Consider the following 288,358-nt stretch of genomic DNA (forward strand, 5'->3'; position numbering starts at 1 on the left):
AACTGTCCGTTGCCATGCGTTTACATGCGTTGTTATGGGTTAACTGTCCGTTGCCATGCGTTTACATGCGTTGTTATGGGTTAACTGTCCGTTGCCATGCGTTTACATGCGTTGTTATGGGTTAACTGACCGTTGCCATGGGTTACCGGTCCGTTGCCATGGGTTACCGGTCCGTTGCCATGGTAACTGGTCCGTTGCCATGGTAACCGGTCCGTTGCCATGGGTTACCTGACCGTTGCCATGGGTTAACTGTCCGTTGCCATGCGTTAACTGTCCGTTGCCATGCGTTTACATGCGTTGTTATGGGTTACCTGTCCGTTGCCATGCGTTTACATGCGTTGTTATGGGTTAACTGTCCGTTGCCATGCGTTTACATGCGTTGTTATGGGTTAACTGTCCGTTGCCATGCGTTTACATGCGTTGTTATGGGTTAACTGTCCGTTGCCATGGGTTATATGACCGTTGCCATGGGTTAACTGTCCGTTGCCATGCGTTAACTGTCCGTTGCCATGCGTTAACTGTCCGTTGCCATGCGTTTACATGCGTTGTTATGGGTTAACTGTCCGTTGCCATGCGTTTACATGCGTTGTTATGGGTTAACTGTCCGTTGCCATGCGTTTACATGCGTTGTTATGGGTTAACTGTCCGTTGCCATGGGTTACCGGTCCGTTGCCATGGTAACCGGTCCGTTGCCATGGGTTACCGGTCCGTTGCCATGGTAACCGGTCCGTTGCCATGGTAACCGGTCCGTTGCCATGGTAACCGGTCCGTTGCCATGGGTTACCTGACCGTTGCCATGCGTTAACTGTCCGTTGCCATGCGTTTACATGTGTTGTTATGGGTTAACTGTCCGTTGCCATGCGTTTACATGCGTTGTTATGGGTTAACTGTCCGTTGCCATGGGTTAACTGTCCGTTGCCATGCGTTAACTGTCCGTTGCCATGCGTTTACATGCGTTGTTATGGGTTAACTGTCCGTTGCCATGCGTTTACATGCGTTGTTATGGGTTAACTGTCCGTTGCCATGCGTTTACATGCGTTGTTATGGGTTAACTGTCCGTTGCCATGCGTTTACATGCGTTGTTATGGGTTAACTGTCTGTTGCCATGGGTTACCGGTCCGTTGCCATGGTAACCGGTCCGTTGCCATGGGTTACCGGTCCGTTGCCATGGTAACCGGTCCGTTGCCATGGTAACCGGTCCGTTGCCATGGGTTACCTGACCGTTGCCATGGGTTAACTGTCCGTTGCCATGCGTTAACTGTCCATTGCCATGCGTTTACATGTGTTGTTATGGGTTAACTGTCCGTTGCCATGCGTTTACATGCGTTGTTATGGGTTAACTGTCCGTTGTCATGCGTTAACTGTCCGTTGCTATGCGTTTACATGCGTTGTTATGGGTTAACTGTCCGTTGCCATGGGTTATCTGTCCGTTGCCATGCGTCAACATGCGTTGTTATTGGTTAACTGTCCGTTGCCATGGGTTATCTGTCCGTTGCCATGGGTTATATGACCGTTGCCATGCGTTAACTGTCCGTTGCCATGCGTTTACATGTGTTGTTATGGGTTAACTGTCCGTTGCCATGCGTTTACATGCGTTGTTATGGGTTAACTGTCCGTTGCCATGGGTTAACTGTCCGTTGCCATGCGTTAACTGTCCGTTGCCATGCGTTTACATGCGTTGTTATGGGTTAACTGTCCGTTGCCATGCGTTTACATGCGTTGTTATGGGTTAACTGTCCGTTGCCATGCGTTTACATGCGTTGTTATGGGTTAACTGTCCGTTGCCATGGGTTACCGGTCCGTTGCCATGGTAACCGGTCCGTTGCCATGGGTTACCGGTCCGTTGCCATGGTAACCGGTCCGTTGCCATGGTAACCGGTCCGTTGCCATGGGTTACCTGACCGTTGCCATGCGTTAACTGTCCGTTGCCATGCGTTTACATGTGTTGTTATGGGTTAACTGTCCGTTGCCATGCTTTAACTGTCCATTGCCATGCGTTTACATGTGTTGTTATGGGTTAACTGTCCGTTGCCATGCGTTTACATGCGTTGTTATGGGTTAACTGTCCGTTGCCATGGGTTATATGACCGTTGTTATGGGTTAACTGTCCGTTGTCATGCGTTAACTGTCCGTTGCTATGCGTTTACATGCGTTGTTATGGGTTAACTGTCCGTTGCCATGGGTTATCTGTCCGTTGCCATGCGTCAACATGCGTTGTTATTGGTTAACTGTCCGTTGCCATGGGTTATATGTCCGTTGCCATGGGTTATCTGTCCGTTGCCATGCGTTAACTGTCCGTTGCCATGCGTTTACATGTGTTGTTATGGGTTAACTGTCCGTTGCCATGCGTTTACATGCGTTGTTATGGGTTAACTGTCCGTTGCCATGGGTTAACTGTCCGTTGCCATGCGTTAACTGTCCGTTGCCATGCGTTTACATGCGTTGTTATGGGTTAACTGTCCGTTGCCATGCGTTTACATGCGTTGTTATGGGTTACCTGTCCGTTGCCATGCGTTTACATGCGTTGTTATGGGTTAACTGTCCGTTGCCATGCGTTTACATGCGTTGTTATGGGTTAACTGTCCGTTGCCATGCGTTTACATGCGTTGTTATGGGTTACCTGTCCGTTGCCATGCGTTTACATGCGTTGTTATGGGTTAACTGTCCGTTGCCATGCGTTTACATGCGTTGTTATGGGTTAACTGTCCGTTGCCATGCGTTTACATGCGTTGTTATGGGTTAACTGTCCGTTGCCATGGGTTATATGACCGTTGCCATGGGTTAACTGTCCGTTGCCATGCGTTAACTGTCCGTTGCCATGCGTTTACATGCGTTGTTATGGGTTAACTGTCCGTTGCCATGGGTTAACTGTCCGTTGCCATGCGTTAACTGTCCGTTGCCATGCGTTTACATGCGTTGTTATGGGTTAACTGTCCGTTGCCATGCGTTTACATGCGTTGTTATGGGTTAACTGTCCGTTGCCATGCGTTTACATGCGTTGTTATGGGTTAACTGTCCGTTGCCATGGGTTACCGGTCCGTTGCCATGGTAACCGGATCGTTGCCATGGGTTACCGGTCCGTTGCCATGGTAACCGGTCCGTTGCCATGGCAACCGGTCCGTTGCCATGGGTTACCTGACCGTTGCCATGCATTTACATGTGTTGTTATGGGTTAACTGTCCGTTGCCATGCGTTTACATGCGTTGTTATGGGTTAACTGTCCGTTGCCATGGGTTATCTGTCCGTTGCCATGCGTTTACATGCGTTGTTATGGGTTAACTGTCCGTTGCCATGGGTTATCTGTCCGTTGCCATGCGTTTACATGCGTTGTTATGGGTTAACTGTCCGTTGCCATGCGTTTACATGCGTTGTTTTGGGTTAACTGTCCGTTGCCATGCGTTTACATGCGTTGTTATGGGTTAACTGTCCGTTGCCATGGGTTATATGACCGTTGCCATGGGTTAACTGTCCGTTGCCATGCGTTAACTGTCCGTTGCCATGCGTTTACATGCGTTGTTATGGGTTAACTGTCCGTTGCCATGCGTTTACATGCGTTGTTATGGGTTAACTGTCCGTTGCCATGCGTTTACATGCGTTGTTATGGGTTACCGGTCCGTTGCCACTCTTCTCTTTCTTTGCTGTCTTAACACTAGGAGTCCCAGGCTTCTACCTTTCTACCTTTAAAACCCACCACCAGCCAAATGGCTGGTAGCCAAGTGGAAGCTAAATTGGCTAGTCATTCATATGTAAATTAGGTTGTTAGCTGGGAATTCTGGAGGGAGGGGAGTGGGGGTGTGTGGATGAGGGGGTGGGGGAGCTGCTAAAAGCTGTGAACTTCCTTTTGTGTTTCATCTTGATGCATTCTCAATCATCCAGGGAAATAAATCTCCAAAAGTCACCAACTTGGAGTGTTTCAGTTTGCCATCTTAGGGAGAAATCAACACACATGGGTGTAGGTCCTTTGTTGCTGAGATTTATTGATAAAAACAGTACAAAAAACCAACCATTTGTACACATATTTCAGAGCGTTCTCACTCCCGAGGCGTAACATGTTGACGTTTTGTCACGTTCCGCGGCGTTCCTGAGGAACGCGAAAGGAGACCTTCGGCGTTCTTATGGTACGCGGCGGGTTATGGCTGGAATCCAGTGCAATGACGCTCCCGCGGGAGTAGACGTTCCAGCCCTGTATTCCAGCCCTAAACCTAACCTTATCCCTAGCCCTGACCATAACCTTATTCCTGACCTTAACCAGGACTTTAATGATGTTAAATAGCGTGTTTCTAAGCGATTTGAAGAATAAGAGCGAACATGTGTAGGTTCAGTCCAGACGGTTCTCATATTTCCTCTTTTTCCGAGGTCATCATTTAGGAACGTGGTGGGTAGCCGAAAACGTAATATGGTGACGATTTGTCACCTAGCGTAAAATGTTACGCTTTGGGAGTGAGAACGGGTTGCATATTTACAAATAATAATAAAAAGTGAGTGAGTACATTTCAACATTTTCAGTAATCACTCACAATCCTGGCACTGCCATGGTATCTGTAGTCTGCATTTACCACATGTGTATCTGTAGCAGTGAACACATCGCACAGTGGCATGATTGTTCTTGCATTTGTGTTTGACCTGACACATGGCTCTTTTTCCAGGACTAGGTGTGGAGGGTTGTGTCCGAAGCAACTGTTCTTTTCTTGCCTTCTTCTCAGCTACATGAGAGTGAGCCAACTCTCTTGCAAGCTCCACCACATTTACATATGAATGACTAGCCAATCCACTAGTGGATTGAGGAATTTCCCTGCGAATCTTGTTGACTGTGCCGAGGATGGTGGTTTTCAGTCTAAGAAGTTTTTGCGCAAGTGAAAGCGATGTGAAAAAATTGTCCGTGGTAACATTTCTGCCCTTGTCTAGGAATGGTTCCATCAGCCTCATTACTAAATTTTCAGAAAGTCTCTCCCCAATGGGACGATTGGGGTCCTTGCCAAGATATGGGAAGACATTGCAAATGTACTTGGATTTTAGGTCGCAAGCCACCCAAAACTTGATCCCAAACTTGTCAGGTTTACTTGCAATATACTGCAGGAAACAGCACCGAGTCTTTGATGGGAAAAGCTGTTCATCAACGGTGATATGTAGACCAGGGTTGTAGCACGTGATGCAGTTGGTGACCAATGATCCCCACACACTGGAAATTGCAGCGAACTTATCAGTCTTTGCTCGATTTGCTCCATTGTGGCATCAATCAGACCACTGGTATAATGTTGAAATGTACTCACTCACTTTTTATTATTATTTGTAAATTCTTTCGGTGCTGTGCTACTTGGAAACCGAATTTCCCAGAGGAACACACCCGAGGGATTAATGAAGTTTTATCTTATCTCTTATCTTATCTTATAAGGAACAGATATGGAGGGGTAATTCCGGGAGTGGGATTACGAGCATGGGAGAAGCGTCTGGGAGGAGAACAGAATACTATCACGCACCTTTTGAGCACTGGGAGGAGGACACCACTTATAATAGACACACTCTTTATCTTCAAGAGCTCGGCGCCTGGGTTCACGCTTATCATCCACCGTGACAAAAGATACCACAGTTTCATGTAACCTATGAGAGGTAAGTCTAAACTTCATTTTCTAACAATTTTCTTTTTGCACAAATGTGTCCTTGATCAACATCATCAAAAAGACTTAACAACTCTAGATACCCTATGACCAGGATGAAAGAGAATATACAGAAGGGAAAATCATGGTTCTTTGTATTCCCATATGGAAAAGATATATAAAAATCTTATAAAGTTCTGTCTTGTGTGAAACTTGTATGAAAAGCATACAAGAGTGAAAACAGATATAAGATCCCTTGAAAAATCATATAAATGAAACTTGTATGTTTTGGATACTTACTAAAACATTATATGAAAGTAATGAGAAAGTGGCCTGTTACATGAGTAAATCATATAAGCCTTATATGGTTCACTATATGAAGTAGGCCAAATCTTATGCAAGTCTTTTATAAGTTTGTTCTATTTCTTTTCCATATGGGTTAACTCAGTGAAGTATGCATTGTTTGTCTATTTGACTCATTAATGTCAAAGTATTATTTTTCATAGCTCTATATTAAGTAAATATTATTTTGTCTTTGGGTTTATAGAGAAGAGCACAGAGGAACAACCAGATTCATGAATGATGGACACAGAAGACAAGACTCCAGGTACCATACACATTAATGCTGTTATTGTCAACATTTCTGATTTAAAAGGTATTAGATTTTGTATTTGCATGTATTTATTATTCATCTAAAGTTTTATCATAATAGTTAGTGTTTGCCACCATGAGAATAATTTCAACTGTTCAAAGGATTAAATGTAATAATTTTCTTAGTATCATCAACAATCAATTTACTTTTGGTAAAAGAAAAGCTTCCAGGGCCAGTTTAATGTTTTAAAGTCAAAGGGGACCTGCTAAAAAAGTTGATTAAATGGAAAAGGAAAACAACAATAAACAAAATATTAAATCCTATAAATTAATTAATGTAAATTCAGAAATTTAGTAATTGTTTTTGGTCATTTTGGTCATCTAAGGTGGCAACAAAACAGTGGTTGTCTAATATAAAAGAGCTACACACCACAGTCTGCCCCAGAATTAGTTTCTACTCGACACAACTGTCATGCAGTATTATCACTATTTCCAAAGTTGTGTCACCTGGGCAATTTTAACAAAATAGCCAGTTGAGTTTAAGTTGTGCTACAAGCAACAGTAACCAAACACCAGTTATTGATTATTAAATGGTAAATGGCCTGCATTTATATAGTGCTTTATTTAGTCCCTAAGGACCCCAAAGCGCTTCACACTACATTCAGTCATTCACCCATTCACGCACACATTCACACACTGGTGATGGCAAGCTATATTGTAGCCACAGCTGCCTGGGGCACACTGACAGAGGCGATTTATTAGTCCTAAAGATTTCATAATTTCTGACAGTGTTTCACCGATATAGTCAAAGGAGCTTGCAAAGAAAAGCGTCTGGACTTCTTTAAATTGCTTGAAGACGTCTCACCTCTCATCCGAGAAGCTTCTTCAGTTCCAAGGTCAAATGGTGGGGAGTCCCAGATTTAAACCCAGTGGGAGTTTCCCCCCACAGAGGGACAAAAGAATCAGAATCAGAGTACTTTATTGATCCCTGGGGGAAATAATTTTTTTGTTACAGTGCTCCATTGTAAACCAACATAAACCAACATTAACAAGACAGACAATACTCTAACTAAGAATAGTACAATATATATATATATATATATATATATATATATATATATATATATATACCTAATAAAAGGACCCCCTGATGATCCTCTAATCACATGAGCCAAGGTGTGAAACTGGGTGTGGGTCCCAATCAGCCAGGGTTACGGGTGAGCTCATTGTGAAACCTGGCCCCACCTTATCATGCGATTTCCTGAGATCAGATGGCCCAGGATGTGAGTGGGCGTTAAGGCGTCTGGGGAGGGATCTCAAAACTGGATTATAGATGGCAGAGAGTTGGTGTCGTAAACCACCGCCTCTGTTCAAAGATGGTCACTCACAGTGGACATAGATGGCTTCTTTCACTCCTCTTTCAAACCATCTGTCCTCTCTGTCCAAAATGTGAACATTGGCATCCTCGAAAGAGTGTCCTTTGTCCTCGATGCAGATGGACTGCTGAGCAGAGGTGTGGACTCGAGTCACATGACTTGGACTCGAGTCAGACTCGAGTCATTAATTTTATGACTTTAGACTTGACTTGAAAAAATGTTCTAAGACTTTACCCCAAATATAAAATTTAACATGCATATTATATAGAGATTGAAAATGTGACGTCATTCACGGGTAGAACCGCAAAGGATTCTGGGAACTCGTGGCAAGCGGTACTAGCGCACGCAGGCTTTCAATTAAAATCAGTTACACAGCGATAAAAAGAAACACAAAAATGTCAAGAAGCTGTTGTATTATTAACTGCAATAGCCGGTCGCATGACAGCCACGGGAAGCCGACGGGTAAAGAGATCGGTTGTTATCGGATTACGTCGTTGAAGAGAAATTGTTCAAGCCATGTTTCCGAAGTAACAAAGACGCGACTGGATTGCAGCCATTCTAAGACCAAATATAACGTCCCAGAACCCTCCAGCTCACAGGTTAGTCTGCTCCAAGCATTTACACGAAGGTCAGTGTTTTTTAGTAGTTAATACGTCATTTTCATAACATAATTAGTGATATAGGTTACAAGCAAGTCTGGCGCTGAACAGAAATTGTCGCGCTATGCTCCTTTATTTATTGTGCATAAATAGTGAATTGTCCTGACACAATATTGCGTTTCGCTTCTGTTATTATGGTACATTGACAAAAACATATACTTTTATTCACAGGATAAAACAGGTTTTTTGTATCACTAATTGCCCAGTACGATTACAGCATACAATATTATTGTCACTGCTACATTTCTGTGATTTCGGGTACCAGAAATTATTTCCACTGCTAATTAATTACCGTTGAGCTCAAAGGTCCTATTAATAAACGGTTAACGAATGTGTATTTATGACGACAATTTGTGAGACTGGTAAACTTATGATACGTACGATGGTCTTTCGTTCTACACGGTGCATTTCAAGGTCCTGTACCCATCCGTCGGTAAACTGTACCTGGGCTTGTTGCAGTGACCTGAAGTTACCACATTTCATGAGTGTATGCACTCACTCCAAGAACCGTATGATTATAAATATGCATATAAATATGCTACAATGAGATAGCTGACTTCATCTAACTAGCAAATGTTGTCCAGGCTACGTTGGTGATACAGTTTTTTTTAATGTGTATGATATTTTTGTCATGCGATTTTAAAGCTGGTCCTACAACCGCATCCAAGAATAACATGCAGCTTATCTCAGAACTGTCGGTGAAAATTATTCTTGGAGCTAGGTTTAATTGAGCTGAATTTTAAAGAGGTGCAATTTCACAATTTGTGTATATTTTCTACGTTCACTTTTGTCATGTGTTGAGAAAAACACAGATTTAAAATTACATGGTCTAATATTTACATTTAGCATATAACTGCAACATTATTTTTTCGTTGTTTTTTTTTTTAAAGACTCGAAAGGACTTGAAATTCAAAGTTTCAGACTTGTGACTTGACTCGGACTTTTACACCAGTGACTTGAGACTCGACTCTGACTTGCCTGACATTACTTGAGACTTGACTTGAGACTTGAGGATAAAGACTTGAGACTTACTTGAGACTTGCAAAACAATGACTTGGTCCCACCTCTGCTGCTGAGTCTTGTCCTGTGGAGGTGGCTCTTCTATGTTGTGCCATGCGCTTGTGAAGTGGCTGTTTGGTCTCTCCAATGTAGAGGTCTGGGCATTCCTCGCTGCACTGTACAGCATAGACCACATTGTTAAGTCTGTGTTTTGGAGTTTTGTCTTTCGGGTGAACCAGTTTTTGTCTGAGCGTGTTGCTGGGTCTGAAATGCACCGGGATGTCATGCTTGGAGAAAACTCTCCTGAGTTTCTCTGATACACCGGCTACATAGGGGATGACAATGTTGTTGCGTCTGCCCTTCTTATCCTCCCTCGCTGGTGTCTGGTCTTCTTTTCTGTGCCTCTTTGCTGACTTTAAGAATGCCCATTTAGGATAGCCGCACGTTTTGAGTGCTTCCTTTACATGTGTGTGTTCCTTCTTTTTCCCTTCAGGCTTAGAGGGAACATGTTCTGCCCGGTGGTGTAGGGTCCTAATTACTCCAAGTTTGTGTTCCAAAGGGTGATGGGAGTCAAAGAGGAGGTACTGGTCCGTGTGTGTGGGCTTCCGGTAAACTTCGATGTTGAGTTTGCCGTTCTCTTCAATGTGCACGGCACAGTCCAGGAAAGGCAAACAGTTGTCCTTTGTGTCTTCCCTGGTGAACTTGATGTTTTTATCCACAGCGTTAATGTGCGCAGTGAAGGATTCCACTTCTTGTGTTTTGATTTTGACCCAGGTGTCGTCCACATATCTGTACCAGTGGCTGGGTACTCTTCCTTTGAAAGAGCCAAGAGCCTTCCTTTCCACTTCCTCCATGTAAAGGTTGGCTACAATAGGTGACACGGGGGAGCCCATGGAGGTCCTTTTGTCCCTCTGTGGGGGGAAACTCCCACTAGGTTTAAATCTGGGACTACCACCATTTGACCTTAGAACTGAAGAAGCTTCTCAGATGAGAGGTGAAACATCTTCAAGCAACTTAAAGAAGTCCAGACGCTTTTCTTTTCAAGCTCCTTTGACTACGATGACCCGGATGACTGAGAACCTTCACAGACATTTCACCGACATAGTTTCTACATAATTCTAGTCTCTGCGCAAACAGCTAAAGCTAATGATAATGTTCGTTACATTCAAGATACAAAATGCTTGTTAGTATTTTCTCATATCTACGGGGGTATTTCAATTTAAAAAAGAAAATTGTCACTCATTCTCCAGCTCTTCAGTGTTTGCCACAAGAGGCCACACAGACTTAGAACTGTCTCTTATTATTGATTTAAAACCCTTTTTAAAAAAAAGAAAAACTCTGACGCAATAGAACACATTACAAGGTGTTTACAAACAAATAATAATAATGGATTGATATAGCAGTTTCAAGGCACCCAAAGCGCTTTATAATGCCACTATTCATTCACTCTCACACACTGGTGGAGACAAGCTACGGTTGTAGCCACAGCTGCCCTGGGGTAGGCTGACAGAAGCGAGGCTGCCATATCGCGCCATCGGCCCCTCTGGCCATCACCAGTAGGCAGTAGGGTAAAGTGTCTTGCCCAAGGACACAACGACCAGGACAGAGAGCCCGGGGATCGAACCGGCGACCTTCCGGTTACCTTCCCAACCCCCTGAGCCACGGTCGCCCTGATAATAGGTGATTTAGTTATATAAGTATCTTATGAAACAGGAAAATGGTACATCAGTTGCATCCTATCTTTCCTTTATATTCTATTTATGTTTGGAATATTTCATTCACCTAAATTATATCTATAGTTAAATAACAAACATAGTCAACAATTAAGTAACAGATTATAAAGAAGTTCTTTTAACAATTATTGTCTTTAATTTCAACTTCTCTGTTTGTCTTCTTTAGGCCTGTTAAACTTTATCACCAAACTTGGACTGGAAAAATTTTATCCCAACAAGCTGACTCTGCAACTTCTATTAGAAATCAACAAAAGCAACACATATAATCACACTGTTCAAACAGTGGAAGATATACCATGGTGTTTCTTTGGAAGATTGTTTCAAATCAATGCAGAGTGCAGGGACTGTACACAGGTACCGAATAATAACCATGAGGAGGATCTGTTTAATGATCAATATGACCTTGACTTTTGCCCTACAGATGACACTGACGATAGGTTTAACCCAGTTGACATCATAGTAGCACTTTTCAAATGTGCTGACAGCTTCTTGCAACAGCAAATGACCCTCAAGATGTCAATGTGCCAGTTTTCTGTCCCACTGTTGATGCCTCATAGTAAAAATAGTCAGTGTAACCTGATGCTTTGGGCTCTGAGAGACATTGTCAAAGAATGGCTTCCACATGAGTTATCTCAATCAAAACACTTTGTTGAAGACAACATTGTTCAAGCAGATATACCACTCTATTCATTTGTGAGGCTGAAAAACTGCAACCTATCCAAGTCACAGCTTTTAAATATCATTCTCAGCCGAGGTCAACAGAATCACAATTACTTCATTCACAGAGAAATGGAAGGAGGAGCAATTGAAAAGAAAATTGCCAATGGACTGGTTGAGGTTTGTTGGTACCTGCCCAGTGGAAGAGAAAATCTTGACATTTTTCCAGAGCCAGCCGCCTTCGCTAATTTGCGAGGAGACATTTGTGAGTCGCTCACACAATTCAATTTTCTTTACCAAGTATCAACTGCTGTCTTTGTGTTCCTGGACAAAGTTGAAGAACATGAGCAGAAGATTTTGCTTTCTCTACCAAATGTGAAAACAAAACTGTTCTTGGTAGTTGATGTCAAAGACAGGAATGCAAAAGAAGACATATTGTCTGTGAAGGTGACACAAGAAAAATTAGATTTACCAAAATCCAGCATCCAAATTAAACGCTCAAACATGAACGTTGTCGAGTTTTCAAAAAATATTTGTGCAGCTATTAAGACCTCAAATGTAACCACAATGAAAATAATCAACATGTTTGACAAAGCTGTTGAACTTGGTTTGTCTGTGGCTGAATGCAGGAGTGAAAACCAAGAAAAGGCAGCTGAAGAGATTATGAGGGGCATTGGAGTCCGCAATATATCCGACTACAAGAAGCAACAACTTCCTCTGCAGGGAGATAACTGGAAGAGGTTGTCACAGTTGGAAAAGGAACAGTGTAGATTAAAAGATTTTGGTGACTCAGGACTGGAAGAGTACAAATGTCAGCTCCAGCAAGAAGTGAAGCAAATTAAGAAGGAGCAAAGTACCTACAAATTGTCCAAAGCAATGAGAACTTTTATTGCTAACCTATCTACGAACAACAAGGAAGAACAAAACTATTTCCTAAAATGGATGAAACTGAAGCTTGATACAAAATCACGGGAAAAACTCTCCGCATTGAGAAAGAAATTTAAAGAAGAGTGCAGGAAGAAAGAGTCCGAACTCATTGCAGAGCTGGATCAAGCTTTGCTGGAGAGCTCTTTAGGAATAGAGCATTACATGAGAGAGATGGGGCTGATCTATGAGTTTTCTTTGCACTCACAAAAAACTGTTGATGAAATAGTTGCTCTGCCAAGTGTTGTAGCTAAAATGCTGCTTGATGGATATCCTTTAGAACTCTTGGATGGAGATGCTTCCAATATTCCAGAGAGATGGGTGACAGATGTGCTGATGGAGCTTCATAGGAAGGTTGGAGAGAAGAGCAGACTGTTGGTAGTGTCTGTGTTGGGTGTTCAAAGTACAGGGAAATCAACACTCCTCAACACCATGTTTGGTGTGCAGTTTCCTGTCAGCAGTGGCCGATGCACAAGAGGGGCTTATATGGTCTTCCTCAAAGTTGGTGAAGATTTAAAAACTGATTTGAAATATGACTTCATAGTTCTCATTGATACAGAAGGTCTAAAATCTCCTGACATGGCACAACTAGAAGACAGTTATGAGCACGACAACCAGCTGGCAACCTTTGTCATTGGTCTAAGTGATGTAACCATTATTAACATTGCAATGGAGAATGCAACTGAAATGAAAGATATCCTACAAATCACAGTGCATGCATTTTTGAGGATGAGGCAAATTGGTAAAAAGCCAGTTTGTCATTTTGTACACCAAAATGTTGCTGGTGTTTCAGCTCATTCCAAGTGCATGACAGAGAGGAAACATCTCTTGGACCAGCTAAACGAAATGACCAAAATTGCAGCTAAAATGGAAAAGCAACCTTCTATTAATGCATTCACTGATGTGCTGGACTACAAAATTGACAAAAACCACTGGAACATCCCTGGACTCTGGCATGGAACCCCACCAATGGCACCAGTGAACACAGGTTACAGTGAAGCTGTAGCAGATTTCAAGAAAACTCTTTTGGAAATAATGAAAGATGACAGAGATAGAAAAGCCACACAGATCCCAGATTTTCTCGAATGGATGAAAAGTCTGTGGAGAGCAGTCAAATATGAAAACTTTATCTTTAGTTTCAGAAACACTCTTGTGGCTCATGCTTATGACAACCTTTGCAAAGAGTTTAGTCAATGGGAGTGGGAGTTCAGAAAACACATTTTCTGCTGGCAGACAGAAGCAGAGTTAGAAATCTTAAATACTGACAATGAATCAGAAGTTAACACTTGGGAAAAAGTGGTTCATTCCAAAAAATCTCAACTGTCTGACAAAATAACACACCAACAAAAGCTAATGATGGAGAAACTAATTCACTATTATAAAAGGAAAGACAGAGATGTAAATTTGATAGAGAAATACAAGAACGATTTCTCTAAAAGTATTATTGGCCTTGCCAAAGAAATTCAACAGTCTGTCTCCATTAAACTTGATTGTGCCCTTCAGCTAAAGATCAGCAAAAAGAAGGCTCAAGATATACAGAGAAAATACAGAGATTTGATTGAAGAGCAGGTCATGCAGCTCTTGGGTAACTACACAAATACATCTCTGTCAGATGAACAGCTGACAGATGTGTTTGAAAAGATGTGGACAGACGCAACAATAAATGTGTGTGGTCTGGAACACCGAGATATCGCAGGATCAGTCCTGATGCAACTGAAAAAAAATTTCTTAAACCGGAAAGTCAACAAGGATTTACAGGACGGCTTAAAAGAATATGGAAAACAGCCATTTAAAGTTAAAAATGTCCATTTAGATTCCTGGTTCAAAATGGTAAAAAACTGGTTCCAACATGATTGTCAGAGCTCTGCAGACAGTGCAATTGAATCTTGCACACAGTTTGTACTTGATACAGTAAAGACAAATGGAGATTACCATGAGTCTTTCACAAGGGATCTTCTGGAGAAAATCGATAGTTTCCTTGAACACAGTTGCAAACACCACAAAACAAATATACAGTTTGAGATTGACCTGAAACTTCACATTTGTAGCTTTGCCACAAAGCAGTTCCTGGAAATGCACAAAAAGTTCTTGTACAAAAACAATCCTCAAAATCAGCTGGAGAAGCTCAAGAATCAGTACTTGTCAGACTTTCTCGATTTGTATAAAGACAGAGATCACTGCCAACGAAAAGCAAAAGATTTTGCCAGAGTTTGCATCAAACCTGCAGTGGAAGACTATGTCAACAGATCACTGGGAGTAGATATTGTAGATGAGATTGTGACCAGCTGTCATTCAACAGAGTACAGTTCCCGCTCTTATTTCCAGTACAACATTCAGAGAGAATTACTTCAAAAAGAAGACTTTAATAGTTTTGTGAGGTACATCAGTAACTATGAAATGTATGTTAAGAACTGGATTTATGAGCACGTCAAGCAAAAAATGTCAGAGGATGAAACTTTATGCAAACTGAAAAACAAGATCCTGCAGGTCATATTTACAAAAATCACAGAAGCGTTAAATAAGGCATCAAAAGCAAAGGATGGCACTCACCTTGAAGATAACAAGGAAAGCATCACAGAGTTCATCAACAGCATGCACAAATATCTAATTAAGGACATCTTATTATCAGAGGAGGATGAAAAAGCCATCCTGTTTCAAATCCAAAGCACATGTTATCCATTTATCAAAAGTCTCAAGACCTCAATAGAAGACTTAAAAGCAGAACTTCAGCAGGAATTCTCAAAATCCAAAGATATTGCTGCAGATTTGGAAAAGCTTCCAATCAGACCACATGACGAGCTTTTCAAGCGGGTGTTTGGTTGTGGACAACAGTGTCCATTTTGTAAAGTGCCCTGTGAGGCTGGAGGGAAAGAACACACTGAGCATCATGCAGCTGTGCATCGACCACAAGGTCTTGGCAGATATAGAAACCTTGACACAGAGAAGCTGGTTGAAACATTATGTACAACTGATGTGTACAGTAGACGTAAATTTCGCAACACACTAACTAAGCAGGAATGGCATCCTTACAAAGACTACAAAGCGTATTATCCAGAGTGGCACATTCCAGCAGATCCTTCTGTAGAAGCATCGGACTATTGGAAGTATGTTTTAGTGAAATACAATGAACAGTTTGCTGAAAAATATGACGCCAAGCCAGCTGATGTTCCACAGGCCTGGAGAAGCATCACAAAGGAACAAGCACTGAAAGGCTTAACAGAAGCATTCAACATGAAATGAATCACGTACAATCCTAACAAATATCATTGAAGAAAACAATGTTAAAATAAGGACTGATGCGCACTTAAGATACAGGACATCATCATTACAAAGATCAGTCCAAATAAAAATGAATCAATACAAATAGTAAATGATTTACTTGGCTGAAAGATGTCAAGCTTTAATATTTTATTTTGTATTGTGTCCTTGATATAAACTACAAATAGTTATTTTACCTCTTTTTAGAGAACATTGTTAGCTTTTTCTTTTTATCTTATTTTATTTGCTTTTCAGACTTTTCGATTTTCTGAAGTTTTCCTGTTTTTTATTCATTATTGTAGATGTTTTATATTCACTACAAAGAATATGTAATAACATTATTTTGCAACATGATCATTTATGTTTTTCTTTTCCTCTGTTTTCCCATGATGTCCCATGGTGCTTTTCTTTGATGTCAAGGAAAGCCCAGACCTTTCTGTTACTGGGCTTTAAATAGTTTAAATAGTAAAATAGTCACTTTTAAAGAAAGACTTACCCTAAACTAGATTTACTGTCTGCCAACGTTTTTTCTTTTTAACTGCCTGTGCATGTGGAGCAAGTGCTCTAGCATTAGAGTTTTACATCAACAGAAAATTTTTATCTTTAAAGTCTGTATAATAAATAAATAAACTTTATTTACTTTGAATACACTCTAAGTTTTATGTGCACGAGGTTACTAGTGTTGGCCAAATTAAGTTTTCTGAAACACTGAAGCTTGTATAGAAAAGGGTTCATTACTCAAAGGTTCATTACTTTTTAACACCATCGTCTTTGGTGGCATCTGGTGGCCAATAATATTACAAGCCGCTTGAATCAGTCAGTGAGTGACGTCACCAGACACCGATAAATAGTTTTAAAATGTGTGAGAGAGGTTGGACTGTGAAAGTGAATTGTATTTAAAGGGTTAAAGTTCTGAATTTGAATTAAAATCAAGTCAATGAAAGTGGATTTTTTAAAAGATATATTAATTTTATAGCATTTTGGAAACGTAAACAAGGGGTTTAAAAATAATAAAAATATAAAAAATAATAAAAATTACAGACCTAATATGTTGGTGGACAATTTTGACCACGAACAAGCTGAAAGGGTCGTGATTCTGAACAAACCCAGGGTTAAACTGAACCGTCCGAGTAAGTGATGAGAGGGATTTCACTGTGCAAACATATGTTTTTGTGACGATGCCTAAAACAATATTCTTTGGAGGATGCGGGCATCGATCCCGCTACCTCTCGCATGCTAAGCGAGCGCTCTACCATTTGAGCTAATCCCCCACAGGAGACTACCCCGAGTGACGTCATCATACACTGATAAATAGTCTTAAAATATGTAATGTGTAAGAAAGAGTATTTCAGAGATGAAAGTAAAATTAATTTTGGTTATTGAACAGATATTTTCGGACTTTTTATTCTCTTCTTGGAGACGCAGCACCAAAAAAAAAAAATCACATCCCACAGCATAAACCGCAGCAAATTACAAGAGGGAGGAGGGTAGTAACTTTTACCATTTACTGAAAAAAGCATGGGTCATTTTTGGCCACGAACAAGCTGAGAGGGAGTTTTTATGTTTTTGCTCTCCCTTCACAAAAATAACTATGCATTATAATCAGTGTTGATGTGAATAAATTACATGTCTATTAATGTACTATTAATAATACAAGAAATTCCAGTAGCACTGCAAATATATATAATTGTGAGAATTGAGGTTGTCTTCCATCTAGTGCAGTGGACAATCAAACTGGCTTTGGTCAAAAATGTAAAAATTAATAACTATTTTACATTTATGGAAAGAACTGAAGTTAGTTAAAAGCTTTATGCAGAAAAATGGCAAAAATCATAAAAATAATAAAAATTACAGACCTGGACATTTTTGGCCACGAACAAGATAAAAGGGTAGTGATTTTGAACAAACCCAGGCGGTTAAACTAAACTTTCCGGGTATTTCACTGTGCCTAAAATCAATTCTTTTGGAGGATGCGGGCATCGATCCCGCTACCTCTCGCATGCTAAGCGAGCGCTCTACCATTTGAGCTAATCCCCCACATGAGACTCCGCCGAGTGACGTCATCAGACAGCGAGCGTCTTAAAATGTGTAAGAAAGGTTGGACTTTGAAGCGAATCACCAGCAAATACATATAGCGTATTTCAGAGATGAAAGTAAAATTAATCTGGTCAATCGAACAGATATTTTCGGACTGTGTATTGACGCAGGACCAAAAATAAATCATATCCCACAGCATCAACCACAGCAAATGAGAAGAGGGAGGAGTGTAGTAACTTTTACCATTTACTGAAAAAAGGCATGGGTCATTATCAGCAGAGGTTTGGGATCAAACCAGTGTGAGACCTTGGGTCACCCTGTTTACATGTTTAACTTAATAACTAGAGGTGCAGTACTCTAAGACAAGTCTACTTTAGTGACCTTTACTGATCACACATGTTGTGAACGGACACACGTGGGCTTTGCTTCTGGAAATTATACTGGGATAGTTCCTCTTTTCAGTATTCCTGCTTCTAGCGCTCCACGGTCACGGTCAGCGAGCCTAGGATTCCTGTGATCAACTGTAGACGCCAGTGGGGGATTAGCTCAAATGGTAGAGCGCTCGCTTAGCATGCGAGAGGTAGCGGGATCGATGCCCGCATCCTCCAAATTTATTTAACCGTGAACTAAAAGCAGACAAACACTACAACAGATCACTGCAGGGCGAGAAATCCAATCCTGTCGTATGAAAAAACCCTCTGTGCAGAGAATCTTCGTAACTTCCCGTGAGAAATATCCACAACACAACAAAAACAACTTCGCAAAACAGTGGAGAGAGAGGTGTTTTTCTTATTTATTAATTACCAGGTTGTTATGAGCTTCTTGCTGCCACAGCACAGTTCCGGTCTATACAGATATATGAACAGGTTAGTTATTACTTATATTACTTTTAATACATTACTTCCTTTTAGTTTGGGCAGTGTTTTGGCGTGATAAGGAACCTTTTTAATGCCCAATAAAGCTCATAAACCAGGTTGTAAAATTAAAAATAATGATATGTCCTAAACAGCTGTTGTAAAGGTGGGGGAGGGTTGCTCACAGAGGATCATCTTCCAAATGACCATAAGCTCTCCGTAACAGCAACAGAGAAATTTGTAAGTCTGCACAATAAACACACCTCTTTATGTACTTTATCACAATGCGTAATGACTTAAAAGCACCTTGAAAAGATTCCCAGTGTAGCGTAAAATGTGACCTTTAATGAGACATCCAGCTTGCCTGAGATCAGTGTTTGTGTTTATTAAGGCTGAGTGTTAAAGGCTGTGGGTTCATAGCCTCCGAAGGTAATAACTCTATATTACAATAAGCAGCATGTCGTTATGATTTACTGGCTATTGTTGTGCAAAAACTCCATTTTAACTTTAAAAGATATTTACACTGGTCTGTAAACATCAGGAGTCATGATGGCAAATAAGAAAACATATGTTATACTTTTGTAAATGAAGACTGTATAAATTTAATATTGTTTTTTCTTCGTATCTTCATCAGAGCTCAAACTAAATGAAATGACTGATCCTATTTTGAATACACGAGGAGAAGATTTCATAATAAACGTGATTTTTAATTCATACACTGATCTGCATTCAATAAAATCTGTCATGCGGGGAAATAAAAATATTGTGACTGGGAGCAACAACATGAAACAAACGCACCCACGCAGACACAGACAGTTTTATCATCATGAGCATGAACATCATCAGGCAGTGAAAATTCCATCAGATAATGTTCTGCTATCTGAGCATGTCTCCCCCCTTAAAATGACCCTCATTGATCCTGGTGCCCCATGCTTCCTCGTCCTCCGTGTCCTCTCTGCGATAAGGAGGTCAATCAGCTCGGTTCGGTCTGAAAGCAGTTTCTGAACCACGAGTCCTGGCGCCTCCATCCCTCGCTGGCTCACTTTCTGCTCCGAGTGTCCCAAAGCCAAAAAGGTTTGTCTGAGTTGTTTTTAATCTTTTCAGTGTCTGTTACAGGAAGCTAAAGCAGCCGGACAGCAGGCTGTCTGTCTGATGCTGCCTCGTTTTCTCCTCTCACATGAAGTCATCTGAATCATTGCCGTCCTGCAGAGTACAGGCAGTAAAGCACAAGTTACAGACTGTTCATCATCTACTGCTTCGCTAAAAAAAACACCTTAAACAACAAATATATATATATATGACATCAAATAATAGAATCCTTCTTGGTGTTCACCTCATTAGTCTTCATGTTTTCAGTCCTCATCAGTGACGAGTAGTTCCTGCAGTGACCAAAACGCAAGAGTGTCACACATAGTGGCCAAACTTTATTTGAGATATTTTTATTTTATAACTATTTATATCTAAAATGTACATGTGGTCGGGTTTTTGCTGTTACAGATAAGGTTAAGCGTAAATAAGTGTGTGCTTTAGGAATCACCTGCTATGGCTTGGTTAGCATAGTTTTGACTCTTAAGGGGAAAATACTAATATTGTGTAAATGGACACAACTTATAGAGCTGAAATTTAGTTTGACAAAAACCAATCAGTAGATTTAAAGTGGTGTGTCTTATATCAACTGCTGTGAGGCTCCCGTGAAATATAAGTGCTACTGCAGACTGAAATGTCATCGTACTTATCAATGCGATCGTTTTCGCAATATTCATGCAGCCATAATTAAACATTTCTAAAACACTGTTCTACCTGAGCTCCTCCTGCTCTTTTTTCCTTTTCTGCTCCTCCTTCTCTCTCCTCTTCTGCTCCTGCAGCTGAGCTTTCTTCTCGTTCCTCTCCTCCCGATCTCTCGATTCCTTCTCTGCTGCCAGATCAGGGAACCGTTCCACTTTTGTTTTCTCCAGACGGTTTATTATCTCATTGATCTTCTTCTCCACTGCCACGATCTTTACCTGTGAACACAAAGCCAGTTTAGCGAACACATAAAATTGCCTAAATACTATGTAATGTTAGAGTATTACACTGATTGCTGCATAATAATCCATCAGCGTACATGAAGCCAGGTCTGCTGACCTCTTTCTGTCGATAAAAGCCGATCTGTCCAACATCCATGTCTCCTGTTTTCTTCAGGTTGGCCCACGCTGTGTAAACCACATTGATGTTGTTCATCTTACAGCCTGAAAACATGTAACACGTCAAGTTTAACCACATCTGCACACAAAATTCCTCCCAGTAAAAATAACAGCAGACAGAAACTTGTACAAGAGGATCTCTCAGGCCAGCCTGAGTATTTTCTCTTTACCTTGGATGCTGTTGTTTTTCACCAGTTGTGCGCAGTCTATCAGCACCTCTGGTGGGATATCATCAATGGTTTGACCCTAGAAATGAATCACATAATAGTTACATCACTGTCAAATATTTTCCATAGAATTTGTATGTGGAGTGTTGCTGACACAACCAAAAACAGAGAACCGACTGTTATATTTAGTGACAGTTATTCTGAGAATTAGATCCTTAATAAATTGCCAGTTCCGAGAAAAAACTCAGGAGTGTGAACTCTTATTTAAAAGTCTGTTTTTCAGGGTCATTCTCATTGGGCGAGCTTATGCTTACCTTTGGCATTCTCAGATATACATGAGCTGAGGACAGTTTGTCCACGTGAAACCTGGATGTAGGGAAAAGGAGAAGGTTTAAATGACAGGATGCCATAAAGTATAATTTTAACAAGAAAAACTGTAACAAATTATACACAGAAGAAAAAATTTATTAATTTCAAAGGCAAGGAACAAATAATTCTAAAAAGAATCTACAATTATAGTTAAATGGAAATAAAAATATTAATAAAAAAAATGAAAGTCATCTATTTTTAACTACGAATCGGTTTTAAAGAGAGAGACATTAGCAGTGATGGGAATAACGGCGTTACTTTTTCAGTAACGAGTAATCTAACTAATTACTATTCCTATCGTTACAACGCCGTTACAGTTACTAAGAAGAAAATGCGGTCCGTTACTATTTTCAACAAACAGACGGTTGAAGCTGTGTTCAGCTTACCGCATCTTATATCAGTTGCACGGAAGTAGCTGTAAGTAATCTGGACGCTACAGCTTTAAGCAGCTGCGCGCTCCCGCGGACGGTAATCACGATCACTGTCTAGCACAACACCTGGAGCTAAGGGGCAAAACAATCGCATGAGTGCTGCTGTTTGACTGAGGAAGAATAAAATAGTCGTGGTAAGCCAATCACATGACCACTTCAAGATGACGAAGCAACAAGGTGACATATATAAGTTTTTAAACTGTGTTGATAGGCCACGTAAAACCAGAGTCATGATAAACAATATATAGGCGTGTTTTTTCCTGAATAGTTTTGTCACGTTTACTGTCTAAGGACAGCGCAGCAAGCACTCTCTGCTTATGCAGACATCAGCATAAGCAGAGAGTAACAAAAACCACAACAAAAAACAGGGGAAGTTTTAGGAGTGACGGCGAGAGAGAGTGAGAGAGCAGAAAAAGAGAGAGAGAGTTTTGAGATGTGAGAGATTTGTGACGTTTAGCGTGTTTAGAGTGTGTAGTTAATGTGTTGTCTTGTGTAGTTAATGTGTAGTGTTGTGGATAGTTTTGTGTTGTGTGTCAGAACAATGAGGCGATTGCTGTCTCCATGTAAAAAACAGGAGTGATACACTTGCTGCTGTCAGACCTGCAGGTATCAGGCCGTGATGTTCTCCTTTATAGTGGACAGAAATTATTTTTTTGGAGTGGCACAAATCAGTTGTGTGGCATCTTATTGAAGAACAGCTGATTGTTCTGTAAATAGTTTGAAATGGTTATTTAAAAAAGGGGTAAAAGGTAAATGGATGCAAATAACTTTGTTGTTTGCAAAACTTGTGCATAGGATTTTAAAATTGACAATTTATATTTGCATTTAAAGTTAAGAAATATGATTCATTAAACATGTTTGTGGTTGTTACAGTAAAAATATAACTTTTTCTACTCTGATTTTATGCTTTTTGTCTGATTTTAGATCAATTGTGTTAATACAGTATGTCAAAATGAAAACATGACTGTAAATTCAGACACGTGAGATTGTGCTGAAAAGAATGATACCAAACAAGGCAAAGTAAATAGTTTGTAAAGGGAAAATGTGGAGGGAAAATCAAAAGTAGTTAAAAATGGCCAATTATACCCTGGACCCCAGAGGGTTAAACGTTTTTTTAAAGTAACGCAAAAGTTACTTTTCAAGTAATTAATCACTTTTAGAATATTGTAACTCAGTTACTAACTCGGTTACTTGAAGAAGTAACTAGTAACTATAATTAATTACTTTTTCAACGTAGCTTGCCCAACACTGGAAATTGGTAATACAGAAAATCCAAAGCACTTGTTTAAATGCTGAATAATTGCAAATAATTCTTGGTGCATTTTTTTTTTTAAATTTAATTCAACCCTTCATCGTTTGGCTCTCACTTCAGGGGTCATCACAGCAGATCATCTGCCTCTATCGCATGCTCTGCCTCCATAAACCTTCTGTGTGGTCTTCCTCTCTTCTGGCATTTCAGTATTTCCACTTTCCCCTGCTGTACGTGTCCAAACCATCAAGCTCTCGCACTCGCGGTCTAGTCCCTCCATTTAAAGCCTCTACTCTCTAAACTCCTACATTCTGTCTCCCTACCGCCAATCAGGCCTTCATCCTCTCTTTCTCTGTTTTTGGCAGAAGTACTGTTTTCACCAGCATCCTACGGGTCAACAGTATGGAAATCTCGTTCTTGTTCATCTGCTATTTATGTGAAAAGGACCATCTCTAAACTGACTGAAATTGCTGCATCCACCTGACCAGAATCAACTTTCTGGGATGTGAATATTTGGCATGGAAAACATTTTATTCTAATTTCAACCCTAAATTACAAAAGTAAACTAACATGAATTTGTCATGCCTACATTAACGGACTGCACTTTAATGTTTCTACTGTTATAAACTCACTCAATGTTTACATCGACCGTTCAATACATTCTTACAAATGGTGCTTAAAGTTAATTCCATAATCATCAATGTGTCTTAGTGTTAAGACACATTTATCTATGAGTCCAGGAACCACGTACTTTTATTGCTCATCTCAGTTTCTTTAAAAATTCCAGCTGCAGAAAATTCAGGTTATTTCAGAGTTCAGATAAAGAATCTCACCAGATATCTTCGGGCCATCCATACTTGATAAGATCCTCATCTGTAGGCATGAAACAGCCTCGAGTTAAAAGGTGATAAGATTCAATAAGAGATTTATTACCGGTGTTTAAGCAACAAAGTAACACAGGAATGAACAGATATAGCACACATCGGAGGAAGGTAGAGAAGGGCGTGAGTGCGCGATCAAAGGACAGCTCTCTTACTTTCATATTTGTCTTTTCCCATGTAGATCGTGAAGGAAGGGCCCACCACTAAAAATTAGACAGGAAGTGGGCCGTTACTGAGTGAAACTGCAAAATCACCTGGCACGAAACTCGTGAAAGACACTAAACAGCTGTAAGGAGTGCGAAGCTAACCAGGCTAACAGCTAATGGCAGCTCAACTTACCGGCGCTTGTGAAGTAAAACACCATTTTACGTGGATTAAAAATCGCCACTAAAAAGATGAACAATGTGTGTTTTAACTTTGGGTTCTAAACCGCTGACTGTGAAGAAAGACAAATTTCATCTGCAGTAAGACCTGCTGCCGTTCGCGTGTACAAAATGACCTGGGAAGCTGTTACCTAACTGAGGGAAAGTAGCGTGTAGCGCAAAGGAAACAGCGAAATTTATCTTCAAAACAAAAGCCGAAGGTTTACATCGATAGATAAAATTAGTAAATGCTGATTCCTTTTAAGTTAATTTATGTTTTTATATAATCCTCATCGAATTTTTTCCATTAGTAAATTGAATTTTATCTCATAATTTTTATGAGTGGCTTTTTTTTCACATGAAGATGTTTTATTTTGAAGGCTAAAACTAGAAGTTTCTCTCTGCTTTTACTACGTTTCCCGTGTGGTAGCTGTTTCCGTTTCCTGTTACGGTGTAGGGTTTTTTTTCCGACACTGGCGCGCGCTGTTCAAAACACAAAGAAGAAACGCGCGCGAGCCGTAGAGGTAGGAGACCCGCCAGCGACTCAAATATATATATATATACAGATATACAAACGTTTATTGGTTTATGTAGCTCAAGAGAAACATACTTGGTAAGGAAAACGAAGAGTTGTATTTTTGTGTTTTATCTCATAATTGGGGTACATTAGTTTTAAGTACCGTGACTCTAATAAAGGTTTCCAAGGCAGTCAGAACTAGCTTATGTTTAATGCTTAATTTATTCACCTTCTAAATCACAAACAAATGCACGTATCCAGTTGAAGTGTGCACAACTCGTGATCGATATGAAAAATGCCCGTTGTTTTGTAATGGAGACCGTGCTGCCTTTGCATAAGCCAATAGTCCCGCCAATTATCTCTTCGCCTCCGTCTGGTGCCCTTAAATGACCGCGTCGTTAGCTAACATGTACCGTCGAGCTAAAGCTGCTTTCGAGATTATTCGTTTTTCCTCACTGACGAAATGACAGTAAGGGGACCTTTAGGCTCTGTCTCATATCGAGATTCATAATCAGCATCCTAATTGTTCATTAAACTCATAGGTCGTGGGCTGTTGTTTACCTGCCACAGTCACACCTGACCCTTGTAGAAAATCTCCTGATTTAACGCCATGGACATGAAATATATCTTGAAGCTGCATTTGTGTCAGTGACCCTTCTGCAGTGAGTATTACTTTCAACGGCGGATTTGTGACCCAGATATCCTACGATTTGCAAAAAGATGTCTGCATGAATAATATGGTACAGCTGATTTGCAGCTGGTGTTCTACTAGGCAACAGATCTCGTTTGGTTCTTTTTGAAATAAGATGCAGTGTTACTTTTGATTCATCTTCATTTTTGAGTAATTAATGTAGATTAAAGCATCTCTTTATTTTCTTTTACATCCAGGTTGATTATGAATTTTTTAAAAATTATTTATTTTTTTTGTATTAGGAGTGACTTTTCAGATCGATGGTCTTTTTTTCAAAGCTGAAATTCTTAAACTTTCTTTTTCTTTTCTTTTTCATTTTATTTCATTACCTTTGTATGAAGATGATGCCCACCACAACCAGAAAGAGAAAGCAGTCCTCCCTGGACTCTGATAGGTAAGCTGTGTATATGCTGTTTGGCTTGCTGATTTACTCTTGAAATGTACTCTGTGTTGGACTTGTACTCTCAGATGTAAGAGAATAGTCTCAGTTGTGCTACAGTCGAGAGATTATGGAAGCTCGTGTTTAATACTACGACAAATTTAGAATTGGGTTCCTGCTATAATGAGACTGACACTAATGGGGCAAAATTGCTTTTACAACTCAGGCTTGAGTGAGAAGTGGGGGTAACCTTGCAACAGGTTGCCATATGGCTAACGGTGATTCATAACAACCCCACATAGTCCTGCATTTACAGCCAGTTTAGAATGACCAGTTAGCCGAACATGCATATCTTTGGATTGTGGGAGGAAACTGGAGAATATGAAAACTACATGCAGAAAAACCTGATTTCACCAAAAGGTTCAAACCTAAAAGCTGCCTGTTTTCAGGCAGTAGTATCATCTGCTCTGTAACCTCAGTAAACACTTTCCTGACAAGTTTATGGGCTCAAACGTGCCAGTTACAAGTTATTGGCCAATTCACCCATCGCTTGTCTCATCTGTTTTGTTTCTCAAACATCAGGCACCCAGCCAAGAAGGGGGTGAGGCGGGAGTTGTCACCTGTGAAGAGGAGGTCTCCAAGAACGCCCCAGCAGTCTCCTACCAGGAAGAAGCCAGCTGGCCGTCTGGACACCTCCCCACAGAAATCTCATCGCAGACCAGCAGGTGGGATGGACTAAACATGTTTTGTTGCAATAGAAATGCTTTTGTAATTTTTAATTGTTCAAACAACAATGCAAACAACAATGGTTTTTCCTCGTACATTTATAATAATTTGGATTTATTTATCTATTATCTATTTATATGATATTTTATTTTTAATTTATTTATTTTTAAAGGCTCTCCAGCTAGATCACCCCAAAAATCTCCATTCAAACCTTCCTTGGTCACGAGCTCCTTCTATGGCAAAAAGAATCCAGTCTATCTCACTCCACTTGAGAGGAAAGCTCTGAAGGACTCTCTGCCTTGTCCAGCTGCTCCACCCTCTCCTACTGTGACCCAAAAGCCAGAAAAGAAGACAACAAAGAACATTAAGGGAGGCAGTAAGCCAAGAAAAGTAGCAGGATCTAGTAAAGGGGGGAAGATGGGTACCAAAAGCTACTCAACATCAATAAAGAGGATCAAGCTGTCCCAACCCAAACCCAGCAGCAGGTTTGTCATAGCTGTTGATACTTCTGAAGCCTTCTTCAAACAACTGTTGTTTTAGTTGGTCTTTTAAGGTTGTTCTAATTCTCCCTGTTTAATTCAGCAGTGTCGCTAAACCGACTCATCCTCCTACCGTTGCACCTAGCAACAATCCCACAGAGTCCAAGAAAGCAATCACCATCACATTCAGCAACCTGAAGCCTAAGCCGAAGATATTTGTTGGAGCTGCTTTCTTCGGTACAGGGAAGAAACCTACATCCATGTACAAGAAAACTGCGCCAAAGTCTTCAACCAGGCCGTCTGCAGCCGTCCTACCACAGACAAAGGGCAAAGAATCAAAGCAGTCTCAGGGTGCTCTGGCAGAAAACCAACAGCAGAAAGAACCTGAAAAGGTTTGTGTACATTTACGTATTACTGGAATATCTCATCTCTTGAGATTCTCTTTTCTTAAAATCATGAAAAGGTTTCTATATCCCAGAAACAAACTACACTGGAGTAATTTTTACCTTTACCTTTTACCTTGACTCTTAAAGAAAAGAGTAACGTTCTTCAGGCTCTTGCGCACAATTTCAATTAATAAAATGTCGCTTGATGTCATGGAGAATGTTGAGGTTTCAGAGAGGTACTTACAGCCTAGTTTGGTGTACAGTGAAATGAAACAGAAATCTTGTAGATGTTGGAGTGTGATGGGAAACGGGTTCATTTTTTTACATCTGATAATAAGTTAATGATGATTTTAAAGGTTTTTCCATGCAATGGTGTCTGCCATTTGATATGTTAAATAAATTAATTATGTTTTTCCCCTCCATGGCAAATATTGTCATGTTAATGGTAATATTTAATCCTGGTTGTTTCCTGCAGACTGCCGTCAAGCCGCTGAGGACGTATGAGAACAAACCAAGCACAAAACAGAGAATGAAGTTTGATCCAACAGACTGGATGGACTCCGTTAATGAAGAGCCTGCAACTCCACAGCCATCAAGGTACTGATGTATTAAACGTACCATTGACTTCATTTTTCGTTTTAGAAATGAAACTTCCCTTACTATTCATTTATTTATTTTTTAATTCATGGCATATTTAACAATCTGAATTTCCAACACAGATCTCTAATATTTGCACTTTATCAATGCCCCAAGACTGATGTTCATTGATAAACTGTTAATCGTCTTCCTTCCTCAGCTCCTCTAAAATTGTGCTGGATAAACACAGGATTACTCACGAGCTCATGGTTACGTTGTTGAGATCTCCAACACAACACAGCTCCACATCACCAGCCTCCTCCTCCACCAGTCAGGTACATGGGTGTCCAAAAGGCTGTTGTTTATAATGTAAATGGTACTTTGATAGTTTTTCTACTACTACTGAGCATTAAAAGTGCTGTGAGAGTATTACACCTGCTTGCAGACACTAAAACGAGTAGTCGCTCCTATTATCCTTCTATGAGGCTTGCCTGAGGGCCGGTGTGTTGCTGTGTAGTGTCACTCAAAATGTCAAGACTCCAGCAGACGCTGAAACTGTAACATGCCTTTACCGAAATTAAGAGGATGAAACTCCTCTTTAGTTATGAATGGCATCTGTTTCTGGCCGTTTTTATAATGTAATTGTAAAACAATCAGAAATTTTCTCTGATTTCCCCCTTTTGTTTATGCAAACACCGATCCCTTCCTTGCTCATTCTCTATGTGATGCAAAATCTGTCAGGACTTAATCGATGGGGTAATAATGCCAAAAAACCCCCGCTTGTGATGGTTACATTTCTGCCTTTGATGTTTTAGCTCTTTTTCCCTTTTTCTGCTACTGTTTATGTGGTTTCTGCTGGGTTGTCAGGTTTGTCTTCTGAGTTTAACCAACTAGGAATTTCCCAGGGTGGCTCAGAGGTACTTATCCCAGAGTAGATATTATTTCCGCCCCAGAGATGATCCTGCACCTTCACCGTGGCAAAATGTTGTTGTTGTTTTGTTTTGTTTTTGTAGCTGACTCATGATCACTTAAATTTTTTTAATGACTCTGTTAACTTGAATTGGTGTTTTCAGGATACTCCTACAACAGAAGGTGGCTCTGAGCCAGCCTTTGAGCTGAGTTACATAAGCCCCACCAGCACTAACTCCAGCTCTCCCAAAGGTGAGCAAATACTTTATTAGATCCCTCAACTCAGGCATAGAGTGGCATAAATAGATCCTGGAGATGTTCAGTTTTACTCAGTCGTGCTTCCATTTGTTAATGTTGATGTTTTTTTGTTTTTTTTCCTCCAGAGCCCGCAGCAGTCTATCCCATATTTGGTTCTGCCTCTAAAAGGTAAGATGGTTTGTTTAGAGTTCAACATTTAAAGATGGCATTTCTGTACAATAAATGCAGTGTGTTTAGTTTTTAGAGGAACAATTACTGAATTTCAGTAACTGAAACAACCCTGAAGCATTCTTTTGAAACATCTGCAGGTCAAAGAGCGCAGCTCTGCGACCTCCTGTGTCCTGCAGCACCCCTTCTGGTCCGACAGCATCGCTGCAGACTCCAGCTTCAGCCGTTAAAGAGCGAAGCATTCGCAGGAAGAAAGAGAAGCAGGATGATGACCAGCTCATCATTGTAAGTTAAATTTATCTGTTTGCATGTATGCTTTGATATATTTATTTATTTTCTATTATGATCCTCACCCCATACTCACCCAGCCTGATGCAGATATCTTTGATTGAAACTTGTTCAAATATTCAACCCACAAAAATCACGAGCTTTGGGGTTTTGTTTTTTTGCGATACATTTTATTTGATTTCATTGCTTTTGTTTCTTTACTGAATGAATTTTTGTATTTATTTATTTTTACTCTCACATCAGGATGCTGGTCAGAAACAGTTTGGTGCAACGACCTGCAGCTCATGTGGGATGGTGTACAGCGCAGACAACCCAGACGACAATTTCCAGCACACCCAGTTCCACCAGCGCTTCCTCGACTCCATCAAATTTGTGGTAAACATCCTTCTCTCCCTTCAGTCGTTGTGTCCTTGGGCAAGAAACTTCACTCGTTGCCTACTGGTGGTGGTCAGAGGGCCTGGTGGCGCCAGTGTCTGGCAGCCTCGCCTCTGTCAGTGCGCCCCAGGGGGGCAGCTGTGGCTACAATGTAGCTTGCCACCACCAGTGTGTGAATGTGTGAATGACTGAATGTAGTGTAAAGCGCTTTGGGGTCCTTAGGGACTAAGTAAAGCGCTATACCAGGGGTCAGCAACCTTTAAGACCCAAAGAGCCATTTGGACCTGGTTTCCACGCAAAAGAAAACACCGGGAGCCGCAAATACTTTTTGACATTTAAAATGAAGATAACACTGTATATTAGAGCAGGGCGATATGGCCAAAAATATTTATCACGATATATATTTGAAAATTTGCGATAACGATATAACCGACGATATAATTGATGCGAGACAAAATACAACTCCACAACATTACTAGCGCAAAAAGACAACCTTCCATTTATTTTCACTTAAACAAGAAGCTGGTTTTTATGTACATTAAAGCTTTATAAAAATGTAACAGTGCAAATGCAAATTCCTTGCTGAAAGTTTAACCAAAAGGCATTTCCAGTAGAAATGGGCTGACATATCCTGAGCATAACCATGTATAATATCCACTGAAGTTAAAAAGAGGTGCTTTGCAACATTAAACTGCAGTGTGCAGTACGCATTTTTCGGACCATAAGGTGCACGGGATTAAGCAGTCAGATAAATCAAACTTTATTAAACTCATTCTTCTTGCTTCCTCCACTTCTGTACCATTGATTCATTAATGTTGAATTCTCTGGCAGCTGCTCTGTTCCCATGTTGTTGCAGTATATTAATGACTAACCTTGTATTGTGGATGGATTATCTCAGTTGTTCTCCTGACTGAAGTTTGGTCCGTTTACAGTATCCTGCCATGCGATTGCATTTGTCTCTAACCATGAAGAACCTTCACGTTAACTTTTATAAGTGGAAAAGTGTTAGTGTTCGTCCTCCAGCTTCACTGTTTATGTTATGCTAACATAGCTGTGTCGCTAGCGATCACGTAGCACATCATTATATACCAGCTAGCCCAACTTCAGTAACCCTACAAACGTCACTGCTGTTTAGTTTCCTGTCTTCATTTATGTTGGAAGTGATAGCAGAGCTGTACGTTTGATTTTTTTCAGAAATCTCTCAGTCAGAACATGCTATATCATGCTTAGGTAACTAGCGAAACTAGCGAGCTAACTTCCGCTAGCTTCCTGCTAACTTCTAACTCCGTTAAATGTAATAACTTTTGTTTTCATGGATGCCTGGAAGTTAAACTTTATAGTTACACCTGGTAAAGCAGCAATGCTGATCGTTTTATTAAAGATGAAAGAATTTAGACAGTTTTTAACTCTAAGTGATGCTGCAGTGTTGTTTGACCTGAAGAGTACGGAGTTTAGGACACAGATTACTCCCAGATTTAAGAGCATCTTAGTCCGACAAATATGACAATAATGACGGCCGCTTGCATGTTCTGCAAAAAAATGTGCTTTGTTGTGTATCTAACGGACAAACACCAAACCAGTTCCACATCACTGAAGTTGCACCATTTTTACAAACCAATTCTAGTTCATCTGTTTCACTCAACAATCGGCCATGTGCGTATGAAAACAAAGGCACTGTGCATGCGCGTTTTACTCCCATTCTATCGCGATATTTCATTTTCCTATCGTTGCCTAACATTATACCGGTATTACCGTGAACGGTATAATATGGCCCAGCCCTACTGTATATATTGGTTTTTTTTTTTACCTTTATGCTTTGTGTGAACAACTAAGGTGTGTTGCTTATGAAATCCCTGAAGTGCTACAGAGAAAATTACATTTTATTTATCTAATTAACACATTTTGAACTCATAACAAAAGGAAAGACACCCAGCTGAACTAAAATGATCCATGTAGCAAACAACAACTGTTGTGAGCCGCCACCCTTATATCACCTTTGGGCTTTTGGAGCCTTGACCTGGCTTTTAAAAAATAATTGGAAAAAAAGCACTATGCTGCTAAAAGATGAAAAATAGATATTTGCAAAATTCTGCCTAAATATGTATTTTACCCGGTTAATGTGTGCAATCACGCCTCGCCGCCTTTACGTCTGTGCTATCTATGCTGTTGTTGGTATGTGTCAGGCTGTGAACTGAAAAGCTACAGCCGGCTGTATGCGTACAGCAACCGTGTGTGAAAAGTGGTCAATAAAGAGATGCTGTAAAGCATGTTCATGCAAACATCGTCGGGTCTGCTGTGATATGTTTACAATGGGACTTCTGCTCCTGAACCTCTGCACACAGCGTCTGCAAATCGGGGCTGTACGAAGTCACTTTCATCTTTACGCAGGACTGTAAGCTGTCGTCTGTGAGGCGTGAGCGGTGTTTGTTTTTAACATAGTTCACGGTGGAGAACAGCTGCTGACATAATGTGGATCCGAACATCCATAACTGGCCTACCTGGGGTTGAAAGTCTCGATAAATGCACAGCGTTTCGGCGGGTACACCGGCTTCCGCGAGTGTGACGCTTATTTTGAGCGATGAAAAAATAATAAAATATAATTTTATTTTTATATTTCGATATCACAAAAATCTTCCAAGTTAAAAAAAGAACTAACATAAATAAAATACACTTCAGCTAAATACTTCTAATTTATTTCCCCAAACCACACGGAGCCGCACTATAAGGACTAAAGAGCCGCAGGTTGCCGACCCCTGATCTATACAAATACCGGCCATTTACCATTCAGTCTCTCTGGACAGAAGACGTGAGTTTATGAAGTACTAAAGTGTGACTAGTGCTTTAGAAACATATTGAAAAAATTATGCAGCATTAGCTGCCAAACATAGTTGGGTGGGCTTTAGTGTACCTGAGCAGCCCACCCAAGTATAGTCCATGTGGGGGGGGTGGGGATCAGGGAAGCTGTTAAAGCTGCTGGCAGGAGTTTACTTCGTGGGATGAGGTTGTTGTAATTGTTGGCTTGTAACTGCAGCTCCTTTCCTCTGTTGTGTTTTCTCAGGGCTGGAAGAAGGAACGGGTGGTGGCTGAGTTCTGGGATGGAAAAATCCTCCTGGTCATGCCAGATGATCCCAAGTATGCCATCAAAAAGGTTTGAGCCAGCACACTGAAGCACTTCTGCTTATTTCTGATTTTTCTCCATGCTTATTTGTTGTTAAGTGCTTGGAGTACACATTGACAATAAACTGGACTGGGCTAAAAACACCACAGCACTTTACAGGAAGGGCCAGAGTCGTCTCTATTTTTTGAGGCGACTGAGGTCCTTCAACATCTGCCAGGAAATGCTGAGGATTTTCTATGAGTCTGTTGTGGCCAGTGCGATCCTCTATGCTGTTGCATGCTGGGGGAGCAGGCTGAGGGTCGCAGATGCCAACAGACTTAATAAACTAATCCGTAAGGCCAGCAATGTTGTGGGGATGGAGCTGGACTCCCTCAAGGTGGTGTCGGAGAGGCGGATGCTGTCCAAGATAAAGACAATGTTGGATAACACCTCCCACCCACTCCATGACATGTTGGTCAGTCACAGGAGCTCGTTCAGTGAGAGACTGAGATTACCGAAAAGCACCACTGAACGACACAGGAAATCATTCCTGCCTGTGGCCATCTCCCTGTACAACGCATCCACTTAACACACTGTTTGCTGCTACAACTACACATGTTTCTTTTCCAACTATTTATTTATTAAAAAAAAAAAAAAAAAAAGAGTGACTTATGTATGTATGTATGTATGTATGTATATATATGTATATATTGTACTATTCTTAGTTAGTGTATTGTCTGTCTTGTCTTAATGTTGGTTTAAAATGGAGCACTGTAACAAAAAATAATTTCCCCCAGGGATCAATAAAGTATTCTGATTCTGATTTCACTTTTAAACAGACAGAAGTGTAGACAGACAGCCTCGTACACAAGTTAGCGTTTACTTAAAAGTGTTGCATTTAATTTTTAATCATTTTTGCGTGTTTGCTTTCAGGCTGAGGATGTGCGGCGTGTAGCGGACAATGAGCTGGGGTTCCAGCAGGTGGCTCTGAGCAGACCAACTCAGGCTAAAACCTACCTGTTCATCAACACAGAGCGACTGGTGGTAGGATGTCTCGTCGCTGAGCCCATACGACAGGTACGGCTGTGTTAGTGTCTCTAGCATATCTGAAAATATAAATGTTTGTTCAGGAAGTCAGTTTGTTGAAACATAGTAACGCTGCAGCTAACATGTAAAGCTTTTAAACATCAGATTTGCTTTGGAGATTAGCCTTTAATTATCCTCTTGGTCTTCAAAACGATGGTTTCGTTTTGAAGTTTCAGTTGATGCCACATGGATCTTATAGGTGCCGTAACTTATGCATAGATTCTCTTCAGGCTTACAGAGTCCTTGAACAGCCAGATCGACACAAGGACATGACAAAGGACGACTTCATGGAGAGACACAGAGCCTGGTGTTGCTCCACTGTCCCAGAACAAGCTCTGTGTGGAATCAGTCGGATCTGGGTCTTCAGCCTGGCCAGGCGACAGGGCATTGCCACCCGCATGCTGGACACAGTGAGGTAGGATGATGCACACAACATGAATCTCGCGGTCTCCTTACTTGTTTCCTCATAGAAATGAAGAATTTTGTTTTCATTGTAGCCATATAAAAGTTGTTTATATTAACACGGCTGTGATGACTGTCAGTATGACCCCAGTATAAGCAAGAACTACGAAACCATTTTTATTACTTATTTTATTACTATTACTTTAGGGTGTCTTTGAATTCAGCCCTCTGTATCAATATGGCATCTTTTTCGTTCCTAACACATTATCAGTATAGGTGTCGGCACATTTGTTTTCCACTCATTGAGATCTAATGTGTTTTCAAAGTGTTTTTTAATATTTCTTGCAATGTATGATGTCTCAGTCAGCTGGTTACTGAGTAAACTCCTCACACACATGAACTTGTGGACCCCCTAAATAATATTTGAATGGTAAACACTATGGTCAACAGCAGGTGGTAAAACTGGAAACAGGCTCACATAAAGTGTTTGACTGGATCTAAAATGGCTGATGGCTTCAGTTTCTTTTCCCTTTTTGTCTTAGGAGTACGTTCATGTACGGCAGTCCCCTAACCAAGGAAGAAATCGCCTTCTCTGATCCGACACCTGACGGCAAACTGTTTGCCACCAAGTACTGCAACACACCAACCTTCCTTGTTTACAACTTTGTTGCATGAGTTTGGAAGGAATTCAAAATTTGTCCCTGTTCCTCTGAAATGGCAGTTGGTTTAAAATTGTCTCTTCATATGCAAAGCAACAAGTGTTCAGGTTTTTCCATGCTGATTAGGCCAGGCTGAGTTTTGTCTCCATTTAAATCTTGGCTGTATACAGTGATCAGCCACAGCATTAAAACCAGCCACGATGCCGGCATTGATCCTTTTGGTCCTGTGGGTTAAGCCTTTGTTGATCAGGCTTGTTTTATCACACAGTTGCTCAGACTGCGGTTTGAGGAGTTTGGAGGTCGAATCAGAACACTGAAGCTCCCTGTTGTGTTCCCGAATATGGTTTTAAAAGCTCATGAATCAGTATTTATATTCAGGACTGCCTCTTCACTGTTGAATGTTTTTGTTTAATGGCAGTGCCTATTTTTTTTTTTTTTTTTTTTCTTTATAAGGAGCTTGAATCCTGACTGAAGACGTTTCTCAGTTTGCTTTCAGTTTGCAGTATTTGTCTTCATGTTCAAATTAAGGACGGAAAACTAGAAGCCTCTTTGCTACATGCTCATCTGAGCAGAATGTCTTTGTGCTCCGGGCTCGACATTTTCTGGAGATGTTTATAGAAACCAACCTGTTTAAAGGTGGATCCTTTTGTTGTTTTGAGGCTTTGTAAATGCATCTAATAAACATGTTAAGTTTGTTTTTTGAGTCTTGGTCTTTTTGTCAAAATGTCTCAAAGTGTGCATACCAACAGTTCATCTGCAATAGAGGAAATAGAGTGCAGCAGTGCCAGTGCAGCTTGAACTGTAAAGGAGCACGGCAGGCTGTATGTAAAATTACCTTTTCTTTCTTTTCTAAAAGCAAATTTCAATTTTAATACTGTTTTTGGTAAATAACTGTAGTAGCATTTGTCTGCCATTGTCTGGTTTTTCCAAACCATATGATGCTGAAACTTGACAGGTTTTTCTTTACATTTGAAACTGGGGACTGGAAATGAAGACAAAGCAACCCAGACACAAACTCAAGTAAAATAGTTCAGCAGTTTTTGATGTGAAGTCAAACTAACCAGCAATCGCTTTTCTGTAAAACATTTTTCTTCCCCCAAAACTCAGAAAAAGAGTAACTTCTTACAGCTGATTTGGACTTATCAAATCAGCATGAATGCGCCCGATGCCAATGCCAGCATTCATGCTTGTTAATGGTATTATTTAATTAATCTGTGGTCATTCCCTGCTGTTTCATGTTTGTGTCAAGCTACAGGAATGAATAAAATGCTGTGGCTTTCTGGGGTTTTTTCCCCTCTTTCTGGAGGAAAAGAAACATTTGTCCTTTGAACGTTCCCTCACATCCATTTAGTTAGTTCAAGAGTTTGCTGCCACGTGTTCCGTTTCAAAAACTAGTGAATTGCAATTACGATGGACCCAAGTATAAATTTCCTATTTGCGAGTCATTTGTGGAAATAACCTGTGATTGATGTTGAATTTATTGTTGAATCTGTGCTGTCTTCTCTTCAGGCTTTTAGGGAGCATGAGATCTACATCAGTGTAAGAGCAGAACTGCAAGTACTGGCACAATTTATAAATGCACCATGTATTCATAACAATAAACCATCCTTTGAGATTTTTTTTTTTTTTTAGATATTTTAAAATCTATATTTGTCTATTGGAAGCAGCAGTCAAAAGAATCTCTTCTTAAATGTCCCTTAAGTTGCTTGTACAGTGAGTATTGTACAAGGAAGGTGAACTTTACCTGCTGGCAAAGATGACGTAGCTAAAAGCTGTAAGTTTCAGCTTAGTCTCAAATAATTTCAGCCATAAGTAGCTGATCAGATTTTTAAAGTTAAACAAGAGAATTATTTAAGTCCTACTGTGTTTTATTGATAGGCTTTTGCCACTGATACATAACAAAAATATTTCTAACTTGAGAAAGTGCATGAATGTGGGAAAGTGGTCTGAGATCATTGTCCAATTTATTGATATTTAAAAAAAAACAACCTATAAACGAACATTTTACAGGTTGAATGAGATTAAAATGACAAATACATATAAACAGTGGATGAAAGCAAAAACATTTACAATATGAAACGACTGTAACACAATAGGAAAGATAACAGACAAATAGCGATATAAAGAGATCAGCACAAACTGGAAAGGCATTTGAGCAAGTGAGTCTGTAGTATATTCATATTTAAATCCACTTTAACCATTAACTATGTTTATGCTCAGTGAAAGTTTGTTTATTAACCCGTGCAGAAAAAATAGGTATGTATCAGGAGACTCGTTATGTCCATCTGTTCTATAATCATTAACCCCTTTAGAAAATAAATCTATTAGCCCGACATTTATGAAGTTTCATTAAACATTTCTAAGCTGCACCTCTGACACAGTGAGCAGAATAACTCAGTCGATAACGATCACCTCAGAGGGCGTTTTGTCCAAAGAGGCGTTGCTCTCTAAAGCCTGGACGATCTGGGCGGCTGTTGGTCTTTTCTTGGGGTCCTCCTCCGTGCAGAGGTAGAAGAGCTCCACCATTCTCCGGTACGAGCTGCCCAGAGCCTCGGTGTCCAGTGCCGGCCGCGTCCCCAGCCGCTCATAGTAGGCGTCCTCATCAAAACTCAGCTCCACAGAGTCCTCTAAAACTAAAGCGCATAAACACAGTCAGTATACTGTTCCACAATTAGGTTTTTCTTTTAGTCTTCACTGTATGGAGTTATGCTTCTTCTACACACACTTCAGGAATGATAATCTGATGGAGCAACATGCTTCGTGGTCAGTCTAACCTTTTAAACTACTATCAGAAAGTACAGTCAAGATGTAACTATGTGGGCACAATCAAACTGAACAATTACACGTTTGCAGGGAATGAACATTAAGAATGAATATTTAAAAATGAAAGAAGATACATTCTTATTTTAGTCACTGTTTGTAGAAATAAAGGAGAACTGGAAGCATCAGTGTCAGTTGATGTGGATTAGGATTTTGTGTCAGCCAAACATAACTGTAGCTGCACAGAAAGTAATAAATGAAATTTAAATGTATCCTCTCAGTACCGAGCTAAGGCTCTAGTTTACACTGAGGAGGATAACATTTTGCTACTTTCTACTGCTAACTTAGAACCAAGCAAGCTTAAGAGGCACTGGAAACCAAATAATGCAAACTGAAAAACTGTGAAAGTGTCATGAAGACACATGAAAGAAAAGTTAACATGTCTGAGTAAATCAAAGTGACATCTCACCTTCACCCTCCTCATCCTCCAGCATCTCCAGATGAGGCATGGCCAGCGTCATCATCTCCCACAGAGTGAGACCGTAGGCGTAGATGTCTGCCTTGTCTGTGATCTCTCCTCCTTCATCCAAACATTCCTTGGGCTTCCACGGCTCTGTGCCGATGTACTCCGCTTTTGGGTCAGACACTGAAGACACAGAGTTGTTTTTCATGAAACTCCTTTTGGACTGAGAAACAATTTAACTGCAAAACAAACAAATTTAATTTGTCCAGGTTGCCACAATGGCGTCACCCAAAATTACATTACTTTTAAAAACAAAGCGCATCTTTGAGGCTCCAGAAGTTTCTAATTAGTTCAAATTGAACCCAAATTGTTGGAGACCCCCGCAGACTGATGACATGATGTATGAAGATAATTTATGTTTCTATCCGGGCAGAAAAACAAAGTAAATCAACTGCTGTAAACAGCGGTTACCACACAAATGTGTCTGCCAATTCTGTGCTTTAATCCATGATTAATCCCATTTGTGTGCCTGCATACGCTCTGTACCACTTCAGTTAACTGCACCATTTAACAATGCACTGTGGGTGAGTACTCAGTTTTGCTGCTTTATGAATGAAATGACCTGCATGGCAGTCATAAAAGGAGCTCACTGAGTTGCTTTAGTAAGGGGGGAAAATGAACATGGCTCATCTGTTCAGCAAGGAGAGAAACGTAAGAGCTGGCTGAACATTTCTGAATAAAATCTAATTTTTTCACTTTTGTGACCACGAAGCCATATTCCTTTTATTACATGCTGCTTATGACAATTTTCACCAGGTCAGACATCTGTTTTCATGACCATTGAGAAAAAGGCACCTAAGATATGGGCTAAAGTAGGAAGGCCTTTGGTGTTGTTCTCTGTGAAGATTTATTTTAATGCCAACATCATCAGCCAACACATTATTGAGCAGAAACACAATTCTTTACATGAAGTCTCCTTTACATCCTTCCCCAAATTCATGACATTTTTCACTGAGGTCAAAGACAAGGAAGAATAAAGGAAGTTTAATATTGTGATTGTTATTTCCCCCCCAGATTATTTGACCCGACTCGTTGATTTGAGGAGACATTAGAGCAGAGCTGGCAGGGTTAAGTCTGTTTAATTCCAGCTAATTTAATAAAACCCTAAAAAATATAATAAAGTAATTATAACTACAGTTTCCATCCAAAGCTCAACAGAAACAACAGAAAATAAATCAGCACATGTGCTTGAGCTGTGTGGGTGTTATTCTGAGCTTGTCAGCTTATTGGCAACATAACTACTTCTGCAAAGCTGAAAACTACACCAGAAACAATGCTTCCAGACAAACTATAATGCACTATAATGCTGCTGCTGGGACCTTGTTTCAGTAGATTAACATTTCAAATCTCAAACTCTCATATATAAAACTGGTCAAAAATCTTTAATATGACAGAAAAACTCAGAGCTATATCTCGTGAACAAACACAGAATTTACCTTTCATGTTTTCATCCAGCTGCAGAGACACGCCAACATCGCAGATTTTCACTGTTTCAAAGTCACCCTTGATGACCACGTTACATGATTTCATGTCCCCGTGCAGCAGCAGCTTCTCATTGTGTAGATACTGCAAAGACAAAGTATTCCTGAAGCTCATGGCTGATGTTAAACAGACAAATATTTAGGAATGAAAGAAACTTTTGAATAAAGTGAGCTGGAGGATTATTAAACAGTAAATACTATGAAAATTTACCATTGCCTCACAAATGTTTTACTTTTAACCAGGGATATTATTTAGCATCAGCACATCCTGGAAGAAAATAAAGGTGACCAATACGTTTCAGATAAAAACCACCACTTTTTATCTATTAAGTGGTTAGTATTTTTAAATTTTTAAGTCTTGGTGTGTGTTATGTGTAATTTTTAAAAATGTATTTAATTTGTTTTCACCTAAATAATAAATATATTACAACCTAAAAGATACTGTCAGTTGATATATTGGCAGACAGATGAATATTTGACAGATGGGAGAAAGACTCTTCAGCCATGTTATGTTGCATAGTTTATCCTCCAGAGGGAACTCTGTACCTGCTCTGCTGGCAACATGTTTGTTATGCCACAAACAATAACAAATAAAACATTTAAACTGCACTGACATATTTGCTTAGCAAGGGCTCACAAATAACTCAACATCGCAGATGTTAGCGAAAACTGTTTGCAGTGTTTCCAACAGAAAAAAGTATCAGCCAATATTGGATTTTTAAATCACCAAATATCCGTATCTAAAAACATGCAGCTCAAGCAGACATATAAAATAATTTGTACCATGTCGTAAAAGATCATGTGTAATAGCTACACATGGTCAGATGTGGGAATTAATCCCACCTGTGACTATATATGTATGTATGTATGTATGTATGTATGTATGTATGTATTTCCAGTTATGACACAGGTGATTATGCCAGGTAGAAAGGAGGACCATGTAAGTGATTTACCTGCAGGCCACGAGCCACATGCAGTGCCACTTTCTCTATAATAGCGGCAGGAAAAGCTTTCAGGCCGCCCTCCCTCCGCTTCTCTATCAGGTCATTGAGGGACTGCTCTCCTCCGTACTCCATGGCCAGACACTTGGAACCATCTTTGGCAGTGGTGAAGGCACGGAAACCTTGATGTTTGCACAAAGACGCACAAGGTTTAAAAGAGCAAATATAACAGTATCACAGACGGCATGATCTGAAAATAAGAGAACCAAAAAGCTATTTTGCACATGATTTTTACCAAGTGACCAACACAAACATTAATAAAAAAATCAAATGATGTTGAACTGTGGGATTCAGTGTTTTTTGTTATTTTCTTATCTTTTCTTAGAAACAATGTCAAAAATTTACAGTGTCAATGGAAAATATAAGTTACTGACTTGCACATGTAAGGGGACATATAATGTGACCTCAGGGAGCTGAACAATGAATCTGTTTTTTTTTGTGTCACTGCTAACTGAGACAGATCGCCATCACAACAGTGCCCGCTCTTACCAACGATGTTTGGGTGATTGATTCCTTTCAGGACCTTTGCCTCCTCGTTGAGGCGCTCCTGGTAAACAGTCACCTGTTTGGCTGCACATTTACTGTTGATCTTCTTCACAGCCCAGGGTGATGCATTTAGGTTGCCCACTCTACGATTAATCATCAAAAACACACAGAGCGCATTTGTTTTTTTATGTTTATGTACACAGACAGGAATTGCAAATGCGATAAAATATCTTGTAGATGTATTTGTTTACTTGGTCACGAGATACTGAAAGAGACACGATACTGGTAATGGCAATATAATATGGCCTTTAAAAACACACTGCTCATTCATGTTAAGTTTGCAATATACAGCTCCAACTAGATTGGCTAGATGTCCCACCTGCATGCATCCCTACTAACACCCACAGACGATTAGCAGACAGGCAGGGATAGCTCAGTAGGTAGAGTGGTTGCCCCATGATTGGAAGGTCGGGGGTTCGATTCCCCTTAACAGCTACCCTGAGGTACCCCTGAGCAAGGTACCGTCCCTACACACTGCTCCCCGGGCGCCCAATGGCTGCCCACTGCTTCACTAAGTGAATGGGTTAAATGCAGAGAGCAATTTCCCCACGGGGCACAATAAAGTAAAGTACACAATAAAGAACATGAGCTGAAATCACAGCAGTTTTTAGTTACTAGGAGAGATGAAAGTTGCATCGGAATTAAAAAAAAAAAAATCATATTTAATTTTCCTTCACATGCTTCATGCCAAACCTGTGAACTATATTAAATTTTTAATTTTAAACAAGCTCTCATCATAATGTGTGCCACACTGTCGCACAAAAAACACTATTGTTCACACAGTCTGTTGGGATCTTGTCACATTATCTTCAGCTAAGATTTTTTAAACAGTTTTTTTTATTTTATTTGCAGGTTAATGAAAAGCAAAAACAGGCTAAAAACAAACAAAAAGTTCATTGAAACCCAAAGTGACAGCCAAGCTTTTTTTTTTTTTTTTTTTTTTTTTTTAAATCGGAGGCTGAACACTATCCAACTTCCAATGACTTGGAAATCAGGAAATCAGGTTATTTGAAGAATTTTTTGTGTTTAGCCTTTGAGTTAATTTAGCTGTAAACAGACTGATTCAGGTACTTCCTTGGATCTTTGAGGGGTAGACATGACAATCAGCTTAATGATTCTGTGTTTTGACACAGATGTTAAAGTCCTTGCTCTCTCTAGGGATTTCCTAAACAAAGTTATGTACCAAGCTTGACTAAATAATTTCAGATTTAATTTCAAAAGGGTGGTTACATTTGATAGAAGATACATTGTGATCCATCAATTCACAGAGCACAGTAACACCTGTTCATGAGATAGACGTTGACTCCAGTCCCACAACCCAACTTCTTCATGAAAGGAGAGGCAGGGATGGTGATGGGGGTTCCGCTGGTGCTTCCGGTGCTCCTCACTCGGACAATTTTAGGGGTTCTAAATGCGCCCTGGTCGGGGCTGGTGGCAGGGGTGGCCATTCTGTAAAGTTTCAGTAAACACGTGAAAGCAAAGTGGCAAAACAAACTCACAACAAGATAGAAGTGGACGTACGGGCATTAACAATGATGTAGATTTGAGTTTAACGTACTGCACTAATAGGTGGCATTTCGTGTATGTATAAGCCGAACTAAAATCTGAGGTGCCTACTATGTTTTTAACCATATACGCGGTTGTCCTTGTCTACGCTTATATAAAACTTAAAGAAAAAGATATATTTTAAACGGGGCCTGGCGCAACTGCTATTGACAATAGCGTTCAGGGAGAAGCTTCAAGACTCAATTCAAATTTTTACTTTAAACTGAGTAATTAATACAAGACTTAGCTTCGAAATAAGTGATGATTATTTTAGAGTAGTTTTTTAGATATCGGTTATCGACAATATAAAACAAAATTCGCCAACTGTTTAAATTATCGTCAACTGGCATCCTTTAACTGTGACTGCGAATCATTTGGTAAGTTATTTGAATTAATGTATCAAAAATGTTGTTAACTTGAACAAAATCAAATATCTGTAACTTATTTTAAAGAAAAGTAGAATTACCTAAAAGTTTCCCTTCGCTACTGTAGCTAAAAACCGCCCGAAGATTCAAACTGAAGGCTGGGCATACAGGACGGAGACCGCAGAGGGACAAACCGAGCCCTTTTTAATAAGGGAGTGAAACGTGCATATTTCATTTACTTTTCAACGTGACTGGCCTCAGCTGGTGAAAAGCAGAATTACAATTTTTACTTTTTACACGTTTTACAATATTCTATATTTTTCCAATAATTAAGAATTGTAATTCTGCTTTTCACCAGCTGAGGCCAATCACGTTGCAAAATACTAGCAGTATGTGTGTTTATTTATGACAGATGATGATGTAATAGCAGAGAGTTGGTTACAAATTAGATTACAAAATGTATTTTCACCACAGATTGTAGTCATCACTTACTTATGAATAGTTAGAAAACCCTAGTACCAAAATGAAACAGGGACTGTGAGATCATGATTGGTCACATTTCAAGTAGCTGACACTGTTCTTTAATTTAGAGCATGCTACTTATAAAGATAAATTTGCTGCAATATATAAGAATTTGTAGAATAAAAAGTGAAAATTTGTAGAAAAAATTCAAGCAGCAGAGGGAATGGGAGTAGAAGTCAGCCGATTAGAAAGCAGAAGACCAAACGGGCTTACTCTGCTGTTCTCTCTCTGCCATGCTGGGTTCCCAACCACGGAGCACAGGGAGCCACTAAGTTTCCTTTAAAGCTTTTTAAAAAAAAATATTAGCAATGATTTTAATGAGAAAATCAAGGCAGCTACAGAAGTCCCCCATCTTTCATTAAGAGCATCAGCTAAAACCAGAGTGAACAACAATTTTGGCTGTCGGTGTCTGTGCTGGCTTACTAGCTACCTAACATAAACATACTCTGGGGGATTTTTAATACAATTGCCCATTAGCAATCAAACCTATTTGCTGCATGACACCAACTCCTTGTAAACTGGTTTAGTGTCATATACAGTGTGATGTAGTGATGTCCTTGAGTGTCATTCATGTGGTTCAGAGAGAGAGCTTACAGGTGAACTAACAGTTCTCTTTTACTGCAAACACTGAGACAAACTGAGTGAGAAGACACTGCTGGGATGGGGAGTGAGTGTGTGTCAAATATTTGAGCTAACGCTAATATCACACTGATCAGTATATTTATGATAGCCAATAAATGATTGTTTACTCTGATTTCCTGCTGCTCCTAATGAAGAATAAGGGATTTCTGTGTCTGTTGATTTCCTCTTTAATCACAGTGCTAATGTGGTGTAGAAGATTGCTGCCACACCGCCTCCTCAGCCTGTGCTTCAAAGGCTCTGATAGTTAGTATGACTCAGGGGTGTTAATTCATTTAAACTTACATAATCATCCTGCTGTAACCAGGTTTCAGTAAGGCAGAGTAAATCGATTTGTTGATCAATTGTTAAGTCATGTACTAACTCTTTGGTGCTGTCATTTTTTTTGCTGGTTTTTACTTTGTTTTTGTCTGTTTGAGAGCTGATACAGTCTCAATGGAGATGGGGTTTAGAGGGATAACAGTAGGAGAGAAGCTGCAGAGGTGTGTGAGACTGCAACTCTGCTTCGTGGTCCCAACACTAGATAGTCATGTTTCAGGGAATTTCATAAATTTGCCAGATTTCTAGAAATAAGAGCTGCTTCATTCAAAGTGGGATTGTCTCACAACCAGACCAGGTTTCCTCCAGAAAGTTTCCCAATTATCTATAAAGATAATGACCTCTGATTGATGTAACCGGGTGTCATTATTGCTGATGTGAATTATACTTTTACTGAATTCAGGTTTACCCTCAGCCAGCAGTTTTAAATTTCACTCAGTGTCGCCTGCTCTGGCCCCTGGAAGACAACTGACTATGGTTGCTGCTGTCTTCACATGTCTCAGAACAGAATCACCAATTACCAGAGTTCGATCCCTGGCAGGTGTGTCGCAGAGTGGGGGAAACAGTTAGACACATGAACAGGTTTGGGGGTTTTTTTGGTTTTTTTTCTTTTTGCCTGTCCCGTTTGGCTCTTTTGCCATCAGAATTGTTGTCTAAAGGCAAAGAAAGATGCCCAACAGATTTACTTTATCAAATTGACCATCCCAGCCTTGCCGTAATGGTCCATTTGATTCACCTTTTATTGTTTATTTTATTTTCACTTACTGAATACGGGACAGACTTGACTGGGGGAAAGAAAGGGAGAAAGAAAGAGGGAAGGAGAAACAGCTGAGAAGAGGGACGGGGGAGAAGGGCAAAAGACAAAAACCAACAGAATGGGCAGGAAAAAAAAAAGAAATAAAAAATGCATATATCAATCACCTGGATCACCTGCTGAGAAAGAAAAAAGAAAACAAGCAGAAGAGAACAAGAGTAATAGAATAAACAGCATCACAATGATATATGGGAATATGACAGTAAATACTAAATATTAAACATTATTGTGCAGCACATAAGATCAACAGAACACAGTGTGCTTTGAGGTAGGAGCCAAAAAGGGTGTAGTTTGTGGGTGTGATCACCCGTGTGTACACCTGTGAGCATGGACGCGCTTGTTTTTTTAAAAGGTTCCTTCATGTAATGATCTGCTAGAGGGTGTGGAGGGGCCACAGCCCCGTCCTCCAGACATCCAGAGGCCCCCAGAACACAAGAGACCAAGGAAGACCAACAGAGGGGCAGCCGCGCCACTGTCCCAGAAAGAGCTGAGGAGAGTCCCAGATGAGTGAGCCACTCAGCAGCCGCGGAGCAGAAGCCAGGGGGAGTTGCAGTGACGCGCCCGTGAGCTCTGCCGGCAGCCAGCCGTGCCTGAGTGACCGAGCCCCAGGCCGAGAGGCCGGGGGCACCCCACCTCCGAAGTGGCCCGAGCGAGCCCCAGGCTCCAGGCCCCGATAAGCGGCCGCCAAGGAGTGAGCCGGTGTGTACCTGGATGCCCAGGTGACCCCTCCCTGGGGCCAGCTCCCCCGCTGACCCCAGTAGGCACCCCCATACTCTGCGACCCGCCAGGGAAAGGGGGCCCAGGCCCATCCAGACCGGGGCCCAGTGCAGCAGCGCCTCCCGGCCCCACAGAGCCCGGGACAGTCCACCCAACCCCACCACAGAGAAAACTGCACCCACCCCACCATCCACTCATCTTCCAGACTACATAAGACAATAAACACCCAGGCTGAGATCTTCCTCCACCTCTCCTGTATCTCCCCCTCCTGCAGAGAGAGTTCCTGAAGAGAGGAAAGCTCCTGCAAGATGTGACCATCTCCCCCACCAGTTGAAGAGCCCCCCAGGTGGTTCGATGCACCGGCGGCACCCTGCTCCAGGGGTGGGCCCCCATGCACCCACCCGCCCACAACCCCGGCAACACACCAACCAGGACCCAAGCCCCCGAGGCCCGGCCCGGGCCCCAGCCCAGAGACGGAGCGCCCCCAGAACCTCACGCCCATCCCGGACCCACCCAGGGGCAGCCAGGCTACCAGGTCAGTAACCCACGTCCGTCAGCACAGACCCTCCCCTAGCCCCGCTGCACGCAGCCGCGAGGAAACAGTCACCTGAGAGCCAACAGAGCCCCTAACCGGACATGACCGCTACCCCGGGTTGAGCCCCCCAAGGAAGATGCCTCCGGGGAACCCCCCGACGCCCTAAGCCTGTCCCTACCCCCACACCAATCACAACAGTGAAGGCGGGACCAAACTATGACCCCCCACCCCCACTAGGTGATGGAGCTGATCAAAGGAGCCCAGAGCAATTGATCTAATGTGGTGGCAGAGGCTGTATCAAGACTAATGTAATCTAATAGATAATTTCTATATTGGTTAGAATTAAGATTATTTTTATTTTTCCAGTTCATGAGGACTGTTTTCTTGGCTATGCATAGGGCAGTGAAAACCATATGGGCGATATTCTTTTCTGAAGTGACATTATCTAAGCTGCCCAACAAACACACTAAGGGGGAAGTTGGAATGTTACATTTCAGACACTTCGATAAGTCTTCACATATCTCGCGCCAAAACTTCTGAACTGGTGGACAGAACCAAAGAGCGTGGATATAATTGTCCGGTGAATTGGTTTGGCAGTGTGAGCAGTTGTTGGTAGACGTAAAGCCCATCTTGAACATCCGATGACCTGTATAGTGCACTCTATGTAATATTTTGTATTGAATTAATTGAAGACTGGGATTTCTAATTAGATGAAAGGTTTTTAAGCAAATCTGAGACCAGAAGTTTAGGTCTAAGTTAACTGATAAATCCGCTTCCCATTTTGCAATAGGAAGTGATATTGATTCATCTATTTTAGAAAGCATTCTGTATATTTTGGATAGTAATTTGGGGGTTTTAAGAGTAAGAAATTGAACCACACTTGGTGGTGTTTGTAGTTCAACTTGACCCGGTTTAAATTTCTTTTTTACTATGGATTTAATTTGTTGATATTCTAAAAATCTTTTCTTGTTGATCCCATATTGTGTAACTAGTCCGTCAAATGAGATAAATTCTGTTCCTTCTAGTATATGTTCTAAATATTTGATTCCTTTACCACTCCAATCTGAAAAGTTTATCATATTATTGTTTTGTAATATGTCAGGGTTGTTCCAGATAGGTGTACGTTTGCATGGGATTAATGAAGACGCCGTCAATTTTAGAAACTCCCACCATGCTGTCAGAGAAGAGCTGATGTTCTTCCTTTGCCATTTATTCAATAAACCACCTTCACACCCTCACGACTGCCTGCGCTTGGATCCTCCTTCATTTCTTCCACACGGCTCTTCTCACTCGCCGTGACAGTCACAGAGTGGGGGAAAAACAGTTAGACACATGAACAGGTTTGTCATGTACCAGGGCTTCTGTTTAAGACTATGCTTCCTCCTCACCGTCACCCAGCCATCATGTTTTCCCGTCTGCTCAGGATAACCTGCTGGGAGACAGTTAGCAGGGCCTACGCCACCCTTCCACTGCTCTGGCTACAGGGGCCTGACCAGCTACGGGGTTTTCAAGGGTGGGATTTCGAGTGTCCAGTTTAGTGATCCAGGCCTCCAGAGCTGCCGAAAGGCTACATTTATTACAAGTATCATTACTAAAAAAAAGCAGAAAGCATAACTCCTTCTCCAGAGTCGGAGCAGTCTTCCACATATCAGGTTAAATAAAGACTGCTGAGGAGCAAGCATGGCTTGGGCCCATCTCAGAGCTCGCCCTCGCAGCAGGATAACCATGAATGCAATTTTGCACAGTCTGAGGAATAAATTCTCCTTTGTTGATGAAACACTAGGAAACACTGTGAGGAAACCTCCGTTCTTTTCACAGGTAATAACTTCAGGTGTAGGAAGAGGCCTCTCCAGAGGTACAACCTCCCTGAGCTGTGCTGCTGACCATGTCCATCGTTTTATGACCACAGTATACTCATCTTATAACGGATGTCAATCCTGCAGATTATCTTTGGCATGTGGTGGATCAGGAGATTTGCAACATGGATGCATAGCCGACAACTGTGTGATGCTATCATGTCAATATGAAACTAAATCTGTGAGGAATGTTTCCAGGTCTTTGTTGAATCTGCGCCACAAAGAATTAAGGCAGTTGTGAAGGTGAAAGAAGGCCCAAAACAGTACTGGCAAGGTGTAACTAATGAAGTGGCCAGTGACTGTATTTAGTGTCTAGATGTTTTTTTCAGGATTTTATTCACTTAATAGCAGGACAGAATACCACATGACTGTGGCCTTGTGTTATACCCTCTCTGCTGCAGTGATGCCCCTCACACTGTAACTTAAAGTAATAAATTGGTTACTGATTAATTACAGAAGTAAATTTATGAGCATAAAGATGTAAGCCTTGGACCATTGGGATGAAATGTGGTTGGGAAACTTAACAAGCATTGATAAAGCTTCATCAGTAGCTCGAGCAACACCTCAAAACCGCTCACCACGGGTGGTTAGCAGACTGTGGTTAATAACATGCAGTAAATTGCAGTTTAAAGCAGTCTGCTTACACATTGTTAAACGAGGGAAGGGAACTAATGTCCCATTTCATCCCAGGGCTTGATTAAATGGCTGCTCACTTTCTACAGTACTTAAAACTGATCAGTAGGACCTGAAACTGCAAACATTCAGGCCAAGTAAGAATCAGCTGGTGAACGTATTAATCTTCTACAAGTTTTTGACCAGGAGGTTAAACTCATACAAATTAGATAGCAGATAGCAGATCATTTGTGTCTGTGTTAGGATGGTTTATATTTGAGCTTCTTGTTCACACAGAGCAATTTTTCTTACTTGTTTTTAACGATTACCAAAGTCTGTGAATCCCTAAATTGTTCAGTTGTTCTTTTTGCTCCCCATGAGGTCACTTTCACCATGTGACAAAAATAACACCCCACTGTACCACAGCAACTTTCTATATCCTCAATAAAAAGCTGACAGGTTGCAATGATGTTCCAAATAACTTATCAAGAAAACAACTAAATAGACAGAAACTATTATGAAAACTGGTTTATTTTATATCTCCTAGTTTGAAATTAAGCAATAAAAACGTGTATAAAACATCACAAACTGTAATATTATACAAATGCTTACGTCCTGCTGATGCAATGGAGACATCTTCCAGTGACAGTCTTCATCCGTGTGAGTGTGAGGAGGCTCCTAAACCCACCGACACAGAAGTGTATGTTCACAACTCCCTCTGTGCAGGTGGGGTCAGGGCCCTCCTCACCCTGGGTGAAGAGGGGTGGTGCTGTGGCCAGTCAGGTATGAAGTGCTGAGAGTGGATCTTTGGTCCTCTGTGCAGCTCTGTCCACTCTCAGCTGCCCTGCAAAGCAACAACACAAGAAAGACGTCATTTTAACACAAAACAGCATTTCCATTGTAGATAGCTGCAGCATGTTGTTAAAATGCTACTTTAAACTCAACATATAACTAAACTTAAACCTACAGATCTGTAGTACGATGATTTATACCAGCTATTGGAATGACTTAGTCTTCAAGACAGTTTGTAGCCAATGTGAGGTGATAACTTACATAGCTGGAACACAGCACCACTCTCCAGTTTGTCATTTGGTCATCCATCCTTCTCATCAGGTTGGGGTAAGGCTGTCTTCTGGGTGGAGTATCTTTCTTGTTAGCTCCGTCTTGGACGTTGAGTGTCTGAAGTGCTGAATGCTGGGAGAGAACAAGTGTAAAGCACCTGAAGACAAAAAGACAAAGAAAAAAGGATGAATTCACAGATCACAGAGTTGTTCACTTTACTTTTCTTCTGTTATGTGTTTTTACCTTACCTCTGATCCCTGAGCCACAGGCTATACCTTATGTAAAAACAAGAGACTACAGTCAGTTCACGACATCATTTTTAAACCTTTTCTACTTATTTGTGTTGATATTAAGTACGGACTTACCTTTGTCCTGCATGGTGAGCTAGAGCTTGAGAAAAAAATGTTAGTCATTTAAATAGTTACCTTTGATATTAAGAAAAATAGAAGTAACAATACCTAAAACACTACCTTTCAGTCACACAGGCAATGTCACATATTAAGAAAAAAACAATACATTTCACATGTGTTAGTTAGTTAGCTGTCTTACAAACATCACAAAACACAAAGGCCAACTTATTATTTTATTTTTTTTTGTGTCCCGTTTGGATCTTTAGCCATCAGAATTGTTGTCTTAAGGCCAAGAAAGATGCCAAGCGGATTTATTTTACCAAGTGGATCATCATGGCCTTGCCATATTGGTCCATTTGATTGACCTTTATTATAATTATGAATTTATTTTATTTTCAGTTGCTACAAACGGGACAGACATGACTGGGGGATAGGACAGGGAGAAAGAATAAAAGAAAGAGAGGGAGAGAAAGAAAACCAAAGGGGAAAAGAGACAGTGAGAAGGGGGGGAAGAAAGAAAAAACAAAAACACCTGGATCACCTGTATGGAGAAAAAAAACAGAAGAGAAAGCAAACAACAAAGAGCAACATAATAAAAAAAAACCCAGCACCATCACAATAAACTAGCTAGCAGTAGATATCAGTAGATACTAAATAATAAACGATATTGTGCAGCACGCAAGATAGACAGAACACAATGTGCTTTGAGGCAGCAGCCAAGAAAGCTGTAGTCCGCGTCTGTGAACACCCGTGTGTACACCTGTGTGCATACCTGTGTGGATCAGCATGCTTGTATTCCAAAGGTTTCTCCATGTAACGATCTGCTAGGGAGTGTGGGGGAGCCACAGCCCCGTCCCCCAGGGTATGAAGCAGGTATGGAGGAGATCCAGGCCCCAGATATCCAGAGGCCCCAGAGTACAAGGACCCGAGGAGGACCACCAAAGGGGGGGAACCGTGCCACCCTCCTGGGAAGAGCTGAGTAGAGCCCCAAACGAGAGGTCACCCCGCAGCTACGGAGCAGAGGCCAGAGGGGGTTGCAGTGGCGTGCCCGCGGGCTCTGCCGGCAGCCAGCTCTGCCAGAGAGGACCGAGCTTCAGGCCCAGATGCCTGAGGGCATCCCACCCCCCGGAAGGAGCCCAGCCGGGCCACAGGCGCCCAGCCCCGCCAATCGGCCACCAGGAGTGAGCCGGTACATACATGAGCGCCCAGCCCCAGACGACAAGGACCACCAACACACCAATGTCTGAGGGCATCAGCCACCGGCAGGGAGTGTGGTGAGGGGAGACAGGCCTCCGTACTTTAGAGGGCCTGAGATGTACCCAGAGAGGTTGAGTCTAAGACCCAACCTGACATATAGACACAGACGAACAGGCACACGCGGACACAAACGTGCATTCCCACCCCATATGCACAACCAAATACTCGGCACTCACCCAACGTGTAGACAGACACAAATAGACACTGCACAGACAGTCGCACTCCCCAAACATACTCTATATCCCAGGTCCAGGTACCCCCGCCCTCAGAGGGGCAAGCCGCACCTAGACCCAGGAGATGTAACCCTTCTCTCTGGGGTGGAGGCAAGCGGACCACCTCCTTATCTGCAGTAGCAGGGAGGCCCCGCATCCCAGACCCCAGTCTGACGGCCGGCACCTCCTCCCAGCCCCCCAGCCCTGACGGCTAACAGAACCGGGGTGAGTGAAGACCTCAAACCTCCCTACGCCCGCTCATATGTAGTGTTGCTGTGTGCTGTTCTAAAGTGCATTTAAAACTCAGGAGAGCATGGTACTAGCTTCCTCTCAGAGAGCAGCACGGCTCCTCCCGAAAACCCTTAGTGTCTAAATGCATTTAAAATTGAGGGTAGGGCACCAGCGCCAGAGGTGGGTTGGAATAAACCAACCATCCTCTGGATGCTGTAAAACGTGCCCACCCCCAAGGCCCTATATGTATGTGTTATGTGAGAGTGTGAGTGATGTGGATGTCTAGGTTGCAGAATAAAATTGAGGCATAGGCGGCCAGAAGGGGACAGAGGGGGAGTGCCTCCCCTGCACCCTGGTGACATACCTGCACCCCAAGCCCTGCGTGTGTGGGTGGGTGTGGTAGAGTGGGAATAAGGAGGCAGCTGAGGATGGGGAGGGAAGAAAGGGAGGGGCAAGCGGCCCCTCCCTGGGGCCAGCTCCCCCGCTGACCCCAGTAGGCACCCCCACACTCTGGAACCCACCAGGGCAAGGCGGCCCAGGCCCATCCGGACCGGGGCCCGCTGCAACAGCACCGCCCAGCCCCACAGAGTCCGGGGCAGGGGGCCCAGGCCCAGCCAGACCGGGACCCGCTGCAACAGCACCGCCCAGCCCCACAGAGTCCGGGGCAGCCCACCCGACTCCACCCCAGAGAAAACTGCACTCACCCCATCATCCAGTCATCTCCCAAACTACACAAGACAATAGACACCCAGGTTGAGTTAATTCTCCACCTCTCCTATATCTCTCCCCCCACCTGCAGAGTGAGCTCCTGTAGTGAGGAGACCACCTGCAAAGATATAACAACCTCCCCACCAGTTAGAGAGCCCCCTAGTTGGGCCGATGCACCAACTAGGGGGTTGTGTCGCCCACTGCTCCGGCGACACAACAGCCAGGACCCAAGCCCCCAAGGCCCGGCCAGCACCCCAGACCGGGTCTGGGGTGCTGGCCAACTTAAACGTTTAAAGTTTAAAAACAAGTTCTAACATAATCTAGTCAGAGTCGCTGTCATCAAGTGAAAGGTTAAAAGGCCTTTCCCAGAAGCGTCTGACTCCAAAAGAACCCGATGATGTTGAAGGGCCATAGACCGTGTCATCACTTACCTTGCACTTCTTTGCACTTACCTCATCAGTGCAGATGTCTTCTCTGCTTCTCTTTGCTGAGGAGGTAAGAGCTGAGGTTGAAGGAGAAGCTGAGAGAGTAGCGGAAGAAGGAGCAGCAGAGGAAGGAGCTGAGGGAGCAGGAGAGGAAGCAGCTGAGGGAGGGGCAGAGGAAGGAGGAGAAGCTGACGGATCACCGACTGGGCCAATGACTCGAGGGAAGAGTGGGACGTTGGCCTGGCCGAAAGGTGGTATGACGAATGGGGCAGCACCTGGAGCAATTGTGCCAAAACGGCTCTGGAGGGAGCTCCTGGATGAGAGGGGAATCATCTCTCTCATCCATGGTGTCATACCCCGAGTCGTCGCTAGGCCAATCGCCCCACTCTTCTGAGTCGTTCCAGTTAGAGGAATTGTCAGTGTCTTCACTCACCTCTTCAACGTCCTCAGGTAGGTAGGGAGGGTACTCACCTTCCTCTTCGCTGTCATCAGGATCCTGTGCTTCATGAGAAGAGGGTGAGGATGAGAGAAGGATATACTCACCATACTCACCTTCACTGACATGCTGGGTATCAGAATCATCCAGGATCCTGATGAATTCAGGAAGGCCTTCTTCTGTGGGACGCTCAACCACGTAGTCGAGACGACCTGTGAGGAAACAAGTTTAAAATAACATTAGGAATTTAATAAACATCAACAATCTTTTTCTTTCCCTCTTTCTTTCTCCCTTTTCTTTTCCCCAGTCAAGTCTGTCCCGTGTTTAGCAAGTGAAAATAAAATAAAATAAACAATAAAATCAAAGGTGAATCAAATAGATCAATACAGCAAGGCTGGGTTGGTCCATTTGGTAAAGTAAATCTGTTGGGCATCTTTCTTTGCCTTTAGACAATAATTCAGATGGCAAAAGAATCAAACGGGACAGGCGAAAAAGAAAAAAAAGAAAAGAAAGAAATGTAATAAACACCCAGTGCTACCCTGGAGAAAGTACTGGATAATATGTATTGATTTGTAAATAACTGGACATGAATAGCTTATTGTATAAATATCGTGCAGTAAATTTCTAACTAACTAATTCTTTCATTAACGATGTAACACATTTTGAAACCTGATCAGAGGTTCAATATGTACTATAATGAAACATTTAGACTCCCCATGTACCAAATTCATATCCTAAATTTTGCCAATACAAACAAAGGCAGTACATCTTTAAGCACAGTTTTAAAAATAAAAAACATTTTAATAAAGTTTGACTTCATTTGACCTTGAAGGAGGGGTCAGAGGTCAGATGTAACATGATATTTTAAGTACCATTATATATTGACCACAGACTTCACACTTTTAAGAATCATAGCTTCTAAATTATAAAGATTTTTGTTCATTTTTGACCAATCACAAAGTTAACCTTGAGGTGGATGTAAGCTAAATTTACATAACCCCACTCTACACCCCTACAAAGTTTGATCAGGATTAATTCATTTTCTTTTCAGCTATGATGTTTACAAAAAAATAACAGTCATGCAAACGTTACCAAAAACATAACCTTCTTGGCAGAAGTAAAAATTGCAAACACACAAAGCTGTGCAGGTATGTCTGAAAACCATGGTCAAGCAAAAAGCAAACAAACAAACAAATAAAAATTCTTAACTCAAAATCTGCATTATTAGGAATGTGCACAAGGACTGTATCTGCCATAAGGACAGATACATGAAATCTTTTTACCACATGCTATCCCTGTGTAATGCAATATATCTGTCAGCTATATAATAAGATATATTATAAAGTATTACCATAACATACGGTATGTCTTAATACCATTATTACTACTATACTATGATTACTGTTTTCATATTCTTTTTTATATTATTTTATTTTTATTCTTTTTTATCATCACATTTTGTAGCAGGGAAAAAGTTATATAGTTTATTTCAATTAAGCATTTGATCCAAGAAGAACAGGATGTTAGGAAGGGACCGGGATCTGGTGTGTTTACACCTGTGTGTTCTGACGTCATGACATGCTGAAGATGCTGTTACCACAGAGACTGATTTTGGGGCATTTTACAAATTTTAGACCATTAAGATATTTTTATCTATTTCATTAAAAAAGTGTCAAATTTGAAGCCTTCAAATCAAAGTAACACCTTTTTTTCAAATTCATACACCAGTCGTTAATAATTTCTACACCTCTCCCAGAAAATTTAAAGCAGACAAACAATTTATGGGGAAAAATATTGGAATACGCATATTTTGATAACATTAAAGCGTGATATTCACACTGGAACTTATTAAATTATTACAGCCATTTAGTGACACTTGAAATAAGTGGAGAAATGTTAAAAGTACCTGCAGCGAAGTCCAGGGGGCTGTCGAGTCAACGACGAGCCATCTTCAGGCTTTGCTGTTGAGATGGAAAAACAAGTACAAACGATCCAAAGATTAATGAAAATGAAGGGTTTTAGTTTCCCCTCAGATCCTTTCATCCTCTTGATTTATGAAAGTCTCCACTTGCTCTTAAAGTAGGAACAGTTCACCTTTCCAGCTGTATTTTAAATACTGATGAGTTTACTTAAATTGTTAGCCTATTGGTCAAAATGTATTGTGTTTCTGATTCATTTTTAATGCTTTACTCAAATAATACATCAACATTTCAGCACGTAAGCAGCTGTTTGTCTCAGTATTACCCGAAAACATACTGAGGCCTGGTGATCACGAAGTATGTGGGTCATAAAAGCATGTTAGGAAGAGACTAGGGCCATTTTCAGTTTGTGCCTGCTTTCTCTCCAACGCCTTGGCTCAAAAAATGCCCTCAGTGGTGATGCTGAAGTTGACCTCGACCTTGTGAGCCAATTTTTGTTTCATCTCCCACTTCATATGCTGCAGATGCTCCTGCAGCTCAGTCTTCCCATTGTTTGCAGGGATAACCATTTCATTATGAGGAAGAGGAGCAGGAATGTAGTCCAAAGACAAATGGATGTGGAGAGGAACACTGGGACTTTCTCTCTTTTTATCTCTGTTTTTTTCATTTGCTAATTCCCCTTAAGAGGAATGAGCTCATGTTCATGGGCTCTGTTGCCACATGTTGTGGTTCACTTTCTAGAATAAGGATGAGTTAGTTTCTGGTCATACCACAGAGAAGCAGCCAGAAAGAAAACGTGCTTCATGGTCAAAAACATAGACAAAACAGTTGCATGACTTAGTGTAATTATTTGAGTACAGAGATTAGACTTAAAGCAGGATGATAATAAGTTGTGATTTAAAAAAAAAATATTGTGTGAATGTGTGTGTGAATGGGTGGATGACTGGATATGTAAAGCGCTTTGGGGTCCTTAGGGAGTCCTTTAGGGGTCCTTTAGAAACATTCCATTCACCTAAAGTAATTTACATCCAATAGTATAACAAAACTGTCTGAAGAAGGCATGACGGAGACACACTTTCGTGTTTTTTATGCAAAATTCTGACCCTACCTTCTGAATCTTGCTCACATTGTTTTTCCAGTCTTCTAATTTCCATTTTTGGTGAGCCTGTGCTGTCTTAGTTGACAGGAGTGGGACCGAATGTAGTCTTCTGCTGTTGTAGACCATCTGCTTCAGGATTCAACGTGTTATTCATTCAGAGATGCCTTTCTACACACCTTGGTTGATATGTGTGGTTATTTGAGTTATTGCTACCTTCCTATTATCTTGAAGCAGTCTCGCCATTCTCCTCTGACCTCTGACGTCAACAAGGTATTTTTACTCAAAGGACTGCTGCTCACTGCAAATGTTCCTCTTTTTAATCCCCAGAGATGGTTGTGTGAGAAAATCCTAGCAGATCAACAGTTTCTGAAATACTCAGACCAGCCTGTCTTACACCAACAACTATGCAAAGTTTAAAGTTACTTAACTCACTTTTCTTCCCAACTCCAATGCTAAATTTGAACCTCAGCAGGTCGTCTTGACCAAATGTCTAAAATGCATCAAGTGGCTGCCATGTGATTAGATGAAGTCTGAAAGGATTCAGGACTTTCATGCACAAGATCATAAAAAAGTATGTGGATCCTTGAATATAACTAGAAGAATTTCTATCCTGCTTGTTCAGAATCATTATTGCTTAGAAAAAGAAATTCACAGAATATATTTTTGCTAAATGTAGTGTTTTTGGATGGGTTAGGATGGCACTTCTAGTGCAGCATCATCCAGGATTTATGAGTCAAGAGTCATATGCGTCTTTCTCTCCCTGTGGCTTTTTTCATCTGGAATCAAACAGAATTGCAACTCATGAAAGAATTGTTTCCATACTGCAAACATGCAGAGACTGCCTTCCAGTTTAACTCCACTCCTCAGCTTGTATAAAACACTTTATAGTTCACTCTGTCTCCCTGCCCAAACAAGCCACAGTATAACCAGAGATTATATATGCCAAGTAATGAGATGAAGAATAGGGACGATGGCATGTGGAGTTGATGCTGAGGAGAATTTACAACATCTGCCTTCTTTGTTGTGGCAAATGCATGAGTTGGACCAATGTTTTGGTTAATTTCATGTCTGAACCAGACATGAAGAACCCTCGGTTTCTTGTTATGAAACTGAGTGCTCTTATGGGATGAACAAGAAAATAATCTCATGTATTGTAATTGAGAAAAAACAATGAGAAAAAATATATATAAAAAACCCCCAAAACAAAACACTGGTCATATCTTTAGAAAGCAACATTATGCCATAGATTGCTGTGCAGTTTTGCCGTCACAGTCTTGACATGTTGAATCTGACATGTGACAAGTGAGTGTGGATTTCACTGTTAAATTGAGGCACACACTGAAAGTCTTGCAAGCTGTCAGTTACACAAAGGAGAACATAATTTATACAATGAAAGTCACATTGTATTAAACAAGACTTGAAACTAGTGACTCTGGCCACAAATTCATCAGCAAAGTGTTTCCTGAGGTTGTGGATCAAAGTCTTTGTTTTCCAGACTTCCATAGAAGAAGAATTATTTTCGAAACCAAACGAGTCCCCTCCTCATGGCCATCAGGAATAATGAAAGCTGAATTATTGGCTTCACTTACCAAACTCCAAAGCTACATTCATGTTTTATATACAGTCTATGGTTCTGGCATGGATTGTTACTGTGACTAGGAAGTGTCCCTTGTGTTAACGGCACAAACTGCTTACAACAATCCATGAACGCTCCAACCTCCTGAAAGAATTCACTGTCAAAGTCTCGTGTCCATCTATGGTAGTTCAGCCTCACAGTATTACACAGGTGGTTCTAATGTTAAAATCGTTCTCCTGAGATACAAAGTTTTGAATTATCAGGTGCCATGATAACTTACAGATCTCACTGTGCCATATTATCCCAGTAGAGCACTTTGATCAAAGACTGCAGGCTTGCTTGTCGTTCCTAGAGCCTCTAAAAGTAGAATGAGAGGCAGAGCCTTTAAGTCTCAGGTTCCTTACACTTTGGATATAGGAGACAGACAACCCCTGTATTTTTAAAGTTAGCCTTAAAGTCTTCCTTTTTGAAGCATCACTTAGTTGTGCATCTTACATCAGACTGTTGGAGGCCTTTCCATGATAGGCACAGCATTTCTGCTCCACTCTCCACGTGTGCCACCGCTGCACATCAGTTACAATGCCCTCTCTGTCCTGTGGTCTGTGTTTTGTTGATCCTTCTTCTTCTTTTATGTTTTTTCTTTAACCTAAGAGCTTGGTTCTGCTGAATGTTTCTTCCTATTGAACAGGAGTGATTTTTGGACTTCTCTCTCTGGCATTGTATGGCCTAGCTGATTATATAAAGCACTTTGAAGTGGGTGGTGTTGCGCATTGGCTCTGTAATTGAACTAGGTAATTATTCTGTATGTAAAAACTAAAAATAATAAGAGAGCCAATAATTTATCTTGTATTTTTAAAGTTTTTTTTTTTCCCCAAAATCATTTACAAAATGACTGCATCCATACTCAATAGTTTTTTGGGTACAAAATCTTAGTTTTCATCCTTTGATTACACTCATTGGCACAATCGGGGTGTGATATTACACCAGACAGAGATGTGAACAGGCAAAGGCATTCCCATGATTTTCCAGCCTATTCTATGGACTAAAATTGACTAAAATTATTATTTTAGTTTCATCAAATCTCTCCATTGTGAACTAAAATGGCTCAAAATGATCAATATATTAAAAACATTTGCTCTCTCTGGAAAAAATAAAACCCTCACTCACTATCAGAAAACATCTGATCGTGTGGTTAGAGACAAAAAATCTACTTGAAACATCAGTACAATAGTCTACATGTGTGTCAAAGTAGTCCCTCTTGCATACCTTCATGCTTTGATGTATCAAATAAAAAGTTAAAGTCTTACTTTCCTGCAAGATAACTGAAACCATGTTTACACGACTTCACAGCCTTTATTCCGACTGCCGGCCACGGGGTGATTTTTCATCCAGTCACTTTTACATTCGTTTCGCATTTGGAAACAATCATACATGTGATTACTGCTAGAAGCTGTCAGTGAAAACACCCATGTGCTGTACACCTCCACATGCCTCAGCTGTCTGATTTCTGTGACACACACACACACACACACACACACACACACACACACACACACACACACACACACACACACACACACACACACACACACACACACACACACACACACACACATCCATCTTAACTTCCTCCCTCTCTTTTCTTTTCACCTGCTGACGTGCAGAGATTTCCTGCTTCCAATTCCCCTCCACAAATCTGCAGAAATAATGAAGTTCACCTGTTTAAACAAATCTACATTTTATTATTTCAGCAGTACATATGCAGCATTTTAGTGGCACATATAAACAGTACACAAAGTAAAAAGCTCTGTGAGTTTTCAGGTGAAATCCTTTTTTTAATTCCTAAGCTCTTCTATCTGTTACGAGCAGCACAGTGTTATAAAAGATACACAGAACACAGCCAAGACATTACAATCCACAAGGACAGTTTTTTTTTGCTGTTAAATGTAATTGAATGAAAATGAGAAAACATTACAAGATGGTTGCAGTATGTGGTCACTTCCAAGGGTATTTCTGAGTAATGACATGAGGGTGTTTTTGTACTCAAACTATTATCTGGAGTCGCTAACTAGCCAGTTAATCACAGCACAACAGTTTTGCTCTGCTGATGTCTAACACACTGCAGCTCAGCCAGTTACCTTGAACTGAGTCAAAATAAACAGAACCAAGAAAAGAAAGCCCACAGTAGAAGACACTGGTTTACATTTTCTGCCTGATAAATTGTACCCATAAGGTAATAGTATATGATTAGCCTGCAATGTATTCACCAGCAGATTAGATTCATCTGAGGTAAATTTAAGCTTTTCTCTGCAGTTGCTGTTTTTGGAAGGCCTCAACCTGTTTTTAAAAAGTGCTCTCAAATACTCTCATCATTTGTAGGACTTATATAAACACCCACGGTTTGATTCCCTTGAACTAAAGTTTATGATGCTGTTGTTCACCAGTATGTTCAGTTTTTCGGGTACAAAGAAAGCGTGGGTGTCCTTTCACCTTTGCCACTCATCCAAGTTTTCTCTGGCATGTCTGGGCATCCTACCTTCCTCTCACAACATACCTACATTTGTGATTTTCAAGCTTTTTGAACCAAAGAAAAAGCAGCACAATGGCCCCTAATGCATAATAGAACAATCAGATCCTTTCACTATATGGGGTTCAGTGTTTTTTTGTATTTATTTTGTCACCAATCTGCAGCTCTTTTTTATTTAGAAATGTCCAAAGAAATTAAGTCTGATGAAAAATACAGAGAATATGATCTGAACAAATCAACATGCTTTTTTTTCCCAATTCAGTCTTACATTCACCCAGTTTAAAAAAAAAAAATCGCAATTTTTTGTCCCTTTACTTCCTGTTTGTTAAGTTGGAAATGAAATGGCACAAAATTTGAGCTGGAAACAAAAACTGAAGAAACTGCCACTTGGATGTTATGATATACTGTAACTTTAATTAAAGAAACATATTAAAATTACAAATAACAAAACATGTATAAATACTGTAGTATGCTACAAACCACCCTTTATTTTCTAAAAAACTAATGCCAGTACAAAATGATTTACAAAAAAAAAATTCAACCTGCTTTTGCTTGTTTTTATGGTTAACTTAACGTATCGTTTTTTTAAAAGGAGATGACAAACAAACAGATAGAAAAAATATGGAAGGAGTCGAGGGTGTTATTTCTGGCTGTTGTTTTACAAAGGAAGTAATAACTCTGCAGCCAAAGTGCTGAATCTGACGCCTCTAGAAGATAAATGAGAGAAACTCAGAGGCCTGGCCGCCACACAGTCACATTTTGCTTTATCGCTTTCTGTGCTCCAAAAAGAATTTCCACATATCCTTCTGCCTGTCTAAGAAGAATTTGAATGAGAATGAAATAATCTGCTGTAAAATCCAGCCAGGGGTTTACTCTTTAACGCACACCTATTTATGGAGATTTCTACAATAAAAAAAAACAAACTCCATTATATGATATCGATGCAGGCAGTGTTTGTGTGGGTGTGGCTTAGGGCTGCAATCAAAAACTGGATTCAGTGACATAGCCTGAAAAAGTGAAAGTCTTAAACCTGCATTCTTTTTAATGGCCAGCAGTGGGTGGAAATATAAGCCTACAAGCCTATTTGCAGATCTTTAACCTCAGTGAACACTTTTTACCAGGTATTTTTTAAATATAGCACAATCTTTAATTTCTAAATTGTAGTTTCATTGAGAATAAAATAGTAAAGCAGGGCCTGCCTTTGGTTGGCTGGCTTCTTTCTTCAGCATTGAGTTTCTCAGACAGATCCTCCCATGCTTTTCATGGCTAGTTTCAAAAAGACCAAAACAGTAATGCCACTGGCCACAATGCTCACTTTTATATACAATCTAATGGTCTACTTTCCAGATTAAACTTATGCAAATTTTGATTTTATGCAGAGTAAATAGAAAGTCAAAGATGCAAAGTGATGCAAATACAATATTTCAAATATTTTAAGAACAGGTAAAAAAAAACAAAAAACCCATCATGCTTGGCAGTAAAAGCCTGTGTGCGGTACAAACTTACTGCTGCTTGTACACACCTGCAGCTGAAAGATTTACCTTTGCTTTAATGTAGAAAAACAACAACAACAAAAGAAGATGTCAGTTATTGGTTGTAACTGTATTTGTGGCAAAACTTTGGTCTGAACACTGTATTGTTGAAACATTTATTGGCATTAGTGATTTATCTAATGATTATTTTGTTGTTTCTTCTATAAAATATTAAAAAAATACAAAATCCTGTCACACAGAAAGTTTAAGAAGATAATGTGAAGAGTTTTTGTTAATGTACTGATTAGCTGACAAACTATTTGACCTCTAATATGTTTTATATCATTAAATAGAATGAGCAACAATACAGATGTTGTTGCATATATTAAAGTGATTATGAAAGAAAAGCCCAGCAGCCCAGAGTTTTCATTGCCTTTCACTAGACACGATGGAGGTATGTAATGTAATGCAGATGTCACATGTGATGATTTAATGTGATCAGCTAGCCAAAGGACACTGATATAACCTGATTATGCACGAGTCCTGAGTCACCCTGCCAATACTTGCAGAAAATACAAGAAAAACACATCAACCATTCTCACTTACATCAGTTTGCTGAATCTGGTTTATCACCTCATTTTCTCTTTCCCGAGACTCCCTCTTTTTGTTCGTCATTTCTGTTTTGCTGTGGCAGGATTGCGGTTTAAAGCAAAAACCTCGACAAACACCAAGGCACTTAGACATGGGGCAGAGAAAACCATTTTTGGCCGCAGCAGAACAAAGTCAAGTTCATCTCCAAAATATTTTTTCCTCTGCTCTCTTGGATCCAGACACCAAGTTTGCAGATTGATTTTCATAAAAAGTAAGTGGGACAAATCTAAGACAGCTCACAGATTTTAAGGCTGGAGAGAATTTAACTTCAGTCTTTTGAGGTTTGTGAGATTGCCAGATTTTTAAGGTGGATAAAAAAACTTTCCAAACTTCAAATATAAAACATGGGTGTGTTCAGGTTTCTGCGTGTATTCTTTTCCAGCTTGCCGCTCCATGTCTTCTGCTGGCTCCGAAGCAATGACGAGGAAACCTGGGAGGTACAAAGTTTTTGGATTTGAAAGCAGCCGTGAAGCTGAAATTCCACTGAGAGTGAGGTAAAATGTGGGAGAAAGGTCCATTGTAGTTGGTCTGATGTTTTGATGTGAGTGAGATTGTGTGTATGCATGTTATTGCTGAAACAAGCCAATTTTTTTGGCAGTAAACACTGACAGACCCACAGTTATAAATCATACAGGGCAGGCCTCCATGCATCCATCTGTTTATACTCATCTGTTCTTCTTCATCATCACTTCATCTGTCAACAGGGGTGACTGTTAACTCTTTCCAGAACTTGTTATTTAATGACATTATTATAATTTTTGCATAAATATAGAAGCCCACGGTAAGCACAGGTTGGTGATTTGCAGTTTAAAGGATGCACACATGAAAGAAACAAACACATTTTTTGGCACTTTGTGCATTTCAAAAACAGACCCTGCTTGTATATTATTGGCTTTCAAAATTGTGTATTTGTTTGCTACATAAACGACTACTGAGCAACATTCAGCTGATGAGTAAACGTCCAGCATCCAAATTGTGTGTTGATTGGTTTTTTTTTGGTATTCACAAACTCCTGAAGGAAATATTTTAGGACTTTGTAGCTGTGAAATGTTTTATTTGATTTATGTTTTACTCTTTGTTGTTAGGTTTAACATTTGTTGGGCTTTTTGGATAAAAATAGCTACCACCATGCAACTGGAAATGATGCTGATGCTAAAACGAATACTTAAGCTCAAAGAATCAGCTAAAAATCTTTGCCAGAATGCAGATTTGATAGATTGCTCAAGCTTTAAAAAAAAAAAATCACTATTAGTACCTGATAGAGCTTTAATCACTAAGGACTATAAAAAGTGACAGAAATATAAAAAAGTTTAAGCCTTAAACTCCACCTCAATAACTATACACTGGAAAAGCGTGAAAGTGGAGAGACTTTTTGACTATGTGACGAGCACTTCTGACCGTTTACTGGACCCGAAGTGCAGAAAGAGGGGTATCTACAGGATGCTGTAAACAAAACTTCATTTAGAATAATTCAAAATTTCGTTTTGCAGCTGTTTTACAAATGGAATAGTATAAACAGATCTGAAAGAAAAGCATGCTTTGTTGAGAAATGGTGAATATAAACAGTACTTTAGTTTGCATTCAAATAAAAGACAAAAAAAAAATAACGAAAAAGTTCAATTAGTTTGATTATGTGGCATCGCCTGGTTTGCAAACCACCAAACAGTTACCTACTTGGGCATTGCTGTAACGTGTAATAAGGCAACACTGTGGTATACTGAGCAAAAGCCATTGCTAAATAATACTGTGAAGAGCAGCTGCCTGCATATGAAAACCAGTTCTCCAGAGACTGTCCTGTCAGTTCCATTGCATGCCTTTTCAGCGCTTTAGTAAGTGGAAATGTAGATGAAGTTGTCAGATCCGGCAATCCTCTCGTGGGTGTCAAAGCAGCAAACCTGGTCCGTGGTGAGCCTCCATTCCTGTTAATGCTGACCTTTGCCCTTTAGTTCAGCCTCATGAAGCATCCTGTCATGTGATCATCCTTCAGCTCATACTGTAGAGTTAATGAAAACATAACTTTTATGTTGGCAAAAGCTGCACTGTGATTCAATCCCGTGGCTCATATAGATATGTTTAGTCATGAACTTCTAACCAAGCTGCAGGTTAAGTTCATGCATCAGGTGAGTTGGCACTTTTTTTTATAGGTAAGTAGGCAGCATACTACTAATATGACACTCTTGCTGCACACGGCAGGGCTTTCAGCACTTGAAGTTTAAGGCAGCGTTTGGGTGATACTTGGCAGCTGCAGCAGTGTTGGGATCCTGAAAGTTCAGACGGTGCAGGTCACACCAGCGTCCTCGACGTGGCCACAGTTGGTTTTGCCCCAACCGGAAAACTTACACTGGTGAATACTGTCTTCTGTCCCTGCGCATGCAACATCATCCATCCAGATCAGACCAGTACCTGCACAGAAAAGAAGAGGAAGCATTACAAAAAAAGACATGTTTTCAAAAATTATCCAGAAAGGAGACTGATGTTTTTATCTGAGGTGAAATTGAAGGGCAGAGCAGAAACAAAACCCCCAGCATGGAATAGAACATCAGTGACATCAGAGATTAAATGAATTAATGCAGTCGCTACATGAAAAGGAGGAACTGTGGCAGAGGCGATTTGCAAAGCAAAGCAACTATGGGCAATGTAAAGCAACTCAAATACGGTGCTCTAAATAAGACTTCACAAATGGATATGTAGAATTTTATGAGCCAAACCATCACCTAATGTAGGCTGGCACTGAGATGAGCTGATCTCCTGGGACTGCAGCTGAGCTTAACTTCATGAACTGCCTGAACTAATGCTATGCTTGATTAATAATTTCTGAACTACACAGACCCTAGTGTCTCTGTGGTTTTCTTCTCTCCTGTTGTCTTTTTTTCCTGACCTGCTTTTATAAAGCCGTTCTGTTTTCCTCATACTGCTGTAAGAAGAATTAAAATGATAGATTTGAAGAAACTTAAGATAAAAAATGGTCAAAACATGAAACATGTCCTGGAATTTAATGGGTTTTATGATTGAACGTAATCATATATTTGGAAGAAGGAAAAATAACATCTGGACTCAAATACCAACAGAGCACCTCCGATTGTTTCTTTTATGCACCACTTTCCCTGTTGTCTATGTGCACATGTTAGAAGTGGAGCCAAAGAGTAGAAACAAATTCTGAACAAATTGTGCTTCTGAGTTTAAATCACCAGCTGAAGTTTGTGAGTGCTGCAAATCAGCTTTGTGTATCTGTTTGTGCTTCAAATTCTAGAAAGTTTAGAAAGTCAAAAGTTTCAGAGACAAGTGGGATTAATCAAATTCTTCTCATCTCCAAAGAATCACTCAAATCATCCTATCCAAAGAAGTTTGTATTCGTGTCTTGTGAAACACAAAGTACTGACTGTGGATGAGATCGTTTGTATCCGGTAATAGAATAGACATTTCCAGCTGGTAAGCAGACCATTTGGCAGTATTGTTTTACATTATAATCTTTGGTTCCTGTTTGCAAAACTGGAATCGCTGGAGCTTTCAGGAAGTCCCAAATGCTTTAGTTTTTCAACAATTGTAGATGATTGGAGGTTCTCGGCTTCAAGTGTGGGTTAGTGAACATTTGATTGCACTATGATGCAGATTATGCATTAAACTTAAAAGTAACTAAAATTTTTACTTATAGGGCATCTTTCAAGCTAAATTTAAAAACTAAAATGCTAAAAACATACAGATAAAATGTTTTAAAAAGTTGAAAGAGATTTAAGCACATTTATAAAAAAAATTAAAAATCCAAAGGTGATGAACTAAAGACATGAATAGCAATCTACAATTCAGATATTGACACAGTGGACCTGGACTTTGCAATAAGTCCTATTTGATAAAAGCAAGAGTGAACCAGAGATTTAATGTGAGCATCCAAGGTCAGAATTGAACCAAAAGTCATCCCAAGGTTTCTGAGAGAAGATTTGGCAAAAGGTTTAAGGCATCTGAATGGTTCACTCATCATCACTGTTAATGCAATGCAATTTAACCATAAGAACCAAAAACAAGAGGCATAAATCTTCAAATTATTTTCTGTTATAAATATGTGCACCTCTACTTTGCATCTGTGCACTGAAACAAGCACAGAATTCATATAAAACAGAAACATAATTAAGTTCAGGACGGCTCGCTCACAACGCCAAAGTTAAATAAATAAACAAGTTTAAGGCAACCTTCACACTTCCAACTTTCCCTTTTTTTCTTACAGCAGGAAAATAGGTCAAGACAGTGACAAGACAAAGACAGCTGGAGATTAAATTTTAAAATATGCATGAATAAATTAAGGGAACAGGATAATAAAACTGTGATTACCTTAATTTATTTCTGACCTTATGGACTAATCAAAGTGTGAAAACTATATGAAGCTGACTGTAAACTGCTGCCCTGTAGTGAATGTGATAACATCATCACTAAGTCATAACATAATTAGAAATATGGGTCAGTCCTGTCACACCAATATGGGAGCTGCATTAATAATCTATAATGTTCAATATACTGAAATAATAATGACAAGTCTCTGGGCAGTTTAACTGAACAGCATATTAAACCCTGAAAGTCATTTTATGTTTTTGAAGCTCTTTTTCTTAATGGCTCCATTGGTTCCTTTATCTGTGATAGATATTCTATAATGATCAAATGGATTTATGATGTTCATCATGCAAAAAGGTGTTTATGCCACATTTGCTTGTTTAGAAAAGGAGACGTGTTGCCCCAAACTGCCCCTGCATCTGAAATCTACCAGCTGTTCATCCCCACACAGATCATGACAATGGAGCCAGTATTTGGGTAACTGGGCTGTAAACACTGTCCAAATGTCCCTGAAAGCAGCATATTGGTCCATGGTTTGCCTGTCTGTTTAGATTGTTTGGCTGCTAAACTGCATGTACTCCGGGACATCTGGGGGTCTTCACAGAAAACATCACAATGCAGTGATTAAAAGTGAAAAATTACAATAAACTCAAAGGCTATAATTTTATAAATTAGACCACGCAACTTTACGTTTAACCTGGCCAAAACTGTGAAAGGTTTTTGGAGAAGTTACACGACAAATTTATTGTTTATGATTAAAACTATCACAAAAGCTCAAAACATATATATATATAACTTGGTCATTAATAATCCCACTTTTCATACCTGCCAAGTAGTTCAAGGCTTGTTAAGATCAAGAAGATTTTATAGGACTATGATGTTAGGATGATATCTGCTGTTACCCCAATGTATGTACGATTCCTGCCCTATATTTTAAGTGATAAAGTCATCTCTCAGTTACAACTCAAAGGAAAATGTGGGTCACAGTCTTCAAACCAGTATGGGAGCTGCACTCTACATTAATTATCTATAATGCTAAATATACTGAAATAATAATGCCAAGTCTCAGGATGATTTAGCTGAATAGGATATTCAAAGTGAGCAAACTAAGGATCAAAAACAAAAGGGGCTCATTCATTTTAAAACATTACAGCCTTTGAAGCATTCGTTTTAAATGCTGTACGTGATTTCTTTTAAAAAATCTTCATGCCAGTAGGACTAACATGACAGCATGAGGTTTAAGTGTTCCATTATGGACCAGTGTATTTGTTAAATTATGCTTTTAAATTGAATTTATAAGCGCTGTCATAATACCACATTCTGCTTTTATATTGTTTTACATGACCTTCAATATGATCAATGAAAATAACAGTTCAGTCAGCAAACCCGATGTTTTCACAACACTGTCAAACTGCCTGTTTCCCACTTTTCATCTGGAACACTTTCGATGCATGGACACAGATTTATCAGATGGACCGTGCATAAATGAAACAGGTCCATGCAGAGAAAGCGTTTGCCAGTTTCCTCTTCCTCTGACATTTTTTATGTTTTGCTGCCTGATTAAAGTCGTGCTGAGAAGCAGGAGGCTTTCACAGAAACACATCCAGACTTCAGGAGAAAGATAAACTACAGGATCAATGGAATATCAGGCTAATGGAAATGACACTGAGATCTGGGCATACCGTTGTGTTTATCATGGTCATAGGGGTCACAGCACTTCTTTTTTAACTTTTAATATTTTTATTGATTTCTTTGAACAATTGCTTTTTTCAGGATGGAAACAAAAACAGTATCTTATTTGGCTTTAAAAAGAACAGAGTATATTTGATGTTTATGTTTGATATGTTTGTCTGTTTAGGGAGTAGATCTGATAAATTTAATTTTACTTGCTTTATGGACATACGCTGATTACATATGGCTAGTGATAAAGTAAAATTTATATCTTTCAATGTTAATGGGCTGTTAAATCCAATTAAACGTACTAAAATCCTAACTAAAGTGAAAGCAGAACAAGCCCATATAGTCTACTTACAGGAGACCCACATGACAGATAAGGAGCACGTAAAATTAAAGAGAATGGGTTTTACTAATCTGTTATTTTCTTCATACAAATCAGGACATAGGAGAGGAGTTGCAATCCTTATTTCAAGCAAATTAAACTTTGAAAAAGTATCTGAAATGGGTGATAAAGAGGGCAGATTTATTCTAGTAAAAGGGAAAATAGATGGGAATTTGATCACCCTCTTAAATGTTTATGCCCCACCAAAGAGTGATATTAGCTTCTTCCAAAGGATTATTAATATTATGGTAACAGAAACAGAAGGCCTTTTGATCTGTGGAGGGGATTTAAATATACACCTGCAGCCAAAATTAGACTCGTCTAGCAAGAAAACATACGATATGAAATCTCCATATATCAAAGTGAATGCACTTTTTGAGGAGGTAGGATTAATTGACATATGGCGAGACCTTTTTCCTAATAGAAAGGACTATACTTACTACTCTGCCCCACACTCTCTTTATACAAGGATAGATTATTTTATAACATTTGGTAAAGATAAGGATAAAATATATACTTGTGGAATTGGAACGATAGATATAAGTGACCATGCACCAATATATTTATCCATTGATTTTAACTTACGGTTAAAAAATAATACATGGAAATTGAACTCAAGTCTATTGAATGATTCACCTTTCAAGGCACAAATTAAATCAGAAATTAGTCTCTTTTTAGAGTTCAATGATACCGGAGAAGTACCACCTCCCATACTATGGGATACTCTGAAGGCGGTACTAAGAGGGAAAATTATAGCAATAGCTTCATTTAGGAAAAAAGATAAGAATAGAAAATTAGAAGAGTTGAGTAAGAAACTAAAGGAATTAGAAAGAAGACATAAAAGGGACTTAACACAGGATATATTAAGGGACATCAAAAACATTAGGAACGAAATTAACAATATAGCCACACAAGAAATCAAGAAAGATTTAATGTTTTTGAAACAGAGACAATATGAAAGTGGCATTAAATCTACCAAAATATTGGCGTGGAAATTGAAAAAAAAGATAGCGGAAAATACAATTTATAAAATTAGGGACCCAAGTACAAAAGTGATAAAAAATAAATTAAATGAAATACAGGAAGCCTTTGAAAGATTTTATAAAACCCTATACTCTGAAGCCCCGGGCGGGACTGAAGCTCAGATGGATAGCTTTCTGAACTCTCTAGACTTACCCACTCTAGATGAAGAACAAAATCAAGCAATGACAATGAATATAACTGAGGAAGAATTAAAAGCTGCAATTAATAGGCTTAAATTAAGTAAATCACCAGGACCAGATGGTTACACGGCAGAGTGGTATAAAGAATTTAAAAAGGAACTGATACCTGTCTTACTGCCTACATTGAATTGGGTTTTGAAAAAGGCACAAATGCCCCCCAGTTGGAAGGAGGCAATTATTTCAGTTATACCAAAAGAAGGCAAAGATAAAATGGAATGTGGATCTTTCAGGCCAATCTCTGTTCTTAACGTGGACTATAAACTTTTCACATCTATCATGGCCAAACGGCTAGAAGAGTTCCTACCAACACTGATATGTAATGATCAAACAGGTTTCATACATCAACGCCAAACACAGGACAATATACGAAAGACACTACACATTATGGACCATATACAAAAACACAAAATCAAAGCAATTGTGATGAGTGTAGACGCTGAAAAAGCCTTTGACTCTGTCAATTGGAAGTTCCTCTACAGGGTACTATATAAATTTGGCTTTCATGATATGATTATTAAAACGATACAAGCATTATATGATAATCCTACAGCCAGGATCAAAATTAATGGATGCCTATCCAACAGTTTTACCCTAAAAAGGGGCACTAGACAGGGCTGTGCATGGTCACCGTTACTTTTTGCACTATACTTGGAACCACTAGTTCAATCCATCAGGCAAAATAAGGACATTAAGGGAATTTTTATCAAAGGGACACAATATAAACTGGCTTGCTACGCGGATGACATTTTGATTTACCTTGGACACCCAACATATTCTTTACCCAAGCTGATGCAGTCATTTGAACAATACGGCCAACTATCAGGCTATAAAATTAATATAGGTAAAACCCAGCTACTCTCATATAACTACAGCCCACCAGAAGAAATAAAATGTAGTTATCTCCTGGTATGGCAAACGGAGTGTTTTAAATATTTAGGCATAAATTTACCGAAAGACCTTACAAAACTATTCGAACAGAACTACCTACCCTTATACAAAAAAATAAAGGAAGATATAGTAAGATGGAATTTAATTCCTTTCTTTAGTTTTAATTCAAGAATTGATTCTATTAAAATGAATGTATTGCCAAGATTTTTGTATCTATTTCAAACCCTACCAATAGAGATTAACCAAAGTCAATTTAATGAGTGGGATAAAATGTTATCTAGATATATATGGCAAGGTAAAAGACCAAGGGTTCGCCTTAAAACACTACAGCTGGCTAAGCAAAAGGGAGGATGGGGCCTCCCTGACCTCAGATATTATTATTTTGCAGCGCAGATGAGAGCAATAATATGCTGGTGTAACCAATCATACACTGCCCAATGGAAAACCATTGAGGAACAAATGCTGTCTATACCTATTCAGGCAACTCTAGCTGACAATAACTTACAAACCTATATAAAAAATACTGATAACATGTGGGTGAAAAGGACCCTTAAAACATGGAGAACTATTATAAAGGAATATAAACTCGAGACCAATATTACAGTTCTTAAATGGTGTGCTTACGACTCAGAGTTCAAACCTAATGAACTGGATTCTAGATTCAAGGACTGGACAGGTAAGGGCATAACAGCCCTGTGCAGTATAATGAAGGATGGAAAATTGTTCAGCTTTGACATGCTTAGAAAAACATTTTCATTAGAAAAAGAAGACTTCTATCGATATCTGCAGTTAAGGCACTATGCCGACACGAAGATGAGAAACGTAACAATGATAAACACACGCTTGATGGAACTGTTTATAAAAAGCTATAACTCAGAAACTATTGATAGAATTGTATCATGTCTCTATAAGGGTCTAATGGATTTGAAACCACATTCGACTTCATATATTAGAACAAAATGGGAGAAGGAAGGAGGGATAAAAATATTAGAGGAAGAATGGACGGCAATATGGAGATATCAGTGGATGTGTACCAGCTCACAAAAGTGGAGGGAATTTGGCTGGAAGTGCCTAATTAGATACTTTATAACACCTTCTCAGAAGTCTCATTATGATGATAACCCCCCTGCTTGTTGGAGGAACTGTGGAAATCAAAGTGCAAATCATTACCATATTTTCTGGGACTGCTCAATCTTGAGGGATTATTGGAGAGAAATACATAATGCCTTACAGGATATCTTTAAACGTGAAATACCTCTCGAGAGTAAGACTATGTTCTTTGGATATATACCTCAGGAATGGCCTAAATATGATAAACATTTAATAAATATTTTATTGGTGGCCTGTAAAAAGAATATCACCAGAAAATGGTTATCCCCAGAGAGCCCAAACATAAGTACATGGATGGAAATCACAATGGAAATTTATAACATGGAAAAGATAACAGCTTCTGTTAACCACAAGCTGGAGAAATTTACATCATATTGGGAAAACTGGGTTAAATATATCACGCCTCATAGGCCAGATTTTACTATTACAAACCAATAATTATGATGTATGTATATATATTTATAGGATCACCCCATACCAACACATCCGTGTTTTTTTTTTTTTTCTCTTTTCTTAGGTTTGTTAGTTTTGTTTTTTGTTTTTTGATTTTCGGATTATGTGATGGTTTCAATTACTTCTATCGTTGTAAGTATTCTTCCCTTATGACTTGGATGTAAATTAAAATACTATTTCAGTATTTAAGGCAGATAACCTAAGTATGAAGAATGCTTACATGATGTACATACTGTGAATGCCTGCTTTTGAAACCTTAATAAAAATATGAATTAAAAAAAATAAATAAATAAAAAGAACAGAGTGCGTAAGTTTCAGTTTATTTTGGATTTTCTGTAATTCACATAGGTTCATTTTGATGTTTGCACAGGGTCAAATATATACATACAAGCTCAAATATACACATAGACTCCCACTAATATTTGGTTAAATGTGATTTTGCTAGCTGCACCTCGACCAGATGCTTTTGTTAGCCATCAACAAGCCACAAGTTGACGACTCTTCCTAACAGGATTAGTAGAGTTAATTTAAATTGGTTGGTTTTATGGCATGACCAGAGTTTTAAGCCTAGCACACACATCTTCAACATGAGGTTGGGGTTTTGGGATGGCCATTCCAGAAACTTAATGTTAGCCTGGTTTTCATGTATGACTGGAATCATTGTCCTGTTGGAACACCCAGTTGTGTCCAAGTTTCAACCATTTAGCTGCTGATTTGAGGTGAATTTGAAGAATTTGCAGGTAATCCCCTTTTTTAAATTATTTTATCCACTTTCGGCAATGTACCAGTATCACTGTAAACAGCCCCAGAGCATGATGCTACCACCACCATGCTTGACAGCTGGTACATTGCTCTTACATTTGAAAGCTTCACCTTTACTTATCCAAACATACTTCCTGTCAATTTAGCCAAACACCTCGATTGTCATGGTCCTGAGTCTGTGACTCAGGGTTTTTGTATTAATAAATATTAGCTTGTGTTCTGGTTGTTTTCTGTTAAGCTTTTCCTAGTTAGGTTTTGCGCTCCCCCCTGTTTAGTGTTGGGTCATTCCTGCCCGTGCGTTTCCTCTGTTCGCGGTCTGTGTAATTTTCCTGTTTTACTTTGAAAATCTGTGTCTCGTGATGTCAATTAGGATCAGCTGTGTCTTCCTCCTGTTTTGGCCATTCCTCATTCCCTTCCATGTGTATTTATAGTGTGTGTATACCTGTGCTGATCGTCGCTTCGTCTGTGTATCTCAGTGTCTCTCTGTGCCGTTTTCCCGTGTTTGTATGATTTCAGGTTTGTTCCCTAGTTTTCCCCAGTTTGACTTAGTTTTGTCCTCACTTCTGTTTATTGTCACTCACTGTAAATAAACTCACTCGCATCACCACCATTGTCTGCAACTTGGGTCTTCCTTCACAACAGCACACGACTGCTGCTCCAGCAGTGACATCGATCTTTTTCTTTTCTGGCCATAAAATCTTTCTCCAGAAGGCATTTGGCTTCTCAAAGTGGGCGGCTGCAAATTTCAGTTAAGCTTAAAGGTGTTGATTTTAGAGCAGGGGCTTGTTTCTTGAATGACACCCTCTCAGTCCAAACTTGTTTCACTGTGGACAGTGATGCAGCAGTTCTAAGGTCATGCCCGCCTTGACATTGCCTTGGTGCGTCCTGGGTTGTTTTTGAACATCCTAACAAAGAAGAGTTGAAGTCTTCTTGGAAAAGTGGTGACTCATTTGAATAACTTGTATTTCTGCTGCTGTACAGTTGTTTGAACTGATTGTCTTGGAGTTGTTTAGAAATAGCTCCGAGAGACCCTCCCAGCTTGTGTACATCTACAATTCTCCTTCTTAGATCTTCACTTTGTCCCCTAGACCTTCCCGTTGTTCTGGGTATTGATCAATCCATTGAGTGCTGTCAAACAAATTCTTTTTATGTTGGCAAAAGAGAAACTGCCAGTTGTGGTCAATCATCAGAACAGGTCAAAGAAATCATTAAAACCCCCAAATTACCATGAAATTTATGGCAATAATAAGTGTATTCAAACGTCTAATCACAACTGTATATGTTTTATGCCTGAAAGATGTATTATATATAATCAGTTCCCTGACTGGTTGTGGGAACTGGTTTCTATCCAGTTCTGAAAGATTTAAATATTCACTTGAAGCTATGTTCTTGATGACTAGTTCAATAAACAGAGGATAAGACAGGAGGGAAAAAAATTGACTAATGTATGAGCAATAAAATTCAAAACTGTTTACAGTTCAATGGAAAAGGCTAAACATTGTTTATACAAATATTATGTGTGTATGTAAGAGCCATTTGGAAGAGTTAATCACATTCTTCAGTAATTAAATCGTATTTCAAATCTTGTAGCTCTTTGAACTGTGGATAACAAACACACAGGGCCAGATCAGTGTGGATAATGATAGCACTGCTGGCACCAACAGCCAGATTAACATCCAAATGCTTGTGCTGAATGTTGTTACACACTGCGCCAGTCAGTTTACATACAGGGTACAAAAAACTATTAATTTTTTTAATCAAAGAATTGCTGATTAGTATGGCTCATCTCTCAGCACTAATTATATATAAAAACATCTCAATGTTGTAACTTTTGCAATGAAGTGAACTGAGATGAACCTGGTGATCCAAACAGAGAGTTAAAATCAAAGTTAATCACTGAGTTATAATATTTCAACTTCAACATAATTTTTCAATGGTGCTCTAATGTGACTGTATTCAGGCAAAAAAACACAAGGAGAAAGATTTTCGCCTTGCGTCTTAGACTCAAAGGTTAACTGGTGTTGCACATTTATAAAATATGATATTTCAACCCACTATCTTCTATCTTCATTGACAATTTTTAAATAAATCACAAAAATTAAAAATGAAATGCCTGTAAAATATATTTGTTTGGAAATGAGTGTATTATGTGTGCCAGGCTTCCACGACTCACACTTTGCACCTTAAACTCCTAGGACCTGGCGTCCACATATGTGGACATCACATTTTGGGTTATTTAGACCAAAATACTCAATTTTGCTCTACAAGGGCCTGATATCCACTTACGAGGACATTATACTGCCACTGTTCTATCAAAATTTTAAACGAATATCCTCATATGTGCCTCTTATTTTTCTTAAAAACAAAAATAAGGTAAAAAAATAATCTGGTAATTCTTTGTTTTTACATTCATCGGGCCCCAATATGCCCAAATATCAAAGAGAAATTAAAAATCCATGCCGTGGAAGAGTTCAGGTCTTAGGAGGTTAATGTGCACATCCACACAGGATGATAAAGATTTCTTTTATGTCAAATGTTTAATTTAAAGGCTCATTACTGAATAATAATGGATAATAAGGGCAAACATCTATCTGATTCAATCTGCATGCCTCCTACATTCTTGCTCTAAAGATAAACTGCTGCAGCATTGACATCCTGAAAGCAGGAGGACCCCATAACCACATGTGTCTCCATGCGGCCTGCACAAGATGGAAATAAGGTATGTAGAGGGGAAAGAACACATGAGGCTTCAGAGGTAGTTGGTCCATTGTGGTTGTACATGATACTCCAGCTGTTCTGCGGTTGAGCCTTCTGAGGGTTTACTTTAACGGAAATGAGCCTTTAAGCCGTTTACTCTGGATCTCAACACACATTTGCAGCACTGTGTGCGCGCCCATGTTTTGTCCGTTTACGCCAAATTTGTGACACTTCACACAAACAAGAGTTGAATCACCAAACCACTGCGTGAGAGTTGAGGGAAACACCCAAGAGAGGGATTTAGAAGACGGAAAAGTAGACGTTTTGTGTAATCAGGCAAAAAACAGCACTGCTGTCTGCAGAAATGAATCAAGCCAAATTTTATTTCTGTGGAATGTAGTTTGTCCAAATTACTGATAATAGCTGTGTTTCAGACAGAGACTTCTGATGTTTCTATTCAACAAGCACTTTTTTAGTAAATTAGACCACATGTGTTAGTCCCGGTCTCAGTGTTTGCTACTTCCTGTTTTATTTTGATAGTGCCTTGTCTGTTGTGTGCTATGTTTAATTTTGCGTCCCCTCTTCTTGTTACTCTGATTCCATTTAGCTGTGTTCCCTGGTGTTTAATTAAACCACCATCTTAGTTTATTTCCCCGTTTTTCCAAGTCCTGTTTTTGGGTCCAATTCTGCTAGCCACACAGCCTATATAACAATAATATATGTTATTTTTCTGCCATATATGTATACGCACAGTGGTGGATATTAAATATGGCCAAAGTTTAATAATATAGCACCTTATGACCTTTATAATAAGGTCAGCACATGTACAAGTAATCTCTGTGACCCAAAAGCTCAGGCTTCAGAGTGCTCTAAATGTTTTCATATTAATTTTTCATCTCTAAATGTTTCATGATGTCAGTAAGAGCAAAGCTACAAGCAAAGCTAAAGATGACCACAGCAGGTAGCTCTGGATGTCTAATTTATCAGACTTTTTACAAACTGAATTGTCAGAAACAAATTGTGAATCTTTGCTTGCTAGGCAAATGTGTAAACAAGTGTGAAGCCACTGATGTCAATAAGAGCAGACACTCAAAATATGGCCATTTTTTGACATATTATTTTTAGTTGCTGTTCAGGACTCCTGTTTTCAAAGGGTATTCTTCCAGAAGAAAGTTAACTTAAAAAGAGAAGAGCTAAAACATCTAATTTCAGACTCAAACTTAGCGACTGTACACAGGACCAGTCTAAGATTAATAAAGATTAACTATGAATAAAAACAAAACAAAACACTTTTTCTTGTAGCTAATTCAAAATTAAAAATAAGTATTAAAAAAGGCTTTAAATGAAACAATTATGCCCCCTTCAATTCTGTTTTCAGAGTTTAATAGAAAGTTCAGTGTTTTTTTGTACAGATGTTTTTCATCACACCATAATAATTATTTAGCTTATGATTCATATGTGATGTAGCCCTGTTGCATCACAGTCAGTGGCTTCTAGGTTTGAATCTGGATCAGAGCACTTCTGCATAGATTTAGGAGTTTCTCTCTTTTACTTGCATGGGTTTCATCTGAATTAATCAAAAACAGGCCAGGTTAATTTCCCCATTAGTGTACCTGACAGAGTACAGAGTACTGTACTCTGGCTCCACTTGTTAAAGCTGGAGCCAGATATAAGCCAGTACTTATTTACAACCCTGCACCCCACCTCTCACATATCTAGAACGTGACCTGATAGGTCATTTGTGCAAACTGTTTTCATAAGTTTGCATAATGCATAATGCAGCTGTATGAAGAAGTGCAAGTAAAAACTGGTGACTTACTTTTGGTTAAAGTTGAAGTCAACACCCTTAATCTTTTTAAAATCTTTTTCTTTTAAAGTTTTATAATCTTTTTATAATCTACTACAGTACTCTGCAAACATTTTACACACTTCTCATTTCTTTATATTTTGCTATGTAAATAGCAAAGGTACATTGTTTATGTTTAAACATGTTTTAGTGTTGAAACTTAATATGGCCACCTTTATTCTTCAACACAGCCTGAACTCTCTTATTTCACTCTCTAATTTCTTTAAGTAGTCCTCAGGAATAGTTCTTCAGGCTTCTTGAAGGACATTCAAAGCTTCTATAGATGTTGGCTGCATTTTGTTTAATTCTCTGTCAAGTAGTGCTCCATTTTGTCTTTTATTTATTTAAATCCAGGCGTGCTCTTTCTGCATTGTGTTGAGGGTGACTGTCATGCTGAAAAATTAATCCACTTCCAGTCCACTTTTCAAGCTTCCCAGTTGGTATTGCATGGTGGATCCGGATCTGAGAATACTTTTCTGCACTCATAATTCCATCAATATTGACACCACTGGCTGTGATGAAGCCTTACACCATGACAGAGCCCCCAAAATATATTACAGATGGGTGTAGGCTAGGGCTGTGCGATATGACCAAAGTATATCCCGATATTCATATCCCGATATAAGACATCTATCGTCTCGGCAACGATGTAAATCACAAAAATGTAACATTTTCTGTAAAGTCTATGAATCTCGGGCAGGTCGACTTGCGTGAAGTGTTTCCAGCCGGGCGTCTTGTACCTGGAGTCAAGTATTTCAACTGATGCATGAAACGATACATTTTTAGACATAAGTTGTAACGGCAGTCCTTTTCTTTGTAAGTATTTATTACACGGCGTGCCCCGGGGAAAAGCCTGTTCTAACGTTTGAGTCTAAGGTTTATTTGTTAGCACCTAATGGTGCTTTTTTTTACTTCTCATCCACAAACACTCTGCATACTCTTTCACGTGATTCAGTTTATTTTGAAAAGTCTCAACAGGATCTCGAGCTTTATTGTGAAAGGTTTATGTGGAAAATAAACAAGCGGACAGTGGAGCCACGCCATGGTTTTACCGTCGTTGTTGCTAACGACAACGCATAAAAGCAGTCACTTGTCTGTTCGTAGTGTGGTTATATTAAATATAAGAGAAAGAGAGAACTTTAAGAAATTAAACGATGAAAAAATATTGCCGTAAACAGTTTATTTTGCGACATCATGAAACAAAAGATAGCGTAAAATGAAACGATAGACGCGTTTATATCGTCGTCCGATATATATCGTTATATCGAACAGCCCTAGTGTAGGCACTCTCTGTTGTACCATAAGACTTCTTCACAACCTTTTCTCCCTGTTTCCCTTCCTAAAGAGTGGCTTCATGACAGCAACCCTTTCATGAAGACCATTTCTGATGAGGCTTCAGTGAACAGTAGATGGATCAACTGAAGGTGCAGATACATCTTTCAGTTCATGTGTCAGGCCTTTGCTGGATTTTCTCCTGTTTCTTAAGAACATGACTTGCTCATCAGCGGTTTGCATCTTTTTGGCTTTTTGGCTAAAAGGGGATTCATGATGTTGGTGTTGATATCTCTACCAAACTGCGTTATCTTTGGTATTTTTCATTGATTGAAAGAAAGAAATTGGAACAAATTTATATGTTTCTTTTTTTATAAGGCTGGTAATAAGTGCCTAAAGACAAAATATTAAACTGGTTCTTTTCAAAGGTATCCGTTACGTGTAGAAAAAACACTGGTTCATCCCTTGAGTTAGATGCCTATTTTTTTTGAATGACTCAAAGGTCAGCGGATAACAAAACAAAAAAAACCTTTCTTTTTCTGAAAATGGCCCGGTACAAGGATTGAAGTAAAAATAAGTGAAAAAGCAGCCAGTGCCCAAAGAAAAACTTTAAAAGACCTCCAGATAGCCTGAAAAAGTAGTCTGCCTCCTTATAAACAAAACATAATGAAATGAGGAGTTGCTCAAGACTTTTTCACACTGCTGTGGACGGGTTTATTTTTACTGCAATTATGATGACACAAACCCCAGTTTCCTGGCTGGAGTTCAGGTTTCTCTGAGCCATCATACATAATATAAACTTTAATATAAACTTTATTACTGTTTTCTAAGCAGAAACACTCCTGTGTGTTATTATTAGCAATCAATATGATGTTTCTTTGAATATGTTTAGGGCACGTACTGAATGAGCTAAGGATTTTAGGAGTTGAGAAATGTCCATAGTTTGTTTTACAAGTTTGAAAAATAGTGTTTCAAGTTTCGCTTTTGTGCTTTTTTGATAACTGCTGTGGTATTAATGGAGAAGGACAGGTCATCAGCTAGGTGTACACCCAGGAACTTAACACTGCTGAGCCTTTCCACAGCAGATCCATCTGTGGTGAGGTCTGTGTGGTGATCTCTGCCAGACTTCCTGAAATCGACCACCATCTCTTTTGTTTTGTCCACATTGATAGTGAAATTATGGGATCTACACCAAACTTCAAGCTGCTCCACGTCCAATCTATAAGTGGACTCATCGTTGTCAGTGATGACACCAACCACAGTTGTGTCGTCTGCGAACTTCACAATGTGGTTAGTGCTGAGTCTGGCGGTACAGTCATGTGTGAGCAGACTGAAAAACAGCGGGCTCAGGGCAGTTTTGTATTTCCTAAAGAAATTCAGGGTTTGTAATGTCCGAAATTAATATAAAAGTTTGGAAAAAGTTTGGTTATTTTTAGTTTGGACAAACGTTAAAACAGAAAGCTGGGAGGTTAAAAGGGTGTACAGAGTTTAAGCAGGGTATTTAGAGATTACACAGAAAGTCTCCAGTTCAAATTTATTTAAAATCAAAGATGGAAAATTGTAACTGAAAACTACTGGTCTGTTTATTGGAGCAGGGATGAAGCATGAAAGGTAACCTGACTTGTCTTTGGACTGCTAATTGAATGTATTTTTTACAGTTGTGCCTGATTTTGTGTAGCTCTGGAAAAACTCACCTGTCGTTTCTGCAAACACTCACATACTGTATGTCATTTTGGTAGTCAGGAGGCAAATGAGTGGCTTTCTCATCAAGTCATTTTATTTTGTTCTGTCCTTTCACAGATGCTATGAGTAAGACAAAGGCTAAAACGGAATCAGAAAGGTTAGTGAGTCATCTGAAAATGTATGTGAATTCCAGATAGTTTAAAATTGAATCCAGCCATGATGTTAGCCTGTGCTGTTTTCTTGAGGTTGTCCCCTGGAACAAAAGCATGATTTCCCTCAATTTTCCAGACTTATTGGTAACAACTCAGCCTGGACAGAGGCTCTGAATGATGTCAGGCTGACTGCTGAATGAAATAAAATGGGGAAAGAAACAGATGGATATGACCCATGAGAGTCTTTCTTGACGACATCTGGCTAGCACGACTTTCACCATAAAAGTTTAATATTAATCCCTGCAGCATTTTAGGGTACAGTTGTGCCACTCAAATCCAAAAAGCAGAGTTAGTAAAAATCAGAGCGACTTCCATCATTAAGTTTCACCATGGATATGTATTGTAGATAAAAACAATGATTGCCATGTTCCTCATTGCAGATCATGAGCGCTGACCTATAAAGAATGAGCTTAAAAACTCAGAAAAGACGATTACATTGCTATTACATCAGACTCAACAAGTGAAAGGTTTATTCACTTAGTCAACTGGTTCAAATGGGAACAGCCTGACTTGGTGCCAGATCCCACAGTTTGCCTTCAGAGGTCTTGCTGAGTCCATGCCTTGGTAAATCTAAGCTGTTTTGGCAGTAGCATGCAAGTAACCAGCAAACATAATGCCATAAGGTTTTGACCCATTGATATATGGGTGTTTTGACACAAAATGGTTTATAATGTGCTTCTAATTCACCCCAGCACTCACTCACACTTACATGCTGATGGTGGCAAACCAAAACCCATTAAAGACACTTTGGCAGAAGAGCTGAAACCAAACATGCATTTTGTGGAAATTCTAACATTTCCTGAAACATGAGCACTGCTTTACCACATGACAACAATAAAGCTGTGATGAAAAGACAAGAAAAAAACAACAACAATGTGATGCCCTTATACTAAAATTCCAGTGGTTAATAGTGTCATGGTCCTGAGTCTCTGAGCCAATGTTTTGACTTTTGCAAAGTTTATGGTTCATTGAGTTTTGTATTTTTGGTTATCATTTAGGACTTTAGTTTTTAAGTTCTGGTTACATGTGTAATGTGGGTTCTCTTTACATCTTAATTATTGATTTGTATGTACTTCTCTGTGACTCCGTTTAGTATGGCCACCCTCAGTGTCTCTTTGTTTCTCATTAAGTCTTCATTTATGTTATGTCCTGCTTCATTTTGGTACTTCTTTGTCTTTTGTGGTTTGTATATAGTTTTTTTTGTCTAGTTACCTAGATTCTGTTTAAATGTGCCTCATTTGCCCCCTTGTGTTCAGTTCTTTTAATTGCCCTCTTGTGTGTATACGATGTCTTCCTCATTCTATATAGAGTTTTTCCACCAGTTTAAAATAAGACTGTGCATTTGTGCAACCTGCTAGTCACCCACCTACTACAATGACAGCCACCTGCTTGCCAGATCCTGCTACCCCTAAGTCTAAGTCCTCTGAAAGGAAGTGTTGATTTAGGCAATGCTGTTCAGCCTCATTGCTGCAGCAATAGCACAGCAGCAGTGTTCACTTCCCCTAAATGCTTTCTTGTGTGTATATAAGCAGTGTCTTCCCCTGAGTCATCGTCACAGTGTCTGTTTTTGGTTCTTGTGTCTTCTCTGCCTGAATTATTGGATTCCTCTATTGACTTATATTTTATTTAATTTTTGATTTTCCATCTATTTAAATAAAGCTACATTTCCAGTTTATTCTGTTGCCTTAAGACTTTGAATGTGTTCGCTGGTCCACTGCAGGATACTGTGTCAACGTTATGATTTGATTTAATCTGATATAAAAACTCCACCTGGATTCAAATCATTCTCAATTCTTTTTTTTATTTGTATTTGACGGTGAATGCACTAACACATATCCCACCCCCATCTTCTTAAAGGACTTAAACTCGGTCCAGCAGTTTTGCTGCCTCTGGTTCAGATCCAAACACTATTGAAATGAACCAAGTTTCTCTCCAAAGGGATGTTTGGTTTTCAAGACCTCCTCAGCTGGCTTGGCACCATTATAGCATTAGCCACCTTTTCCTGACTCTTTGACTCATACATGTAAGAAAGTAATGTGTTTCCTCCTTTGTTAAACATATTTCTGTCAAAAGGGGCCTTTGATGAGTTGCAGTCTCATAATTCCCACCTTGCAAGTGTAGCTGCATTAAATGAATGAATTCATTGATTGCAATAATAGCATATGGCCAAAGCAAATCTTGGCTTTTCTCAAGGCCCACCAGTGCGTCTTGTCACATCACACCACTGATGTAAAGGATGGTCAACATGCAACAGTAAACTGCTCCTTTTAAATCATTATACAGTAAATGCTGATTGAACAATGTAGTGAGTACAAATTAATAAATCCTTTGCAGTTCTGTTTGGTTTTCTATAAGGCCTACTATACTATTCTGAATACAAAATCTCCTGGGAAATTCAAGGCTAAAAGGAAGAGGATCTTGTTTATGTTACCTCTGCGAAGGAGGTTATATCCTTGTTGTTTTTTTCATTTAAAGGATCACTTGGAAGTTTATGAATAGATTCAAAGTTTTTACCAGGGGTGGTCTGAGCCTGCTTTTACAGATTATTCTGGAACATATCTTTCACCATTCAGATTTGACATTTTGGTGTCATAATGTCATAAATACATATAAAACTGGAAGATGTAAAATTGGAAATTTTAGTTTCAACTGGCATACTGTTTTACTAATTAATGCATGGCCTAACCTTCTACACAAGCCACAGCCAAAAAATATGGCCACCTATTTGGTGTTTCTGTCAACACTGACATGGTGGACCAAGTCGACCTATTACATCCTTTGGCACAATATGAGGTTGAATAAACGCACGTAAGTGTTACATGAACTGAATGACAGCAAGGTTTGCACCAAACACACCAATGAAATAAGAGTGTTACGCACCCTGCCCGAAGCGTCCAGTCTTATGAACCTCAGTTGCTCCTTGGTATCCCAGCATCCTGCAGACTACATCTCCATCCTTTTTATCCCAGACATCATCGCACACGGTTCCCCAGCGATGTTCATGGAAAACTTCCACACGGCCTTCGTGAAGACCTGACCCATTCACCAACCGTACCAAGGTCTCCTCCACTGAAAACCAAACACACAAAACAGAAGCTTTGTATCCAGATACACAAATGCATTGGCAGAGGGATTCCTACATTTTTGCTGCAACTATTTAGTGTGTTTGCAGAGTGTTTATAAGCATTCCATTGTTATTTATGCCAAAAAGACAACAATAAAGGCCCTCGCTCATTTTTGGAGGGACTCATTCATTGTGTTTATAAGTTTAATGAAGCTCTGTGAATCACATCAATATGAAAACAAACTGAGATGAATGGTTTTTTTTTTGACATGCTGAAAAATAAAAATTCCATAAACCACAGAAAAACACTCTGATTTAAGAAGAACAATAAATAAAAATACCCTGGAAACTTTTTGTGTTCTTTTGTGAACCCTCTTTAAAAATTTTGACGTATGTTTCTTTCTGAATATACTGTTTTCTGTGATTGTAAAGCCTATAATATGGCAACAATCTCACGGATGTGAAGCGAATCCATTGAAGGGTTTTGAAATTCATAACTTCCTACTTTGGAACTTCACAGTATGCATCTGCAAGCATTTATCCAGTTTAGCTTATTTGAGCACTAAAGACTAACAGCTGCTTAAAAATACTGAGGAAAGGAGGGAAAGTGAGTGAATAAATAAAAGGAGAGATAGAAACTGTAAGTGGACATCAAAGATGAGAAGTAAAAAAGGAGACAAAGGGATGAATTAAAGTAGATTGCTAACAGGCTAAGAGTTTTGCATAGTCAAAACATTTTTATAACATTGTTAAAAAAAACTGTAAAGGTAGGGGTGTGGTAAATTTGACTGAGGATTAAGGCAACACTGGGAGCTTTAAGTTACTGACTGAGATGGCTCCACTTTGTTTCTGCTATTTGTTGCTTTTGAAGTATTTTAATATGTTTATCTGTCAAATGTCGATCATGTTTGTACTTCGGTTTTGATGCAAAAACTTTTAGCATTTTATTAGTCCTTACTTTACACTACTTAGCAGATATGCTTGCACCCATAAGGTCAATGGATACAGCAATGCTCTGGTTCAAACATGGTAACTTCTGGCTCCCCAAGAAAACCTAACAGAGAATTAGGCAAAACATTCATGTTAAAGCTTCAAAACGTAACCTAACACTGCGACTACACTTTATGACATTCTTTTATACACAGTCTCTGTAAAAGATTCCTCACATAGGTGAACAAAACAACCATCTCTGTATTATTGTTGTTGTTCTGGTTTGACAGAGTATTTTGGCTCCTGTAATATAATAAAAATCTAAAGGTTGAAATATGGTCGCAGGGCCCTGGAGTGTAAGCTATCACAGGGCGGAATTTTAGGATCATCCTTTTTTGAAGGAAGCTGGTTAGTTTTTAAATTTGCAAACCTCTAGGAATGCATGTAAATAAAAGTACTAGAGATGCCCCATTTTCATGGATTTAGGGTTGGAAAGCCTTGCTCAGGGGTGCCATGTCCACAAACTTGCATGTAAGAGCTTACAGAACAAGTGTGTGTGTAAATGAGTGTGTTTGTTTTAGCAGAAGCTTCATGGCTCTGCAGTTCATCTGGTATTCCTCAAAGTATGCAGCAGCTGTTCTCATGTGATTGATTTGATTTATCACCTTTCAGAGGGCAGAGAGGAAATAAGAAGAAGAAGAGGTAAACACACACTCGCAGCTACACTTTTCTGAACTGCTCATCACTGTTAAGACAAAGTGCCGCAGAGTAAAGCCAGACACATTATATAGACAGGATATTAGTCTCATCAGACCATCATACATTTTAACTGTGTACCATTTAACTCTCATTACAGTCAAGTATTTTGCACTCACTAGCCCATCATAATTTAATATCTGCTGTATTATTATATTGTCATAACTGCTGCACTGTATGATATTCTCTCCTGAGAACCAGCAAATTCAAACCAGAAATTAAATATTATTTCAACCTTCTGTTGTACTTTTGTACTGCAGGAGGTTTTTTCAGGCAACTCTACCCCACAAACTGTTAAGAGTAGAGCACCACATGTTTCGTTTTCAGCTAGGGTCAAGCATTTGAATTACTTGAAACAGTTATGTTCACTCATCAAACAATAACACAATATAATTTTTGCTATTGCCATGCATATAAAAATGATCACATTGATTAATAGCCCTTGTGACTGTTTAGTACTTCTCTAAACAGCCAGTTTACTATATATCCTAAAGCTCTTCTCAGCCAAAATCTGAAGCAATGACACCCAGCACGCAGTCTGCTAAATATTACATTTCTATGCCTATTTTGGAAAGGAAAACTTAAATCACATGCTAATGGAAAGTAGATCTTTTCTTACTATATGACATAATACAACATCATCCACAATTTACAGGAACTTTTCCAGCTCATTTGACAGTATGAGAGTGTCCTGATACCAAGAACAGCCAATGACATTTGTGGAATGTGTCATTTCCTTTAATAACTGCATGTTAATGAAGCAAGGCCGACAGGTTAAGTAACTCAAGTCTTAAATGCTGCATCATTTTTAGCTTTGCATGCATGCATGAAAAAACCCGAGACATGGAAAACGATCTTCTTACATCCTTCTCTTACTATACTCTATGGGGTGATAGAGTATCACTAATGTTCATCTGTTTCAGCTCTTTATTAGTTTCTTTCGAAGAGCTTGAGAATCCCCATGGAGAAAATGAGAGACTGGGGAGAAGATAAAGGAAAGGAAACGCTCCAGAGGTACCACATGTAGACTAATCTGAGCCATACAACAAAGCTTCACAGGGATTTATATCTCAGTCTATGGAGAGCTGGACAGCTGAACTCAGTTGAACAACGTCATGTGTGTGCTTTGGGTTACAAAAAAATTGGTACAATTTAGGCAATGCATGAATAACATTCAGTGAATAACACTGCAGCCTCTGAAACGGCAAGAGTTGGACATGCTTTCAAACAAAAACAAGACCTGACTGCACATTAACCACTTCCCTCAAAAATGCTCACCTAATCATTTGTAATCACACTCATTGTTTATCTACTGGTAATAGCATCCTTTCAGCTAAAACTGGTCATTAAGATGTGCTCATATTTTGTACAATAATAAGAGCTGTGTTCAGAGGATTTGAAGTATGTAAGAGCCTAGGAGTTAGGGGTTGTCTTTTTGAACCCCAAAACAAAATTGAATACACAAATGTCAAAAGGCAGCTCTGAGACTAAACTTTGAGAAACGTGATTAATCTGACTTTCACTAGTTTGTTTGAATCATCCAAACAAACATGCTAACAATTTAGCCTAGTGTGTGTCCTGTTCACGGAACTCAGTACTAAGTTAAATATTCAAACACTTTGAATAGGATAACAGATAACATCTGTTACTTGTATGCTTTGGTCTATATCATTTTGTTTTTATGACTCATGTAGACAGCTTTGCAACCTTTCCAGTTTGTTTTAAAATGAGTCAGCCAGATGCTATACTAGCATTTTGAGTGTTAGCTCAAATAGCTAGTTGGCTGTAAAAAATATACAAAAAATATGCCACAGATGGTTGTTGAAATTATAAAGTTAATGGTTGTAGACTAGAAATAAGAAGCAAATATTTGCCTGACACTGAGGACATGTTGTTAAGTCATTAGGAATTTTGAGCAATACAAGGACAGAAAGGTTGACAGGTTTAGCCAAAGTAACTAGGGGCAATACATTATTTGGTGAAATAAAAAGTGGGGGAGTCTAGATATAATAACATGTCAGCATAACCACTAATTACATTTTGGATCAGAATATGTGGAAACAGGTTGGTGGACAAAAGTCCTCTGAAATGTGTTTCCCACTAAGCCCTCAACTTTGTATAAGTAATGACTTTTTCTACTGACACATGCTCACAGAGACAAAAGTCACTTCTCAAATTCCTTAAAGTAATTAAACCAAAGGTCAATATCCTGGTTTCTAACTTATGCCATTGGTACAGCCTAACAGCTTCTGTCTTACATTCACTTTTGACAGCCAGCAAAGTGATTCATCATAAAACAGAGGCAATCTAATCCGGACATAAATCATGTACTGCTTCTGTAAAAGTAAGGAAATTAAAATGAGCTTTGAGAGATATAATGACTGTTTCTGTTCAGTGAATACTAGTCAAATGAGCTTCAACTGCTGGGGGCCTTCCAAGTGGTTCAAGCCTCTGAGGCCAGATAAGCTGCAGCAACCACAACATGAAGGCCAGAACATGGAGTGATAGAGTATTACTAATGTTTTTCTGGCAGGCAGGAAGAATCTGTACTGGATCGAACTACATGGCTCCAAGACAGCAGCTAACTAGATCCATCTGTTCATAACATCTTCTTTCAGCTGCTCCCTTCAGGGGTCACCACAGCTAATCATTTGCCTCTAGCTCACCCTGTTACTTGCATCCTGTCACACCAACCCTCTGCACGTCCTCCTTCAATACCTCCTTGATGCTTCTTTGTGGCCTTACTGGTTTCCTTCTGCCTGCCAGCTCCATATTCAACATCCTCTGTCCAGTATGTCCAATATCACTCAAACCCTCTCAACTTTGCCTCTCTAACTTTATCTTTTTTGTAAAACATCCCTTTCACTCTTGCTGATCGTTTCCTCACCCGCTCCACCCTTCCTGTACTCTCTTCTTTGCCTCTCTTATGCACTGTCCATTGCTTTAGATGGAGAAGTACATTCTGATATTGGATTATCTCATTTCTTGACACTGGAAGGCCACACTGACGAGAAATGAAAACTTTCCTTCATGTTGATTTTCACATTCAACTACATGGTTTCTCATGAGCTCAAGTCCCAGGACACACACAAATTTCTCGTTTCTGAGTCAGAAATCTGAACTCGTTAATGTTTGGATCTCTGTACCTGCTGATGTGCACAGGAAAAACAAACAATAAAACAACTACACTTAATGCTGGAGTCCTGAGGTCAGCTGTCAAACTGCCAGATTTTATGGCTGTTGTAATATGTGAGGTCAAGAAAAAAACATTACATCAATGTTGGCAATGACCTCTACATGAAAAGAACATTTTGTTACATGTTACATGCCCATAGGAAAATATCTCAAAGGATTTGTAACAGGCAAATGTTTGGCATTTTCACTGCCTCAATACTGAAAATCAAAACAAGTGAGAAATTTCTATTTATGATAATCGGTTTCAGTAGAACTTAGATTCATAGAAAACAGTATTGAAAATGTTTGTTTTCAACACTAGTTTACAGTGTGTAAACCAAGCAATCAAACAGAGACCAAGATTTTACATTTTCTTTAGTACATCTAAAAATAAGTAGCTTTACACTAAAATGCAAAAACAACCAAACTCCTTTATATCCTTCCTTTTAAAATGTGCTATACCTTTTAAAATTGTCATTTTCTTTCATGTTACATTGGGGGCGTATTTTCAGCCAGCTCATAGAGCGACTGTCATTGCCAGTTAAGAGGCAGCTAATTAACTAAGAAAAAGTTGGTTAAAAGTTATGGGGGAAAAAAAGCTGACATATTTTAACCTAAAGATCTTTTTGTAAACATAACAGTAGATTTAATGTCTAAACCTTTCTACCCTTACCATAATCAAATTGTTTTTATTGCTCAAACCTAATGTATCTATCCTAAAGCACTTTGAGGACTCCAGTACAACAGAAAAGTGCTGTATAACAATCAGTCCATCTACTATTTACCAACTAATGAAACCATGTATTTCTAATGAATAACATTTTAAATTAAAAATGATCAAAATTAAAAAAAACAAAACAAAAATTAATCAAGTATGAAAAACATTTAGTGTCAGCAGCAACATTAATTGCTCCACAATTTTGTGCACATGGCCACGAATCACTACATGTGAGATGGAAAGATGAATCGTCTTGCAAAAAATGGATGGTACACAGGGAATTCCATGTTCAGGAATAAGTAGACAACAGCAAACTGTTGTAAGACCAATTTGAGCTGGACATTGTCTTAAACATAAGCACAACTACCATCAACTGATCACAAAAATATATACAACATAGGTAAAAAATCAAATACTTTGTGCTAGGATGCAATACTAGCAATACATACAAGATAAAAAAAACTGTTTTTAAAGCCTGTTGATTAGGAGGTTATTAAATCCAGATGTTTGTGAATTTGCAAGAACCCACTGGCATTTTTTTGGGCAAAGTTTGGGATCTATGCATGTAGCCTAATTAACCCAGTAAATCTAAGAGATCTTTATGCAATGTCTTTATGTGATCAATGCTAATTAAATGTAGTCAATCAACCAAGAAAGAAAAAAAAAATTAAAGCCTAATGGGCAAAACAACAATTACAACACAGCATGTGTTCAACGGTGCTGGCATGAGGAGTAAACAATACAGTCAACACCCAGCAGTATGCAGGATTTGGATAAATTACCATTGCATTCACAAATATAGTAGAAACAAAAAATTAACTACAAAAATCAGGAAGACTGGCGCAGTGCATTATATAAATAGCAAGATACACGAGAATGTTGTTCATATAACATCAGTACAAGACTAAATTAATGTGTTTATTATTTTTCTAGTAGTTGTTTCTTTTCTTTACCTTTTTTCTTTCTGGCATGCCTCATTACTCTTTTTATTTGTTTTGTTCAGATAGTAGAAAAAAAAATCTCATCTGTCTTCTTGGACATAAGATTTTGCTGGAAATACATACAATCTGGACTCCATTTGTTCTTTTTCACTCAGAGACAATCACTCATGCTTCGAGGAAAGCATTTGATTCTGTCAGTGACATAACATCCTCTTCAGCAGGTTCATTTTATGGTAATACCCAACACATGTGGACTAACGCTCCGTTTTCCCACTAATTCCTCACAAACTTTTGCTTGTTCTGGAAAGTGATTACACAGGTATGAACTGTTTGCTTTAAAGTGTAAAACAATCGAAGTCACGCGTCCAACAATAAGTCGGTTGTGACAGAAATACAAACGACGTTATGATTTGAAATTTCTAACAGCCAACAGCATGTGGGCTCAGTCTGTCTTTTCTTCTATGAAACATCAAACATCCGCGTCGCGCAAATGACGTGAGGAAAGAACTGATCTTTGACGGCTCTGTAATGGGCAGAAACTGCATTCATGTGGTCAAGGGATCAGGATTATTTGACATGAACACCACCCCATCACTCAGCACATGCAGAACAGTCATGGTGATGCAAAAAAGAAAGAAAAATACAAGCATGGAAAAAAGATGTAATGACCTTTTTCTTTCTACTTTGTGGTTTTGCATTCGAGTTCAGGTTACCGCCACAGGACTTATACTTATTTTGAAATCCTTTTGATGTACACTGTGAGATTACATTAAAAACAAATGCACACCTACCAGCCTTTGAAACCATGTTCAGCTCTATGTGATTGATATCAAATGAACCAAAGATGAATGAAAGCCATAAAGTTATCACGTCATAATTTATGGTTGATTTTGGATCACACGCACCGATAGATGTGAGGTACTCAGACTTTCATTCCTGTGACTGTGAAACACGTACAACATTTGAAATGATACATTACAATATTCAAAGTACATTCTTACAAAAATGAAATAATTCAGAAGTTTGCTAAACATTTCTGTAAATGCAAAACTTGCTTAGGCCTTCTATTTGTGATCACTTCTTGAACCAACATACTGGTTGGAATCACCTAATGATCCCCATATGTAGCTGTTACATCCTGTGAGGCTGTGGGAGTGTGTGTGTGGGTGGGGTGTTTGCCCACTCTCTCCGCCTCCTCCTCTCTTGCCACTCCTACCCTCTCTGTCTCTCTCACTCTCCTCTCTCTCCCCAGGACAGCTGTTTTTGATAAGCCTCGTTTGCCACCTGAATCCAGTCAGCAATCACCTCTGAGGCTATTTAAGCTGGGGATGAGCTGCGAGAAAGATGGGTTTTTCCCCTCTGTGGTGCAATGCAGTTTCTGCTAGGTTTTGGACAGACAGCCTCCTAGTGAGTAGATGGGCTTGTGGGCCCTGGAAGTGTCTCCCTTATTTGTTTGGTAGCTTTTTCTTTTGTTGCTGCCAGTGTTTCCTTTGTTTCTTTGGCATTATTGGTAAAACGGCGTTGCCGGCTCTTTAAGTCATTTGTAATAAAACTATATTATTTGTAATAAAATTATATTATTATTATTATTATTAGTATTATTATTATTATTATAGAACAACTCTGTCTGTTTATCTTCAGGTCAGCCACTAACCAGAAAGTCGGTGGTTCAATCCCAGGCTGCTCCAAGCCAAATATCCTTGGGCAAGATACTAACCCCATGTTTGCCTACTGGTGGTGGTCAGAGGGCCCGGTGGCGCCAGTGTCCGGCAGCCTCGCCTCTGTCAGTGCGCCCCAGGGCAGCTGTGGGCTACAATGTAGCTTGCCATCACCAGTGTGTGAATGGGTGAATGTAGTGTAAAGCGCTATACAAATGCAGGCCATTTACCATTTTACCATTTAAAGGTTAAATATGGATAGAATCAGCTCAGTTGGGCACTGCTACCATCCAGATATCCTTCAGCATGCATGGTGAGGGAATCGATCTTGGTCAAGGCTTACAGCTTCATACTGACCTTGTTGATTTCTGTGTCTGAAAGTTTGGTTAAATTACAAGTAATCAACATCCATCCATTCGCTTCCGCTTATCCTTTTCAGGGTCGCGGGGGGCGCTGGAGGCTATCCCAGCTGTCATAGGGCGAGAGGCAGGGTACACCCTGGACAGGTCGCCAGTCTGTAGCAGGGCTAACACACAAGGACAGACGACCATTCACATTCACTCGCACATTCACACCTAGTGGCAATTTGGATTATCCAATTAACCTATCCCCACAAGCTGCATGTCTTTTGGACGGTGGGAGGAAGCCGGAGTACCCGGAGGGAACCCACGCAAACACGGGGAGAACATGCAAACTCCACACAGAAAGACCCCGGCCTGATGGTGGAATTGAACTCAGGACCTTCTTGCTGTGCGGCAACAGTGCTAACCACCGTGCTAATCAACATAACAACAGGAATATAAATCAAAGTAAGTAAAGTGCTTAATTTAAAAACAAAGCAACCAAAAACACTTTGCTGGATTAGATGGTGGAAAAAAAGTCTCATTGGAATAATCTGCAGTTTGTTATGCTACTAATTAGTGGGTAGATTACTGTACATCTAATATTCTGTCCACAGTGATGTCTATAAAACACTTAATTTGCCTGTTGAATCTTTTAGCAGACCATGTTCCCTTTTTTACTGTTTCTGTAGTAGTTTGCCTGCATGCATGTGTGGTCATCTAATAACTTTGAAGCTGCAGTTACTGCTGCCAATAAGACATTAATGAAACTTACTGAAAAAAAGAGAGGAACTTGGAATCACTTAAAGGATGTTATTATTTTGGGGCCAAATAAAACGGTTGCAGGTCTGCAACTTTTGTTATTCTCATAGTTGTTCATCAAGAAGGAGAGTAGAAGAACAGAAGGAGTATAATGTTTTTGTAAAACTGGTATGATAGTGTGCAAAAAATATTATAAATGCATTTAAAAACTATACAAATCAGGATAAAATGAACCTGTATGGATTGGTTCTTTGCAGCTATACTAGAGTTGGTACAAACAGGCAGAATGATATTACATATAACATTTTAGGTTATTTAATATTAGCTACAAACAGCTAAATAACACATTGTCCCTTGCACACTGTGGACTGGACTTGGCCATCATTTTCTCACCTGGTCTGTCTCCTCGCTCACCCCGTTCACCCTTCTCTCCCTTGAAACCCCTTTCTCCTCGGTTACCTGAGGACAAAACAGCACGAGACAACTGATTTACTGACAATGTCGATAATGATTACTTTAAAGAGTTTTATGTCACAGTACATGATGATTAAGCACGATGTAGTATAGAACATTTAGATAAAATATGAAATCAAGGAAAAAAGGAGGCTGGAACAGTAAGAGGTACTAAAAGGAAACAGCTGGAGGAACATTTTACAACAAAAAAGGTTAACTGGTAACAGGTCAGCACCATGATTGGGTATAAAATTGCATCTCAGAGTAGAGTTCTCAGAGTTTCTCAGAAGTAAAAGTGGGCAGAAGTTCAAAAATCTGAAAAAACAAAAAACCCAGCACCTACAAATTGTGGAACAAGAATGATATAAAATTGCAACTTTGACTATCTCGGGATCTACTTTACATGATTCATCAAATGATTCTGAGAATCTGAAGAAATTTCTGTACATAAGGGAATAGGCTGAAAATCAATCATTGGATGCCTGTGACCTCTGAGCCCTCAAACAGCACTGCATTAAAAACAGGCATGAATCTGTAGTGAAAAGCACTGCGTGGGCTCAGGAACACTTCCAGAAATCATTTTGATTACAGCTCATTGTGCCATCCACAAATGCAGGTTAAAGCTCCTTCATGCGAAGAAGTCATATGTGAAGATCATCCAGATGCCTCTGGCTTCTGGGGGCCAAAGCTCATTTAAAATGGTCTGAGGCAAAGTGGAAAACTGTTCTTCTGTCAATGAATCAAGATCTGAAATTGTTTGGGAAAACATGGAGACTGCAACCTCCAGACTAAAGAGGAAAGGGACCAGCTGGCTTGTTATGTGCACTCAGTTCAAAAGCCTGCATCTTTGATAGTATGGCTGTGCATTAGTGTCTATGGAATTAGCAGCTTAAACACCTGGAAAGGCATCAGCAATGCTGAAAGGTATATACAGATGTTAGGGCAATATGTGCTCCAATTCAGACAACAGGCCTTGCGTATTTAAACAAGACAGTGCTAAACTTCATACTGCAGCTACAACAGCATGGCTTCATAGCAGAAGAATCCTGGTGATAAAGTGGCCTCCCTGCAGTCCAGGACAACTAAAAGCATTTGGCACATCATGAAACTAAAAACATGACAAAGAAGGCCTAAGATTGTTGTGCAGCTAGAAACGGATATCAGACAAGTATGAGAACTCATTCCTCCCCCAAAAGTTCACCAGCTGTTCTCCTCAGTTCCCAGATGTTTACAGACTGTTGTTAAATGCAGAGGGGATGTGTTACTATTATCAAATTCTAACATGGGGTATTTTCTTAAATTTTACACCCTTTCGTACTGAGCGTGTAAATTCAGTCATTATACTGATCTCTTAGAGAACCAATATGTTAGTAAATTTGTCATTACGAATAGAAATGATAGTAAATACTTAAGTTTTGTTTGTTCAGTTAGACTGAGTGATATTTGTCATATTTTCATCCTACTTTACACAAAATAACAGAAACCAGGGATATGAGTTTAGGGATTAATCATGAATAACTGAAACTTGTAAAAATTGTAACAACAAATCAAATCGTTTTCAGTGTTTTTTGTCAAAATTTGGTTTAGTGAAAAGGGAAGGAGAGTTGTCTGTATCATAATATCCAATAAAATCCTGGTTAAAGTTAAAAGGGAAGCAAGCTATGCATAAACTGAACACAACCAAGACTGAATTACACACAGTGCCAACCGCAATGTAGCACAAAATGGGGCAGAAATGAGGTGAAAAAACAAGCAGGACCAAGAGCCATAACCCTCAGAGATGAGAGCAGCTCAACCACTGAGAAGTCTTAAAACATCTGAACCTTTTCTTCACTTCTCAATCATTTCCTCTCATTTGTATATTTTTAGCTAATGTCTCTTAAATCATGAGGCCTGTAATTGACTTCTCATACATGTGGCTACGCCCTGAATCCTCTTCTTAAATAAATTCTAAACATTGTGGTGTATATGTGAATATTAATGCAGAGAAGAGCTGAAAAACAAAATGAAAATGCACTGACAAAAATCTTTTTAAGGTAATTGCTTAGGCTATTACAACATGGATGGAAAAGTTAATGGGATACAAAACAGCGACATTACTGCAAGTAAAAATCCTTGCATTTGTGGTTTGTGTAAAATTACAGTACATTTACGCACGACACCTCTCCCCAATCAGAAGCTTGGATACGACTGTCTTATTTGTTTTCATTTCAAAATATAATGTTATTACAAATTCCCATGAATTAGCCATCCAAAGTTGGAGAGCATTTCAGTTTCAGTGCCAGTTGCTAACTCTCAGCCATGAGGTTTAAAAACCACAAGTCTGTTTTTGTCATGAAGCAACGAGAGGATCGGCTTTGAATGGGCACTTATCCCACCTTTAATTTGACCACAGTGTAGGTGCAAGCTGTGGTGGTCCTCAGCCACATGCGTTACAGCCTGTGTGTGTGTCTAAGCAGGGCAGCTAGCCCTTTATACACACCCTCCACGTGACGTCCTCAGCCTTCAGTGTCACTTCTATCCTGACCACATCCTTAACAACTAAATAACACTGCAGGGAAAACCTAAACACAGTGGTGGGCTACTGCTGAGCCACAAGAGACAACAGATGCATCTGATTTAAACCCTCACTGAGAAATTCTGCATACTGGTGGTCCTGAAAGGCAGCAAAGGGTAAGATGAGGGGAATTTTGTAAGGTAATTTGAAGCCTTAGTACAAATATTTATGGTAACCCTCAGGATAAACTGTCATAACTTTGATTAGCATCACACTTTTCATCTAGTGCCAACAGCAAGTAAATTCTTAATTTATATTTTTGGCTTATGAACAAATACCTTTAATAAAAAACAAATGAGCGTCAGCTGTATTTACTATTTTGTGGTAATGAGCAAATTCAAGCATTCCAGTGTGCTAAACCAATATGGTCCACTGTCACAGCTACACAACACCTACTAAAGATCAGTATATTCATTATCACTGCATTCCAGTAAGTAATGGCTCTAGACTTTTAATAATGTTTATGTTCAATGTGACCCATTGTGGTTTTCATTTTTTTTTGTCAAAATGTTAAAATGTTAATGTCAGAAAAATTCTCAAGCCTAGTGACAACTGGCCAGTGGATTAAGGTGCAAGTCAATGATGCATTTAAATAATATGGGTATTCCCATAAGGTTAATTCACAGAGGCACAGATGCCATAATCCCAGCAAACATGGCTTAAAGAGACCCTGACATAATGTTGTGCAGGGTTGGCTGTGGCTCAGGTGGTTGAGTCTTATTAAAAAGTACTTTAAATGGTCAACTGAGGAGAAAGGTGTTATATAAGCACCTTCAAACTCTTTTCATTTGTATGACTGAAGTCTCATTTGTTGTACGGTGAACTTACAGTAACATGTCGGACTGTTAAAAGCATTATGTCTGACTGCCCCTTATGTCAGCCTTATAAACCATGTGATGCACAGTTAGCAAAGTAGCATAAGGGAGCAACAGGATGCGAGTTTAAGTCAACCTTGTGGTATACATTTTTTTCCTCTTTCCACCAGCATGAAAGGAAAGAAACGTATGGTATATCAGCAAAAAAAAAAAAGCAAAGACAAATATCAGCTAGACAGGGAAAATATTGTTATGCATTAATATAATTTTTTTTAAATCATCTTTTGATATGGCAATGAAACATTTTTGGGAACTATAGACTAATAAGAATCATTAGGTTACTTACATATAAGCCTGAAACAAGGCCAAAAGTTTTAAAGTTCTGAGATAAATCTGTAAAGGTCAGGCTTCAAACTGCTCTTAATGCAAGGTTTCTATTTATTTAATTGTATGATCAGCTAACAACAGCTCTTTACTAATTTTGGCCAGCTGTAAATCTGAAAAGGTATGACAGCATGAGAGCCACAGAGAGACAAAAATAACGTCTAGCTTATGAAAAAACACAAGACTAAAGAGTCAAGCGGTTTTCCGTAAGTGTTGGTAGGAACCAAAGTAGAGTTGAAAGAAGTTACCCTCCAGGGGCCAAATTGCTAAAATTGCTTTGTGTGTTAAACAGTTTGCTAACACCTTAGCAGTAAACACTTCACAATGTCACAGCACTTCAGAGTTGTCAGTTTTTTACTGTCCCCCAGTGGCTAAAAAAAGTCCAGCTTTACGCACCCAGAAATACCATAAAACACTGTCAGCAACCACAACTGATCTGACAACCAAAGGAACAGCCAACACCTTCTGCAGTCCCTATATATTCTTCCCACCGTTCATCTATATAAAACCATGAGACTTCCCAGTGCTGTTTTTACAAGTTTTTTGTTTTCCCTCCTCCCTCCTGGATGACTGTCTTATACTGAGGCCCCATTCATAGCCGAGTCTCTCCAAAGCCTTCCTCCTTCACTGGTCTGTTAAACCTGAAACTGCACCACAGACGCGTAAAGCAGAAATACACACTACTACAAGCTACCGGGATCTAGATGTGAAGGTTCCTGTGTCCTTCACTTTACCTTAATTTTTGTTTTTTCTGTGTAAAATGGTTATTGGTGTGATGTTTTGTATTGCTCGCTACATAACTAAGTTGTCAATCAAATGATGCAGACAATGCCAGAGTTTTTGTAGGTGACAATCTTTTCACGCCTGCTTGGTCATAATGGATGTAAAGTGAGTTTTCTTCTAATGGCTTCAATCAAGCTTATGTCATACTATTAAAATACAGGACATGTTTAGCAATAAATTATAATTCCCTCTACTTTCAAGACATGAGTGACAGGCAGTGGTAGAATATGACGTGCTATATGTATAAGAACAGCTTTTGTGAAACCCATGTTTAAGGACTCTTCATAGAGTCACTTTTTACAGTAAAACAGTAGTGGAACATGTCTGCTATCACTACAGATACATTATATTAAAGAGACATCACATAATGAGGAGATGTGGCACTCCTGAAATCTATGGAAAAACAAATAATGGAAGAATTGTTCTAATCTGATATGACTGCTGATTTCATCCTCTGACCAAAGATTAAATGGTAAACGGCCTGTATTTGCTTTACACATCCAGTCATCCACACAGTGGTGATAGCAAGCTACATTGTAGCCACAGCCACGCTGGGGCGCACTGACAGAGGCAAGGCTGTCGGACACTGGCGCCACCGAGCCCTCTGACCACCACCAGTAGGCAACGGGTGAAGTGTCTTGCCAAAGGACCGAGAGCGTCCAAGCCGGGGCTCGAACCGGGAATCTTTCGATTACAAGGCGAACTCCGAACTCTTCAGCCACGATCGCCCGTGAGATTATTTACATCTTTACATTACATTTTAATACTTTTGGTGTGCACTTAAGGCAGGAGTCGGGGAACTCCAGGCCTCGAGGGCCGGTGTCCTGCAGGTTTTAGATGTGTCCTTGATCCAACACAGCTGTTTTAAATGGCTAAATTACCTCCTCAACATGTGTTGAAGTTCTCCAGATGCCTGGTAATGAACTAATCATTTGATTCAGGTGTGATGACCCAGGGTGATATCTAAACACAGGACACTGGCCCTTGAGGCCTGGAGTTCCCCCACTCCTGCCTTAAGGAGTAACAACAGCATTATGTGCCCTTTCCCTAGCATCCTCTTCATATGGCCTACTTCATTATAAATTTGATTTAAAGAACTGAAGGTAGATCTCCTCGATTGCCATCGAGCATATCCATTATCTGTATCACTATTGTGTTGCATTGTGGTATAATTCAAGCTGATGAAGTGTCCGGTGCTTTCAAACTCGAATTTTCTACCAGGAATTAGTCCTAACAATGGGGTCTATTAGGAGACCCCACACTATGACCCTTCTGCCACCAGATATTTGGTTTTTGTCTCATTTTATCTTATTCTCCTGGTGCTTTAGCATCTTTCTTCTAGTAAACACAATAAAAACAGTCTTTTACATTTGTATAAAATGAGCATGAAAAGGCACATTATTTTACACTATGTAAAAATGCCTAAAAAAGGGAGAGTTGAGTCATAACAGCTAAGTGCAGGAGACAACAGGTCCAAGATTTCAAGAGCTACCGGCCAACATTTGGACTGTGGGACTTAACACTGGACAATTCAGCCAAACCCCGATCTGATTGGCAACAGCTGTCGGCTAAAGACACATTACACGCATACATACACAGTGACATGTCCACACAAGAAACTCTTAGACTGCAGTGCCTTATCATATTAGTCACGGCTATGATTAATTCAGAGCTGTGTTTATCTCAGTGTGTGTTTGTTATTATTGGCGCTGTCCAGCCCCCGATGGGGTTTATGTAGATTTAGAGAGATGATGAGAGAGTATAAAGACAGCAAATAAGAAATAACAACATAATGGACACTATCCAAGCTTAAAGATGGCATTTATCCTTGTTCTCACATTGTGGAAAACATGTAAAAACATTTACAGAGTGGAATGGAAAACTACTGGTAAATTCCCCACACTGTATATAGTGATATACTGAGTTGTCAGACAGTATTAGTTCTTCATTATGGATTTTGCCACATATAAAATATGATCCTATTATAATGATAAAGGTGTGTGTGTTCTATTCAAAAGTACCTTTAAATATGTTATTCAGGTTTCTGTGTCAGAATGTGGTTGAAATTTGTTTAAGTGCATGCTTCTTGGATCTTAATTTCCATGGTAGATTTGGAGGGGTTGTGTCATGACAACATGATGGATGGGGGCAGTAAGAAAAACTGGCTGGATTAGTGCATACTGGAAAATGAGTACGTACACACGCATCAACAAGTTTTCCTCTCTTTTTCTGACAGTTGTTCCATTGGAGCTAATAATATAGAAATATTGTTGCTTTCCAGCTGTTTAGTTGATAATCACGGTTTCTGGTAACATCCAATAATTTCTTGCATTTCATTGAATGGAAAACCTATTAGATAAGTAGAGACAGGTGTTTTGCTTGAATAAATGGGAGAGTATAAGCGAATATAGCTCCCATGGCTAAAGACAAAAAGCAAACAGTAGCACCTGTTGGTGATGTAAGAAGTGTTGTGTTCCTGATAAATCCTGGTACGGAACTTTTTCAGTGACATAAAGGTCAACAAGTCATGGAGTCATCTGAGGACTGAGTCTTTCAGTAGGCAAGTGTTGTTAAGATTAATTTGTGATTTATACAAGACTACAGGGAGAAAAAGGACATCCGTACTGATGAGCTGCTGTGTGAGAGTATGACTAACTTATTTTAATGTGGCTACTGCTGTTGCTCCACAAACACACAACTGCCTACATAGTTTTAAAGCAAAGATTACACTCTATGTTGTTGTAATGAAAAAAAATTCTTTCTCTCTGCACAAGAGCGAACAGATTAACCAGAGAGCAAGAAGCAGAAATAACCTGCTAAGCCCACAATTTTTACTGTATAGGAATAATTTTACAATAAAATTGAAGGAAAATGTATCTTCTTCCAAACAATGTCTTTTTAAAAGCAGACACCTTATGCTGGTTGATCTGTACACATTTGACTAAGAGTGCCATTTAGCTGTTCTTGCATTAACTACTTCTTTTGACTCGCTTTAAAAAAAAAAAAGGAACAAAAATAAACACAGATCTGCAGAGAAGATTTTCAGGATGCTCAGGGTTTTTAAACCCGGTTGATATGATTCAGATTTTAAAAGCTGTTTTGAGAGAGCAGTGCCAAGCCAGTTTCAAAGTAAGTGACAAAGAAAGTAGAAAGTGGTAACTTGTGCTTTTTGTAAGTGCTGCTTCACACACAACAATGAAAAGTGATGAGGTATGGTGGATTTGAATGTCACCATCTAATTGTTTGATTTGAATCTCTCTCTCTGATTTGTTGATACTTGCCTAGATTTCTTTCTGTGTCATGCTTGGAATGACCTTTTCCACACATTCACCTTTTTGCTGTACTTGAACACATACACGGGGGCATCAGGTGCCACTCGATACTTTGATACGTAGATTGAATTAGTCAGTGATATCAATATATTGACCTTCTGACTGGTATATGACCCTCACCGTTACCTGCGAAGGGACGGCAACCTTCTAGCAGCTCTGTATTGTATGCTCTTGCTTTTCCAGTACTTGGCTTTCTCATATTTGCATGCATAAATATCAGTGAACTCATAAGACCAGGCCAAGTTAATTAGTATTAAACTCCAAACTATTAGTATCACGACTCGCACCACAAATGTACCTTTAGGCCCGGCAGGTCCAACGTCTCCTCTTTCTCCCGGCATGCCATCAACCCCACCAGACCCTTTCATTCCCCGAGGGCCCTGGTTGCCTTTTTCTCCGGTAAATCCTGAAACACAAACAGACAATCATGAAAAAAAAACAAAAAAACAAAACCTGCCTGTATTTTGCAACTGCCATTCTAAAAAGGCCAGAGACCCCACTCATATGGACTATTTTGTACACTTTCTTCTGTTACTGGCAGCCAGAATGGAGCTACTGAGTCAACAGACAGGCAAATTTGATGACACACTGATTCTTCAGCTTGCAGATCTGTACTGCAATTCATGTGGAAAAAGAAAAGATGTGGAAGAATGGATGAGGATGAAAAGAATTGTATCGCCTGAGTGTCAACACTAACTGAACCAGACTGGAACATACTTGATCTAATCATGGTTTTCATTAGCTGTAATGTGGATCCATGGTGTAAATAAACAATTACTGAATTTCTGTTAGGGTCCAGTCATCAGGTCTCCCAGTCCTATCTATGTCATTCCAACACAGCAAACAAACTCTATATTATTCTTTAAAGTGTATTAAGGTTTTGGAAGTCCTGTTAATATTAGTCCTGCTCATGTTCCACCATCTGGAATACACGAAAAACATCTTTTGTTTTGCTCCTAAAACATATCCACTCCATACCCTGTGGCATACAATGAGAACATTTGTTTAGAGTAAGCACAGTGAAATGTCTCAAAATTAGTGTGGTAATGAGTTACTGATTACGCCGCTGAGGTGAGAGAAATCTTTTTAAAATGTCGCTGTGTTCTGACACGCTCTGATTACACTGTTGTGACTGTTCAGAAATAAGAATAAAATAATTAGGCATTAGAGCCAGAAACGCAAAATAAACCGATGATGGATGAGGCCATATAACTCAGTTCAACTCAAAAACCCACTGGGAAAATGCTATCTATCATAATTGGGATCCAGGGCAGAAATGTTCTTTTTGTTCTGCAGGCGAGTCCAACTGGACTGCTCCACATGTCAAGCGTCCTGCTGGATGTGATGACACATTCCTTTGGCTTCGGTGCAAGTGGAGCAACAGAACTCCATGTAGCACAATATAAACACAATGTGTAGATCTAGGTTATTAGAATTGATTATTCTTTTTAGAACTGGAAACAACAGTCAACATAAAATAAACAGATAACATAAACTAACATTGCTAAGGTCATTAGTTTGAACAATAGGCAAAAAAAAAAAAAAAAAATTTGAAGAATAGGCAGTGTTGGGAAGGTTACTTTACTCAATGAGAGTAACGTATTCTGAATACTTTGGATTACTTAATATATTATCAAGCTTTTTACAACTACATGAATGTACTATTGCTGTGTGATTTATTACTATTACTGAATGATATTCGCCATACCAATACCAAATAGATTTTTAAATCTTAATATAAATGAGTAACAGTAGGGTGGACATTAGTTAAGGCTGCACGTTTTGCAGCGATCTCCTATAGAAAACTATTTTGCGCATATATAAAACAGGTCCGGGGCTCGGAACCGTAGTAAAGGGACCTCTGGCTAATAAGTCGGGTTTGTGTCGGTTCGTAGCCGAAAATTAGCTTTACTTTGTTGTCTGGGTCAACTTTGCTAGCGAGAGACAGAGAGAGGCGTTGAAAGACTGCTCCAACGGAACTTATTGTTTCGGAGGAAAACACGAACACGGTGTACAGTCGAGTCTTAATAGCTTACTTACAACTGGGCTCGTCAGGCAGTCTTCTTGGCTGCAGTGGTTATTATTATATTTACATGCTTCCAGCTCCCGTTTCGGCTCGATGACAGCTCGTACTTTTCGACTCTCCCTTTTCTCCCTCCTCGCGCTCACAGACACATAGCGGGTATGGCAGTCCATTCTCCCTGCAACACGGACTACACTGCCCATGAGGCTACATTCTTTAGGGCTATGCCTGTAACACTCTGCCTATTGCCTTCATATTAAGTAATCTTTGTGAATAATTTTTAAAAATATTTTTTCACGTATTTTTAATACATTTACAGTTAGAAAGTACTGCATCTGACTGAAGAAGCGAAAGTATTTATCAGAATTAACATTCTCTTAGTGGAAGAACAGCCTCAGAATTGGACCTGTAAGCTTGTGTGGTTGACTTTCTTCTTGGTAAACACAGTAAAAGAAAAGCAGAACTGAACCAAGATTCAAGGTTATGGGAAGCTTCAGTTTACAAGACACCAAGTTCCTGTAAAGAGCTAATGTGTGTAATGGGATTCATAAAGACTTGACATCAGATTGTGTCACATGCATAAAAAATATTTATTTTCATAGTATGGAGGGAGAAAATGTGTGTTTCAGGAGTGTTTGGTGAAATAGATGATTAAAATTCCCCGTTTTCACCACCAGAAGTGCTACACAGCAATGATTTTATGTATAGGCCACTGGTTTGTCTATTTTCTCAAGATGATCTCTAGTTTTTCAGGATTGTGTGTGTGCTACAGTAGTAATCATAAAGTATGAATCAGAAATTGTTCAAAATAAATTTTAAGCTGTAAGTTGACTTAAGTTTACTGTACATATTTTGTTTTTGATAATAATGTTTGTGAATAAAACTCCCGCTATTCATTTTTATTCTTAAAACTAATTTGAGATAATGGCAGGTTTAGGATATACTGAAAGTATTTATTTCACACGGATAACATATTAAATGTTTCGCTTGAGTAAATCTAAAATTTTAAGAAAAAAACGTCACTTTCCATTTGATGGCAGTAACATGTAAGGAAGTGGTATAAAAAAAACCCAGCACATTTTCTTAGCTTAAACATTTGATTTGTTTTCTGTTGTTAATAACATAGAGGTTTATGTCACTTGCAAACCATTCTTTTTGGGAACTAGAATAATCCATATACCACTCCATCTGTTGAAATACAAAACTGTCATTCATGACAGTTAAACTGTAGTTTTTGTTTTGTGCTTTATTACTGCTAACATTAACAAACGCATGAAGGAAGGAAGTAACGTGTCAGCAAAACTCACACAGCAGGAGGCAGAAAATGTATTCAGTAGATTTGTTAGACCTCAGGGATGCAAAGAGCCCGCTTCGGTAAGAAACACTGCATGTTGTTAACTGTCCTCTTTTAATTGGTGAAGATGTTCCCACACTGTTTTGGTCTGTTCAGGTTGGATTTTCATAGTCTTTTGTAAGTTTCTTTATGTTTGTATTTATTTAAAAAAAAAAAAGGATATGCATGTTAACAAGCACTTAAAGTCATCATGCACATATGTCAGATTTAGCCACACAAGCTAATTTTCCTCTATAGTCTGACAGGCTGATACAATATTAGATTAATCAACAAAACCAAACATTGAGAAGCATGTGAACATAAATAAAAGACAAAAACACATACTCCTATAACAGATTAAATTGTGTAAAATTGTATGTAGCAGGATAGTAGTAGCGTAGTATATTTTCTCAGTTGACCAGTTTCCATATTCAGTGAAAACCACCTGCAGACTGTATCGCTAAGCTCTCATCCTCTCTTTGTGTCTTTGGACTATTAAATCTGAATTAATATGTTTTTCCATTTTATGCTGTACATCGTATTATGATTGCTTAGACTTATTTGGTGTGGTCTGGTATGACCTGCAGGAATTCTTGGTTGTTAGAAATGTTAAGAATTTAAGGAAAATAGCTTTAATTGAGTCAAACAAAAACAGCTGAACCCAAACGGACTTACTGCTACTAACTGTTTTGATTAAAAACCATCTCCCCTCTAAAAAGCCCTTTTTCACTGAAGTTAACATTGGGGGTTTCATTTTTCTGTCTTTGCTTTGGTCTTGCAGAGGGTTTGGTTCCATTCACTTTGCTAGATTCTTACAAATGTTAGGCCTTTGTAAACACTCACGTTAGCAATTCTTTTTTTTTTTTTTCATTTTTTCCTGGAACTATGGGCTGAGATGGGAGGGGGGTCTCCTTTCAACAGGAAGATAATGCTTCTTGGAAATGTTCATTTTCAGCCAGGGAATGTGGATGGATGATGACAGGAGACAACCTGAGGGGTGATGATTCAAGAGGTACCAGGCTGAAAGGGGGACCCAGAACATCTGGAATCATGATGTTATTGTTTGTATCACACCATATCAATGAAAAATAGCCATGTCATGTTTTGGAGCTGCTCACTGTGAATGCATGATGGTTTAAGCTGTATTTTTGGGGGAATTACCTGCAAGACTAAGACAGATGACACGTCTCACTGGCCCTGTGTAAAAATAAATCCCCACCCAAAGTCTGCACTTTGTTTTCTTAAGCAGCTTTATATGACCTTTAATTCTTTCCCCTCATAGTGTTATGAATACAACTGCATGTAACATAACCAGAGGGAGCTTAAAAACAGAAAGTGTCTAATTTTTCATCTTTCGTGTCACTCAAACATAAATCCTGGTATTCCAAAAAAGTCTTGTATCTCTTAAATTTGAGATATTCACATATATAGTTTAGCAATATTTTATAGATCATATGGAATTTTTTTTGTGGAACCTTCACGCCAAGACCCTTCCTTACCCTCCTTTCTTTTTTGTGTTCAGATAATTTGCACGCGTCTTCCAAAGCTGGGAAACTACATCAACTCCCACAAGTTAAGCAGATCAGGATGAAGGTTTGAAGTATTAAATCCATCTATTTTTTACATTTCTATACCTTCTACTTGAAGGAAGATTAATCTAGATAAAATACAGATAAGGACTAGATAAGTTTATTTTAACTAGATAAAAATAAACTTCAACATATCTTCATGAGGGAACAGTTTTTTTTTTATCTGCTTTTGTTCACAGGCATGTTTAAATGTTTTTCAACATCCTGAAATCACCACATTCTGAGTTGCTATTTTAAATGCTTAAACAGTTCAAAATGAATATACAATATGTGCTTTTAGAGAGAGTTTATCAATCTGACTCAGGTTAGAAACTTCTTATGTGGAGAAAAGCTGGTCAAGACAAAAGGATATAAAAAACAATGTAGGAAAATCACCAAACGGCCAGAGTAATAAAACATTAGAATCAAGTTGTTTGGATGCCTGCTCAATCATCCAGGTAAGGAAATCCCAAAAAAGTGGATTCTGTTCATCTGGATGTGTTTTCAATTGACTTTTTCAGTTTGACTTCTTCAGTCTCCTGAAGAAGTCAAACTTTTCTCCCACTGAAAACACTACATCCAAATAAACAAAATCAACTTTCTGGAATTACGGAATCAAGTTATTTAATCGTCATGGGATTTGTGACACCTTTTACAGACTAATTTTCTATTCATCCATCCATCCATTCGCTTCCGCTTATCCTTTTCAGGGTCGCGGGGGGCGCTGGAGCCTATCCCAGCTGTCATAGGGCGAAAGGCGGGGTACACCCTGGACAGGCCGCCAGTCTGTCGCAGGACTAACACACAGGGACAGACAACCATTCACACCTAGTGGCAATTTGGGTTATCCAATTAACCTATCCCCACAAGCTGCATGTCTTTGGACGGTGGGAGGAAGCCGGAGTACCCGGAGAGAACCCACACAAACACGGGGAGAACATGCAAACTCCACACAGAAAGACCCCGGCCTGATGGTGGAATTGAACTCAGGACCTTCTTGCTGTGCGGCAACAGTGCTAACCACCGTGCCACTGTGCTGCCCAACTAATCTGCTAATTTTCTATTGGAGCAGTAATTGAAAACTTCACTATGAAATGTTTCTCAATAAATGGCTGGTCATACTCACCTCTCAAGCCAGTCAAACCAGGAACCCCAGGGGGGCCCAATTCTCCAGTGTCCCCTTTCTCTCCCTTAGGCCCTGGAGGTCCTGTATAAAGAAGAAAAAAAAAATTGTAATAAATAACTTGAATGCTGCAAGACAACTTGTCTTCAATAGGAGGCATACTTCTTTAAAGCTTTTCTCTCTTTTTTAAAATGTAAAATTAAGTAATATGTTGACAAAGAGACAAATCATCAGTTTGTTAGTGATTTTATGTTTATGTTATTATGCAAACAAAGATAATCCCATTTAAAACAGAACTGTTTTGTAATGATGTTGAGCCAGAAACATAGATTTAAGTAATATAAATAATGCTTTTCATGTTGTGTCTACATGTGATGTTTCTGTTGCTTTACTAAAAGATATAACAGAACTTTAAATGAAAATAAGTCACCTGTTATCTTGAGGTCTGAAAAAGGCTACAAATAACTTTTTTATTGATGACCTGCTGAGGAAATATCTTTTCTTGGAGATTAAATAAGAGCTTTTTGATTTATAGAAAGTGCATTAGGGTTAATTATACATTAAAAGTATGCTTTATGGTGCCTTCATTATTATTATCTAGCATGTTGGATGAGGAACATGTAGATTATCCCTTGAGAAGTTAATACATGGAACCAGACCTTTAATGCAGGCAGATAATAACTTTATTCATGTCACAAAACTATATTTATATTTATTACAGAGCCTATCACACACAAAAAGTGACATATCTGGCAAATGAAGGCCAAAGTGGGTCTTACAACTGGGCTAGGGCTTCGGTCCAAGCATTTGTTATACTTGGACGACTCCAGAGACTGAGTGAGAAAAGTCAAATAAAGAGAGAAGGAGAGCGAGAGGAGAGATATGGCTACAATGAAAACCACATGTTAAACAATGTGGACCAGAACTTGGCTTGTGGGAAAGCTGAGAAATCTGAGGACCTGTTAGTGTCCTGTGGTTCTGATCCTTCATGACTCTAATTTGCAGATTTCTGATTTAAAGAATAGGTATAAGCTGCAAAAACACGGTCAAAAAATCCTCAACTAGTGGGTTGAGGATTTTGTATTTTTGTCTCCCAATTATGACAAATTGCTATATAAAATAAAATACAACAATTAAAACAGTATAAATGGATAAAACTAAATAAAAGCAAGCCTTCACAAGTTACTCTTACGATCTGTGGACACCGTCGATACCTTTAAAAAGAAGTTTAGGTCCAATGAGAGAGAGTTCCACAACCTGGGAGTCACAATCACAAACCTGCATTCTGTTTTTTGTCCTTAACCTGGACCTTTGTACAAGCAACAAGCACTGAATAACCTAGTAGTTACTTATAGATGTAGTAGATCACTAATATAGGGACAGATCTGAATGTGATCCTCGAAATCTTAAACTGAATCCTAAACTTTAACATAAAGAGGTCAGAATCAGTGTCACATGGAAACTTTTGGTGCACCTGATGAGAAGACTTGCAGCAGCATTCTGTACTATTTGTAAGTGATCCAGGGATGATTTTTGCAGGCATAGGAATAATGAATCACAATAATAAGGGCATGATGAAATAAAAGTATGTGTAATCAGAATATACTTAATACTGCCAATGTTCTGCAGATGATAAAAACACATTTATATAATACAGCCAACATTCTTATCAAAACTCAATGCCTGATCAAAAGTAACACCCAAATTTCTCACAGTCAGGAGAACTGAACATGAAATGCGTCCAAAATTCTCAATAAGTGTGGAAATGAAGTTGTCAGGGGCACAGATAAGAACCTTCGTTCTTATGTTAGTATTTAAAGACAGATGTTTGGCTTCCATCCTGTTCTTTATAACATGGATGCAGTCCTGAGGACAGAAAATTTGGCTACATTCTGGGGTTTAAATTAAATGTACAACTATTATCTGTGTAACAATGAGATGCCTTCAGAGGTATTCAGGATGTGTCCAAGTGGACGCATATACAAAGCAAACAAGACAGACCTCAGAACCGTACCTTGGGGCACACCACAAAGTAAAGTTACAAGAGTGGAAACAAAATTAGAAGAAACAACTGAAAAGCTCTTGATATACTCGAATATATTAAGAGCTTAAGTCTCTTAATTAGAATATCATTATCAGCTGTGCCAAAAGCAGCAAAGTCAAACGTGGCCAAAAGAGTCGACTTTATGGCTTTTTAATTGTGAAAATTGCCAAGAAGGACATGTATTTTGAACTTCCATCTCAAGAGAGTCTGAATTTCCTTCTGAATGTGAAATGTAAATGTTTTTAAAAAGTACTTAAACCTCTTAATAGGTTATTAGGGAATAGTTTAATTGGACGGGTGCACTTTAGATTGAACTGGACTGTGTGCAGCCTCTGAACCAAAATGAGTTTGACACCATTAAATTAGTTGTAAAACTGACATAAATTAAATTGGCTTGATTACAGTTGATAAAAATACATCAGGCATTTTAAAGTCATGACAGGCAGATGACCAAATGATGAATTGGAATGATGAAAAATTGGCTAACTGATCTGTAACAAAAACTATATTTAAATGCAGTAGTTGTTAAATTAGGCAAAGGACTGAATCTACCAAGTGTACATAAATATTTTAGAAAGTGATGTGTCAGAAAAGGTTTCCATTAAAGCCTTTGTGCACACGTCCTGAGCTGGATTTGCCATAAATAATACCCTGTTCACTCAGTCAGTAATTCCTTAGCAATTTTCTTTAATCCCACAATTTTTCTTTGGACCCACACACACATGTATTTTTTTTTTTCAAAATACTGACAACCCAACGCTTACTTCAGCTTTAGGCAACCAGAGTACAGTCCTTTAAAAAAAAAAAAAACAAAAAAAACAAACTACAACCTTATTGCTTCCATTGGAGTTACTGAAGGTAAGAAGCAGCATGCTGACTTTGCAATGTTCAGAGAAACTGCTAAAACCTCAGAAGCTACGTCTCAGACACTATAAGCCACAGTTACCATGTTAAATGTTAAAGTTCATGACAGTAAAATTAAGTAAAATTAAGGCGGATTTGGAAGTGTTACCAGAACAAACTCAAAGTGAAGATCCACTATGCCTAGCACACAGCCTATAAGCACATAGTTCATGTCAGCATGGTGGTGGAGAGGGGAAGATTTGGGCTTGTTGTGCAACCACATGACCAGGACCTGGATACAGTCATTGAGTCAATCTTGAACTCCTCTACATGCCAAAGAATTCCAGAGTAAAATGTGAGTCCAACTGTCCGACACCAGCAACAGGACAATGATCGCCAACAAAATGACTGAAAGAGGAAAAGGATCAAGTTGTTGCAATGGCCCACAGTCCAGATCTCCACTCTGAAAATAGGGATAGCAGGACCTTCAGAGAGCTTTGCATAAACTGATGCTGCAATGGCAATGAACTAAAGCAATCTTAAAAAGATGTTATAAACGATTATTTCACTGTATAGTCTTGTGAAAACTTTGTTTTTCACATGACTGAGACAGTTTTGCCTTTCTAGGTTGGGTTAAGTTTAGGTTTATTACATATGATGGCCCAGACCTTATAGGGATAGAAAGATTTGCGGCTAGTAAGCAATAAATCAATACATTTGAAAGGAAGTACATCTGAGCAGGACATGCTGCTCATGTCTGAATCCCCATCACATCCACTCATAGTAACAAAAATGCACTGACACCAGCCAAAAGGCTTTTGGCTTTTAAGCCTAATCTTTTGAGAAGACATTTTACTCTGGTGGTCTGTAAAAGTTTGTTTAAGCAGAGTTTCACATTAATAATCTTCTGGCTCTCGAAGACACTAGTCAGCTGACAGGGTTTCAACAATAACAAGCCCAGTGGCCCCTCCTGGATCAGCCTGAAAACATCTGACAGCTCGGTCCAAGAATGCAATTCCAGTGAAGAGTTCAGGCGCCTCCGTCCAATATCCAGTCTTGTTACAAATCTGAAGTGTGGCCCAACAGCTCGTTTTGTTTTGTCTACACATGTGCAGTCCAGAAAAAAGATCATCTAATTTACCACAATAACAAATGACACAAGGCATCACCTGTGTTGATGTTAGTTGAGAATGCTTTGCTTCTTTTATTGATTTGCTTTCCTTCTTTTATTGATATTTATTTTTATTTTTTTCCTTTTATTTTTTTATCTTTCTTCCATATGAGCTTACCTGCGATAGCTTCTGGACACTGGACACTTATAGATCATTAGGACTAAAGTGTTCTTAACAGTTCTTAACGTGTGTCTGTGGCCTACACACAGCTGAAGCCTGATTACAGCGTCTGGGCACCGAACAGCCTCAATAGCCTGGAAAGGTGCTAACCGCTAGGCTAACTAGCAACAAGATGCCTTCCCTCTCCACAGATGACTACCACAGCCTCCTGCAGAAGATTGCAGTACTGGAGACAAAAATTCATCGCTTAGAAGTAAACGTGGAGGTAAATGGACTGTGTGGAAATGAAACAACCTTGCCTTTGATTCAAAACAATGGTGATGAGCAAGCTAGTACACAGCTAAGGAGCACAGATAACATGACCAAGAAAGTAGACTGTGCATTATAATAAATCCTCAAGCGATGATCCCCCCTTGGACTGTCTTGGTGCAAAACCAAGACATAAATCATGTCTCCTGGAAGGGGGAGGACGTATCACAAGCAGGGCACAGCGAGCTGAAATCTCTGAAACTGACTGGCTTTCACTTCCTACGAGACAGAGAAGCTCTTCTACCCCTGTATACGAGAGGAAACAGGACTGGACAACCGTGAATAGGAAGGTTAACAACAAACCTCCAAAACAACTGAATGTCAAACTGCAGAACAGATTTGCTCCACTATCAAAGGACCCTGGATCTATATCGGACAACCATCCATCTAAAAGTAGCGAAGTAAGGTCTGAAAATCTGTTGAAAAGTGAAAGGCCACAGGGAAAGCTAAAGGCTAGGCCTGAAACTCTGATTGTGGGTGACTCTGCCATAAAGGATGTAAAGGATCTGCGGTAAGAACACTCTGTCTCACAAGTCCTCTGCTTTCCTAAGGATACGGTCAAGAACCTGAAGGAGAGAATTCTTCAAATTGCAGATGAATATCCAACTGTGACAAACCTTGTTCTGCATACAGGGTCAAACAATGTGTCCAAACAACAGTCGGAGGTTCTGAAACGGGACTTTACTGGATTATTAAGTACTGTAAACTATCTGAATGCAGCTGTATTCATCAGTGGACCTGTACCGCCCATCAGAGGAGGGGACGAGAGATTCAGGAGGGGACGAGAGATTCAGCAGGTTGTTTGCACTGAATAAATGGCTTATATCAGCATGTACTGACCACTCAGTGCATTTTATCAAGAATTTTAATATTTTTGGGAACGCAGGCATCTGTTTAAAGCAAATGGATTTAATTTTAACAAGTCAGGGGTGAAACTGTTCACCTCCAACTTGTTTTATTCCATATGTCATCCATCTGTGCTTGGTGCCAAGGCTGAGATGAACGAGGAGTTATCTCATAAAGAGGAACAAACAGTACTCCAAAAACAGACAAAGCCCAGCAGAAACCTTGAGGAGGATCCTCATCTGCCCCCACCCCAGAAGAGCTTCAGAAAGGAGAGACATCAGAGGCAAGAAGAGGGGTCCCTATTTGCCTCCAACTCTCTCAACAACACCAACGACCAGGACCAGGGACCACGACCTTCCCCAGTCCCCCAAACCCCTGACAGGCCATCACCCTCCTCCCCCTCCCTTTCTCCCTCCTCCCCACACCTGAAATTCACTGAGGAGATGATGGAGCAGGTCAATGCTGGGCTCAGATCTACCCCCCGGCCCAATCCCTTTTTGTCCCCCATAAACCCCCCACCAGAGCAGCCAAAGGTTCGCCATCGAGCCCCGCCCTCAACAGAGCAATCGAAGTTACATTGCAGAGCCTCGCCCCCCTTAGTTCCTCTTCATGCCCTGTCTCCGCAGTCTGATGTGTGATGTGTGGAGGGTCCGGGCTGCGAGGATTATGGCAGTGGTGACTTTTCCCAGGAGAAGCTGGGACCCTGTTTACTAGAAGGTTTTAAAATTTCTGTACTTTTAGGTGACAGGAGACATGTGGCCTGGTCAAAACACAGAGAGCTGCACTCTAAAAGATCTTTAAACATAGTAAACATACCTTGTGTGCCATAGACTGCTCCCAAACACGAGGGGACAAGTAATGCCTCTAAAACACTTAAGTTGGCTTTATTAAACGTTAGATCTTTAGCTGGGAAAACATTTTTAATTAATGATTTAATCACTGAGCACAGCCTTGAGTTTATGTTTTTAACTGAAACTTGGTTGGACCAAAGTAACAGTGGAGCTGTTCTCATCGAGACGACCCCTCCTAACTACAGTTTTATCAGTGAGGCCAGGGTGAGCAGGAGAGGAGGAGGGGTTGCTGTCTTATTTAATGAATCATTTCAATGTAAGCAGCTATCTCCTGGAAGTTTTCAGTCTTTTGAATATGTGGCTTTACAGCTGAAGGCCCCATCCAAAGCTGTGTTTCTTAATGTTTACAGGCCTCCCAAATACTGCACAGACTTTTTTAGTGATCTCAGTGAACTGCTGTCTGTGATCTGTGTTGATTTCGACTGTGTAATTATTGTTGGGGATTTTAACATCCATGTGGACAACCCTCAGGACAAAGGGACTAAAGACCTGAGTAACACTCTGGGCAACTTTGGGCTGACTCAGCATGTAACAGAGGCCACACATAATAGAGGACATACTCTTGACCTACTGATCTCCAAAGGCCTGAGCATTTCAAAGGTTACTGTGTCTGATGTGGGCCTGTGTGATCATTACTGTGTTTTCTTTGAAAGTAAAATCTCAGCCCACACAAATATATCAACAGCAGTGATCACAAAACAGTGTATAATTGAAAACAGTAGTGAGATCTTTAACCAGGTCTTCCCATTAACACCTGGCCTGTCCAGAGGTTCAGTCAATGAGCTCGTCAATAGCTTCAGTGCTAAAATGTTAAATGTAATGGACACTATTGCTCCCATTAAGGTGAAGGTTATCTCTGGAAGGAAGAAGTCTCCATGGAGAAACTCCACACTAGTGAAAAATGAAAAAAGAGAGTGTAGGAAAGCTGAGCGCAGATGGAGAAAAACAAACCTCCAGGTTCATTATGACATCTATAAAGAGAAACTTCACAATTATACATTATCCTGCTGTTTAGATGTCCTGCCAACAAGTTTTTTCAAAAAGGTCTCAAAGACTTTAGAGTCAGACCTGTTACAGATCGTCAACTTTTCTTTAATATCAGGCGTGTTTCCAGAACCACTAAAAACTGCTGTAATTAAACCTATACTGAAAAAGGACAAGCTTGACAAGACACAAATGAACAACTACAGGCCGATCTCAAATCTCCCATTTTTAAGTAAGATCATTGAAAAAGCAGTTTCTCAACAGCTCAATTACTTCTTAAAACAGAATAATTGCTATGATGCCTTCCAGTCAGGTTTTAGACAGAACCAGAGCACTGAAACCGCTCTGACCAAAGTGTTTAATGACATATGTCTGAATACAGACAGTGGAAAAATGTCAGTCTTAGTTTTACTGGATCTCAGTGCAGCATTTGATACTGTTGACCACAACATATTACTCAAACGACTGGAGAACTGGGCAGGTTTTTCAGGAACTGTACTAAACTGGTTCAAAACATACTTAGAAAACAGGAAATACTTTGTATCAATAGGTAACTTCACATCTGAGCAGACAAGTATCACATGTGGAGTTCCCCAAGGTTCCATCTTGGGACCCCTTCTGTTTAACATTTACATGCTCCCACTGGCACAGATTATAAAGAACAACAAAATAAACTATCACAGCTATGCAGATGAATCACAAATATATATCACAATGTCACCAGGAGACCGAGGCCCTGTACAGGCTCTTGGTAAATGCATTGAGGAAATTAATGACTGGTTGTGCCACAATTTTCTCCAGCTAAACAAAAACAAAACTGAGGTAATAGTCTTTGGCGCCAAAGAAAAACGATTACAGGTCACCAGAGAACTTCAATCTATACATCTAAAAACCACAAACCAGGCGAGAAATTTGGGTGTAGTGATGGATGCAGACCTAAACTTAGATAAACACATTAAGACAATAACAAAGTCAGCTTACTATCACCTCAAGAATATTTCAAGGATAAAAGATCTGATGTCTCAACAGGACCTGGAAAAACTAATCCATGCAGTCATCTTTAGTTGGCTTGATTACTGTAACAGCATCTTTACAGATCTACCTAAAAAATCAGTCAGACAACTACAGCTCATTCAGAACTCTGCTGCTCGAGTACTCACTAAGACCAAAAAAGTGGACCACATCAGTCCAGCTCTGAGGTCTTTACACTGGCTGCCTGTCCGTCAGAGGATAGACTTTAAAGTTCTGATGCTGGTCTATAAAGCTCTGAATGGTTTAGGACCAAAATACATCAGTGACCTCCTGACCCAGTGTGAACCTTCCAGATCCCTCAGGTCATCTAGATCCATTTTTTTTATCAGTTCCCAGAGTTAGAACCAGACACGGAGAAGCTGCATTCAGCTTTTATGCTCCATATATCTGGAACAAACTCCCAGAAAGCCTCAGATCAGCTGAAACACTCAGTTTATTTAAATCCAGGTTGAAGACTCACCTGTTCTCAGCTGCATTTGAATAAAGCACCAAATCCACACTTTAAGCTTAAATTTCAAAACTTACATTAACTACTGATTTTATCTACTGTTCTGATTTTACCTACTGTTTTTTGTAATCAATTTTAAATCATGCTTTTTATTTGTTTTTGTTTTTTAATGTCTCTGTAAAGCACTTTGAATCACCTTGTTGTTGAATTGTGCTATATAAATAAACTTGCCTTGCCTTACAGGATGTTGTAGCAAAGAACAGACAGATCTGTTTGCAGAAAGTGGCTGTATGGATGTAAGTGGATGGGATTATTTTATAAGAAGTGAGTCATGATGGAGGCTTAAGAGCCAAAGTGTTTCTACACAGTGTCTAGACTATTACACAGTGATACTACACTGATATAGTACAAAATATATCTGAATTTAATACAAGTATGAATAATGAGCCTTCTCTATTTGTTCCCATGCTTGCTTTATGTTGAACATTAATTGAAGTAAACAAGGAATTTGATTTGGGAATTTCTTTCATCACACTTTTCATCAAGAATATGGAGCTTCATAAATTTTTGTATCATTCCTACTTTATCTGGAACATATGTTTAGTACACTGGCCTTGAAGGACAAAGTGAGAGTGAAAAAATTTGAAAAGGAAACAAGATCTTAATCCAAAACACAGGAAAAAACAAACAGATTTGGCTGACATTTTTTGTTGGACTGCTATTATGGCACCTTGCCACAAAGCTTATGTATTTATATAGATTAAAAAAACCCAAACAAAAAGGCCCCCAACAACAACTAACCATTCAGATCCTGAGTATGTTTATCCAATGCTGGACAACATTTATTGGCATGCTGAGGAGAACTGTCAGGGTACTGGGTCTCCTGACCCAGCGTGTTAATTCTTTGTGATTTTTTGTATTATTGCACTTGTGTGAGTTATTCTATGGTTTCTAGTTTTGATCCCTTGTCCTTCATGTTTCTCTGGGTCCCCTCTGTTCTGTGTAAGTCTGTATCTGCATGTTTGAGTTTCCTTCTGTGGCTTTCGGTTCTTAGAGCCCTCTGTCTTATGGTTTACATCTCTGTGTTTCTTAGTTGCTGTCTCCACCGTGTCAAGTTCGCGTCTCTGTGTCTTACTTCCTGTTTTACTTTGAAGGTCAGTGTCTTATGTGAATGTGTTCACTTTACGCTTCCTTGTCTCCTCAGTTCTGATTTCCCCCAGCTGTGCTCTCCTTCTGTGTCTCATTCCCCTCGTTACTTCCAAGTGTGTGTACTTCCCTGTGTTTCTCTGAGTCAGTGTCGTGTCGTTCCTCATGCTGTGTGGATCTCCCTGTGAGTTTAGTGTGTTATTCCCCAGTTTAGTTTACTTTGTATGCTTGTTTTTCTGTGACCAGCAAATAAAGCTGTGGTTTTGAGTTCACCCTCGAGTCTGTGAGTCCTGCATTTTGAGTCCTCATCTCCTGCCTGCCACAAAGCGTTTTATGACAAGAACAGTCTTTTGGTGATCTATTGTTAGCTAAATGTAAGTAAATATTAATAATAATTTAAAAAAAACTACAGACACTATGTGGCCTAGAGTTCCAGCACCTCAGAAAACTGAGTCACATTATTATGGCTTTTACAAATGACCTCTCATTTGGTGGTGTCCTTAAGCAATGAAATGTGGGGCTGCTCATGAATAGCAGCAACGATACACACACACATTAACAGAGTGAAGTCAAATAGGTAACATGTGAAAACACACAAAGATACATGCACACTGCTGTCACAGTGAAAGATAGTTATGAAACCCAAGTAGACAACGCTTGCTTCATGCCAATTAAACACTGGCACGGCTGGAATACATGGTAACATACACAGAAACCGAGAGTGGAGAAAAGTTGTAATGACACAGCAAGAGAGGAGGGATTAGGAACAAAAACATGGAAAGAAAACGTGAAAAAACAAAAAAGAGAGGAAAGTGCCGCTGTTGAAGGGCACAGACAGGCTGTTATAAAGTTATGTCATTGCACCAATCTTAGAATATTTTCTTTATAATCCTGAGACATGTGTTTACATTTTTGTTGTTTAGATCTCTTAAGGTGGAGACTCCACAGACCTATGAGCTCATACAGATTATGAAAAGATATTTAACACACAAGAGTGAAAAAAAAGTCAGACAGGTTTTAATGTGAACTTTAAGAAATTTTAGTTTTTCTTTTTTAAATCCTAAAACTGTAATTAAACACAGATAGCTCTGATCAAACAAGGTGTATTTGTATAACCATAAATGAATTATCTGTGAGAGAAATGTAACTCATTTAAATGTCAGTATGTTGTTTGATTGAAAGTCATGTGGTGATAAGCCCCAGTGACATTTTTTACAATTATTCTTATCAGATCAGGTTTAAATACTGAAACGCGTTCACAGAAAATAGTTTTTTTTTAAGCTGATTGTGGAGTATGAAAGAATTATGCACTCAACACAATTACACACACTTTACTAATGAAAAAGTTACATGATGCAAACTGAAGGATTCAATATTTTTTTAAACGTAACGAATGAATATGAGAAGAAGAAAAAAAAAAACTTCCCAGCCTGAGTTTTGCTACTTTATTTGGCAAAAACAAAAGAAAAAAATCTCTGACCTAACTGTTGGATTTAATGGCTGGAAAATGTGTGTGTACTGATGTTCCACTGACCTCTTTTTCTTACAAAATCAATTAAGATGGCAAAAATAAAACCAGAAATTTTGATCATATTTCCCATAAATGTCTCTTCCATCAGGTTCACCTTCACTGAACTCCAGACATTACACCTAGTTTGAAGGAACAATAATCAGAAGCTCCACTGGTCAATGTTTTGAAATGTTACAAATGTTCTGTTGTTTCGTATGATTGAAATCAAAAGAGAATTAACACGAGAATATAGATTCCACATTTCCATATCCTTCGTACTTGAATCCACGAAGTAAATACTGAAAGTTCATTATTGAACTTGAAAATACCGTTTAACAAAAAAAGCATCTTCGTCTTTAGTTCCTTTTGTATCGCGTGGCAAATCTTGGGTTAGCTCAGATCAATCTTAAAGATCACATTAGATCAGATTATTGAATAAGAATGAGCTGTAGATTTACCACACACTGACAGCCTAACAAAAATTCTTAACTTATATTATTCAAACTGTAGAATTCGCTTCATTGTAGTGACGTTTGCTGGGGTTTGTTGGTTATCAAATCAGCCTTAGAGACTGTGTGACTACAGCTAGACCTTCCTTACATTAGGTCAGACATTCTTACAGCAGAATTTTGCAGTTATCTGTAAAGACATGAATTTAGTTTGAATAATTTTGCCATTATCACATTAAAATCCACATTTCTACCATTGGGATACCTTTGGAATGAGGGGCCTGAGCTTTCTCTTTGGCTGGCAACCCATACCCTGAAGCACAGCCCGTTCTCACCCCCAAGGCGTAACATCCCGACGATTGGTCAAGTCCTGCGGCGTTCCTGAGGAACGCGAAAGGTGACCTTCCGCGTTCTTATGCTACGTGCCGAGTTATGGGTGAAATCCAGTACAATCACGGTCCTGAGGTAATACACGTTCCAGCCATGTATTCTAGCCCTAACCCCAACCTTGTCCCTAATGCTAACCATAACCTTATCCCTAGCCTTAACCATCACTATAATGACGTTAAACAGTGTTTTCCAAAGGATTTAAGTAAAATGAACGAACACGTGTAGATTGATTCCAAACGTTTTTCATGTTTCCTCGTTTTTCCGATCTCATCATTTAGGGACGTGTTAGATGCCTGGAAGCGCAATATGTTGACGAATTGTCACCTAGCATAAAATATTAGTTTTTGGGAGTGAGAACATGTTGTGAAGCAAGACCCCTGCAGCAAAGATTGGGTTAGGGTTGTAGGACATTACATCATATGAAATGTGGTTGTGAATGGTTACCTGTATTCAGTAGCAGATGACCTGTCTAGTGTATCCCATGATTCACTGTACATGGGATACTCATGGGACCCCCATGGCCCTCAACTGGACAAGCGGTTAAGAAAATGTATTTATGCATGTATGCATATATGTATTTATGCATGTATGTATTTATGTATGTATGTATGCATGAATGTATGTATGTATGGATGGATGGATGGAAGATTGCAAAACAGTTCACTAAGCAACTCGAGCTGCATTGCATCAGACACAATAACATGCCTCACGTCATTTACCAAACACAACCTCCCAGTTTGGCAAGCTATTTTGACCATGCTGTTTTGACCTTGATTGATGAACCAAACCATCCATTTGTAGGCTTTGATGGGATGTTTACTTGTCACTCCTCAATTTGTATATCGTATTGGAGTGATGAGCTCTGGTGCCTGGACACCGAACTCTAGCCGTAGTCTTCTGCTGTAACGAAAGACTCATTTCAGATGTGACTTGTCTGGCTGAACTAACATATGGAAGCCATAATTAAAATCATCTAGTGTATTTACCCTTAGCAGGCAGATGTTACCGTAAGTTATACAGTTTTTGCATCAGTCATCAAAAAAAGTCTTGGAGCGATATTTTAAACAACTTCTCATGTTTCTGTTATTAATGCAACAAGTACCATGTGTGGCACGAAGATCACAGCAAGTCAGAGAAATTAAAGACAAATGAACTGAATAAGAAGAGAAGAGGAAAGAGATGAGAGCAAAAAGGAGGGTAAACATGGATAGAGATGTAAAACCTTTTTTGGCCGAGGTGACTGAGAGTTAACAACAAACAAATGGGGCTAAAGAGCTAAAACCAATGACAGAGCAGAGTGATTGAGTTTTCATTCTGTATGTAGAGTCTAAATTTAACCCACAATTGTTTCCAGGCTCAGGAGAAATGGCATCCCACCCACATGTGAAGCAGACACGAGATCATGGGTCTCATTCAGTTTCAGTTGTCATCAATCAGCTTGGGCTGTGTCCCCTGCCAGCATTACATCATGGCATACCTATTTTGATTTTAACAAGCCAGAGAAGTCATTTGGTGCACTGGCAGCGAGAGTCATACCACGTCGGGACTAATCAGTTCTGCACAAATTGGAGGAAGAACATTCAGAGCTGCTTAAAAGCCCTCGGCAATATTCCCACAATGTAAAATCATGTTTGCATGCTAGGGTCACTTGTGCTTAATCACACTACAAGCATCCACTGGCTCAGATGTGCTGTTGTTAAAGATCTTTTGGGGCATTAAGGTCCACCCAAAGGGATTAATTATACTATGATGTAAAGTTCTCATGTTCTTGCATGTTTTTAATGTATTCTCTTGATATATATGGTACATTTTATTTTGCAAAGGTCACACTGGCTGTACAGTACAATGCAAAAGCTCTAGGTTCTCAGAGGGATCTGACTGTTCACCTATACAGCCATAATGATAATAATGAAAAGCAAGCCGCAGTTACATGAAGAACAAGGAGTTTTGCAACAGATGGTGCAGCTTCTATAGAGCCACAGTCTCAATATAATGAAGTCATGGGGTATTACGTGATCACAGAAGACAATGTAGCAGAATAACTCTACAGAAGAGCTTTGGGAAGATGTTTAGCAAGTTCAGCAAATTCAGTAAGTGTACCAAGCCATTCTCGCTAATGCTTTTATGTTCTATGTTTTTACATTATTATGATGTGTCATATTTTAATTTCAGCACTTTGTGATTTTTATCTGTGAAAGGTACTATAAAATGCATTTTACTTACTTAGTTACTTACTAACTGAATCTATCAGCACATATTTCCAAAGAATTTAAACCAAATGACCTGTTTGAGTGTTGCGTGTCAGTTTAGAGGTCTTCTTTCAAGTTTTTAATAAAGTATTAATGTTTTCTCTATTCTCTATTAATGCTATACTCCAACTGTTCTTCTTCATTCCTATTCATATTTTGCTGATGAGAACAAACAACATCTTTTTGCTCACCTTCTAATATTGTGAGGTTCTTCAGAGCCGTGGAGTGCTCCCAGTCCTTCAAACGGAGGTCCTCTGTGATTGTGTTCAGGATCTCCATCTCATTCCTCAACTGGGCCTCCGTGTGGACATGGGTCACCCATAAACTGCTGGTGTCCTCTGTTATGTTGCTGATCTGGATCTGAATGTGGGACGTTTATGACTCAGTTTATGAAAAGTAGATCTGATGTAGAGGTAACTTTTGTGCAAGCTATTATGAACATCCAACCTGTAAGTCACGTATCTTCAAATGGTGAATACTGACATCGTTGCTGAAGGTGTGGTTGACAGCTCCCACTGTCCAGTTGACCTCGTCTAATTTTTCCCTCAGTTCACTCACATGACTCGAGGTTTCCCTAAAGTAAATCAGAATCTCACAGAAGTCCATTTGAATGTTATTAAATGCAGTAGACTACAAAAACTGTATTAAACGTGTACCTCAGCAGGACGTCATGATCACGAAGCCACGTGGATGCTCGGGCCACCTCCGAACTCAAGCTCGTCAGGTTCCGACCCGCGGAGCTACTTAGCGAGGACAACCTGTCATCCAACTGCACCAGGTAGCCTTCTGACTGTAGAGAGTGAGCCTGCATGCTCCTCAGCTCCACCTCCAAGCCCTGCAAGGAAAAGGACTCTGACTAATGGTAGTATTTCTATCATCAGCCTTTATTTTTCAACCTTAAACTTAAATTAATTAAGCATTGTTGGTTTGTTGCCCTTCAATGCTCCCCCTTTGGCACTTCTCTTTTCACCAGCTAGCCAGTTTGCAGAAGCCCCTGACTGAGCCATGGCCTCAGAACAGTGGCCGTACCAATGCAACCCCACTAGCAGCTGAAGGTTGAGAAAGGGTTGCAGTAGAGATTCTTAAAAGAACTCTGCAACACATCTGGTGTCAACATCAGAGGCATCAAAAAAGAAATGTTTTTGCTAAATCACTGTCTAGATAGATCAGATAGAGGAGATCCATAAGCAAAAAAAAGGTCAAGTACCACCAACTGTTGTGCCTACAGTGAACCCAATCAAGTGAGCTACAGATCCCAGGCCAGTCAGTTAAGCTCCTGCTAACAGCAGAGGTGTGGAATAGAAGAGCCCTAAAGAGTATTCTTAAAAACACTACAGGGTGGCTGGGCATCTGTTCTTTGGTCAAATGCGGGAGACGAGCTTGTCTCTAACGATCAAAGCACCAAAACACTCAATGATGCCTGGGGTGAACCATTTCTGAGTATTCCTGTTTAAATTGGGCCACCTTCATTAATCACACTTTCCTCTATAAACATTTAAGATACAATAAAATGGGGCATCCAGATATCTTGTGTTGTACCTTGATGAAGATCTCCAGCCTCTGCAGCCAGTTGCTGTGGTTCTGGAAGAGGTTTTCCAGTTTCCAGATGTTCTCCAGCAGGTCAGCTTGTTTGGACTTCTCTCCCAGGGTCTGCTGAAGCAGCTGGGAGCGCTCTGACATCCGGGTCGCATTCTCCGTCAGCACCTCCTGCCGCTGAGAAGACACCTGGGAGCGAGAGACTGGGGAGGGAAAGAGTGTGGAAGAGAGTCAGAGATTTGTTCTAAGTGTTGAAGCAACGATCCCTCAGCTAAAGCAAAAGTCCCCAAATCGAGTTTCATTTACTATCAATCACGGAGCTCGCCAGCACTGTAATGTAGAGCAGATGTTGAGTCAGGCGCCTGCTGTGATTCTGGTTGTCTATTTATGCTGAATGTATTGTTTGGTTAAGTCAAGACCTAAATAGTTTTACGAGTTTCTTTACTTGGAGTGCATATATAACATGACATTGTGGAAATTCTGCCTTCATTTTGAGTAATGCTGAAGTTGGCTTCTGCATGCCAGTATTTATCCAATGCTTGGAGTTTTGTTTCACAGGTATGATGCATTGACTTCCTATGATAAAAATTCCATTTCAAACATACTTCCCTCCTTCTTAACTGTCTACCTAGTGTTCTGACATCAACACCTACAAGGGTTATATAGTACAAAATTGAGGACGAGAGGACTTTTTTTTTGTCATTCTACATTAAATATAAAACCAAAGTGAATCCTTTCTATTAATGAATTTCAATTCTGGAGACATGGTTAAATCTAAGCAGTGGCTGTTTAGCTGTAACATCGCATTTGATGATGGTTAAAGCGCAGAGGAAAATTTCTCGTCTTGCATTTTCTTGTTGCATAAAGGTCACTTCTCAAGCCTCGCTCTCTTCTGTACCGTATCTAATGAGAAAAACCACCATGGTTTTATGTTATGTTGAAAGCATGCTGCATAGTAACAGCTCGATAGCCTGGCAGATATTTTGAAACCAGATCCTCAGCGCTGTGCCACGATGGCAACCTCTTCTCTGCAGGACCAGTGTGTGAAAAACCTTCAAAAGGAGAAAATGGACGAACTGAGGAAATGGGAGGAAGCAGATTATTCCCTTCACACATGTTCCTCGACACGCTAATGCCCCTAACAGCTCGATATCACACACTCTGAATATTCCCGTTACCACGAATCTAAGACAGCAGTGTGTTTCTGCATGTGTGGCTTCATGTTCCTGCATTGTGGCCAGGAATCAGCAGCATGACTTCAGGGAAAGAAAAGTGCTGCAAAGCCGCAGCACTGCAAACAAACCATCTGAATTTCATCTCATTATGTGTGTTAGGTTTATTCCTAATGACCTGAAAAACTAAATAAGCTGCAATCTGTCCACTACACAGGGTGCTTAGTTGCTAAATGATGGTCTGTCAGCAGCAGCAGAACCTGACACTATGGAGCGTATCAGGAGTACTTCTACATGAAAACAAAGAAGGGAAAACATGAACAAGAAGCTGTAGGATAAGAAAAAGAAGAGGAGGTAAGAAAAAAAGTGATGAAAAATAGAGCAAAGGAAGAAGGAGAAGGATAATCGCACAGGCTAATCTTGTTTGCAGTTGTGCTTATTGTTTGGGACAGGTACCATGAGTAGAAATGCAAAGCTCAAGTTACACAGTTTGGTTCTCATGATCAGAAAAACGCTTGAATGATGACAGATGTAGAAGTCAGCCAGTTATGGTTCCCCATTTGAAAACACTGAGAATGTTAGAAGAAAAAAAATGTTGGTGTATACACCACAAAGTTACTGTTTGTATCGTCTTAAAACTATTTTGAAAATGTAATCGTTATTATCTTTCAAAGACTATTTTAGACATCGGTCATCTTCACTCTTCTTCCCCTGCCTAAACTAAAAAGCAGTTTCAGACTGTGAAGAGTTTCTCTCTTAACGTTATATACACATCTTAATCTTATACAAGTCTGTACAAAGCCTGATATTTATATGTTATCTACTCTTGAGGTGAAGCTAAAAGCTTGAGGTAACACAGCTTCTCCGGTCACAGCTGGGAAGCTGGGAAATAACCCGTGTTAATAGGTCAGGTCAACAGAGTCGCTGGTGTTTTTAAACCTTTTCTTTACAAGCTATCTGAGAACCTTGCATCACTTTACTGGATTTTTGACTTACTTTTATTTCTTGTTATGTTACTTTAAACTGTGTTTGGCTTTATTTGTCATATTTGCTTAAAGGACCAGAGGGAAAAGGAAGGAGGAAACAATTTATGGTTCTCCACTGACTTTGGTTTGCATGAAGGTGTCTCCTTGCCAATTCCATCTACTGGTAAAACAACTTAAAATTGCTTAAAAGCTGTAGTAAAGTGGGATTAACCACAACAGGATAACTGGAGTTTTTTTTACATACTTCTAACTGAAAAACTGAGCATTTAAATGGACAGACAGAAACTTGAATATAGTCAAAAGAAAAAAAAGATGTGAGGATGAAAGAAGAAGGGCGAAACTCATAACTACATCTGCAACAAGTACGTTGACACTGATGAAACAAATATATATATGCCAGTTTCAGGCTGCTGTGTTTCTATAAATTATGCAAAATCATTTCAACAGTATGAAGCCTATAGAAGGATGTGGCATAAACTTAACATATTGACAAGGGCCTTGGTAGCTTGTACATAGTTTTCATTAGCTGTCAGCTAACTAAATGTGGGGTGCATAAATATTTCTTCTGACATAGCAACAGTTGCATGTTGAGACCAAATGTTTCTGCTCCACTGGGCAGCTTTCAGAGAATGAGGCGCTACAGTCTGTCAGCCACTGTTTACTTCATTCTATGCTGCTTGTGTACATGCCGAGTTTTGAAAGTGTTCTATAAATAAATATTATTATTGCAATTAAACATGATCTGCCAACACATGTTTTGCAGGACCTTGGATGTTGTCTTATGGTTTCAGGCATTATGATGTCACACAAAGAAGGTCCAGGGTTTGAGCTTGCATGTTCTCACTGTGTGTATGTGGGTTCTCTCTACAGTGCTCATACGATCCAAAGGCATGCATGTTAGGTTAACTGGTGGTTTGGTCTGTGGTCTGTGACTTGTGACTTGTGACCTGTCCAGATAATGCCACAGTGTTTTATGGCAGTTGGATGGGTATCTGTCTGACCTGTGGCCCTGTGTTGAGGGAATGGATCCTTCCATTAATGAGCTATGAAAAATATGGCATGAAGATTTCATCAACACCACTGGTTGAGATGCAGACCCAAACAGAGTTTTCACAGTGATATTACACATGGCTGCGGATATTTGGATTCACTGGTCCCTCAGACCTGTTGTCATGGATTTTCAGTCCAGTTTGTAATTTGATTGATTGATTGAATCTTTATTTTGAACATGTTGAAAAAGTATAAAAAAAAAAATAGAATTAAAAGAGACAAATGAACAAAGCAAACAAAAGGAAAACGAGCAACCACAACTCCAAATAACGTCCATGTTCAAAAAGGAGCAGGAAGAAGCATAAGCTTATTTAATCCCACCCCTTTTCCACTATCTAGTATCAATAGACTACAGAAATACCTCCTTGTAATTACATTATATGTTATGTGTAATTTTTTTTTTTTTTTTTTTAATATATACACATATATGTTTCTATCTATCCATACCTACGTATATACACACATACGCACATATACACATTTTCAATAACCCCATTAACACCTGAAGGATACACAACCTACAATTTTATATATATTTAATATATATATATATATATATATATATATATATATATATATATATATATATATATATATACATACATACACACATACATACACACACATACACATATATATACATATACATATATATATATATATACACATATACATATACACATACACACATATATACATACATACATACATACATACATATACACATACATATATACCCATACCAACAAACCCGTGCATGCGCACACACATGAAAATATTAGACAAGAACACCCTATCAAATCTCTACCTTTTCCCTGTACCCTGTAAAAACCATATCCTTAAACCGCTTTTTAAACTGCGCCATGCTTGGACATTGCTTCATATCTTTACTTAGTCTGTTCCACAGGACCTTTAGTATACCTCAGCGCTTTCTCCCCATTTCCCTTCATGAAGAATGGCTTTTAGAGAGCCATCCTTCCACTGAGACCATCGCTGATGAGGCTTCAGTGAGCAGTAAATGGATTAACTAAAGGTCCAGATGCATGTCTCAGGTCCTTTGTCAGGTGTTTTCTGTCTACCCTTATTAAGCATGTGACTTTTAAATATTGCTCAGTTTTCTAGGATTGATATTTCCTTTTTATCCTCCACTTGTACAGTTTTCTCAATTTTGTTGGAACACACTGCACACCATGCTGAGATATACCAAGTTCTCAGCTAATAGCTCTTTAGGAATGAACTTGTTGGTCTAAAAGTTTCTATCTGTCAAACTATGTTATCATTGATATTTTTCATAGATACAAATGAGGGGTTTTTGTTACAGGGTGCTAGAAACAAAGTGCCAAAGTTCTTCTGCTTAAAACAAATTCTCACAAAATGAAGCAGTAAATGTCCAAAGAAACAAGAAAAAAAGAAAGACATTAAGAAAACCTGGAGAACTATTGCTCAATACCGCTTGAAAAATTACAATAAAGTCTGGCTCCTTGGAAGTAAAATAGAAAGAAATTAAGGGTGTTTCAAGACTTTTGTATTTGTACATCTCTTTCAGTCATTAACCCCAATCATTAAGGTCCTCTCAGTTTTTAAGGTGTGCATTTGTGAATTCAGGCAAAGCTGATGAGAAATGGCTTGAAAGTTGAGACATACGCCTGACAAATCCATTTCAAAGCTCTTAAAGCTCAGCTCTGTAGGATGGGAAAGTCATCTTGTCTCTTTTCCAACCCCCTTCTATTCTTTGCTGTGTATTTCACACAAGAACACAAGCACACATACACACACACAGTGGCATGGCAGAAATATTCAAAACAGATTAGCCCCATATTCACAGCTTCATGGTCTTTGAGTTCTTTTGTCGAGACACAGAGGAGGCAGACACTTGATCCATTCATGTATCAAATGCTGGGAGCACAGGCCAGCTCAACAGCTGGGCTTCTCTGTGTAATGCGGAAGAGTCCCACTTTGTCAGTATATATGAATGTGCAGATGATCTGAGGTATCATCTGCATTCAGCGAAGCGAACCACCCTGTTCTGAGCAAAACCTGTTTAGATGGTTCGTTAAAAAGAAACAACCAGCGTGAGGTTACAGATGTAACTGTTACCAGTAGAGTACGGCTGTGCAGGTGAACTGGTTTTAAACGGGTCACGGGTTATACATATGTGAATTTAGTTCAGTGTACACATTCCCCTCCTGGCTTTTTACTTTAGAAAAAGATCATGGTCTGGATTAAAATGTCACAAACTGGGAATTATAGAACTGCCTTATTAATGCCATGACCTGGTGCATCCAGGTCCATAGCTAAAGGAGGCCTTGTACATAAATTTACTATACCAGAGGCTTTGAGTTTGGGACACCTCAAGCACCAGTATAAGTGATGACAGGATTTTGGTAACATTGGTGCACAACACAATCAATGTGGTAACCATAAACTAGGTTTCAAAATCCCTAAAAATGTTATTAGCCCTGATCCAGTGATGTACAGGTGCACTATGACATCCCATTTAAGATAAGATAAGATAAGATAAGATAGAACTTTATTAATCCCTCGGGTGGGTTCCTCTGGGAAATTCGACTTCCAAAAAAAGCACAGCAACGACCAAAGTTACAGTTACAGAACTGTTATATATATATATATACACACACACACACACACACACACACACACACACACACACACACATATATAAATACAGAGACAAATATAAATAAAATATACAAAGGGGATAAATAGAATAAATAGGAATAAAAAATAAAAATACAAGTGAATTGCACATTTCAAGTATTGAGTCTATTGCACTGTTGACTATTTACAAAAAGTATTGCACAAGGTATTGTACAGTGAGGTGCAGAGGCACTACAGCTTAGTTGTTCCCCCCTCCTTTGTCCTCCTGTTTCCCCTCCCTCTCCCCTCCAGAGAGGAGTTAAACAGTCTGATGGCGTGTGGGACAAAGGAGTTTTTAAGTCTGTTAGTTCTTGTCTTGGGGAGAAGCAACCTGTCACTGAACAGACTCTTCTGGTTGTTTATGGCCGTGTGCAGAGGATGCCCAGCATTGTCCATAATGTCCATCAGTTTCTTTAGTGTCCTTTTCTCTGCCACTGTCACCAGAGTGTCCAGCTTCATGCCGACCACAGAGTTAGCCCTCCTGATCAGTTTCTCCAGCCTGGATGAGTCCCTCTTTGCTGTGCTGCTCCCCCAGCACACCACAGCATAGAAAAGTACTCCAGCAACCACTGACTGGTAAAACATCCTCAGGAGCTTCCTGCAGATGTTAAAAGACCTCAGCCTCCTGAGGAAGTACAGTCGGCTTTGGGCTTTTTTATACAGGTGCTCTGTGTTGCATGACCAGTCCAGTTTATTGTCCATCCACAGCCCGAGGTACTTGTACTTGTTGACCACCTCCACCTCCTCCCCCTCTATCTGAACTGGCAGTGGACCTTCTCTGGACCTCCCGAAGTCCACAACCAGTTCCTTAGTCTTTGAGGTGTTGAGTTGCAGGTGGTTTGTGTGACTCCATGCGACATTTAATGTGCTTATAGGTGCAACAGATGATTTGAAAATAGGCATAAGATAAGATATAAGACTATACTGAGCGTTTATGGGCTCTAAAATATCAAAACCAAACAGATTTAGGGGCGTTCGGATTTTAACAAATTGGTCAAAAATGGAAGTGAAAATAAAAAAAATAAAAAAATCACTTGAAGTGGAAAGATTGTGTGCAATGCAGTTATGATTCATGCAAGTCTACAGTAGCACTTTCGTGTTAGTTATATCTATAAATACAAAAGCAGGGTGATCAGAGAGGACTAGGAACTTAAAGGCGAAGACAATACTGCATCACAACATTTGCTGCGTACCACTTACAGTGATGGTATGGACGATGATGGGTGTAAGATGTTGTGTTTGTCCTAAAAAAAAAGTATTGTACTTTTAGAAATAAGAGGCTGTGTTGATTTTGGGAATATCTGGCAACTTTGTTATTGCCTGTAACTTATGTGTCATATTACACGTAGATACCTTGGAGACCTAGTGGTAAGTTCTAAATGTTTGTACATGTACGTGAAAAACCTAAAGTATTTCCCTATGTACACAGGCGCACACACACACACACACACACACACACACACACACACACACACACACACACACACACACACACACACACACACAAAGAAAATCGTTTGACATTGTTTGACAGCGAGGGGAGACAGAGTGAGGTCTATCAGAGTTGCACTCCTGTGTGAGCAAAGCCAAAGCCAACATGTTGCCTTCATTTATCTCTTGTGTGTGTGTGCATACTTTTATAACATATGGTTACTCACCCTCCTTTTGGATACAAAATCCAACATCAACGTAATAGTTAGGTTTTGGCCAGTGGTGATTACGGTCAAGATAAGTCTGCAGGAAATGAATTTAAGTCAGTGCAATGTCCTGTGAAGTGATCGATCTGAGTTTTCGACCTTGGTAGCCTGAGAATCAGGCAAATCTGAGAGCTCATGTTTCCTTTGCTCTGGCAGAATCCATCTGGCTCTTCTCCTGTTGAAACATAGTTCGACCTGGCCTCGTTTTTGCCGAGCCAATCACAACTGTTTATCTGATATGGTTTGTATTTGATTTGATGGCTGACATCTCTGTATTCCATTTACAGTTTCCATCTCTCAGTCCTCATCAGTGTTTCAATGCTCTGATTGCTTATAGGTCTGTCCTGTGGCCTCGAAAGGTATTTTGATCTCTGATCATTTCCAATTCCGCTTTGAAATCTAAACTGAACAGTGAGGTTTCAAACTGGGAAGGCATTATTTGGATAGTGAAGATATTCTGGGATGTTGAGACAGACCTGCAAAGCCATCTTTGAAGTTACAGTTGAGGGTTTTCTGTGTGGAATGTGCTAAAATTACAGAAGTTGTATCTTGTGAAACATGCTTCAGTATGTCTGGTGTCAAACTACATCCACAGAATGTGTTGCTACAAAAGAACCAAAAGTTACTTTGGATCTAATAAAGCATTTGAACTGTTAATTTCTGCTTTTTTGGTGTGTTTTTCTTTCATATGGGTGTGCGCCACTGACAACAGAGCCAGTGAATGAAGTGAAGCCTCCAAGCTACTTCCAGCAGGCAACTAAAGTTGGCGTGCATCACTATCTTAACGTAACTACATGCCCTCCTAATTTGGTGGTCTATTTTAGGCCTCATCACATAGGATTAGAGACAAATCAGCGGCCCATCAACAACTTTCAGTCACTAGAGAAAAATGTGTATTACCTCACTGACTGGTGAGTGATTGTTGGCAGTTGCTACATGGCGAAAGAAGTTGTTTATAGTGTTCACCAGCTAGTGAAACTAGAAAAAGTACAACCCAAACTGGAAACGGAGACTGTTCACCTCCGAAGTAAAAGTTTTGTGTTATCACAGCAAGCCATCCTTTTGTAACTTTTACTCTGAAGGCTAACAGTCCCCATTTCACGTTTGTGTCAAACAAGTTTTTCTGTCATGTCACAATACTTGGTGTTTATAATTTGAAAGTTATAATTTTGTTCACATCATGTTTCATAAGCGCCTTTCTTTGATTATCATATATTTTGTTATTCACTTCAGTTAAAATCTAATTTCCTGATAGTTAAATTGAATTTAGTGTAATTGAATTAGTTTTACGCAACATCGGTATGAACTTGCAGGAGGTCTGCATGTTTAATTTTATGTCCGTTCCTGCACATTAATGTGAAAGGCAAACAGTTTCTCATTAAACAGCCCCTCTGAGCTGCAGGTCTTTCATCATCCATTGCTCTGTTGTGTACAAGTCAAATGTCCTGCAGTGCTCTGTCTTCTGGCCTGCACCCATGGTTACTAATCTCCCTGTTTAGCTCTCTCACAGGCTTTTTAATAAAGTTGCTTAATACACAGGAAGTCTCTCTCACTCACTGTGTGTGTGTGTGTGTGTGTGTGTGTGTGTGTGTGTGTGTGTGTGTGTGTGTGTGTGTGTGTGTGTGTGTGTGTGTGTGTGTGTGTGTCAAAGAAATGAAAGCAGCTTCTTTTAAGGACCATTACAAACAGATTCAGTGAATGACTTCAATTATCCATTTTTTTGTACAAATTTGTAGAACATGGTGATATATTTCAGGGTGCTTTGGAGAACAACATTAGCAATGATTCCTATTTCCAAATAGTCAAACAACTGAGTTTCAATAGTGCTTTTTTTGTTTCAGTTGTACACAGCGCACGGTTTTTACCACATTATTCTCAAAATACTGTGCCTTTATTGTCTAAAAGGTTTGTCTACAAATGTTATTTACAATTTTTTTGCTTCCAAAAAAATTAAAATTTTCCAAAATATTAAATCTGTATATTTGTTCTTAACTTTTTGAGCAAAATAATATATATTCTAGTAAAACTATTACTTTCTCTCACTTCTTCCACATTCTGATGGTCCCGTTTGAACTTCGGCAGGTATTCTTGACCATACATGCCTAAATGTATTTACTTGCTGCCATCTGATAGGCTGATTTATATATTTACATCAATGAGCAGTTGAACAGGTATATCTAATGAAGTAGCCAGTGCGTATACATTGTGTACTATTTTGCCTTTGATCCTATATTCCAGCTTCTTTCTGGCATGGAAAATCCAGCAACAATCATCCATAAAAATAAACATACTCAATGTTTGGATGCAGTTTGGTAATGAATGCCAGCACACAGACATGCAAACACACACACGCACACATGCATATGCACACACACACACGAGTAAACAAGGTAAATGAAGTTGTCAGACAAGCAATAATTTTTTTCTTATAGCAGAGTTCATTGTTCTTTCTGTACTGTTTATCTTTCTTTGCAGCTGCAATATGTCATGTCAATTATTTTATAGCCCCAGAATCAGTTTGAGTTGCTTTCTGGAGGCTGTTTGATATACAAAGATGGTTGTAGTTGCAGTGCATATGAAGCTAAGTATACAAAGACCACACCAACTTCTACTGTTCCTAGTTAGTGTGGTCTCTGTATACACTACATAGGTCAGTCTGGGATCATGTGTGTGGCATTGAATACGCAGGTTCTGAGTTTTCTGTTCAAACTTCTCATCACAAGTGTGATTTTTGTTGCCCACAGAATAAAAGTAGGAATGTAAATATAATCTCTATGATGATACCCGTCCACCTATTCATTATGCAGACCTATGCTTCACTATAAATAAACTCCTACACTGCAATTTATGGTATAACCCCTCAAAGCAAAAGTTTGAAGCTCACAAGGTTTTCATCAGTGGACCTCCATGAAGGAGTCAGACATGGCAGATAGAGTTGTGACAAAAACTTCTGAGCCTCCACTTGTCTGCTCCTTCTGTGATGGTGACCTTTCCATCTCCATACAGACTTTCATTTTAAGGAAAGACATCTGATCAGTCACCGATGTGGAGGTGGTGTTGTCTTGACATTAACCAGAGCACTGTGTTTGAATCATATCAGGGCTCACCAGTTATCCAACCCAAATACAGCAACACTGAAGGGCCAGAACAACCAGTTCCAGCAGGTTGAGGCTGGAACTGGTTTATTCATTCAAAAAATCAAAACAGAACTGAGAAAACAGTTTAGCTATTGAGACATTTAAGCTGGCAGAGATGCAAATTTTCTTTAAAAAAGATTAATCAAATATTGACACAATTTTTCAGTAGACAACTTAAACTAATTCAACATTCACAGACCATATAATGTAGCTCTAAAACAGAAATTGAATTTGGTTCAGATTTCATAATTGACCAACCAGCAATGAAAGTGATCTGACCTGTGAGACAGATGAAAAATAGCAAACTGGAGAACCATTAAAACAGCTGTTTCTCACCTAAAAATAGGCGATTTTCAGTGTGTCTAAAACACAAAGTCAGACGTTATTGTATAACACTGTTTTTCACATGTGTTAAAAACTAAAAAAGACCGGCCAGTAGTCAGACAAGAACTGACCAACATCCTTCTTGACTTTGAAGGGATGCCAACGCAGGAAAGAGGGAAGGAAATAAAGAAGAAAGAGTCTTTTACTGACCTGCAGACCTGAAAGCCTTCCAGCAGTGAATGAGAATGAAATTACAGGATCTTAAAATCCGAAAGTGAACAACCTGCCTTCTTTAAGCTCACATCAAAAAGACAGACATTACTTTATTTGAAGAGGAAGAAAAACAAAAGGTTGGATTAATATCCGGAGTAAAGCTTAGTTACTGCTTTGATGAAACTGGAGTGTGATAAAGATTAAAATAGACAGCTCTTTTTTTTTTTAAACAATTGCAGAGAATCAGAATAAAATAAACAGAAAGAAACAAGGAAACTAAAATTACTATCACTACATATAACATCTACTGGCAAATTTGAGTAAAAACAGTTGATCTTTGACTCTTTGGATATAAAATGTTATTACTATCCTGAATTTGTGACATAGTTTTGTATAAATTCTTGATGTATGACCAAAAACGTGATTGTTAAATTCACAGCCCAGCTAAACCAGAAACCCCTTCAAGAAATTCTTTCCAGGCATTTCTTTTTCACAAACTGACTCGTTTACTGTGCTCAAACTCAGTGAGGTCTTTAGAACCACCCACTCTTTTAAAAATGTTTTTAAAGGCAGACTGCATGGCTAGATTTTAAACACTCTGTTACTATGAAACTTAAAACACCCGGCTTCAAAAAGGTGTGGTCAATACTTTTGTCCAAATAGTGTAGGTCTAACTATATCTGTGTGTAGTTTGGTGCTGCAGTAGTGACAGAAGGAAACTCCACCCATTCCTTTTTAACAGTATACATGAGTTTGGTTCATGGACGTAGCAAATCTCAAGCCTTCTTTCTACCCAGCCATCTCTCTGATTAAGAGACATAATCTCCCCAGTGTGTTTTAGGTCTGCCTGGAAGTTTCTTATATACCCAAAAGATCTCACCGAGCAGACATCCAGGAGGCATCATGTTAATTTCCCAAAAAAAGCTCAGTTGGCTCTTTTTTATTTTAAAAAGTAGAGGTTTTAGTCAGACTCTCTCAAATGCCTGAGATCCTCAACCTGTCTTTGAAGGTAGTCAAAGTCACCCTTTGGAGGAAGCTTTTTTGTTGCTTAAGTTTCATTCTTATAGTCACTATTCACAGATAATTGCCATAGATCAAGGTAGCATAGATTGATCAAAAAATAAAGTCAATTTCACGCTCAGCTCTCTTCACCACAAAAGACCACAAAATCTGCAAAACTGTATTCATCTGCCAGTCTCCTGCTTCACTCATGACCTGAGATACTTGAACTTCATATAGTTAAGGGTGGAGTCCTTACTCCACCCTTAACTATATGAGAACCAAAGCCACAGATTTGTAAGTGCTAATTGATTTCTTAGGTACGTCACTCTCCTGCAAACTGCTCAAGGCCAAGCTGGAAGTCGCCAACAGAACCCGCCCACCCTCTGCCTCTTAGCTGTTCCTAAAAGTTCTGTCCATAAAAATGATGAACAGAATCTGTACAGAAACTCAAACCTACATATACATCTAGTAGATTACTTCATATAAATTTTATACCTTAGCATCACAGTTGAGAATTCAATCATTTATATTACTACAGTGGCCACCTCAAGGAGATTTATATTGTAAGGTAAATACTGTGGGATTAAGTAAATTATTTTATTGCTACACTATATCCTGCATCATTAATGATATAATCTATAGCACTGATACTGCATTAAGATGTTCATTAAAACCTGCCGGCCTCACATTAGCCTTTTATTACAGATGCAGCCATAATAATTGTACACAGACATTGCATTTTGTGCTTATTAAAGAGTTGAAGTTCAGTCAATTAAGGAAAGGTCATATCATTCGGCGCGATGTCCGGACGATCTATTGTGTAAGTGACTTGGAGCTACAGAAGGTTAAAACTGCATACACGCCTACAAAACACATATAATACATACAATCTAGAAACAGGCCTGAGCAAAGGCCTGAATGTATTCAGCAACCTGTTGCATTTGAGTTTGCTTAGTAACAGGTGACAGAAGATGTGTCAGAGAGGAGGACAAGTCCACGGGGGCCTTCAGGGCCTGAAGTCATCGCCATATTTGGAAAAGATGCTAGAAAGAGGAACTTCTGTGTCTGCCTTTAGCTCTAAAAATTGATCATTGTCTGTAAACGATGCAAATAATTTTCTCAAGATGCAAATAATGTTCTTATAACGCGTGAAGGGGCGTTAACCCTGACATTATAAAAAGCCATTGTCTGTAAAAGAAGTCCGCTGATGTGATGCTGTGTGCTTCTTCCCACGCGTGTGTTCTTAATAAACTCTTCATCTGATTGCACTCTACTGGGCCTCCATTGGTTTGTTTTTGTGCCACATTTTTGAATTCAGGACAATACCTTAAAATAATACAGACAAAACCCCAACTATCAACTGACCCCTTTGAGTAAGCATTTGGCAACACTCGGAAGGAGAGACTCAGCCAGAACCAGGCTGTGGGAGGGGCAGCGATCTGTCGTGACCGGTTAGGGGTGGAAGACGGGACAAAAACACATGAACAATGCTTTTTGTCCTTTCTTCCTTCCATCATTCCCAGAAGGAGATATTAGGCTTCATCTGTCACAGCATACAAAATACATCAGTTTGCAAATAAACCAAATGTCTATAGAAGTGAAACATTGCTACATTGATTTATTTATTCACAGAATTTATTATACAGTAAAATGTCCCAGATTTCATTATTCATGTTTCTCAATGTGAAGATTTGCTGCCTTTATTTTTTTTAAATGAAGTTTTAATTTATGGTTCATAATTTTGAGGTTTGGACTGGTGATTTAACAAAACACTGAAGGTGTTTCTTTAGGCTCCGGGTACTTGTAATGGCAATTTCTTACTATGTAAATAATTATTAAAGAAGTTAAAATGAGTTCAGCCTCAAATGTTCATCAATACATCAGCTACAATAAACAGAAAATTACTGCTGCTGGAAATGGTGCAGATGAAACAAACAAAAAGTAAAAGAAAAGCATTAAAACATTTTAATTTGAATAAAAATGTAGGTAAAAGCAGCTTGAGTTCCAATGAGGAGAAATACAACAGAGCCAAACATTACACTGAAACGTTGGAATGACACATTAAAATATAAAATATGTGGGAACGTCACAGTAAATTCATCATGTTTCACTGTGTTTATGTTTCTTGCTCAAACCTTTATCACGGGGTTGAATCTGAATCAGATTTTCAGTCAGCCACGGTCGGTCGCCACGAATAAATAATTCCACCGCATACTGGACAACACAGTACACAAACCACATCCCACACCAGACACAACACTAACAGGTCCAAAGAGTTCAGCTGCAGGGAAGAAATGGCCTTTGATTGTTTACTGGGCACTATGTCGTTCTTTTTCAGCATACAGCATATCCGACTTTAAACAGAGTTTAAAGCCATGTTATCGTAAATCAAATGAATATATATATATATATATATATATATATATATATATATATATATATATAAAAACACCCAGCACGCCCCTGCGGGTGGTTTATCCTTCAAGCTCGGGTCCTCTACCAGAGGCCTGGGAGCTTGAGGGTCCTGCGCAGTATCTTAGCTGTTCCCAGGACTGCGCTCTTCTGGACAGAGATCTCCGATGTTGTTCCCGGGATCTGCTGGAGCCACTCGCCTATCTTGGGAGTCACCGCACCTAGTGCTCCGATTACCACGGGGACCACCGTTACCTTCACCCTCCACATCCTCTCGAGCTCTTCTCTGAGCCCTTGGTATTTCTCCAGCTTCTCGTGTTCCTTCTTCCTGATATTGCTGTCATTCGGAACCGCTACATCGATCACTACGGCCGTCTTCTTCTGTTTGTCTACCACCACTATGTCCGGTTGGTTAGCCACCACCATTTTGTCCGTCTGTATCTGGAAGTCCCACAGGATCTTAGCTCGGTCATTCTCCACCACCCTTGGGGGCATCTCCCATTATGACCTCGGGACTTCCAGGTTATACTCGGCACAGATGTTCCTGTACACTATGCCGGCCACCTGGTTATGGCGTTCCATGTATGCCTTGCCTGCTAGCATCTTGCACCCTGCTGTTATGTGCTGGATTGTCTCTGGGGCATCTTTACACAGCCTGCACCTGGGGTCTTGCCTGGTGTGATAGACCCCAGCCTCTATGGATCTTGTGCTCAGAGCTTGTTCTTGTGCTGCCATGATTAGTGCCTCTGTGCTGTCTTTCAGTCCAGCTTTGTCCAGCCACTGGTAGGATTTCTGGATATCAGCCACCTCCTCTATCTGCCGGTGGTACATACCGTGCAGGGGCCTGTCCTTCCATGATGGTTCCTCGTCTCCCTCCTCTTTCTTGGGTTTCTGCTGCCTGAGGTATTCACTGAGCACTCGGTCAGTTGGGGCCATGAATAGGATGAGGGACCTATGGATATATATATATATATATATATATATATATATATATATATATATATATATATATATATATATATATATATATATATATATATATATATATATATATACATCGATCACTAGACGGCCGTAGTGATCGATGTAGCGGTTCCCAATGACAGCAATATCAGGAAGAAGGAACACGAGAAGCTGGAGAAATACCAAGGGCTCAGAGAAGAGCTCGAGAGGATGTGGAGGGTGAAGGTAACGGTGGTCCCCGTGGTAATCGGAGCACTAGGTGCGGTGACTCCCAAGCTAGGCGAGTGGCTCCAGCAGATCCCGGGAACAACATCGGAGATCTCTGTCCAGAAGAGCGCAGTCCTGGGAACAGCTAAGATACTGCGCAGGACCCTCAAGCTCCCAGGCCTCTGGTAGAGGACCCGAGCTTGAAGGATAAACCGCCCGCAGGGGCGTGCTGGGTGTTTATATATATATATACATATATATATATATACACATATATATATATATATATATATATATATATATATATATATATTTATTTATTTATTTATTTATATATTAACTGCAGAAATGAGGCCATACTTAACATCTCTTTGGTCATTGTTTTGGTTTTAGGACCAGAAATGCACAAACGCACTTTATGGTATATTACTAACCTTGTTTTCAGCAGCAGACAATTCTTTAGCTCAAAAGCTCCTTAAAGGAGAAAACAAAGAGCAACTGATTTTCTGACCATTGGTCAAAATACAAAAACAAAACAGACCACAGCGTTAACATAACTGCAAGTTTTTGTTATTGTGGTTCTTTTTCTTTTAAAGGTACACAAACAGCTTTTGCTCTCATTTATTTATTGATTATTTCAACACTGTGTAATTGCTAAGATCGGTTTGGTGGAAAACCTGCTGCAAGGGACACTGGTCTATGAGAGCAAATGGAAATAAAGCTTTAAAAGTTTGGTTTACTGGTAACATAAACTGATGAAAAAGAAAATAACTATCAACAAAGTAATCTCCTTCGACAGAAACAGCAGAGGAATTAAACACGGCAGACAAAGAAGGCAAGTTTTATGGGAACTGTTTTGCTTATTTTAGAAAACCACTTATGTCATACAGGCTGTCAGTGAATTCTTGTCATCTAATTTTCAATTAACATGTGTCACGTTTAATTTTGAAATGGATAAAGTTACAAATATATATATTATGGTTGAAATTATATAATTAGGTGCAAAGACATGATATTAGATCCATAGATCCTTTCATGCCTGCAGCTTTTATAGGTAGGACCCAGTTCTGCCATACTGCTGATAAGTAAACCATATTGTAAAATCACAGGTTTACAATAGATGGAATAAAAATATATATGCTTAAAACATGCCTTTTAACTTTGTTTATTAAATCAGACAAATCTTTAAACAAGAGCTTAAAAGTGGGAGATGCGACCAATGAATGTCTAATTTTGTGGGATTTTTGTTATTTATTTTGATATGCACCAACAATGTCTCTGGTCTCTGCAGTTGTGTTGAAGTGTCTCTCTGGGGGAGATTTTGTGTGGAAATCAGCCAGCTGTAACTCAGCTGCAGGAATGTCCAAATGAAGTGACAGCGGTGAAGTTTGTTTGATTTCTAAGCGTGGGCCCTGTCTGATGTGGCAAACATCAAAGTGAAGCTCTTGCTGTGAAAGGCCAAATGACTTAATGGATGTGTGTCTGTGAGTGCGCGTACAAAGGAAGTACCTGTTTTTGCCTCCTGAATGGATTAAATGAGTTATTATTTTTTTTAAAAAGAAAGAAATCTTAAAAACCTTTTGATTAATAATACAATGCAACACTGTGGCCTTCTTCTGCTGTAACCAGACTGCTTTAAAGTTCAACATTTTGTATGCTCAGAAATGCTCTTTTGTGTACATTGGTTATAAGTGGTTATTTGAGCTACTATTGATTTCCTATCAGCTTAAAGAAGTCTGGAGATTTTCTTCTGACCTCTGCCATTAACAAGGCATCATGGGATGTCTTCCCTTTTTCCAATCCTTGTCTGTAAACCTAAGAGACAGTTGTTTCAGAAAATCCCAATAAATCATTGCATTCTGAAATACTCAGAACAGCCTGCCTGGCGCAGTATTTAAATGTACTTAAATTACCTGTCTTCCCCACTCTGCAAGCCTAATCGCACTGGGTTGCTGCCATATGATTGGCTAATTATATAGTTACATTGATGAGCAATTGAACAGGCCTACCTGACAAAGTGGATTGAAAGCTGAAAACCACACCGCTCTTTTTGAGTCTACATAAAATGTCCAATGATGAACAGTACAGATAAATCCAGGGCTGTTGGTGGATAGGCCTTCATCAGCGTGGTGCCATCTAAACCATACTGTATACACGTTTTTATCCAAAAAATTGTTTATTAAAATTGTGCTGTTATCTTCCAGTAACTCCACATGCCATGCTGACATTGTGAGTTTACTGCCCCACCCTGCATTTGTTGTGAATTTGTAACTATATTAGGTGGCTTAATTAATTATAGTAACTTTTTCTCAGTTTAGTATCCCAAAAAATTTTCACAATGCTTTGAAGGTCTGACACATTTCAAGTGCTATTTCTTAAAAATGACAAACCAAGTTCTGAAATCTGCTTTGCGATTAATCATATTCCCCATTAGTCGCACAGCTGACAGGGATTATTGATATTTTATTGGTGTTCTTCCTTTCTGAGTAGTTTACCACTAAGTTGACTGTGGTTTGTGCTGCAAGAACTGTTTCCTCATCTCAGTTCTTCTGGTTTACATCTGCCAAAAAATGTACGTAACTGAAGCATATATGCAAACAAAGCAGTAAAAATATTTCATTTCATGGGCAATTGCTTTGATTCTAAATACTAATGTGAAAAAAGCTTAATGCTCTTTTCCAGAAAGCTGCACAAACAGATTTAATGTCTAAATACTAAATGTTTGGCAGTAAACAGTTTAGAACAAAGGAAACGTAAGACACACTGAAACACAAAGTGGGAGGTATGATAACCAAACAACAACACATTTCAAGCATTTCTGTGGTCAACATTAGAGTTGTTTGTTAGAGAGACAGGTTTGAGTGTGGTTTGAGTGCAGTTTATCAACATACTCTTGCCAACAGATCAGTGTTATTTTTCTGATCAACATGGTGTTACATGAATGAAGAAAAGTCCTAACAGCATGCAAACTAGGTAAGACAGATATCATCCAATCAGGGCAAGCAAGGCAGGCAGTGCTTGCCTAGTGAAATCTAAAAAAAGAAATCATAAAACATGCCAAAGAAAGTGATCTCTCTCTTTTGATCTCACACAGCATTGTCATAAAGCTTATAGCTTACTGCCATATTGTGGCCCCAGTTGACTATTGCCTCAGGAAGCAGGATTAATTTTGCTTCACTGAAATCTGTACAGGGCCTACGTTTTAGGAGGATGTATATCCAGTTAACAATAACTCAAGTTTGAGTTGAAACTGAGAGGTTACTATTCTTTTTTGGTTTTCTGGTTGTTCACGCACATTGTGATAGACCTCTGCTCTTTGACATGTGACTGATAGAAGACCAGGGTGTTGGGCAAACAACTTGGAACAAGTGTATAGTTATTTTTTCCCTCTTGCATTAGCTTGTAACTTAGCACTTAACCCCCTAATCATAATATAGTCAGTTCCAGCTCCAGTGAAGCCCCATTGGTTTACATCATGGTGACTAAATCCACCTTTTCCATAGAGTCTCTGGTTATAACAAACTAACATCAAATTTTGTGGATTGCAACTTTAAAGACATTGCTATCTACATGCTTTTGCTCACTTTTCCATCCTTTGTTTAAAACTTTAGTTCCAAGCTATCGCCCAACCAAACACAGTGGAAACTAATAACTACTCAGTTTTTGGGTGCCAGCTCTCATAACTGTACAAAGTGTGCCTCTTTGGACATCAGCTCCAGCACGCATTAAGACAGATCAAACCCATGCAGTGTGTTTGTTTATGAGCATAAAACTATTTGGAATCTGTTGCTGCTTAATTAGTCTGCCAGTAAAACAGAAAAAAGACACGTAGAAGACTAATTTGGACGCCTGCTATTGTACTCTGAAATCCCTGAAGCTTTATCCCCCCCTCCCACTGCAGCAGATTTATAAAATCCCTATAGCTGTTTATGGAGACAAGCAGGAGTGAGGCATGGTGTTTTTATTTGTGTTGGAGTCACTTACACACTGCGGTGTTTCATTTTATTGCATCTCTCGACCTTGTTTATCTGAACTGTAAACATGTAAAGTTCTACATGTTTACAAGGAGAGATTGTCATCTGGACATGACATCTGGACATTTCTAAAAGATAAAAACAGTAAGGCCTGAACAACTAATCATTAAAAAAGATGATTTTTAAAGATTTTCTGTGTAGTTAATGGAAATGTTAATGAAAACCGAATACAATGATTTGCAAATATCAAACCCATATTTTACATACAAGAGAACATAGAAAATAAATCAAATGTTAAATAAATAAAAGGAATTTAAAAATAAATGTATAATTTAAGAAAAATATAGCTCATTTTGATCACATTATCCTTCCCCAAAACACTTCCCTTTTTGTTTTGTGATTGTGGCAGTTTCTTTCTATTTCCTTTGTATTTTATTCACCTTCTACTTTGTTTTCTGTGCTTTTGAATTACTTCTGTATTTACTCTTGTTTTCTGAAGTTGCAGTGCATTTGCATTTCCAGGGCCACCATGAAAACCTTATACTTCATAGAAGATCTGTTTAAAATGAACATGAACAGAGTTGCAGCTTCACACAATAACCAAAAAATGAAACAAGACTGATGCTGTGAGAAGGTAAGTTTACACAATATAAATATTATATAACAAGTGTGTCTATATAGTAAGTCTAAGATGCCACAGAAATGCTAATATATTCTTATCCCAGTCATTTACTGCTATTCTGTTAGAGCTCACTGGTGCAGCACAATTATTTGTGAGTACATGTGAGACACTCAGAGCAGGATCTGGACTACCTGAATAGGCTGCAGGTACCATTTGACAACGATAACAAGGATGACAAGGATACTAGCCAAAAGCCAAACTAGGCAAAAAGAAAATCTCGATGTGATCATCGCCTGAAAAACTATTCAGTATAAAAGTACACTTCCAGTGCTGCCATTTTCATTTGCACCAAAGCAGGCAAAATCGAATCACAGTGGTTTATGTTTCCTAACTGAACAGATTTTACTGACCTTTTGTTATACTGTGATGATGTTTCCTTAATTTTTGAGCAGAAGAGCATATCACAGACACTCACTTGCAGCTGGCAGATTTATCTTTGTTGTCAGTAATGTTTGCCATGTTTCATGATAAAAATGAAATCAAAACTTGCAAACAAATGAGCTAAAGTGCAATAAATATAATTTGTTTAGTAATTTTACACCCCACCAATTAATATCGATGCAACTATGCAAGTAATCATTACTGCTGGATTTCTTGGATGTATTTGCCTCAAAATAAACTAAAAAAAAAAGTTCTTTGCAGTATTCAGAAAGGACACAGAATAGAAAGACATCTGGTCCAATTATCCCTGACATGTTAATGGCCTGTGTCTGACTCTCTGAATAAGGTCATCTGCTGACTTTTTGGACTCCTCGTCTTGACTGACTTTTCTTCCTCTTTGGTCTGAACAAGTGCGGGTGTGCGTGCTCCTTCAATAATGGACTCCTACTGAGAATGCTGGAACATTTCCAGACTCTTTTCTTCACAAAGGGCCATGGCCAGAGAACAGCAACTCATTAGAACAAGGCTTTATGTTCTTAGAGTCAATTTAAGGGCACCCAGAGTGTGTGTAAATCCCAGATACATGCGTACGGTGGTGTGAAAAAGTGTTTGCCCCCTCCCTGATTTCCTATTTTTTTGTATGTTTGTCACACTTAAAGTTTCAGATCATCAAACAAATTTAAATATCATACAAAGATAACATAAGAAAACACAAAATGCAGTTTCTAAATGAATGTGTTTATTTTTTAAATGTAAAAGTGATTGCCCCCTAAACCTAATAACTGGTTGGGTCACCCTTAGCAGCATCAACTGCAATCAAGTGTTTCCAGTAACTGGCAATGAGTCTTTTACAGTGCTGTTGAGGATATTTGGCCCATTCATCTTTGCAGAATTGTTGTAATTCGGATACATCGAAGGATTTTCAGACACAAACTGCTTTTTTAAGGTCATGCCACAACTTTTCAGTTTTTCTTAAGTCATTTAGAGGTGGAGTTGCTGGTGTGTTCTGTATCATTGCCCTGCTGCAGAACCCAAGTGTGCTTCAGCTTGAGGTCACCAACAGATGGACGGATATTCTCCTACAGGATGTTTTGGTAGACTGCAGAATTCATGGTTCCATTTACAACAACAAGTCCTCCACGTCCTGAGGCAGCAAAACAACCCCAGACATCACACTACCATCACCATATTATACTCTTGGTATGATGTTCCTTTTCTGAAATACTACTTTTACACCAGATGTAAAACCTACTAAAAAGTTCAACTTCTGTCTCGTCAATCCACAGAGTATTTTCCCAAAACCCTTGGGGATCATAACGATGTTCTTTGGTAAATGTAAATTGAGCCTTTGTGTTCCTTTTGCTCTTCAGTGGTTTTCTCCTTGAACTCTCCCATGGATGCCAATTTTGCTCAGTCTCCTTCTTATTGTTAAATCATGAAATCAGACCTTAACTGAGACTTGTGAAGCCTGATGTTCTTTAATGTTGTTCTCGAGTTTTTTTCAACCTCCTAGATGAGTCGTCAGTGTGCTCCTGGAGTAATTGGAGGTCACTCCTGGGGAGGTTCATCTCCTTCTATTTAAGTGGTTTCTTGATTTAACAGGTCTGAGTGTGTTTAGTGAAACTGAACTCTGGTTAATCACATTTAATTCATGATTTAACAAGAGGGGCAGTTACTTTTTCACACGGGAACAGGTAGGTTTGGATAACTATTCACCCTAAACAATGAAATCATCCTCCTAAAACTGCATTTTGCATTTATTCAGGTTATCGCTGTCCGTTATTAACATTTGTTTGATGATCTGAAACATGTAATTGTGGCAAATATGCAAAAACCTAGGAAACCAGGAAGAGGGCAAACACTTTTCCACACACACACTAGTTACTGCATACATTTTTGTAAGTGTATAGTACTCTATATCCCAATGTGTTTGTGGTATTATTTGGAAAGACTATGCATGTTTTATATTATGACTATGATAAAGACTATGATAAAGTTTATTACATATTTAAATGTACTATGTTTCTACTCATGTAGTTATTTGCGGTCATAACTACACTATGTACAATGTGATGGAGGTTTTACTCTCCTGCATGCGATGTGTGTTTGGGAACAGTATGTCTTACACGTGTAAAACATAAACAGACTGAGGTCAGAAACACCTCATCTTCCACAGCCAGAATGCTTATTGTTTCCACAAGAAAGGGATTTAAGACCTTTAAAGTTTGTCTTTAAAGTTGCTAGGAGTGGCAGTTTGTGGTGTCAGATTTACCCTCAGAGAGTTTTTATACTGACCAACTTAGTCTGACACATATGGTCTAGATTAAAGGCAGTTTTTTTTAAAAATCTTGAATAATAAAGATTACGAGTGTGTCTTTTAAATATCCTCAGAAGAGCTAAAGTAATCTAAAGCTTGTGGTTGGGCTAAAAAGAGCCGGTCACTGTTTTTTTTTTTCTCTTTTTTTAACGGTCAGGTTTTTGGCATCCTGTGCCTCAGTTGTGTCCCACAGATCACAATTTATGTTAGTGCAGGAGAAAAATTTGGGCAAAAATATCTTCATATGGAGGACTTAAAAACATGCGGCTATAAACAGAATAGAAAGGGACCTTCAACACAGAAAAATGTGAGTTGGATAAAGCACACAAGAAATCCTTAATCACAGTTAAACTCATTCTAGTACTTTCAGCAACTATCACAGGAGCTTGAATGTTATTAAAATATTTGTAACATCAAATAGAGTCATGAGAAGGCACATTTGTATACGTTTGTGGTTCATGGATAGAAATTGCCATGTATTTTTTTGTGTTAGCACTACTTTGTAAATAAAGTATTTTAACAGGATGTATATGTGTCATGGTCCTGGGTCGATGACCCTTGAGTTTTGTTCGTGTGCCCCTCATGTTTAGTGTAGGTTTAGTTCTGTCTTCATGTTTATTTTCTTGTTCCTCAGTCACTCGTGTCTCATGTCGCACTTTGTGACTCCTGTCCCTGTGCTCCGTGTTCCCTCTGTTCCTGACGTTTCAGTGTCAAGTCCGTGCCTCTGTTCCTGCCGTGTGTTTCCTGTTTTATTTTGATAGTCCCTGTCCTGTGTGCAGTGGGTCTAGTTTTGCTTTCCCCTTGTCTCATTATTTCTGATTAGTTCCAGCTGTGTTTCCACCTGTTCCCCATCCTCTCGTTATCCTGCCTGCATATTTTAGTCCTTGTCGTCGTGTCTAGTTTAGTTTTTTGTATTTGAAGTGTGTTATTTACAGACAAAATAGAGCTGCCTCTTTTAGTTCTTTTAGTTATGAGTCCTGCGTTTGGGTCCTACATCCTGCCTAGCACACAGCAAGTCCATGACAATATGACTTGTCTGTAGCAAATATTTTACCCAGACAGGATGGGTTAATGGGCCAACGAATAAAACAGAGTTTGAAAAGAAGTCTTAACTGCTGCAACTTGAACTGTGGTCTCAGGTGTGGTGATAAAATAATTAAGTTCAACATAAAGCTGTGTTTGCACTTCAAACATGGAAAGTATTAATTTTGTGAACACTAAAGTGAATTATTACATAAAACACTGGGTGGGTTAAAAAAGTTTTCATGAATATGAAAAATCAATAAAAATTTAATTTACAATTTAAATTAATGCCTGTAAACATGAATTAACATACTGGAGGTTGTGAGTATTCCACAAACCCAGGCAGCTACTTACACACTAAAATAAGTAGGCAAGTAAAGTAGTCAGTTTATTTTCTACCATTTATCTGGGTTTAGGTTACAGAGAGCAGCAGTCTAAGCAGAGGTGCCCAGACCTCCCTCTCACTGGCCACCGCCACTAGTTCATTGGGAGGACTTGAGGTGGAATCCTAGCCAGATGCCCAAACCACCTCAACTGGCTCCTTTTGATGTAGATGATTGGCAGCTCTACTCCAAGTCCCTCTCAAATGACTGAGCTCCTCACCCTATCATTAAAGGGACTGCCCCGCTACTCTCTGAAGGAAGCTCATTTCCACTGTTTGTATCTGTGATCTTGCACAGCCATGGATAACACAGAAACAAAACATTACTTTTAACATGAAACTTAAATGAAATGATTTATGATTATAAAGGATAGTCGCTCTGTCGTGAAAAGCAACTTTATGAAAATACAAAATATTTTAACATTGTTGATTTATGATCATGATAAATTCTGTCCAGTTTTCCAATGTTCATTCCAAGGCAAACCTCTGCTTGCAGGTCATAGCTGTCAGTTGATATTTTTCCATCAATAATCTACTTTCTTTAAGGCCAAGCACAATTTAGCTGCATCAGGGAAAACTGATGCAAAACACAAAATTATGATAACATAACCATGACCAAACCCAATTAATATAAAGGCGAAAAACCAAAATAAACCACAGCTGTTTCAGGACATGAGGCCTATTGCCCATTTCCACTTGCCAAGAACATGCTTGTGTAGTACCAACAGTATCAGCGAAAAAACTCAAACTCTTGTTGCAAGATTTCATGGCTTAAAAGAAAAAACAACAAACATAACATCATGTTTTCCAGCAGTTAACTAGCAAAGGAAAACGGGACCACTGGAGGGAAACCTGTGAGCTCCATGTTTTTTACCAACTGGAAAATATGACTCAGTTTTCATGATCTATGCCAATTCTCCATCATATAGTACATGCTAAATGCTACAGCTGTAGGAACTGTTGTATATATTGCAATAGTGAACTAGTGCATGCAATAAAATTATAAACTGACCTTAATCAAATGACCCAGAAATATGCCATACAGCAGTTCTGCAATGTTTTTTCATGGTCGTGCGTATGATAGTAAGCAGTGATGGTCGGATACCTATCAAGCTCATAAACAGAGATTATGCATAACAAGCATAACACTCTTGTCTCAAACACCCTGACAGTTATCAACTTAGGTTCTGTTTGCAAGTCCATATATGGGCCAATCTCTAGCTATTAAATGTGTTTGTTAGGTGCATCTGAAGTCAGCCAAGAACTGACTCCAGATGTAGAGCAAGGTATTTGCTGCACTGTCTGGCCAAAATGCAACCAAAAACATCCCAGTCCTTCACACAGAGGAAAGAGGGTTTCTTCTGAGGATATATGCTGCCTATGTCTTACATGTCAGACAATTAAAAACAGTAAAAATCAAAAAGATTTCTGAAAAGATCAATATTTTTTCCCCACTTTTTTAACACTATTTAGCAAGAATGCAAGATGGCTTTATGTTCATTCTCATTCTTTTTATCTTTCGAAAACTTACAAATGCAATCAGTGCTTCTCAAAGTCAAGTAAGGATCATTAATGGGTCTATTTCTAAAATACTATGACCACAGAACTGTTTGCTTTAGGGTCCTTCAGTTCCTACCAAGGACTAAGTCTTTTAAGAATAACTGTGTTTCCTAACCATTCTTAAAATGTTAACTAAGCTTTCTTGTATGTGTGGGATTTAAGGTGGGACCTTTTCACCTGGACACTTTCTAACACTTTTTGTTTTACAGACGAGAACCTGAAAAGAAAGACAGGAAATAAGTCAAAATAAATTAAATGTTGCAATATGTATGAAAGAGAAAGTTTCTCCTTAGTATCCTGCTAATGATGTGGAAAGCGCTCTAATTTATCTGGCCGAGGGTCACATCACCCAAGTTGAGAACCACTTCTCCACAACCCTCTCTTCTTTGGACTTTTGGGAACAAAAGTCTTAAAAATCAATTCCCATCTTGGCACCATTTAGAGTGACATACATTCACATTAGCCAAGTTCAGCTCAAAAGGCAAGCATGTCTTTCAAGAATCTACCCTGCTCTTGAAGCATGTCAGTCAAAATAAGTGACTACACAGAGACAAAGGTTTCTCTAACATACTTCTCTGATCTGCTAAAAGTCTGGACATTTTGGCAGACCCATCTCTCTCATGCTGCGGGGACAGAGGTCTCTGCTATCTGCATGGAACCTTGTAGGAGTAAAAAACTGACGAGGCAGCTCTTCACCACATAATAAATGGAGCAGGATTCATCTGGCTCTTTTATCCTCTTTCATTTGGCTTTTACTCGACTCTGTTTCTGTTTACGACCCTTCCATCATTCACTTGTCCAAATGTAAGATTTAGAATTAGAAGCGCTGACACAGAAGACACTACATTATACTTATGACAATAATGCAGATGTTTTCAATGACAAGGCATAATGCATAATGAGTCCGGAAGAAAATCAAATATAAATGTGTCTGAATGCACAGGAGACAGTGGAGGCTTTTTGTTTCAGAGGGAAAAGGCCAAGAAGGCAACATAAGCGCTGGAAAAAAAAGAGAAGCCAAAGTCAAGTGAGAATTCAAGCAACAAGAGAATGTGGACTGCACAGAAAACTGGCAGCATTTTTGAATGTGTCTGTACGTGCACTTGGTGTATGTGTGCTGCAAAGGGGCCTCCCGTACACTTAGCTGGAGCCACTTAGCTTTTGGATGGCGGCATTTAATTTGAGAGAGGTCGTCTGAAAAGCCTGGTTTGATTGCTTTTCTAAAACAACTTCATCTAAAAGCTTTAAATAACTAAATACCTCAGTGACAACAGCAAAGCAGTTCCAAACTCTTAACTACATCTCTGTGCCTGGGAATACACACAGAGCCACATCTATTAAATGGCATCAGTTGTGTGGTTACGGCATGAGTGGGTGGCTCAGAGAGAGCAGTGCCTTGAAATGAAATTAGGATTAGTGTGAGCAGTCGATTCCGCCAGGATCCTGCTGACTTGGAGCCAGACAGCAAACTTTTTGATCTGTTGCTTCTTCTTCTTTATCTACTTTATCTCCCCTTATTCCTCTGCACTCACAACTTCTTTCAGTCTCTGTTTGTCTGTATCTTCCTCTCCTGTTATGGCTGAGCTGACATTTATAAGGAGGCCACAGCAGGGTTCACAGAAGGTAACAGTCATAAAGTTAGACACACCTCTAAAGGCTGTCTCATTCACGGACACATACAAATGAATTGGCCATGTGACCGCTGTGGCACAATGCCAGTGGGTTGTTTTTTTTTCCACCGGCAAATTAACCAGGAGGAGGTGGAACTACAGCTCAGAAGATACTGGAATTTATTACAGGACTGCCTGATATGAAGTCACAACAGCTCATGCTAATTTCCCCCATAATTCACACGTCCAAATTTCCACTGTTCTGTTTCGCTTATGTTGTGCCGATCATGAAAACATGTTATGCTTTTAAGACAATTCTAGCTTTGTAAGCTTGGAGGATGTTTTGGTGAGTAAGGGAATGACTAATCTCTCCTCGTCGCTACATGTTGTACCAATGATGGTCACTGGCTGTTCATCAGAAGAAACATGAAAGAGCCTTTTGCCAGAGAAACGTTTGGGATTCTAGTTTCAACTTCTTCGTTTTAAGTAAATTTGATAATCGGTGTGCTACAGAACAGCACTGAGCTTGTGCATGAGTTTATCTTCCAAGAAAAGCACAATAACCTACAGTTTCAAGAAAATGGGATCCAGCAACATCTGAGGTAAAATTAAACTTTCTTTGTTTGCTGTAAGATTACATTTTACCACAGAAGACCACATCAGTTGCCAGCTAAGAACAGGATACAATGTCATAAATAAAAAAAGCTGAAACTTCAGTTCAAAGGTGGTGCTGTTTATCATCACCCAGAATATATATATAGTGGAGTTCTGTGCAAACGCACAGCTGTGGATTAATGGCAATATGGGAACCATATAGGTCAAAGGAAATCACTGTCTTGCTTTATCTCTTTAGAAGAGCTGTCACATGTGGGAATTAGGTTTAAACCTGTCGCACATGTGTCGAGTTCTGCAGTAGGAGCAGAGACGCCGGAGAGGGCTAAAGGTCAACTTTATATTGCATTTGAAAAAAATGACTTCACAACTCTGATTAGAAGATGACAGAAAAAGTTGCATTAATGTTATAGAAACTGATACTATATTTGGCACAAAAACATTTGTACAAACTAAAAATCAAATTTTGTCAAATGAACTGAGGCAATAAAATCAGCATCATGACTTTGTTGGACATTGGCTGTACTTCAAATGACTGCTCATTCATATTGTGCATGCATGTTCTCAGTTCTTAACGAGATCAGACAGTTTAAGAGGGAGTAGTTTCAGACTGCATCCCGAAGTGTTACTTAAAGCTAACTAAATGGGTTTCTATGATGTAAGTGTGTAAGTGTGTGTGTGTGTGTCCTACATTAGTTTGAAAACTAATCAAATTTAATGGGTAAATGATTATCTATAAGCAACAAATTAAATGCAAACAGCATATCTGTTGAAATGTCCACCTCTGCCACACCAAGTAAACACCAATGCAACCTTGCCATTGGTACTAACATTTTAAATACAAAAACTTCTATATTCATATTTATTTAAATGTGATTTAACCAGTTACAACTTGACCAAATGCTTTTGTGAGCTATCACCAAGCTTCTGGCATAATTCTGACTGAATACTTGATCTTTGTTGGCATGGACCCAACTTTTACAAGCTATTTTTTTCCAAAACCATTGTTAATAGGTGTCCTGTCAGTTCATTGTCCTGTTGGAGCAGCCAATTGTGTTTCAGTCAAGCTTTAAGATGTGGATTTTACGGCAGGGGCTTCTTTCGTGGTCGGCTACGGTGATAAAAGACTCATTCTAGTTAGTTTGGTGTTCCAGCAGTTTACAGTTCATGGCAGGTTTAGCCTTGATGGTTCTTGCATTGTTTCTGAGCATCCTAAGAAATTTCCTTTGATCTGAGTGTAACCGATTGGGTCTTTTTATGACCCTGGCAAAGTGGTGATGATCCTTGAATTTCCTTCCTTTGTTTCTTTTAATAAATAGCCATTAAGCTTCTGGAATGGGCTTCCCAAATCCTAGATCTCCCAGCTGAAGATTTTGTAGACTATGCAAAAGCCAGGTCTGCTAGCACACAGACTAATTTTAATTAACTAACAATTTTGTCAAGGTCAGAATATCCCCCAAAAATAATGCCAGAAGTGTACTGATGACTAGCAAAGCATCCGGTCGAGCAGTTCTCTAAGGCAAATTTAACAAAAAGTTAGTAGGCAATATATGCTTGACCCTGTATGTTTACTTTTAAACCTCTGCGGATTTCCAAAAGAAATTCCTGTGCACCCAATCCGTGTTTTTTTTTTTTTTTTTTAAATATTTAAAGATGTACGGTGTACAATCATTCTATGTCTTTTGGAAAAATAACTGTTCAAGAAATGATTAAAAGCCCAGTATTACTATGACTTTGATGCCAATGATAATGATAATGAACATATGCAAAGAAAATCTGACTTTACAGAAAGGTCTGAAGCAGATGTGTACTCCACTCCACAACAAAGAAAACAGAAGAACAGCTAAACATAGTAAAGGTTGGTCTTCTTAAGTCATCAAACTTATAAGATGGCCTATTTTTACCCAAATTAACAAATTACTCCGTGACTAAAGAAAGCAAGTTTTTTTTCTTTACATGTAAAAACGTATCAAAACTGACTTTTGCAGGTTTTTATACAGAGCAGAGATCCTGTCTTTGCAAATGTGAAGGCAATCAAACAAACAAACAAACTGTTTTGCCATTTATGAGGATGTATTGCATTTGAAACATAATGGTTGGTGCAAAAGTGTAGTTGAATTCAGCTGGCAAAAGCATTTGGAAAAACTGATCCAGAACAGCTGAAAGATCATTTGATATCCAGTCAGTCACAAACCTTATTCATGAGAGCTGAACAAACAAAACTGCCTTCTCTGTGTTATTTAAACGGTTTTCACTTTAAATAAACATCTCGTTGCATGCACACAAGCAAAACATCAGAACAAAAGCACAGCAGGAGTTATAGGAGTGCAGATTTGCTCAACTTCCACAGGAAAAACTCTCAGTTTTTCCAATAGAACAGAGTTTCCAAATAAACACAATATCTTGAGTATCTGTACAATAGGTCACCACATGCAGAGGAGGGATATTGGAAAAATTGGGCAAAGAATAATGAATGTGGGGTTGCCAGGCTTGAGGAGAAGAGGAAGACTATATACACCAGAGAAGATGTTTGGATGTTGTTAGAGAGGACATTCAGAGGATTGCTGTGAAAGAACAGGATATAAAGGGTAGGGTGAGACGGAGGCAGAAAAATGTGACCTTTTTATGATGCTCTTCTTCTCACGTTATGTCATTCTTTTTATTATATCTTTTATAAGGAGATTATCAAAATATGTAGTGTTAGTGGCTTGAACTGAAGTTAATAGCTTTCAACTGATTTCATAAGAGATAAAGTTGAACCTTTGACTTAAAGATTTCTCTTAGATCACTGTTCAGTGTCTGTTTTGAGGCTCCTAAGAGCTTCTTAAACATCATAAATTGTTGTCAAAGTCATCCACTGACACACACACCTTACCTGCAAGGCAAAGTCCAAATATGGTGAGAAGAACCAGGATGTAGAGGAAAACAATGGCGTACTTGATAGATGAGAGGGAGTTCAGATGGCTGCAACACTGGTCCTGCTTCCTGCGACGCTTTGTAGAAACTGAAAAGAAGGATTTACTATAAATACCAGCAAATGGCATTCTGAACGAAATCATTAACCATGGGTTGTTCCTAGTAAGAACAACAATTTGGCTAAATGTCTCTTACGTTGTGAAAGAACAGAGGTAAAAGTCAGTGAACATAATGGAAATCAGATTTATTGCTGATAATAACTGTAAAAGAAAATCCAAGATTCCCAACATCCATATTTTCCCTCTTTGAACTTCTGAATGACGCCCAAAACTCAGCAATCACGCTAACTGAAAGTTCATTTTGAACCCAAGAGGTATTTGATCACGTTTGCATAATACTCCATAATAATATTGCCTGTGCAAAAACAGAAAAACAAAGCTGCTCTCTATTTCATTCAAGGTCCAACCAAGCAAGAAGTTGCCAATAAAATTGTGAAAATAGTGATATTTAGTAGTATTAAGTAACAATTAAAAAAAGTTGGTTACAAAACCATTTAATTGTATGATGACAAGTTTACATTTGGTTGGAAATTACCAGGGGTGTAATTTTCAGGGGGGTTAGGGGGGTTTTGACCCCCCCAAATATCAGACCCAACCAATATACCCCCCCCCCCCCCCCAATAAAGTTATGAATTATCTTGTATAAATAGGCTGTTGATTTTCTTTACTCATTTCAGTTATTACCAGCAAAATAGAGATCTTGCCCCCCCCCCCCCCCCCAATGTTCAGCACAAAGTTACGCTGATGGAAATTACTTGTATATTCCTTATATCATATCTGGAAACATTGGGGTTATTACAACGGAAACAGTTAATAAATTTAAACTTATAGTACATCATAACACACATACATCACAAAGTTTCCTATAAGGGAATTCATCTGAGTGGACTACGTTACACAGCATGAACTGCACAAATGGTCTCACTAAGGAGCTCTTGCTGTAATGCATGTCAGCACTTAGCACTGCTCTCAAGGTCAAACAGATGTTTGAGAATTAGTCTTAATAAAACTGACACAGCACCGTTTATGAGTAATGAACTTTTTTTTCCCTTCTACATCTGTGTGTGTGTCAGACAGCTTGGCAGGAAGCAGCAATGAGGCAGTTGATGTTGCTGATGAGAACATTCCTTTTAGGTCAAGAGGATGGGAAGAGATTTTCTAAGGAGTCACATTCTTCATCAGATATTGGAATAGAAAAGAGAATTATGTGTTTTCTTCAGACATTAAACGTATAATTCAAAGATTATTGTGTTACACACAGATAAAGTCATTTTTGTCTCAAGGAAACAACAAGACGTAATTATGAGATTTGAAGCGCAGCTGATATGACTATAAACTCACTGGGCACTTTATTAAGTACACCATTTTAACTAGTGGTGCAACGGATCAAAAATCTCACGGTTCGGATTGGATCACGTTTTTAAGTCACGGATTGGATCAATTTCCGGATCAGCAAAAATAGAAAAAAAAGACAAAAATTCGACTCGCCGTTTACTTATTTAAGTATTTTTTGCCTATTAAAAAACATTCAACTGAAGACTCATTCCACACACTTATATAAAAACAAATTAAGGTGCAATATGGACATTATGGACCATGCTGGGCAGCCTCTGCATCCTCTGCACACGGCCATAAACAACCAGAGGAGTCTGTTCAGTGAGAGGTTGCTTCTCCCAAAGTCAAGGGCCAGCAGACTTAAAAACTCCTTTGTCCCACACGCCATTAAACTGTTTAACTCCTCGCTGGAGGGGAGAGGGAGGGGAAACGGGGACAAAGGAGGGGGGAACAAGTAAGCTGTAGTGCCTTTTCACTGTGCAATAGTTTTTGTTAATATCCAACGGTGTAATAAACTCACAATACTTGAAATGTGCCGTTCCCTTGTATTCTTATTCCTATTTATTCTATTTATCTCTTTTGTATACTCTGTATTTATATATGTGTATATATGGTATATTTCTGCTCACATTCTGAAACTTCTGTCGGTGCTGTGCTACTGGAAACTGAATTTCCCGGAGGAACCCACCCGAGGGTTAAATAAAGTTTCATCTAATCTAATGTAATCTATAGGGCAGTGCAGGGCTTTGTATCTACCACTCCGCTGTGATATAACGAGTGGTCATGGTCACGTGGCTTTCTGTTGCCCTGGAGGTCCACCCATTTGTAGTTAGGGCAACAGAAGATGCCTGGGACAGTTCAGCCATAACTTTTAAAAACAAGCAGATGTGATGTTAGAACGCCTTTATTTTTATTTTAGTACAATAGACAGCTGCTGGGGTTTGGGGTTTGTTTAACCTGAGTAGCGAAAAGACCGTGGGGGGTTTGAAAACGATGTGCCGGGAGTCCGCTGTTCTCGCCGGCTCTAGTGATCCTCGACCTCGCTGTCTGCTATGGAGCTGGTGGGTCACAGACGTCTCCGAAAACATCGGAGCACGTTTGGAAATATATGACATCTTGATAAATCGAGCAGATATTTGAAGTTTACACAGCTACATTCTCGCTTGAAAATAACTTAAAAGTTTATTTTGTGACCCAGAAAGAGTAATATTTAAAAGTTTTCAGCCCCGCTTGTCCGCCATTGCCGCGTTTGAGTTTTGGACGAAATGCATTCTGGGATATTTAGCTGTACCAAGTCCACACAAGTCACCACCGATGCATGCTCGATAAAACAGGCGGAGCGAGAACACATCCAGGACTTTTTCGCATTCTCGGCTTGATGAGTACTTAGAATTGGAACAGTACTTGGTCTCCGACTGATGACGTATCACGAGTACGCAAGTACGCACAAGTACGCATATTGAGACAGGGCCTATACTTCTCCTGCTCATACATGCTTGGAACGACCTTGTCACACTGAAATGGACGCACAACGAGATATCATAGCGTGGCTCAAGCACGTTCATCACAGTTTAAACCCCTTGTTTTGCACAACGGAATATGGCCTCCCGTCTGCAGCTAAACACCAGTAGCTTTTGTAATAGCTTTAGCCCGGTCGGATTGGGCAGCAAAGTGCTGCTTAAATGCCGCAAACTCCTCTGCTCCGCCACTTGGACCGCTAGCGCTGGCCATAACTATCGCTTGACAGACCCACCACGCCACCTTACACATACTTTTCTTTTCTTTTTCGAATCTTCGGATCACGTGCGTACCGAACCGTGGAGTGGGATCGGTTCGGATTTCGGATCAACCGTGATCCGTTGCACTACTAATTTTAACTGCTTGTTAATGTGAATATCTGTTCAGCCAATGCTTGGCAGTAACTCACTGTATTTATGCATGTACACAGGGTTAAAATGACCCCCTGTTAACTAACTTGAAACTGGGGCTACAGTTCGCTAAGAATCACCAATGTTGAACAACTGAAGATTGGAAAAAACTTTCCCTGGTTTGTGTATCTTAATTTGTGCTGCAACATTCAGATAGTGGGGTCAGAAAAGTATAAACACACTGATTCATCCTGCCTTATAGCAACATCTGACATTATAGGCTGATGGTGATTTAGTGATATTGTCTTGGCACACTTTGGGTCCCTTAGTACCAATTTAGCATTGTTTAAATGTCACAGCATACGTGACTTTTTGTTGCTAATGCTTATGAGCAGCACTACTTCTAATAGTAGTTTCCAGGAGGCTATCATACACAGTCCTTCACAGTCAACAATTCTCAGTCTATTAGAGAACCTTCGGGAGGTTTTGGAGCAGCTGATTCATATCATGATGTGCATCTGACAAATCTGCAGCTACTGTGTGATGTTAGCACGCATTTATGCAATAGATTGCATCTTTCTACTACTGGGTTGGGCAACCAGTGAAGTGGCTATGATTGTAAGTAGCTTTCTGAACAGAATACAGAAGCAAGATTTCTGATTTGAAATGTAAGGTTTTTGTTTTTTGTTGGAAAATAAGTTCTTGATTTCATAAAGAAGTCAGAATTAAAGCCACTGAGGGCCAGCACTGAACTGATTAAATTAAACTAGCTAGCTACTCTTAATTTCTGTTCACTGTCTGGATAATTAATTTTAATATTACACAAAGTTGTTTGGTAAATTAGAAAGGTTCTAAAATACAACTAGTATGGACAAATAAACAATACAATGCTTACATTGCCTTATTTAAAATATAAGCAATTTCCATTTATAGTAAAAAAAATAGTTAAGCCTAGTATAATAAAGCATATATTTCGTTTTACAAATGCACTTAAGTTTCCAACTCTTATCAAGAGGGAAAAGCTATTTGTGGACAGCTGTTTTACATATCAAGAGGAAAGCGGAAAACTACAGCTAAATATTAAACATTCTTATTAAGATAAACCACATGGAAAAATGTGAAATGTTAACATTATCTTGATCTCTTTAATGGGATTAATTTGCTATGATTTCTCAGAATCTGATTACCTAAATACATTTGACGACATAACTGTATCAAATACATGGATCAGTCAGTCTCCAAAGGGTACAGAGGCATGCTTTCCACCGATCTTGCTTGATCCGAAATGTCTTGGGAAAAAGGCCGTAGGTATCCGAGGGAAAACATGAACGCTGTGATAAAAATCTCACACGAGTTTATAATGAGAGTCCATCTTCCTGTCAACAGTCATGATGTTGCAGCAGGGTTTCATTTGGACCGTGACAATCCATCTCTCTCTCTCACACACACACACACACACACACACACACACACACACACACACACACACACACACACACACACACACACACACACACACACACACTTTATGATGAAGAACACACACACCTCCAGCATTAGACAAACACAGCTGGCTTAGATGTATGTACGTGTCACATAGTTGGAGTGTATAGAAACCAAAATGGTCCTCTAAGCCAGTCTGCCTCTTTAAGTGATGTTGGAATACTAAACTGAAAACAATGACACGTAACACTCTTTAATCTCAGCAAACATTTTCATAACAACATGTATCACGAGGGAAACATTATCAAACATTTCAGCGTGACTGTGAGACATGCGTTACTGGACCTTTAACAGTTTGGGATGTATACGAGATGAGAAAATCGTTTCCATGGCATACATGTGTGTATGTTTGTATATTATGCAAGTATGGAGCGAGAGAGGTGATTAACTTAGCATAAACACTGGAAATTGAATATGTAACGGTTTTTTCCCCACAAGAAATGAGTTATAACTCCTTTAACTGGGCTTGTATGACTTAAATAAACAGTTTAGAGGTAGTAGGAGGCATATAATTAAACTTTGGACAGCCAGATTTTTTCCCCCTCAGTCTTTATACTAAGCTAGACTAGTTGCCCCCTTTCACAAGCTTCACAGGCTACTGTAAGCACAGGTGGTGGAGACCAAAAAAAGACAGCTAAGCTTATTTACCACACTGTCTTTTAAAAACTCCTACATTTATGATTTTCTTCAGCATGATTACATTGCACTGGCTGTTTTATAAAAAAAGAATACTATCTAAGCCTGAGTTGGTGACTTTAACTAAGAGTGTTTCTTTTTCAACTGACATCTGAGAGCAAAGGAAGCCAGTCAGTAAGTAACTCGACTCATTTGGAAATGATATTATCGTCCTGTTTTATGTTTTTGATTCACGTGTCTTTGGCGATATGTTGTTAGCATACAGCACTGTTTAATAAACAGATTAGACTGGAATTAGCAAACTTTGAGCTTTCCTTTATTAGTAAACTTGGAGAAGCAACAAAAAAATCCTACTGATTTTGACAAATCTACAGAATCTGTTTGTTTCCAGCTGAGTTAGTGTGAGTCTGGGTATGTACACGCGCTTGGGTAAAATGGCTGAATTTTGCTGTTCTTTTAAATGTAACTTTCCAGATCAAATACACATGCTGTCTGGCAAGTATAACAGATTCCATAAACACTTGGCACTCTGTAGGTCTCTGTAATTGACAGGTGATTTTTTTTAAAGACCCCATTCTAAGCTTGCACGTTTAACCATTAACATGTGAACGTCAAATTAATAATAGCGTGCTATTATAATTCCTAATCATCCATGAGACTGTGGGGGGGGGGGGACTTAATGACACCTTAAATTATAAGACCACCAAGCAAGGATTTTTCTTCCAAAATAAAAGAGACTCTCCAACACAAATACATAATGTCTCCTGAGTCGAGCTGGTGGAGGTGTTATAACCGTTCTATGACTGGATAAAAGTAGATTAGGTTGTGCTTATAGATTATGAGCAAATTTTGAAAAGAAAATGCAGCTACAGTGCTGTGAAAAAGGGTTTGCCCTCATTGTTGAATCATGAATTAAACAATTAACCACAATTTTGGAAAGCTAAGCTCAATTTCACTGGCTGCACCCAGGCCGGATTACTGGCAGAGCTGTTGAATCAAAACATCAGTGAAATAGATCCTGTCTGATGAAATGAGGCAGGCTAAGACCTCAAAAAGCATCACATCATCTAAAGAAACATCTAAAGAAGCAGCTGAGAAACAAAGTCACTGACATTTATCGGTCTGGAAATGATTGCAAAGCCATTTCCAAGGCTTTGGGACTTCAGTGAAACATTGGTGAGAGCCATTACACACAGGGAGAAAACTTCTAACAGTGTCAAATCGTCCAAGGAGTGACGGGCCTGCCAAAATTACCCGAAGACCACATCGACAACCCATCTAGGACGTCCCAAAAAAAGCAGAACGACATCTAAAGAATCGCAGGCCTCACTTGCCTCAGTTAAGGTTCACGATTCAACAATAATAAAACAAATGGCTCTAAAAAACAAAACGACAGTTCTGGAGTGCCTTAGTCAAAGTCCAGGTTGAGATGCTTTTTGGTATAACCTTAAACAGGTCGTTCATCCTTGAAAACCTTCCAATAACGCTGGACTCATTAAAACAATTCTGCGTAAAAGAGTGGGCCAAAACGGCTATGTGAAAAGATGCATTTCCAGTTATTCCTGCTTGACTGTGGTTCTTGCTGGGTCTTTGCTATTTCCCTCTAGGCGAACACTTTTTTCACAAAGAGCCAGGTAGCTTTGGATAACCTTTTCCCTCAATGAATGACAACATCATTTAAAATTAGCATGTTCCATTTGCTTGGGTAAACTGTGTTAACTTTGACTCTTCTCTGTAAATCATATTTGCATTATGTATTTTTTGTAGAGAATTTGCTGCTAGATCTTGTGCTGTTTAAAAAAAAAAAATCCAGTTTTAGGGTGTGCTCGCGCTAGGCTCAGTTGCTTTATTCTGGTCTCGAGCCTGATGTGTCCCCTCCTCACTGCCCTGCTAGCTTGTGCTTACGGTGCTCTTAGTGATTAAAGCCCTAGTAATCTTCACTTTACCCCAGCATCTCAGCTTTCTGACGATGATTTTGTTGATTAACTGGGGAAGCAGTGACACACTGGCTTCTCTTATATATGACGAACCACAGATAAGGCCGGCCAAAGACACAAACCAAGAATCCCAGCTGTGCACAAAAACAGCCAAACTATGACATAATTAAGAGCACTCAGACTTTCCAATACTTGCCGCCTCTGTTATCTTACCTTTGTGATCTGGGAATATCTCTCAAAAGTATAAAAATGTAGTAAATAGTTATTCTGATACATAAACAGCAAATAAACAGAGCATAATTTAGCCTCAAATTCTTGTCCAGTACACCAGTCATCTGTGGATGTAACCTGGCCAGTCAGTCAGCAAAATTTGCTCCATTAGTGATGCTGATGACTTTTCCATCTTTAGCCTGTGGCGATAACCTACAGCGTTATCTCCACAGCGTTATCATTATGGTCCCTTTAAAACCAATCGTTTATGTGCTACAAGTGACTATTTGTGACTATTAAAAAAACCAACACAGTGTGATATGACCAAGGTAATTAATAGAAATTAAACAATTGATAGGAAATAAATAAGTTATGTTTGAGGAAGCTCTGGCATTCTGTGCCCAGATAATTATCACAGATATTGATAACCCGGGAACACCTTGACCCGTGGGTTGGAGGACAGGATAGAATCAGCTCTGCTGTTAGTGGAATTAATGATAGAACAAGATATATTATTTATCACATAACTACATTAACAAATGTTTCAAATGCCTTCCACAGAGAAAAATTGGGAAAAATGTGTATTTCCTGAGTGGTTGGCGAGTGGTTGCTGTAGGTTACTGGCTGAATCCAGATAAAATCAGTCACAAAAGCTACACGTTTGTTTTCTTCTTTTGCCTTCTCTCTTTAGGGGTCACCACAACAGATCATCTGCCTCCACCTCACATTATCTAAAATATCCTCCTCTGTCACAATAAACATGAGTACATTCTATCCAGCTTTGTAAGGCTTCAGTCACACAGGGATTTGTTAGCACTTAGTGAGCAGTTGGCAAGTGTTTGCAGACCAGTCAGTGTCTAACTACGGGTGATTGCAGCAATCTGCTAGTTGGGAGTGAGCATGAGGGACGAGATTAGCTCAGATCAAGAGAGAGAGACAATGCTGTGATGATTTGGACATGTACAGAGCGGGGATGGTGGGTATCCCAAACAAAATATGTCATGGGAGGGGAGGAGAAAAAGAGGAAGACCACAGAGTTCATGAACGTAGTTTTAACAGAAATGTAAAGGAAAAGGAAAATGTTTATTGTGACAGAGGAGGATATTTTAAATAATGTGAGGTGGAGGCAGATCTGCTGTGGTGACCCCTAAAGAGAGAAGCCAAAAGACTGTATAGCTTTTGTGACTAATTTTATCTGGAGTCAGCCAGCAACCTACAGCAACCACTCGCTAGCCAGTTAGGAAATACACATTTTTCCCCTAGTCACAGGTTGTTGCCAGGAGCCACCAAACCATCTCTAGGTCTGTGTGACTTAAATAAATAAGCTGAGGTGAAGCTTACCACACAGCTAACAACTGTAACTGCCCGTTTTGGTTTTCACTACTTAAAGTAACAACACCTCACTAATGTTAACTGTAAGCCAAACTTGAAACTTAAATAGGCGTGTTATAAACAAATCACCCCCTGTTCAGTTGTCCCAAAGATGAAGAGTAGCAGCCAAAGAGCATGTTTCAGTAAAAGTTTGGCATCTTAACATGTAAGTGTGTAGCAGTTAGTCTCAAGCTGTCATTTGAGAAACTAGAGTTTTGGGCAATCTGCCTGGTTAATTTAACCTCTGTTTTTAAAATTCTGTCAGTCTTGTGCTTTAAAACTGTTTGGTAGAAATGCTCTCTTTAATTGAATGAGGTGTGAAAGTGTTCTTGGATTAGTAAAAGTGGACGAGGACAGTTTCTGATCTGTATGGCCATTGTCCACTTTCCATTAAAATGTCAACAAATTCTTAAGTTGACATTTAATAAGTCTTTCCCAACAAACTGGCCGTTCCTGCACTGAAACCTGAGACCACCACAGGGTCAACTGCGGATTCATTCAGCTGCACCTGCATTTACACACATATACAGATGTTGCTCCTGGATATTTCTGGCTTCTATAGATGACCACAGTGAGAGCAGCGTGAGAGCCAAAGGGTGACAGCATTGTGCCTGTGTGTTAGCGCACTTGACAGATCCGGTCTTTGTTATCAGCGTGTGGGTGGCTTTTGTATATATATGAATAAAAGGTCCTGAAAATCAGTTATTTTTCCATTTTGTTTCCTGCTTTTTCCGGTAAGTTTTCAGAGCTGCCCTTGTCATTAGAGAACACCCTTCACTACAAACATCTGTGATCACCTACTTATTGCAGCAGGACATGCAGTGGGTGCGCTGGGAGGTTAAATCGAGGTTGTTCCTTTGGAAAAAGCCTGCATTTTAGTTAAAAGAACTAAAGCAGCAAGCCTTGGGTTCAACTCAGCACTTTCACAGCTCAGTTATTCCTCCTACCTTCATCACACAGGTTGAGTTTGGACAAGTTGTGTCCATCATAGGCCTCTTCATAAAGCGAGACGTTCTCTCTCTCTTCATTTGTGCTCAGATACATGGCCTTGTTCTCCATCTCCTCCTGAGAGAACAGAGAAAATACATATGCTTATTTTAGGATTGTAATCTGTCTAAAACCAAAATAAATATTTGAAAGTTTAATCTAATGTTGAGTGAGTTTACACGCACATGGAAACCAAAATCTGGATCAGTCCGCTTCCTGTATATTAGCTACATTTCAGTATTTTATTTTGGTTAGCCTCAAATGCTAATATTTAAAATGATCTGCTCAGAAACCATGCTGTTATACAATGTTCAAGCAGAGACACAGCTTCTTCATCCTAAAAACAGCATGTGATGTTAACTGAAGATTAAATGTACAGTTTTCACTACTTACGTTGTGACTGCAATGGTTGCAGTTATTGAATGTACTTTTTCAGTGACTGTCAACCACTGTCTATATGCAAAATATGGGCACAGCCACCTTAGAGTCACCTTTTGGTTATTGAAGTCCCAGTGGGAAGCTTTTTCTGTTGCCACCTTTGTGTGTTGAAACCAGAGTGCATTTCTGCTAGTAGGAAACTAAAAGAGCCATGCTCATACAGGATTGATTTGTCAATCACAAGGTAGGCATGCACAAAACCAGACCATTCTTTATCATACCTTTTGACTACAAGTAAACAGCAAACTGTCTACTGAGGGCATGAATCAAAGGAGTCGACATTTTTCCCCCCATAGATTTCCACAATCTGACTTTAACTTCCATCTTTCTTTCTACACAGTCCACACTGTCAGCATCTCACAAGTACAGGTGGTCCTTAAAAAGTAAGTGTGAGCTACTGCCTTCTATTACTGCGAATGAGGTAGAGCAGCTGTGGGAGCGCTGATCAGCTTTAAACAACAATAAACACACATTTCCAAGCTAAACAGAAGGAAACGCTTATGATATGGCAGTCTTTAAGCCAGTGTTATGCAATTTGTTTCCTCAGCCAGCAGAGATGGAGAGAAGTCATGTTTCAGCCCAATTACATTAGTCTTTTTGCTTTTAGAAAGCAACATTTAGAAAAGGTATGAATGAAAACACATAAAACATTATGAAAGGTCAGTCATAGGCCATGAGAAAAGGAGTTATTCACCTTTCATACCAACTGGCAGTGAGCAGTGTGTGGAAGTGGCTTCTGCTTCTCAAGCAATTTGGTTTAACTTCTGTGCCAGTTTTCCAAAACATGGTGGAGTATTTGAATGTCAGCCCAAGTGGAAATGGTAAGTGAGTAAATATAGAGCTGGTAGCCATACTCAATTTTATAAATTATCTGATGAACAGTGTATCTAATTAACAACCACTTTCTGAAATATATTGAGTCTGCAGTGGCAGCAGAATAAGAAATTTTGCCCACAAAAATAAAAAGCAGTTTTTGCTCTGTACTTTCTGGATGTTGGATTTTTGGTTAGATGGGATACTACTGTTGAGAGATTTCCAGTTTACACATATGCTGTTTTCATATCTTTAAACATGTGACAACGCAAGTTTTAAACATGGGAATGTACTGTGTTAGATTGTATTAGACAATTAAGTTTTCACTTACATGTTAATACTGTAACCAGTAAATAATCACTGTTTAATTACGCATTTTTTCCAGACACCTAGGTAAACACAAGTACTTGGAATGAGAAGGATCCATGTTGTAATTCCAATTTAACCCTTGATTGAAAACATGACTTAATTACCAGTAACTAAGCTGGGGATTACAGCCAGTTTAGCATCATATGAACACTACCATTTCTAATTTGAGATTCCAGCAATAATTTGAAGAGTAATAACTTATGATAACATTAAAAATAAATGATTTAATTAATCATTAGCTCAAGTGTATCTTTGAGCTTGAACAACTAGAATCCGGCAGACTGCTCAATATTTCCAAATATATTGGTGGAACTAAAGAAGAAAATGCGAAGAAAAAAATTCTAACACTGTGAAATGTAAAAAATTATATTAGCAAAATTCATTACTGCATTTTGTTTGACTTTCTATTTTCTCTCAAATACCCAAGGTGAGGAATGCAGAGCATTTTAACAGATTTATTTATGGATTCCAGTAGATCCTTCTCTTGGAAGCAGTAATCCCACCTTGAGCACCAGGTTGACAGTGTCATCAAGCAGCTGAGTTACATGACCTCTTGTGTAACTCAGTTTTAATAAAAGCACACAGAGGTTTACATTTTATTTAAGTCTTAAGGACTTAAATAAAACGAGGAACTTATTAGCATGCATGTTTAGGTTCTAATAGCATGAACTCGTTCACCAGACTGTTTACTTTACGTCGAGCATGTTTACTTTTCTAGCTTGGGCAGGGTTTCCCACAGTATGCATAAGGCAAACCAAATATGAATAATATAAAAGGAAACACAGGACAAATAAGACAGGGATAGAGAGGTTATGTCAGACACCTCGGAGGGATAAAATGAAATCTGCTGTAGTACGGAGTCGTGGGTTTTAAACTTCCACAAACCCTAGTGGCAGATCTGTGAGTATTTGAGAAAGTCATTAAAAAGCGTTCAGTCAAGTCTCTCATTAAAGATAGGATAGGGGGTCAGGTTGACATTTAGACTAAGACTAGGCAGAAGCCATTAGGGTTGCTAGGTGACTCCACTAAAAACTCCACACTCCCATACATGTGTTTGTGCGTGTGGGGAGAGTTATCTTCTAATTACACTGCGTCTGGTGGGATATAACACTTTTAATCGCTCAGTGCCAACAGAGGATGGTGGGAAAGCCAAGCAGTTAGTGTTTTACCTCTCCAGCTCTGCAACTACAGACCTTTGTTTTTTCTGGATTTGATCATAAAAAATTAATTAAAATAAACACCACATGAATATTAGAGAATTTTAAGCATGAAATGAATGAGATAGCTACACACATGCCCATACTACAGTTTTGTTTACTGTGTGTGTTTTAATCGCTGATTATGTGGTTGCTAGGCAACAAAATGATGCTATAATATAAACATGCACGTTGCAGTGGATACAAATTAAGATGTTAGTGTTGTGAAATTCAAAGGCTAAAATGCTTTCATAAGGTGTTCATTTATAGGTGGTTGCTAGAAAGTGTGATGACATCATATCTGATATAGATGAGAACCTTCAGTGGCCTAAAACATGCCTGTTTGCCAGTTTTGATTGGTTGATTCCTGACATTCTTGTATATGCAAACCAACAAAGATTTTGTGTATTATAGTAATATAAAAGACAAATTTTCAGAGTTCTGTGGTACACATACAAGGTAATTACAGAGAAATTAGAGCAGAGAAACAGCAATCAAAGAATCCTAAATAGAGATTTATGTGAGAATTTCCTAACGTCAAAAATGGCCGTTGTCGCGGCCCTCCTGTTGTTAGCTCCAAATTGCAGTCTGTTTGATGTCTGATGTCCATGTGAGAACAGTGTGGGTACTTGTTGGCGAATTAATACAGTAGCAAAGCACATTGGTATCCTGTCTACTTCCTGTTGCACATTCTGCTGAGGCAGGGCTCAGATCTAACCCAAAAGGAGAAAATTCAAGTAGTAACCAGGTCATGCCATGTTGTTGCTCCATGAGATTGGGATCAGGGGCACATCTACTCAATACACAGACTTGATCCTCCTAACACCATCCACAATTATGAGTGAAAAGGCTTGTTTTGGGAATCATCTTACATTTAAGTAGATATATATTGGGGGAAAAGATGTTAGCTCCCACAGGATAATCATACTGCTTTTCATTTTGAACTACAAAGATCTTGTAAATCCACTTTAGACAAGCACTTTTGCATTAAAAAAAAAAAATCTAAAATCCAGCAAGTTCTTTCAACCAATACAAAAAAAAATGTCTTCGTAGTGTCATAACAGTGACCAGTACCTGCTTAAGTGATTGGTTGCAGGGCAGATTCCAAAGCACATTTGTTTTGTCATAATCACTATAGTATGTCTATATTGTATTTTGGCTCTTGGTCTATAATGCACCTGGCAACAAAATGTAAAGAGACCACTAATTACATGCCTACTGGCCACAGTTTGAATGAAAAGAAAATGAAAAGCTTTGCTGTTAATAGCAAATTGTTGGGTCTGATAAAAGTAATAGAAACAAATCTAGTTACCTTGCCATCATGACTGTCTCCGCAACAGCCAGGGGATTTATTTGGACATTTATTTTGAAACAACACATAAATTATCTTTACTGTTTAATTAATTACCTTTTTTCAAGTGTTTTGTGATTTGTATTGAATCACCATTCAAATAACATGATAAGCACCACTTAAAGCATTTACTGACTTGAACCTGTGGAATTTATATTTCTTATTTTTGCTGATTTTCCATAGATTTCAATCCAGGATTCTCTGTGTGTCTCTTATAATATCTGCTCTGGTCAACTTCACTGAAGATGAATGCACAAAGAGTGAATGGGAATTCACTCAGCACAGCAGGCGGACCACTCTCAATTCTAGTAGCATAAGAGGAAGCAATTATCTTGTCATGCACTGTCGCTCTGTGAGATTTGCCCTCAGCAGAGAATCTGATCATCTGCGAGGTCAGAGGGACACGACGCGTGTGGTCTCTCCTGACAGTCTAAGTACATCGACAGAGATGAATGAGTGCATGTGTAATTGGAATAAATATATATTTTCAAAACATTACATAACACCCAATGTCAAACTGCTTTTCAATACGCAATAAATAATCACTACAATCAAAAACAATCCCTGTGATCAAAACAAAAGCTCACAGCTCAGTTTGTTCCATAAAATCTGAGCTTGGATCCCTTGAAAGCGTCACAGTAAGGCAAACACTCCACGCCATTGTTCAGTCATCCGTGTGCAACATTAACCCATTTTTCTCGGTTAATTAGCAGAGATACTTCATCCATGACCGCGGAAACACAAAGCAACAATTTTCTGAGGATGAGTTCCATTAAGTGTGGGTTTCCTGTCCTTGTGTAGCGCTGAGCTCCAATAAATTGTATGCAGCAATTCAGCCTAATAGTCTAATAGCAATAAAAGTGGAACACATGTCAATAAATCAGCAACTCTACAAAGGTCGAAACAGCCCAGTTGGTGGTTTTACAGATGAGGGACAAACGTCATTAACCTATGAACGCACTAATTAACTTACCAAGCCTTGGTAAATCTGTTACTCTTACGCAGATTTCCCGAGAGCCTACTTATGTGATTTATACTAGGGATCCTCTGTGTGTACACATTGCATGATACCCTTTTTCAAATGAATGACAGACCAGACAGATGCATATTTAAGTCAAAATTCGTTACATATTTTCTCAGATAATGCTAAGCCTGTGCGACATCCTGAAGGAGAGAAGCAGCACGAGTCCTCCTGTCTCACCTTTTCAGCTGTCAACGGGAAATAAAATTCACTGCTCCGCGTTTTTCATAATTGCCCTCAAAATTCTGCTCTCGCTTCCTTTTTTCAGTGGCTCAGCTCTCAAAAAAATAATGAAAACTACAAAACAAAAAGTAATCGGTAAAGTTTCTAATAGTACAGGGACATGCACAGCCTCTGTCAGTGCTGCGGAGACAGGCAGCAGCTCTGTAGTGGAGCGCAAACTGTGACATTTTGGGGTAATATACCCATAACAACGTCATGTGACCATCACTAAACTCCAGCTGAAGTTGCCGAGCAGCTGGGACAGAGGCTGCGAGGTGAAGATGATGACACTCACCTGTTGTACACGAGCGCCCTCTGTGGGATGGAGGTAATAAAACAAAGTGAGTTTGTGTCCCATCTTCTTCCACTTTTGGTTGCTTCCTTTAGGGGTCGCCACAGCAAATCACCTGCTTTCATCTCCTCTGTCTTCCATCTCCTGCATCCTCATCTGGCACACCAGCCTTCTGTATGTCCCCCTTCACTACATCATCGTTCATATCTGCAGTCTACCTCTTTTTCTCCTGACTAGCAGCTCCATATTCAGCATCTTTTGTATGCGGAATATGGAGCTGCTATTCACAATACCTCCTCTGTACATGTCCAAACCATTGCTGTCATGCCCCTATAACTTTGTAAACAACTCAAGCCACTCATGTTGAGTGGTTTGGAGACAGAAGTTAGCACCATGGATGAGTTGCCTCGTTTCAACACTAAATACATAAAACATTTTATGTCTGAATGAACAAATGCAGTGATAATAAAAGTGTTTGCTCACTTGATTTCACATTTTTTGTATGTTTGTCACACTTAAATGTTTCAGATCAACAAAACAATTTAAATATTAGAGAAATATAACACAAGTAAACATAAAATGCAGTTTCTAAAAGTAGTAGTAGGGGAAAAAATCCAAACCTACATGGCCCTGTGTGGAAAAGTGACCCCCCACCCCAACACCCATAATTTTAGCATAAATTAACTGGCGTATCCCATATTTGGAAATCTGAATTCAATTTCTCTAGCAACACCCAGGCCTGATTACTGGCACACCTGCTCTCAATCATAAATCTTAAACTTAAATAGAACCTGCAAGTCAGACATCATGCTGCAATCCAAGGAAATTTAGGAAGAAATGAGAACCAAAGTAAGTGACATCTCTGAGTCTGGAAAAGGTTATAAAGCTATTTCTAAAGTTGCAGGACTCCAGCGAACCACAGCGAGAATCATTATTCACAAATGGCAAAAACATGGAACAGTGGTGAACCTTCCCAGGATTGGCTGGCTGACCAAAATTAACCAAAGAAGTCACAAAGACCTCCGAATAACATCCAAAGAACTGCAGGCCTCACTTGCCTCAGTTAAGGTTATTGTTCATGACTCCACCATAAGAAAGAGACTGGGAAAAAATGGCCTGCGTGGCAGAGTTGCAATACAAAAACCATTGCTGAGTATAAGGAACTGAAATGTAAATCTTAGGTTTGCTGAAAAAAATCTTGATGTTCCTTAAGATTTTGGGAAAAAACTGACTGACGAGACAAAGTTGAGCTTTTTGGAAGGCGTGTGTGTCATTACATCTGGCATAAGGGTAACAGCAGTCTGCTGTCTACCAAAACATCCTGAAGGAGAATGTCCAGCCATCTGCTTGTGACCTCAAGCTGAAGCGTACTTGGCCTCTGATCCAAATGATCCAAAATACACCAGAAATACACCTCTCAATGACTTAAGAAAAGCAAAATGAAGACTTTCAAGTCTAGTAAAACTCCTGACCTGAATCAGATTGAGATGCTGTGGCATGACCTTAAAAAGCTGGTTCATGCTCAAAAACCCTTGAATATGGCTGCATGAGTGGGCCAAAATTCTTCCACAGCACTGTAAAACACTCATTGCCAGTCATCACAAATGCCTGACTGCAGTTGTTACTGCTAAAGGTGGTCCAACCAGTTACTAAGTTTAGGGGGCACTCACTTTTTTTAGAAACTGCATTGTGTTTACCTGTATTCTCTTTGCTTTCAGTACTGAAACTGAGTTTGTGAACTGGTGCCAGAAGTACCATCTCCAGATCAGTGCTGGGAAAAGTTGGTGGACGACTGCTGCAGGTACAAACCTTCTCCTTTACCAGAGAACATCCAGTGAAGAGACACTGAGATGAATTCTGAGAAGTGCCTGGGGGTTCTTTTAATAATAAGCTGAACTGGTCATATAATGGAAGAGAACTTTAAGAAAGGACAGAGAAAACTGCATTTGCTCAAGAGACTCCTTGTTTTAAATGCCGATAAGACTGAACTATATCCTAAAATCAGTCAGGGACTGGCTTCTTTTTCTTCAACTGCTACATCAAGCATTCAAAATCAGAGTAATATTGGATTCGTCTCTGGGGTTTGACTCACATGCATCAAACATTTTGCGACACAGGGTTTCCTTAGCTGAACTTAAGAATATTATTCATACATTACATTGTTACATTGTTAGGTCTTTCTCAGTTTTTAACACATGAACAACAGTGTTATACACACAATTACCGTTTGAGTTTGTGTCTTAAAGTGTTATAGATATTAAAAAGTGACTGCATGTATACTAACATGATATAGACAAAACAAAAAACTGTGTAATTTTAGCTGCAAACAAGCTTTTTTAAAGTTTCTCCAGTTTGGTATTTTATTTTCTGCCTCACTTCCATCTATGTCGGTCAATTTTGGAATCCAAACCAAATTCAGTTTCTGTTTTAGAGTTAGAGGGTCTGCGAGTGCTGAATTAGTTTAAATAGTTTTGTAAAGACATGCATAGTTTGCTGAGAAATGTTAATATTGAACAATTCTCCAATAAACACAATTTGTATCCCTTGCTAACACTCGGAGGGCTAAAACAATGTATTTTCTTTCCCTCTTGTTTTCTAATATATGTGAAGTATATAATCATAGATTATAGGATTTTCCATTGTCCATAATATTGCTTTTCTTTTACATAAGTTACATTTCTGTGTAGCTAAATTGTTTTTGCAATATTAATTAAACTTTTAAAATGAATTAAATCCTGTATTGATGAACTGCATCAGAGTCAGCTAGTTGGTGTGGATGCTGGACATAAAAAGCATTCAGCTCCAATGCCAGAGACACACATTCTGGCTTTCAATCTGTGTATGTTTCAGTCTATGTATGTTCTGTTCACTGAGAAATGACTGAGATTTTTCTTATTTTTGGCGTGAGGATGGTGGAAGACTAATAGCACCTGCACCTCTCAAGGCCATACTGGTGGAGGGCACGAAAGCCTGCAGGAATCTCTGGCAGCCTGTGAGAGTCAAAACTTTGATAAGTCATAGGTAATAAGTAAATATTCAGTAACAGCACATATATGTTGTTGTTCACAAATTACAGACCCATTTCTCTACTCCCACAATTATTCAAAAATACTTAATAGACGGTGTACATTTATAACTAAACAAAATATTACCAGGATTTTTCGGATTTAGATCAAACAGATCAACATCCATGGCATTAACTGAATTATTTAAAGAAGTTACAAATTGTGTCAATGAAACAAAGTAAGCGGCAGGAGTTTTTAACTTGAAAACAACCTCTGACACATTTGATGACAAGATGTTAAATGATACAATGGAAAGACCTCGTATTAGAGGGGTGGCGCTAGACTGGGTGAAAAGCATTTAGAGAGCAGGGACTCTTCAACATTCAGACTCTTCATCTTATATGCAAATGATACATGCAGAGCAGCAGATATGTCGAAGTTCATTTTTATTTGCGGATGATACATATATTCTTTGTCATGGAGAGAATTTGCAACAGCTTTTGCAGGTCACGACACAAGAAATGACAAAACTAAAAAGATGGTCTGAAAAAAACAAATGATCACTTTTTAAGAAAAACTCAAATTATGATATATGGAAACCTCAGAAAAATATGTACACTCAAAAAAACCATCAAAGTCCTGAAGAAAACAAAGCTTCTGCTCAATCATAAATCACTTCATACACTTTATTGTTCTCTCATATTGCTATATTTAAATTGCTGTGTAGAGGTGTGGGGTAACACATGCAAAGGTGCACTGCAATAGTTATGTACACTTCAAGAATGAGCAATAAGACTAGCTTCTTCCCAGGAGAAATAAAGACGTGAATATCTGGCTTATACATGAATAAGATATGTGTAATTAATGGAGATGCTATAAGGATTTAAAAGACAAATTTTAAAGGATTTGAAATCATGGGAGACTACGGAAAAAGGATTAAACTAGCACAATGTGCTCACTTGTCACTTGGTCTGCTGGCTGCACAGTCTGGAGCTGATTTATAGATTTTAAGCTGAGTCAGGTGAAACCGCTGCTGAAATAGTGAAAGGAAAAAGCATGTAAGTACAAAATACTCTTCAATAGAAAATACTTTCCAAACAGTTGATATTAAATGCATTTCTAAAATGTGTCTAAGACAGGAAAGAAGGAGACAGTCTTAAAATGCCACTCTTTTCCTCCTCCTCAAGTCTTATTCTCCTAGATTGAATTCAAACTCTAAAACACGAAAACATGTATAAACATGCTTATTTATCCCAATATTATCTCAATAATTAACACGTGTTTAGAGCACTTGGAGCTGATCAGCATCTTTAAATGGAGCAGCAGAGAGAGAAAACAAAATCCCCATTCCATACTAAATGCAATGTTTTGAGCAAAAATAAAGAGCTTTAATGAAACCCACTGACTGGATTGGCACCCATTTGTGTCAGTAACATAGTTCTGCAACTGATCTGCTCAAATAACTGGATGTCAGCCTTGTAGACGTGATCGTGATTCAGGAAATGCAACCATGTTAAATGACCTGAGACAGCTGATTGTTATTGTGTAAACAAAATCTGTCAAAGGGGGTCAAACTGAACTCTTGACACAAACACATCAGATAACAAAGAGACAAGAATGGAAGGGCAGAATAGGAAATACAAAAGGGGATTAAATATAACAAAGTGGAAGCAACTGAAAATGACAGCAACTCAACAGTGAAATTGTAGGCTATGTAAAATCACAGAGTGGGTTCAGCAGATGCTTAGTGCACAGAGGTCATTAACTTTCTGCAGTCAATTGCTATAGCCCCTTAAACTTCATGTAACCATCAAATTAGCTCAAAAACAATACGTAGAGAGCTTCATGGAATGGGTTTCAATGTCCGAGCAGCTGTATCCAAACCTTAAACTATCAAGTGCAGTGCAAAGCCTTGGATGGAGTGATGTAAAGCATGCCACCTCTATGCATTTGCATGAACTGGAGAACTGGAACCTTTTTCTCTAAGGGTCTTTAATCTGGTCAAATTGCATGATATACCCACAGAAATCTTTTTTTCTTTAAAAAAGATGCAATGCCTGCCAATCACAGTGTTGAATTGTTATTTGTAACTTTCTTTTGTACTTTTGTAATAGTATTCCCTGAGTTATCCTACCCTTTTCTCCTCTGAAGACATGCTTATATCTACATTTAAACTGGAGAATTGGATGATACTGAAGTCATTCCATTTTGTTTTAGTGGATATCAACTGACTTACTGGTTATTTTTCATTGTTATTTTACTACGAGTACTGAATAAGCAGGGACCATACTGTTTTGGCAGAGAAGTGATTAAAATGTAAGAAATTTTTAGTCATACCTCTGTTGCAAAACAGACCTGTCCAGTTCATCTCACAGTTGCACTGCCAGGGCATGTTGCAAGTTCCATGGACACATCCAGGATAAGTCAAACATTCGTTACAAAGTTCTCCCTGCCAGCCATAATTGCATCTGCCGAACACAAATATGTAACTATGAATACATTCCCTTTGTCATCGCCTTAAAATCTCTTCTTTGTTCTAATGCTCTGTATCTGGTGTTTATTTTTCCTCACTTACTTCCACATGATCGTGATCCAGAATAGCAGCTAACCGATAACAGAGGTAAATAAACCCTCTTTAGTGTTTCTTTTTTGTTTGACAAAGCTTTTAAATGACTTCTCAGAAGCTCACAGCAGAACATCTCAAACAAATCTGTAGGTTATTAAAAAATAAAGATAAATATCAACATTGTGATCCTTTCTTTTTGTCCATGTGTCTTACTAAATAAAATCTCCAAAAGTTGATTCTGTTCATCTAGATGTAGTGTTTTGTGGGAGAAACGTTTCGTCACTCATCCAAGTGACTTCTTCAGTCTCAGCTGACTGCAGGTCAGTCAGCTGAGACTGAAGAAGTCACTTGGATGATTGAGAATGCATCAAGACGTACTAAATAAAATGTTTGGGTTCTAGAAACTGTTTCTATAAATTAAATCTCACAGAAGGTTTTTGTGTCTATTTGTGCCATAGGAATGGGTCATCAGTTTGGAGGTCGTTTCACATTTTAAACCAAAAATGTAGATAAGTGAGTGGACATGGCTGACAAGCTCAGATGAATGTTTTAGTGTTGGTCATAAGCAAATCTTATTGAGAAACTGCAATAGAAACTGCATTGGATGTATGTGAAGTTTTGACTTACTGTTGTGTGTGTTGTTGTCCCAGTCCCAGGCCTCTACAGTCAAAGTGTATGTCCGCTTGAGGAAAAGGAAAAACAACCAGTCACATGACATTTAGGACTTAATATTTCAGTGCATACATGTGTTCCTGAACGAAGTGTTGAAGTGTTGCCCATTTAATGATATAGTCACAACAGCCTTCACCATCACTCAAATTTGGGATGAACAATAAGGATAAAATCACTGGGTCTGTTTAAGGAAAACTAAAAATCCACAAAGTAGAAGAATATGGGCACAGCTAAAGACTTAATCCCATGAGTCCCATTGGATGTGCATGATCCATGGCATGCAATAGAATTAAACATCACTGCACATAATTCATAGATCCAGTTCATTAGAGACACACAATGTTACTAAGTTCAGCACAGAGAGGAGCAACATCATTTGTGTGTTGCTTCCTTCTTTGGAAATCATGGTAAATTAGTTGTTGGAAAATCCAGTCCAGGTTTTGAATCCTCCTTTTCTATATGACAATAGTGCAAGTAAACAGGAAATTACCCAGGGAAGATTGCTATAAAATAAAAATGTAATTCAGTGTTTTTCAATTTTAAATACTAAGGTAGAACATATCAGAAGTGGTTTGGTCCCATCAAGCAAGAAGAAAACCAAGAAAACCAAAAACCACTCAGCAAAAATGAAGAGGAGTTGTCCTTCTGGGAGTGAAAAAAGAGGAAAAGGAAAAAGCAAGACAGTGGTAAATGAAGCTGATAATAATGATGACTAAATGATTAAAAGCATAGAACTTAGCCCTTACACCATTAACACCTATTAAAGAAAGAGTCTGCTTGATCTGAGCATTGTTTCTAAAATAAACATGGTCTGTCTAATGGAAACATTTGGAGGTAACAATACTTTTTTTGCTAACTGATGAAAACTGCAACTGCACTGTCGAGCTATTAATGCTAATTTATACAATTTACTTGTAACAAGCATTACTCTGCAAGCACATATACTTATTTTGCTATATGAGAAAACACTCACAAAACATGGATAAAGCAGTCAGGTTGGAAAAATTTAGCCAATGTGAAAGTGCCTTAAATCTCTATTCTATCTGAAGGCCACCAGATGGCGATAGCTGTAGTTCTAAAAAAGACTTCATTCCTATAGTATAGAAGTAAACGGGAAAACAACTTTCTGTCTTGACCTTTGCACACTGTTTATTTGCACACTTTATTTTAAAATTTAACTCTAATTCTTAGTCCAGACTTTACTTCTTAGGCTAAATTCTTAATTTATTCCTTATATCTTTTAGACCTTTCTTTGATGTTCATTTTTTAAAATCTATTATGTAACTATTATTGCTGTTTTTTTGTAAATTTTTACTGTAGTTTTATGGTTGGGCATTGCACAGCAACAAGCATTTCACTGCATGTCATACTGTGTATGATGGTGTATGTGACAAATAAAATCTGAATTTGAATTTGACCTAGGTTATGTTTGCATCTTTTTTTTTTCCTTTTTTTTTTACTGTTGTGAGATTATTTAATGAGCTTCCCTGTAAATTTTTTGTAAAGAGCTCCAACAGACTGTTGCCACCATTACGACATTATTCAATTATTGATTAATTACATGTGCATGTGTACTGAAGAGCAAATTCTCACCTTCATCCATAATGTAAAAAACAGGCATACATTTAGGAAGCAATCCTAATTCTGTTGAAATTTCGCATGCCTCTGACTAATTAGAGTGACATGGAGAGAAAAGGGGGGGGAAAGACAGCCACGGACCCGACAGCTGGTTCCTACTCTTCAAACTTGCAAAGCTGAAAAATTCATGTGGGTTGTCTCCACCATGTATGTCAAGATTTACTAATGCATTACATGCATTTACAATTGCAGATACCAGGTTTCCTGTAGAATCTTTCCACACAGTGACTGAGATGTTTGCTTGAGACAGCCAGGTATCTCTACAAATAATTTACAAACCACCCTGTGAGCAGTTTCTGAGCCAACTGGGAGCCGGACAATATTATAATACTCCCCTCCTCATCCTCTTCAGCATTCTCCTCCCAAAATTGAGTCATGTTGGAAACTGCAATACTGGAATCCCGTAATGCATTAAAAAGGTCAATACATTTTATTGGGATTTGGGACTTCAATAAAAACTCTGATACCATATCCCAAGACTAAGTGCAAACTAAAATCCATATTTATTTATTTTCAGAATAATCATGGGAGGTCTCATTTACTGAAGTAATAACATGGCGTGTTGTGTGTTGAGTGCAACCTGTTGTGTTGTGGTACTGTAACCTTTGATGTTGACTGAGTTGCAAAACTCTGCTCTGTACAAACATGTGTATCCAAATATGGGACTTTTTTATGTTCAGTAATGATGTTGTTGGATATTACACAAGTGCAATAACATCTTTGTAACTCACATTTTCTTTGGTTGTTTGTGAGCATGACTTTTATAAAAACAAAAAATGATAATGCTGTCATGCAAAAAAAGTTTGACACAATTAGTAATGAGTTCAGAATGTTTTTGTATGGAAAAATAGGGAGGCATAGTTTCTCTCTATATATAGGATATAGGAGATATAGGAGATTTCCTGTTATGCGTTTTGCTTGCTTAACAGTATTTTCAGATGTTCGGCTGGCTGGCTATGGTGCTATAACATGCAGCACAAATTATATTGTGAAAATTGTTATACAGAAGTCCTGTAAGGGGTACAATGCACTTTACTAACAACTCAGTGGTGCTTTCAATAAAGAAAGAAGCTCAATGAATGACAGTTTTGGTTTTAGGATTAGTCATATATTTCCCAAAGCTGTTTTGGTGGGGTTACTCTCCAAATGTTTGACTGCAATTCTTGGATTTTTTTTCCCCATTAACATAGAATTCTGAATTCCACGGGTTATCAGAAGATGTTAAAATAAGTCATTTTCCTCTTGCATGAACCATTTTAAGCCAAGCTTTGAGTTCATGGTTAACTCAATGTCTTAAAGGTACCAAGGTCCTGTTGTTGCAAAACAAGCCTAAACATCGTCCCTCCATCACTGTGCTTGACAGTTATGCTGACATGCTGTGTTTGGTTTTCACCAAAACATGGTGCTGTGGATTATGGCCAAACATCTTTACTTTGTTCTCATCTGAGCAACAAAGAAATACTTTGTTTGCTACTTAAATACAAAAGCTCGCCCGAAGTTTTTGACTGAAACATAATTTATTTTTCACATCCTTCCACTCATTTTACAATTAAACACAAAACACTATGAACAGAAACATCCCCTATGGTATTTATTAATGGAAATAAAAGCTCACGGCTTATTTTATTTGATAAAGTCTGAACTTGGAGCCCTTGAAAGCATCATAGTAGGCAAACATCCCATGCCATTGTTCAGCCAACTGCGTGAAACATAAGCCCATTTTTGTGGGCAAATTAAAAGCAGAGATACTTCCATAACAGCAGAAACACAAAGCAACGATTTTCTGATGGATGAGTTCCTTTATGTGTGGGTTTCCTGTCCGTTTGTGGCACTGCACTCTAATTAATTGTATGCAGCAATTAAACTGTCATTCAACCTAATAGCAATAAAAATTAAACACATGCAACGTCGAAAAGTCATAGTTAGTTAGTTCTACAGGTAAGGGAGAAATGGCATTAACTTATTATCACACTAATTATACAATCATGTGCGTCATACTAGGGATCCTCTGTATATACATGTTACATAACGTCCCTTTTCAAGGGAATGACAGATGAGCCAGATGCAGATTCAAGTGAAATTTTCTTCATTTAGAGTATCATTAAAACGACAAAAAAGTAATGGCGAAATTGCCCAGCCTCTGCCAGTGATATGAAAAGAGTTAGCAGATCTGTAGAGCAGAGCAAACTAATAAAATAACCTACACTCAAATTAGTAATATACCCGTAACAACGTCACGTGACCACAAGGCTGCTCCACCTAAAGTTGGGAAGCTCCGAGCTGAAGATGACTCCCACCTGCTGTAGACGAGCGCCATCTGTTGGAAGCAGTTAATAAAACATAATTATTTTTTGTAATTTCTTAGAGTATAATATAACAAGCTTAATTATGTAACGTATATAAAATAACAATAATAATAATAATAGTTCTATAAATAAAAAAGGAGTATTTGGACAAATAGGGGAAGGTCGGGGGAACTTATCAGTTAGGTAAAGAATGTCATGTTAAGCACATTTTACATACCAAAATGTGCAGCCACAAACTGCAGCTGTATACATCTTTATTTCTAGATTAAGATGAATTTTAATGACAGTTACTGTGCGGTAATTTGCGAAAATTTGGAGCACCTTGTACACTCAAAAATCTAAGACCTGGATCTCAGACTGCTTATGAGGCCCTCTTTTGTCCTTTTCTCCACCGCAATGTAGTTTTTATACTATCACTATTAAATTATATTCTGCAAATAGATGAATACACTTCTGTGCAGTGGATTAAGTTAACAAATATGGATTTGCAGGACAGGTGGCCTCACAGCTAATTGTCTGTGAACCATATTAACTCCATACCGGTACATAATATAAATAAATGGGCTAGGTATACATGTTTTCTTTTTAATGCACAGATACCAGTGTACCTGGAAATACTACAGACTTCATTAATAGTATGCAGCATTATGTACCAAACACATGTTACCACGGCACCTGAATGCATCACGTGGCAGGGGTAATGGGCGGGGCCTGTGAAATGAACTTACCTACTGTAACACTTCAGTAAAGGTACGAATAGGGTCGCCATTTAAACGTTACGAACGGGAGCGGGCTGGAGGTAAATATCAACTTCCTACTGAACTAAACACCTACATAAAGTTTGTGTAGATAACCAAGTGTTAAAGCGGCTTACCTACAGTATTGTTGTAGCTATTTGACGTTGTTGAAAGACAGTTGTTGTCGATGGGTTGGGCTCAGTCCTGTACAACAGCCCAAATTCTACTCAAAATATTCATATACGCTTAATTGAGGTCTCTTAAATTCAGACATACATACCAAGCTGGTACAAATTAGTACATAACCTTTAGGTACACTGCTTTAATTCGGCATCAGCCTGTCAACAAGAAAAGGCGCCTAAAACAAGTAAAAATTTTAACACTGTAACCAGTCTGCGTATTCTGCTGAGCTTTAAAACTGCAGCGGTAAATATTTTTTGGCAAGGTGATGCATAATGAATCTGTGCAATGCTGTGCAAAACTCTCAGTGCGTTTTTAGGGCATGCTTTACCATTTGCTGAAAGAAAACACACAATAAAGCGCCAACTGTTTGAATAAAGAACCGATACGGCTGCATTGCATAATGTAAATGGAGCAAAGCTGCGGATTAGAGAGCTGAAATCTCTGTGAACTAGGTTATGGAAAAGTTGGACCACTTATTTCTTCCTAAAACAAACTTTAAAGCTTGTTCAGGAGAAGATGTACTTCTGCAAGACACCACAAGGTGGTAGGATTATATTTACAATGTATGAAGGATGCTGCAGCCTGCAGCTTGTGTATGTGTGTTTGACCATTGACGTTTTCTTTATTCCTTGCTGTATTTGATCATAATATCATAGGTCTGGCATAAATCTGCAGGCTCTCTTTCCAAGAAGAAATACAGAGAAACATAATGTATGCATATAGATACTAATAGGCAATCGTTTTCTGACCATTAGTATGTTGAATGTAAAGATTGTCTGTCTAAAATTTAAGATCAACTCTGATATATTATGAAATCCTGTTATATATTAAGCCAATTTCCAGACACCAAAAAATAACTAAAGATATAGATAATAGTCGTCCATCAATTTACAGTTCAAGATCTCCTGCATGCCATTGTGGGTTGGGAAGATATCAACACTCAAGACAGAGTGAGGAAATTAAACATGCACTAATTGCAGTGAGTTAAAGCTATAGAATTAGGCTGGAAAAATATTTTCTTTGGAGGATTGGTAGAGTGAGTCTGGATGTATAGAGTATATGCTGAGTTAGGTTTTGTGTGATGCACACCTATTTGGGAATAAGAGCCAAGTACTCAGTTAACATGATGCATGTGAAATAGTACAACACAAAACAATATGCTTGATTATTCTCCCCACATGTTATGCTGTAGACTACATTAGCTGTAAACTCATGCAATTAAAATTGTTTCGCTTTAATAATGTCAGTGTAATTATTGCAGTATGACTATTACAGTATAAAACAAACAAAACGTCTAGGACTCCCATACATGTTACACCATAACAAAACGTAAAACAACTATTAACTAATATGGACTATGGACATCAAATAGGCAATGATCTATCAATCAATTCAATCTATTTATTTATGAGGACATTTAAAAACAACACAGGTTGACCAAAGTGCTGACTAACTTACCGAGTAACAAGACCATTCAGTACTGTCTGAAAAGCTAACAAACTGAGGCTACATGAGAACTAGCTTCACCTGAGCTGAGTTCGGCACACGGGCTTGTGTTCGCAGATCAGTGAGGGCATACAGCTAGAGAGCAAACCTCACTTGCACTGCTCAAAGCTAAGCTGTCACATAACAGGGTACTAATGGGAGTTTTACAGAGTTTAGGATTTTCATGGGTGTTAGTTAAACAGTTAAATCTGTGAGTCCAGTGATGTTACATTATGATTGCAATTTGTAATTTTTAATCTAATATTTAGTCATTCTGTATTTCATACACACTCATTTCCCCTAAGAAATACTAAAAAACCTCAGATGGTCAAAGGAAACTTCAGTCCATCTGTGAAGTTCCTCAACAATGGGAATTATGACAGCATGACACATCAAAGGCCTCAAATGAAAGGTTAATAAGGGTGAAAGTGATTCAGTTTTTTTGTCTGGAGCAAACTATAATTAACTACCAGTGCACATGATCTACAATCAGCGCTGCGCCTGAGTAAACTGTCTGTTGGGAGAAGTTGGGTATTGCTAATATGGGGCATAGTGAGCTAAAGAGGCACTTGGAAATCAAACAAATCCTTTGGAGAGAATCTTGACCTACTTTAAAAAAGTCTGAACCCGAGGCAGCAGGAGTATATGTTAGATTGTGTGAAAGTGTTTGATAAGGTGACACTGATAATATGTCAGATGGCATAGAGGCTGTTGTTTGTGTGCCTTTAAATTCTGGCTATACACGACTGTGCAAAAGTCCTGACTTGTCTCTCATTTTTTTACAGTTTTCTTTTAAAGGAGCCAGACATTCTTGTAATATTGTGCAGCAGTTCTCCAGGATACAGTTCTCAAGTCTTTCAAAGTTTTCTTTGGACATTGGCTGCTTTTGTACCTCATTTCAGAAGAATGTTTTTTCTTTGTTAAGCTGCTGAACTCTGACTTATGAATAATTCAGACACCTAAATCAAAGGATGAACAGTGAGTCCGTATAAAAAGTCTCCTTCATCATTATGTAATTTCCAAAAACTTGGCATGTCTCAGCATGGTGTGCAATCCTTAAAAAATCTTGCAAAAACCTTGTGAAAACTGAACAAGTGCAGGACAAAAAAAGACATGACAGGTCTATAAAAGTATTTATAGTAGATAATCCGTGTATGAATCTTATATTCTTAAAACAGCAGACACCTGTCACAGCGCATGAGATGTTGATCTGGACCTTGGATCGAGCCATACGGTCCACATTGTTTAACAATGTTAAACTGAAGCTCAATGAAATGGTGATACTAGATGCAAAAGCCGGGAGCTGAATAATAAAAAATATCTGGTCAGCTAGAGAGAGAGAAAAAAAGTCTTGCACACAATCAGTAATTTACAAAAATCCAATTTTCCACCTTGCTTGTCACTGCATATTGCTTTTGTTTACAGGTCCTGGTTTAGCTGTAACTTGGCAGTATGAAACTAAATGAAATGGTTCAGAGCAAATAAGACAAGCTGTATATACAGTCATTTTATGCCACTATAAAATCTAACCACTGGGGCCCAATTCAGGAGCTGTGTGGCTTAAGAGCTGCTGTCTTCAGGCATAAAACCCACATTATTGTCCTCAGTTAGATTTCTTTACTCTCAGCTCACTCTGGCGCTGAAGGGAACTTTGCTGTCTTTTTACCTCGGTCACTCTCTGTATGTCAATTACTCCACTGGGATCTCGTTACCGCCTCAGCCAATCACGCATCCCTCTTAATTAACTCAGGAAATTACATTCCTATATTTACAACCTAATAACTAGACTGGCCTGCTGAAAAGGTCACATCAACTGTTTAGCAATTTTTGCCCTATTACATTGCAGCCCAGGAGAATATGGCTAGGAAAAAAGCCAAATGAACAGAAGGCAGCTTTTTGAAAAGTGCACAACTTTTTTTGACCTCTTAGTGTCATACTCGGTTGATTTCACCTTGCAGTACAAGAATCCATCGGCCATTCAAAACTATTTGTCATCGTGTTCAGGGGGTTGTTGAATTAATCACCGGAAAATAGGCTTATGTGAAGCCAGTAGGTGATCCAGAGCGTCAAATATCAAGAGAAAATAACATTTTCTCACATTTGAAGGTCTACTGCAGACAAAAATGTCCTCAGCTAATGTGCCAGGAGCAAAACTTCATTGAGCTGTTGTTAAGGGTTGTCTGCATGTCCTCAGTGATGGCAGCTGACTTGCTGAGCTTATTTTCTGCTTTTAAAGGAGACATGTCAAATCCATTTTCATTTTTTTTAGAGTAATTATGTGTCACCAGTGTGTCTAGGGGCCCACACAATTTTAAGAAAATCCCCTCATTTCTTTTCATTCTCAGTCATTCAGAGCGTGTGTGAACATTTGCAGCCTATTGTGACAAACAAATCCACGTACACGAGCCCTCACCACATCATATTTTAAGGTAAACTCTGTTTTTAAGATTTTTTTACCACTCAGCCATAAAAGGTTGATAGGGTATTGTCATTGCCCTGCCAAGCAGGTGGGCGGTGTGGACACCCAAGTTTGTGAACTCGAGAATGAGGTGATGTAAGATTTTCAAATTGATACCACAACAACAAGAACAAGAACAAGATAACCTGAGAACTGGGTACCGTATATAAACGTAAATAAATATAAAATACAAATATAAAATCCAATCTGTAATGTAATGGAGCCCAAATGTTGCCTCACAAATTGGTAAAGGTTAGTGCCAGACAGAGATGTTGCTGTAATATCAAGCATGCATTTGTCTCTTTCTTCAGTGTGAAGACTGAATTTAACTGCATTTGGTACAGTGAATTATTTTGTACTGTAAGACAAAAAGCTAAACATTTACTTTTTCTGCACTTCTCTTAATTTCTCTTCTTATGTTTTATTGATCAGAGGGCGATGGGACTATCAAAGGGGCCATCATCATGGTCAGTGGAAGAAGTGCTGGAGTGGATTCAGGAACAGTATCCGACTAAGATGACCCTACTCCACAAAGCCGTAATCAAACATGACATAACAGGTACAACACATGCATGGTATTCCTGCTTCAGTGGCAGGAATTTAACAGGCCAAGTCATTATTAGCTTTCCTCGCATTATTTTGAATCTCTTTTTATATACTTGAACAAATCACTGGGATCCTGTTTAAATCTGCAGGCCGTGTGTTGCTGAGACTAAAGGACTATCAGCTGAAGCTTCTTGGGGTGGAAGATGAGAAGCAGCAGCAGGAAATTTTGCAGGACCTCCTTCTTCTCAAAGTTCAGGAAGAAATCAGTGAACTTAGTGACATCTGCTCTGGTGAGCCTGCCAAATGACTTCATCTTCAGTTCACGGCTGAACTATATATGTAATAAAAAAGTCATAAAGTTGCATTGATAAGGGCATATTTGTTGGAATGCAACAATTATGCATAGAAACAATGGTGCAGGATTCATTTTAATTAAAACTAAGTCATAAATTTAAGTTTGTTCAAAGAAAAAAAGAATTAAGAGTATTACCATTTTAATTCCTGAAAATAGTTCCTAATTTTTGTTTTATTTGCTTTCTTATATACTCTCCAGAGTTTCTTTCTCCATGAATCACAGTGAAAATCTTCAGAAAGCCAAAGAAAAAAACAGAACCATGGCTGACTTTTTGTTATTTTTTTGAATTTCCCAACCATCCATTCATCCACATGAAGGAGACAGAAAGGTGGAATTGATGGAAATAACAAGAAGTGAATAGAAAGAAGGATCGATGAGGAATGAAGAGAGAAGGAAACCCATTTCCGGTGTGAAATCTGACCTGTGCAGATGGATGAGATTAGTTTCTGTCTGAGTGGCTTTTTCTGATCCTACTGTCCATTAATCTCCGTGTTTTTTCTGTCCCTGCACTGGGTTTGCCAACCATGGCATTATAAAACATACGAACAAAACTTTTTATGGACCAAATATGCAGTCGCAGTATGTGTAGAGGTTTAGGATATAAGCCAATCAGCAGATCATTTAAAGCCAAAATGAAACAATCTGCTCACCGATTTTCCCAGGGGATGCATTCTGCTGAGTTTGTTGGTTTAAATTTGTGTTTTTGACTGCAGTTTTTCAGGAAATTTAAGTGGATTTATGAGAGATTTTTTACTTACCTTCTTGACCCCGTGACAAATATCAAATCCTACACACATTTTCATCCTACTAGTATTGTAATAGGTAGCTTGCTCTCAAAATAGGAACAGATTGTATTTTAATAACAGATACTGCTTATCCTCAGTATTTCCTGGGTGGAAAGGTTAAACATTTCACACGTCTGATCAGAAGAGCTGAGTCAAAGCTGTAAAACTTTGTCATGTTGTTTGCTTTTCTCTCTGACTAAAATTGCTTTTCACAAACCAGATGTTGGTGTGCTGCTGTTTCCTTTCAAGTTCATTGTTTTTTGAAGTGAACTGTCAGTTTGTCTGGATTTGATTGTGATGATGCAGTTTCATTAAATCTGTTTCAAGCGACTGCCACTTTGAGATTGCCTCCTTTAAATGTGTATTGTAGGCATCGCTAAGACTGCACAAGTTTCCTACTTCTGACCATCTCTTTGTTGTTTGGTGCACTGAATTTAAAGTGTTTTTGTTAATCATTTCTCTTTTTGGTAAAGACTACTATGGTGTAAACATAGTAAGGAATTTCTGTTTTTACAGCTGCAGCCTGTTAATATCCATGTTCCTCCTAAAAATCTTCTTTTTACTGTGTGGAAAATCCCTCTATGACAGATCGCTGTGAAAGACCCAGGACTGTTAAAACTAAAGGCTATAATCATAGGTGTGTCACCTTCATGGGTATAACCTGGATATATTATGATTAGCTGGAATCTATTGATCTGTAATTGCAGTCACGCATTAACACATTTGAAAATAATTGTTGCAAGCAGGCTCCTCTCTACATATCGCAGCAGTGTGGTTGTACCTCTCACTGCTTGGCAGTTGCGCATTTTCCTTGAGCATCTGAAAGTGCATTGATAGTAATAGGCTACTGCTTGCAGCTAGGCTATATATAGTTTTTCGCATAGAAATGGGGGGGATGAAGGCAGCCAAGACTTTAAATCAGTCCTGTTTAATATCTTATGATTCCTTCAGCAGCTGTGTGATTTAATGAAACTGTGACCTGATCTAAGATCAAATCCAGGATGCTAATATTATGTATTATATTAGTATTATTATCTAATATTATAACCTACTGAGCTGATTAAAGCAGATACCACACTGCCAGGAAGGGGAGCTACAAAGAAATGAACAGTCTAACATTTTTATGGTAGTTTACTTTTAATGGAAAGAAAAAAATGTCAATCAAAATTCCAGAATAAAAACATCATTTGGGAGGTAGGATTGTTTCTCACCTGAAGAAAGATATAATATAGGCTTTGAAATTGTATACGCTGGATTTGAAAGGGCAGTAAGGCAAAGCACACAGTCCCTTAACGTAAGACTGTCAACGAAACCTTGTTTTAAACACAATTATGCATAATTTTTTAATTAACTGAAAGTAAAAATCTTAGTTTAAAAAAGTAAAAATAAAAAAAATCAGTTAAAAGTCAAAAAGATGATAGCATTGTATAGACTTCAGCATCACAGTATGTATGTAATTACACGTATACACTCATACACTGGAATGCAAAGACTGAATACTACTCTTAAAGGCATGAAATGCTTATGAAAACTTGAGGGCTCGTGTGACCTTTCCTCTCTCTTTCTTTATGTTTCTGGGCCCGACAGTGTGTGTTTGTGTGTCGGAGTGTGATTAATACCCCAGGAGATGGTGTGACATTTGATTTGGCAGGGCGTGGCTGTGGAAGTGCTTACTCAGCACAAACATAAATCCACCTCTCTGCTAGACTGAAGCAGATGATAAACAACACAGCTGACCCCGGTGACAGGGCCACCAAAATGAGAAGTCTGGTGGAAAATATCAAAATGCAAAATCTTTTTTTTTTTAAAGAATCTACTTATATTCTTATATATGTTTGATAAAGCAGGTAAAATAATCTGATTTGTATACCTTTTTCAAATTAAATCGCAATTTCCGTGTTTACACATATTTATCATCGTGTTTTTTTGTTGTGGGTAATACTGATATATATCAGTACCCATATCCAGTCTTGTTGAAGCTTCAGATGATGCTCCAGATATTGATGATAAGTGGAAGGAAGGTAGTCAGAACTGAGGGGATTGAACTACCAGAACGCAACATTGCAGACATTGCAGACAGCTCCAAGCACCTGGGAATCCCACAGGCAAATAGAAACCATGAAGAGGACGCTAGGAAAGCCGCAACCATCAAATACCTGCAGAGAATAAGACAAGTCCTGAGGAGTCAGCTGAATGGGAAGAACAAGATCTGGGCAATCAAGAAATCATCATCAAAATGAGACAGCTCCTCACCATACACAGAGGGTTTCACCCTAAGTCCAGCACCCTGAGACTGTACGCTGGGCAGGAAGAAGGAGGTCAAGGACTAGTGAGTGTCAGAACCACTATTCAGGATGAAATGGCAAAGATCCATTAGTATATCAGGAAGATGGGCACAACTGATTATGCGCTTAGTGAATATCTCAGACAGCAGAAACACAAGAAAAAAGAAGAGGAATTCCGGAATGATATCCAAGATGTCTGCCCAGAAGCTCTAGGAACAGCAAAGATACTGCTGTCAAGCTCCCAGGCCTATGGCGTAAAAACTATGAGATCTTGCTGTCTGGGTGGCTTTTTTTCCTATTTTATTACTTAGACATTTGCTTTTAAAAATGACTTATGGTGTCAAAATATAAAATAATCATAGAGAAAAAGTAGAGAAGTTGCAGCTGTAATAATATGCACGAAAGATTACCCTTCTATGTGTTTCAGGCAGGAATAAAGTCACTGATGTCAAAGTCATCCCACCTCATCTATAGATAAATCCAGTTGGATTTTATTCCCATGAAACATGCTGAGAAAAGTAAAAATGTGAAAACGCCTGCTTGAATTGATTTACTAGCACTTGGTGATGGTTTCTTTTACAGAGAAGCACCACAAGAAATTAACCCTCATTCAAGCACAGCTGTTATATTAAAAAATGTCTGATGTTTTCCCCCATTGTTCCATCTAACCAAGCCAACACTGCAGCTGTTATGGCGACCGGGTGTCTCTTGCTTCAAACAGCCCAGTTTAAACTTACTATAGCTGAGAGCCTCCTCCTACTCTTCAGTCCTTCAGCGTCTGCCAGCCACAGCAGTCCCTTTGTCACGTTTGTGTGATTTATTCATAGCTGCAGCGGGTAGAGAAAGATCAATACTTTGTGAGAGAAAAATTAGTTAGCAGCAGGCCACTCGGACAGGAAGAAAAAGAGAGAAGTTCACTGTAAGTTCAGAGGGTCATGACAGAAATCTGCTGCTCACTTCACAGCAGTGCTGAGATACAAACAGCAATAATTCAGAAGCCAGCATTACCAGCTCTAAGTATGACGCCCTGAGACAAGTGATTTGTCATATTATGTTTGTCTTATGCTATGAAAACTGGCATTCAACATATCTTTAAACATCAGCCTACTTTTTTGTGAACAATTTATGGATAAGAGAGTTATTTATTCTTTCGTTTTAGCTATCAGCCAAAACAGTCAACAGTAGTGGAATTGAGCTGTTAGCTACTAGCAAAAGCTAACCTAATTGACATTAAACTCATACAATTCAAAGAGACAATATACAACATGTTTGCTCAGTAGAAAAGTCATAAAACAATGGTGTTATCATCAGCTTTAACTAATTTATTCCTAGAGGTAACTCCCGCTGCAATCTATGCAGATTATACAGTGGGGCAAAAAAGTATTTAGTCAGCCACCGATTGTGCAAGTTCCCCCACTTAAAATGATGACAGAGGTCAGTAATTTGCACCAGAGGTACACTTCAACTGTGAGAGACAGAATGTGAAAAAAAAAATCCATGAATCCACATGGTAGGATTTGTAAAGAATTTATTCGTAAATCAGGGTGGAAAATAAGTATTTGGTCAATAACAAAAATACAACTCAATACTTTGTAACATAACCTTTGTTGGCAATAACAGAGGTCAAACGTTTACTATAGGTCTTTACCAGGTTTGCACACACAGTAGCTGGTATTTTGGCCCATTCCTCCATGCAGATCTTCTCGAGAGCAGTGATGTTTTGGGGCTGTCGCCGAGCAACACGGACTTTCAACTCCCGCCACAGATTTTCTATGGGGTTGAGGTCTGGAGACTGGCTAGGCCACTCCAGGACTTTCAAATGCTTCTTACGGAGCCACTCCTTTGTTGCCCGGGCGGTGTGTTTTGGATCATTGTCATGTTGGAAGACCCAGCCTCGTTTCATCTTCAAAGTTCTCACTGATGGAAGGAGGTTTTGGCTCAAAATCTCACGATACATGGCCCCATTCATTCTGTCCTTAACACGGATCAGTCGTCCTGTCCCCTTGGCAGAAAAACAGCCCCATAGCATGATGTTTCCACCCCCATGCTTCACAGTAGGTATGGTGTTCTTGGGATGCAACTCAGTATTCTTCTTCCTCCAAACACGACGAGTTGAGTTTATACCAAAAAGTTCTACTTTGGTTTCATCTGACCACATGACATTCTCCCAATCCTCTGCTGTATCATCCATGTGCTCTCTGGCAAACTTCAGACGGGCATGCACTGGCTTCAGCAGCGGAACACGTCTGGCACTGCGGGATTTGATTCCCTGCCGTTGTAGTGTGTTACTGATGGTGACCTTTGTTACTTTGGTCCCAGCTCTCTGCAGGTCATTCACCAGGTCCCCCCGTGTGGTTCTGGGATCTTTGCTCACCGTTCTCATGATCATTTTGACCCCACGGGATGAGATCTTGCATGGAGCCGCAGATCGAGGGAGATTATCAGTGGTCTTGTATGTCTTCCATTTTCTGATGATTTTTTCACACCAAGCTGCTTGCCTATTGTAGATTCACTCTTCCCAGTCTGGTGCAGGTCTACAATACTTTTCCTGGTGTCCTTCGAAAGCTCTTTGGTCTTGGCCATGGCGGAGTTTGGAGTCTGACTGTTTGAGGCTGTGGACAGGTGTCTTTTATACAGATGATGAGTTCAAACAGGTGCCATTCATACAGGTAATGAGTGGGGGACAGAAAAGCTTCTTACAGAAGACGTTACAGGTCTGTGAGAGCCAGAGATTTTCCTTGTTTGAGGTGACCAAATACTTATTTTCCACCCTAATTTACGAATAAATTCTTTACAAATCCTACCATGTGGATTCATGGATTTTTTTTTTCACATTCTGTCTCTCACAGTTGAAGTGTACCTCTGGTGCAAATTACTGACCTCTGTCATCATTTTAAGTGGGGGAACTTGCACAATCGGTGGCTGACTAAATACTTTTTTGCCCCACTGTAACTGTGTCAGTTTACTATTTTATATGCAGTTGCAAAGTTCTGATGGGAATTCTCTGATATTTATGTAAATGTTTGACTCATCTCAACATTGTTGCCAACCTACATGTTGCCACGCCCACTCATGAAGCTACAACCCCTCAGTGGCATAGGCAGTGTTGGCCTACCCAAGCAGAATGATGTTTGGTATCCTTCCAGGGTAAACCAACTGTGGGTTAAAACTCTGGCTTTGACAAACGCTCAAGCTGTCAGTGCAGCCACCAAACCCTGTCTCATTGTATATATGCAGGGTACATGTATGGGTGGTTTGATCAGTGCGGGACATTGGGAACATACGTTATATATTCCCTGTGTAAAATACTGACTTTGCTTTTCTGATTTTTGCTTTTAACTTGTGCAAATTAAGGCATCATTTCCATACTATCTGGCTAGTGTTATTAGTTATGCTTGACTGTGAATAATATTGTACAAATATTGTGGAGAAACTGTACTCTCATATAAAAAAAAAACCTTTCTGAATTATCAAGAACATAAAGGACTGCATGGTTACCTGAGAGTAAAAACCAGAACGGCTGCTCTTCTGAAATTTTGCACAAAAACACCACCTTTTGCTTTCTGTTTACACACTCTGGCATATGTAAATGAAAATATGCATCTGAGCAGTAAGTGTGCATATATCCAAACATCTTGCCCGGTGTGTGTAGGACTGCTTCGTGCTCATGCAGCTTTTTTCTACAATAAAAGTGGAACTATCACTTGACAGCAACAAAACACCACATCACATTTGTTAAATATTCCCTCAGTTTGTGTTTGCCTATAAGGTTACTACTTGGCCACAACAGCCTCCAGGAAAACAACCGTAGAGCTACAAAAAGTGAAACATGATGCCTGACAAATATCTGCTTTCAAATATACATTTATTTGTTGCCTCTCTCCAGTGAGAGTGCAGAATGCGTAGGTGGTGGAGTAACTTTGGAAAGTGAGGCTTTAGCTCCCAGAGGTGTCAAATCCTGATACGAAGTTGTTAAGCACAACTATTTCTACCAGCTATAAGGGGGAGGCTGCAGCAGAGCTGACCCTACCCTGGAGAAGACAATAACATTAGGAAGACCCAAAAGTTATTTTTATTACAGCAACAGTTTGACATTTAGGGAATTTTGATTATGCATTTGATTTGATTTTCCTTTAGTAGAGAAATGGAGCCAGAGCCATATGAAGGTCAGCTCAGCCTATCTGCTTAAAAAAACAAGGAATTAACCTATTAGCCTATTTTCTGCCTGAATTGTAATATTACAATTACTAAAGTTGCACTATAAAAGCCGAGATTTTTACATCTTTCTTAATTGTTTATTCAAACTGAACTATAGCACAAAAACTGGAGCTATTCAATGCAAACCGTATCTGGACAATCCCCTTGGTTGGTGCTGCACTGCCAAAACTATGGCTGCTAACCTCCTTCCCCTTGATTCCAGTCTCCAGTTAATCCCCTTCTGGCTCCAGCTTCATATTTAGCACACAGACATGGGACTAGTATTAATCTTCTCAGCAAACTGTGGACTTGAAAGCCCAGTGTGGTTCCCCAGATATCAAAGCAAAAGAACATTTCTATTAAGTATACACTCTAATCAGAGATTGGATTAGAAACATTTGACCCTGTAAAGTTTTTACCTCCACCAAGGAAGTTATGTTTTTGGTAGTGGTTGCTTGTATGTCATCATTCTGTTAGTAAAGAAAATAACTAAAATACTTTGAATTAATTCTGATAAAACTTTGTAGGGGTGTAGAGTGGGGTCATGTTAATAGTCTATTAAAACCTGGCTTACATCCACTGAGGTCTTAACTTCATGATTTGTTGGTCCAAAATTGATATGATTGCATCATTATAAAGATTTAAAAGATCATGTCACATTTAACCTCTGACCTCTTCTTCTTCGGGCCATTATATTGATCTGAAGGTCAAATTATAATTAGGCTATACAGAGCTATTTAAAACTATGTTTCATACTGCCATTGTTTGCACTGACAACATGCAGGCATGTGGGGAATGATATATGGGAATGTTAAATGTCACGTTGCTTTGGATCTCTGACCTCATGTTCATGTTCAAATGAGGTCAAACATTCATAAAATGTCTTTTATTTTTTAAACTATGCATACAATTTTGCTGTCTTTATTTGTATTGACAACATTTAGGAAATCATTCATATGGGGATATCACATTATCAGTGGCATCCAAATATGATGTAATATTTGAGCTCTGACTTCATGTTTACATTTTACAAGTTGACCCAAGAATGTGTTACACTGTTAAAGAAAGTATTGTCAGGCTAAACAGAATGAGCTTCCTAGCTAGTTAGAAATATACTACAGTATAATTTTATATAATAAGCTCAAGTTATTCATGTTGATATTTACAAATCGGTAGCTATTATCCATTTCCTACTCCTACATAATGTTTATATAATTAGAGTAAACATCTGTCATCCTACCTTTGTTTGATTTTTACTGCAAATTTTTTAAAGTACTTTAAAGATTAACATATATAATTAATATATGAATTAATATAGAACTACTGCCCAGAGAGAGAGCTGCCTTGGTGGAGGTTTGCACTCTCGTGGCGCTTGATGTTTATTATTGATATGCATGCACATACATAAACAACTTTAATTTTATTCCGCTGTGGCCCTCATAGTGATTTGTTTTCCTCTGGATTCAAACTTGTGTTCTTAGCAATCGAATTACAGCAGAAAGAGAGACATCCCCCTCCAAGCTTCCCCCTCCTGAGACTTTTTGTATTTCAGCAGTGATCATTGGCTTGTAACCAGTAAACTGTCTACACATTCATTCAAACCACCCCTCCAGGTGACAATGGATATGCATGGACAAAAAACAAACAAACAACAACAAAACAAAACAAAGAATAGTGTTAAGGCAGGAGGAGCAGGATGACATTTCCTATGTACGCCTCGTATACACTGTTGAAATGTACTGACACTGATGGATGCTAATGTTTGTTCTAATTACACTGGTATTTGTAACAGCTAAATCATGTTGTGATTCAGATGTGATTTTGGAAACTCTGGAGTTAATTATGGAGGAATGGGAATCAAATCTTTGGCTTAGAGTTTGAATGCCTCTGGTTAAGAATAAACAAAGAGGGAGAGAAATAGGTAGTAGGATAATAGAGACAGCAAAATAAAAGCAGATTCACTGGTGTGTTGGAGTTTATTAGCAGAGCGCACCTGTTCACCAGCTACACCAGGTGCCTCAGACATGGCCAGACAGAACATAAATGTTTGGATGTGTGTGTGTGTTTGTGTGTGTGCACAAGTTCAGTCAGCATGACCGCTTGCTACCGAACACACTCATTTGTCAAGACAAACGAGTGACACAGGAAGAAAGGCGGATGGGGTGGCAAACCTCCAGCTAGAGCCAGAAAAAAGTAACACAGTGTACTTTATTACCTGGAAGTGGGAAAATGAGTTTTGTCAACAAATGGCCCATCTATTTCCCCTCACATCAATGGACTCGTGGCACTTGATTTATCTTCTCTGTATTGGAAGCAATGGAGTGAAAAAGGGAGGGAGGGCAATGAAAGTGGGGAGGATGGACTCCTGCTGCCTTTACGTTTTGTGCGAATAACCACAGAAAGAGCATAAATGTTTCACTAAATGAACCTTACATAGGGGCGATTCTGATCAGAACAAAAAAAAAATCAAACAGTAAATGCAAAAAACTGTTCTCAGAATGACAGATGGTGGCTCTCCATCATCTGGGGTGCATTTTAGTACAAACATTTATCTTTTGATCCTCTGAAGGGACCTGTCCCGGGTGTTTTTTAACAGGAATCTACAACCAAAATTATTCCAACAGCTATGCTACCAACAGCATAATTTCTGATTTAAAAACAAGTACATTAAGTTCAGTAGGGATGCTTGTTTCTGCCCCAGAAAAACAACATTTTTGCTATCCATGAGTCAAAATGTGGGATTATTATCTCAAATGTTTGAGCCAGAAACTTAATGACTTGGCCTGTGGTTTCTGTCATTTTGAACTTGGCCCTCTGACCACCACCAGTAGGCAACGGGTGAAGTGTCTTGCCCAAGGACACAACGACCGAGACTGTCGGAGCCGGGGCTCGAACCGGTAACCTTCCAATTATGAGACAAACACCTAACTCTTGAGCCACGATCACCCCAAAGGTAATAGTGATGAGAGCGGTGAAGACAGTTATTAAGGAGAGAAGGCTAACAAAAACAGAAATGAATATAAAGCATCAAGCCAATTTCTTCATTAAGGGTTGAGAAAGTCTATCCCATCTGTCACAGTGCGAGAATGATCAGGTGATCAGTCCATCACAAGAACATCTCAAAGATACCTACAACAAGTTAAGCTCAAATTTACAATTTATAATCATAAATCAATCCCTGCATGGTTTTATACTGTGGACTGGGCACAGGATGAGCATGCAGACTCCACACAAAAAAGTTTCCACATCCACCACAGATACTGTTACCTGCCTATTATCAGGTAACAGTATCTTATAGTCTTTTCACTTGTGATCAGTGTTTTTGTTAAAGTTGCCTGACTGTATAGTAGCTAAAGTTATAGCTTTGGCTAGCAATCAATCAGCCCTTAGCTTTCAAACAACATACTGCAAAGTTTGATGCTGGTGAGAAAACTGAGAAAACATTGAGAAAGGAAATGAAAGAGAACATGAGGAGTAAGCTAATTACGGTGAGTGGAAGTTAAATAAGTGTTTCTTGGCTGGAACCGATGCTCATTTGTTTTTAAGACTAATTTATGGTTGGAGGGGGCTGAGAGTGGAGATGTATTGTGTTTATGCTCATTTATTTCTGGTTACCTCCTGTGGCTTTAGTTATTATGTTCTGCTCACTGGTCGATACTTTTTCTGCTTTTCTTATTTGAATTAGATTTCTAGGAATGAATGCCATCATATGTGATGGATTCTCTCGCATAAATGCATATTTTCTTCCTATGTGACGAACACAGAAGCAGTTAGGTTTTTTTATTATGTAGTTTATATTTATATTAGAAAGGACTAGGGTCCCCCTGTACTGCCGACCCCAAAAGTTTCCTAGAGCGCCTGCGAATTGTGAAAAACCTTGATTTTCGAATGTGGTTAAAAAATGTATTTAAATGTCTATTTATATAGTTTAAACCCTAAATATGCCCCCAAACACTTTAATTTCATTTCAGTCAGCTCAAAAAATATATTAAAAAATGTAAAGGTAAAAACATATATGTACTGTACTGAAATGCTATGTGTCAAGCAGTGCTACAATTAAAAATCCGAACTCTGAACCACAACTTCAAGAGTGTTCACTGTATCATTTTGGTCACTTAACCAATGATACTTGAAGTAGTTCAAATATCATGAGTGAAGGCATAAGTAACCGCTATGTAAATTCAAGTTTAGGATTTGAACCCCAGCCTATTAAGCCTAAAGGTGCTACTGTTACCACTACACTATCCAGCTGCCTAAACTTTATGCTTATGCTTTTAATCATCATGTGGAAGCCAAATGCTCCGGTTACTGTTAATACTCTTTTTTTTGTCATAGTTTGGATAAAGAAAATGTAAAAAGAACAACTAATAATAGTGTGAAATGAAAGTAGTGTAATTGTAGCTCTTGTGTTGATCAAGCTGATCCAACATTATAGTTAACATCAGTATTGTGATGCATGGCCTCCAAATGCCTGCTTGCTCCTCAAATGGATTACCTACTAAATTATCCCTCTTCTCAGACTCACTTGAAAATGTATGAGACCGTCACTCATTTGACTTCACATAAATATTTTAGTCTGGTTAGTCGCTGAGGCATAGCTGTGAGTATAAATCAATATTTGTGTTGGTGCAGTACGTGCACTATATGTATGTATTGCATTGGTGCTTGTGTGTGTGTTTGTGAGCAGGCTTTAAAACAGAATATTAAAACATTAAAGTTGACAGAATGACAGAGTGTACTGCGCAGGGTGTTGTGGATAATTGAAATGCCAAAACCTCAAGATGGCTGCTTCATTTTAACTTGAATTTACAACTTCCATCACAAGCCATTAATGTTGAAAATATTTTATGAGGAAGCAGTGAGGGGATTCATTTATCTGAGAAAATATTCAACTTAACAGTCACCTCAAAGTCGAAAGAAACGAGGTCTCAGTGCATTCACTCAGACATGGCAGAAAAAGGCAGGGGATTTGCATCACTTGTACCTGTAGCTCTGTTTAAACAAAGATTTTCTCTAAAAGCAGAACATGGTCTTGACAACTCCTATAGCGTAAGAGTAGCTAGAGTATATGGATGGGGTATGGGCTTAATTGCCTTTTCATGCCTAAAAAGGTGTGACACATCCCCCTAGTTCCTATCTTACCACATGCATTAACTGAAGTAAATCCCTGAAGTCTGGTGTCAGTGTCCATGTTGTGTTACAGAGTCATCTAAGATAAATTTCAGAATATGGTATCTTCTTGCGCAACTTGCCTAATTTCCCATGAGTCTATACAATAGAGATACAACATCACCTGCAGTTACCACATAAATATGACATAGGCAAAGCAGTGGGAGCATTATTTAGCAGACATCAGCATGATGTATACTTCAAAATGTTAATTGGATATGTATATATTCTTATGATCCTTGAACTAAATTGAATAGTTTAAAGATCACAGTATTTGTTTACGAAGGAATAATTATAAAAAAAAATGGAGTTCATATGCATGAGAGTGACACTGGTCATGTTTATACATTTACTGGCTTAATGTTAGTTCCCTGCTTTCACTTTCAAAAGAGCTGAAGAGAGTAGTTGATCCTGTTGATCTGCCATGTTTTTGTGTTTTGGTGGTTCATAAATAAAGCTGAAATAAGCTTTTACATAACATTTGGGCTGCTGTTGCGAAGTGTTTGTGCTGATTTTATTGGCAGAGTTGGAACTCTTCAGTTGAGTCAGTGTGTTGGCAACGTTTACACACTATTGCCCTCTGCGACACTGCTGTGTAACTTTACCTGGTTTTCAGCTTTATGGCTGAGTTGCTGTGGTTCCTAAATGCTTTAGATTCTAAAGAATGTGTCATTCTAAAGTTTCTTTCACAAACATGCCTGTGGCAATGGGACTAAAGCCACCCGAATTCAAAGCGTAAGAGGTGTGGCAAGACACAAAAGACTGCAAGAAATGTAACTAAAGCAGCCAAACTTCCACAATTAGACAGTTTAAGTACATCCTAAAATCTAAATAAGATTATGGTGTTAACAAGTCTCAAAAAAAATCCCTCATCAATATATTGATGATATTGCCTAAGAGAAGCATGTATAATGTAAACAGAATTGGCCCTAATACTGAACCAGGCGGAACTCCATAATTAACATTAGTATTTGAAGAGGACTGTCCATTTACATGAATAATTTGGAGTCTATTAGACAGATATTATACAAACCACTGCAGCAAACTATTTTTCTAGGCTAAATTTTCCTTGATGTAAATATGTAAAAATTGTGTATGTTTCTGTTCTGTGTCTTGTGTACAGTTTGTTTGTATATGTGTCTTTCTTGCTGCTGTTACAACCAAATTTCCCCTTGTGGGACAATGAAAGGATTCTTCTTCTTCTTCTTCTTCTTCTTCTTAAATGATGATCTTCTAAATTTTTGACATGCCATTTCCTTTCCAGTTTACGAGTCATCTGCTTTAAGGTGTGCATTTCAAAGTTATACCAGGAAGTCAAGTACCTCTGATTTGAGGCTCTCTTTTGTACAGGAGCTACAGTAAGACAATGCGATAGTCAACCTCTGTTGGAATAGTGTTCAGGTAGCTTCCCTGCTGTATGTGGTGTATGTATGAGACATGAGAGATGATAACAATAGGTGTATAATGTTCTTAAACTTAGTTACAGCAATTTCAGAAAAACATCTACTGTGATGAAATATACTCTCCACTGTTGTGTAATCCATTAAAGGTTAAGCATCAGACTTTCAAATGAATTAAAACTGGTGGTTTGGAAAATTGCTGCAACAGCGCCCCCTCGGCCTGTGCTTCGAGGATTCTGATAGTATGACTCGGGGGTGTTGATTCATTCAAACTAACATAATCATCCTGCTGTAACCAGGTTTCTGTAAGGCAGAGTAAATCGATTTGTTAGTCAATTTTTAAATAATGAGCTAATAGAGACTTGGAAAAGAGACCTAAAGTTTAATAATCTGCATTTCACTGTTTTACTCTTTGGGGCAGATGTGGATACTGTATTGTTCCTTCTTTGTTATTTTTTATGTCAAAGTCATTTTTTGTCGATTTTCACTTTGTTTTTGTCTGTTTGGGAGCTGACACGGTCTCTAAAGGGGATGGGGTTTGGGGAGGATAACAGGGGGAGAAAAGCTGCAGAAAGGCATGTAAGATTACAACTCTGCTTCCTGTCCCAACTCTGGATAGTCACGATAGTCACAAACATTTTGTCTTTAAAAAGTATCTGCTGATGTTGACTATAATGTCGCTGAAGACACTCTAGTTGGCAAGATCTAGAACAAGCGAGGAAGATCAATGTCATCTTCCGAGGTCAGTCAGCTTGGACTCAAAAAACCAGTGTAGGTTCTACACTTCAACAAATAGGGCATACTATCAGTGTAGGTATAGATGTGCCGCTAGGTGCATTTTGTGAGCTTCTTCAGTCCCCTGTTTGCGTCAACCTCTGTAAGAAAAAAACTGTTTTTTGCTGCTGCCGTCAGATTGATGTACGCCTATAGCTTCAGTTTTCACAGGAACTAAGAGCAAGAAAATTAATAGTTTCTTGTACTGTTTTTATACTGCAATACACACGGGAAATACTGTTCAAGGTTAATATAAAGACACATGTATTAAAGTTTTTTTTCCTACCTGGCCTATCTGGATAATGATATATCTCTGATAATACTTTTGTGGATATTTAAGGGATAATGGAAACAAAAATATACCAGTAACACTGTTTTAAGAGTCCATTTAAAAAGACAGCACAGTTCACTGCAGGCACAGAAAAATCATGATGATGATCCAAAAGTTTCAGTCAGAATGAACTTTTCCAGATGTCATGGGTTAATTTCTCACATTTTTATCCTAGCATTTTTTTTCTATTATTATATATCTGATGCTAGTTACTGCAGTTCAGGGTGAAAAGGCTTTATGTGGGACTCTGCTGAAATGTTTCTTCACAAATTAGAAAATCCTTTGTCTGGAACCAGAGTCACCCATGTCAGATGTCAGCTGCTCTGCTGAGCCTGTGGTTACATTAATTTTGTAAGCTGCTGCGTGGCAGTAAAACATGTTTAAGATGCAAAATCTTCACTGACAATAGTGACATGTGCACAAGGTTAAAGCTGCATTGGGTTACAATGGCCATATCAGACGAAAACTGGCAGAGAGACAGAATAATTACATCTTGTCAAATAGTCTAACACTCTGCAGACAGCAGCACTTCATTCTAGCACTGAGCTTTGTCACAAAAACAACAAAAAAGGAACAAAATGTCACATGACGTGAACAGTACTTCTCGCAAAGACAATAACACAGCTGTGGGAAGAATTTCATTCTTCTGAATTATGCAAAACTATCATCCATGGCGAATTAAAGAGTCCCTTCACCAACAACAAAATCATTTTTTCTGCTCGTTGTCAGTGCATCAGTATATGGCAGTTTCTAGCTCGCAGATTTCTTTGATAGTCATAGTTTTTCAAACTGTTTTCTGTAAACCATAGCGATGGTTGTGGGGTAAATCTCAGTAGATCAGCAGTTTCTGAAATATTGAGCAACCATGCCATATTCCGTCAGTTAAATCACCTTATTTCCCATTCTAATGTTTGGTTTGAACTTCAGGTGATCTTGACCATTTTACTAGCTTGAGCAGTTGAACAGGTGTACCTAAAGAAGTGGCTAGTGTATAAAGTTCTGTTTTTGTTGAAAGTGGTTGGTGTCCATTTTTTAGCCATTTTTCCTATTCATGTAAGAGTTTCAGTATTATTTCATTATAAATTTGGTTTGGCTGCTATTTTAAATCCCAGCATGTTTCCTAATAATATAGCCGTCAATACAGGTTTTACTAGCTATCCCAAATGAGTCTTGACTTATGATGTCTTTACTGTCTTCATGGTGTATTCTTGGATCAGTCAGTTTTAGTGTCACAGAAAGCTGCGAGGTGAACTCTGTGCTCTGCCTCTGTGCATCTGCAGTGCAAATTGATTTTTCATGTCACTGCTGCTCACTGTCAGTGTGTGTGTGTGTGTGTGTGTTACTCTGTAGGTTTGTGTGTGCAGTGACAGTGTATGTAGAAGAACTAGCAAACATATTAGGGTCAATCAATAAAACGCAGAGTCACCTGGACTCAGAATGACTTCCAAGACTTCCAGACTCTCTTACTGTACCTCCTTGTCCATCTGTTTCTTCTCCTTCTGCACTTCTTTGTTTTCTTCTCTAGCCCGGGACTCATGACCTTTTGCCCGAACAGCAAAATGTCAGAGGATACTAATAATGTCAGCTCATCAGGAAAGAACAGGCTGTTGTTATAGAGACTGCATCACGCTCACAGGTTTGGTGAGAATTTTCTGGCTGAGTGAGAAACACTGACCATCATAGTGTAGCCGAGCGGTAAATTTATAATGACATTTTCCACTTTAGTGAAATAAATATCACTTTAATTTCTAAAAAGAGTTCTTAAAGTTTTGATTACTGTGTATGTTACTGCAAGTTATTGAGTAATTTTCATCTTATTGTTTGTGCTGTTTTGTTTGTTATCTGCGTGTTTTGTGCACGTCAATATGTTCATTGCGTTGTTTGGTGTAGTTGCAAATTTTGATCACCAGAGGGCATTGCTCAGGAGTTGACTGCAGTTTCACGACACTTCGCACAAATGCATCTTCCTGTTGTCTATGCTTGGATGCTTGGATGTGAAACGTTATCACGAGGTGATATTTTTGGCAAGAAATTGAAGACCTGCATGTGCAGCACATGGTGGTTCTTTCCTGCGTGTAGAGGATAAGTTGTAAGTTGATAAGATATTATTGGGGAATCCAAAGTAAATTGCCATATTTCTTTTATCTTTTGTATTCCTCTGCTGCATTTTTTGTTTAATTGATTTTTTATTCTGTTCATTTGCCACATGTCGTCTCTTGTTGCCAAAGTCAGGTACAAGTCCATATTCCTGTTGTTGGACAAAAGTAAAGAGAAAAAAGACATTTGTGTTTATTCTGTCTTCCTGACAATAAAAGACTGCAGATTAAGAGCCCCAATAATTGTGTCCTGTGAGGCTACACATTTCCTGGGCTACAACAGTTTATTTTATTTAACCTTCCCCAAGTTGCATTTGTGACCGAAGAGAGTGCTGGAAAGAGTGTTTTTTAGACTTTAACCACTTCCACAATATCTAGAGCTTTTGGTCTAAATGAAAAACAAGAAACAATGCATAATGTGTCGCTGTGTTATGGCAAAAACACGTTTTACTTTTTACTTTGTACAGCACTTTGGTCAACCTGCGTTTTTTAAAAATGTGCTTATAAATAAATTGATTGATGTCTATGTTACAAGAAAACCCTATAAAAAGTTGTAATTTAAAGGGTTAGGAACCTCCGTGTTAAATAAATAATAAAAACCTTGTCGAGAACTTTGCTTTGATTGTGTGAGATTTGAGCTGTAATCCTGACTGACATGATTAAGTATCATTGTTAGGAAATGTTCATGGCACTGCTCCTTCGACAAAGCTTCTGTAGCTTATCTCAAATTGAAGTTCTTAATATGTTCCTTCACATAACGGAAATCCTATTTGACCACTGGGATAATATGACATGTAACAGACTGAGGAGTTGCCCCTGTGGGGATTTATTCCCTCTCCCACTGCTCTATGTCTTTCCTTTTTTAGACGGCGCACTGTGGAGATGGGATATATGTCATACCACTGATAACAGCAAGTCTGTTGCTTTCCCTAGGAAAAAAAATGTGCAGGAATAGCTGTCGGATATTTCTTCAGGAATGAGTATCAGAGCTGCATGTGTATATAACTCTGCTTTTTTCTTCCACATTACGTTTTATACGTCTTTTACTTTGTTTCTGTCATTTGGTCTTTCTTTGTTGAGTGGATAGAATTTTTCTTTTGACTATTTGACTGTTTCAGTTTTTTAGTAAACACAGATGGATGTATGGTAGTTTATCATCTACACCACAAAATAAGACTTTATTTCCTCTTTTAATGGGATTAGAGGCTATTGTGTGTGGATGTGTCTCAGCCATGTGTGTGAGAGCGATAGACAGAGATGGAGGGCCGTGAACCTGACAAGAGGTTTACACCCAAATTCCATTACATGGCTAAAACAGCTTCACGATGAACTGGCCGTTATTAATGACATTGAATGTGAGCAAATGCCAACTCCCAGTCAGCCATCTATGTATATAAAATATGGCTTGACATTTATGTATTTAAAATTAAGATATCCCATCCATCCATCCATCCATCCAAGTGTCCATCTGCCTGTCCATCCACTTGTTTGATGTTGCAAGGGCAGCATTTGAGGCAGAAATGCCCAAATGCCCCTCTTTCCCTAACCACCACCATATATTTCAATTGATTCAATAATAAAAGAAAAGTTTATTTCATGTAAGTTATTCTTTTTTTTTTTTCTTTTTTTTTTTTGTGTCCCGTTTGGATCTTTAGCCATCAGAATTGTTGTCTTAAGGCCAAGAAAGATGCCAAGCGGATTTATTTTACCAAGTGGATCATCATGGCCTTGCCATATTGGTCCATTTGATTGACCTTTATTATAATTATGAATTTATTTTATTTTCAGTTGCTACAAACGGGACAGACATGACTGGGGGATAGGACAGGGAGAAAGAATGAAAGAAAGAGAGGGAGAGAAAGAAAACCAAAGGGGAGAAGAGACGGTGAGAAGGGGGGGAAGAAAGAAAAAAAAACAAACAAAAAAAACAAAACACCTGGATCACCTGTATGGAGAAAAAAAACAGAAGAGAAAGCAAACAACAAAGAGCAACATAATAAAAAAAAGAACGGCACCATCACAATAAACTAGCTAGCAGTAGATATCAGTAGATACTAAATAATAAACGATATTGTGCAGCACGCAAGATAGACAGAACACAATGTGCTTTGAGGTAGCAGCCAAGAAAGCTGTAGTCCGCGTCTGTGAATACCCGTGTGTACACCTGTGTGCATACCTGTGTGGATCAGCATGCTTGCATTCCAAAGGTTTCTCCATGTAATGATCTGCTAGGGAGTGTGGGGGAGCCACAGCCCCGTCCTCCAGGGCATGAAGCAGGTATGGAGGAGATCAAAACTCCAGACATCCAGAGACCCCCAGAACACAAGAGACCAAGGAAGACCAACAGAGGGGCAGCCGCGCCACTGTCCCAGAAAGAGCTGAGGAGAGTCTCAGATGAGGGTTCACTCAGCAGCCACCGAGCAGAAGCCAGGGGGAGTTGCAGTGACACGCCCGTGAGCTCCACCGGCAGCCAGCTGTGCCTGGGTGACCGAGCCCCAGGCCGAGAGGCCGGGGGCACCCCACCTCCGAAGTGGCCCGAGCGAGCCCCAGGCTCCAGGCCCCGATAAGCGGCCGCCAAGGAGTAAGCCAGTGTGTACCCGGATGCCCATCCCCAGACACAAAGAACCACCAACGCACCGACACCTGAGGGAGTCCGCCACTGGCAGGAGAAGTGATGGTGGGGGGAGATAGGCCTCCAAACCTTGGAGGGCCTAAGATGTCCCCAGAGAGGTGGTGTCTGATACCCAACCTGACATATAGACACAGAAATACAGGCACACACAGATACAAACATCCATTCCCACCCCGATGCTCTCATATGCACTTACTCCACACTCAACCAACGTGGAGACAGACATAAAGAGACGCTGTACACACGATCACACTCCCCAAGCGTACTCTACGAACCGGGTCTAGGTACCCTTGCCCCTGGAGGGGGGAACTGCACCCAGACCCAGGTGGTGTTACCCTTTTCCCTGCGGTGGGGAGAGGCAGACCGCCCCGACTCCGCAGCAGCAGGGAGGCCCCACACTCCAGACCGCATGTAAGTTATTCTGACATTTTGCACTACAAAGAATAAAGTAACAACTCATTGATTTTTTTTCAACACAGGAATCTCCAACAAATGTTAACAGAAACTTTCACACAAATTCCAATTCAAAGTTGGCCGGAGTCGCTCACTTTGACCAGCTCAAAAAGCAACATTGATTTACTGTCACAAAAATAATACAAGTTGCAGTTAAAAAAAACAAACAAAACATTGTTTCTATTTACTCCAAGAAAAACAACTAAAATAAACTTCTGATTTCAGACACTAATATGCTTTATGTTCTTGCCCTCGTCATGTTATTGATATTAATTAAAATAAAAAATCTTTTACTCTAATTTCAGTATCAAAACTTCTTAAACATGAAGCAGTCTGTCCCTCCAAAATAACCCCCATCAAAATGTAATTCAGTTGAAAGCACTATGTTTGGTTTCACGACAGGAAGGCAGTAGTGTTTTTTCACCCGCTTCTCTGGGTGTAGAAAGCTCCAGTTGTTCTGTTGGTTTGTTATGATTCTCATATGGAGAATAATTACAGCAGCTCAGCCTCGCTTTGTGTGGCACCAGATGATCTGAAAATGTGGATTGTTTGTAAATTGCGTTGCAGCTTCAAACCATGAGCTCGAGTGTCGAGTGAACAGAACGGGACTACGTTGAAGCAGCACAGCTGGCTGTGTGTGTGTGTGTGTGTGTGTGTGTGTGTGTGTGTGTGTGTGTGTTACATTATGAGTTAGCTTTAGCCATTAAATTAAAAAAAAAAAAAAACAATCACATGGCAGGACAGACCCACTGGATTTTACAATTTTGTGCGTGGGGATGGTCGACGTGCTCTCAGACGATGGTGTGACTCAGTCCACATTCTTAAAACATTTTTGCACACACTCAGGAATGACTTCTCTTGGGTCCTCAGGAACAAACCGCAGTGAGATTTAAAACTTTAAACAGCTTCTTGTCTCTCAGTGGCAGGCAGGCTGCATAAAATAATTAATCTAAACTCAATATTAATCTGCACACAAATTCTGGATTTCCTAATCAGAAGGCAACTGGACTTCCTTAGAACCTAAAGAAGTCCAGTTGCCTTCTCTTTATGTATGCAAGACCTCCATGAGCTGGATGATTGAAAACCTAGACAGATCATTGATGAGGTACCGAAAATACATACAACTGCTAAGTTTATCTTCCTGGAATTAATGTGAGTAGAAAGTAAGAAATCAATTTTTATGCTTTTATTCAATAACATTCAGTATTATTGCAAACCTCTGTGTTTTTGAGGAGCCAAGTGCAGGATACAGAGACACATAATCATAAAGTCAGTGTTTATTCCTCATTGTCTGAAAAAAAAGAAAAAAAAAAACTTTGAATCCACACAAAGATGAGTATTTAAAAGCCTGGAAATCTTAAAATCCAAGCATGAAACCAGGAACACGGGGACTACACAGCCACTGAAAAAAGAGATGACAGGAATGTTTATACAAACACATACTGATAGGGGACTGAATGCAGAAAGTAGACGCGACTGAACTCAGTAAAGAGCAGGTTAACACACTCAGGGAATCAAGGGAAGATGGGAAGTAAACCTGAAACAGGACATGCAGAAAACAAAACACAAAGTAAAACAGGAAACAAGCAAAGGATTTAAGATGGGCCTCGATATAAATGCATGACAAACAAGGAAACACAAAAGAAGCGAGGCAGTGGGAGGAGGTTCACAGCAAAGCTACAAATACTAAACACGGAAAGCACAATGAACTAACCAAATATCCAGCTAAACATTAAATAAACAATAACAAAACAAGGTCACAATAACAGGAATACAAAGCAGAAATTCAAATTCTAAATACTGCAACAGAAACTCAAAGCTAAATATATTCACTAAAAGTAGAAAAAACCCCACACAAATTGTTTTTTTACTGGAATACAGACGAGCACAGAAAGGATAAAGAAAAGCAGTACGGACAACAGTAACAAAGAGAAAGTCCATTAAGACAATGGAACCAAACATAAAACACCTAAGAACGAATGAAAGACGTCTTAACTGTGAAGTAGTCACACTCGAACGTCAAGGAAGGTGGTAGGGAAGCAGACTATGCAGACATTTTGGGTTTCCAAGGTGAGCAATTTATTTGCAGTGAACTTAATTTAATGTATAACTTAACAAAATTTTCCCCAAATCAATTCATTTAACAAAACTCAACATAACATGGCTCTGGTGACACAGCTCACCTCTCCTCTCTCCTGCATCTGGTAGAGACTGGCTTTAAATAGGGCCATCAATTTCCCTCCAATTGCCCAGCCAGTACCACTCACTCAACTGAGGGATCTAAAACTCTACTCAGGTTATCTAAAAACACAAAACCTCTACACACTTCTAATATGCACATTTACACAACTAAATGGCAGTATTAACAAAAGGAAAAACATTCAACAAATCCCTTTAAACATTAACACAAACAAAAGGAAGCATCTCTCTGGAAAAAGAAACCCCTCCACATGGTTTGACCTGATGATGTCATGTGTGACATGATCAGGACTTTAAAATGAGGAAATGCCAAGCAGGCGTTTCCCCACACCTGACACTCATGATGACTGAAAAGACAAACAGAGTAAGTATGAACAAATGACTTAATCTGTAACATAATAAAGTATAAAGAAACATAACTTAGTATTTGTCTTAATTTGCAGAATGTTTGATTTGCCAGCAACAAAACGCTTACACAAACAAACCCGGGATAGTGAGTGAAGCAATGTTACTTGACAAATAGCAAATCATAGCAAATACATAGAAACAGAATAATGTGTACAATGTGCAAAAAGAAGGTAAACACATATGGGACAAATGGAGAGAATTACAACTGCTTCTCCACTTTGTCACATTAACATGCTGAACCGTCATCATTAACGTATTTTATTAATACTTTTGTACATCTTTTTTTTACAAACTTTCAATTGAAAGTAATTTATAGGACAATGTAAAAAGACCGAAAAGTAAATAATACAATAAAACACTTAAAAAACATATTTAGTAAACTATCACAGTCAAAGGAAATAAAAAGGATTCCACCCATCAGAAATGTAAAATGAAGCAGAAACACACATTGACCACAGTGCTGGACCTCTTTGTCATGCAGATACGAGTTCATCAGAAAGGGATCTAAAAAATATTCTGGGGTAAACCTATTACTACCATTTTCAAAGCTGAATATCGGTGAGAAACATCAGACAAAGCTGGAACGACATCTTCCTTCTGCTGCCATTTTGCCAAGATTAAAAATATATATAAATGTTACTGCTGCAAACTTCATTTAGATTAGATTTTTTGATCTTTTTAGTGAAGAAGTTGGACATACATGTATTTTTGTTTAGTAAAACTGGTGGATGGACAAAACCAGACATTACACTTTTGTACATTTTGTCCTTTTTTTTGCTGTCTTAGCTTTTCTTGCTAAACGCTTTTCTCTCCATGGGCCGATGACAGAAACTGAGTGTAAAAAATGTTGATACACTCATTAGAGTAACTACTAACTGCAGATCAGCTTCTACTGGTGCAGTTATTTTACTGCTGTGGGCTTCACATGCCAGGCTACATGCAGGCTTACTGTATGATCAACGATGTGAAACTTGCAAACAGCCTGAGAGGAATATCTGCCAATACTACTCAAGAATAAAATGGAAACAAGCTCTTATTTAAAAGTGTTGCAATTTAATATCATAGACACAGAAGAACAGAATGAAGATCTTTTAATGTAAATAACAGAGACATGGATGTGTTAGTTTGGTGTGGAAGAACTTGACTGGCCTGCAGAATCCTGACCTGATAGAAGAACTTTTGGATGAATTAGAATGGAGACTGCACACCAGACCTCAACCAATATCAGTGTCTCACCTCACCAAAGTACTTCTGGAACAATGTTCAGAAATTCCCATAAACATTCTCCTAAACTTTGTGGAAAGCCTTCGCAGAAGAGTTGAAGCTAATATAGTTGCAAAGGTTGGAATAACAATCTTAAAACCTATGGATCAAGAGAGAGACATCACTCAAATTTATACGCATGAGAAGTCAGACAAGTGAATACTTACTGGCAATATAGTGTGTATATATGATAATACAATACAATAAGAACAAAGCCTCTGTATATGTGTGAGAAAATCCACATGAAACACATGAACCAAAATACAAATACAGACAGAAAAAGTCAGATTTACTTCATCAAAACTGTGCAAAAACTGAATATTTAGAGAAGACATGCTGTGTGCGTGGTAGCCAAAGAGAAGCTTCAAAACAGATTTATTCAAAAGCTGGATCACAGTCTCTTCTCCAACTGTTGGCACAGGTGAGTAAAGAGACTTCAGTACAGCTGAACCATCCCAGGATTAATACTAAAAATGAAGAAGTGAAGGAAGTGAAGCGATGGACTGAGACTGGAAAGAAATCAAAGTTGGCTCTCTCTGCGAACACCAGCAGGACCTCTTCAAATTTATCATCCCCTAATGGACCGTGAAGCCATCAGCACCAGCGAATGCTTCAGAGTTATCGCATTTCCAATAAATTAGAGGCAAACTCTGTCATTCAGAAAGAGGCTGGTGCATCTGGCGGTGTTTTACACGAACATCCAAAGATTAACAGTTTGCAGATTAGAGGTTAGAAATTCTTTCGTATTATTTTTCAAGTTCTCAAATAAGTTACCACCTGAAAGGGTTGCCCATTCTCTGCACATTTGAGATCCAGGATTCATACAGCTCACAAGTCATGGCAAGGGTCCACAGAGCAGGAAAATCCCATAAAGGTGCATCAATGACAAGGTGTTTAGTGACGGCTTTAGAGGCTGTTGAGAGAAAAAAGGGGCTCATCTGAATTTTTCTATACACTTCAATTAATGCGGTACATGAAGAAGGGGGGGGGGGGGGAGAACTGATCAAATCTAAGAGTAAAATCCGCAAACCACTCTGACCACTAAACTTTGAGCACTTTAAGAGAATGTAAGAGCTAAGAAATATAAATTTACCAAAGAAATGAAAAGTAAAAGTCTGAATACCTGATGCATATTGCAGCATGCACAGCAGAAGATGCAAGAGAGAGATGTTTACTGCATTATGCTCTCTCTGTTCTTCCACGACTTCTACATAAATGTCTCTATCACCGCTCAGCATCAGAGGGAGTGTGGATTAATATTAAAGTGCCATATGCAGTTATAGCTAAATTATTTGTCAGACATGTGCCTCTTCCTGCCTGAAGGAGTCTGGCACAGCTTTGAAAATCGGTATGCAGAGCCTCTGCAGCGTGGATGCTCCTTTCAACACGGTCCATTTATGTTCCAAAACGGCAATAGTTTGAGCTGTTATTTTGAAAAACCTGTTTGACATGCCTCACTGTAAAAAGCTCACTTGCCTTCCAGTACTGTTTGGTCCCGAGAAGATCCAGTTATTTGGTTTTTATCATTACAAAGTTCTACATTTTTGCCAGATTTATATGAATAACACAGACCTGGAGCTGCTTTTAAAAATGTAGGCTGAAATAAATTGCCACAAGATGGCGCTGTTTGCTGCACCAACCATTTGTGGCGTTGCGGCTTCACAACATCTGTATAACCCTAATTTATGAGATAATGACATCTATTTAGATCCTTTGCAAATTAATTTTATTCCATCAGTTGCATCAATACAAATTTAAGCAGCTACATGAATTAAGCGCCAGACACATAGATTAGTGGACCAGATGGTCAAAGTTGAATAATTGGGCCCAATATTGGACTCACTGAGCGATTCCACGAGTTAATTAAAAGTTCTCATGTTTGCAAAACACCGAGACGTAACTAATCCCTGCGCGATCTTTATACGCCATCTTAACCTTAAGATGCACAGGTATAGCGTAAACTCGCACAGACTCCTCAAATTACTGCCTGCAATTTCAGCGTGTCGTCAAAATATAATAAATGAGCGCTAAACAGAACTCAGTGACGTTGGCTGAAACAGCTACAAGATGTAAAAGACATGCATCCCACATGGTTAAACTGTACTATTGCAACAAGTCGTGTTTTACAACTTTTTAAAGTCCAACATTTGCAGTTTTCTGAATGGAGTTTGATTTGTAAAATGAAAGCAGGAATGACCCAGAGGACCTGTGAGTGCACCTCTGGGACTTCCCCGTGATCTGTGATTTCAGTAATTTCTTGGGACGTCTTGTGTTTTTGTTGCACGCTCCATTAACCAGATACAAACACATTTACAAATGCAAACTGGGAGATCCTGAATTATGGCGGGCTCCTGCACCTTATCGGAGCAAACAGACTCCCCGTGCATACTCCGATCCCCCCCCAAGTCTGCCAGCCTGCTACTGTCTGGCTTATCAGCGCTGCTGCTGCTGCTGGATGCTGTACGGTGCAGCAGCTCGGATCCAGTTGAGGATTTCAGGATGGAAACGTGAGGATGGAAATGCTACTGGAACCCCGTATTCTCGTTTTGATAGCCCAGAAGAACATCAGTGTTCTCTTGTGATGCTTATTTGATCCATTTGCTTTACTCCATAGAGAAACGCTCCCGCCGGTCGAAGACGCTCCTGAAAGGATTTTATTGATACGCATCTCTCCAGATCAGGTGCGCCGGCGTCTCCTTAACTTACCTGGGATGATGATGATTTCTGCTCATTTCTGACTGTGAGCGGCAGCGCACAGAGGGGGGGATGTGGATTTCAATTTCAAAGTTTGGGTCTTCTCTTGCTGTGGGTTTCTGAGAGAGGGGGGCATGGCTTATGCTGATTGGAGATGCACGCGCCTTGTTTAACCGACTTAATTCTGGATGGATGCTGTCGCTGTGATCGCGGCTCTTCTGGCAGATGAGTGTGCATTTGAATTCTCACTGTGGGAACCTATCGCGTTCACAGCTCGCTGTGTTGTGTTTTCCGCCGGGACTGTGGTCCTGTCTCGCGGAAAGTTTGTGACTGGGACGCGGCGGAACATGAAGGCAGCGCACAGTGGATCTCTGTGAGCTCTGTGAATTTCCTTCCGCACGTGGTTTCAACATAGCGTGTCATTTGCTAATGGATTTACAGTTCGAGGGTTCATGAAGAATGTGTTTCCGAAGTGGATATTCCTCCACGAGCTGGAGGGGAGAGCAGCGGACACTTCCTGGAACCACAGGTGTTCTATACAAACAGGTGAGAGGATTCAATTAGGAATTACGCTTACTAAAGAGTTATGAAATATAATTTGTAAGGTGGAAATTCCTAAAGAGTTAATAATAGAGGTGGTTTTCCTGGCAAAAACAGCCCATGTGTTGAACGCGTAGCTCGCTGCAAACTCCCTTCAGAAATGCTGCATTTTAGTGGCGAACCTGTCATCAAGCGACACTCTTTCGCCCCTAACGAGACACCCTGCGCTGTGACGATGATGTCGAAACAGCCACCGTTATCAGGCAATTCAGTTTTTAAGCGAACACCGGGCTCTGCATACTATTTAAGAAAGTCAGAAGCGCTACTGAGCCGTCCATGTCACATTTAGCAAAAACAAAAACTTTTTGAAAAAGTTAAATATCAAAACAAAATTAACGTGTACAAATCAGCTTGGGCTTTTATTATTTTAATGCCGTGTCTTTAGGCACATTTTTGTGTATTTATGACATGTATTGTGTTGAGTAAAGGTGCTCAGATATGGTTTAACATTTTTCACAGAGCTTCTACGCTGTTATTCTGATTTTGTCCGTGCAATATTGTATCAATTATTTATTTAAAAAAATGTTTGTCTCAGAAACTCCGATATCTTATTTCATTGATAATTTTCTATTTATGTTTTCTTTTAGTGACGCCAAAACCCAAAATGCCGAGTTGTGGGTAGAGAGCCGACCTGCATCTACCTCCCTGCAACCCCTCTCCTCGTCATTTCCTCGTTCCCGTTTCCCTGCTTTCTTTTGGCATCCTTTTGTCAACGCTTTTACTCCCTTTTATTAATACTTGTTTTATTTTAATCTCTAAGTTGATCTGTTTTCAGCTCCATCACTATTCTCACACCTGCTGCCCACCTCGTTTTATTGTGAACCTCCACCCTATTCTCCTCTCTTCCCTCCCCAGACCCACCACCTCCTCCTTTTCCTCCCCCTACAGCACACATGCAGGCCAAGAAGAGGTACCTGCTTGTGTCTGTGGGGGCCGGTCTTCTCTTCCTCATATATCTGTGGGGTCTGCAAATTGGGGAGTTCCAACAGCAGCCATACCAGTATCATCAGTTTCCCCAGTACCCCCTGTATCATCAGTACCACCAACAAGAATACCAGTACTACCGCCAAAGTAAGGAAGTGTACTACCAGCCCCAGCCATTGCCCCAGAGAAATCCATCCAGACCACCCAGACACTGGCCGGAGTCGACCAAGCTGCTGGAGCCGTATTTGGAGGGAGGAGAGCAGGAGGTAGACTGGAATGATTTATAAGAAAAGAAACAATGAAAGCTCTTTAAGTAAAAACAAAAAGAAGTGAAAAAGTCCAATTTATAAGCGTTTAGTGATCAAAATGAAAGTCCAACAACAGGACAGAACAGTAAAACTGAGTTAAGGAGGATGGTTTCAAAGCTTTTGTGATTGTAAGCTGTAAGGGGGGGGGGTCACAAGATCAGAATCACAATACTTTATTGATCTCTATGGGGAATTATGTAATGATGATGATGATAACACTATGATGTTGTTGTTTTTTTTTTAGTATTTTCTCTACCAGTGAAAAAAGATTCTTTCATTCAAATCAAAATATCTGCAAACGAAACATCTCTGTTTGGCTGAGCTCTTACCAGGCATTCATGCTGAAAATAGCCTAGTGTTAAGCGTTGGCGGTGGTAGGTGTTATAGAAAGAAGTGAAGAGAGAGGAAACTTTTAGGAAGGCAAAAACACTTTAAAAAGAATTTTAAATTCAAGGAAGTTACAGCGATATTCAGAATTAAGGGGAAAATGCTGTGGATATTGCAAAGTGAGTACCAATTCATGGCATCAATGCAGCGTGTCACGTTGTGGCTTTTCTGCATATCCAACTACACTGCTTTACTTTGTTTCTTTTCACATACTGCTGTCTAAGCAGATATGCAAGTTCTTGTGCATAGACATTAGTTTGCTTTAAGGGATTACAAGCATAGATGGCTAAGCACCATTGCTTTGGGGAAATCAAGCACAAATTACCAGCTGAAGAATTCAGGATTGCAAGTAATGCAACAGGCCAGTCAGTAATGATGAGGGAGCAGTTTCCAGCCATGAATTTTCAAAAGCAGTTTTCAGCAGGAGACAACTTTTAAAAGCGTCACTATCTAGAAATCCCATTAGGTCAGAGATGCAGTTTTGAGTGCAAACTATTTATTCGTTTCTGGGGTTTTTTTGGAATTTGTTTTAATGGAGAGTTGACTGTACTGCACAAACATTGGTGTGATGTTAATAGATACATTTGTTTCTGTGGATACAGGAGGACACCCCTCAGCTCCATCATCAGCACACCTCCCCTCGTGAACGACGGGCGATCCGTGACAACATCTACAAGAACAAGCGCTGCCGCATGGAAACCTGCTTTGACTTTGCTCGCTGCCAGTCGGGATTCAAGGTTTACATCTACCCTCAACAGAGAGGCAGCGAGATCTCAGAGACCTACAAGAAGATCTTGACCTCCATTGAAGAGTCCCGGTTCCACACCACAGACCCTTTGAGGGCCTGTCTCTTTATTTTAGCTGTGGACACATTGGACAGGGACCAGCTCTCAGTGCAGTACGTCCAAAACATTAGATCGCGTATCCAGAACCTACCCACGTGGAACGATGGCAGGAATCACCTCATATTCAACCTTTACTCTGGGACTTGGCCGGACTACACTGAGGATTTGGGCTTTGAGGTGGGACAGGCCATGCTGGCCAAGGCCAGTGCAGATGTTGTCAACTTCCGACCTAACTATGATATTTCCATCCCTCTATTCTCAAAGGATCATCCGCTAAAAGGAGGGGGCATAGGTTATCTGACACTTAACGATGCACCACCTTCCAGGAAGTACCAGCTGGTTTTCAAAGGGAAAAGGTACTTAACTGGTATAGGTTCGGAGACCAGGAATGCTTTGTATCACATCCACAATGGGGAAGATATTATTCTGCTGACGACATGTAAACATGGCAAAGACTGGGAGAAACATAAGGACTCACGCTGTGACAGAGATAATGAAGACTACTCAAAGTAAGATTGATTTGTGATGTTTCTTTCACCTTTTTGTAGTTTTAAGTGGCTTTGAAATCTTTAAAAGTCGATTTCTTGGTCTGAATGCTTTTCGTGCTCCGTGCATTAGCATTCCATGCAAAGAGGTTCTCACCTTTAAACTGTAATGTCCTTGCAGACTTGGATATTTTCATCTGTTAATGCAGTGCTTATTGTGTTTTGAAACAGATCAGCTAGCACACACTTTAGAAGAAGTAAGTTGTGATGCTATCTCATTATCAGCTGCTTCTTGCTGCTGGTTATTTCAAATGCAGCGAGTTTGTGGATCATTACAACTCCTCACAAGTGCTTGTTGTGTTGGAGTTTGCATGTTAGTACTGTCAATCTTTACAAATTTGGTTTACTGGCTGCAAACTCTCCTTCTTCACAATGTTGAGCATTGGGGGCTGCTGTGCCTGAAGCACTTCTTCTTTATTTGAATTAAACAGGTTGGATGCTTTCATGCACATACTTCACAATTGCCATGGGAGTTGAGCTTCAGTGTCGCTGTGCTCATGAGACAAAATGGTACAGAAAAGTGAGGGTATTTGTGCAGGTTTGTGTAATGTGCGTGTGTGAAGGAGAGAGAGAGGAGCAGGAGAGCAGAGAAGCATCGGCTGAAAGATGGAAAGTTTTTGTCAGCTCAGCAGTTGGTCGAGAGAAAAGCGATCTGAGCCGAGAAGTTCACCTTTTGAAAGTTTTAGCTTGAGCTGACAGCTGAAAGAAGAGACTCCATTGCACTTAGAGTGAAACAGACGCACCATTCTTGACTCGTCTCACTTTGTTAGTCCGAGTCATCTGTTGCATATTTTAGGTTTAGAAATTGTCGAGGTCCGAAGGAAAGCTCAGTGCTGTCAAACAGCAGCTTAAATTTTACAGTAAGAATCTGCATACAGAGGAGTCAGCAAATATTGCATCTGAGACATTGTTCAATCAAGAACAGTAGTTTGGACTTTTTCTTTTCTTAAATAAAATGTTCCAATGGTCCCTCACATACAGTTAAGGTTGTAATGGGTTTAATGTTGAAACTTGGTCTGAAAATCTGATTTCACTCATAGTGAATTCGGGGTTTCTTGCAGACTATAAACTTTATTCAGTGGCCTTCATTAGGACTACTTTGAATCCACTTCTGGGAAATCTGCTAATACTTCGCTTGTAAGATCATCAATACATTACTGATATGTTTTGGCCACTTAGTGAGAACAGAAACAAGTTTCACAGTCACAGCGAGAAGTCTAACAACTGAATTGTTTTTAGATGTGGTTTCACTGTGGCCTAACGGCTGATTTCGACTTCTGTTGTGAGTGTTCGCAGAGCCTACTCTGTAATCGACGTAAGTGGCTGACACGCTTGCCAGCATTCATGCATGGTGTTTTATGTGTTAATTAACTTGTGATTGTCTCTTGGTGCTTTTTATGCAGTCCCAGCTAAGATGGAAACGAATAAAATGCTGACATCAGTGAGTCCTTACATTGAAGCAATGATTGTTGTTTTCTCACTGATCTTCCAAAACGACACCAAAACATTATCGGGAAATGCACAGGAGCAATCAGAGGTATTGAACAGGCCAATCACAAGTTACATTTCCAGACAGGTTGTAACACGGGTTAATTTAGAGGGGTTTGCTGTTACAACGTATCAACGGCATACATTTAAGTATAAATTTGCTGGGACTCTCAAAATAATAAGTGTCTTTAGCAGCTACATGCTCTCCTATGTTCAGGAGCTACTTTCAAACATCTAATTGGAGTTTAATGCTACAAAGGTGACTACTGACTTTGCTGGAAAATGGACATCTTCTGTAGCAAACCTGTTAAGCTGTTTGCTGTTTAAAATCCAAACAACACGGTGAAAGATGCTAAAACACAAATGGAGAAAGAGGGCAATAATTTGATGCGTCTTTGTCACCACCAATGAACCTATATATATTATATTGGGCAAAATTATAAGGCCACACCTCTTAATCTCTGAACTCAGGTGTTCTTAATCCCGTTGCTACAGATATATAAAATCAAGCATCTCTCCATGCAGTCTGCTTTCACAAACATTTGTGAAAGAGTGAGTCGAAAGAGCTCACTGAATACAAGCAAGGTACTGCAATAGAATAAGCTGCAGATTAACTGCCATTAACATATATAACATATAATAAAAAAGCTGGGACCTTCATGTCATGAGTTTCTATTGCTGAGCAGCTCCTGCAGATGTAATGTTTAGGTGGCTCAGTCCTTTTCTCCATGGAGTGTGTGTGTGGTCCTCTGATCCAGCATAAAAATCCTCTAAAACATTCACTGTTGACATCGCTTGGTATATTTTTATTTACTGGAAACATTTCACTATCTGAAGTTGGAGGTTGTATATGAAAAGTCAATAGATGAACCCCTCGGTTTCTCTTTCATTTCAAATCGAATGTGCTGCAGTACAAAGCCAGCACAGCAAAAGAAAAATCTGTCAGTGTCCCACTGCTAATGGACTGCGGTGTGTTTCTGAAGGTGCAATGACTGTAATCAGTGGTACAGGATCGCATTTCTTGTTGCTTCACAGGCCGGTACCAATACTTTATCAGCAGCTGACGGCATGCTGAGAGCACATGTCTCTAGAATGCAGACAAAATATAAAACTATCTCAGAAAATAAGAATAACAAATTGGAAATGGTATACGTGACCACTGTGTTCGCTGAAAGCCCCGTTTGTCTTTAATAGTCACTTCATTTATTATGTATTGGAACATTTTCCTGTAGGTGTGTTGTGTGGTAGGAGGATTGTTGCTTCAGACGAATCTAGACAATACAATACAAGAGTACATTAAGACTTTTATTTAACTTGAACTTGTTCATGAAAATGTGTTGATTTAATGAAGCTGGCTGGTAAAACTAGTGGCTTTATGAGCAGCTTTTAGAGAAGAAAAAAAACCAACATAATGTATGTTAAAGGTACTCGAAAAGAAATCCACCATGTACTCAATGCTGAATAAAGCACAAAAGGCAATAATCCATATGCTCCTGAACACAAAGTGCTTATAAGCCTGCCTCACTAATTAAATAGTACATTAATCATTTTCTCAGTCTCGGTGTGATATCAGGCTGTTGTTAAATACCAAATGTTCTGCTCTAAGGTGCTCTTTTGTTCTTCTTTCTCGTAATTTGACTTAACAAGACATTTTAAGGAACTTTAAAGCTTGGTGTCTGTCTTACTAATAATAAAAGTGATTAAGTGTGAAGGGGAACTTACTTTGTCAGATGAGACACATGAGATGGTATGTAGAGCTCTGCTTCATGTGTGCTTTGCTGTTTAAGAAATTGATGGTTGATGGTAAATTCTAGCACGCTGTGGGAAAACTACAAGTATGCAGCTTGTACAGTCTGTTTAGCCACTGTTGTTTTTTGTTTTTTTTCTGTGCAGAAATTATTTAAGACTATCCAGACTGAGCACTTGGACTAATAATTGACAACAACGCATTTAGAGACTTTTGTCTCATTAGTGAAAAACATATGGAGCACAGACTTAAATACAACAAACAAAGGGTTTGAATAAAGGTGTGTTACGTAACCTAAATTGGCTTAATCCAGCAAATATTACAGAACTGATAATTATTTTGATCATGCAAAAATTCTAAATACTTCCATTTTTATTTAAAGCTGGAGAAACTCAAACTTTAGTAAAGAAATGTGTCCATACTTTTTGTAGACTGAGATCTGAATGCAAGGTTGTGAACTAGGGCTGTTCGATATAACGATATATATCGGATGAGGATATAAAAACATCTATCGTTTCATGTTACGCTATCGTTTGTTTCGTGGTGTCGCAAAATAAACTGTTTACAGCAATATTTTTTCATTATTTTGATGGTCACTGTAGTGGCTATATTAATTTCTTAAAGTTCTCTCTTTCTCTTATATTTAATATAATCACACTACAGACAGACAAGCGCTTGTTTTTATGCGTTGTCGTTAGCAACAGCGACGGTAAAACCACCGCGTGTCCACTCGTTTATTTTCCACATAAACCTTTCACAATAAAGCTCAAGATCCTGTTGAGACTTTTCAAAATAAACTGAATCACGTGAAAAATGCAAAGTATTTACGGATGAGAAGCAAAAAAGAGCCGTCAGGTGCTAAAAAATAAACCTTAGACTCAAACATTAGAACAGGTTTTTTTTTTGTGTAATAAATACTCACAAAGAAAACGGCGGCCGTTACGACTTACGTCTAAAAATGTATAGTTTCATGCATTGGTTAAAACACTCGACTCCAGGTACACGACGCGCAGCTGGAAACACTTCACGCAAGTCGAGCTGCCCGAGATTCACAGAATTTACAGAAAATGTTACATTTTTGTGATTTATATCGTTATCGGACGATAGATGTCTTGATATCGGGATATGAGATTTTGGTCATATCGCACAGCCCTAATGTGAACATTAGATTTTGTGTTAATAACACCATTTCTCTTGTATAAATGACCATATTCACACGGTTCTCTTTTTAAATGGATCCAGTTAGCCAAAATATTCAAAAATGCAAGGTGTGATCAAAGAGTTTAGGACTACACCCATAAGAATAAATATGTCTGACTAAAATTTGGCAAATCCACCCTTCAATGTGGTCGTCTTTTGGACTTCTGGACCGGTGGTAACTACTGGTTCCTTGGTAAAAATGTGAATTGCCTGACTCGTTGGTGAGGGCTTGCTGTCCTGTACTGTCTCATTAATACAAACTGCAGGACTACTTACGAATCACTTGTGAAACTCCAAAAAAGTAAAGGAAAAAAAAAAAGAGCTCTTAGTTTGTAATTTGCATCACACTTTTTAAATTTTCATAGTTAACTAGCAGATTTTTACAGAAGCTGGGACCTTCTATTGCAATCGATATGCAGGTTTAGAATTTGGTTTTATTTCCAAATTCTTCTCAAAGTACCCGCCAACATTTGTCCCTTGGAACCATAGGTTTCCATGGGGTTTGCAGCAGGTCTCTGTGCCTGTGCGAGTCAGACCTAAGGTGTGCAAAGTTTGCATTAAGAATATTTTGTCCAAAAAGTAAATCACCAGTGCCACTTCAATGTTTTTGCTCAGTTTTATTTTTGAGAGGATGTCGAACTCTGCATTTAGCGACAGTCTGACCCAGAGGACTAAATTGATAAGGCAGGTCAGTTTGACACAGATGTTTATGTTTGTGGTTGTTTGCGGTCTTGAGCAATGAGTCAACAGCAGCAGTGCTGAAACTAGTCCAGGGATGCACAAAAACATGAAGTCAGAGGGTAAATGGGCCAAATTTAATCACTTTTCATTGTTACAGGTGCCATTCCAGATCATGTTAACTAAAAACATGGCTCCGATTTCTGGCTCACTGAAGAAAACAAAATGGGAATGAAATAATTAACTGTAGGCTAGTTGGTTTTGTTGATATTTAGATTTTTGTTTAATGAATTTTTGAGCTTGTTTTTATTTTCTGGGTGTCTGTGGCAAAATCTGTCATGTGGTAAGTTTGATGATTCTTATTCCAAAAGGATAAAAGTTTGCTGTTTAAAGCTTCATGCTGTTAAACAAGTCAGATGAATCCAGCTTAAGAATCTTTTGATTCTCGAGGTTGTGACTGAGAGCGCCTTCCTGCCTGTTTGCTGCTGCTTCCTCTGGTGTCTTACACACAGCACATCGATACAGACATCACCCAGTGCAGTCAGGGGGGATCCTACACTGCGAGACTCCCTGATGGGAACAGAAACCAATGAGGATCTTGAAGCCTTGGGGCGGTCGATAATTGCCCTCCAATTGAATTAAGCTGTGAATGAAGGGGATAGATAGAAATCTCACCTCCCTCTGAGAGGCACCAAATTGAACTCACGCTGTTTTACTGTACATAGATAACAGCCAGCTGAACCAATTAGAGCTTTGCTATACAGAAGAGTCTCCCCAAAGACAATTTGATATCATAGGCTCAGGCTTAATTTACAGAAAAGCAGATTAAATGTTTAATCCAGATCACTGTCACATCTTTGATGATAGCTTACAGGATCAAAACAGGAAAGGAAAGAAAGAGTAGTGTGGAGGCTAGCCAGATGTGATGCGAGGTGTCCTGTTCAAGCCATAAATATGTTGTTTCATTTTTTTTCTTCCTGCTCATAACCTCCTCTCTTGTTTTGTCTCGATTGGCGGTGGTAAAAGTTGAAATTGGCAGTTTGGGAAACCTTGAAATCCAGCGTAGTGCTGAAAAAAGAAAGAATGACTCACCTTAAAAGTAACTCCAAAATTGATTGTATTGTGAGCTCCAGTGGGCTTGTTTTCATTGAGGACAGACTAAGTTATCACATGACCTGTTCAAATGCTGGTTTACTGCTCTTGCACATTTAACTGTTAAATCTACCGTGCTAGCATGGGTGTTTTTTTTGTTTTTGTTTTTTTTCCCTATGTCTACCTATAGCATGAAAGTGGAACTTGCTAAGAGACACTTGGGAATATTTTATCTTTAATTCAAATTGATAAGTGATACTTTAACCTTTCAGTGAACAAGGACAGCATAGGCTCTCTCCATCAGGCTACATTAGTCCATTATTCCAAATTTTATCACAACACTGCAAACTATGCAACGTGCACATGTTTTAACTGTCTAGTAATCTCACACAAGCTTAAAAAAAATCATAAATGGTTAACTTACTGTCAAAAATATCACGTACAGATTCAGTTTGTTGAATTTCTTCAAGTCTGAGTTTCAGTTTATGAACAGAATTATCACATTTCCTCTGCTTCTGTCTACTCCATCATTTTTATCTTTGAATGAAGAAATCTGACATTGTGACAACATATTTTTAAACTCTTAAATACACCTAGCTAAATCAGTGGCCAAGCTGCACATTAAACAGGTTGTGTGTGTGTGTAAGTGTGTGTGTTTGGTGAGAATTGGCCTACTGCAACCACAAATTTATCATCTGTGCAGATTAACACAGTGAAGAATGGATGAGAATTGGAAAATGTTGAGTTCGGGGGAGGGACTGTGGGCTGGCATTTCTGTATGATTTGTTGAATATGAGGATTGCACCGGCCGAGAGGAATGCCAGGCTGGAGCACACAAAAAAATACACAGTATATGCTGAAGTGTTAAACTGCCAGTTACGTTTTATTTTCTCATTAATTAAAAGTGCTGAAACTGTGGGATCCCATGTTTCTCTAAAGGAATTAGAGTTATTTTTACAAGAAAATATAAAAAATGAGGCCAATAAAACTTTTTTTCTTCTAAATTAAGTTAATTGTTTTTCCCCCTACCTGAATAGTTTTTTCTTTATCATTTACTTCTGCAATTTTAAATATTTGCATAACTTGCCAGCAATTGTGTTTTTGTATAACTAACCAGGATCTGTTTTAAATCACAGTATGTGCTGTCAATGCATTTTAGACTGACAACACACTGACAAGGATAAGCTCCGTTTTTCTTTCTGGCCCCATCTCAGCTTTCTGTGGCAGTTCAGTTATCGATGGCCTTTAAATGCCAACGGATGCATTTTTATACACACACACACAAAAAATATTCCATCTTTGCTGTAAATGAAGCGATTATTTATAGGAGAGTGTATTTACAGTGCTTAACAAATTTATTAGACTCATAAACCACTCAGGTCAAGGTTTATGCCACAGCTGCCCTAAATGATTAATGTTTCCATAATGTTTAATCCACCAATAAGTTCTTTTATCAAAATTGTGTTTTTATTGCTAAAATAAAAATCTGATTGTTGTTATGCACAAATTTACAGATTTACAGTTTTTATTAAAAAAATTCTTTTTTTTAAAATTAAGATGCCAATTTAGAATTATTTGCTAGTCCTAAACAGAAAAATGTTATTTGCCTGAATATTATGCTTAAATAAATTCTAGTTATAAATAACTTTTTGACAGATCTTTAAAATATTTCTTCTTGTTTTAATGACAGGTGTTCTAATAAATTTGGTCAGAACAGTATAATTAGAATTTGAATTGGATATAAAGACAGTAAATTTACCAGCATGTTGTAAGCTGTCAGTATCCTTCATTTTCAGCTAATAGCAAAGATTGATCAAGTCATAATAAGTGAGGCAACAACAGAAAAGGTGTGAAGCTAGTTAAGACCCGTTTCATGGTGCTAAACTGGCAATAACATGAAACAGCAGCTGGCACGCAACTCTGAGCTAAATGTGCCATAAATGAATTGGATATACAAGTTTTCCACTTTTTGCACAATGTAATTGGTTTAGCTAGTAGCCTGCACGCTTGTGAATTCAGGTTTTTGTCACCATGCTTGGTCTCTCTTTGGAATTGAACTGTAATTACCCTCCTGAAGGTTTCACCGAATGCATCATTTTACAGCTTCAGTAAATCTTTCAGTAAAGATTTCATAGGCCAACTCAGGTCTTCACCTTTTTTGGAGGTATCCTCTGCTTGCTTTATAGCTGTACACCTACACTTGTAGTGAGGGTAGAAAACACATAAAAACATTGTTGAATTGAACTTAACAGACTAAATATTTTATTTACACTATCTAGAATAAAATGTGTAATGCCATGTTAAGACTGAAGGATTTCTTTATGGTTGCACCAGATTATGAGTGAATGTAGAGTCATGTGTTATTAAAGAAATTTAGCCAACAGACTTGAGAGACCTGTTGGTCCAATCATAATTTGACATTTTTCATGACCTGTGTTGTTGTACAAACAGATGTACTGACCAAAGTGCTGTGAGCGACTCTGTCTTGTATTCACAAAAACATGGAAAATTAAAAAAAAACCTGACAACTGATTAATTTGTTGGTCTCACAAAGAAAAGAGTGTGTTGTCTATCCATTAGCCTCTCTTTTCCTTTTCTAAGCTCATAGTGCTTATACCACACATTTCCATATTTGTCCGAGCAGGCCACTCTGACAGGCTATTGTCTAGATGTCACAAAGTGTCCAAAGTGCAGCATCACTTTTAGTTCTGACCCCCTTAAGTTGTTTGAATCAAGCTTTTATTGTGCTGATAATGTGTAGCCTGAATGGAGGAGAAATGTAAGAGCTTTGGGATGAACTCTCACAAAACATTCAGCAAAGCAAAGTTAAACCACCAACCAGGCATGCGCCGATGTGAATTGATTGGCCAAGTTTGGTGTAACACCCTTGTATTTTTAATACATCACATAATTTTTTCCACGTTTTCAGTCCAGTCCATGTACCTAATCATTTTAAGAGGAAAGGTGTTTGTTAATCTACTTTACACAGATCTATAAATCATTCAAGCATAAAGAAGGCACTTAACTCGAGGGATAAACCAGTTTTGTTTCTACACATATGAGACAATTTAGCAATTTAATTTAATTTAATTGAACACTTTTAAATGGTGTCTTTACGCACTGTGGTACTGGCAGCCTGTTGCAAAAACACCGTTTGTTCTAATTTTTTTAAGACAGTTTGACAGGCATGAAATAGTATTTTTGTACCAACGAGGTGATTCTCAAACAGCTATTAGACAAAAACCTGGCTTGTCTTCTTATGGTGTGCAGTGTTCTGAAAATATTTCAGGAAACTGGAACAGGACGACAAAAAAAAGAAGTGTCAGGTATATCTACGTGGTAAGCCAAATTACACAATAACTGGACTGAAAATCAGTGGGAGCAGGTCTTATGAAGCGATGAATCCAAATTTAAACCAAGGGGGTCAGGAGTTTTTACCTTTACCTTATAATATGTAGTATCTTGAGGCAACTGCCATTGTGATTTAAATAAATTGTGATTTAAATAAATTAAATAAATTGAGTTGATTTGAATTGAATCTGTAAGACATAGTGGAACCTCTGTCACAGTTTGGGGCTTTCAGCTTGGGGATCTTGTCAAAACTGATGAATTTATGAACGAAGAAAAGCCATCAGATTTTTTCCACAATGCAATGCCATTTGGAAAGTCTGACTGGCAATAGCTTTATTTTTCAGGACTTCAATAATATTTGAAGCAGAGAAGGATCATCTCGACAGAGAACAGAAGAAAAGGGGGCAAAAGAAGAGGAAGAGCTTTAAATGTCCTTCAAGAAGCCTGAAGGACAAGTCCTGAAAAGTACTTAAAGAATTCCCAATAAACCTTGCCTAAGAGAGCTATGTTGAAGAACAAAGGCGGTCATAGAAATTGCTGACTTTAAAACTTAAATGTACAAACTCTGCATTTATTAAGGTCAAAAACAAACTTGTATACAACTATACATTTATTTCCGTTCATGTTTGCATGTTTATTTCAGTAAATTGCTGTAAGTTCTTCCTAATTTGCTGGGAAAATATTGAGAAACGAGACTTTTTCACAGTACTGTAGAGTAGGTAGTAGTCAAGGTCTGAAGAGATCACATGTCATGAAAATGTCCCTTTTCTGCAGAATTTGCATGTACTAAAGAAGTGAAATGACATATCCTGACAAGCTGATAAAGACACACAAGCAGCATCTCTAAAAGCTCGTAATGGACAAATATTTGACCCCAAGCATTCGCATGATACTCTGTCATCATTCACCAAATGTGCTTTCATCACTAATTATTTCATCAAAAGAAAGTAAAGATTCTAAATGAATTAATTATAATGGGCTCTCACTGTTCAGTGTTTTTAATTTGATGCGTCCAAGTATGCATAAATATATTCAGATGGAAACACAGCTGCTGTCACATCTGTGAATCTCTGGCAGCTGCAGAATCCAATATGTATGATGGGAGAAAAGTGTCTGACTGTATTAATTGAAATGTCAGCGGTGGTCATGTGGGTGGCCTGCTGTCACTGCGTTTCTTTTAGTTATTTCTTGCTGGGCTTGTTGTGAGTTGTTCTGTTAAAACACATCAAAAGCTAAAGCCCTCTTCCCTTGTTGCTGCTTATCTTCCTTACTCCTCACCATCCTGTCTCTTCACCTCTCATTCTTCTCATCTTCTCCTCCATTTTCCATTCCTCTCCTGTTCTCTCCTTTATTCCCCTTATCTGTACTCTTCCTCACTCCTCTGCCTCTTGCTCTTTTCCTCACATCTTCCTGCTTCGATTGCTGAGCTAAAGTAACCCATGGAAAAGGGTTTACTGCTGTCTTAGTGCATCTTTGATGCAAGTCATGATGAAGAGCTCCGTGAAGAATAACAACAAACTCTGTCAGTTTCAGTGAAGGAGAGAGACAAGTTAAGGACTTCTAAGACACTTCATGTGTGACCACATTAGAAACCTAATTAAAGCAACAAAAAGGTGGCTAAACCGGCCCGTTTGTAACGATGCACTTGCAAACATTCAGAAAATAAACTCTTTCAATAACAGTCGCTGCAGTAAAGTACATGAAAATGAACCAAATAAACAGTTTAAGTAATTAATGAAATCTTTAATATCTATCAAAATGAGGTTCAGTTACCCAACAAGAATGACAGAAAAGATTAAAACTGTTAGAATAAAGTGTCACGGCTGATGGAAGGTATGGACTCAAGCGCGGAGCTCTGGGTTGAAGCAGACAGTGCGTTTATTTAAAGTGCGTGAAAGATAATCCTTAAACATCAATATCCAATAATTGTCCTTTTCTTTTCAGTTCCCAGAAGTGGTGAAGGTGAGTTTTCCCGTGTTGTCTGTGTGCGCTCCTTCCATGTGAGCTCCTCCTCCCGCAGTCAACAGTGAATCCTTTACTCCACTCCTCCGTCCCGTACTTCTCCAATCTGAAAGTCGAGCAAACACAATGATGGATGAGAAGGCTTGCCTGGCCACGCGGGTGATAAGATCACGCGCACACTTAGCTACCGAGCTCCGAGTACAATCCAGCGTCGACTGCCGTCTGGACACATCGTTAAATACCTCCGTCTAGTGAGGAAAGATTAGCGGCAGCTGGAGCCGAAGATTACACTTCCGGGTCAGAGATCGGCCTTTCTCACTCTCTCGGAGACGCCGTTCCTCGGCAGCCAGACCCGCAGAGTAGGGAGGGAGAGAGAAAGAGAGGAGGGCATACACACACACATCACAAACAAACAAGCAGGTCGTCCGGGAAGACCATCCGACCGTGACAGTACCCTCCCTCTAACGGGAGCCCCCGGGCGACCCACGAAACTTATCCGGGTGCCGGCGGCGGAATTCCCTCACCATACCATGGTCGAGGATCGCAGACCGCGGCACCCAAGAACGCTCTTCCGGACCGTACCCAGCCCAATCCACCAGAAACTGAAAACCCCTACCGCGCCGCCTGGCATCCATAATGCGAGTAATGTCATACGCCGGGGCGCCAGCGACCATCCGGGCGGGCAGCGGGGGCTCAGGAGGCGGGCACAACGGGCTGGTCCGGACCGGCCTAAGTTGAGAAACATGAAACACATTATGCACCTTCATGTTGCGCGGGAGGGCCAGCCGGACCGTAACCGGGTTAAGGACAGCTTGCACCGAAAACGGGCCCAGAAACCGGGGACTCAGCTTCTTGGACTCGGTCCGCAGGGGAATAGTCCTAGAGGAAAGCCATACCTGCTGGCCCACCCGATAGGCCGGTGCAGGAACGCGACGACGGTCAGCGAGCTCCTTATTACGTCCGCACGTCCGCAGAAGAGCTGCCTTGGTCGCCCTCCAGATCCGTCGACAGCGCCTCATGTGTTGTTGGACGGAAGGCACAGCCACCTCGCCCTCGGAGATGGAGAGAAGCGGGGGCTGATACCCCAAGGAGGCTTCGAAAGGAGAGAACCCTGTAGCAGCCGACGTGCTGGAGTTATGGGCATATTCAACCCATGCCAACTGGTCACTCCAGGAGGACTGGCTGGAGGAGACGACACAGCGCAGCAAGGCCTCCAGCTCCTGGTTAGCTCGCTCCGCCTGTCCATTAGTCTGCGGATGAAAACCAGAAGACAGACTGACCTGGGCTCCCAGCTCCGCACAAAACAGCCTCCACACCCGAGCGGTGAACTGGGGCCCACGGTCCGAGACAATGTCCTGCGGAATGCCGTGAAGGCGAAAAACGTGCTGGGTAAGGAGCCGGGCGGTTTCCAGTGCGGTGGGGAGTTTGGCAAGGGCAACAAAATGGGCAGCCTTAGAAAAACGGTCAATGATCGTGAGTATTACGGTGTTACCAGAGGATGGCGGAAGGCCGGTGACGAAGTCCAGAGCGATGTGCGACCATGGCCGGCCGGGGACGGGCAGCGGTCTGAGGAGTCCCAATGGAGGGGAGTTCGATGACTTATTTCGAGCACACACTGGGCATGCCGCCACATAGTTGCGGACGTCCTGAGAAAGAGAAGGCCACCAGAACAACCGTTGCAAAAAAGTGACAGTGCGGTTCTTACCCGGATGGCAGGCGAACCTCGCGGCGTGGCCCCACTGGATAACTTTACACCTGGCCGCCGAGGGAACATACAGTCTGCCGTCCGGACCAGTCCCGGGGTCGGGTTCCTGTCGCTGGGCGTCCCGGATCACCCTTTCGATCTCCCAGGTAAGAACCCCCACAAAGCAGGAGGCGGGCAGGATGGGCCTCTCTTTCTCCCCCGGGTCGACGTCAGGTGCGAACTGGCGTGACAAGGCGTCCGGTTTCGTGTTCTTGGACCCGGGTCTGTAGGTAATGGTCAGGGTGAATCGAGTGAAAAACAACGCCCACCTGGCCTGTCGGGCGTTCAGACGCTTTGCCGCTTGGAGGTAGGCGAGATTCTTGTGGTCGGTCCAAACCACTACTGGATGCTCGCTCCCTTCCAGCCAATGCCGCCATTCCTCCAGCGCCAGCTTGATGGCCAACAGCTCCCGGTCGCCCACGTCGTAGTTCCTTTCCGCCTGGGTGAGACGACGGGAGAAAAAGGCACAGGGGTGCAGTTTACCGTCGAAGCGCTGTGAGAGGATGGCCCCAACCCCCGAATCCGAAGCATCCACTTCCACCACGAACGGTAAGGTGAGATCAGCTTGGGCGAGAATGGGAGCCGACGCGAACAGGCGTTTGAGACGGTCGAAGGCCTGCTGAGCAGCTGGAGATCACAGAAAAAACTGTTTGGGTGAGGTGAGTTGAGTGAGAGGCAAGGCTACCTTACTGAAGTCCCGGATGAAGCGCCGGTAAAAGTTGGCGAAACCAAGAAAACTCTGCAACTTCTTCCGGGTCGTGGGTACTGGCCACTCCAGAACGGCCTTGATCTTCGCGGGATCCGCTCGCAACCGGCCCTGTTCAACGATAAAGCCCAGAAAAGAGACAGAGGAAACGTGGAACTCACACTTCTCAGCTTTGCAAAACAGGCGATTCTCCAGCAGACGCCGCAACACCAGCCTGACGTGCTTGACATGCTCTGTTTGGGTCCTGGAGAAAATCAAGATGTCATCAAGATAGACAAACACAAAGTGGTTAAGAAAATCTCGCAAAACATCATTCACCAACGCCTGGAACACAGCGGGAGCGTTTGTAAGCCCAAAAGGCATCACCAGATACTCGAAGTGGCCCAGGTGGGTTTTGAAAGCAGTCTTCCACTCATCCCCCTCACGGATACGAACCAGATGATAGGCATTGCGGAGGTCGAGTTTGGTGAAAACGGTGGCTCCCTGGAGGAGCTCAAAAGCTGACACCAGAAGAGGAAGAGGGTATTTGTTCTTGACCGTGATCTTATTCAGGCCCCGGAAATCTATGCAAGGGCGTAGGGTCTTGTCTTTCTTTTCAACAAAGAAAAACCCAGCGCCCAGTGGAGAAGTGGATGGGCGAATGATGCCCACAGCCAAGGAGTCTGTTATGTAGCGCTCCATAGACTCACGCTCGGGCTTAGCGATGTTATAGAGACGGCTTGAGGGCAAGGGAGCACCAGGGAGCAGGTCTATTCCGCAGTCATACGGGCGATGGGGCGGCAGCGATTGGGCTCTGTCCTTGCTAAACACCTGACTCAGGTCGTGGTAATCCGCCGGTACAGAAGACAAATCGGGTGGAGCGGGCAGCCCGGCCGGGTCAGTAGTCACGCAGACAGGCACTGCAGAGCGTAAACATTGCTCGTGGCAATACGTGCTCCACCCAGTAATACACCCCCTAGCCCAGTCTATATGTGGGTTATGCTGCTGAAGCCAGGGAAAACCCAAAACTAAGGGGGTGTGGGGCGCCTTGAGGAGAAACAGGCGAATCCTCTCTGTATGATTGCCGGACAGGGTGAGAGTAATTTCCTGGGTGCGGTGAGAGACAGAAGCTAGTGTGCTGCCATTAAGCGCCGAAACCTCGAGCGTTTCAGGGAGAGGGACGACTGGCAAACCTATCTTGAAGGCCAGAGCCTCATCCACAAAACTCTGCTCGGCCCCAGAGTCGATCAGAACGTTACATGGGTGAATGCAGGAAAGAAACTGTAATTTCGCGGGACAGCTAAGGTGGAGAACCGAACTTGCAGGTGCACCCGTCAGTATCCCCACCTTTACTGACGGGCAGACTCTTTTGACCGAGAGGGGCAGGCATCCGCGAAATGCCCCCTCTTCCCGCACTCAAAGCACTCACCCACCAGTCGTCTTCTTCTCCGGTTGAATCTAGTCCGCCCCAATTGCATGGGTTGCTCCTCATCAGCTGGAGAGTCGGGTTCCTCCTCCCTCCATTCCAGCGAGGGAATTCCCACGCCCCCTGCTGACCTCCGCCCATCTCCAGATCGCCTCCCAAACTCTCGCATATGGTCATCCAGACTGATACACAAATTCACCAAGGCACTCAATGATTTAGGTAGCTCCTTGGATGCCAACTCACGTTTGATGTTCTCATTCAAGCCGTTCAAGAAGGCCCCTCGGAGTGCCTTCTCCTCCCAGCCGGCTTCTTCGGACAGGATCCAAAAATCCACGGAGAAGTCAGCCACGGTCCGCCGACCCTGTTTCAATGCAAACAAACGATGAGCAGCACTGTCTGGGTTAGACCCCTTATCAAATACACATCGAAACTTGCTTAAGAAGTTACTGTATGAGATAGAGGGCTGAGCGCTCAGCACCGCTTGAGCCCACTGCAGAGCCCTTCCCGTCAGTAGCTCGACCATAAAGGTGATTTTGGTAATGTCAGAAGCATACGCTTGAGTCTGCTGCCTAAACATCAAGGAGCATTGAATCAAAAACCCCCGACATTTATCCAGGTCCCCGCCGAATTTCTCAGGCACCGGTAACGCGTGTTCACGTCGTGGCGGGGGTGGAGATGGCGGAAGGGGAGACGCCGCCGCTTCGTCAAGCAAGGCTATAGGTGGTTGTGGTTGCGCAGGGCCCCCTTGTGGCTGAACGGGTGCCCTGGGTGTAGCGAGTAGCATACCTTTTAGCTCCGATACCACCTGTAGTAATGCAGACTGCTCCTTGGCGACATGCTGCAGCATTGTCTCGTGTCGCTCCAATCGTTCAGCCTGAAGCGCGATTTCGCGCTGGAGGGGGGTAGAGTCCGCTGAGTCCATTGCTGGCTGGATTGTTCTGTCACGGCTGATGGAAGGTATGGACTCAAGCGCGGAGCTCTGGGTTGAAGCAGACAGTGCGTTTATTTAAAGTGCGTGAAAGATAATCCTTAAACATCAATATCCAATAATTGTCCTTTTCTTTTCAGTTCCCAGAAGTGGTGAAGGTGAGTTTTCCCGTGTTGTCTGTGTGCGCTCCTTCCGTGTGAGCTCCTCCTCCCGCAGTCAACAGTGAATCCTTTACTCCACTCCTCCGTCCCGTACTTCTCCAATCTGAAAGTCGAGCAAACACAATGATGGATGAGAAGGCTTGCCTGGCCACGCGGGTGATAAGATCACGCGCACACTTAGCTACCGAGCTCCGAGTACAATCCAGCGTCGACTGCCGTCTGGACACATCGTTAAATACCTCCGTCTAGTGAGGAAAGATTAGCGGCAGCTGGAGCCGAAGATTACACTTCCGGGTCAGAGATCGGCCTTTCTCACTCTCTCGGAGACGCCGTTCCTCGGCAGCCAGACCCGCAGAGTAGGGAGGGAGAGAGAAAGAGAGGAGGGCATACACACACACATCACAAACAAACAAGCAGGTCGTCCGGGAAGACCATCCGACCGTGACATAAAGTCAAAGAAACCTGGTGATCCCGAGCAACACAATCTGAGCCCTGTCTCTTGAAAATCGCATCCCCGTTCAACTAAATTGCATTTTGATTTGCAGTTAAATTGCTTGTAATCAACATCCGTGCAACGAGCCATGGGACTGAAAGAGTTTCTAATGTGGTTGGTGTCTTTAAACGGTCTATTTTAACTCAAACCACAATTGTTTTCTCTCTTAAATGTGTCCAAAGAGTCAAAATAAAACCTTCAAGTCACACTAAATATAAACTGAAAAGGTCCCTAATCTTTTTGATAATGCCTCTGTCAGCCAGCCTGTCTGATGGATTGTGTGAATTTTGATATGTTCAATATATAAATTCGGACTTTTTGAAACTTTTTGGCAACAGGCGTGTGAAAGAATATAGTGAAATAAATGATTTCATCTTGTGTATTCAGAGTCTGATGGATAACTGACAGTTTCCTTTTTTGGTGACACCTTATGTAGTTTATTTATTATTTCTAAACAGGTGTTTTTTCTTTCTGTACGTTTCTTCTCTTCCGATAGGGGAAAGAAATTGGCTGCAAATGTGCTGCGTAAATAATGACCTCCTTTGGCCACAGCTGGCCGATGAATACAGTAATAAGAAATCAATATAAAATCTTATTAGAACTTCTGAAAAACAATCATAACAAACCGTAAATACAGATGAAAAATAATTCATTTTGACAAACAATATCCTCTTCTTATTTCCTCCTAACTCAGACTAATAAAAGTTGTGGAGACACGATTCTTTACTGGCTCTTTGAGAGTTTCTAGGGGCCATTAAATGGCTGCAGATTTCTCAGCCAGCAGACAAGAACAGCTGAACTTGTCAATGCATTGAAGGCTTCTGCCAAGGCTGGTTGGAGGGTAAAAGGAAACTCTATTGATCAGCTTTGACTTCACTACTGCAGCCAATCAGAAGATGAATAGAGGTTAATAGTTCTTGCTGTGTGAAATCCAAATATAGATTGGCATTTAGTGCAACGGGGCCTTGGCATTTATTTTACTTGACCCACTGTCAGTCTTATTGGGAAGAACAAGTTAAAGTATCAGAGGCCAAATGGTCACTGTGAGGAACACAAGCCAGCAAACTGTGTGAGTTTAAACATTTGTCTGATTGATTGACTTAAGTTTTTGTCTGAGCTCTTGACTGAATTTGCAAGTTTAAAGTAAACTGCAATCAGCATTAAATTTGCACCTGACCTTTCCTGGCAGACTTTGTCATGCTGAATGGCTGTTAGCTGTTTTTTTTCAATGTCTCGTCTTGGATAAAAAAAATCTAAAGTGAATGACTTGAGAATTAATGTCTCCACCTCCTGGAATTCCTTCCAAAGTAAAAAAGACATTATAGTGTAAAGTGTAAGAAAGTTGAGAGAAGACGAATCGGTGCCTCCCATCGATTCTCAAACTTGTGACTGCACTTCCTAACCTACTGACAAACATGCTACATGCAAATAATTATATATAGTGTGTGTGTGTGTGTGTGTGTGTGTGTGTGTGTGTGTGTGTGTGTGTTTTTCTGGATTTTTTGGTTAATATTCTTTCTAGGAAACTACCATGAAAATAAGAGGCTGTTCATTTCTTTGGAAGTGAGTAAACTTACAAATTTACTAGTGTTCACTGTAAGAAAGAACATAAAATAACTCACATGTGCTTTGTTGCTTCACCTATTTGCATTTCCCATTGTTTACTGGACCAAACGAGTTAGGTGTGAAATCGTGAAGAACTAAGTGCCTCAATACTGTCTAATATAATATAGTTTAAAATGAATAAAATGGTAAAATATAATAACTGTATATTTTGATCATTTAAAACGGGAAACATACAATAAATTAACAAAATGTTATGCTACTAAACTTTTTATTATAAATTCTTAAAATTGATTTTATTTATTTATCTATTGTTTTCAAACACAACAACTGTGGAAAATAACATACTTTTCCCTTTGTGCCTGGAAAACACTTGACAGCATGCACTCCATTAACGTAAATGAAATCACATTCTCCAACCAACTGTAGCAACAACTGTGCTTTTGCCTTAATGTACTATGACTCACAATGTGAATCAACTTGCTACAACTTTTATGGTATAAACATTGCAGCTGCTCATGAGCAAGGCAGTTTTGTTCTTCTTTAGGATGTAGTTGGGTAAAGAAATTTCTACCTTAAACTCTTAAGGAGACCAGTTTGATGGCTGCACTCGGAATTGTCAGGGCGTCTCCTAAGTTTCCTTAAAAGTAAACTTGGAAAACGGTAAACCTTCTGAATGCGGGTTTTCTGTAAATATGCTTGAACTTTACACTTTATACCAGAATAAAACTCAATTTATGTCTCGCTTTTCTCGAACAAACGGTGAGTGCCCACTCTTCGTCACGTCAGTTTGACAGTAACAATACATGCTGAAAAAATGTCTTTGTCTGGGTATATGTGATGCTATGCTGTCTGTCTGCAGAAAGGATGTCATTTTCTGCAGCAGCATGAAATGTTGCCAGCCCTCTCACTCGACTGCACATCACTTTCTTTCCTTATGTACCCAGAAAATGAGCCAGGAACACAATTCGACTCAATCACAGTATTTTTTTTTCTCTCTTCTCTTTTGCCATCTCCATTCGACCTTTCTTCCTAACTCTGATTTCTTTGCCAAAGTTTGCTGTCTTTATTTCGTCTTCTTTTTCTCTCTGTGCATTAGTGTGGTGAGCAGTGACAATCAGTTGAGTTGAAGTAAAGGTGTGTGGGAGCTTAACAGGATGTTTGCCATCCATCCTCACCGAGAAAGACCAGGAGGACGGAATTAGAGAGGTGGTAAAATAGTGGAAACACTGCCTGGCAGGATGGATTGCAGTGTGAATCCATCACGTTTCAAACACACACACGTGCACAGCAACAGGAAAGAGAGGAAACTTTATCAGAGAGGAAACAAGAAAGTGTTGCTCTTGTATGATTTTTTTATTTGCTGCATGTCACCCTGTGTATTTGTTTTTTCTGAGCGGAAACAAATGGTCCAAAAAGTCGAACAGTTTTCTCTACTGCTTGGTTTCACAAACATTTGCAGCCACAGATCCCTGAACACACACATATTACAGCAGAAGTGTCCATCTTTTTCTCTTTTCTACTTCCCGAAATCCATATACTGTGGGACAATTTTAGCTGTTGTTGATTTAGTATCAAGTATTTTTTGTATTATGACTCCCTAAAGCATTTTCTGCTGTATTGTTGATTCTCCAGCTCAGTGAAAACTGCTCCGATTTCTTACATGAGGGGAAGATTGGACTGGATACTTTGCAACTGGATACTCTGCAGGCAAACTGGATGAAAATCTCTTTATTAACAATTCATATCAGCAGCCTTTATGATTTATTACAAAGTGAGACGTGGATACTAAACAGGAATATGAGTTGTCTTGCATGGAACATGGGCACATGCACATCCTTGCTTTTGCTCCAGTTGTATCTTTTGGAGTTTGATTTTGCTGTTACTACACATCGAATAGATGCACCTTGATTATTTCTGCAATAATCAGCTAATCATCCTACATATTAAGGCCTGGCGTTTTAGTTAAGTTTGTATCAGATATCAGCATGTTTGGTAGCAGCAGACATGGTTGAACTCTGGAAAAATTTGTCCCAGCACATAGAATCTGGATTTTTGTTGTCTCTCAGTTGTACATGTCTAGAATTTGTTGCTATCAGCATGCCCTTTATACTGGTTTGTAGTGCAGACTGCTGGTGGTGGTGTAATGGTTTCTTGGCACACTTTGGGCCCTCAGTACCAATCAGTTCTGAATGTTGTTGCTGACCATATGCCTCCCTTTATGCCCCAATCTTCTAATGGCTACCACCAACAGGATAAGGACCCATGCCACAGCAAAGGCTGTCTTGATTCAGTGTCAGGGGGTTTGCTTATTTGTTTGAGATATGAAAAAAGAGATGTAAAAAGAAAAATTGATTATTTGTAAAAACAAGCACGAGTGCCTTCCAGCTCATACACTACACTCTGCCAGTTCTCATAAGCAGACACAACAGTACATCCTACTATAGGCGTAACCAGCAAAAACTTTGCAATTAATTTGTTTTAAGCATTTGCATTTATTACAATTTTCTGCAGGCAAGACAACATAGAGGAAAAATATTTTTCCCAGAGCAAAAGCTGGAGTGTCCTTGAATAAAAAGCTTTTGATCTCTGACAGCACCATGGTGAATTCAAGGATCGATTAATAACCATTATTTTGACTTCTCACAAATTTACTTCCACAGCTTTTGTTTTCAGTGTCAATTTTTATTTTATGAACTAGTATGAGGTAGCAGGAAAAAATGATCGAAAATACATGGAAGGGGTCAAACAAAAACGACTACTGCTTTGTGGAACATCTTTAAGCAGATGCCCCTCATTCTCCTTCAGTCTCTCTATTTTCTTCTTTAATAAGAGGTCTTAAAAATCCAATACATGAAAAAAAAAAATTCTATTGCCAGATAATAAAGAAGATCTTTTAGATTTAAATGAATAATAACCTAACCATAACAGTAATGTACTGTATTTTTGGCAAAACAATGTACCTGCACAGTTTCATATTTTCATCTGTTACGTTCTTACACATGTTACGTATTTTTAATTGTTTTTAAAGATTACAGAAAGGATGCTGGTTCAGTGCCACACAGCGAGAAGGCCTTGGATCAGATTGTTGCCGGCCTTTGTGTGTTGAGTTTGCGTTTCCTCCCTGGGCTATTGTGGATTCTTTGTGAACAGGTTTTCTCCTTCAGTCCAAAGACAGTATGTTTGATTTACATTAGATTGGATTCTAAATTGGTTGTAAGCTAGAATATGAGAGTGAGTGGTTATCTGCCTGGGTGTGAGGTGGGATAGGCTTCAGCCCTCCCATGACCCTGAACTGGATAGATGTTAAGGAAACGGATGAATATATGGGAAATGACAGAAAAGATTCAATAATAAAGAAATACAAAGTTATCAGTGTTTCTTTTAGTAATGTATTTATTGTACGTGTAGAGCTTTTACAGCACTGATTCTGGGAAATAATGAAAACCCATGAAAGATTCAGTTTCACAAAACAAACTTGTCCAGCTCATATAAGCTCCTATACACACACACATGCACACACACACACCCCTAGACCAAGGCAATGTGGGATTTGGTTAATAATAAATAAAAAAGTACAGCCTTTAAACAATATGTTCCTAAGTATCACACTGGGAATTTATTCCTGAAAAGGCACATGCAACTGTTTCTTATTACCGCTGACAAACACACACATACATTTACATGTTCACATTCTCACACACACAGAGACACACACTATACCTAGCACCAGAGGAAGGCAACTGTTTAATAGTTTCAGTATCGCTGCCATAAGCTCTTCTCGCTCCATAACCGTGTCAGCAGGGATTTACAGCTCATTGGTTCTCATTATGAAAATGTGATATTGCACTTTGAAGCCCTGCGGCTATTCTTGGCCTATAGACTTCTGCAGTGTCATGGTTTACAGGCGGAGGGAAGCAGCCAGCAGCCTCATCCTCATCCTGCAGGTGCACAGAGGTGAAAAGACATCAGTTTTTACAATATGGTTTATTTGGCATTTTCCTCTTTAAAAAAACATACATCACATCATCAATAGTAATAAAAATGATACAATTTACTTCCTATTAACATTTAGTTGTATGAAGACAGAGTTACCAGCAAGAAGTTTAGTTCCTTTTTGACCCAAATATGTATCTACTATGTTTAGTATGTGTGTGTGTATCTATAAGAAAGAAGCAGGACTACAAACATTTCTGCATTTATGTTGCTTCTATTTTTAATTATGAGACTAATAACTGTGTATCTGAGTCATCTTCATCAGGCTCCAGCTTTTCCCAGTTTGATATCTTTTGCATTTACCCTTTATTAGACAGGATCATTTTGACGTGTGTGTGTGTGTGTGTGTGTGTGTGTGTGTGTGTGTGTGTGTGTGTGTGTGTGTGTGGGGTGGTGTGGTGTGGAGTGTGTGTGTGTGTGTGTGGGGGGGGCATATGCGATGCATTAAATTGTCTGCAGTTAATGTGAACCTAAACCTAACCTCTTGACTAGAATAGAGTAATCCTTTAATTGTCCCACAAGGGGAAATTTGGTTGTAACAGCAGCAGGAAAAACACATACAAACAAACAGGACACAGAAGAGAAACATTATTAAAATTAAATACAGATAAGAGGCAAACCCAGGTTGTAGTGTGAATCGGTTGATAAAATAGTGGAACTTACAGCGCTGATGTAAACATCTATGTTTGTTGGGAGCAGTTTTGATTGTACAATCTGACAGCTGCAGGGAGGAAGGACCTGCGGAAACGCTCCTGCATGCATCCTATCAGCAACTGACACGTTTATTAGAAAACGAGACATTTAAATTGCACTCATTTAAAAGACAGAGTTTGGATGTAATGCCCCTTTAAATGATCCAAACTTATTGATGTGGATAACTGCAAAACACATTGATATATTTATACACACATACATATATATATATATATATATATATATATATATATATGTATATGTATATATGTATATGTATGTATATATATGTATGTATGTATATATATGTATATGTATGTATATATATATATGTATATGTATGTATATATATATATGTATATGTATGTATATATATATATGTATATGTATGTATATATATATATGTATATGTATGTATGTATATATATATGTATATGTATGTATGTATATATATATGTATATGTATGTATGTGTATATGTATATTTTTTTTTTTATATTTATTTGTGTGTGTGTGTATAAGTATATATATATGTATATTTTTTTTTTTATATTTATTTGTGTGTGTGTGTATATGTGTATGTAGTTTTTTGGTTTATGACTAGTTCAGTAATTTATCTTCAATTAAATTCTATTTTTTTCCAGACCATCTATTCATCATTTTACAAAGCTCAGATTTGTCATCTTCATTTTGCTGCCTTTTCTTACTAACTTACAAATATAGAATATATTACCGTTTATGCCAAAAATGACCCTGACCCTGTAAAACTAAGACTGAAAAAGAGCAAAGTGTTTGTTTAAATATAATCAGAACAGATTAAGTCTTATCTGTGTCTCTCCTCAGGCAGATACAGCTGGATAGCTGCTGCTTATCACATGCTTACACACTCAACAACCCAGCAGTCTGCTCCTCCTCTCCTCCCATCTTCACTTCTTTCTTGTGTCATTACTTGCTTTTTTCCTTTCCTCTCCTTTGCTTTTACCCACAAGCCTACTCCAGGTTTACGTTTGACATCCTCTCGTATTTCCAGACTCCCCTTTAATTTAATTTCGTCTCTTGATTGTTCCCCTAATCCTTTCTCTACTCTACCTGGCTTTTCTCTTTTCTTCCATTCCCCTCCTCATTTACTCACCTGCTCATTTGATATTTTTCTCCTCACGTCTCCGTGTCTCTGTCACAGTGTGAGGTCTGGTGCCAATCTTGTAGCGTGACAGCAGGTTGACATCAGAGCATTTCAAGGTTGGGATCAGACCAAAAATAAGGCGTTGTGATGATAATGTGTGTGTCGGCTTGATGCCTGTTAGTTCATCCTTACATGCTGAGAGTTTGATGTGCCTGAGGCGAGATACAGACACACACGCAAACAGAGTCGGTCATAAATACAGAGGGAGATACCCTCAGGGTTGGTGAGGTGAAAATGGTGCGAGGCTCTTTGACTCTTGACAACAGAATCGTAACAAACCATTTCTAGTCTGTCTGCTGTTTTCTCTGTAATATAAGTGCTGTGTGTGTTCAGATAATTCACACTGACCCCTTTAAATGATTGTTTTATGTCATCGCAATAAATGTCTAAATATTTTGTTGATTTTAGTCAATTTGTACGGTTATTTATTTGATCTATTTATTTGAGTTGTAACACTTCTTTAATAAATTTGTCTTAAACTGGGAAAACACGTGTGTGCACACTTAACACGTGCGTAGCCCTTTATAATATGGATGCAATTTCCCTAGAATAATATGGAGCTCCAGTGTGCTTTAGCCAAAATTATGAAGGAACAATGCAATTTTATTTACAAAAAATTTAAGTGATTTATTCTGACGGATGGCTGTTGTGATGGCAATCTGTGTGACCAACCTGAGTGATTTTAATCTACAGAAGGTTCTGATTCAGAATTATTCAGTTCAGTTAAACAAGAAATCCAATTACTGAAATAATGTTTTCTACAGAAGACATTTGGGCCTTTTAAACACTTGATAGCTAGAATAAAAAGAAGTGAATACATATGGTCTGACTGTCTGGGTCAATTGCACGTCAAAATGTTGTGTGAATAATGTCTTTTTATGTGTTAAAACTGTGCATTTGGATCATTTTCTACATTTGCATGCTGTATTTCCTTCTCAAAAGTAAAATATGCACGTGTGGCTAAGCTCTCACAAAGCAGAGACACGTTGCAACAGTAGCAGGCTAAAATGGACAAAATTCTTTCAGGGGAAGGGTGTAACACAATCCTGTGTCCACAGTTATACAATGAGTTGTGGTCCTTGACTTGTAAAAGTCAGATAATGTGACATGGAAAGACAGAACTACTACATAAGAGCAGGAGGTTTGTGCTTTGATTTTTAGGATCAGCTTCAGAACCTTTACGATCCCAAGTGATACTAATTTAAAGGACTACAGAAGAGTACAACGTACAGAATCATTCGATTTCTTATTTTTGCAAAGCAGATGGTATGCAGTTTTCATGTTTGTTGTCCAAAAGAGCTAAACATTCATTTGAGTATGAGCAGTTTATGTGCTTTTTCTCACTCAAACAAAAACAGCCCAGTGTGCTTTAATCTGCGTCAGGATTTATTGTATAATCTGGTTCACTTTTGTTCCATGGGCTGACTCATAAAAGTAAGGTATTACTATCGGTGGTTGCGCCGCTGTGTTGGCACATCTAACCTGTTCTAGTAATTGACTTGTGTTATTTTTAATGGGCCCATATGTTGTTCCTGCTGACTGTGGCACACAGGAACACATCAAACACAAACTGCACTGCTGCTGTTTGACACCTTGTCAAGATTTCCTCTGGATATTTCGTGTTGGTGTTGGTACCTTTTGTTTCTCTATATATCCACTTTTAATGCTGTTCAGAAAAGAACAAACCTGAAAAAAAGACCTCATATTCTGTGATGGGGCCTGACAAATGAACCATTTTAGTGCTATTAGGATCAGTGTGCTAGTGTGTCACTCAGTCTTTAAGTGATGTAGTTTATATAATTCAGTTAATACTTATAAAAAAGTCCTAACTAAATTAACCCTCCTGTTATGTTGGTTTCCAGGAACACCAATTATGCTCCTGGGTTAATTTGACCCGGGGCAAATTTACTCATCCAAAAGCGCCAGAAACACTGGCATTAATTATTTTACAATTTTCTTTTATGATTTTGATTTTTTCGTTTTCTGTAGTGATGCAGATGACATGTGTAATGTCATCTGCATCCACTGTTGTGGAAGCTAATGAGGTTCCTTATAAATAAACAAATAAACAAATGTGACATCTCTTCTGTTCTGGGTCAATCTAACCCGCAACATAACAGGAGGGTTAAATAGTAAGAGACAGCAGATTTATGAAAAAGCATAAATACCCACAACAGGTGGACCTATGTGAGTATATAATATCATAAATCATTATCATAAATGAAATCAGTATATCATTAATTTTCAAATTACAATGTTATTTTTAAAACTTACATCCAGAATTGGAAACTCTTTTGTCAAACACCTTGTTGGTAGTCTATGCAAAAGAAATTGAAATTACTTTAAAGCAACATTAATAGTCAATTCACACTGATTTAATCTGACTCAATGAGAGACAATCTGAAGATGGTTCAGACACTTACAGGAAGATTTATTTATTTATTTATTTTTAACAGATGTGTTGTGCTTAATTTCTGTGGTTATAAAATATGAAGAATGAATAATAAAATCCAACCTGATGGAGGAGCAGTTTAGGCCTGTTGCTTCTGTGGGAGAAAGTTGCAGGTTCAAATCAGTGAGGCCTCTGGGGCGTGTGCATGTTGTCCCTGCGTGAGCTCCATCTGGAAAATCCAGGTTCATCCCACATTTCAAAGACATGAATGTTAAGTAAACTGTTCATTTCAGATCTACTGTAGGGTGTGTTTCTCTCTCTGCGTTAGCCCCGTGATGGACTGGTAACCTATCTATTGTGTGTCCCACCTCACCAGCCCTCACATCAACCCGAATTGGATACGCAATTACAAAAGTGCATGGCTGGATCAAAAGCAATCAATGAAAAAGAGCTCCTTTGCCCTCTATTTTACTGTAAAAAATGTTATAAAAAGTTCAGAACTTTGAAACATGGAAGAAATGCCAGCTGACTCCATAAAGTGTCATATACTAAAGATCTAGTATTTTGTGTTTGATTGGACAGTGCATTATTTGACCTCGTGTTGCATTACAACCAAAGTTCAAATTCAAATTCAAATTCAAATTTTATTTGTCACGTACACAGTCATACACAGTACGATATGCAGTGAAATGCTTGGACAACTGCTCGTGACCTAAAGAAAACAAAAAAGGAAAAGGCTATGAATAAGATAGGAAATAAATATGAAAAATTAAAAAGGGAAATAAATATGAAAAATTAAAAAGGGTAAATTTTACTAGGAAGGAATAAAATATAAATTAAGGTTAAAAAGGAAATTACGGAGCCACCCAGGGGACATGGGAGAAAAAAAAATTAGGGAGGAAAAAAAAAAATTAGGGAGGAAAAAAAAAAAATTAGGGAGAAAAAAAAATTAAGACGGACTTTTGCGAGATCTCGCAAAAGTATTGCGAGATCTCGCAATAAGTATTGCGAGCGCTCGCAAAAGTATTGCGAGATCTCGCAAAACTCCAACAATGGCGGCAGCTACTTAGTTGTAATATTACTCTTTCTGGGTCACAAAATACACTTTTAAGATATTTTGAGGCGTGAATGTAGTTGCGTAAACGTCAGATACCTGCTCGGTTTACAAGACATCACATATTTGCAAAAGTGCTCCGACGTTTTTGGAGATCTGACACCCACTGGCTCGAAGCTAACGGGAGGTCGAGACCTACTACAGCCGGGAGGAACACCGCTTTCCCGGCACATCGTGCCTCGACCTCCCGGTCGGCTTCGATCTGGCGGCCACTAGCTCGAAGCTAACGGGAGGTCGAGACCTACTACAGCCGGGAGGAACACCGCTTTCCCGGCACATCGTGCCTCGACCTCCCGGTCGGCTTCGAGCTGGCGGCCTCCGAAGAATGCGGCTAAAACTTTTGCGAGATCTCGCAATACTTTTGCGAGATCTCGCAAAAGTCCGTCTTAATTTTTTTTTTCTCCCTAATTTTTTTTTTTCCTCTCTAATTTTTTTTTTTTTCCTCCCTAATTTTTTTTTCTCCCATGTCCCCTGGGGGGCTCCATAGGAAATAACTGTACAACACAAATTAGAATGAAGGGTAAATTTAACTGGGAAAGAATAAGATAAAATATATAAATTAAAGTTGAAAATAAAATAACTGTACAACAAAATACACAATATAGAACTATATAAGAATGTATGAAGAAATATAAATAAATATATATACACAATAACAGCAGCTGTACAAGTATTAACTGGAAATGAAGAATATAATGTCCAGTGTTGTGCAATCCACATTATGTCTTGTGCAGTGCAAATATGCTTAAAGTGATTTAAGTGATGAAGTGAAAACAATGTCCAGAATGTCCAGTGTGTGTGTAAGAACTGTATGTGTGGGTCAGTACTGTGTGGTGGTGTGATTGAGAGACCGTATTGCCTGCGGGAAGAAGCTCCTCCTCAGTCTCAGTCAAGTTAAGACAGATTCAGCTTATGATGATCCACTCACTGCTAAATAGGACTGGCAGAATGAATTGCCTGTACTGCTCTCAGGCTAGCCTGAATGCAGTCTTAGAAGAGTATGCAGCTCTACTTTAAAATAATTTATACTTCAAAATAATCCCTATTTATGTTTTACACAGTTTGGGGGGCCTTGAGTTCAACCTCTGTTTGAATCAAGTCATTTAATCCCTCTGTTTTAAGCCCAACCTTCCACTGAAACCAGCTTTCTTCTGACTTCCTGTCTCTCGCAAATGGCTTTAAACAACATGTGGGTGGGGGAGAGCGCCTGAGATGATCTTTCTGGGAAAATCTGTTCTCACCAATATCATACATAGGCACAATGTGGAAAAAAAATCAGCCTGCTACATTGACCTCAATATTTAAAACATTGGCTCTGTGATCATCCACCACTGTCACAGTATCTACTGTAACAGGATTTCTGGCTACACAACCCTTTCTACCCTGGTATCTAAATGGAAAGTTTATCAAACGTGTTACACGTCAGCTAAAATGTGCAGCGGTAAATTTCCATCATTTGTTTTGAAAGGAAACTTGTGAATCTCACAGAGGCTCATATGTCTGCTATCTTGTGACAGCAGTTGGTCTTTTTATCCAACTTCATTTCTAGCTGTGACCTGCTTTGTGTGAGAATATGAGTATTTGTTTGTGTACAAGCATGAGCATGCACCATCACCACCCTCTCATGTGACCCTGTCTGCAATCTGCTGACAGCTTCCTTGTTGTTTTGTTTATTTCACGTCGCCATGTATTTGTTCCATATGCATATGCATGAGCAAACGCGCGCACACACACAAATGCAATTTTCTGCAACTCCCCTGCACAAGCGATGACACATTCCCCTTTGAGTGCTATGGCTGCCGATTGGAAACTCAGACACACTCTCAGAAGTAAGCGTTCAAAGTCATTTCTGTTTGTAAACGCTGAAGGCGAATTGGCCACGGCTGCTTCTAAGACGCTGCGTGTCAAAGCTGTTGGAGGGCTGCGGAATAAGAAAGCAGTTTAATCGAAAGTCTAATCTCCATTCTTATTACCTCCTACTTCTCCTTCTGACTGTGTGTGTGTGTGTGTGTGTGTGTGTGTGTCACAGATACTCACAGCTCAGAGGGGTGTTCACACTCGTGCAGTCACTGGGCTTCCTCTTTTTCCAAATGAATTATTCATTTATTTTAAATTTATGCTATATGTTATTGTCATAATTATCATTGTTTTTATCATTACTTATAGCCTGAAATATTTTTCTGCACATGTCATTTTGTTTTGCACCACCTATGCTCTGTAGTCTGACAATACTTGTTTGATTTTATTTTTCAGTGGCAAGCTCATCTTTTTATCTGTTTCCATAATCTTTTACTTAAGGAACAGCATGAAAGGGTGTTGGCTACCTGTTACTAAATGCATTTAGATGGCTGTCAGAAAAGGAGGGTGTAGATGTCTTTGGATGTCTGCAAAGAAGTCCTTTTTAATAACTTGCTGTATGGGAGGTGGAATTGTGTGATACAAGACTTTAGAAAACTGTGCAGCAATAACTTGAAGTAAATGTTTTTTGTGTGACTTTCAGTTTCTCACATTGTTGTAGATGTTGTTCCACTCCTCTTTACGCTTCAGTTTATTGAGGTTTGTGTACATTTTTTTATGCACAGCTCGCCATCAGGCTGTGATCTGTACTTTTTTTTTTTTTTTTGACCATTTTAATGCTAAAGTATTTTGTTTTGACGGTCTTCAGTTGTAGATTTGCTGCTGTCCTTGGAACTACTGATCTGTTGCACGACTCAATTTTGGCCTAGCTTTAGCTGCTGAGATGAAGGCCTCACATCTGAATCTAGAATACTTTGATATATAAAAGGAGTTCATGGATGACTCATTGACTGCAAGGTACCCAGGACCTATGACTGCAAAACAAGCCCAAATCGTCACCCCCCCTCACCACCACCACCACCATTTAGATTGATTAGGAGAAATGTTTCATCACTCATCCAAATGACTTCTTCAGTCTCAGCTAGACTGAAGAAGTCCTTTAGATGACTGACGAAATGTTTCTCTCACTGAAAACGTTACTTCCAGATGAACAGAACACTGATATTTGACACTGATGGTTTTGCTAATATGTTGCCTTTTGTTTTCACCAAACATGGTGCTGTGCATTATAGCCAAACATTTCCACTTTAGTCTGAGGTGTTCTACTCCAGTACTTGAGAGATACTTTCCTACTCCAACACAGCTGAATTAAAGGTTTGGATAAACCTCTTCAGCATGCCATCGAGTTCGGCAAAGGCCCGGTAACAAGCTGTTCATTTGATTCAGGTGTGTCGGAACAAGGATGCATTGAAAAGCTGCAGGATAGTAGCTCTCGAGGACTGGAGTTGGACACCACTGCTTTGGAACAACCATCAGATGCAATTTTGCAAACCCAAGCTGTGCAGCTGTGGTCATTTATGGGTATTTTCACCTGTCAACCCTTCCAAAGAAGAAGTACTGTTATTAACTTAATATTAATATTTACAGGTTTTAATAGGACTATAGTGTCTGAGATGCAGGTCCTGTAGTTTCTCTGAGCATTGCACGGTCTAACCTTATCCAATCATTTAAATCACGGTTAAAAACCTATTTGTTTAATTTTGCTTTTCCTGCTTGTTAAAGGTGTTTTAATGTTTACTTACCATATGTACGAGAATATGCACAAGGGGGATTGTCAGGAAAGAGATGGCTATTTGGGAACACATCCCTTGTATTAATATTTTGAAAAACAAGTTACCGGTACATATTTGCATAACTTTTTATGTATATGTATAAGTACCGGTAATTATAAGTACGAAACATGTACTGTGCTTCATAAACGAGTAACAAATGTAGTGTATAACAATAACCTACAGCACACCAGAAAAATAGATTCGGACTACCTTTTAGGCTCAGGTGCAGTGACACGGCTTTAACAAGAAGAAAAGCCAGTCATTCACCACCATCTTTCTCTTCTTCCTGTGCACTAAAACCACCAAAGTGTCGGAAACGAACAGGCTCAGGATGGCTTCGTCATCCACTCTCCGCTTCTCTCCTTCGTTGTCGCTTTCAAAACCAAAGAAATCCTCGCTGTCAGTGTCGGAGTCGAACACCCTCTGCAGGGCCGTGGCGGTGTCCTCCTCTCCATCACGCAGCAGTCCAGCCCTTCGAAATCCGTTGGTGATTGTGGATGTTTTCACACTTCCCCACGCTGTCAGAATCCACTGGCAGACTTGGGCAAAACTTGCTCTTCGCATGCGACCAGTTTTGGTGAATGATTTATTGCCGCTCGTCATGGTAAATGGCCTGTATTTATATAGCGCTTTACTAGTCCCTAAGGACCCCAAAGCGCTTTACATATCCAGTCATCCACCCATTCACACTCACATTCACACACTGGTGATGGCAAGCTACATTGTAGCCACAGCCACCCTGGGGCGCACTGACTGTCATCCACGCCTCCCACTGCACGGGTAGTGCTACTTTGAACACACGATTCACACTGATGTCGAGTGGCTGCAGGTGCTTCGTTGTGCCTCCAGGAATCACAGCTGGAATCGAGTTTGTGCTCTTAATGGCTGCTTTCACAGAATCTGTGATATTGGCCCTCATGCTGTCCAAAAAAAGCAACGCTTTCTTTGGCAAAATAATCCTCCAGGTCGCTTCCCATAGCACTCTTGCAGCCATTCCTTCATTACGCTTTCCACCATTCACCCTTTCTTGTTGACTTTAACAGAGATGTCGCTCGGGATCTCTTCTCTTGACATAGTCATCCACTTAAAAATCACCGTTGGTGGAAGTTTAAACCCTGACGCTGTGCAGCCCAGCACACAAGTGAAATTCGTTCTGTCATGGCCAGTGGTTCTCACAGTGATGGTTGATTCACCTTGCTTGTTGATTCACCTTGCTTGTTAACAGTCCTAGTGAGGGGCAGGTCAAACGTCAACGGCACTTCATCCATATTTATGATCTCGTCCAGTCCGACGGAATATTTGTTTATCTTTCTTTGTGTGAAATTGCGGAAGTTTTCTTATTTTCTCTGCATAGTCGGGAGGGAGTTGATGACACACAGTCGCCCGCGCCCTGATGGACAGTCCTTTTCATTTCATAAATCTGTGACACCAGGATGGCCCACCTCTGAAATTTTCTATCTTCATTTCGTTGGCGACTGTCTTGGCTTTTAGTCGGATCTGCACAGTTGAAACACCTCGCCTGTTTGCTCTCTGTGTGTTCACCCAGTCTTCAATACAGTCTTCAAGTTTGGGCCATCTGCTCTTATTTCCTCTGAAAGCTTTTTTCGTCTTTTTGCACTGAGCCAGTTCATCACGCTGGTGTCTCCAACGTCTCACCATTGATTCGTTTATACCAAGGGTACGTGCAGCAGCTCTATTTTCCTTGCTAAGAGCCAAATCTACTGCCTTTAATTTGAAAGCTGCATCATATGCATTTCTTTTGTTTGCCATACTGAGGGTTTGTGAATGAAAGCTTCCTTTGCTCCTGTAATACTCCTCTTGCTCTTGCTTATCAAGTTTGTTTTTCACGCTGCTTTGTACAGCACTACGTTGCCTGGCGGACGGACATGTGCCCAGCATACCACTCTTATACCCTTGCACTCTTGTGTGTCTGATCACATGCCCTTCCGCCAGGCAACGTAGTGCAGTACAACTGCAGAACAACCAAAAAAAATCCTCTTACGATATCACAAAAATCATGGACAATCCATAGAAAAGCCGCACCTGACTAAAAGCCACAGGGTTCAAAGCTTGTGCAAAAACTAGCGGCTTATAGCCCGAAACTTACGGTAATTTTTATAATTGTAGAACGATGCTTCAGATCGTTTGGAAATGGCCTTAAAACCTTGACATTGTGGTAACACGCACCTGAATGGTCCAGACCAGCAAACTGCCAAAAGTTCTGCTTTTATAGATGTGCTCACATTTACTGATGATAGGTTAATCAAGTGCATTTGATTAGCAGCATTGAGCTGCTACATGCTCTCCTAATTCTTGCGGAAGCAGAACTTAATTTTTCAAAGGACTGCTCAGAGGCCTTGTGAAGATTTTCTTTTTCACATAACTGTAAGAGGTGTGATCAAAAGTTTTGCTTTATAAAAATCCTACCTAAATTAATTTTGGCTACTTCAGTGTGTTTCTTGTTCAAATCTGGGCAGCTTCCAGCATTCTGTCTACATGTGACTACTGGTTTTATTCTACGGATGGGGACAAATTGTTGACAGCTAAATCTGGTGAGAAGGATATCTTGGTGAGGCCCACAAACGTTGTTTTTAAAGCACTGTGCACACAATGGCACAATTGCACATACTACAATATAGATTGTTTCTGACAAATTCTCATCCTTAGATGTCTCTGAATGTTACCGTAGAACTTTTCTTTAAGAGTTTGATTTTGGAAGAGTTTTTCATGCTCCACACATCTGTTAAAAAAGACAAGCACCTTACTCCTTTCTCCTTATGCAAAGTTAATTTGACACAGACGTTAATTCCTGCTTCCATATAAGCATGAGGTCTGTGGCGACATGCTACATGCTCATACGTACATGTAAGTGGTTATACAGGTATCTAAAGAGTAATCTAAAAATAACATCCCCTCTGGAAGAAGTCCAGAAACGTATATGTTTTAGGTATAAGCTGAAATAAAATAAACTTGGACATGAATACTGTTCACATCAGTTTTTCTCAGTGTTGTTTCATATAATGTGGAGAAAAACAGTGAGATTCCACAATAACTGTGATCCAGCTCTGATTGCACAGATATTGCTCAGCTCGCATGTAGTTTTTTCAAATCCATGGGAAAGTGCTTGGCTGTCTTTAGTTTGTTAGATGTTTGCATCTCTTTAACAGACACTTGTTTATCCCATCTCTGCCATTTGGCTCTAAATACACTGCGTAGAGTTTGTGTGTTGAAAGCTTTGCCCACAGTTTCCCGTGGGGCGAGTAGTGAGCGACACTTAGGTCCAACAGTGAGCTGAAGGCTGCACAGACTGTTGGGTCTCTATTGGATCAGAAACCTTTTTACACAAATGGAAATAGTGCACGGGGAGCCTTTAGCTCAGTGTTTTATGTAGAGAACTAAATAGAATGTTCAGTATTTCTGGAAAATAATCTGACTGGAGGATTCATCGATGGGGATTTCAGGTCTGTGAACCAAAGGGAAGAGAACAGGGTTCATGTGGACAAATACACTGCTTATGGCTGTGTGTTGGATGTAAAACACACAGTAACGCACATGAAATAGAAATAAACCTAACCCAATAAAACCTAAATGCTTTCACCATACGGTTAAATTAGAAAATCCTTTTACATAAATTTATAGCAACTATTTGCATTAATTATTTTGGGGTACTTAGAATAACTGGAAATGGCACAGCACCAAGTGGAAACATTTTGACTCACTACTCCTAACGGTAAAGTCGAACCACCTCAAGGAGAAGCTAATCTCTAACAGCAGATTAGCTCATTGCTTTTAGTGTTAAATTGTTCATGCTTTTCTTTTATATTACTTTAATATAAGTTATATCTGCATTCATTTTACTCTGTGTGAGATTTCAGATTTTTTAAGTGCTTACCTGCTAAAAGCCTATTTGCATCATAGCACTAATGTATGGCATGTATGGGGACTCTGCAGTCTTTCCACTACTAGTTGTGGAGATGCAGTTGAGGTCTGCTATTTCTCTGAGTCATGCAAGCTGAAAGCTCATGTAAAACTAAAGTAAAAGGTTTCATACACATGAAAAAGTATGCATTTAATTAGTACACATATAAAAAGTAAAATGAAATACTGGTAAGAATCTACACATTTGAACATTTTTGTATGCAAAGCTTTTTGCGTCAGTTTATCTTTGAGGTGAATGTACAAATTATGTAAGTTAGCTCACGCCATGTAGCAACTATAGCACACATCCTGCAAACACAGCGTGACTCCAAACAAGCTGGTAAACTCAGCAGGCATCTAATATGTAACGTGTGGAAACGGCAGCAACAGTTTCTTCACCGAAACATTTCTTTAGCCTCGTCATGTTGATCTCATACGCGCGCACACAGCAGTCGACACCTGCACAGATTGTTGTGAATGGTGGATGTGAAACATGTTTTGTGATTTCATGTTCCTTTTTCTTCTTTTTTTAATGCTGAGTTGAAAAAGGCTTTTCACCAGCTGGATGAGCTTTGGTGCCAACAAAGCTTCACAATTTTTCATTTAAACAATTATGTTTACACGTTACTCCACCAGTGTGTCCCAGACTTTAGTTATGAAACCACCTAATGGGAATCTGATGGGATACAGATGGACTTTTAAATCCTGTGAATGCATTTTAAAACATTTCTGTGCTGTTCCGCCTCTGTTGATACAGTATGTGCTGTAAGTACACAGTCTGACCCTGCGGTTTCACAGATATCAAAGTTTAGCAGGTTAAAGTTGTGAGAAGTGCTGCACAGGAGTACAGAGGCATGACATGAAAAGTATAAAGCATCAGGGTCAGCACTTGGGTTATATTTACATGCATACACACATACAGCTCAAACAGTGTGAATGTGATTTTTTTTCATCTGTCGTTACTTTCATGCTGAGGACAATATAGCATCAACTAAAAGCTGCGACCAGTGGAGCACTGTGGTTCTACTCATTCTACTGAGCAACTTCTAATTCAGAGTAAAGTTGGAGCAGTTACTGTGAGAGTCCAGAAAGCCTATTTTCTATATAGTCAATGTGAAAAGACTGCCAAGTTGGAGCTTTCCCAATGAAGGCACAAAATGTGCATTTGGCGACTCAAAAGAGAAAAAAAGTGACAGTGAAAAAAGCACAGGGGAGAGGTTAAGAGTTGATTGTCCTTTTTAGCTGAAAGCTATAAAAGCTTTCTGTGAAAAATGCTGTTAAACATTCGGTCAAAGTTCAGAATGGCTGAACACAGTCTTGGACGGACAGATCCACTAAAATGAGGTGGTTGCCCTAGACTGACTGGCTGCCTGGCAGCCACCAACCGAAATACTAATCAGCACTGGTTTCTGGGTAATAACACTTGTTTATATATCTAACTGAGATAACACACTGCACAAACATAGACATAAACATGAAGGACATTATTAAGAGAAGATTATGTCATACTTTACTAAATAAATGCTGTTGCACTGGTGTGGCAGCTAGAAAAATAATTAGTTTCAGTGGGCTGTATCTTTCCAGATGTTCATTCATATGTTACTGCACAGCAGATTGTCTCTGACTGAGTGCTGTTCAGCCAAAAAGAAGAAAATAACGTGCATCCTACATGAATCACAGCATCATATTCACATTTTAGTACAGTAAACCAGACTGGACAAAATACTGAACACAAGTTTATAAACCTATTTACACAGAGTGAGAAGTAAATAAATTCAAAACTATGGTGGTGGTGATTTACTGATGAGCACTAACAGCAGTAGTGAGTAAAATACATAAATAACATGGCTACAAATGAATCAGTAATTGTAATAAAGATATGCTTTGTACAGTCCTGTAGTCAATTATTCAAATATTTGAATAATTCAATATTCAAATCTTACATTCACTGCATTCACCTTCACCTGCCAAGTGTCTTCTCCATATTTTCTTTTTTTTTGTAATTTCATAATCAAAGATGTAATTTTATGCCCTACATTGATTGCAGAATATGCCCAATGAATTTTTCTCATATAACTGAATATAGCATCATAAAAGCCTATGATGTGGTCTCCTTCACATTGGGGTAGTGGTTAGCACTGTTGCTTCACAGCATGACAGTCCTGGGTTCAAATCCATTAGCTAGCAACCAGCTCTGGGGAGTTTGCACTTTCTGCCTGTGCATTCTCCTCTGGTGCTCCAGTTTTATTCCACCATCCAAAAATTGATTGGTAATTCTCAATGGGCCATAGGTGTAAATATGAGCTTGAATGGTAGTCTGTCTCTATGTGATAGATTGGTGAACTGTCCAGGTTGTACCTTAGCTTTTACCATATGAACACTGGGATACCTGAATAGGAAAAGTGGCTAAGAAGATCACTAGATGGATAGATATTAACATGTATATTTGGCAGAGGTGGGACCAAGTCATTGTTTTGCAAGTCTCAAGTAAGTCTCAAGTCTTTATCCTCAAGTCTCAAGTCAAGTCTTAAGTAATGTCAGGCAAGTCAGAGTCGAGTCTCAAGTCACTGGTGTAAAAGTCCAAGTAAAGTCACAAGTCTGAAACTTTGAATTTCAAGTCCTTTCGAGTCTTTAAAAAAAACAACGAAAAAAATAATGTTGCAGTTATGCTAAATGTAAATATTAGACCATGTAATTTTAAAATCTGTGTTTTTCTCAACACATGACAAAATAGTGAACTTAGAAAATATACACAAATTGTGAAATTGCACCTCTTTAAAATGCAGCTCAATTAAACCTAGCTCCAAGAATAATTTTCACCGACAGTTCTGAGATAAGCTGCATGTTATTCTTGGATGCGGTTGTAGGACCGGCTTTAAAATCGCATGACAAAAATATCATACACATTAAAAAAAAAACTGCATCATCAACGTAGCCTGGACAACATTTGCTAGTTAGATGAAGTCAGCTATCTCATCTTAGCATATTTATATGCATATTTATAATTATACGGTTCTTGGAGTGAGTGCATACACTCATGAAGTTTAGTAACTTCCGGTCACTGCAAGCCCAGGTACAGTTTACCGCCGGATGGGTGCAGGACCTTGAAATGCACCGTGTAGAAAGTAAAGACCATCGTACGTATCATAAGTTTACCAGTCTCACAAATTGTCTTCATAGATACACATTCATTAACCGTTTATTAATAGGACCTTTGAGCTCAACGGTAATTAATTAGCAGTGGAAATAATTTCTGGTAGCATCACAGAAATGTAGCAGTGACAATAATATTGGATGCTGTAATCGTACTGGACAATTAGTGATACAAAAAACCTGTTTTATCCTGTGAATAAAAGTATATGTTTTTGTCAATGTACCATAATAACAGAAGCGAAACGCAATATTGTGTCAGGACAATTCACTATTTATGCACAATAAATAAAGGAGCATAGCGCGACAATTTCTGTTCAGCGCCAGACTTGCTTGTAACCTATATCACTAATTATGTTATGAAAATGACGTATTAACTACAACAGAAGACTGACCTTTGTGGAAATGCTTGGAGCAGACTAACCTGTGAGCTGGAGTGTTCTGGGACGTTATATTTGATCTTTGAATGGCTGCAATCCAGGCCACCCGTCACCTGTTTGTCACTTCGGAAACATGGCTCGAACAATTTCTCTTCAACGACATAATCCGATAACAACCGATCTCTTTACCCGTCGGCTTCCCGTGGCTGTCATGCGACCGGCTATTGCAGTTAATAATACAACGGCTTCTTGACATTTTTGTGTTTCTTTTTATCGCTGTATAACTGATTTTAATTGAAAGCCTGCGTGCGCTAGTACCGCTTGCCACGAGTTCCCAGAATCCTTTGCGGGTCTACCCGTGAATGACGTCACATTTTCAATCTCTATATAATATGCATGTTAAATTTTATATTTGGGGTAAAATATCAAGTCTTTTCAAGTAAACCGGTTCAAGTCCAATTCAAGTCCCAAGTCATTGGTGTAAAAGTCCAAGTCAAGTCACAAGTCTTAGAACATTTTTTCAAGTCAAGTCTAAAGTCATAAAATTAATGACTCGAGTCTGACTCGAGTCCAAGTCATGTGACTCGAGTCCACACCTCTGATATTTGGAAGTGAAACACGCTAGAAAGTAACTGACTTTGCTTCTGAATCTTAACTAAACTTCAGTTTAAAAGTGGAGAAAGACAGCGTTCATTGGAATATGTTGGTCCTTTTAAGTGGAAACACTCACAGACATCACAGTGAGTACATAAAGTGTTCTCTGGCAACAATGCTATGACACACCTCCTATGGCAGTAGAGAGACCAGCCTCACTCCCACATCTTCATGTCAGAAAGGAATCTTTTCATATGTGTGAATGGGTGGATGACTGGATATGTAAAGCGCTTTGGGGTCCTTAGGGACTAGTAAAGCGCTATATAAATACAGGCCATTTACCATTTATATGACGTAGTAATCTTATGAAGTGGTTTATTTGAGTAGCTTTGACGTCCAAAACTAACTTATCAAAGACTGTTTTTTGTGCTATTTTACTTTGTTTTCAAAGCTTAAACACAAACTGACCTGGCTCCATTCAGAAATCAGCTCTTGTTCTTCAGCTGAAGGAGAGGACACAGCCGATGTCAGAGTGCTTTTGTTCTTACAGCATATGGCCTGTGTGTTTGTGAACAACTGCTCTTTCTCTTTTAATCATTCTGTTTCGACTGTTTGGCTTACTTTAATTTTTAACTATCTTCTAAGTTTTGGTGCGTGTGTGTGTGTGTGTGTGTGTGTGTGTGTGTGTGTGTGTGTGTGTGTGTGTGTGTGTGTTTTAAAAATAATAGCAGCTCTGCTGTCTCTTTGAGTTTAATTGTTTATAAAAATCATTTTATTTTGTACTGTTCTTCCCCTTTCTTTACTTTCCCCTTTCCACCAGACTTCCTGGGGAAAGTAATAGGGTTCAGTATTAGCACAATAAGGCATGTCGTGTGTGTTTCTGTAATGCCAATGGTTTCTCTCCGAATGGTTGTGTCTGACATACTTAAATTTGAGTGGTTTGCTTTTGAATGCAACTATGCAAATTTCAGCAAATACCATATACAAAAAATTGTCATATAAATAAACTAACCCAACCCAAGAATACTGCTAAAATATCCTAGGATTTCATAGTTTGAGATGCAAGATAACTTTCAAACACTTACAGATCCAAAGTCCCGCATTTTGAATGTGAATCGATTTCTGAAGCAGAGCTCAGTAAATACTTCCTGTTAAAGTGATGACACATACGCATGCAAGGCCTGCTCTGGATGCGTCTACAGTGATGCCATCCAATTATAGGCCAGAATCAATGGCCTTGTCATGTCTCTGCAAAAGGTTGCTTATGTGAGTACACAAGCGCGCACACATTCACATTCTCGCCGGCAGCGCAAGGTCAGGACCATCCATCAGGGTTCTGCATCAAGATCGTCCCTCTCACCTCTCACCAGCCTGACTTTTTAAATGCCTGTAGAAGCAAGGAGTGTTTCCTAACCCTTAAAGAGAGAAGTTGTGGCACTGAGACAAACATGCAGAAGAAAATGGTTAAAAACAGACACTAGGAGAGCAGAATGTGGAGAAGAGAGGTAAATAAATCAAGTCAAGGTTGTGGCCTTCCTGTCTGAAAATGACATGCTTCTGTAGTGTGAGGGGCAGAGGTGGAAAGTTTTAATGCGTGTGAGCTATGCGTCATTACTGCCCTAGACAGCAGAAACACTCCTACAGTGTAAATGTTGAGTATGTTTGGGAACAACAGAGGAGGTGAAAAGAGGTGGAAAGTGATGCTTTAAAATGCTTCTCCAGCTGTGTGTTGGGGAAAATGGAGCTAGCTGTCATTTGCATTTGTAGCTCAAGGACAAGAGTAGCATTAACCGAGCGTAAGAGATCACTCTGACGGCAAGCACACTTTTTTGTGTTACTGCACAAATGCACCTTCCACTGTCTCCATATAGCTCCTGATACTGGGATTTTGATTTCTAACCTTCCAAAGAACAAACCCTTTTAATCTATATAATCTTGTGGTTTCTGTTTGTTGTAGTAGGAGCTCTATAGGCCAATCATGTTATAGCAGGTTTGGATTACAGGTTAGTAAACAATGCACATACTGTACAGTAGAGAGCAAAAGGGGGATTGGAGTTGCTGAAATGCATTGTATAAAAATGGGCTTCTCTGTGATCATAAGTTATGTTTTTGTTAGGTAATTTTAAATGTATATGTATTCATGAATGGAAATGGGAATGTTTCTATTAAATGGTATGCCACCAGACTAGTCTGTGTTCCCAGAATCCTAAACTTAGTTCTCTTTCATTTAGTCCAGTTTATTATCTTTGAAAATCCAACAAAACAAGCAGACAAGCCCCCCCCCCCAAGAAAAATAAAACACACACATACATAAGAAAAATACATGTGTCCAAAGGTGACCATTCCTGATGACTCTATCCATAGTTCAATATCCATCGCATTGTCTCTTAAAAGGTTCATATTCGTATGCAGTCTTTTGTACCCAAAAGCACATTTTTCTAGAAGATCCTAACAAACTATTTTCACTGCAGACACAGTAGGGAAAGCATGGGTGTGCTCATAATAGCACAGTATCATTAAACGTTCCAGATGAAGCAAAATAACAAGAAGAAAATGATATATTTGTCGATATGTCAGCTTGTAGCTACTGCAGCTATACTGTCTTTATGTGGACAGATATGGCAAGTCATTAAAGGTTAAGCTATTCTCAAAACATTGTTGTAATTCTGCTGCCTGTCTGCTATGATGTCTCTATTGTTTAACTGTAAGAACTGACAGATGGTGTACACAGCTGGTGAGTGAATAATAAATATAAGCTTTACCTACTGCACATAATGTGTGGATAGCATTTCATAACCAATTTGGCAACTTGGTCAAGGAGATGAAAACATGAAGCTCCTATAGATCTATGTCTGAATCTATATATGTTTGAATAGTAACAGAAAGGCAAATGCTTAGTTGAGCATGCCAGTGGGATTGCATTAGTAAATGTGTGTCAAACACAAAAAGGAGAAAATTCAAAAACACTATTCTTGAAACATTCTCTTAATAAAGGCAATGTTTGATCTCGAGGATCTATTCCTTGTACGTGTCAAAGAGAAAAATGAGCACTGTCTCCAAAATCAAAATGTATTAGAAAACTTCAAGCAATGAATGAATCTGTAAAATGCATGTCATCAGTACTTTATTATCCCTGCAAGGTCAACTCCTGACAAGTAAAACATGTTTAAAGGCTTTACGGTAAGGTTGAACCAACTCAGAGCCCTTTGAAATCCTGAAGAGCCAACACCAACTAAAAACACGGAACCAGAAATGACTACCTGCAGTTATTTCTTAATCTTTACCAAGCGGCATCTGGTAAAGGCTCCAAAGACATTTGCTAAATGTTAGGAAATAATAGCTCGGAACCATTTAAATTGAATCCTGATCATGCTTTAATAGTATTTGCGCAGCACAAGGTGTCACCAGGCCATTCATCTGTCACAACCCCATACAGTCAATTCTCATGAAACTGATCCACCAAAACATGGGGCAACCAATCATTTCAGCTTGGAGGTCACCTAGAAAATCGTTACCAATAAAAGAGAAAACACTTATTGGGATTCTTCCTTCTGTCATGCAGAAAATATTTATGTCCCACATTTTCTACTAAAAGTGCCAGTTTGCGCTTTATTGAAACGAGACTAAAAGGTCATGGTATGCACAGTACGAAAGGAACAAACGTGCACTTTCTTTCTGCGTTTCTACGCAGGATCAGAGCTGAGAGGAGGAATAGGAGATCAAAAGAGATTAAGAGGAACAGAACGGGAGCTGGAGAGAGTTTAACAAAGTGAACATTAAGAGGTCAGATATTGTATAATTAATCAGAGCTCTGCGAAGAGGCAGACGCTGTGTATGAATCTCAGAGATGATAAAACATTCATACACGCATTCATATAGAGCCACTCTCTAAGAGCGCAGAGCTTAAATCTAGTGTCATTCCTGTCTCTATTTCAGGCTTAAGGTTTACTTTGCACCACGGACAATTTAACAGCAATTTGAACATTTCAGTGATTAATGCTGGCGACCAGGGACACGAGTGTGTGCACAGCTTCTGTTTGTGGATGCATGTGAGATGAAAATAGAAAGGCTTAGTCAAGGTTTGTGCTCACGAGAGATGACAAGATCTTGTTTTTCTGGCTATGCTGACTTACATTTATAGCAATACAAAAACTGATAAATGCAGCATGTGAAACGGACACATTTTTGTGCAATGCTGCAAAGTTTTAAGGCTTTAATATGTCGGCACAATGCTGTTCTTCTAATGTTTTACTCTTCTGCATCATTGAAGTGCTTTATTGATCGATTTGATTTAATTCTCTTTAAATAGCATTAAAGTATTTTCTAAATCAAACAGTCTCTTTCAGATGTCTTCTTGTTCTGAGATTTGCACGTGATTTATCAAGAGTAATAAAGAGGTGAGAATTGGCACTTGTTGTGTAGAAAAGAATGCAACAATGTGAGAGATTCATTTTTATGTCAATCAGGTCTGCAGTAGTTTATCTTCCTGTGCTGCTGATATTTGAGCCCCACAGCCCTAATCAATAAACATTAACAAAAATAGTATCTAATGTTTATGGATTTCTATGTACATTTCAGTACATAGTGCTGCACAATTGATCAATATTAGGATAACAATCATTTATCACAAATATTTATTTATTTGTGTGTTAAAAATGTTGTTGCATTGTCATATAAAGAAAATACTGCGTTAACATTTTCACATGTGTAAACAAAACTGGTCTTAAATTCATCTAGGAGGAAAAATAAAAATAGTAATTTAAAAAACCCAAACTTAACACACAATAAATCAACAGACCACTGCTTTCACCTTTACGCTGGGTTACATTTCTTTTAATTAAAACCTATTTGGAGACAAATAAGTTGTCTTTCATTCTATTCATTGTACCTGAACGATGGATGTGAATAAATCTCGTAGCAACGTATTCAATTCCTCTTTAATTCCCCTGTGATGTTCTTCACTTTGGGAAATTACAGAGCAGGCTTGTTTTGTCTGGTACTTTGATTTTCTTGATGCCTTCGTTCAGTGGACATTTCTCTTTGGATGCAATGGATGCAGCTGCATCTTTGTAAGCTGGATGGTTAATGCAGATACATTGCGTTGACGTTGGATGCATTATTTTACCGTCCTCAATGCATTCATCATACTGCAGTTTGCGGTATGTTTTTAGGCAGTTGAATAATTTGTGTAGCTTTGCGGTGCAGACATGACTCTGCCACAATCTTACCTTGTAATTTCTTCATGTCAGGCATGTCGCCAGGTAGCGATCTTAGAAGCACCCGATTTTGCTTATTCACCAAAGTCACGATCAATTTTTAAATTGATTCAGTTGTGAAGCCCCAGCACCTTGCACACAAATCAGCGGCACTTTCAGTGTAATAACACAAAAGGGTTTAAAGAAAAATACTTTAAATGTAACAGTGTTTTCCACTGAGTAAAAAGACGAAGATTAAAACAACACAAACAGTAACATCAATCAGAACAATATACTAAATTTACAACGAGGCATTAAAAGCATGCTGAACGTGAGAGGCAGAACACTTTTCAAAAATATCTTGATTATTTGATAAATTAAACAAAAGTTTAATTGCATTCATTATATATATATATATATGTCCAAGCTTTGGGCCATACAATTTTTATACAACTTGGAAATGGTTGGACTTGGAAATGAAAAAAAATGTTATGATTTGAGATGGACCCATATGAGTATCAAGTCCAGAAGTATATTTTAGTATCTGAGTATGTTTCCCACAAGCCTAATACAGTATCTATTAAATTGTGCCATACTGCCTTTATCATCCACATCCGCAGTGTGATGAGACATTCATGCTTGTTTTTTCTTTTGGAGACACTTCTGTACTTTCTCTGCAGTTAGTAAAGTTGGTCTCTAGTGGAGTGAGATCACAGCGTGAAATTAAAAGTGGTACTTTTACAGGTAGAAGGTTAAACTGCTGCCTTCTTATGGAAGAAGTTTTAGATGTTGTGCTAATAAAATAAAATTGTAAAATAGACAGATGAATATAGATATAGTTTCTGAACCTGAGGCAAAAGAATTTGAAAAAAAAAGATCTAATGAAGTCCTGCAAATGAATCCTGTGACATGAATTTGTTACAATATTTAGTTTTATAAAAACCTGTGTAAGTGGACCCTACAGCTGTGAATGGACACCAGGGTAGAAGATTTCTACATGATACGTACAAACACCAGTCAGCCTAGGCTTTTTAGAAGAGATGCTACACTGACCAGCTCAGCCTTTTTTTTTTAACCTAACAAGCTCATCATAAACTCTGCTTACACAGGTTTGTTCACATGGGAATCCCATCTTAGACAGCTCTTCTTACAGAATGCAAACATGTTCTTTAGCTGTTGTGTGTTTCATGTTCACCTTCAGCCAAATGAAATCAAACAAATAATTTTCTTCATTGTCTTGTTTATAAATTACATAAATTACTTGGTCCTCAAGATGGCAACAGGTTATTTTCTTTCTATCCTGCCGGGAGACTTTTTTTGTACGTAAAACATCTGCAGCATCTGCCTAGTTGCAGGATATCACCTCATAAAAAAGAAGACTGAGTCTCTAAAAGCTTACTGTAAATATGAACTATCCTTTAATAGAAGCTATCACTTTCATTTGATGATTTTAAACAGCAGAGAGGTTAAATGTGTCTCTGTGTGCGTGTGTTTGTGTGTGCTAACGCATGCCAAGCCCTAAAGTCTATATTTTTACACATCTCTATCTGATCTGTTTGACTCTGTAGAGACCATTAATTTATGACACACGGGTTCTTAATGGCTACCCAGGTAGGCTTTTGGTATTTCCAGTACTGCAATAGTGCAGCTGTTTAGTTTAACTGGATTATAACTTTTTGAATTCTGCTAGTAAATATTCAGTGCAATAAATCAAATGCAAAATAACCTGTGAAAATGGCTTTTAATGTTGTTTATGAATTGAGAAAACCTTTATGTATTACTAGTAGGTGTCAAATATTGTAGCACTTTGTTATTTCACAAATTCACAAAGTTATTTTTTCCATGCTTTCTGACACATTTGTGGATGATTACAGTCAGGAAATCCAAATATGATCAACTGGGAACAAGCAGACTCTTTTGTTGTTTTCTTGGTTTACTCATTAGCGCACTGAAGGTTAGACAGGAAAGTCTGGAGAGAGAGAGAATGGCGAAGGGCTGCTGTATTTGGCCTTGTGGCAAGTGGTCGCTCGGTCAACCTGTGAGCTAACCAGGTTTTTAGCTGGTGAAAGGTCTGAATAGCAGGCAGGTCAATTCAGAAAATGTTTATTCTTTCTCTTTAACCAACATGACAAATTAAGTTAGGCTATGTTAAGAAAAAAGACAAAGTTTGTTGTTTTAAAAAAAGCATTATTTTCATGCAGTGGTTTGACAGTTTTAACTGCGTGTAGGAAAACTAAAAGCTCTGAAAGCAAACATCTCCTACAGTAAGTGCTTTTTTTTTTTTTATTTGGCCAGCATTTCATTATCACCCTACACGGCCACAGCAAAGGTTTGTGCTAATATTCTCACTATGATGTGGTGCTGATGTTGCAGCCAAGTTCAGCAAAGTTATCAAATTAGACCATAAGTGAATGTTTGGTGTCAATCCTATCAATGAAAGTGGAAATGTCTCCCACGATATGTGATTATTTTACACACGATCTGTTATCTTCGTGTTGGTGTTGTTTCCACATCAGCCCAGGACAAGCTTTCTTATGACTGCCCAGGACAAATTTTGCTCTTTTTTAAATTAAAGTTAATCTCGACAGACAATTCAAGTCAATTTCCAAACCGATGGGCCAGTTTATTATATTTACAGTTGATTCTTTTTATTCATTAATTCAGCACACAACCATTAGGCTAGGCTATTTAGATCCTTTTCACTTTACTTATGTTAGTAAAATGATCAGGGAAGCTACTGCAATTTTGCCTGACCACATTTTTATGACAGCTATAGTTACCTGTACTTTAATGTCAATGTATCTGTATAGAGAACATTGGCTAGGTAATGCTGTCATCAAGTAGCCTATCACTAGCAAACAAATAGCAAGCCAAACGATGAATTCATATATGAAATGCCAATGTTCCCCCCCCCAAAAAATTAAACAAAAAATGTATAATGCTTACCATTTATCCTGAAATGTGTGACCTTCTTAAGGGTAGATAATTCCAGTTGCTGGATGTAGTACAGGTTCTTCTTTTGTCAAGGCGGGTTTTTTTTCGAAGTTGCAAAGCTATGACATCACAACAATGTGATTGGTCCCTTGCAATGTTGAACCTGGAGCAACAGTAATTATGATGATGTGGGAACAAAACCAACACGAGGATATCAGGTCCATCATGAGCGTGAGTGAACTGATCAGGTTCTTGCAGCAGGTCTGACTCAGCTATAGAAATAATAACAGACATTCTGCAGCAACATCTTAAAAAAAATAAACAAACAAACAAAAAAGCTGGACCAGGTAGTTAGCAGTATAAATAAAATGCATATTGAAGAAAGCATAACAATAAGAAGTTTAAAAGGTGAGCATTTGGCTGTGAGACAGCTCTGTCTGTCTTGCACCGTCTCACACCCACCTTCGTCTTATTTTAGCCTGCCTCCATCCTGCAGGCTCTCCATGTCTGCCTTCTGTGCTTGCTTCCACTGTCTTTCCCCGTGATGCCAATAGTCTCTGAAGTTCATTTATTCGGATCCTTCTTTCTCCTCTCTCCGTTTGACTTGCTTGTCTCTAGTCAGATACCTAACAGGCTTTCTAAGAGCTGCCTGAAAGTGAAAGCACCACTTTTATGTCCTGGAAGCAAAAGACAGAGACAAAGATGAGAAGACAGACAAAAGGAGAAACTAATGCCTTGGAGGAGTTTCCGAGTCGCTCAGAAACAATGTGTCTGTGGAGAGTAGTGTGTTGCACAATACAGCTGAAATGGAAATAGGTAAGTGTGTATTTAATGCTCTACTGTATAGGACATATATAATAAGTTTGTCACATCTGTTTCTGGAACAGCATAACTATTTCAATTATGTATGGACTAAAGACATTTCATTCTGCATGATCACTCTTTAATGTAGGAGTAAAGGCTTAAATAGACTAATGGATTCAATCTATTTCAGGATGTTTGACCTTGTGTGTCTTTAACTGCTGTCTCTGTTTACTTGTTAACATCCTGCCTCTTGTATCCCATTTCTTAATTCAGGATTATTGTGTGATTGATGTTTTAAAAGCCAGAGCAGCTCATTTGTTTTGCATATATTCATTTTCAGTGATGGAGCGTGAGGGTTTGTATTTCCTGTTTGATGCAGAGGCCTTAATGGACTCAGCGCCGTGCGTGTGTGTGTGTGTGTGTGTGTGTGTGTGTGTGTGTGTGTGTGTGTTTGTAAATCTATATGTTGCTGATTTAGAAATGCCTCTGGTGGCTAATACAGTAGCTAATGGCTGAAATAATGATTGTTGCAAATGGAAGTGCCGAATCCTGTTTTCATGGATAAAGACTGCTGCTGTTACTGGCTGTAATGCTTCCATACATGAGTCAGTCCTTACAGCTTGATGAATGCTTCATGCATTTGTTGCGGTTTAATTTACAGCCTACACATTGGGCTCATGTTATATAAAACAGAGGAAATGTCCTTAAAAAGCTTTTGTAGAAATAAATCAGTACAATCAATATAAAAAATGGTGGTTTTCTTATTGTACATGTACAAATCTAGTGTTTTCTCTTAAAAAGAAACTGATAATAATAAAAACAGTGCTTAAAATTATTAAGTGTTATTTCAGTAGCAATGACTTCAGAAATAGCTAATTAGTGATAAATAAAGTACCTAACAATTAGCTGCATTAATACTAGCATAACTGTTTATTTCTAACTTTGCTATTACCTCTTGCTTTGCTGCACTGAGGCAAAGCATATAGTTTCACAATTTCACAATTATCAAAACTTTAATTGTGTAGCAGATTTCAAAAACAAGTTCAAAGTGTGTCATAAACATTACAAGGAAAAACAAAGACAAATATCTTATGCTTTAAATAACAGTAACACTTCTACAAAAATAACTGTTCTGTGAGGATCACAAGACAAATTCAGGCTTGTGTGATATTAGCTACAACAAGCCCCGAGTAAGAATAAAAATGTACCTGACTCCTAAAGTTAGACACTACAGGGAGTGCAGAATTATTAGGCAAGTTGTATTTTTGAGGAATAATTTTATTATTGAACAACAACCATGTTCTCAATGAACCCAAAAACCCATTAATATCAAAGCTGAATGTTTTTGGAAGTAGTTTTTAGTTTGTTTTTAGTTTGAGCTATTTTAGGGGGATATCTGTGTGTGCAGGTGACTATTACTGTGCATAATTATTAGGCAACTTAACAAAAAACAAATATATACCCATTTCAATTATTTATTTTTACCAGTGAAACCAATATAACATCTCCACATTCACAAATATACATTTCTGACATTCAAAAACAAAACAAAAACAAATCAGCGACCAATATAGCCACCTTTCTTTGCAAGGACACTCAAAAGCCTGCCATCCATGGATTCTGTCAGTGTTTTGATCTGTTCACCATCAACATTGCGTGCAGCAGCAACCACAGCCTCCCAGACACTGTTCAGAGAGGTGTACTGTTTTCCCTCCTTGTAAATCTCACATTTGATGATGGACCACAGGTTCTCAATGGGGTTCAGATCAGGTAAACAAGGAGGCCATGTCATTAGTTTTTCTTCTTTTATACCCTTTCTTGCCAGCCACGCTGTGGAGTACTTGGACGCGTGTGATGGAGCATTGTCCTGCATGAAAATCATGTTTTTCTTGAAGGATGCAGACTTCTTCCTGTACCACTGCTTGAAGAAGGTGTCTTCCAGAAACTGGCAGTAGGACTGGGAGTTGAGCTTGACTCCATCCTCAACCCGAAAAGGCCCCACAAGCTCATCTTTGATGATACCAGCCCAAACCAGTACTCCACCTCCACCTTGCTGGCGTCTGAGTCGGACTGGAGCTCTCTGCCCTTTACCAATCCAGCCACGGGCCCATCCATCTGGCCCATCAAGACTCACTCTCATTTCATCAGTCCATAAAACCTTAGAAAAACCAGTCTTGAGATATTTCTTGGCCCAGTCTTGACGTTTCAGCTTGTGTGTCTTGTTCAGTGGTGGTCGTCTTTCAGCCTTTCTTACCTTGGCCATGTCTCTGAGTATTGCACACCTTGTGCTTTTGGGCACTCCAGTGATGTTGCAGCTCTGAAATATGGCCAAACTGGTGGCAAGTGGCATCTTGGCAGCTGCACGCTTGACTTTTCTCAGTTCATGGGCAGTTATTTTGCGCCTTGGTTTTTCCACACGCTTCTTGCGACCCTGTTGACTATTTTGAATGAAACACTTGATGGTTCGATGATCACGCTTCAGAAGCTTTGCAATTTTGAGGCTGCTGCATCCCTCTGCAAGATATCTCACTATTTTCGACTTTTCTGAGCCTGTCAAGTCCTTTTGACCCATTTTGCCAAAGGAAAGGAAGTTGCCTAATAATTATGCACACCTGATATAGGGTGTTGATGTCATTAGACCACACCCCTTCTCATTACAGAGATGCACATCACCTAATATGCTTAATTGGTAGTAGGCTTTCAAACCTATACAGCTTGGAGTAAGACAACATGCATGAAGAGGATGATGTGGACAAAATACTCATTTGCCTAATAATTCTGCACTCCCTGTATGGTCGTGCCCAAATTCATGGGCTGCATCCTCCTGAGGACCCGGCCTCCGCGGTCTACGTGGGCCGGGTCCTCAGAAGGTCGAGTAGGCCGGAAGTAAACGGCCGTGAAATTGGACGGTCTAGCCTTCTGATTAGCGTCACCGCTGTCTCGGTGGAGTTTAATAAACTCAGCCGTCTGCTCCTTGCTATCTAAAATATAACCAGACACTGGCGTAAATTCTCGTCCGTCTCATACTTCTGTTTAATCAGTTTTCTGTTTGACGTTTTGTCAGCTGTGTGAAAACCAAGGAGGAACCCACCCGGGGGATTAATAAAGTTTTATTTTATCTAATCTAATAACTTTAATCTCAGCCAAACCGATTTACTCACGAACAAACAAAACACTGAAAAAAGCCCAACAATAAAATTTTTAGGTTGTCTAAGTGACTTGTATATTATGTTTAACCCGAGTAGCGAAAGTCCACGGTGATGTGAAAATGATGTGCCGGGAGTTGTGCCGTTCTCAGTGGCATCAGTGACCACCGAGCTGGTGGGTAACAGACGTCTCCGAAAACGTCAAAGCACTTTTGCAAATATGCGATATCTTGATAAACCGAGCAGATATTTGATGTTTACACAGCTACTTTCTCGCCTGAAAATATGTTAAAAGTTAATTTTGTGACCCAGAAAGATTAGTAAGAGTAATTTTAAAACTTAGTAGCGGCCGCCATTTGTCGGCTGCATTCGGAGGAGTCTACGAATTTAGACAGCCTTCGGCGCGTCGCTGTGACGTCATCGGTCTACAAATGCGGCCTCAGGAGGATGCAGCCCATGAATTTGGACACGACCTATATGGACTAAAATTAGGATCATGTGACATGAACATAGCTAATAAAGTAGTCTGCCATGCAATGAAAACACGACATACCAAGTAGTTTTAAAAAAATAACTAGTTTTTTATCTTTTCTCTGAACTTCTCTTATAGGCAAAATTAAGTCTGGCACCCCAAGTCAGGTATGTGGTTTTACTGTAGAAGGATAGAGAGCACAGTTTTAGTTAAAGGAGATTTAAGAACAAGAGTTTTATGTCTGCAAGACTCGATTATGTTTTTTTTCCTTTTTTTTTTTTTTTTGAGGAGCAAGAGAACAGATTTCGAGTCATCAGCATAAGGATAAGAATTGTTATGCTTCTTCTGTAAGATCTTTGTGGTAATATAAATAGAAGATAGTAAAGGCAAAGGACTAAACCTTGAGGCTTGTGACTCTGTTAGTGAAAGGAAGTGGAGAAATTACAAATAGCCACACACAGTTTTTTTTTTTTCAAGAGATGGAAAGAACAGTAAAAGACAAGGCTTCCCACATAGGCACACGGTGTGTAGCTCTGGGCTATGTATGACCTCAACTGTACATCAAGGGGATCCTGGTGAGCACAGAGAGGAAAAATACACCTACGTTATCAATTTGATAATCCTACCTCACTTTATACTCAAGTTATCACATTCACAAGATTTTTAGAAAACTTGACCTCTGACCTTAAGGTCGAGGTCACCGAGATTCCAACTCATCTGAGATTTTTAGTAGATACACCTATGTTATCAATTTTTACCTGCATCGACACTTTGTGGGCGATTTACCGCTTTCAAAAACTTGGGTGTTCACATTGCCTGTCAGCCGGCCTGGCAGGGTGCTGACAAAGCCCAGCAGCCTTCTACAGCTGAGGGTTAAAAAGCAGAAGGACAACACAACAGTCTGGAGACAACACAACAGTCTGGAGACAACACAACAGTCTGGAGACAACACAACAGTCTGGAGACAACACAACAGTCTGGAGACAACACAACACTCTGGAGACAACACAACACTCTGGAGAAAAACTCCAGAAAGATATAACTCGACATGTCCTCTTGGCATGTTTTTCTTTTTTAAACACACTGGATTGATGGTAATTTGGCTCCTTACCAACAATATAAGGACTGCCATTATCCCCCATCTTTTAGAAATATGTGATGCACAGTACTTAAGAAACTAGATTAACACTTTTTAAAGCTAATTTGAAAGTGGTTCATATATTCACGTTTTTTGTTCAGTTTTTGAGTTTTTTGGCGGATTGCTGAAGCCACTGAGGCTCTGCATTGTTTCATATCGCTGAGAGGTTTTTATCGCCATGTGAAAAGATTTAGTCAGTCATGGTATTATACTGAATTTTTATTCCACCATGACAAATACACTGTCCTCATTCTTTCAATATTCCGGCCTCTCTGTTTTCCTTTAGCAGTTGTTGGACTTAGAAAGAAAGGCAAAACAGAAGGTAGGGGGAAAAAAGGGGGGTTATTAGAGAGGCAGATAAAGTGGGTAGAGGGCACCCCTTTGGCTAATGATCGTTGCCTATTTAGGACTTCCAGCAGAGCATCTGTCAAAAGTGAGTATTAATGCTTCTTGTTGGAAAGTCAGTCAAATTACTTGACAGACCAGACCAAACATGACACATCAGCCAGCCACGAAGAGAAGTAAGCCGAAAAAAGACAAATTTTTGGCCACATAATTTAGGCAAAACTACCACATATAGATGCTAAATAACAATAAAGAGAAGGGAACAGAAACAAAAAGACTACTTAGGAAAAAAACACCAGATAAAGATGCTTAAAGACCACAGTGGAAAAATAAGATGGTATAAAGAGGAAAACCTCTGTTGGCAATAATTTTATCATCAAGTCTGGGTGTCTTGTTCTTATGTAGAGAATCGCAGGGGCTTGTCCTTTCATAGTATGTCTTCACCATTAAAAATCTCAGCTACATGTTATCATAATTTCACTTCAGAATATGCAACAGTTTGAACAGGCTTTATGTATGGTCAGTATTTATGTATGGTCTTAGTCAGCCCTCTATTCAGAAGTTCTAAACTGATTCTCTGGTCCTGCTCCAGCTGATAAACGATCCTGTTTAGCATATCTGAGACCCGAGATGGTGAATATCCGTGGACCAGCATCGACCCACCACATGCAATCGACCCAAGCCGCAGTAATGGAAATGACTGTGTGTGAGAGTTTGTCAGGGTGTAAGTTTATGCCTGTGGGAAGAGGGTGGCGGTGGCTTGACGGAGGCAAAAATTAGTCACCTTTGTTACTGCTGAGAGTGGTTTTTTTGTTTTTAAAGTAAGCTGTCCAGCTAATGGCACTCCAATTAATGCACCGAGACTGTAGTCTGAGTTTCTGCTCACAGCCTGTTTAGTATATCAAATGATTTCTCTCCCTCTTGTCATTACTCTCTCTGCTGAGGCCAGTATATTTGTGACAGAAATAGGTTATTATTTTCATTAGTTTAAGAAAGGATCAGGAGAAAAATTGAGTGAAGGTAGAAAATAAGAAACGAGCAGCAAGGAAAATGGCTAAACAGCTTTTGGGTCCCCTCTTTTTTCCTCTTTTTCAACTGCTGGTTGCAGAAATGCAGACTGAAGCTTGAAGTGAAATGGCCTGTTTTTCAGTGTGAAATTGGTGTTATTATAGTGTCGGGATGACAGCTGTTTAATGCATAGAGTAATAAAACACTTTTTGAAAGAGAAAAAGAAGGTCATTCTTGGTAAAAACTTCCATTATTTCTTACAGTATGTCGTTCGTCTCTTCATATTCCTTTAGCATTGGTGTGCATTTTATCCTCCTTTCCCTTCACTTCAATAGGAAAAGAAAGATACATAGCTACGAAAAAAGGTTTCGGCTCTTGTAGCTTGTCATTTCCACTGCAGCACCATTATGAGATAGAACATGACAGAGAGAGGCAGTGCTACTAAAAGGTAGAGGCATGTCATGAATATTACACTATTACACAGAAAAATCACTTCCTGGCCAGTACTCGAGGGCGAGAGTAGAGATTTGGCTTAGGTAGGTAGAGAGCGGTCATTTGAAATCCGGCTAAATCAAATTTCACAGTATGTCAGACAGAAGCATGAACTCTCCTTATATACTGTGGCTTAAAGGACTAGTTAGACCTTATTGGAAAAGTTCCTTGAAGTATTTTAGAGAACTCTGTTTTTTTAGCCATAATGCTACTGCTTGAGTGTTTCTCATCCATTCTTGTCCCTCGGGTGCCAATTAATACTGCTTTGTCAAAGCTGCCAGTGTGGCTAGTTTACAAAGTGTACTTTGCATTTATTGTATCATACACATGGATTATGGAATAAGTGACCATTCAACCACCCTTCCATCCATCTTCTTCCACTTATCCAATTCAGAAGCCTATCCCAGCTGTCATAGGGCAAGAAGCAAAGTCAAAGTCAAAGTCAACTTTATTGTCAATTCTGCCACATGTACAGGACATACAGAGAATAGAAACTTCGTTACTCTCAATCCCTAGATAAAATAGAAAATGAACATTTAAATATAAGAGTGATTAAAAATGCAAGTAAAATATTTTAAAGTAAAAAAATTAAATAATATAATACAATTTTACATATAACAAGAAAGCTATACAATATACAATATAAGGGTAAATGACATTGAGTGCAAACCAGGCAGAGTAGTGCAAATAGGCAAATAGTGCAAATGGAGATTTGGTAATGTACGGTATGAGATAGTGTAACACAAAGTCTTATGAGGTAGCAAGGTACACTTTAGATAGGTTGCCAATCTGTCACTGGGCTAGCACACACAGATAGCATTCACACTCACAGTCACACCTGGCCATTTAAAAATCACCAATTAATCTAACCCCATGCTTGCCAGACATTGTAAGGAAGACAAACTACCTGAAGAAAATACATGCAGACACGAGGAGAACATACACTCTGACCTTCTTCCTGTGAGGTGACAGTGTTAAACATCGCCCTGTGCCACCCTACACTCCTACACTTCCACCAATCACTGTAAATTAAATACTTATTTTCTAAAGTGAAAATAGCCTCACTGCGGATCCATTGAGTTTTTCCTCTGATAGCTAACTGCTGCTCATTTTCGTTGGCTAAGGATGTTAATTTACTGATTAGCTTACAAAACACACATCTAATTTACTGAAAAAGAATGACAGCGCTTTAGATTCTGTATGCTGGTTAGTCCAGTCTACCGAGAAACACATTATTGTGTCGGTTTGAAAGAGACAGTTGTGGTTAGAGAAAATAAGTGCTGTATTTCCTCTCAGCATCCCTACTCTAGCTACCGTTCTCAGAGATATGCAAGTTTCACTGTGATTCTAGCTATCAATTAAAGCTTTTAAACATAAACATTACACCCTAATTAGTACTAAAACCTAAACTCATGAGAAAAGTGACCCCTTTAACCCAAATCAGTATGTACAATTACATAGATCGAATTTTAAAAATAAACTTTTTTCTTTTAATCAGATTTCAATCAGGCAAGTGACACCAAAGAACAGTGAGGCAGACCCCATTTAGTGCATTGAACAGCTACACCCAACAGTATCCAACCCCTGCAGACTGATCCCCTTGCCCTGAAACTAATTGCTGGATGTTGATTTACGTTGTCCAGAGTGTGCTAACAGGAAATCGAACTGACGAGGTGGCAGTTCGTTAAAAGATATCAATAGCGATCTCGTTTGCATGGTTACTAATGAGGCAAAGCTTCAGGCTCTTTGTTACTGGATAAGTGGAGTCTGACAGGAGCACATATCAAACTACAGCTTCAACGAATAGGGCTGAATAGAATGGAATACTGTTTTTCTGTGATTTGCACACAGAAAAAGACCATTTCAGTGGTTTGTTTGTACAGTAAGGAAGGAAAAGTTGCTGTGGGGAAAAATCCACTTATAAATAGCTAAAATTCTCACCTTATTTGAAGTCTATTTTTGCTGAAGTTGAAGGTCTGGACAATATCCCAAGTGTATAATTAAAAAAATGAAAATCTACCATGCAGGTAGGGACATTTAATAACAATGAGCATCTGCACAGAAAACACAAAGAAAAATGGTCAAAGTCAAAATTATAAGCGAGTCACTTCTCTAATATAAAGTGAATATGTCAGTCAAATAATCAATTAATCTGAATGTGTCTATATCTAATAGGTTCATTTGATTTTATCAGTGCACAAGTAAATATAAACCTCATGGTGATCAAGAAATAATGAATATAAAATAATGTAAACATGATATAAACTTGATAGATGACATCATTGTGTCTTATGAACTATATAAAGCTTGTTGATGCTCGATACATGAACTTATGTTAACAAGTTAACTTCATTATACATACAGGTCTGTATATGGATTCATAGAGAATAAACACAAAGAGAAAATGTATACAGTCCACAAGCCTCATAGCTTTTCCCCATAACTACTAATTTTAAATACATACCATTAATCCTGGTAGAAAATATCCTTGCTTACATTATTGTCTGGATACATAGAGAGAAAAAGCTGAAATTTTAGAAATAGCATGGCACACTTCAAACCAAATCCTCTTTGACAGGAAAGAAACTTTTGTTGCATCTCTCTTTCCCTTTGCTGTCAAAACTTTGCTTTCCCCAGCAACAATGCAACTTCTTGTAACAAAAAAAGGAGGAAAAAAGGGCACTCACAGGTGAAAAGTCAGCTCTTTTCTTTCTCTGCCATTTATGAAGGAAAAGTTTCACATTTACTAAAACATGATCAAGTTTCAGCTATAGTTGCGTGTGTGTGTTTTATCATTGCTACTTTAACTTGCACTTGTGTGATGCTTTGAGAGTGTGTATATTTCATCTGTCTATTTAAACGTGCACCAGTGAAACTGACACTAATGTTTAAGCTAATGTAAAGTGTGCACTCGTTATATTTATTTTTTGTTCTGTAAAAAACAAAAACAAAAACATACAAACAGGGGAAAAAAAGCAAACAAACAAACAAACATGTTAGCTAATGTTAGTCTGTATTATGTTGCAAATGCTCAGTGACAGTTTTTCAGAAGCAGTGTTAAACTGATTATCAGCACATCTAATGGGGTTTTAACAAAATCCAATTGATAGAAAAAGTATAGATAAAGCTGATAGTAAGCTTTCATTGTGTTTCTGCAATTTTCATCATCTTCTAATTAGTTTTATTTTTATCTTCAATAATCTGCACTCGTTTATCAGATGAGCAAGAAATGAATGTAAGATTTTTGCCTTATACTAAACCTCTTTTTCCATTTTTATTCAAAGCATGTTTTCATTTTTCATGTTTGTTTTGTTGAAACACAAATCTGATCTGATTTTCAGCAGACTTTTGCTCCTGCATTGTTTCAGCCAAAAACAATTAGAAAATATGTTACACAAAGCAGTCAGATTGCATAATTATAGTATTTTTCTTTACAAATGCTTTTACATTTTTTTAAATGTTTGCAGCGCAGTGCAAAAGTGCACAGTGGAGGAGCAATTCACCACTGAAAATAAAATCTAAAAAATTGAGGCTGGTGGACAAATGACACAGAACTATTGAAATTCTGAGGAGTGCAAGGTGAGCAGGAATGGAGACAGCACAGTCCCCCGTGGAGCTCCTGTACTGCACCAAATTACACTGCCCTGTCTCACATACTGCAGCCTGTGTGTCAGCTAGTCAGTAAACCGTGTGGTAGTTAACCTGTTTACTGATGTTTTTCCGTAGCTTCTCTCTCAGTAGCAGCAGGTGAATCGTGTTAAGTAGTCTTGAGAAATCAAAGGTGATCCCCATTATGCAGCTGTTGCTATCTAGGCAAGCGTAAACTCTTTGCAGCATGTAGATGGTTGCATCATGCTTTCCCAGATTTGGTCTGAATGGAAACAGCAGTGGGTCCAAAGATGTTAACATAATAATAACAGCGTTTTGCTGGACTCCCCAGCAGTCACATTCCAAAAACAATTAATTGTCAGACCCTTGCACCCTCTCGCATTTAAATGACTTATCTGTGAGAGTTTAGCGCATTGGGCTTGGTGGAGATTGGGATTGGGTCTGTCTGTTAAGAAAGCATAGTGCTAAAATCACTGCCACTGAAGGCATATAGCCTGTAGACTCCTAACACAGGGACCAGCTGTCCCATCCCATCCTCCTGAGCTTTAGTGCACAATCAGATTGGACATCCTTCAAAGGGATTGTGGAGAATACTTTCTAAGGTTATGGTGATGTACCTGACAGCAGGGCAGCCCTACTGTAAGTAGAAATCCCTGGACACATGAGAGCACTCAGTCACTGTTTTATTTACGTGGCCAGTCATCATGCGATAATATTAACCAGCCTTCAAGTTGAATTAGTGACAAATCATTGTGCCTGTGCTGGGTTGCCTTATGTACATTCCTAGGATTTTTAAAACTTTGTATTTTCACTTTATATTCTCTAATGGAAAGTTTTCCTTTGGTCTATCTGTCAGGTACTAAAAAAAATCTGGATTAGTAGACACTACAACAGATTTATGGAAACAGCTTTTTTTTCTACATATTGGAAAATATGTTTTACTAGACTACTACAGCTTATTACCCTTATTAGTTGCTCTTTTCACTGTTCTTTTCCCTTGACACCGTAATTTGTAGCTTAGTCACCTTATTCAAAAAATTACCAGCAGCTACCACATCCTCAGTGGTGCTTATACACCATCAATGGGTTAAGCTGGCATAGTCCCCTGTTACTGGATGATGGGGCAAAGTATCTCTCTTTTCCTCTTATGCACAGTTGGTATCTTAATATCCATTAATAGTTTATATACATAAATTTAAAGAAAATGGAAAAGAATACTAAAAAAAGTTGAAAACAAATGAAATTATCACCAAAGAAAGTTAGTAATTCAGTTAAGAAAAGCTGGAGGAGATTTGCGAACTTTATGTCAGACCAGCTTAGAAAAGTGGGTAAACAACAAAGTGTGCTACTTGAACTGATGGATGAAATCAAATAGCTGAAGAACCTTGTCAAGGAAAAAGAAAAGATAATTACTGAGCAAACAGCTGATGACTTAGAACAATATACAAGAATGGAAGATGTAATCATCAGTGGCCTGGACACCAAACATCGTATTTACGCAAGTGCAAAGATTGGAGATAGAGATGGAAAGAACCCCTTTGAAAGAGAAGCCACAAACCCTGGAACAGCAAGCCATTAAGTTTCTTGAAAGCAAGAACATTAAAATTAACTGCACAATGTAGCAACCTGCCATGCTCTACCCCGAAAGGGCAAAAAAGGAAAGCTTGTAGTAATACTCAAATTTGTTAACAAAAAGAGCAAGACTGAGCCAAGAAGAACCTAAAAGGGACAGAGGCACAGATCAACATGTGGCTATAAAGCAATGACAAAGTTAAATGGAAAACCCAATAAAGCTAAACTCTTGATTATAAGAGTACTCAAAGACTTTGATAAGTGTATATGAGGAGCTATAACATCTTGGCTGATTATGTTAACATCTTGGAATATTTTTTATCTGAAAATATGGTTCTCAGTGGAACAAGTGAATGTGACTTCAGGTTCTGGTTCAAATTAAACAGGATTTGTTGCCAGTTAGAAAATGCTGCATGAGAAAAGTTTACATGTAGTAGGGCTGTTCGATATAACGATATATATCGGATGACGATATAAAAACATCTATCGTTTCATTTTATGCTATCGTTTGTTTCGTGGTGTCGCAAAATAAACTGTTTACAGCAATATTTTCTCATCGTTTTGATGGTCACTGTAGTGGCTATATTAATTTAAGTTCTCTCTTTCTCTTATATTTAATATAACCACACTACAGATGCACACACACTAAGCGCCTGTTTTTTATGCGTTGTGGTTAGCAACAACCACGGTAACAGCATCGCGTGTCCGCTTGTTTATGTTCCACATAAACCTTTCACAATAAAGCTCAAGATCCTGTTGAGACTTTTCAAAATAAACTGAATCACATGAAAGAGCAGATTATTTATGGATGAGAAGTAAAAAAGAGCCGCCAGGCGCTAAAAAATAAACCTTAGACTCAAAAGCTAGAACAGGCTTTTTTTCCCCGCAGCACGCCGTGTAATAAATACTCACAAAGAATAGAATAGAATTCAGAATAGAATTCAACTTTATTGTCATTGCACATGCACAGGTACAGGGCAACGAAATGCAGTTTGCATCCATCCAGAAGTGCTTTAGCGATATAGATATATTACAATATATATTAGCAATAATATAGATATGTAAGTATATTACAGAAATGGGTCTATTATGGTATGTTATAATGTACACGGTATGAAGTATGTTGTGAATATTCTATAACTATAAGTATGTACAGCCTGTAGTGAGTACAAGCTATGTACAACGGAAGAAAACGGCGGCCGTTACAACTTATGTCTAAAAATGTATCGTTTCATGCATCGGTTAAAACACTCGACTCCAGCTACATGACGCACAGCTGGAAACACTTCACGCAAGACGAGCTGCCCGAGATTCACAGAATTTACAAAAAATGTTACATTTTGTGATTTATATCGTTATCGGACGATAGAATTCTTATATCAGGATATGAGATTTTGGTCATATAGCACAGCCCTAACATGTATTAATCTTTAGTTTGAGCCTTCACTTTCTTAGTCAGTAACTTGTGTTTGTTCCCACTGTATTAAATTATCTGTTGTGAGCTTTCTTATTTTCTGTTGTAGTTTTCACAAATGTTATTAATGATAGAAAAAACTCACTTGCTCTTTCACATTTATGCTAAGGACATATCATGTTTTGAACAGGTTTTGTCATTAATGAATTCATAATTTTTTCATTAATTAATGCCACCATCTTCCAAATGCTGCTGGTACAGAGGAAGAAGCAATGTATAATTTAACTATGTCAATATAGGATACCAGAGAGTGACATGTTAGAGAGAATTACCATACGAGAGTGAGAGCTTGGATTGAAGATGGAGACAAAGCGCTTCACCAACATCTTTAGTGCAGCCGATTAAACTGTCATACTCCACTCCTTGGTTGTCATCATCTGAGAGGATTCATGGTTTGGCCTTGTTGGGTTTGACGGTCTGTCAGTAGGATAAATCTCTGTGTTGAAGGGCTGACAGATGTTGACAGTAACTGAGGCGTTTTCATATGGAGTATATCCGAAGGGCAAAACATCCAGATAAAGTTGATGGTGCCAAGACAAATTTTATCTGGAACTGTGCTTGTCAGCAGTGTCTTTACAGCCAGGGTGTCTGAATGAGTGAAAGCCCACAGTCAACAGCTACATGCTTCATTATGTAAAGATGTCTTTGGCACCTAACGCAACAAGAATTACAACATGAACTAGGGCTGCTCAATTAATCGAATTTTAATCACGATTACGATCTGGGCTTTCAACGATCATTAAAAATGACTGAGCCGATTATTAGCACCTCCCTCGTACTTTACTCTCGCGCTGCTCCGTGTGGTAAATCGAGCGCACCGCTCTCGATTTCGAACACGCGTCACAACAATTAAGAGGACCCGAGGGAAGCTCGGAAAGCTAAGCAGAAGTTATTTGGAGAGGAGAGTGACTGCTGTTGGTTGAAAAGGGAGGTAAAAAAAACAAAACTTCAGTGGTGTGGAAACATTATGGGTTCGCGGAGTCAGACGTGGATCAAGTAGACACAGTGTGTAAACTTTGCTAGGATGTAGTAGCTGCACCACAGAGCAACACTGCAAAGTTCACTAAACATAGATGTTTACATTTTTCATTTATTTCTTATATTGCAAACATTTGCACTGTTATCAGTATTTGCACACTATTTTATATTATTTTTTAAAGTCATTATTCAATACATTGTTATTGTTAACCCTTTAAAGCCGGACAGAGCAGCACGCTCCGTTTTGCCTAACCATTTTTAAATCCCTGTAGAACCTGAACCGTGTAAGCTAGCGCAATAATTTGTTTTGCATATGAAACCGGAGGAGTTGTACTTGCATCTTATGCCATCAGCTTGTCCTCGGTCATGGTTTCCTTCCACATAAAGCTTTGCAAAAATTGCATAAAAAGCACTTGCAGCAACAAAAACATAATATTCCAGAAACACGCTTTGCCGTTCCTATCAGCTGTTCTTAACACTTCCCACTTTGAAAAAGACGTCAACGGGAACTATCGCATTTCCTGCCCGAAACCAGAAGTGACGTCATTTTCGCAGAAAATCTAGTTTTTTACTTGTAGGCCTTAAAAGCCTATACTAGTGTTTTTATAAGTCATGTTTGACTTTTCTGAATAGTTGCTGGGATGGTTAGGACTCATATTGCACTGCTGGAAATAGTTTATTTTGATGCACCTGCTGTTTTCTTTGCAAATTTGCATCATAGGATTGTTTTTTTGTTTTTCCTGCAGTATATAAAAATTGCTGTATCTCCAAAATAAAACTATGAAGACACTCAAAATAAATTTCCTGTTGTTGTAAACTATTTTTTGCAACTTTTTTTGTATTTAAAGTTTTGAGGGATAAGCCTCTTAAATTTCTCCAAGTAGAAATATATGTAAAAAAACAAAAACGATTTTCAATTTTTTTGTAGTTTATTGCACTTGTTTGCAATTAATGTTGTTACTATGGACTTAATGCATACATATTATTAAAATATGGGCTATAACAGTTGTATTGATGTATAGCAACTTGAAATGCTCCCATAAATGGCACTACAGCATGTAAAAAAAATAATATAAGCTCTGGTGGACTTGGTTCTATAGTAGGTCTTAAAGGGTTAAATAAATATCGTCAAATAATCGTGATCTCAATTTCAGTGAAAATAATCGTGATTATCATTTTTGCCATAATCGAGCAGCCCTAACATGAACTATTTCCCCCATGCGTATTAATAATGGCCCTTTCCCTCAGCTTAGAGTAGAAAGAAGCGCTTATCTGTAGGAAGTGACAACAGTGCAGCAGAGGCATTTTATTTTCCTCAATTCTGATTTCTTTTTAACTGCATTGATAATAAAAGAAAAAAAAACAAACTTTTGAAGCCGCTTTATGTCACTACCGTGTCTTTATGAAGTGATGCTTGTTTCAGGCAGACAGCTTGAGTAGCACTGGATTAGCTGGTATGTCAGCTGACCTCGAGTAATTGCCGTCTTATATTGGGTGGTCTATTTAAGCTGTCAGACGTACTGCTCCTTCTCTGCTGCTGCTGCCAGTTCATTCACACCCGGCATCCATCTGTAAACTCAGATTTTTTTTGTATTTCATGACTTCATATCAGGGCACAAAAGTGATTTTTTTTTCTGCTTCCTCACTCTGCACTGTTCATTGGCCTTATATGTCAAAACAGTATCAACTCCTTGTGCTTAAATAACAAAATTATGACAATACTGAAGAAAAGCAATGGGTTGTGCGGCATATTTAGTAGTAGTGTCAACAATATCCATATTTATGATGTGATGAACACACTTGTGAGTTTGTCTGCATGTCTGCCCATGTCTCATCAAAGCAAAGTGTGGTTCTGGAGACACCTACTGTGGGGGAAATACTAAAGACAGTTTTGAGTACATTTGTATGTCGGTGTTTCTTTGCCTGTATAAGAAAACTGCAGCAGTGCATGATGAGGTCACAAATATACACACAGATGTACAGTAGTGATTTAAATATTAAAAAAAAACCCAAAGATAAATGCTGACTACTATGAAATTAGGTTTCTGCAAATGAGCATGAGACTCATCAGCGTCCACAAACACTCAAGCTGAAATTATAAGAAGATTAGGCTCTTTGTGTGTGTCTGGGAGGGTCTCTTTTTAAATGTATTAGATCACAGATTACTACTTATCCTGTTAAGAATTTATTTCATAATACAACAATTCCTCATTAATGTAGTATACTTTTCTAAAAACAGTTTGAACAACTTAAAGCTCATCATTGCAGGCATTGTAGACTCACAATTCCTTTTTAAATATGAATTAATGTAATTGGCAGATAATGAGCAGTGCAACTTCAAATAGCTAACAAAAGTTTGCACGAAGTTGCAGTACTGTGCAAAAGTGCACGCTGCCAAATGAAACGAGTGTATTTCTAGGTAAGGCTCCTCCCTTGAGGGTGTATTTGATTGTTTTTTCCTGTTATGTCTTTATTAACACCATAACCTACAAGGACAAAGCCAGTCTTATTTGCTCCCCATAAAATTAGGGTACTTTAACCACTTTGATCCATCTAAATGGTGGACCCTCATTTCAGTACGCTGACCCTGCCATCCAAGCCAGACTTTTTGTTATTTTTCCTTAACAAAACCGAGCAGGTCTCTCTCTCCATTCTCGCCGCCTCTCTTCTTGTTGTTCGCTCTCTCTAACTGATGAGAAGCGACAAGCACGAAGACGGCCAGATAGATAGGAGGAGACGTGGGGAAGATGGCAGAACTGTGATGTGAGCCTCTTACAGCAACGGCAGCAGCAGTACAGCCTGTGCTGTCAGCCCACCATCCTCCTGCAACTTCTCCTGCCCTCCCTTCATCCACCTCTAACACTCCCTGTCCACCTCTCACCTCTCTCTTCCTCCTCTCATTCCTTAATCTCATTCCTGCCATCCTTTTCCATATGCCACATGGAGCAGGATACTTATATGCAGGCTGTTGATGTTGTCTACAGGCAGTTTCTGTATCTGTATTAGTCATAGCAGGCGATATGGAACACACAACAGAGCTGCTGCAGGTTTGCATTAACAGGTAAGAAGATGCTGTACACATCGTATTACATCTTTGTGGTTCTAGCAACACATCTATTTAATTAATATGGATCTAAATAGGTTAATGATAGGAATCCTAACACCTTTTATGATGTATGTTCTAAAATCAGGGTGTTAAGTAATGCAAAGAAAAATGAAATCTAAAATTAATTGGAACAGTTGAAGCTAATTAGCTTTGACGTTTATTGTTGTGTTATGAACTTTGAAATATTTATACACTGCTAATGTTTTTTTCTGAGGACAAATTGTATTTTTAAAATTACTTTTTCAGTGACAACATCAGAAATGCAGTAAGCTGTGGCCAGGGGTTTAACAATTGTGTTCCTACTAAGGAAAAGAAGATTAAATTCATTCATTACCAAAAATTACCCCAAAACAACACATACTGACTACAACTAGTTTTTCATCTCTTGCATCATTGTCCCAGTCATTTGTTGCCAGATGCTCACTTTTGCATGCCATTTCCTGCCCCCAGTAAACACTTAATTTTCACATCGTTTCACACCTGTTACCATTCAACTTCTAGCATTTAGAACAGGCTCTTTTTCTGAGTTTCTTGCCAACTATCGATTTTTACAAAAGACTTCAGAAAATTAGATATAATAAAATTTAGCTGATTCATTTTCAGAGTGCAAGTATGGTGCATGCTGGCTCACTGTACCTCATGACTAAAGCTGGGCAGACACTGTACCTATTTTGCCCAGTTTTAGCCCAGAATTGAATGCTCCAGGCTGATATTAGGCTTGGGTTGAATATTTGCCAGGTCTGTAGTTGCGGTGGTGTTAATGCCAGATTAATCCCTAAAGCAAACAATAATCATGAATGGTGTTATTTTGGATTTCTGGAAGGAAGTTTGGTCGAATGTCGAACAGTTTGAGATGTTCTGTGGTGTGATTTCATGTATTTCAGTGCCAAGTAACACCTCTGTGCGCTTTTGTAAGTGCAGAAGCAAACACTAACAAACATGCCACAAAACACAGAACAGACTGCAAAGCCCTAGTTTTCTGTCCAAATTACATTTGCGAGAAGTAAAACAGCTTTTCTGTTAGAACAGAAATTTTAGATGGAGCAACAGTAAAGGGTGAAACTAGAAGACAAACTCGTTTCCCTGTAAGAGACACAAATGTTCTACAGTGCATCTGCTAAAAACCTACATCAAGATGAAAAATCTGAGTCAAGTCATCATGTTGATTGTATGTAGAGGATGAACACAGTGAGGACTGAGATAAGAGCAAGCAAGATATGTTGACACAGTATTTGCCTGGGTGGAGTATGGTACAGTACTGTGCAAAAGTCTTGAGCCACCCATCATTTAATGAAATACACAAAAATATATAAAAGTACATCATATGAGATTAAAAAACTGAGTTTTTACAATTCAAACAAGCTTGAAAGTCAATGTCAATATGAAAATACTACTTCAGTCAGTTTTGACAAGGTCTCCAGCACAGCTGGGTGAAATGCAACTGTGTATACAGATGTTTTGTCCTTCTCTCCTGACTTACTTCGCACATATTGAAGACAGTTTGACCAAGAATTTCACATTTGGATTTACCACTTCTTTAGACCTGTTGCCATTGATTTTTATTCCAGTCCTTTTTAATTTGGCATATCTTACCCTCTTCTTCTCAGGGCATGACTATTGTCTGACATTTGTCCAGTTTGCTCACATTTTTAGGACATGAGCCAAGTGCAGACTGGACTGAAAATGAACGACAAAGCAGCCAATTCCCAAAGAAAAACTGTGAAAGTCCTAAAGAGAACTATTGGGCAAGGGTTCATTAAAAAATTACAACGACTGGCTGCTTGAAAGCAAAATATTGAGAAATGAGGGGTTTCTGAAGACTTTTGCACAGCAATGTATTTAAATAGAATAGATTCCTTGTTAATCTTTAACTAATCCTTGTGCTGGCTGTGTGTTCTGACACATTAAAATATCTGTTGTGAGAAAAGGTGAGATTATTTATTTATCTGATAAAGATGGCGTCCTTGATGAAACTACAGACAGTCACTGTGGCTTTCATTGCTCAAGCCCCCCAGCTGTTTTTCTAGTTTCATCAACCATCCAAGTGCAAAGTTGGCTTTTTTTTTTACTTTTGAGCGACTCCACAGGTTCTTCTTGACCTCTTTACTCCCATAGTGCATGATCACAATGCCACACATCTTGCAACTTGCTTGAATTCCAAGGGACTGATAGTCTTTGCTTGCAGAACTTGTAGTGTTCTTTATGCACTGCATGCCACACAACAGTTTATTGTGCTCAGGTAATGATGAATGATCACACTGAATTCTGGGCAAAATGGGCTCTTGGAGTTTAGATCATTGTTGACTGCCTTGTGGTGCTTGCTGGGTCTATTTTAAGACGTTCACCTGAGTTATCACAGTAATGGAAGAGCACTTAAGACCCCAGCTGGGACTCTCTGGAGGACATGAGCTAAAGAGGAATCTGTGAGTGCTTGTGGTATGCTCATGACTCAGAAAATGGGGCCAGTGTTTAAATCAGGGAATGATTTTTGTGAACCTATTGTTATATTTAGCTGAGCAGTAAAATTAAAGCTTATTTAATTTTATCCCTGGGCAACAGTTCATTTTCCTCGCTTTTCTTGTCCAGAATGGATTTTCCCAACAAAAGATACAACAGAACAACTAAGGTCACAAATTTTTGTTTGCCTGTGCAAGCAATTTCTGGACGTGTTGATCAGTTGCTTCTTATACTGTCAATCGCACTTAAGTCTTTCTGCACACTGGGAGCACTGACAGACACCCTCGGCAAAACGATCAATTTGATAAGTCAAGTTAATGAGATCATAGCCCCGTGATCTGAAGGTAACAGAATTTAAAAGAGAGAGCTTTGAACTTCCATGGTACGCATGATTAAGACAACCAAAGCAACCAAAGATGAAAAGAGAATTTCAGTTCACTTCAATTCAATTAAAATGCATTTATAATTATTTTATATAGCTCCAAATCACTACAACAGTTGCCTCAATGGGCTTTTAATTTTAAGGTTAAGACCCTACAAAAAATACAGAGAAAACCCTAACATTCAGACCACCCACTGTTAGCAAAAGCTTGGCAACAGTGAGAAGGAAGAACTCCCTTATAACAGGAAGAAAGCTCTGGCAGAACCAGACTCAGAGAGGGGAAGCCATCTGCCATGACCGGTTGTGGCTGAGGGGAGGGAAACAAGCCAAAGCAATCAGTAGTATTATTATAGTATTTAGTATTAGTAGTATTTGGTAAAGAAATGATGGAAGAAACACCGTTTAACCATGTTATTAGTGTTGATTTTGCATAGTTTGTGCACCAGATGACAATCTATAACTTGTTGGCAACACATGTTTAGATTGCCACAGACATGACAACCAGTTGATCTGAGTCGGGCAGAGCATAAACATAAACGTATCCACGAGTTATTGTGACAATAACAGATCATTTTTAAAGGCAAACTTCTGTCCATGATATATACAATCAAAACTTTTAATGTCAAAAGTTTTGTTGCGAGCACTCAAACATTAACATTATCAAGTGTAAGAAGCAAAATGATGCAAAATCAGTTATCAGTTATCAGTAATATTCAAAGGAAAACAGTATGTGAAGTACAATCTCCTGCTATTTATTGCATATCACAAGAATATGCAACCAATGTGCAATTTATCAATTTACCACACCGAGCAGATTCCTACTTTAGATTTGTTGACTGAGTATAACAATATTCACAACAATCCTAGAGGTGCCTGCACATGTTATAGACATAATTACAACCTTATACAATACAACAGAGCAGTTATTGCACTTATACATTTCATATTGGAACATGTACTTTGTAATGTATGAATGACTATTATGATGGTATGTAAAGCTTTGATTCAGAATATTATAAATAGAGAAAACAAACCTCAGTGGTAGCATTGTTAGCATTGTTTGCAGGTAAACGACCACACTGACTGAAAGCAGTTAAGTGATTTCAAATCTAATTTGCTTGCTCTCATAGATTCACGTGATTGCAAATTTGTATGTGTGCATACCTGTTCTGAGTTGAGTTGACTCAGGAATCGGGTATATTTCTCCCTTTCCACTGAAAACACTGATTAATGAGCAGAGACTGCAGTCCTGCAGGGCTATAATTCATATTAATTCATAATTCATATTTCACTGAGGGGATTTTTGTTGGGGCTTTGTTTATGCATATTAGGCTGATGCTTGCTCTTTGCTGATGTTTACTGTTCATGGTTGATTGTTTTGCCGTAAATGCTATGTGTATGTGTGAGTGTGTGTTTCTCCCTCCCTTCCTCCTTATCCTGCTTGCGTTGCCAACCAAAAACTTAAGCCAACAATGAATTGCTGGTTGAACTACCATGGGCAGTGTTTTTCCTCATTGAGAGTGAACATTTTCACTCCCCTGCCTGTGCTTTCTCCCTGACAGCACTATTTATTGGCTTCAACAGCTGAGGGAAGGATTATGGTGGGATACAAATGAGAGGAAGCACACAGAGAGTCCTGCTGGGACTTTAACCCAGGAAAAGAGAGAGTGGAAACTCTTCCAGGAGGGGATTGCCTTTGTTTGAGAGTGGCATGTGACTTCTGCTCTGCCATGCTGTTTGTAGAATTTTAACACAAAATATTGATACCAATTTAATACACAAGGGTTTTCTCCTGGAGAACACAAACAAGTCTTACATTTAATTATTACCACGTCGAAGAGGCATACAGTTACACCACGCTTGTTCAGATTCTCTGCCAATGAAACAACAGTGGAATGAT

The 288,358-nt window shown here is 39.2% G+C and overlaps 6 protein-coding genes and 3 non-coding genes across 15 annotated transcripts in view; 4 read left to right on the forward strand and 5 right to left on the reverse strand.

Moving 5' to 3' along the window:
* Positions 1-16,989: 16,989 nt before the first annotated feature.
* On the reverse strand, positions 16,990-17,062 carry trnaa-agc (transfer RNA alanine (anticodon AGC)). The gene has a single exon. It is a non-coding gene; the product is annotated as a tRNA-Ala (tRNA).
* Positions 17,063-17,755: 693 nt separating this feature from the next.
* On the reverse strand, positions 17,756-17,828 carry trnaa-agc (transfer RNA alanine (anticodon AGC)). Its single transcript has one exon. It is a non-coding gene; the product is annotated as a tRNA-Ala (tRNA).
* Positions 17,829-18,363: 535 nt separating this feature from the next.
* Positions 18,364-18,436, forward strand: trnaa-agc (transfer RNA alanine (anticodon AGC)). The gene has a single exon. It is a non-coding gene; the product is annotated as a tRNA-Ala (tRNA).
* Positions 18,437-19,368: 932 nt separating this feature from the next.
* Positions 19,369-24,491, reverse strand: ccdc25 (coiled-coil domain containing 25). Its single transcript, XM_004550617.3, has 9 exons — positions 24,302-24,491; positions 24,118-24,165; positions 23,915-23,954; positions 21,347-21,398; positions 21,036-21,111; positions 20,807-20,910; positions 20,483-20,685; positions 20,016-20,061; positions 19,369-19,885 (listed from the first exon to the last, which is right to left on the reverse strand). Exons 1-9 carry the CDS (start codon positions 24,324-24,326, stop codon positions 19,856-19,858), a joined length of 624 nt encoding a protein of 207 aa, XP_004550674.1. The 5' UTR covers positions 24,327-24,491; the 3' UTR covers positions 19,369-19,855.
* A 263-nt stretch (positions 24,492-24,754) lies between these two features.
* On the forward strand, positions 24,755-36,015 carry esco2 (establishment of sister chromatid cohesion N-acetyltransferase 2). 5 transcript variants are annotated; one of them, XM_004550618.3, is made up of 15 exons: positions 24,755-24,848; positions 25,874-25,926; positions 26,494-26,636; positions 26,810-27,122; positions 27,220-27,508; positions 27,978-28,099; positions 28,299-28,413; positions 29,152-29,239; positions 29,371-29,413; positions 29,554-29,698; positions 29,945-30,076; positions 33,135-33,224; positions 34,107-34,250; positions 34,490-34,674; positions 35,204-36,015. In XM_004550618.3, the coding sequence occupies exons 2-15, from the start codon at positions 25,874-25,876 to the stop codon at positions 35,334-35,336; spliced, it is 1,995 nt and encodes a 664-aa protein (XP_004550675.3). In that variant the 5' UTR covers positions 24,755-24,848; the 3' UTR covers positions 35,337-36,015. The 5 variants fall into 5 exon arrangements, with proteins under 5 accessions (XP_004550675.3, XP_023007833.3, XP_004550678.3 ...); XM_023152065.3 differs by having other exon boundaries at positions 27,223-27,508; XM_004550621.3 differs by having other exon boundaries at positions 27,262-27,508.
* A 1,252-nt stretch (positions 36,016-37,267) lies between these two features.
* On the reverse strand, positions 37,268-43,740 carry pbk (PDZ binding kinase). The gene is made up of 7 exons (XM_004550622.3): positions 43,643-43,740; positions 42,913-43,080; positions 41,575-41,714; positions 41,038-41,207; positions 40,040-40,169; positions 38,550-38,726; positions 37,268-37,953 (listed from the first exon to the last, which is right to left on the reverse strand). Exons 2-7 carry the CDS (start codon positions 43,077-43,079, stop codon positions 37,715-37,717), a joined length of 1,023 nt encoding a protein of 340 aa, XP_004550679.2. The 5' UTR covers position 43,080; positions 43,643-43,740; the 3' UTR covers positions 37,268-37,714.
* Positions 43,741-60,550: 16,810 nt separating this feature from the next.
* On the reverse strand, positions 60,551-171,397 carry scara5 (scavenger receptor class A, member 5 (putative)). Its single transcript, XM_004550625.4, has 12 exons — positions 171,201-171,397; positions 165,793-165,910; positions 155,886-156,014; positions 124,652-124,851; positions 123,769-123,947; positions 123,560-123,686; positions 123,304-123,472; positions 108,723-108,803; positions 102,971-103,078; positions 94,742-94,807; positions 84,885-85,073; positions 60,551-65,882 (listed from the first exon to the last, which is right to left on the reverse strand). Exons 2-12 carry the CDS (start codon positions 165,902-165,904, stop codon positions 65,749-65,751), a joined length of 1,494 nt encoding a protein of 497 aa, XP_004550682.1. The 5' UTR covers positions 165,905-165,910; positions 171,201-171,397; the 3' UTR covers positions 60,551-65,748.
* An 11,025-nt stretch (positions 171,398-182,422) lies between these two features.
* Positions 182,423-188,612, forward strand: LOC101481444 (sterile alpha motif domain-containing protein 12). Of its 2 annotated transcripts, XM_076874058.1 has the most exons (5): positions 182,431-182,520; positions 186,472-186,555; positions 187,017-187,143; positions 187,280-187,420; positions 187,684-188,612. In XM_076874058.1, exons 3-5 carry the CDS (start codon positions 187,023-187,025, stop codon positions 187,698-187,700), a joined length of 279 nt encoding a protein of 92 aa, XP_076730173.1. In that variant the 5' UTR covers positions 182,431-182,520; positions 186,472-186,555; positions 187,017-187,022; the 3' UTR covers positions 187,701-188,612. The 2 variants fall into 2 exon arrangements, with proteins under 2 accessions (XP_004550683.1, XP_076730173.1); XM_004550626.5 differs by lacking the exon at positions 186,472-186,555 and having other exon boundaries at positions 182,423-182,520.
* A 25,216-nt stretch (positions 188,613-213,828) lies between these two features.
* Positions 213,829-288,358, forward strand: part of LOC101482519 (exostosin-1) — a 374,234-nt gene continuing 299,704 nt past the window's right edge. The window contains exons 1-4 of one of the 2 annotated variants that reach the window (XM_012919002.3): positions 213,829-214,717; positions 215,359-215,961; positions 216,993-217,412; positions 217,500-217,744. In XM_012919002.3, coding sequence (XP_012774456.2) covers positions 215,665-215,961; positions 216,993-217,412; positions 217,500-217,744 — 962 coding nt within the window. In that variant the 5' untranslated portion in view covers positions 213,829-214,717; positions 215,359-215,664. Of the gene's footprint in view, positions 214,718-215,358; positions 215,962-216,992; positions 217,745-288,358 lie in introns of both variants that reach the window. The other variant, XM_004550629.4, reaches the window with a different exon arrangement.

Source organism: Maylandia zebra, linkage group LG15 (assembly GCF_041146795.1).
Source record: "Maylandia zebra isolate NMK-2024a linkage group LG15, Mzebra_GT3a, whole genome shotgun sequence".
Lineage (NCBI taxonomy): Eukaryota > Metazoa > Chordata > Actinopteri > Cichliformes > Cichlidae > Maylandia > Maylandia zebra.

Excerpts from the sequence above, each read along its gene's own strand:
- ccdc25 (XM_004550617.3), bottom strand. The coding sequence starts at position 24,326 with ATGGTGTTTTACTTCACAAGCGCCG. Across the intron at positions 21,112-21,346 it reads TATATCTGAGAATGCCAAAG|GGTCAAACCATTGATGATAT; the intron begins GTAAGCATAAGC and ends ATTCATTTCTAG. Across the intron at positions 20,062-20,482 it reads AAAGAGCAGGAGGAGCTCAG|GAACTACTCGTCACTGATGA; the intron begins GTAGAACAGTGT and ends TGGTCACTGCAG.
- esco2 (XM_004550618.3), top strand. The coding sequence starts at position 25,874 with ATGATGCCCACCACAACCAGAAAGAGAAAGCAGTCCTCCCTGGACTCT. Across the intron at positions 29,240-29,370 it reads TAACTCCAGCTCTCCCAAAG|AGCCCGCAGCAGTCTATCCC; the intron begins GTGAGCAAATAC and ends TTTTTCCTCCAG. Across the intron at positions 34,251-34,489 it reads TCGCTGAGCCCATACGACAG|GCTTACAGAGTCCTTGAACA; the intron begins GTACGGCTGTGT and ends GATTCTCTTCAG.
- pbk (XM_004550622.3), bottom strand. The coding sequence starts at position 43,079 with ATGGCCACCCCTGCCACCAGCCCCGACCAGGGCGCATTTAGAACCCCT. Across the intron at positions 38,727-40,039 it reads GCTGGATGAAAACATGAAAG|TGTCTGACCCAAAAGCGGAG; the intron begins GTAAATTCTGTG and ends CTGTGTCTTCAG. Across the intron at positions 37,954-38,549 it reads GGAGGATGAGGAGGGTGAAG|TTTTAGAGGACTCTGTGGAG; the intron begins GTGAGATGTCAC and ends TATGCGCTTTAG.
- scara5 (XM_004550625.4), bottom strand. The coding sequence starts at position 165,904 with ATGGAGAACAAGGCCATGTATCTGAGCACAAATGAAGAGAGAGAGAAC. Across the intron at positions 124,852-155,885 it reads ATTTGGACTTTGCCTTGCAG|TCTCTCGCTCCCAGGTGTCT; the intron begins GTAAGGTGTGTG and ends TTCCCTCCCCAG. Across the intron at positions 103,079-108,722 it reads TGGTTTGACTGGCTTGAGAG|GATTTACCGGAGAAAAAGGC; the intron begins GTGAGTATGACC and ends TTTGTGTTTCAG.
- LOC101481444 (XM_004550626.5), top strand. The coding sequence starts at position 187,023 with ATGGGACTATCAAAGGGGCCATCATCATGGTCAGTGGAAGAAGTGCTG. Across the intron at positions 187,144-187,279 it reads AATCAAACATGACATAACAG|GCCGTGTGTTGCTGAGACTA; the intron begins GTACAACACATG and ends TTAAATCTGCAG.